We start from the raw sequence: 260414 nt of genomic DNA on the forward strand, positions 1-260414 counted from the left end.
TTGAACTAATCACACACTCACAAGAAGCTGTAAAAAAAAAAATAGTGCAGGGAGGTCCCAGATACCCTTCAGTCAGCTTGTCCCCAGAGTAACACAACTCGAGGCCCAGGAGATTGACACTGGGTCAACCTCCAGACTTGATTCCACTCACTGGTTTTTACACGCACTCGTGTGTGTGTGTGTGTTTCCATGTAATTTTATCACACGTACAGACTCACCTGACCACCATGGCAATCAAGATGCAGAATTGTCCCATCATCCCTAAGGATTCTCCCTTTTCTAGCCTCACCAGCCACCCTCTAACTCCTGGCAACCAGGGATCTGCTCTCTCTCTAATCATATGGAGTCATAGAGAATATAACCTTTGGAGGTTGCCTTTCTTCACTAAAATAGTGCCCTTGAGATTCTTCCAAGGGGTTGGGTGTATCCATAGTTTGTTCTTTTACCTTCTAGAGTTCCATTCAAATAATACCTTACCAAGGGAGTCTGGGAATGAATTCACAAGTTAAGGAAGAACAGCTCCCTTCATTTTTAAAAAAAGTATAACTGCATACAGATAAAGCTGTGTGCACACGTCTGCATAAATTTCACGTTGCCATGACAACAGAAAACGCCACATGCGACCTTGCTTGAGGACAGGCCTACCTGTTGCATTTCCTCTGTGAGACAGGTGCCACGTGACTACTCCTCTCTGACAACCAACCAAATCATTTCTCCCAGTGAATCACACTTCCTGGAGTCACTATTTTGGGATGCAACACAGGAATGGCAAGTAAAACCTGGACCTCTGACCTCTGGGTTCCAATACATTTCAGTCAAGGGCAGGGCCACTCGGAGGTGCCGGTCGCCAAGGAGCTATAGAAATGGATAATTGACTGCACGGATCGATGACAGGCCGAAGCTAGAGTTTCCTCACGGTGCACGCGGTTTCTGTGGCTGGCTACTAAATTATTCTGACAACCACGTGTGTAAATGCTTCTGCAACCTCTCGGTTATCTAGCGCAGGAGAGAGAATCCTTCAGCTAATTTTTCTACACGGACAACACATGAGGTGGTTATGCAAAAAATGTAGATCAATAACACAGAGCAAGTTCCTCAATCGCTATGCCTTTAAGTAACTCCTGGAAAAAGGCAAGAGCTCTGACACTCGGATTCTGTCTCCTGTGGCCCCAGAGAACTCTTGTCATTGTCAACATGCCCGTGAAAATACCTCCACGTCAGCTTCCTAAGGCGATCTTTACCAGGGCCAGCTTGGAGCTACCACATCGAAGAGTAAACACACTCTATCTGGGATTTAAAAAAAAAAAAAAAAGGACTATTTACAAATAGTCTTACATCTAAGGGCAAAAATTACCTACAGTTTTCCTCCCCGTTAGGTCACCATCTATTATTTAAGGTCCTGCCTGCACCGTATTCACTGGCCACATGGAGCTGTTTCAATTAAGGACAATTAAGTAAAATTCACAGTTCAGTTCTCCGGTCTCACTAGCCACATGTCCAGCACTTGACAGTCACACGAGTCCCGCAGCTACCGCGCTGGACGTTGAGAACACAGACCGGAGTCACAGAAGGCTCACTTGAAGTGAACTGCGCACACCCCGCAACTTGGTTCTGAAAGGTCACACTGTCCCGAGCCAATAAAAAGGGGGAGCATCTAAAGATCACCTTAAACAAAATTTCCATCAAATGAATTCAGAACCCTGTCCAGGAGCCCTGGTCTCTGTCTGTGCCTCCTGGTGGCTCAGTTATTAGGATCACTCAGAGGCTCCAGGGAGAAGAGAAGGTGTCCAAGGGAGGCCACCTCCGAGTCACTTTACCTTGGATGCCATCACACGTGGAGGGCGAGTGCGCTGCTAAGAATTATTCCCCTTGAGCCCTTTAAAACCTGCTTCTCACTGGCTTCTGATCCTGCGAAGCAGGGCACTCAGCAGCAAGGTGTGAGGCGATTCTAGCCCACTGGGCGGGACAGCATTAAAAATTCATCCTGGGAGGCAGTGACTGCATCCTATGGCCTCCCACCTGTGGGTGCCCCAGGCTGCTTGGGAGAGATAAGAACTGGAAACCGGACCTCCCTCGAGGTTACGTTACAGCCACTGTTGATCTTTGATTAGTCACTTACATTCACAACCGGTCGTCATCTATTTAAAGTCAGGACCGTCTGTCGGCCACGCACAAAAAGGAAAAGCTCTCTTCACCACGCAGCCTACATCCAGCTCCGAGGAATTCCTCTTGGGATCATCTTTCGGGTCCTTCTGGAAAACTTTACTTCCTCAAACTCCAGGAAAGCAAATCGACTGGCAACTCCAAGGTTCAAAATAAAAAGACTCTGGCTTTCCCAGGTTTCCTTCATTTCCACTTTATTATTGTTAATTTTCAGACGCAAACATAGCACATGTATTCTTAGTCATTAAAAAATTACAATGTGTCCTGGCCGGGTAGCTCAGTTGGTTAGAATGTTGTCCCCGAGGTTGCAGGTTCGATCCCTAGTCAGGGCACATATAAGAGTCAACCAATGAGTGCATAAATAAATGGACCCACACATTGATGTTTCTGTCTCTCTGTCTCTCTTTCTCTCCCTTCCTCCCTCTCTCCCTTCCTCTCTTCCTAAAATCAAAAAACTAAAAAACACAACGTTAAGTCTACTGGAGCTAGCCCCTTCCAGAACAGGAACTAATTCATACTTGTCAAATTGTATTCTTTCTCTCCCCATCACCTCCTCCTTAGCCACCCACCCCTCACTGTTTAAGCCACAGGCCCCCAACCTGAGCGTGCTTCTGCGATGACCTCATAGTTAAGGACCCCATATGGTTAGTACCCCAACTGTGCCCCTGTTGGCTGTAGGAGGATGGGCAAGTGGCTGGCTTCTTTCCCCTGAAAATTTACACAGAAAGCACAATGTACTGATGAACAAACCACTCTTTACAGAAAAATATACAAGATTTTGAAAGCCTCCTATAAATATACACGCTGCAACAAAAACACTATCCCCTCCCCAGTTCCCTCTCCCCCCAACACACAATGAACCAGGCTGGCAGGAGGGTTATGAGGTCAAAGACACAGGCCTTAACACCCTATAAGAGGGCAAACTGCCTTCTTCCAGAGGGGTCAGGAGGCACACTGAGCTTACTTTGGACCATAAACACGCCCTACACACGCTGAGGGGAATTGGTGCCTACGTTCTGCAGCTGAGGCCGCCACTCTGCCACTCCCCTGCTCCTCCTCGGTGAGCACTTGCTGAGCGGCCACGGGGCGAAAGGGGCCGCAGGCGCATCATTCTTCTCTATGAAACAGTGGGGGGGAGAGGGGATGAGGCCACAGCTGCTCAGGGATAACTTGGGAAGATCTGCGACAAATCCCTGCACTGTATGTGGCGAATCTGTCATCAAAAGACAGCACTGATTCCAACGGATTGACTAGAAACAACAACAACAACAAAATATCTTGGGAGAAATCTCAGCCCAAGTACAAACAATGATGGGGCGGGGGCAGGGGTGGGCAGAAAAATCCCTGTTGGAATAAGTTGTGTGTGTGCTGCAGAACTACACTACATAGGAAAGCATTGAGAGCAAATGAAACAGCCCTGGCTGGTGTGGCTCAGTGGATTGAGCACCTGCCTGCAAAACAAAGGGTTGATGGTTCAATTCCCAGTCAGGGCACATGCCTGGGTTGCAGGCCAGGTCCCCAGTAGGGGGGCATGTGTGTTTCTCTCCCTCCCTTCCCTTGTCTTAAAAATAAATAAATAAAGTCTTAAGAAAAAAAAAAAAAAGAGCAAATGAAACAAAAGCAACTCATCCCGGCTTTAATGCAGGAGCTACATGGTAAAAATGAGCACAACCTGAAATTCTGAAAACATTGATTCATAAAGATAATGTACTGTACCCCTATGTTCATTGCAGCTTTATTCACGGGAGCCAAGACATGGAAACAACCATATGTAATGGAATACTACTCAGCCATAAAAAAGGTGACATACTGTCATTTCCGACAGCATGGATGATCTTGAGAATAACACACTAAATGAAGTAATTCAGATGGAAGAGGACAAGAACCGTATGATTTCACTCATATGTGAGATTTAAAACAAAAAGCAACACATGAACGAACAAAACAAACAAAAGCACAAATACAGACGACGGAACGGTGGGTCCCAGAGAAACGAGGGTTAGCAGGGAGGGTGAAGAGGGTACAGGGTGTCGAGTATATGGTGACGGGAGGAGACTAGACTTCGGGGGTGTGCATATATAGGGCAGCATATAGACGATGTGCACAGACTTGTACCCTTGAAACTTACATACCCTCATCCACCAACGCCACCCCGATAATCCGAACTTTAAAACACTGAGTGCAGGAGGGAGTAATCATTGCCCGGGAGCTGGAGAAACAGACCTCTGACTTGTGGATCCTTTCACACTCCAGGGAACACCTGCCCTGGTCCTTTTTCTCTTTCCTGAAAAGTCTAAAAAGTATCTCTGAGGGGGCCTAGCAAGTGATAGCAGCTTCTAGAATTCTCCTTCCAGGAAGCTCTGCTTTGCTGACAAGCTCTTGGCTCTAAGGTGGGCCCAGGCTTTGCCTCTACATGCGTGTCCTCTGAGGAGACCCCCCACCCCCACCCCGGCACCGGCACACTCTCCCGACGGATGTGGTCCGTGCCGGATCTCAGAATTCCTGGCTCAAGTGGAAATGTCCTTGAAAAGCCTTACGAGGTATTCAGAGTCGTCAAAGAAGGAAGTATTTTCCCTTATGAAATCCTGGACAACCGAAAATTCTAAAAACCAATAGCAGAGACGGACGCTCTAGTGAATTTCCCAAAGTGGATTTTCTACTCGGGAAAGCAGGAACTAACTAACTGATGATTTGGAAACAGCAGGCTGACAATAAAGAAACACAAAAGCATATGATATGTGAAGGATTAGCTACTTTAGAGTAAATTAGAATAAATAGCAAATATGAGTCCTTTTAAATAAGGAAAATTTATCCATGGCCTAACGCCATGGCAAAAGCCACATTTAAATGACTCCTAAGTGAGCAATCTGTCGAATTATGTCCAGTGTTATAATATTCATTCATTTTGGGGAAAAAAAGCACACAAGTACTACTCACATGCTAAAAAACGCCCTCTGCCATAAATGTGGACAGTCCCAAATCAGTGATTATCTGTGGTTTCACAGCCCAAGACCATACCCACAAAGCTTGGTGAAGCAGAAGGAGACTGCAGTAGGATTTCCTGGAAATCCTACAACACAACTTCACTTTGAACTTGCAAGCAAATATCCAGGCATGATCTGCATGAAACTGGGTGGCGTTCTGTTCTAGAACGATGGGCCCCAATTAAAAATAATGAGGCCTGTCTCCAGCCGCCAGACCCAATTAGACATAATGAGGACTGATAGCTCCTGAAATAGATTCATTTTTCTCTGATGGACGAATTGGGACAGGGGTCCTGGAAGGGTCACTGGGAGAGGCCTGGCAACAGAGCCTGGGTCATTCAGGCTTAAGAAGCCCTTACGAGTCCAGTTATTAAATAAGGAAGTAAGGATAACCCCGCCAGAGGTTCATCCACCAGCTACTGACACCCCGCCCCATTCAGATGCGCGCTCTTGGCCAAAGAGGGTGTTTATTACTGTTAAAAACTTTAATAATGGCCATAGCATTTAAATGATTGTTTAAAAAGATGCTGAAAAGAGGTGTCGCTGACTTCGTGTGTGCGCGCGCGCATGCTTTTTATTTGCGATGACTTTAGACTTGCGGAAAAGTTGCCCAGACAGCACAGAGCGATCCCACATACCCTTCATTTGGTTTCCCCTCGTGTTAACATCTTACACAACCTGGCACGTTTGTCACAACTAAGAAATGAAATTAACGTTACTATCAACTAAACTCATTAGCCTGGAAACGGGAGGAGAGAGACCCAGACTGTGTGATGGAATTATGTGGGCGGAGAGGGATGCGGCAGGAAGTGACGCAGAAACATGCAATGTGCTGGGACCCTGGGCGCCCGGAACGAGGATGGAACCGCTCACCTGGACAGGTACAGGCAGCCAGGCAGGTTGTGCCCCAGCAGTCTGATTGGCCTCTTCAGGCAAGGGTCGGTGCAGAAAGCACAACAGTTATCCCCCGGAACTGGGAGGAAAGGGGGACAGGAGTTCATGTGTGATGGGTACAGAGTTTCAGGTGGGAAAGGTAAGAAGATTCTGGAGATGGGTGGGGGAAGGGTACCCCAACAAGGTGGGCTTAATTCTACAGACTGCATGTTTAAACATGGCTAGGAGGGCAAATTTTGTTATGCATATTTTACCACCATAAAAAAATGAACTCATCCACACAAAAAAATCTCTCTCCATTTATTTGTCTTCTTTTGAGACTTTATATTTTTAAGCTCTGGCTGGGTCGCTCAGTTGGTTGGAGCACCATCCTGCTATGCCAAGGTTGTGGGTTTGATCCCAGGTCAGGGCACATGCAAGAATCAACCAATGAGTGCATAAATAAGTGGAACAACATACTGATATCTCTCTCCCCCTGCCGAAAGCAAAACATTAAAAGTAATAAACTAATACATTAAAATTTTTAGCAACGATCTATCAGAAAAAGGAAAACTCAATCCCATTTACAATGGCATCAAAAGAATAAAATAATTAATAAATCAAAACGAGGAGGTGAAAGATCTGTACCCTGAAAAATATGACATTGATGAAAGAAATTGAAGAAGATACAAATAAGTGGAAAGATATTCCATACCCATGGACTGGAAGAAATAATATTGTTAAAATGTCCATACTACCTAAAGCAATCTAGAGAGTCAAAGCAATATTTAGCAAAATTCCAAAGGAATTTTCCACAGACATATAAAAAACAATCCTAAATGTGTACAGATCCACAGAAGACCTCGACTAGCCAAAGCAATACTGGGAAAGAACAACGAAGCCGGAAGGCTCACACATCCTGATTTCAAACTACATTACAAAGCCATGGTAATCAAATCAGAATGGTATTGGCATAAAAACAGACATACACATCACTGGAACAGAAGAGAGAGCCCAGAAACAAACTCATGCATATAGTAATTTACAACAAAGGAGCCAAATAATATAGGACAAAGGAGACGAGAATATATAACAGGGAAGGATAAAGGATAGTCCCTTCAATGAATGGAGCTGGGAAAACTAGACAGCCAAAGGAAGGAAAGAAGGAAGGGAGGGAGGGAGGGAGGGAGGGAGGGAGGGAAGGAGGGAGGAAGGAAGAAAAGAAACTGGACCATTATCTTAACCATAGACAAAAATCAACTCTGATGTGAAACCTTAAAACTCCTGGGCAGGGGGGCGGGGACGGAAGGAAGAGGATAAGCTCCTTGACATTCGTCTTAGCAATGATTTTTTTGGATTTGACACCACAAAAAAAAAAAAGGTCACAAGTGCAAAAATAAACAAGTGGGAATATATATATCCCAACACCCGAGGGACAAAGCAGAAATAAGGACCAGTCACAAACCACCTCTAGAACAATCCCGAGAGGCTCACAAACATCCCCTCAGGACAGGACTGTGACGCCCCTCTCGGGCGGTGATTAATCAATCCAACAGAGAGGACACGATCATTGTCACGCAGCTGGCCCATCACTGCCGCAAACCCCTGGGTTTAGGAAAAGCAAAGCCAGGTGGGGCCCGTGTGCCTAAAGCAAGACGGTTTCTGCAGACAGACACGCCGCTCGCCACTTGTGCTTGTGTGAGCTCTGGAACAACACAGCGTCTGGAAAAGGAGTATTTAGGCTCGACAGTTCATTTAAAGATTGTTTTGCTTTTGAGAAACATGCCCTAAAAAGCCAAAACAATTGTGTGAAACTCTATGAAACAGCCCAGCCTTGTGGTCCTCTTTTGAGACAACTTACTCTCACCTTTACATCTGAAATCAAGCCATTGATTCAGGGGAAGATCTTTGGATGGACATAGAAGTTGCACGTAAATAGAAATCACCATCGAAATGACTATCCTTAGATTCAAAATTGCAATGAACAATTATTTAAAAATATAAAGAGAAAAAAGCCTTATTTGCTTTGCTCAGAGCCCCAGGCACACACTTGCCATGACATGGTGTGAATTCGAGACAGTGTGTACGAGTGTGCCATTTTCATTCTCAAAGTCAAGCACGTCGTGGGGTTTTCCGTCTGTGGCTTCCAGGAAAGACAGTTTCAACATCAGGGGCATTGTACTTTTCACTTCAGGTGCACATTAATTTCTAATTCGCAGAGCCCTCTCCAGCCTCCAGTCCAGCGACTAACTTTATTCCTGGTGATTAGTGAAGAGCAGATATGGGTTTTCATAAGTAGCTCTCTCCGCTGGGCACATCGGCCCCATCCCCACTGCCCGCACCACTGGGAAGCTGCTCTTGGAAACAAATTCTTGTGGAATTGAGAAGGGTTAAGCTAAGTACACTGAGGGAGCACTACTGCATTTCCCCGCGGCAGGTTTCGAAGCATGCAGACAGCACTGCAGGATCTCACATAGGGTAGCTGATGAAACACAGGCATTCTTAGGGCCCAGGGCGTCCCAAACGAGTCAGGCGCTAGGACCTCCACTGTATTCTCCAGCTGAAGTTGGGGAGGTCTTTCTGTCCGTCCGTTACACCCAGGCATGTAATCAGGGATTGCTCCTATTGTGCGTCCCAGATCCACCATCTGTAGGCTCCTAAAGGCTGGCTGATTGTTAATACCCGGGCCCTATGGGATTAATCTGCAATTTCACACTGAATGATTTTTAAGTATAATTTGTTACAATGATACAACATTACCATTTCTAAAACAAACAGCCAGGATCGTTACCTTGCAAAGGGGAAGTGTCCAGGGAATGTTACACTGAAATAAATTTGTATTACTGTTTTACAGGAAAAAAGAAAAAAAAACCAACAGTCCAGAACCTTCGGAGGGGGTCTCAGCAAGCGAACAAGTTGCTTTTTGTTACTGGGGAATAGGATCTCCAAATGCAACAGTGATAAGACTGTTCTCTGAGCAATGTTTTGAAACCACTTCCCATTGGTTGGTTGGTTAGTGAGTTGGGGTTTGCAGGATAAAGCTGCTTGCAGTGAAAAATCTCAATTCAGACTCTTTGTTGACCAAAGAACTGTTCAAGGCCTTTTTTGTGGACAAACGAGGAGCCCCCAAACCAGTCTATGCTGGCTTGAAGCATGCAAAGAATTTATGCCTTATCATAAGGCACTCTTCATTTTCATGTGTTACACAAAAACTAACATCCACAGCGAAAAGTCTCTTTTTAAAAGAAAGAGTTTATTAGGCATGAAAAGTTCAGGTCCAAGGACACGAAGCCTGAATCACCAGCAACACGGCCAGGTTAAAAAAAAAAAATGAGTCTGTCTTCCTGGAATTGCTGAGAATTCGTATACATCAGGTAGGGGCGGGGCGGGGGGAGATGTGAGCCACTCTGAAAGAATTTACATTAGCTATAGACAAAGGGGCTGGGAGGGGGTGCGGTGGGGCCAGGTCTGGGACAGGCACAGAGTCAGCAAAGAAGTGTCCACCCCTGGGAATTCGCTGTGGGCAGCAGGTTGGAAAATTCATGTGCAAATAAGAAGCGGAGGCTCCTGGGGTGGGGATGGTGAAGGGTTCTGGGCTTCCAGCACGCCTGGCTGTTCTCTCTTTTGGAATCACGGAAATAGCCACCTGGAAGTTAATCCTAAATTCCAACAGATTTACAGGAATGTAAGTGGTCTTTTGTCAGAGCTGGTTTGCAGCTATTAACAGGCTAACTGTTCTGTCACTCTCCAGCCACTGGAATTTAAAAAAAATTTTTTTCATTGATTTGAGAGAGACAGAGAGTGACAGAGACATCAATGTGTTTGTTGTTCCACTTATTTATGCATTGATTGGTTGATTCTTGTATGTGCCCTGACAGGGATCGAACCTGCAAACTTGGTGCATAGGACAACTCTAAGCAACTAAGCTACCGGCCCAAGGCCAGCCACTGGGATTTAGAGCATCTCAGAAATTCTTTCTTGTCACATGTCTTAGTTTATGACACAGGAGATATCACTATTATCAAAAGTTTTAACTGTATGAATTTCAAAACATAGTATCCAAAAGAGTATTCTTATTTGAAATCAACTCCAACCATGACAAAGGATACCAAACCCTGAGACATATTCATCTACTTCACTAAGAATGAAGCCTCACTAGTTGATTAAAGCAAATACAGCAATTTTATTTCCCCAACCTTTTAGTGGGGGGTTCAAATGTACCTTCCGGTGGATCAGATGGTTGAGATGTTAGAGCCAGTTACTTAAGAGTTTTAAAGTGGTCTGTACAAGCCAGTTTGTTCAACTCCATTTTTACACTTACAATCTGCCCCAGGAACTAAACGTGTGACTTCTATAGGACTAGTGTGGGAGGCAGCAATTCCTTGGAATAAAGCTGCATTCTTACCAGTGGGACCTACCTTGTCCCAAGCCACGCATCACAAAACCAGATGCCTTGAGTATCCCGCCGTCTAGAGCAGAAAAGCAGGGGGAGGGCCCCCGCACTCCACTCTCCCCCACCCCCGACACCCCCAGGTGGAAAGGGCAGCAAGCCGCAGCTATCTCCTCCTCTGTCCGTGGGCACAGCATCACCAGCCTCACGGCATGGGAAGGAGAACCGGGTGGGATGTGCAACGCACTTAGCACCCTGTTCGGCAGAGTAAACTGTCCGAAAGGATGGTTATTATTTTTATCGGCTACTGACGATCTTTCTGAGGTTTTCGTAGCAACATAGGCATAAAAACTTTACTTTTGTCTTCACTCTATTATAGGAAAAACACAAAGACCAGTGAAACGCGTGTTCAAAGACAAACTGGTAGAGCCCAAGGCACTGGGATGGGGTGATAAGGACTGGGGGGCCCATGGCAAACAGAGGGGCACAGGCCAGCCCCCCAACGGGGCAGCTGCATTCAGTCCCAGCGGATGGCTGCCTCGTGGGATGGCCGGCCTGGGGTGGGCAATTTTTTACATTTTGTGAAAAAAGGTGGAAATCCAAGTCTGAAGGATTTTGAAATGCTGGTTTCTAATTCAAGGCGTTTGTTTGTGTAAGCCCTTGAGCCAAATAAAGCCAGTCTGTGGCTGTGTGTGGCTTGCAGACTCCTGGTTCAGGATTCCTGGCAGAAACCAATAGAAAAAAGGCCGTGGCCGGGTAGCTCAGTTGTTAGAGCATCATCTGGATACACCAAGGTTGCAGGTTCAATCCCCTGTCAGGGCACATACAAGAAGCAACCACTGAATGCATAAATAGGTGGAACAACAAATCACTCTCTCTCTCTCTCATCAATTAAAAAAGAAGAAAAATAAACCAGTAGAAACAGACATACAAAGAAAGCAGAATGTAGAACAGATTGATAGTCACTGTTCTGTGTAACAATGTAGACTCAGATGAGATGCAGAACTGTGAATTGTGCCCACCGCTGGGATCTAGGGGCCGGAACAGCCAGCCGTACTTTTTTTTGCGGGTGAAGGGTCTTGCCTTCAATTTGTAAAGTGAGCAACATCTGTGAAGCATGAACAAGCAAAGCGCAGGGATGCCCGTCCACACAGTAGCCAGATTAAAGCAATTACGGAATTCAGGGACAAGACAGCCTTCCCCAAATTGTGACTGCTGAATGGCGTTTCCCGGTGGATAAAGGAAAGTGAAGGTTTAGATTAAGAGATTGTGGGTTGTGGCAGAAGATAAGGACCTTGAATATTGATTATACCTAAAAACCCTGTCTTAGGGGGAGCATGAGCCAACTTCTCCCCGGATGCCAGAAAAAGGCTAGCTCGAACCTACCCGAGGACTAGAGAACTGTTTGGTAAACCCAGATCCTACTGGTTTAAAAGGCTGGGATGGCTTCCCAAAGCAACTAGATTGATTCCTTATTCTCTCCAGGAGAATCGACCTGCAAAACAGCAAGAAGAGCCTCTGGAAATACAAAACCACCTGAAACACAGCCCGTGGGGGTGCTACCTCCGTGCCTCACACAGCCCTGAACAATGCATGCTGTTAGTCCTTTTCTAGAGATGAGAAAGCAGAGGTATGGAGGGTAACTCACCCAAAGCTCCTCGGCCAAGGAGGGGAAAGGGAGGGATGACGTCAAGGCTTGAACCCTGGCTGGTTCCTCAAAAAACTAAAACTAGAGCTGTCTTATGACCCATTTCTGGGGATATATCCTAAGAAATCCATAGCTCAAAAAGATATACGCACCCCTATGTTCATTGCAGCATTATTTATAAGATAGAGCCAAGATATAGAATCTACCTAGGTGTCTGTCAGAAGATGAATGGATAAAGACGATGTGATATATATATTACTTGGCCATAAAAAAGAATGGAATCTCACCATTTCTGACTGCAAGGATGGACCTCGAGGGTATAATGCTAAGTCAGAGAAAGACAGATATTTGATTGCACTTAAATGTGGAACCTAAAGAACAACATTAATGAACCAGCAAACAGAAACAGACTCATAGATGCAGAGAACTGGCTGCTGGTTGTCAGAGGGGAGGGAGCGGGGGGATGGGTGAGAAAGGTGAAGGGGTTACCAACGAAGTACAGATTGGTGGTTACAAAACAGTCGAGGGAAGGAAAGTCCAGCACAGGGAATACAGTCAGTAATACCGTAATAACCGTGTACTGTGCCAGGTCACTAGAATTCTTGGGGGCGGGGGAGAATCACTTCATAAATTGTATGAATGTCTAAGCACTAGGTTTTACACCTGAAACTAATATAAAGTATTGAATTCGAAGTGTAATTAAAATGTAAAATTTTTAAAAAGAGAACTTGCTATTTATACACATGGGCTTGGCATGGAAGTTCAAGGAGGAGATGTAGAAGATCGTGGACTTCCCGCACCGGGTGGGCCTCAGGGGTGGAATCCATCTTGCCCCTGGTTTGTCAATCTCCCTGCACCTGTGCCCATTCCCTGCAGGGTCAAGGGCACCTTCTGCCATCCGAGGAGACAGGCCAGCCCGGGGCTGCTCTAACTGTTAGAAAGGCGTTCCTTATATTGACTAGAATAAGCCTTGGAAGCTACAACCTGAGGATCTTAATTCTCTTTTGTGGAGTCACAGACCAAAATAAGCCTCTGGTTTTTATTTTTCTTATACTTAAAAAAAAAATTCCTCAAAAGAAAAAAAAATCCTTTTCATAAAGAAATACCAAGACATGTTGCCAAAACCGACAACTAAACGAGGTTATTATAAATGGACAGAGAAAAACAATTTGGAAAAAACCCCCCAAAATCTCCTGCAAGCTGCTGGGCGCACATTCACGGGCCACACTCTAACAGGTTTCGTTATATTAGCCTGCTGACCACCTTTCTGAGGACAAGACAGCGTCCGAACTGTGTGTGGGCGGAGGCAGGAGGCATCATCAAGAATCACAAACACGATACTTTTCCCCTCTGGGTAATATCCAAGGGTGTAGCATCGTTTTATTAAATAAGATGTAGGGCAATTATAAGTAGCAGTTCCTCTACAAACGTGCTCCCAAAGAGAACCGTCACACACTCATCAGTCGTGCTAATGGGCAAAAGAGATGGACCACCAGTAAGTACATGCCCTTTCCTGTCCTCCCGCAGGAAAAACCGATTCCGCGTGCTCGCCTCCAGAAGCTGTGTCTGACACCACACGGTGGCTTTACAGCGTTTCCAACCCTTACGTCTCATGAAACCAGAATCAGAAATCACTCTTAGAGGTGGTGGGAACCTTGGGAGTGAATACTGGGTAAGTTTGCCTTCCAGAACTTTCTTAGAAGAAAATGACACTTGGCTGGTTTTTAGCACTTGACAAGAAAAAAAAATTTTTTTAAGCCTGTTAATCTCCAGAGGATCTACTATATGCCAGACACAGCCCGGGGGGGGGGCTGTGGTGTTCCAGTATAATCATTCAGGAAAAAGCACTCTGCTATTTCTGTTTCAGAGCCATGGCCTTTGGTTCACCGTGCCAGCCAGTGGTCAGAGTGGAAGAAAGAGAGCTGTTTGTTTATTGCTACAAATCACATATTCCTGACCACACTCCCCCTTCTAGGCAAAGCGTAAGTCAGGAATTTAGGGGAAAGAAGAACTGGTTCTGGCCTCTGATAAAATCGAGCTTCTTATCAAACAAGACCTGCTTGAAACTTGCTGAGTGAGTTAGTATAACGGTGTTTAATTTGACGATACACACGCTGGGCCTACACAATGCACACGAGGTCCTCCCACTTATAACCGAGTTGTTTTAAGTTCATCCTCAGCATCACAAATATTTCTTGCGAAACCACAGGCACCCTAGCTCCCAGCAGACCAGGCAGATAACCCTACCGCTCAGCCATCAAAACCTCAGAAACACAGGCCCAGATTAGAGCATTTTTCTACTGCGTGAAACCAGAGAGTAAACCAGAAAAAGCCATACACTTACCGCTTTTGCTTCCTTTGGCAGAGGTCTAAAGACCGGGGTTTCTACTCAGCCTTGTGGAAATCTCGATAGCAGGCAAGCAGCTGCTTCTACAAAAGCAGGACCAATCTGAACCTCCCCCTTGCTAGAAACAAATGCAAAGGTGCTATTTAGCTATGGAAACAGGTGGACTTCACCTTCTTTAACTTAAAAAAGAAATAGTGTTGGCCATCTTTAGCTCAGTAAGCAGATCACCTGGTACAGGTGCCCCCACGCTTGTTAGCTAACCACACGTGGACCTCTGTGGCGCATCTGAGATCCCGCTTCCCGGCAACTGTCTTCAGTTTGGCTCAGATAAACTCATAAAAATTCCCTCCAGGTTGGGATGTTTCTGACGTCGACAACCAGGAGACAGAGGTTGCAGGATTTCTGGAAGGGGATGTATCCTTGCATCGGGTGCCTTTCTATTGGTTCCTCTCCCAGCGATTGCTGTTTTTCTAATTGTGGATTAGTTCACTTTACTTGCCACTTCCTACCAGGAAACAGTGTTATTTGCCAAACAACGTTCAGGGGTTTGTGTTTTCTTACTGTGCCCTGTTTTTGCTGAAGTCTCCTACCGATGACTGATTGCTTTCATCAATCTACCTTTGAGAAGGGATTACTGTAGCTCCCTCTTGATACTGACAGTTCACATCTGAGCCAGCTACTCCTACACAACCAAATGCTCCAAGTGAATGAGAAATAAATAAGTAAATAAATCACAGGACTCGCAGCTCTTCCCTTTTAGGGTTCTGATTTCACCCCAGGTGACTTATAATTCAGCACGCTTGAGAACACCATACATTAATAAAAGGTGGGAAATACATTAATCTACAAAAGAAGGGTTTCTGCTGAGATAGCTGGGTTTTCTGAATAACACCAACAGAAAATGTTTGCGTAGCAATATTTTCACCACCCAACCCCAAAGCAAAGCACTCAAAAACCCTCAACGTTTTGTGAAATGATCACACTCGCCAGCCAAAAATCCACGCAGAGAAGAAAAGTTCGCAGGGAAAAGGGGGCTTTCGAGGGCTGCCCAGAACATCCTCTCTATTTTTTTAAATTGTCTTTTAACGAAGGGTCTTTACGCTTCTTTTCCATGACACATGAGTATACTGAACTCACAGACAGAATGCCTTCTGTTTTGAAAGCTTTATGGAATCCATCGGCTTTCAGAAGAAAGACTTTCTTTCCAAACCACTCTAAAGATACAAAATGATCCCGTAATGAAAAGGACTGTTACTTCAAAGGGAAGTTGTCAAGTCACCCCATTTACTTACAACTCCATTAAAGATTAAAATAAATAAACCCAAAAGCTTTGAATCTGTACGACTACACCGGTGAATTAATTATAGGTCCTTCAGGGACACTCGAAGCATTGTAAACTACCTTTATAATGGATCAAAATACAAATCTAAATACATGCAGGCCTGAGAGAGAGGAAAACTGAGCAAGTTTCGTGACCATGACCTTAACTAACATCTGTAAATTACTTCCCTCACCGCACCCCTCCTAGAGAATGCAAGCTGATCTATTTATTCCTGGCCAAGAAGAAAGGAGGAAGGGCGCCCAGGTGCTACAAGAAAACCATTCAGGACATGGACTAGCGCCAAAGGCGCAGCCCACCTGGATGAAAAATGCAATCAGGTATACCCAGCCCAGGGAGCCCCAGCTCCTGCCTGAACTTAAACACCAACTAAAAAAGACTTCCCAACCACAGATGCCCAGAGACACGTCCACCTGCCCGCTTGGGGATACAGACGTGAGGACCTCCTGCAAAAACCTCTACAAGGCCTTGGATGCTGGGGCCTGATGTCCACAGCAGGCGCAGGGGCCGTTAAGTTCGGTTCGAGACCCCCCACTCCCCCGCCTTCAGCCACTTCCTGGCCCTGCGCCCTTAGCCCACTCATTTATGGCTCGGCGCTTCAATTTTTCCAGCGGCAGAAAGGGGACCATCCCAGCTCCTGGTGTGAAGGATAAACGAGGAGGCAGAAATATGTAAATAAATAAAGCCTATGACATTTTTTGTTGTGACCGCGGCGAATTACTCCAACAGAGGCTCAAGAGTGCGGGGGCCGGAAACGCAAACTTTTCTCAGGGGATCAAACTAATCAAGCTTTCCAGGGGGACTGGGGAGACCTTTGTCCGCGTTCGGCCCCGCCCGCCGCCCGCGATCCGCGCCACCTTTCCCGCGGCGGCTGCTTGGCAGGGCGGGGCGCCCCGCGGCGGCGCGGGCCCAGCGGCCGGGAAGGCGGGAGCGAGAGCGCACCGGCAGGCCGCAGCCCGCAACGGCTCGGCTGGCTCGGATCGTGGCTCGGGACCCCGAGCACCGCTGCCTCTACCGCAGCTGCCGGCCCTGGCCGCAGGCGAGCCCAGCGGCGCTAGCTCAGGGCCGACTCACTCTCCACGCGGGCCAGGGGGGCGCAGCGCGCAGACCCGGGGCGCCCCCGGCGGCCGCGCTCAGCCCGGCCCCCCTTCGCGGCCGCAGCAGGTGGAGGCGCCCAGCGCGAGCGCTCCCGGCCGGCTGTTCCCTCCCGCGGCGCGCGCCAGTCCGCGCGGGCGCAACTTTCTTAAAGGGACAGGTGGCCGGAATCCGCGTCCACCTGGGGCCCCAACGTTGCCTCCTGGCCCGTCCCCCCTTTAGGGGATAGAGGGGGTTGCAGCAGATCTCTCCACCCACCCACCTCCTTTCCCGACGGGCAGTGACGGATTGCCAGTTTTAATGCACCCAGCATCCTTTTGCAATTTAATTCTTTTGGCCTAAATCGCCCTCCCACTGCGCCTCAGTGCAGGCTCCCGGACTCGTAGTTGCTGCCACCGTGGGCAAAGTTTGAAGAGGGGTGTCCCGATGCCTGCGCCCCACCCCACCTGGAGCCCCAGTGCATGCTAGACTCGCTGCTGCTGCTGCTGCTGCTGCTGCTGGGAAACGCCCGCAGCCATCCCCTTGACCCTGCCCTGTAACTGACCCTAGGGGAAAAGACCCCGCACAGCTACTGCGCATGCTCTGAGCTGGACAGCTCCAGAGAGGGAAATTTAAAAACGGTTCTTGCAGCGACGGCGGCCAAATTGCAGAACGCGAGGGGCGAGCGAGAGGGAGTCCCCCCTCCGAAACCCCCGCCCGCCCCGGGAGCTCGGGTAGCGGCGGCCCGGCGAGGATCGGCTCCAGGTACCGCCTTGCAAGGTCGGCTTTGCTCCCTCCTCCCTTCTCCCGGGAAGTGCCCTGCATCCCATTACTAGGCTGGAGACCCGGGCGCAGAGGCTGCGGGGGCTGCCTTATTCTGCTCCATTTTTTTTTCCTTCCCGGGAATCCCTGAATGACTTTTGGGGCGGATCTGAGAGTCTTTGGTGGGTTTCTGTGTACGTTTCAGGCTTGGAGTTTGAGAAACTTAGGGAAGTGTTGTTTTTTTTTTTAAGGCTCTGTTTGTGTGTGGCGGCCGTGGGGTGGGGGTTGGATGGGTTTTCCGACAAGGGCATGTGGCATTTCTGAAGGCATTTCCAGGGCGGGAGCCATGCGGGGATTATTCCTTTTGCAAGTGGGAATTCGGCTTCCCCAGAGAAACACCCACGACACACCAAGCTGTCCTCCTTCTTGCTTTCTATTTGTAAAGTGATCAAAACGGAGCTGCGGTTGAAAATATTAGGCTTGGAAGGGAATCACGTTTTTCTGATTTCTATTTTGCAAGTCTACATTGTCTGAGCCTTGACATTTTGATTCTAGATTCTTCCTCTGCCCTTCCCCCATTAATTCGCAAGAACCTGGAATTTCATTCTTTTCTCTTCATTCGCTTCTAAAACCTTGTAGAATTGCCCTGGGAAAGTGACCTGTGACACCCTGGAATCCTCTAGTACTTTTTTCTTCTCTCTCTTTCTTTCTTCTTCTTCTTTTTTTTTTTTTCAAGTATACTGTTGGTTGTTTGAGCTCCATCCTTCTGAACTGTGGGAAACGGTGGGTCTCGGCTCTGTCCACATCGTCGCTCACGGCAGCTTTGTTTTCTGCTTGTCTTTTCTCCAAGGAGATGATAGAAAGTGACATCTCATCCATAATGTCAGGAATTATTCGAAACTCGGGGCAAAACCACCACCCCGCTCCCCAGGAATACAGGTGAGGGCTTCAACGATGACGAACGATAGACCTTGTGATTGTTTCCAGGGGAGATGTGCTGTGTATGGTCTCTGAACACGATTGTTCCAGGAAACTCTGCGACTCTGTAGGAGAGCTAGGAAGTCCCGATCTCATAGCTGGTCTGTCTGAGGATGTCTGGCTTGTAGCCTGGGGCAGTGGGGCCACTAAATGCCTGCAGTCATTTGTCCTTTCCAAGAGAAGTCCTGTCCTGAGTTAGAGACGGGGCATCCTGGTGAATGCTAAGATGACAAAAGCAGCCATTGCTTCCCCTCCAGTGGCCCTAATAGTGCTCCAGGACACCCCCCCCCCAAACTTGAGAGGTTGGCTTCCATCCTCCTTGGGTGAACCCTTGGGTTCCAAGCACGGCTGTGTGACTTTGAGCAAGGCCCTTGCCCTCTCTGGGCCTCATTTCCTCATCACTTAAATGATGCTCTTGAATTAGACAGTCTCAAGGTCTCTTCTAGGTCTCATGTATTTGAAGAATAAATTAGATGGAGACTGAGGCCAAAATAAATTACTTCTTCAGACAGAATGGAGTGAAATACAAGTGGGTGGGTGGGGAGGGCTTCACCTTTTTGTCTTCAGACCTCAGGCCTAGAAAGGCCCTGAGGTGGGTCTTTTACTGGTGGGGAAACGGAGGCCAAGAGAGGAGGAGCTTGTCCCAGGTCATACAGCAAGTGGGAGGGATTAGAAGAAAAAAGGAAGGGCTTGGAGTCCCCTCCCAGGCTCTCTCCCTTGAGCCCTGGGCGGCCTGACATGGTCCCCAGCCCCACTCCCAGGCAAGCACCATGTCCAGGCATTGAGGGGACAGCCCCAACAGTGGAGTGGGAACAGGACAGGGGCTGGCCTGAGAAGAGCATGCCGTCCCTTACCCCCCACCCCCTCCCAGTGCCCTGTGGGGAAGACGGCAGACCTCAGTAAGAGGGAGGCTGCCTTCTGAGACCACGAGGAGGCACACACTCAAACAGATATTCGCTGGGAACCTGCTGTGTGCAGAGCTGGGACCCCAGATGTGGGCCGGGCACAAAGCAATTTGTGAGCACCTACTGTATGCCAGCCCCTCACCTTAGCCTGGGAGGCTGCTCTGACCAGTCCTATTGTACAGGTGGGGAAACTGAGGCTCAGAGAAACGAAATGGCCCTTCCTAAGATCACACAACCAAAGACCTCTAGGCTTCCCTCCAGTGCCAAAAGACAGTCAGGGTGTCCCACCCGCGGCCCAGGGGCTGCATGCCACCCCGGATGGGTACGAATGCAGCCCAACACAAAATTGCAAATTCACTTAAAAACTTTTTTTGCTCATCAGTTCTCATTAGTGTTGTATTTAATGTGTGGCCCAAGACAACTTCCCTTCTTCCAGTGTGGCCCAGAGACGCCAAAAGGTTGGACACCCCTGGTTGATGGCAGGCAGAGTGGGGGCGCTCCACTGTCAGGGGGAAGGGGGTGCCCGGCCTTTCTTATTCACAGGGATTCGGGCTGTTCTCTTGTGTTAAAGAGCCAGCATGTCCAGAAGGCAAAATAACATCAACATCATCGTTATCGTAACTGGTGGTTTCTTAACCCGTTATGACCTGCCTGAGGGCACCACAGCCACCCATCCAAGTGGCACTATTGTGCCCATTTGGCAGATGAGGAAACCAAGCCTCAACCAGATTAAATGGATTCACAAGACGGCGCAGCTTGGTGTGGGCACAGTGAGAACTTGAACCTGAGGCGACTGCACCCAGAGAGTATTTTGGCCGCCACCTCTCTGGCCCCACTGGTGAGGAGCACAGGTGCTACTGCCTCCCAGCTGTGTGACCCTGCACAAGTCGCTGTCCCTCTCTGTTCCTCGGTTTCTCCTCTGTGCAATGGAGCAATGAGAGAACCCAATCTGCAGGCTATTGGGAGGATTCTGAGCCTCCAGCTAGAAACAGTGCTGAGCCAGGCTTGGGACAGAACCCTTGGAGGGGAAGTTTTTATGATCACACAGCAACTCCCCCCACCCCCTTGCAACCAATCCCATTGTTTTCTCCCTGTATCATAGCCCCGGAGAAGTTTATGGGCTTCTCATCCCCCTGCCCCTGATGCCTCTGAGAATGGCTCCCAAGGACCACTCGGGCTGCAGGTCCAGCCCGCACACAGCCCTCCAGGCAGCCGCCTGTCCCTCCATCCCCAGGGGCTGGGTTTGGCCGTTAACTTTCAATGACTGTGTTCAGGGAGGTGGGGGGAGTGGACAGCAGCTGGAGGCGGTTGTCCTGTCTCCGGGGAGCTGTCAGGAGTCAGTGGTGGGGCCTAGACAGCAAACGGGCAGCAGTCTCCCCGCCTGGGACACTGTGGCCAGGGGCCAGGGGCCAGGGGGCGGGGCAGGCCCAACCTCCCAGGCAACGGCAAAGGCAAACAGCTCGTGCTCAACGTGGGTTAGCTGGTTTCCCGTTTCAAGGGCTGGGAGGGAAGTCCACTCTTAGCAGTGCTGAGAAATAGAGTTGTTAAGCACCTGCTGTGTGCCAGGCACCTGCTAAGCTCCCCAGCAGGGGCACCACCCCACTTCATCTTTGTGGGAACAACCGCAAGGAAGGTGCTGGCATTGCCCCAGTTGTAGACAAGGGCACCTCGGCCCAGAGCCGGACTTGCCCAGAGGCATGCATGCAGGGAGGAGCTGGGCTGCAGACTTTAGTCACCTGCCTCCTCTTCTGGAGTTTATTCTGGGGGTCAAGTCCAGTAACCTCCTGGTACAGATTGGGAAACTGAGGCCCAGAGAGTCGGGAGCAGGCTGGCTGCTGGCTCCCTGCACCCTCACCTTCCCCCAGGGTCATGCAGCTCAGCGGTTCTCCTCACCATCCTTGTGCCAGACCCTCTGTCCCTCCTCTAAGAAATTAGGTGACCTTGGGCAAAACCCCTTCTCCTCCCTGGACGGTGGTTTTCTCATCATGAGCCACAGCGTGGGACTCACGGTGGATAATGTGTTCATTGGGTGGACGGACGGCAGGGTGGACATCACGTGAGGCATAACGTGTCCGTGGAAACGCAGGGCTGGCTGTACATGCAAGTGATGACAAAATCCTGTCACGTGGGCCAGGACAGGCAGACCCCACCTGCCTTTCCTCCAAGCCTGCGCCTGAGCTGTGCGTGGGGACCGTTGAACCCCTGTGTCAGCATGACTCCACCCACCAGTAGTAACCTCCTTGCAGGGGGTGTGGGGGCTCCATCTGGCAGGGGTGGTGACCATCCCAACATCCTTACAATCCTTCACCCTCACGGTGCCAGAACACCTCCTCAGTCCGCCCCGTGGGCCAGGAGGAGAGGCAGCCTTCCTGCAGTCTAGCCTCAGGGGTCCCGTGGTTCCACCCGCCAAAACACGCATTCACACCCAGCCCTACTACGCCAACTTCCAGAAAGGGAAGATTGTCTTTTCCACATTCCAGTATAACCATGCAGAAAGTTGGGAATTTCTGAGCTTGCTAAATTGCTTTTGATTTTCTTTGTCCTGGAAATAGTTACAAAAGATAAATTAGCCAAGTAACCACCTCCGTGAAATGCTTAATCCCTTCCGTGTAAAGGTTGGATTAGAAACAAGAACAGTTTGCGGGGATGTAGCAGTTTCTTACTAACCACATCTGCAGAAGGCAGGCGAAACTTCCTCTTGGGACCAGAGTGGAGGTGACATGACATCCCAGGGAGGGCCAGACGTGCCCCTGCACTGCTGGGGTGGTTATCTGGCCCCAGCGACAATACTTTCTGGCCAGACCTCTCCCAGGGACCATATCAGGCAAGAGGAGAGGCTGCAGTGGGAAGCAAGAAAGGACCATGGTTTGAGTACCCGCTGTATGCTGCGATCTGCCCTCTGTAGTAGAAATCATTATAATTAACCCATTCTACAGGTGGGGAAACTGAGGTGCAGAGAAGTGAAGTGACTTCCCAGGGTCCCACAGCTACAAAGGGATTGAGATGGGAGTTGAACCCCAAACAGATGTTCCTCCCACTGTTCCAGTACCATGTCAACTGTAAGGAACCCCAGGAAATGAAGGGTTCAACGCGGTCTCCAGACCTCGGCTATGTAGGCGCAGATCCCCGTAGAAGCTGTTCTGTGTCCACAAATGTGCGTGGCCCTGTGCAGGCAGCAGCCACGCTCCTTCGCAAGCACACCATCGCATTTCACCTTGGCAAGCAGGGCAGTGGCTGTGGGGTCCAGCTCCTCATGGGTGGACAAGTGTTTGTCACATGAAAGAAGGACAGTCCAGACTGGTCACTCTGAGTCTGTACTTGCCTATAGGGCAAAGTTATCCCTGTCTTCCAGGAGTAAAAGTAATGGGTGACCTTGGGGGTTTGTGCTTTGTGTGGACACAGATAGCACAAATTATTCTGGGGGATGATAGACTGGGAGATGCCGGACTGGTCTGGGAGGGCTTCCTGGGGGCAGTGGCATCTAAGCTGGGCAGATAATGGAAAGAGATTGGGGAATGCAAGATATGTTGGAGTTGGGGTGGGGGACCCTTCTTTCCTTTTTTACTTCAGTCGGTATGTAATAAATGCCCACAGGCTTCCAGGCCTTGTTCTGGGTGCCAAATGAAACGGAGAGCTTCCCATCCTTGCCCTCCTAGAGTGAAAGAATGGAGAGAGGTATAAATGAATACCTCGTTGCAACAGGAAGGACCTCTAGGGTTTGGGGGTGGCCAGGAAGAGCCTCTCAGAGGAGGGGACATTTAGGCTGAGACCAGAAGCATGAGAGAAAGCCAGCCATGAATGAGTACCGGGAATAGCATTTCGGGCATAAGGAACAGACAGCATGTGCAAAGAGAACTCAGAATGTTTGAGGAACTAAAAGATGAACAGGTTTGCTAGAGCAGAGGGGAGAGGAAGGAAGGGAAGGAGATAGCCAAGGGCAAGATCATGGCAAGGAGCCAGGCCCTTACTCCCTTGATTGGTTTTAAGGACAGAGATGGGTTCTGATGTCCCTCTTGAAAGGCCACCCTGGCTGCTGGGTGTCTCACAAACACTCCTCTAGCACCTGAGCCAAACACTGCACGGCCCACCACTAGCGGTGGAGCCAGGCCTGGAATCCAGGTCTCCCTGGGCTCACCCCTCTGGTGCCCTGCTCCTCTGGCTCATCTGCCATCCTTCCAGCAACATGACTGAGTAAGGACATTGTCAATTAACATCAGGTTGGTGTCCTGGTCAGTATAGGATGGCAGCCGTGGATTCTAGTGGTGTCTCACTTTGCCCAGGGCCACCACAGGGTCACCTGACTATGACTCTGTCACCATGGAGGCGCCTGGCAGATTCTTCTAAAAATAGTATGACGATGGCTTGCCTTTCCTGCCCACAGCTTGACTTATTTCAGCCAAACTGGCAGAGTGACCGAGTGAAGAGGCCCCAGGGTGGGTGGTTAAAATCCCAGCTCCTTTGCCGACATGCTGGGTGGCCAAGGGACATCTCTTCCCCTGTCTGGGCCTCAGCAATCCCGTCTGTGAAATGGGTATGATAAGCAGCACCCCCGCTAGGCTGTCGGGAGATGAAGAAGGTGCAGAACTAGAAGGGCGGGCAGGAAGGTGGGCATGCCATGGGCTGGTTCTCTCTCCTCGGCATTCCCAGGTCAGTTAGAAAATGATCTTCTTGGATGGAAGGAGTTCTGTCTCCTTCCCAGAACAGGGCCTGGCAAGCAGAAGTTCCGGAAATATTTGTGGAATGAAGCAGATGCTTCCTGAGTATCAAACACCTTGCTGGTGGTCGTCCCCCTGGAGGCCACTTGATGCTGAGGCCCTCCTCTTCAGAGGGTGTTTGCAGGGACGTGAACCTCTAGCACGCAACGCACGTTGACGAGCAGGGCACCCGCCTGCACGGTCTTGCTCTGTCCTTAAAACATGTTAGTACCACCATTCTGCGGAGGGACAAACCGAGGCTTGGAGAGGCAGACAATGGCAGATGAGGCTCTCAGCTACTACACAGCTGGGTGGGATTCAAACCCAGGCTGAGCGCACCCCAGAGCCCACACTCCTAGCCACTATACACACACGAAATGCCAGAGAGAGAGAGCAATGAGCAGGGAGCCACCTGGGATCCCCTGCTGAGGTGGGCGCAGCATGTGGCATCGTGAAGGGTCTGGGTCTTCTCATGAGCCCAGAGCCTTCTGAGCAAAACTCACAGGGGCACCCAGGAAGCCCACGTGGTGGGAAGCGCTCGGAAAGGGGTGGCTGGGGTATGACCCTGATGATGGTGTTATTCTGGTGGCGATTTTCCCAGGACACCACCTCGCTCCTTCCCAGGCTCTGCACTGCCCGTACTCAGCCTCCATCCCCCGCCGTGGACACTCCTCGATCCCACCCTTTCGAGAGGGAGCTGTACCCTTCAGCTTCCCCCCATTTTCCGGCAGAGGTGGGCGGCCCACTCCTACAGTCCCCACCCGGGGTAGCCCTGCAGGGGGCGGGGCTCAGCGGCAGCCCCACAGAGATGGACAGGGCTCGACCCCTTGCGTTCTGGATGGGGAAACTGAGGCCTGGAGAGGATGGGCAGGTGGGAGGTGCTGCCAGGAGGCTGCAGAAGCATGGTCACCTGTCTCCACCTCACTGTTCCTGCGTGTGAAAGGGGGGATGATGCCCCCTACGGGTGACTATGTATGTGTGTGTTAAAAAGGGAAAGATGGATATGGATGAGCTTGGAAGAGAAGGAAGTGCCCCCTGCCCCAGGGTGCAGCGGGGAGCTCTGGGTGAACTGCTGAATTCAGGAGGAGGCTCGGACGTGCCAGATAGGTCTTTATTTTCTTTTTGCCCCTAAAGCTCTCTGCTCACTGATGAGGACCCCCCTGTTGGTGACAAATCCCCCACTTACTTAGAGAGAGATGCTTTGTCAGGGGTCACTCTTAAAACCCTGAACTAACAGTTTAACCTGCTTTTTTTCAGCCAAAGACTAGATGCTGAATTTAGTGTGGGTGCCATTATTGTTCCCATTTTACACACGGGGAAACTGAGGCCCAGGGAAGGTGAGTTACCTGCCCCAGGTCACACAGCCGGGAAGAGTTCAGGCCCACCTGCTGTGGGGTTGGAGCCTGCTTCTAACCACGGGCTACTCTGCCCTCCTACAGCCCAGTGCCCGTGGTGTCTGGACTTGGCCACCACCGCTTTATAGATGGGGAAACCGAGGCCCAGGGAGGAAAAGGGGCTGGCCCAGGATGATAAAACTTTGGGAGTGCAATTAGGGGGTTACCTGCACCCTACTGCCATCGATTCCAGGGTTTTTGTTTTGAAAGGGAGCTTGGAGGCTGGCTGGGCTCATTTTTTACCCAGCAGGGGCCCGACAGGTCCCTTGGCTGGTGCTTGAATGCTCCTGGGATGGAGAGCTCACTGTGTCATGCATCGCTCCCAGCTTTACAGGCCCCTCCCTGCACCTTCCTCCCTGCTGGGTGTGGCCAGGGGAGTCTTTTATAGGGAAACACCCTAAAACTCAGAAGGCCATCTGAATTTTCCAAACCTAAATCAGATTTCTACTCATGATAAAGCGGTACAGAAACACCACAGATTTTTCCATGAAGACTGAAAAGAATGTTCCAGAGCACCGCCACCTCGTAGAGCTTCCGGCACTGTCCATGTGGCTGTCCCTGGCCATGCGTGGCCACTGAGCTCTTGACGTGTGGCTGGTGGGACGCAGAAAGTGAGTCATTTTAATTCACTCAAATTTAAGTAGCCACCTGTGGCTAGTGGCTACCTATTGGCTGGCATGGCGCTAGGATTTTCTGGCATTAGAGAGCGCGTGTCGGCGACCATCCCTTGTGGGGTGGCGGAAAGGGCAAGCGGGGCTGTAACTGGCCTGGTCTCCAGTGGGGCCTCCCAGACAAGGGGCGGCCTCCCTGGCCTCAGTGGCGCCCTCTGGCAAGTGGGAAGGCAGTGCTGACGACAAGAGCTGCCTGACCAGGCTCTTGTGAGTGACACCAGACCAAACATGTAACGCACTCGAGCTCAGGGCTGGCCACATGCCAGGGGCTCGCCCACCCCAGGCTTTGCCCAAGGTTTTCACCCCGCCTGACCCTGGGGGTGGGGGTGGGGCACCTGGAAGGCTTGGGATTCTGCTCACTTGTCGGACCGAGAGGACTTGCTGAGCACCTACTTGATGCCCAGCCCTGTGTTGGGCTCTGAGGGTACGGCTCCTCCCTCAGGGGACACTTCAGCGTCAGGAGCTCCTGGGGCCACCTGCACCCAGCGGTGGGCTCTGCCCCTGTCCTGGCCTCCTCCCTGCCAGACTGGGGGGCCCCAAGACCTGGGGGTGCAGCTCCTGCCCACCTGGGGATGTTAGCTGGGATCAGGAGAAGATGAAACTTTGTGTCCAACTAGGGTGCTCCCTGGGGCCAGAGAAATGGGGGCTCAGGTCGGGGGCACTCAAGGTGCAGAGAGAGAATGAAAGGCATCCTCAGTGAGGGAACAGAAGATGAGGAGACATGGACAAAGGCACAGTGGGGGTTTGTTGGAGGGGATTTGGTCAAGGCTGGGCCCCACCTGGGGCCTGCGGTGCCCCTGGGGCTGCAGGGCCGGCCACATGCCCACATCAGAATGTAGGGTCACCTGAGCTGGGTCGGGGCCATGGTGCCCCAGTCCCATGGGAATCAGCTGGGGGTGGGGGGCGTGTTAAGTGCAGGTACAGGCCTCCTCCCCAGAAGGCCCGACTTGGTGGCTCTGGGCAGCCTGGCGGTGGGGATGCAGGACAGTGGTGTGTAGGGTGGGGATGAGCCTGGGAGACTGAGAAGCCCATGTGTCCATGGGGCGGGGGGGGGGGGCATTTATGAAGAGCGTGCTGTGGTGGCTGTGCCTCCATTGTTGTTACCCCCATTCTACAGATGAGGAAACCGAGGCCCAGGAAGGCTCGGAAGCACATCTAATGTCCCCAAACAGGAAGAGTAGGGTCAGGACTTTATCACAGGGACCCTTAGACACAATGATAGAAAGAGAGAAAGAGACACATTCACCATGACTTAAACCAAGGTCTGTTCGGCCAGCGCCTGAGCTGTGCCCGAGCCCCTGCCCCACCCCTCAGGGCAGCTGAGAGGCATTAAAATACAGCTTCCCAGGCCTCGCAGCCCACGCGTGGGCCTCAGGGTCTGGGCTAGCCCTTGGACTCTGCATTGCATCCAGCTCCTGGGAAGGGCTGGTTCCCACAGGCCTGGCTGAGAGCCCCAGGCTCAGGGTGGGGGCATCTCCCCCAGAGGACGTCTGTGTCTCTGCCCATGGTGCTGTGGGGACAACCTGAGACTGGAGCAGACAGACCCGGGTTCAAGTCCTGGTCACGATTTCGCTTTTACCGCTCTGGCCTCAGCTTTCCCACCTGTACAGTGGGGCCGTATGCGCCCTGTCCCTCTCCTGAAGCTTCCCCAAGAACCCGGGAGACAGAGGACAGCTCTGAGAGTCCTGGAAGTGTAAACATGACAGCCCGTGTCAGCTGTGCTCCACGTCGGTGGCCTGGGGTCACACAAGCAGACGTTTAAGTAGCATGACTATGTGCAGGTACACGGGGTGGTGGCAGGCACAGGGCCAGCAAAACTGAAGCAAGAGGCAGGGTGAGGGCAGGGAGATGGCCGTGCCAGCCTCAGTGGCCCCGGGGGGCAGTCAGGGTGCGGGGCCGCCCTGAGCTTGGAGTCCGGCAGGCAAAGACTGGCCAGAGGAGGGTCCTGGGCTGGGAGGTGCCTGCATGGGGAGCCAGGAGCCCAAGCTCTGGTCCTTTTCTGATCTATGACATTGGGAACAAATTGCTTCCCTTCTCCTGCCTCAGTTTCCCCACAGGTAAAAGGAGAGGTGAGGTTAGGTGATGTCTGAGGGGACTTCCGCATTAGGAGAACGGAAGACAGAAGTGAGCCTCGAGGCCAGGCACAGTTTGGGGGGGGGGTGGGGAGGAAAGGAGAAACAGGCGGGCCTAGCAGGGGAATGGCAGTGCCAAGCTGTGGCGCAGGGACAGTGCGCGGGTGGGTGGCTGGGGGCGGGACAGACAAAGGTGGCTACAGTCGGCTGCTGCCCCTCACATGCGTGGGGGGTGGGGCTGAAGAAATTGGGAGCCGGAGAAGCCCACAAATAGCAAGAAAAAAATCAGGAGAGCACCTGGTTCAGCCCCTGTTAGGTGCTGTGCAGTCACCTCGGTGGCCCTCGCTATGTGGGACATGGGCTCGGCGCATTTCCAAGACTGCTCAGGCCTCAGTTTCTCTGTCTGTGAAATGGAGGCAGCATGTGGCCCAGGGCCTGGCATACAAGAGGGACGCAATAAATGGAGGCCACCAGTGGCAGCAGCGGTAGGGACAGGTGTACGTGACCCCAAAGCCCAGACCTCCCGTGTTCTTCCAGTCCTGGGAGGACCTAAGATGATCACTAACGTTAGTGCTGATGTTAATATTAATGACAGCTGAGTCAGACACTGTTCCAGGTGCTTGACCTGCATCAACACATTTAACCCTCACAGCTCCCTGTGAGATAAGAACCATCTTTATGCCCATTTCACAGAGGAGCAACTGAGGCTCAGAGAGAGTAAGTCAGCGGTCCCAGGGCACACAGGGAGCGGAGACCAGGATTAGAGCCCAGAGTCCAAGTCCCTAACCACCACGGCACGGTCTGTGAGACTCCCTGCCACCAGAGGTTCTGTTCAAGGTGCCCAGGAGCCTGGTTTGTTTATAAGTTGCCCCACCCCCACTTGGGGCTCTGGAGGGGCCCCCACCTTGAGAAGCCTGCCAGCAGGGCTCAGCTCCTCTCCTCCGTGTGGTCCCAGCACCAGGCAGGCAGCGAGGGCCCTGGCAGCTCCAGCAGGTTACTGAGCAGGAGTCAGGCTTGAACCACCAGACGCTGGGAGTGAGGAGGGGTGGGTGGGGGCCAGGCAGGCGTTCCTGACAGCGGGTGGCACACTCCCTCAGCCTCACTCCATGGTCTCCATGGGCCCGAGGGGACAGATGGCGTCACCGGGGCCTGGGCAGTGGCTGTCACTCGACCAGATGAGTTACAAGCAGGCAGAAAGGACGGCAGCCTGGGCGGGGGGGCTGCAGAAACAATTGCATTGAGACCCCAGGACAATGGGGGCCACGTGCCTCAGGGGCAACAGTCGTTTGTCACACAATGGGCCGTGGGGGGACAGCAGCCTGGGCCAACTGCTGCTGCTGACACGGGCCAGCCGAGTTTTCAAATCGTTTCCAGGCCGTTTTCCTACAAGGCAGCCAATCGGCGGGGCGGCTGGGTGATCACCTGATGCCAGCCTGGTGGGCTGAGGGCCCAGGCCCCACGACAAGTGAGCAGCAGTGGCCATGGCAACGCTAATTGTGCCCCTAAAACACAAGGAAAAAGAGAGCAGGAGAGATGGGAAGCGTGGGGGGGGTGGTCAGGGAGAGAGGAGAGAGCCCACCAGGCTGAGGTGGCCTGGTGACGGCTAATGCCCCTCCGCAGGTCCACAGGCACACGCACCCAAGAAAACCAGGGGTTTTGTTTCTTTTTCTCTCTCCCTCCCAGCTCTGTGAGGCCCTGAGGCACCTGTCTGTGAAACCTGGAGCTTAGAATTTGGAGCACGGGGGTCCTCGGGGCAGCAAGCAGACAGCCCCTGGTCGGCAGGGTGGCAGGTGTGGTGGGGACTGGTGTGGGCGCCGGGCCAGCTGGCAGCCCCATTATAACATGGACAAAATGCTGATGGGGAGCCCAGTGCTCTCACAATCGGGGTACCTCTCTGGCATCCTCAGGGGGCAGCCTTTTTCCTTCCGTGGAAAACGATGTTTTTGCTCATGAATCTGTTAAGCGCTGGGGGGGCGTGGCTCCTAATGGAGCCTTCAGGGGCTGCCTGGGGTCTCCGGGAAGAGCCTGGGCTTCAGGACACGTGGCCTGGGTTCCAACCCCACCACTTCCTGTTCCATGTGGTGGTCTCGGCACGTGACTCGGCACTCTGAGCCTCAGTTTCTCCACCTGTAAAAGGGGAATATGGGCATATCCTTCTCTCGGGGTTGCTCGGGGCATTGAATGGCACTGAGCCCAGGGCCTCAGTTGTCCCACCTGTAAAATGGGAGTAATACTAATACCGACCTTGTGATTAACTGGGAATGTCAAATGAGTTAAGACCTCTGATACGGTGCTTGGTACATCGTACCTATGGGATAAGGGCTAAGGAGCATGTGTTTAAAGAGTGAATGAAGGAATGATTTGAGCATGTGTGACCTGGCTGCCAAAGAGACGTTCCTGGGGCCAGGAGGGGTGGATTGGGGAGGGGAGGGGCTAAGGGGGAGGCTCCAGAGGTGGGAGAGACCCCTGGAAGTAGCCTGAGCTCCCCACCCCTCCCGAGCTCCTGCCCCTCCCTGCAGGCTCCTGGCCACCGCCAGTGATGAGGACCTTCCTGGGGACCTGCAGTCACTGTCGTGGCTCACGGCTGTGGATGTGCCTCGGCTACAGCAGATGGCGAGTGGCCGTGCGGACCTGGGCGGCCCCAGTGGACCCCACCCACACCCAGGTAGGCTCAGGGGCAAGGTGGGACAGTGTGAGGGTGGTACAGGGGAGGGTTGATACCTAGAAATGCCACCCAGCCACTGTGTGGCCATGACCAGTCACTCTGTCTCTGGGCCTGTCTTTACAGCTGTATGTGACTAACTCTGTCCTCCTCAGAGGGATGTGATTCGTTCTTTTGCTCACCACTACCGACCAGGCCCCGTGCAAGCTGCGGCTTCAGTGAAATAGACAGACCCGCCCCTCCCAGCAGTCTGCACGCGTGGCCCACGGGCCAAACGCAGCCCGCAGCCTATTTTCCTACAGCCTTTATGTTAAGAATGCTGTTTACATTTTTTAAGGGTTGTAAAAAAACAAACAAACAAAAACATATGGCTGGCAAAATCTAATATATTTGCTACCTGACCCCTCATAGAAGTTCACTGACCCCTCGGTCTAGAGATGAAGAGAAGGCGTGGAAAGCGCCAAGCACGGGGCTGACCCCGGAGGCTCTCCCAGTGAACGGCAGCCAGCTGCAACCACAGCAAGTGGCTTAAATGCCCAGAAAGTGCTAAACAAAAGCAATCAACAAAAGCAACCATCCCACTACATTGGCAGTATTAATATTTGAAAAAAATGAGTGCCTAGAATACTTGTGTCATTGGACAAATTGTTCCTGGCCAAAACATCTGTGGCAGAGGTCAGCACACTTTTTCCAAAAAGGACCAGGTAGTAAATATTTTAGATTGTATAGGTCATTCGGCCATCACAGTGCAAAACCGGCCATTGACAATACGTAAATAAATGGGCGTGGTTGTGTGTCAATAAAACTTTATTTATAAGAACACACTGTGGGCCGGATGTGGCCTACCAGCCATAGTTTGTCAACCATGATCCAGAACCCCTGAGGGGACAGTTGTGTGACCCAGGGCCTGTTCCCTCAGACCTGGTCCCTCATCTGTGATGCAAGGACAACAGGACTGTCCTCACGGGGTGTTGCAAGCATTCAGTGCAGAAAGTGTCTTGCACACAGGAGGTGTTTGGTAAGAGGTAAGTGAGACATAAGGCAGCCCCTTCCTTCGCTGTGTTGCCATGTACTTCCTGTGTGCCTGTCACTGTGCGTTTGGAGCACTGAGTCATATAAGATGTGGTCCCAGTTCTCATGGAGCCGAGGGGGTCTGGTCAGAGAGAGAAGGACAAAGTAGACAGACCAAGACACAAAGAATGAGCCCTGGTGGCAGCCAGACCTCAGAGGAGAGCTGAAGGTCCCTGAAGGCTTCCTGGAGGAGATGGCCCAGGGCTGGATCATTTTGCAGGTCAGCTTCGCTTGACTGCAAGTGGCTGCCAAAAATCAGGCTGGCGCCAGGCAGATCTGTGATAGATTAGCAATGTCTGTCACAGGCCCAGCAGGGGATGCGGGGGGCTGTGTACCTGCTATTCCTGAGCTAACCCTTGGCAGAGAGCAGGGCTTGGCAAAGGGGCAAGGAGGTACAAAGGCATCTGGACCTGACCCTAGAGGCACTGGGGAACTGAGACACGCTTTGGAGGAGGAAAGATGAACAATGAATTGATGTTTTAGCTTCACGAAGGACAGAAGCCAAGGTATTCATTACATCGTCATTACCATGATTATTACTTGTGGCTCACATTTACTGAGACAGGATCACGTGCTCAGCAGCGTGCTAAGCACTTTACAGACCTTATCTTGTTTAACCCTCAGGACAACTCTACAGGTAGGCAATGTCGGTAGCTGGGGCAGTCAGGTTGTGACTTGATGAGCACCGACTATGTGCCTGGCCCCAACAGTGTGGCACAGCTCTGCTCTCTGGAGGTGCCTGCAGCTGCTGTTCCTCCAGCCCAGCGGCATCTCTCTGCTTCCCTCTTACAGGTTCCTTGGCTGGGGTGGCTGACCTCCATGTGGGAGCCGCCCCAGGCCCACTGCTTCATGGCCCGGCTGGCATGGCCCCCCCAGGCGTGCTGGGCCTGGGCCCCCTGGCCAGCCACAGAGCCAGCGTAAGTGCTGCTGCATGGGATGGGGAGAGGCGGGGCGTGTCCTGCACGCCTGGTGTCCCTTCTGTCCCACTGACCCTTTGCCTCCTCCTCTCCCTGCCCCAGCAGATGAACCAGTTCCCTGTGGGGGGCCAGCCCTCCTCCAGCCTGCGGGACCCACCGCAGATGTACTCTCCGGCTCCCCAGACACAGTTTCCACTCCACCCAGGCACCCAGCAGGTACCAGGGGCTCAGAGGGGCTCCGGACTCAGAGGCAGACCCCCCTGACTTTGACCAGCCAGGGACCTCTCTGAGCCTCAGTTTACTCAGCCGGGACATGGGGGGTAACGTTCTCCAGAAAGCACTGCCGCGGTGGAGACAAGGTTGTCTCCAGGGGTTGTAACCCTCCCATCTCATCTCGCTTCTCTAGACTGGGGTGGAAGCAGGGTTACTGTGAGTGACTTATGCTCTCTCTCACCCTCTCTCTCTCTGCTACCTGTGCCCTGCCCCTGCCTGCGGGAAGTGCCCTCCTGTGGGCCTGTATGGCTCCCCGTTTGGGGCACGACCTCCCTACCCCCAGCCCCGCATGGCTGTGCACTCATCTCAAGAACTGCACCCCAAACACTACCCCAAGCCCATCTACTCATACAGGTGAGGTCCAGGGTGGGCTGGGCCGAGGGGGCTCAAGGAGGATAGGGGTGAAGGATGCCTTCAGGGTGCTTCAGACAGCGAGGTGTGGTGGTCCAGACTTCCAAGGGGGAGGTTTGGGGGACTGGGGAACCCCAGGGGGAATATGCTCTCAGGAAGAACCATCACATGGGCAGTCAACCCCCAGAGAGGAGAGCCCACCCCAGAACTGAGCCCAGGACTACACTCTGTCCCTCACAAGCTGTGTGGCCTTGGGGAAGTGGCTTGGCCTCTCTGAGCTTCAGTTCCCTCTGATGTCTAAAGTCATCAAAATAATAGCATTTGTGTCTCACAAGATTTGGGGGCAGGGGATAAACAGCCTAATTAAAATCTAATGGCCTATAGACATTAACTAAGGGGGAAGTGGTAAAGAGAGGAAAAGATGAGGTTTCTCAAACTGATACCAATGGCTGAGCTCAAGGTCAAGGAAAGGGGCAGGGGCCAAGGAAGATGTAAAGCCATGAAGAGATGTCTATAGTTAACGCTGTATAAGTATAGGGGTAGGTGCCGGGGGTGTGTGGGGGGGGCAAGCAAGGCAGGCTTCCTGGAAGACACACCCTTAGGCTGTCAGCTTGAGATGCCTCCCTCATGCCTGGCCTGCCCACCCTTTGCCTCCAGCTGTCTGATTGCCATGGCCCTAAAGAACAGCAAGACTGGCAGCCTGCCTGTGAGTGAGATCTACAGCTTCATGAAGGAGCACTTCCCCTACTTCAAGGTGAGGAACCCAGCCCGGGGTAGGGGTGCCAGGGCTGCTCTGACCTCTGCCTAACCCTGCCAGACCCAGCAATGCCCCCAGGCTGAACTGAGCCACCCTTTCAGGCCCGGGTTCCATCCGTAGACCTGGCAGGAAGGACATTTGCACATGCGTACTCACACAGACATGGGCCAAACTATCCAGAGAGAGAAGGGGGAATTTGAGCTGGGCTCTGATGGATGAAGAGGAGCTCACTAGGCATCCCAGGGGCACAGGGTAGAGGGGTCCACCTAGTTATTCAGCACAGACTCGGTAAGATATAATGATGATGCATAACACAGATCTGGTGAGAGCCTTTGCCTCTCTGAGCCTCAGTTTCCTCATCTGGAATCTGGGGCGGAATAATGCCCAGCTGGCCAGGTTAGTGAGGATTCTGCATGTAAAGGGCCTGCAGCTCCTGGCATGTGACTGGCCATCAGTATTGTTATCCTTGTTGGCATCAAAGCAAGCAAAGGAGCGGGAGGTCAGAGGGTACCAAGCTTGGGGTCCCTAGCCTGGAGCGGCCTTAGCAGCAATATTGTAGCATAGTGGTGTGTGTGGGGGGGTGAGGAGGGAGGGTGGGGGGGAGAGGGGAGAGCAGAGAGAGAATAGGGTAGGGCATGAGGTCCATTACAGTATCTAGTTACCTAACAATAAATTAAAAGCATTTAAAAGTAATTGGCATCTAATACACTTGGCCAGTCATTCATGTATGAGCATCATCCTGCTTGCTCACTGCGTGGGAGAGAAAGAGTGGAAACCCCAGCAGCTCTGGGCCTTGTTCTCCTGTGGTAACAAAGGCTGGAGCTGAACTGCAGCTGTCCCTTTAATCAGAGTAGTGGCCCTCCACTTTGCCACAGTCCCCACCACTCTCTCTTGTCTTCCCAACTCAAGGTTGAGTGTTGGACAATGTCATTGAACCCTGCCACGCCCCTCCACCATGCACCACCCCTCTAGGCCTGAGTTGGTGATGCCCCCTGGAGGGGAAGGAGGGGTTTACAGGGAGGTTTCTGGAGGGCTCTCCGGCCTGCCCCTTTCTCCCCATAGACGGCACCCGACGGCTGGAAGAACTCGGTGCGGCACAACCTGTCCCTGAACAAGTGCTTTGAGAAGGTGGAGAACAAGATGAGCGGGTCCTCGCGCAAGGGCTGCCTGTGGGCCCTGAACCTGGCACGCATCGACAAGATGGAGGAGGAGATGCACAAGTGGAAGAGGAAGGACCTCGCGGCCATCCATCGGAGCATGGCCAACCCTGGTGAGGCCTGGGCCCCGGGCTGGCACCCCCACACCCGCTCCCCACCAGTAACAAGTCCCAGCTACCACGGCGGGGACACGGGTGCCTGGCAGACTTCCCTCCCTCCACCCGTGCACTACGTCCGCTGCCCCCACGGCTCCCCAGGGGCTGGTCAGCAGAGGTGCCTGGTCAGACACACGAAGGGCTGTTGAGTCTCACTAAGCAATCCCTGGCCTCTCACTCAGAAATGCTGAATTAAACAGCCATGGGAGAACGCTGCTTTCTCACCTTCTAACACGTTGGCACAGCTTTACAAAGTACGAACAGCCCGCATGGGCCAGGGTCGGGGGAAACAGGCGCCCGCACAGACAGTGGGCAGGAAGGAGCATTGTTCGCCCTTTCCAGGGCAAACTAGCAGTCAAAGCCCCACACTGGGCCCAGTCACGGCCCGGTTGTTCTACTTCTGGCAGTTGAGGCTGAAGAAATCCAAGATGGGTCTGTATGTGTGCATACAAACACACTCCTACGCATACATCCACGCTCATTTATAACAGTTGTACATATGTGTACACACATATCTATATGACTTTACCTACCTAAATATAAGAGAGCGAGAGGCTGGAAGAAATATACCAAAACCTTTGCTGTGAGTGAAGATTTTGATAAATAACATATATATTTACCGATCATTTTTAGATTCTTCACACGTTTCTGTATTTTCCAAATCATCTGCCCTGTGTGTGAACTACTTTTATATTAGACAAAATACTGCATCTGCATTTTTAAAAGTAACATGTCAAGGGGAGGACGTACAAGCGACAGACGAACGAGGGTGGGAAAGGGGAGGCTAAGCCTGCCCAGCCTTGGGAATACCCGTCCTGGCCCTGCACCATCGGCCCCCTGAGGTGTGGGCGTGCAGGGGGTAGGGGCGGCGCTCGAGGTGGACAATGCAGTGTGGCAGGGAGGGGGACCACAGCAGCATTCAGCGACCCACCACCACCATAGAGAGTTCTGGGGTCGGGCTTGAGGCCCAGGGCCACCTCTGACCGAAATGTAGTGTGATGTCCTTGAGCAGGCCACTTCAACTTCTAGATTCTAAGCATTCTCGTTTCTAAAATGGATGCAACCCAAATAGATCTTGGGACCCCTCATGGTCTGGTCTCAAAGTGTGTCACAGTCAATGAGATATAAGCCAACATCCAAAAGTAACTGGAGAGCAATTTCAGCCTCGTTTCTGCCCAGCAGCAGTAAGGAGGGTCCAGTCGAACCCGCAGCCACACTTCCTACTGTCTCCGCAGTAGCAGGGAGTGGCTAGGCCCCCTAGTCCCGTGGGACTTGTAACCCCTGCCTCACCTGCCTCTTGCAGGGCTGTTATGGGTGAGGTTCAAGGGCAGTCCTGGAGTTACAGGACCATTGTCTAAGGCACTGTCCCCGTGAGAGCAGCCGGTATTATCCTCTCATTCCTCAGTCCCTACACAGTTTGTGATTTTGCTGCGTTTCTACAACAACCCTGTACAGTCTGTGATGCCGTCTCTTAGATGAGGAGACTGAGGTTCTCAGAGGCTAAAAGGCTTGCTAAAGCCACACAGGTGATAAGGCTGGGACTTGAACCCCAGCCTGGGCTGGAGCCCTGAAACTGCCCCGTGGCCTCTCAGTGACCTCTCCCACTTGCCTGCAGAGGAGCTGGACAAGCTGATCTCAGACCGGCCCGAAAGCTGCCGACGCCCCGGCAAACGGGGGGAGCCTGGGGCCCCTGTGCCAACTCACGCCACCACGGTGGCCATGGCCCACAGCTGCCTGGCCGTCTCCCAGCTCCCACCCCAGCCGCTGACGACCCTGTCCCTGCAGTCGGTCCCCCTGCACCACCAGGTCCAGCCCCAGGCACAGCTGGCCCCAGACTCTCCTGCCCCAGCCCAGACCCCGCCCCTACACGCCCTGCGGGACCTGAGCCCCGGCCCCCTCCCCCACCCGGCCATGGGAAGGGCACCTGTGGACTTCATCAACATCAGCACCGACATGAACACCGAGGTGGATGCCCTGGACCCCAGCATCATGGACTTTGCGCTGCAGGGTGAGGCTGGAGGAATGGGTGGTGGGAACAGAAGGGAGAGGGGAAAAGCTGGGGTGGGGGGGCCAGAAAGACAGAAGAGGGCTGTCTGCATTTACCGCCCCCCACCCATTCCTTCAACAAACACTTCCCCACCACCTAGTAATAGCAACCTACATCGAGCATTTAACGAGCACTTACTGTATACCAGGCATCGTGCCAAACATTTCACAGGCAGCATCCCACCTCGTCCTGCGACAGTCCTGCGGGGCCGCTGCTGTGTCACACCCCTATTCTACCAAGGAGGAAACTGAGGCAAAGAGAAGGCCCAGGGTCACCTGGCTAGTAAGTGGCTGAGCCAGGATTTCAGCTGGGTCCAGCTGACCCCAAACGTAACTGCTTCAACTTGCATGTGCCAACCTTGCTCCAGGTCACACTGACCCTCTGTGCCGGACACGTGGCTGTCCTCAATACAGGGGGATGAATGAGTGAATGAATGAGGGAAGTTCAGGCTTCAGCCAAGGCTCGTGATTCATCTACGCACTAACACGGGTGCACCTACTCGGTGCCAGCCAATGGCCTCTGCCCTCCAGGCATGTCTAGTGAGGAAAGTGGACGACGAGTCAGCGGGTTGGTCAGTCAGTCAGAGGTGTGAAATGGGTATGTTTGAGCCTCCCCCCCCCCCCCCCCCGCCCCACCGGATAATCATGCTGTTCAACTGCGAGGAAGAGAGGAAAACCGCTGTTTGTCCCCTGGCTTTGACCATGGCGGCACCACTTAATGAGGGCTCCGTGCTTCCCACACATCCCCTAGTGCAGGGGTGTCAAACTCATTTTCACTGGGGTCCACGTCAGCTTTGCAGTTGCCTTCAAAGGGCCAGATGTAACTTTAGGACCGTATAAGTGTAACTACTCCTTAACTAGGGGCAAGGAACCCGGTGCTGCCACCAGGTAGAAACAAGGTCCCGGGCCGGATAAAACAAGGTGGAGGGCTGGATTCGGCCCGTGGGCCTTTTGTTTGCCGCCTGTGCCCTAGTGGAAGCGTTGGGGGTGGGTGCTCAGATCACCTCCACTTCGTTTGGGGAGCCCGAGGCTCTGGGATAGAAGTGATGTCCCCAAGGACACGCAGTGGGAGGTGAGGGCTGGGGCTGGACCTCTGCCTCCTCTAAGCTGTTCTCTTGCAATATGCAACTTATCTTTTCTAATTTTATTTTTTAACTTAATTTTTATTGCCGACATTATCACAGAGGTCCCCATTTGCCCCTCTTTGCCCACCTCCCTCCAGCCCCCACCCTTCCTGCAACATGTGACTTTAAATCCCACACGTGGCCTTGGCCTCCTCCCAGAGGGGGGATTTGAACTTGGGTCTGTGTGACATGGAGCCAGCTCACCTAAGTGCTTTTGTCTTTGAAAGGGAACCTCTGGGAAGAGATGAAGGACGAGGGCTTCAGCCTGGACTCGCTGGGGACCTTCGGAGACTCGCCCCTGGGCTGCGAGCTGGGGGCGTCGGGCCTGGCTGCTGTCTCCGGCAGCAGTGGTCAGTCCTTCGCAGACTTGCAGGTGACGGGTCTGTATACTGCGTACCCAACCCCAGACAGTGTGGCCACAGCAGCTGCCACCTCCTCCTCTCAGTACCTGGGGGCCCCAGGGAACAAGCCCATAGCCCTGCTTTGAGCCAACGGTCTCCACGGGGAGCCTCTGGGGCCTCCCAGGTCAGATGGACAGGGGACAGTGGACAAGCATCCTGACCTCCCCCCGAGACCTGAGATGTGAGGCCTCCAGCCCACTTCCCTGCTGGGCTCCCTGCCAATCTGCAGCCCACTGTGGGACGCCTTGGTGCAGCCAGGGAACACCCTGGTGTGAAGGGAAGCCCTTTAATTTATTCTTCTTGGATGAAACATCTGCCTCAGCCTCAAGTGGATGGGCCCTGAGGCCCAGAGTGGAGCTGGTGACCTAACTTCTCTTGGACTGGAACAGGCTGAACTCTGAAATGGGCACCCGCCCCGCTGGCCCCAGGCCCGCTTCTGCGGTAGTCTGTTAGAAGTGCATAGAGCAGACTCCTGGGCCGCGGTGACCCTGCGTACATGTATTTATATTTATTGGAGCCCAATCAAACCACCTCTTCGAATCCAGCCTGCAGTCCCTGGAACGAGACTCGCTGGTCCGTCTCTGCATCCCGGCAATCCTAACGCCTACATCATCCGCGGATCACGTCCCCAGCTGGCTCTTAATCGCTTTGCAGCCTTGGGCTGCTTTTTAGAACAAACGAGCACTTTTGATACTGTGAAGCATCCTGTTTTTTTAAAATTAGGGACCAGATAGTTTTCTAGCTGCTCAGTCGTGATTCAACTCTCTCCCCATGTGGACCTAAGAGGGGAGGTGCCATAGTGTCGGGTCTTTCTAAGGACCAATCGGACAGGAATGGGGAATGGTGGGGGGCTTTTCATGCTGGAATTTAAGACGCCCCTATGGAAAGAAAGCAGACTGTGAACCACATAAAGCTGACCCACGCCGTGAGTGGGGGCTGGCGAAGCTGCAATGCCGAGGGTTTATTGGCACTTCTTGCCTATCTCATTGTCCTGTGACCGTTTTAATGTGTTATTTTTCTCTTGTTGCCAATTACTGACTTTCCAAGTGGCAGGTTCTGCAGACAGGTGGGTTACAGGGGAGCCAGGTGAGTGGACTAGGAAGGAGAAAGTAATTCAGGATCTTCCAGCTCCGTGGAGACTGAGAAACTCAGCAGTGGCTCGTACCACTGTCCCCTCCTGACCCACGTGCTACGGCTAAGGGCTCCCGTGCCTGAGAGTCCCCAACCCCAGAGCCAGAGCTTCCAGACTGAGCAGCAGGCCGGCCAGCCACCTGGGAGACTTGGTGTCCAGCCCCATGTTGAAGAGTCATCTTTAAGTTCTTCCAAATTCTGGAACTTTCCACCGAGCATCACTATGTTTAGACACAGCCCAGGGCTGCCCGTCTGAGCAGCCCTGCTCAGCTGCTTTGTGTGACGTGACCCCCAGGAGGTTAGGGCGTTTGAGTGCTTCGTCAAGAGCCCGTGTTCGGTGACGCCGAGACCATGTATGAGACCATGTAAGCGTAGTGCTGCTTAATTGTCTCCTGTCAATAAAGGCTGAACGGCAGCTCTGTGGCTCCGAGGGAGGTAAGGGGGGGCGGGAAGGACAACGCACCCTTCACAGGTCAGATCCCACTCACAGATGGGGGAAACTGAGGTCCAGAGAGGCGACACCACAGCCACACTGAGTCTAGGCCTTTTGACACCAAGTTCCTATCGTGCCTGAAACTAGGAGGAGTTTGTCATTATTTAAAAAATTAGCACGGCTGCCATTCACTGTCCCTCAGTGCCAGGCTCCGGACAGGCAGGCTCTCAGGCAGGGATGTGACTCCCATTCGCGGCTCAGAGAGGCTGGGTGGGACTCCCGGTCAACGGAAGAGGCCGCATGGAGCTCACTGTGCCTGACTGCAGAGCCGCAGCTCAGCGGTGCGTGGGGTCGAAGGCAGCGGCAGGTGTGAGCAGCTGCGCCCTTTACAGCCAGCGCTGCCTGCCGTGAATTAGCGCATTCAGTCCTCATGACGACCCTAACCGGCGTGTCATCGGTTATTACTCCCATTCGCAGATGGAGAGACTGAGGCATTAAGCAGGTGACTTGCCACCCCAGATAACAGCAAAAGGGTGTAGTCATGAGGAGTCTAACTCTTAAGCATGGCCAGGAAGCAGCTTGTGGGCTTCCCCCATGTGACACTTAGCAAGTAAGAAAGGGGTGGGGGGTGGGGTGTTGGGGGAACTGGGGTGGTATTAGGAAGTGCTGCACGGGCCCTGCTGGCAGGACCCAGGAAGAAAAGCCTACCACCGACACCCTGGGCTGCCTTTCCCCGCACCCTCCTTGGCTTGGCTCTGGAGTGGCCCTGTGGTCCAAGCCTAGCCAAAGAGGGCGTCACAGCCTCCAGCTGCCCCCCAGTGACTGGTTGCGGTCAGAGGGCAAGTGACCCGGCCATGTGGGTCAAACCAGTGGGCATCACCCTGGGGACTTTGCAGAAGTGATGGGGTGGGGCGCTAAACTGGGGGGGATCGCATCTGAGTGATGGGTGACCAGGTGAAGAGGGCCGGCAACCCCGGCGGGGCCTGACACCCATTCCTCGCCCAGCCAGCAGGGCCAGGTATGCACGGTCAAGGCAACCACACCAAGGTCACAGAGTCACAAGCAGGGACCACGCTGACACGGGAAGGAAGCACGAAGGAGAGACGGGAGGAACAAGGCTTCAGGGAGGTTCTCCCTGGAGCTGGGCAGCGAACAGGCGAAAACACAAACCATCCCTGCTTGAGCACCCGCCGCAGGCCGCAGCACCTCCCTGAAACAGCACGGCAGCCCCCGGGGCGGTGGGGTGGCCCCTCTTCCCACATGACCACACTGAGGCTCAGAGAGGGGCTCTTGCGGCTTCTCTCCCCCCGCCCCATGAGAAACCATCCACATTCTAACGCCCACATAATCACAACACCGGCTAACACATGTGGGGGCCTACCTGGGCTACACGCACCGCCACACACACGTCATCTATCCCTCCTCCTCCTCCTCGTGGGGCAAAGCTGTTCGCAAGCCCTGCGGTGGGCAGAATGACGCCCCCAGCCCCAGTAGTGGCCACATCCTAATCCCCAGAACCTGTGACCGTGTTATAGGAAAGGGAATTAAGGCAGCAGCTGGAATTAAGTTTGCTAATTAGCTGCCCTTCAGACAGCGAGCGTATTCTGGATTTTCCAGGTGAGCCCAATGCAACCACAGGGGCCTTGTAAGTAAAAGAGGGAGGCAGGAGGGTCCGTGTCAGCTGTGAAGGTGGAACGGGGCCTCTAGAAGCTGGAAAGAGAAAACAAAAAACAAAGAATCCTCCCTCAGAGCCTCCACCGGACTTGGGCCCAGCGAGCCCCACCTTAGACTTCTGACCCCCAAAACTGTAGAAAAACAAACCTGTTGTTTTTAAGCCACTGAATTTGTGGTGATTTTGGCGGCAGCCACAGGAAACAAACACGTCGCCCTTTTTACACAAGAGGAAACTGAGGCTCAGAATGGCTGAGCAGCTTACCTGTGATTAGGGGAGGGGAGAGGCGGGATTCCAGCCACGCTGCTTCCCCAGAGTCTGCGGGCTGACCAGCTGCTGGCTGGGCTACAGCCTCTGAGGGTAGGCGGTGGCAGGGATCTGAGCCCTTGTCTGCAGGTCTGCCGTCTCCTGCGGCTGCCTGGGGTAATGGTGGCTCATTAACAGAGGTTTAGGGAGAGGGATAAAAGATATGGTCAGGAGGAGGACCTGAGGTATTGGGGCCAGGCATCGCCACCTCTGAGAGATGTTGGATGCCCAACCTCCCACCCAGGTGTCGCCGCCCGAGCCTGGAGGTGGCAGGACGAACACCAAAACTGGGGACTGGACCGTGGAGAACTTCCTGAACAAAAGGAAGGAAGGAAGGGAGGGACAGAGGAAGGAAGGCGCCGCAGCTGGGCAGGAGGAGCTGGGTGGGCGACAGAAGTGGAGACGGAGAATTGGGGAATGAAAGGCTTTCTCTTGGGGTCTGCATGTCTCATCCACGCTGTTTAAGAGATGCAAGTAAGAAGATTCAGTGGCTGTGGAGTTAAAATTACTTCTAGACTCCATCGATGGAGCGATGGAGGATGGGTACTACTGGGTTGGCCAAAAGGGTCTGTTACATTTTTTCCCTATGACGGTTCTCATAGCGCTTAGTTGTCTTTAACTTCATTCGAAACAATTTTGTTAGACTGTATTGTGACAGCTGTCCTATCAGCATGCATTTTTTAAAAACTTGTCAAAATTGGTGATTTTTTGTGCAGCCATTTAATAGTGAAGATGGAAGATGTGCAACATTTTCAGTGTATTCCGCTTTATTATCTCAGCAAAGGTGAAAACACAACTGAAACAAAAAAGATGTGAGCAGTGTGTGGAGAAGGTGCTGTGGCTGACTGAATGTGTCAAAAGTGGTTTGCGAAGTTTCCTGGTACTATTGACATTTTGAGCAAACAATTCTTTGCTGTGGGGCTGTCTCATGCACTGGAACATGTTAGCACCCCTGGCCTCTACCCACTAGAAGCCAATAGCAAGAGATAGCTGACATACTCAAACTATCCAAATCAATAAAGTTAATGATGAAAAGTGTGTCTTTTATATTATGGAAAAAAAACCATACGGACTTTTTGGCCAACCCAATACTAAAAAGGAAAAGCCCAATAAGCAAGTGCTGGTGAGGATGTGGAGGGATCAGAACCCGATGCGCTGCTGGTGGGAGCGCGAAGGGGTGCAGGCACGGGGAAAGCAGTGTGAAGGCTCCTCAGAACAATTAAACAGAAACACCACATGACCCAGCCATTCTACCTCCGGGTATAAAGCCAAACGGTGTGAAAACAGAATCTTGAACGAGTATTTGTACACCCACGTTCACAGCAGCATTATTCACAGTCGCAGCTCAAACGTCCATCAGTGAGGAAATGGACAAATAACATGTGGCCGAGCCACGCGATGGAACATTACTCAGCCTTGAAGAGGAAATGCGGACACGGGCTCTAACGTGGATGCACTGTGCGGTCCCTGCGCCACGTGAAGTAAGCCGGTTACAGCAGGACAAATCCTGTATGATTGCTTCCGTGAGGTATCTAGAGGAGCCAAACTCACAGACACAGAAAGTAGACAGTGGCTGTCAGGGCTGGGGGAAGCGGGAAATGAGCTAGTGTTTAAAGGGCCTGGAGTTTCAGTCTGAGGTCAACAGAATCTTCTGGAGACAGGTGGTGAGGACGGTGGTATAACAATGAATGGGCTTCATGTCACTGAACTTCAACATGGAGAATTTTGTTACGTGTATTCTACCACAAGAAAAGATAAAAACTTACTCCTAGGCTCTCGGCCTGTGCTTCCTGCTCACGAAATGGCTCAGAGACAAACCACATGGGTCAGGGTGTCACCAGATAGAGAATGTCACTGGAGGTGGCCTCGTAGCTCCCCATCCAGAAGGGAGTCCCCTCTCTGCCAATAGACTGCTGTCCCAACCTCACCCTCGACTCAGCAGCCCGAAGGATCTTGGGGTCCCCAGGTAAACATTTCATTTACAAATCCACGTTTCATACACCGCACAAAAGGGGGAGCATGGGGGGCTACAATGTAGTAGGAAGGTGGTCAGGGAAGGCTGCACAGAGGAAGCCCCATTTGAGTTGGGTTTTGAGGGATGAGTTGGAGTCAGCCAGGCGAAGACCAAGGGGGAAGGGTGTTCCCGGCAGGAGACGAAGTCGGTGCTCTGGGCTCACTGCAAACCTCCTGCAAACCTGCAGGAGGGTGGTGAACTCTTGGGAGTGGCTCAGGGAGGCGGCCAGCCTTTTCCCATCCAGATAGTAAGTCAAGGCCCAAGTGCTTCCTTTAAAAATAATTTATTCCACACATCTCCTGGTAGGTTCCTACGCCCACCATTCCTGGGTAGCAGCTATTACTCAACTGGTCTTCCCCTCCAGAACCCAGAGGGCATCCCCTACACAGAAAACATTCCGGTTCCCAAAGCAGCATGGATCCCCTCTCCCCTAGCCTCCAGATGGCGCAAGTAATTCATCTGTCTCAGAGCCTAGAGCTGGTGGGCGTGTCACAAAGGCCTCCCTGAGCAAGCGGGCGTGGTCTTGGCCTTGGAAACCAACAGCTCTGCCCCTGGGGCTGGATCTTGCTGTGGACGTCAAGGCAACAGGTGAGGGGATGGTGGCTTGAAGGGGCCCTCCAAGGGGGTAGTGGCAATCACAGTGGGGGTGCCTGTAAACAGGCTAGCTTGTGCGTTTGGGGAGGGCTTTCCTCCACCTCCGTAGTCCCGACAGGGCAGGAGGGTACATGGAAAGGGTGGCCCACCCTGCAGTGGGGGAGGGGCTTGTCCTTGTTGTCAGAGGGAGGTGAGCCACACAGAGGAGACCTCCAAAGGCCCTGGACCTCGGGGCCAGGCAGTTCTGCTCATTTTGCTCTCCTCACTCAAAAACAGAGTCCCCGCTGATAAGCGCTAAGCATGGCCTGCCAACGGGACATCCCTAGTGACTCACTAGGGGACATCTGGGGAACAAGGTTTCATTTTATTCTCTTAATAAAAAAATCACTTGTACCCTTTCCTGGGTGACTTGGCAGTCTCCAAATAGCATCATTACAAAAATAGGCTTCTCTCCTTCGTCTTGCTTCTCTATTTCTTTCCTGGCCTCCTTATTCTGCTGAAACACAGAAGATGCTTACATCAAGAGCTGGTCTCAGAGTAAAAAAAAAATAATAAAAGATTCTATGATGTGATAAAAAACGAGCCTAAAAGGACACCTGGATCCTGCATGCCAGGCCCAGGAAGGAAAAGGTAACTCGGGCGCTTGGGTTCCACTCCATTCAGCGATGCAGCCAAAATGTCTTAAGAGACAAAACGAACACTTCCCGATGATGGAGAAGAGGTTCTTTCTGCCGGGAAGGGGCCCTCCTGACTGGTTTATTGAGACAGGAGTGAGTTGGGGGCCAGTGACTCTGCAGAAATGCCCAGGACACTATTTTTTTTTAAAAGCAAACCCAAGGTCCTGGCAAGGGCCTGCAGTCGGCGGGTCGCGGGTTTTTTCCTGCCCGTGGGGTTCAGGTGGAGGCGGGGCTCAGGTGGAGGCGGGGTTGTCCATGGGGCTGTCCATGGGGCTGTCCATGGTGGACAGGAGGTGAGTGAGGCGGGCCCGCTCGGCTGGGCCAATGTACTGGCTCATGTACATTATGCTGTCCACTGCCACCTCGGGGTTTTCTTGGACCAGGCTGCAGGGGACAGGAGAGAAGGGTTGGAGGTCACGGCTGCCACTAGTTCAGTGGGCCTTAGGGTGGCCCTGAGAATCCCCGTGCAGGGCCATGTCACTCTCCTGGGTAGACAACCTGAGTTCTCGAACCTCTTCCTTTTGTGGTCACCATGGGAGGCAGGACAAAATATGGCCTGGGGGTCAGAATGCCTCGAGGAGTAACAGTGGACTCTTCTGGTCACTAGTTGTGTGACCCGAGGCATGGCACTTCCCCTGAACGTCAGCTTCATGCCCCAAATGGGGTCCCATGTGATCTGCCACCTTCCTCCCAGGGGACCCCGTGGGAATGGGGGGCGGGAAATCGCCCAGGAAGGTGATACCAATGGGGAGCGAGCAGCCTGAGGCCTACTGATTTAGAAGGTGGGTTCTCTAGCTGTGACCTTGGACAAGTCACCGCGTACGTTCCAACAACGTCCAGGAACTGAAACCACTGCAGCCCCACAGCTCTGGGGAGCTATGGCCTCTGCCGGGGCTGGGGCCCGGGGCTGTGCTGTGCCCAAAGCTGAGCCCGGGGACACTGCAGTGCCGTGGGTTCTGCTCTGGGGACAGGCAGCTGCAGGCCACTCCTGGCTCTACACTTGCTGGTAAGTCCAAGGGGCAGTGGGCCACTCACCCCCGGATGGTCTTGAGCGCCGAGTCTCGCTTCAGGTACTTGATGTTCTCATGGATGGCGGAGCGCAGGCCGTCCCCCGCCTGCCAGTGCTGTTCCAGCCACTGCACCACCATCTGGTTGTTGTCCCACAGGTAGGCCTGGGGAGGGGGCAGCAGCTGCCTCAGAGAGGGACCCCGCTGCTGCGCAGGCCCACCCTCGGCTCCCCACAATGACCACCCGCCCTCCCGCCCTGACTCCGGCCCCGGCCCACCTTGACAGCCCCCTCCGTCTCCACGAACCAGCGGCGCAGCATGGACTGGATGTGCACGTGGCTCAGCTCACTGCTGACCCGCAGGATCTCCTGCTTGACCTGGTCCTCCAGCAGGAGGCGGCGCAGGCGCCAGTACAGGAAGGTGCGCGAGGTCTTCCACTCCAGGACGTCCTGTGAACAAGCGCCAGGCCTGAGCACCGGGAGAGGGCGGAGGGATACACAGGACGCCGCCCGCAGCGGAGCCCTGCAGTGTGCACGGGCTCTGTGATGGTTCCCATTTCACACGACAGAAGCTGAGGCCTAGGGGGGCGAAGGAACCTGCCGGAGAAGTGGCAGAGCCAGGACTTCGCCAGGCCTCTAGACTGGCTCTCCAGGGGCATGGAGGGCTTAGCACGGGACACAGGGACAGCAGCCAACTGCAGGATGTCCTCTGGGGGGTGGGGCAATAGGGCAGAGGTCGTCGTGGTGAGTGGTGGGTGAACACAGGACAGAAACACCGCTTCCCAAATCTGGCCCAGCAGTTAAGATACACACAGGTATCAGACTGGTTGGTGGTTCCCAAACCTTGCTACCTATTGGAATCTCTTAAAAAAATCTGATGTCCGATTCCCACTCCAGAATTTCTGATTAATTGGTCTGGAGAGCCACCTGGGCACTGGGTTTGTGTTTTAAGCTCCCGAGGTGATTCTAATATGCAGTGTTGGAGCCCAAATCTCTACCCTGTGTTGGAAGCCACGTGACCTTAGGATGGGCTGCGGCAAGCTCTTACAGAGATGACGCCCTTCTCCAGCATCCTGCCGGGTGTGTCTTGGAGGTCGGCAAACTGCACCGCCACCTGGTGGTAGATGGGCAGCAGCAGGTCCTCCCGGGCCTTCAGCCGGCCCTCCAGGTCCTTGCGGTCCTTGTCCGAGAGCTCAGAATTGCCTGCGGGCCAGGGAGGAAACCGGAGTTTGCAGGACAGGCCTGCCGCACACAGGACAGCCCCAAGCTTTCACTCTGATGGTGCCCCCAAATGAAGCTGCTCACCAGTGTCAGAAACACACCCACAGTGCGAGATGGCATTCAACTTGCAACTTTAATAACTCTGCCCCCTTTCATCACCCCCACTCTGCTTGCGGGATACCAGCAGCTACTATTTCAATACACATTGCAAACTCTAAGAAGAGAATATTATAAACAACTCTAGGCCAACTCAACACCTTTGATGAAATAGACACATTCCTTGAAATACACAAACTACCAAAGCTCACCCAAGAGGAAACATAATGCCAATAGTCCTATACATAAGGAAGATAAATTTTTAGGTAGAGACCTCCTACCAGAGATTTAGAGAGACAATGCCAATTCCAACTCAGGAAATAAGAGGGAACATTTCCCACTCATTCCACCAGATCAGCATCACTGTGATAATAAACTGAAGAACCCCCCCAACCCCCACAAATCTTGGGAACGGCACAGTTATAAAGACACTGCCACCTAATGTGGACTTGTAAAGGAGTTACACCTAAAGCTACAAGTGACACAAAGCTACCACTCAAACAATATTGGTAAACTATAAATACTTTATGTCTGATTGGAAATTCTAAAGGAGCATTTTGGTACCAAAATTCTGATGTTCCTCATTGGTCCAAAATATTTCAATGGTTATATTTTGTGTTTGATAAATTCACGAAGGCACTGCCTATGTTTTCTAACGTTAAAGGGGCTCACTTGCTCTATGTGGACATTTAGAATCTCTCACAAGTCTGGAGCTGTGTTTCGCTATGTCTTCACTTTACTCTTAATGGGCTAGAAACCTCCAACAACAGAGGGGCCTGGGCCTCTCAACCTCTGAGAGCTGGTGCCTTTTGGACCCTCTCACCTAACTGCTCCACGAGCTTCTTGTAAGTGCTGTCGATCCTTCTCATGGCCTTTACCAGATCTTTCTTTCGGAACTTAATCTCCACTGTTCCCTCTGGCTCCAGGACACCCCCCCTGAAGAAAAAAAAGAAGCAGGTGTGAGGTGTGGGGGGGGGTCCCCCAGTAAGTGACAGACAGACAGGGACATGGGGCTGAAGCAAGAGGACCAGGAAATCTGAGTATCTGTTGTTAGTTCTTTCAAGGACTCACTGTGTGACCTTGGGCAACTCACGTTCCCTCTCTGGCCATCTGCTTCTGTGTCCATAACATGAGGAACTGAGTCCACTTTTTAAAAGAAACTCTTCCGAACTCTGGGAGGCCCTTTCAGTTCTAAGAGTGTATGACTTTCTCCAGCACGACCCTCCTGTTCCTCAGCCACAGTCCTTTCTAACCTCCCTAATGTCCCTCCCCTAGAGCTAGGGTGCTGTTTCTGGTCTCCTCAAAGCTCACAGGTGCACGATGAGGAGTCCAACATGGTACCATGTGAACTGCCCTCCCATTTCCAACCCTCTCACGTACCCCTTATTCTCCTCCTGCCCTCTTTTCTTTTGATAGCTTGGAAGCCCTGAGGGATACTTTATGTACCTCTGAGCTTCCTGGCAGCCAGAGTGAAAAGTTAAAGAGGCTGCTGTCCAGGAACACTGAAGGCAGGACAGGGTTAGCTCATTTGTACTGTATCAAAATGCCCAGCATTGCCTGGTATACAGTAGGTACTCAATAAACATTCACTGAATGAATGAATGAGTAGGGGAGTGAATACAAGAATACTATGCCTGTATTTTGGGCAGAACTACTCTGAAGGCCTTTATATCCCGCCTGGCGCGTAGCAGTGAGTTGTCACTTTGAAGGCACTCAAACACTGTGTTCCAAGTATTACTGTCATCATCCTTTCTGTAAGAGTTCCTGGGATGAGTTCCGGTGTAAAAAAGTACCAAAGAGATTTCTCTCCCCTGAAGAACTGGTATCCTCTCACACAAGTATTCATTAAATCATTTAATTGGCCGGTATTTCTTGACCACCCACTAGGAGTTACTGTGCTAGGCCCTAGGTTATAAAATTGGATAAAATACAGCCCCCAAGGAACTCATAGCTTTGGGAGAGACTTGGAGTTTAGTAAAAAGTAGATGACTAGTCATGTTTCCCTTTTCATCCTGGCTGCCAGGAAGCTCAGGTGCTTTTCGTCTTTCCTTATTTGATTGCCAACTTCCTTGGGAAGCAGAGGAGTATAAGTTATGAAAGGAAAGACAACTCCTCTACTGCCTCTGTGCTTCAGCCACTTGCTCTACTGAGAAAATCCAACTGGACACTGGATGTTAATTTTGGGTAAAACTGGAGGCTCTCCATCCTTCAGAAACTCAGAACGCCCCCGAGATCCCCAGCCAGTGGCTCCAAGGTGATGGGGCCTCAGGACTGGCATTGAGAACAAGAAAAGGCTAAGCCAGGCTGAGGGTGACACACCCACCTGCTCTCTTTGTCCGCATACATCTCTATGCACAGAGGGTTGATGGTGGAGTCCAGGACCACCCAGGAGCCTCCCCGGAGCTCCCCATAGGGCGGGATGTAGATGAGGATGGGCTGCTTGTATTGCCTGAGGCCGTCCACGATGTAGGCGCCGAACTTCAGCACCTGATCATACATGTCTGAAAAGCAAAGCGAAGCAGCCAGCCGGTGAGGTGGCCTCAGACCCCAGCACTCGGCCCCAAGCAAAGCCTCTGCTGTCCTGGGGGGCCTGGGGAGGCTTGTTCAGCTGGGAGGCCTCACGGCGCCATGAAAGGGCACTGGGCTGAGAGTCAGGAGCTGGACCAGGCACTGGTGGCTCTACCATCTGTTTCATGATAGAGAGCTGTGTGTCCGTGTGACCTTGGGAAAGTCACTCTCCCTGCCTGGGCCTCCATGTCCCCACTCGTAAAGGGAAGCGTAGAGAGTGACCGAACCCTAAGTTTCCTTTCAGCTCTGTACTCTCCCTCCGTTTCTAGCACACAGAATCATGCAGTCCCTTCCCTCCTGCCCCTAAGCAGCTCGGCCCCTATTTTCCAGGGGACACCAAGACGTGTCCTCCAAGTGCCGAGCACCCTACATGGAAACAATGATGCAATAATAAAATCAACCATAACCACACTGAGAAACACCGCCATGTGCCAGAGGTCGGCTCAGCGAATCCTTACCTTGGCCCTCTCTGAGGATGGCCCTATTGTCATCCCCCGGCACAGAGAAGGGAAACAGGCTCAGAGAGGGCACCCAGCTAGCAAGGATTCACACCAGGCCTACCAGGATGACAGCACCCCACTGAGCCACGGTGGCTCCAAACACGCTCGGGGTGTTTCAAGCATGCTAAGAAACGCTCGTACAGCTGCCAGGTCACGGGGGCTCACAGCGGCCTCTGAGGAAGACGGCAGTCGCACCCTCTCATCTTCCCAAGTGTGGACGTGAGCACCTGGTCCCTGGGCAGCTCTGGGGCTGCCCCTCCCCACCCTGCCACTCACGGCGTGACCTCCAGCAAGTCACACCAGGAGCCCTGGTGAGGTGAGTTTTCCATCTGTGAAAGGGGCTGCTGCCTAGACTGTTGCCACCCTCAGGGTTGTGGGGGGCTCAGCTAACACGGTGGTGGGACCACACACTGGGGAGGCTGCCTCACCTTTCATGCCGCCGGAGAAGCCCCTCCAGTTGGCAAAGATCATCAGGGGCAGCTTCTCCTGGTTGAAGTCCTTGATGACCTGGGCCGTCTTATAGGCCGAGTCCGGGAACCACACCTGGCCTGCCTGCTGGATGATCTGCAATGCAGAGCCAGCTGGATGAGAATCCGCTGTGCCAGAGTGACCTCGGGACATGGGACAGGCGGACAACCTAGCCAGCGCTGGCACCAACACCAGGGCCAGGGCTCACAGGGGGGCCCCAAGCTGGTCTCTAGAACCCTTACCCTAGACCCTCACCCTGTAGCCCAGAAAGGCTCCTGTTGCCCACTCAAGGCTCAGAGGCACCCCGAGCCAGTCAAGGCCACAGAGTAGGATCCTAAGACCGGCCCTGTGGCCTCTGAGCTCCTTGTAGAAGCCCAGCCTAGAAACATCAACAGGGAGGGGGTACGAAGGGGGAGGGATTCACAAGGACCTGTCATCTTCTGAGGAAGGAGGGAGGTGGTGTGGGACTTGATGGAACCCGCAGGGAGAGTGCTGGAGAAATGGCGCTGAGTCCCCTGGGGCCACGTCTCCTGCAAGTTTGGCGAGGCAGGTACGCAACCTGCCTGTCACCGAGCCGGCTGAAACAGCAGCCTCAGCTCCCCAGTCCCCTCACCTTTGCCTCGGAATCCAGGTTGGCAGGGTCTGCGGGCACCACCACCTCCACTGTCCGCGTCTCCACGGCGATCACTCCAACAGGGATGCCCCCCAGCCTGCAAGGTGGAGCACAGGTGAGCTGGGGCCTGGCGGCAGCCCCCAAGCAAATTAGGGGGCAATGGGGCCCCCCTAGGCCCATTGCATGGGTGTTTCGGAAGTGGACAGCAATGGCCAGATGGCGGCGCTCGGGGACGGTGCTGTTGTCACTGGCAGGCTATTTTTATTTTATTTATTTACTTTTAATCTTCACCCAAGGATATGTCTATTGATTTTAGAGAAAGGGGAAGGAAGGGGAGAGAGAGAAACATCGATGTGAGAGAAGAACATCAATCAGTTGCCTCCCATATGTATCCCAAACCAGGGATCGAACCCATAACCTTTTGCTATATGGGACAATGCTCCAACCAATTGAGCCACCCGGCCAGGGCACTGGCAGGTTATTTTATTGGAAGACAAAGCAGCTGCCCAAAGCAGTAAGCGCCTCATAAGCTGACAGGCTGGAAAGGTCCTGTTGGCACCCTTATTGGAGCCACAGCCATTAAGGGAAGGGAAGGGCGGGCCCGTGTCCAGTCTGAAGCAGTGCTGTCTGCTGGAACTTTACGTGATAATGGCCACGTTCTCTACCTGTGTGGTCTGTCCAGCACAGCAGCCTCAAGCCACGTGTAGCCACTGAGCACTTAAAATGTGGCGAGTACAACCGAGGAGCTCACACATCATCCTCTTTCCTTTTAATTCATTTAAATCTGAACTGTCGCCTGCGGCCAGCAGTGACCACGCTGGACAGTGCAGGTCTAGACACCAAGTTGCATTTGGCAAGGACTGAGTGACGTTGAGCCTGAAGGAGCTTCAGCTCATGGAATGCCACAATGTCAGCAACTGTCACCAATAGATCCCGGCTGCCCTGTGCTGCATGTGTCACCAGGTGACTCTATTTTGTCACCCAACAACTCACGAGACGGGAGTGGACAGCAGGCTTCAAATAACAGAAGGGCTTCCACGAGAACAGGGGAGAGTTCACCTCAGGTTTTAAAAGATGTTTCACAATGAAACACCTACAGAGAAGCAACTAGTTGCCTATATGAGGCTTAGCATTTGCCTATCTATCACTGGGAGGTAGGGATCAATGACAATAATCAGGAGAATAGCAGCTGCCACCACTTCGGGAGCATGTATGGTCAGCTCAAATGCTTAACGTATGTTATTACCTCTCATCATCACACCAATCTTCTGGGGGCAGAATTATCATCCCCATTTTACAGATGAGGAGGTGAAAGGCCAGAGAGGGTAAGGGCCAGAGCCGGGGCTCAACCTCGGGGCCCGCTCCAGAGCCCGGACTTACAGCAGCTTCATTGTGCAAGGAATCTGAGCCGTAAATCAGAAGGATGCTGCTTCGGGCTCCAGCAGAGGAGGAGCTTTTGGGCCACTGGAGTTACCTAAGAAGGTGGCTACACACATGGCTGAGGAGTGAGCTGCTCGGCTCTGAAGGCATTCAAGCAGTTAAGCCTTTCCCCAGCTGTGATATATGACAGGGACTCCCTGCCTGTGGCCCTCCTGAAGGGGAGTTCAGTTTTAAGTATCTGGGTAGTTTTCTAGCAAGAGCACCCAGGGCCACCTTCTGATCCCCAAAGAGGTCTGTGGCCCCCGTGGCTAGAGGACCCTGTCCCTGGGTGGACACTACTAAGGGCTGGGGTCCTTGCCCCCAGCAAGAAGGTGGCTGAGATGCCTCCTAAGGCCATAGACAAATTGAGACTTTATGAAGAAATTCATCACTCAGAAAACCATTCCCCCAATTAGTCTTTCTTTTGGAAAATCCTGGGCCCAAGAAGAAAGTGCCTGTCCCAGTGCCCGGGAGTCCAGCGCCTGGTGAGGCCGGGTGCGTGCAGCCCGCTCCGTCCTCAGGGTTACCTTGCGCGTCCCGTCACCACGGTCTGGGCCCAGGGAGCCAGGATTTCCTTGAAACTGCCCTGGTCGAAGAATCCACTCTGCCAGCATCCCTTCAGAGCTGTGGGCAGAAGGCAGAAGCTGGGGCTAAGGGGCCAGGCTAGTGAGGACCCCCAGGGTCTGCTTGGGAGGGCAGACTGCTCTGTGGTGTCTCTAGGGACAGCCTGACCTTGACCTGGCAGCCCAAATACCCCTCTTCCCCCTAAAACCACGCAGATCCCAACCCCTTGCAAAACCAAAAAACAAAAAAATAGGGCTGCAAAAACTACACTAAGTCAGGAATTCAGTTCATATAGATTAGAATATCCAACATCAACTCCCATCAATGCCAAACACACGGAGACCCCAATCTGAGCCTCTGCCTTTTCTTCCCAAGAGGCAAAAAGAGCTGACAGGTTTCAGAAAGGGACTGTCGGCCCCGAAAAACTCATCCCTGACCCCTGACCTGCTGGCTGTAGCTTAATAACCATTTACCTTCCCATTTAACAGAGAATAATGTGTTCAACTTCCCAGTGAGAGAGAGAGGTGATGATGTCAGCCACCCCTGGAAAGGAAGTGGTGACTTAAACCCACACCATGGTGAATGCGGCTGCAGGTTGGATGAGAACAACCAGACAGCAGGATGGGGTTCAGGTTGCAGCTGAGGGGGGCTGGGCACCTGGGAATGGAGCGGCCCAACTTCAGCCTCGGCCTGAGGACTGGCCTGGCTACACAGGGAAAACCGTCCTAAGAAGTCAGACGTTTCTAAATCATGATACAGCCAGCCCCCTCCGTGCTCATAGGTAAGAAAGGGCAAGAGGCACAGAAGAGGGGGAGCAAGCCACAGGTCTCCTGGTGGGGGCGGAGCACGGCGTGCTCCCGCCAGGCACCCGTCCGCACCCGCCACGGGGTGAGCGGCAGATGTCTGAAGGAGGCAGCCTGTGACATTCTAGACTGTGGATGGTGGTGACAGGGGAGCTCAGCTTTTCTGCTCTGCCTGGGTGCCCGGACCGTAATTGTATACCTCCAGGGTACAAGCGTGTGGCTTGCAGAGAGGGACAGACTGCGTGTGCCAGTGCATGTGTTAACACATGTGTGTGTGGGGGTACGTGAGCATCTGCACACGTGTGTGCATGTGTGTGTAGAAGAGGTTAAGTTGCCTGTCCTGGGTAAACTCATGGAGAGCTCCCTTATGAAGGTTTAACCAAATAGAGAGGGAGAGAGGGAGGAAGGGCAAAGAGAGGAGCAGTCTTTGAAATTCTGATGCGTCAGCCTTGGGTTTCCCACCTATAGAACCAGGGGGCAGTTTGGGGAAGGAGGTCATGACCTCTGTTGCCCTCCTCTCCACCCATCCCCTGCCGAAACAGAGGCCAGTTCCCTCCCCCCTCGGTCAATAGCTTGGGGAAAGCACAGAGCACAATTCCAACTTCTCCCCTCTCCCAGTCTGACCTCAGCATCGTCCCCCCAACACCAGTGCTCTAACTCAGGGCTCCTCCATCCCAGCCCAGAAAGGACACCCGAGGCCGTGTCTAACGCTGGAGGACTTACTTGGGTGAGGCCGTCCTGCAAGCATCCACCGGGGGTCGTACGGGGCTCTCGAGGGGAAAAACTCAATTTCTCTGTCAATGGGGTCCGTGGGCGTGATGATAGGGACCGGGCTGTGATTATCCTAGAAAAGAAAGCCAGGCCTGCGATTCTGTTTTCTGTGCTTGTCAACAATGCCTGTGACCTGCTCTCTGTGCTTCTCTCTCCTGACGATGATTACGCCTTGCTGGGCAGCCCGGGCCCAAGCCCCACGAGCTAATTACCACAGCTCTGCGTGGCATCTGGTGAGCACCTACCAAGTGCCGAGCTCCAAACGTCACATCACTGAGTCATCAGGGTAACTCTCTAGGGGCGGGTGAGGAGGGGAGGCTACTGTTACTCCCATTTCACAGATGAGCAAACTGAGACTCAGTTGTCCTCCGGCCTGGCTGCTACTGAGGAGGAAGCCAGGAATCCAGTCCCCCCTGACTGTCATCAGAGGATTCTCTACGGTCCGATGTTACCTCTTTTGCTGAGAGGCGATGACATCCCTTGGCTGTTTTTTTTTTTAAGCCAAGGACAACTACTACAGGGCTGGGTGCCAGAGAGGGAAGGAGGGAGGAACAAAGACACATTCACCCAGCCACGTCTGCAGGGCTTCCCACTCCCCGCGCTCCTACACCACTCGGCAGATGAACAGAAGAGCAGAGGGTCCCGGATCTAGGCTGCAGTGGGCGGGCAGGCTGTACCTTTGGCACATAGGACAGCCACTCCAGGATGGTGTAAACGCCCTCGAAGTCGTCCGGCACGGTGACGTGGGAGACGCCGTTGTTGTGCATGATCTGCACGCCGCCCAGCTGGTTGTTGGACGTGTAAACCTCTCTGCCCAGGACCTGCTTGGCCACAGCACGGTTAGCAGGGTCCCGCCCGGCCGGTACCCCTTCCTCCTCAACCCTGGCTGCACATTAAAATCCCCAGGGAGCTTTCAAAAACCCAGATGCCCAGGCTGCACCCAGGCCAGCTCTATTAGAATCTTTGGTTTTTTCTTTTTTAACTTCTAGATAATTCTAACATGCAGCCCAATTTGAGAAGCAGTGTCTACTTTGATCACCTTGATTAGGGTTACTTGGGGTTACTTTGGTCACCTCAAAAGTGAAACCCTTCCCCGGGTTTCTGCTTCGGCGGGTCTGGGGCGGGGCCTGAGGATCTGCGTTTCTAACCAGGTCCTGGTGGGTGCAGATGCAGCTGGTTCTGGGGCGGGACTTTGAGACCCTCGGTGGGATTTTGGCAGACATCATATTTTGGAAGCTTTATAGCGATGTGGGAACGTTTTCACAGAGTGGGAAAGATAGAACACCAGCCTGCACATTCACTGAGATTCTAACCACGTGAAGACAGGCGATGAGAGGGAAAGACACCCAAATTCCAGCAGCAGAGCAGTTACTTTTGGGGTCTTTTCCCAGTTCTCTGCAATGTGTCGTGCTGTGTTAGGAATTTTAATCATTTTTTTAATTAAATAATTTTTGGAAATTTGAATGCCAGTAATATAGAACCTAATCCTTTGGGGGGTGGGGTTCCTAAGAGGCCCAGATATCTGCAAACTGGAAAAACAGCTCTTATATCTATCCGTAGGAACGAAGACACGGATTTCGTACTGGGAAAGACCCATCAGGGGACAAGGGGGATATTAAAGGACCCCAGGCCCCTTCGCCGTTACCTTGTTGAGTGCGCTGGCTCCTGTTAGAATGATGTGGGAGTTTTCCACCTGGATCACGCGCTGGCCCAGCCTCACCAAGTAGGCGCCGATCCCGAGGGCTCGGCAGGTCACCTGTGGGGACAGGATCCCTTCTGAATTCCTGAGGGTGATGTGCCCGCCCCCACAGCAGGACCACGAGGGACACAAATGGAAGCCACAGCTTGGCCACCGGCAACCTGATCCAGGGCCAAAGAGCAGAGGCCAAGCCTGACCTTCAGGCTCGCCTGACCTTGGCTTCCTACCCAGAAAGAACACAGCTAACCAAGGAGAGTGTTCTAGACAGCCAGAAAGCAGACATGGAATGTTCTGGCTCTTCCTCAAGAGGCATGTGGGGAGCTCTCCTGCACTGGGTCATTCACGAGCTGTTGCAGCCGCTCACACAACCGAAAGGAAGGCTGAGGGCGTGTGTGAAACTGGGGAGACCCGAGTGAGGGGGGCACCCATTTCAGAGGACGGCGGCAGCGTCCATACCCGGGGGTGACCACGTGCTGTGTGTGGAAGGTCTGTCATGGGGGACGCTGGGTAAGAAGTTCACCAGACCTCTCTGTCCTATCTCGTAACTTCTGGTGAGTCCCACACTATTTCTCAATAAATAAACACACACAGCTGACCCTTGCACCACCAACGCAGGAGTTAGGGGAGCTGACACCCCCCCCATCCAGTCAAAAATCTGCAAATACCTTCAACTCCTCCAAAAACTACTAATAACCCACTACTGACTGGAAGCCTTACCAATAACATAAACGGTTGATTAGCATGTAGTTTTAAGTTATATATATATATATATATATATATATATATATATGTGCTGTATACTGTATTCTTATACTAACGCAAGCGAGAGAAAAGAAAATGCTATTAAGAAGACATAAGGCAAAGAAAACACAGTTACACTGTTTATGGAAAAAATCCAGGCACATAAGTGCGTCCACACAGTTCAAAGCCATGTTGTTCAAGAGTCAACAGTGTTTCTATAAAAGACACATGTTGTATATGTAATATGTAATATAGCGTAAGTTATATAATATATGAGATACATGATGTGTATCTTCTGGAGTATACAAGATAAATATCTTTTATAATATTTCACGATAAATACATTTTCGAAATATATAAATACATCTCTTTATATAAACCCTCTTTTTATTTTGCAGTACGTATGAAACGCATGCAGCATGTAGGTAACATCTAGAGCAGAAGCCCAAGGAAGACACGCAGGGCCAGCATCTCCCACCTTGGCAACTGAAGATCCCACACTGAGTGAGAGATGAGATTTGCCACTGAGGGTTACTATCGCCCCTCCTGCTCCTAAAAACAGAAAATCCTGCTGGAAAGGCCGAGGGAGGAGGCGGAAGATACTCATCCAGTTAAAATCGAACAAACGCTCTTCTAAATACGTAACACCTTTTAAATAAGAAGAGATTGGACCCTGAGTCAAACACACCAACTATTAAAAGATATTTTTGAGATAACTGGCAACTCAACTGGCTCCTGATGATATTGAAGAAGTGTCGTGGGTATCGTCGGGGGTCATAATAGTATATTGGGGGTAAATATTCATCTAGTAAAGATCCAATATCAAATTTACCGATGGAAAGACACGAGATGGAGTTTGCTCAGGGGGTGTCCAACCCGCAACCCACAGGCCACATGCAGCCCGGGATGGCTGTGAGTGCGGCCCAACACAAAATCGTCAATTTACTTAAAACATTATGAGATATTTTTGTGACTACGTGTCGCAGAGTATTTAATGTGTGGCCCAAGACAGCTCTTCTTCTCAGAGTGGTGCAGAGACACCAAAAGGTTGGACACCCGGCTCTAAAATATGCCGTATCAGGGGCAGGGGTGTGAGGAAGCAGGAAGGGCTCCATGTCAACAATTGTCGGAGCCAGTTCTCCTTCCTTTGGTGACTCTTTCCAAGTTTCCATAGTGGGAAGCTGAGACAGAAAAGAAAATGCAGTGAGCGGGGACTCACCAGGCTAATGGTGACGATCTCTTCGTAAGCCAGGGAGGACTCCCCGGCGATCGTGCCAGAGCCCCGCAGGTTCTCCACGCCCAGGCCGTCCTCCTTCCCGATGACATCCGTGATCACGTACCTGTAGGTACCAAACACGAGTCAGAGGCCAAGATCTAGTCCCGCCAAATCCAAGGCTGATGCGTTTCCCAAGGACATGAGAGGCAGGAGGGACAAGCAAGGGGAGGGCCTGGGAGGTGGTGATAAAGCAGCCAGAGCTGAAATGAGAGCGGAGGTCTAGAACCCTCATGACTGGCCCCAAAGTTTCCAGAAGATGGTTCACAGGCTGTGTTACTGAAATGTCATCTCCACTGTGCATTCTTCCTAAAGCAATGGAGGACACCATTTGGTCTCCAGAGAGACGCAGGTGTGCACGGGAAGCCACTTGGCCCACAATCGATCAGCCAGGACTCCACGGCCACCGAAGTGTGGGAGACACTGTGTATCCCAACCCCGCTGAGAGTCACACGGCACTTCAGCTCATTAAAGGCTCTGAGGAGGCCTTTAGATCTTCTTCAACCTGGTGTCTCCCAACCCCACCTGACGACAGAAATTTTTCTTCCTTCTCACGTGTCCCCAACTAACATTCCAGAAAACTCAGCCTGGGAAGTTCTGATTCAGTCACCCTCTCTGAAAAAGCCCCCACAGCTTTCCAGGGAAAAGACAGCCAGTAGCTTTGCTGTTCTCGTGGTGCCGAGCCCTGCCCTTGGCAGCTTGCCAGATGACACTGCGGCATCAGTTTGGCTAATTTGGTCATAAAATGTGAGCCTGCAGCACCGGGGACATCGTGGGAATGTGAGCTAACTCTCCCTGTGTTCTGTGCCATTTGGGTGAGAGGCACGGCTTACTCGGGGATGACAAGGACGGGTGGCCTTACACAACACTCCAGGTATTTAAGTCATTGGCGCGGAAGCTAAGGGCCTCACTGTACCCGCACACCAACCGCTTGAAGACACGGCCACGAGCCGGGGGGCAAAGAGGCAGACTCCCCAGCAGCAGCTGAAATGAGCCCCAGGCACAAGGAGGGAGCCGCCTGCTAAGTCATTTACCTGGATTCCCCTTCTTCCTCGATGTGTGTGCAGTGGACGGAGTTCAGGGAGCTGATTCTGGTGTACTCTTGGGGGGTCAGGTACAGGTATTTAAATCCCTTAAAACAAAACACAACACAACAAAACACCCCAGTGAAGCTATGAATCCAGTTTCCTGCCCTCGGCAGCCATTGTTTTAAAAACAATACCGACAATGTAGGGAGGATGTTAGTTACACATTAACGTGCCTGATATTAACACCATGTTAACAACAGCTATGAACTAAAATCTGCGAAGTGCCTCCCACGAACCCTTACAACACGACCTCACTTCTTTCCTCGTCGGGTTCCGTCTCTCAATCCCCTTCACTGTCGCCCCCTAGGGGGACTTTCCAGACTTTTCCCATATTCCCAGTCCCCCTCCCCAATTTCATTACAGTGCTGCAAGTGTGCGTGTATACGAGGTCTGTCCGGAAAGAGTCCAGCCATCGTTAACATAACGAGAAGGGTTTGTGCGACATCCGTGTAACGTGGCCGCCAAGGAGAGTGGACTGGAATGCACACGCGTGAACGACGACGACTTCACCGCACTAGTCAGTGGGGGTGGTAGACGCCGTTGAGTAAGCATGTGTACTGTGTGGCCGTCACATTCAAAATGACTGAGTACAGAAATGAATCTGCATCGAATTGTGTGTTAAGCTTGAACATTTCTCCGAGGAAGCTATTTGGATGATTCAGGAGGCCGCAGCTGTGGGCGACTGGTGAGTGGCAGCTTCATCACCACAATGTACCTGCCCCGCTAGAACCCAGATTGGTGCCCTGCGACTTTTGGCTTTTTCCCAAAACTAAAATCACCTTTGAAAGGGAAGAGATTCTAGACCATTGATAAAATTCGGGAAAATACAGCAGGGCAGCTGATAGAGATTGGGAGAACTGTGTGAGGTCCCAAGGCGCCTCCTCTGAAGGGGACTGAGGCATCATTGTCCTATGTACAATGTTTCTTGTATTTTCTTCAGTAAATGTATCCATTTTTCATAGGTCCTGGCTGAATACTTTCTGGGCAGACCTCTATCTTTCGTGTGCGTGGGGCAGGGTGGGCCGCACACACGTTTTGGTCCCCTTTTGTTGGGGGGGGCAATATTGCCCCCTTGGGAATGTACGCTGTGGTTGCAAAGAATGGCTGTCCCCTGCATTTTCACATCACAAAATGCGTACTTTTCTCCCACTCATTTTGCCTTTTATTGTAGGTGGTGTCTCCACCTCTCCCAGACAATTTTAAAGAAATCTAAGAGGCCAGGGAGCATGTATTTTTCACCTTTCCATTCAGGAGATATATATTATATATCTGTTTATATGTACGAACTAGCTCAGTGTCATAAACTTTCATTACTGTTTACACACGTTTTCCTACTCCCATGAAACTTTAATACCAAGATACCGTATGCCTGTTTACGTATGGATATCTGTGCTTTGCACAGAAAAAGGGTGATAAGACTTTTTCTACCCCCTTGTGGGTACTATTAGCACCCCCCCGAAAACACGCCGCCAGCCGGGTGAATGACACTGCCGCGCTGCTTCCTGACGTACTTTGTGGGGGTCTTCTGGGTCCACCCAGGCCACCTGGAACATGTGTTTAATCTCCTCGGCGAGGCCAATCCGGGCCCCGCTGTTGGCCGCGAGGTAGATTTTGGGGATGCCTTCGGCCCGGGCCATCTCGGACGCCCGCAGGTACAGCAGGTCTTCGCCCATGCCAAAGGACCCGATGCGGAAGGTGATGTCGTTGCTGATGACGATCGCGTCCCGCCCCTCCGGATACTCCCGGGTCTTGAACCTCATTTTGAAGGCCACCATGCCCACCTGGTGACGACACAGATGCACACGGAAAAACGGGTTTGTGTCCTTGGGGGGACATTTTTGGAAAGGACCATTCCAGCCAGGGCCTGGGCTCTCTGAGACCTCACCTCGTTTCCGCCGGGCAGTCGGTTCATCTCCACCAGCTGGCCCTGGGGGTCCAGCACCAGCTCCGTGTACGTCAGGATGTCTTTGGGGTACTTGTCCGGGGAGCCCCACATTTTAAAGAGAGCCTGGAGAGAGGGGAGGAAAAAACCTGAAGTCATCAGTAGAGAGGCATGTTTTCTAGTGCTTTCTCTGGTTTTATTTACGAGCTACTTAAAGCACACAGAAAAACATGCAGAATTAAAAATACCCCAGCGTCCCAATCTCGTGGTTTTGTCAAATCATGTTTCCTTAGTTGCTTAAGATTAAAAAAAAAAAGAGAGAGATGTGATTGGAGCGCCTGGTGCAACCCCCTTATCCCCTCCCTGACCCTCCTCCCCCCATCTACCTGGGGTAACCATGACCCTGAATCCAGTGTCTACCAGTCCCCTGCATGATTCTGTGTTTTCATTTTAGCATGTACGCATACACTTAAGACATGTAGCATTATTTTGCGTGACTTAATCTTTAAATAAATGGTATTGCCCCGGACACACCCTTCTGCAACTTGCTTTTTCAACGCCCTGATGTGTTTGGCAGATGTATCCGTATTGATAGGTTTACCTCTGGTTTATTCATTTTCCCTGCTATTCAGATTCCCATGGAGTGAATATATCACAATTTATGTATTCAGAACTCTTTTTAGGAACATTTCTGATGCTTCCAATTCTACAGTATTACCAATCATGTTGGGATGAACATTTTTATGGTCTCTTCTCATAAACACAGATGAATGTCACCAGGTATATACCAAGGTATATACAGGGTTTGTGAAATTTCAACTTTACTTGATATGATCAAGTTGCTCTCAGATTCTTTGAGACCCTTCATAGTCCCGGTAAGACTGTATCAGAAGTAGGAACTCCTTCGCCCCGCACCCTTGCCAATACCTAGTTTCGCCAAATGTTTAACACCCGTCTGCTGGGGGTGAAACTGTGTTTCAGTGCTGATCTGTACTTCACTGATTATTAGTGAGCTGAGCGCCTTTGAATATGCTTATTGACCAGGTGAATTTCTTTTTTGGCCAATTTCCTATGTACTTCTGCCTAGCTTTTTAAATAGTTTTTCTTTTTCTTTTTTCTTTTTTCTAATCGACTTACAAATGCTCTGTAGAAAATTTAGATCTACTCCTTTGCTGGTAATGAGCATTGAAACATGTTCGCCCAATCTGGGCCCTGTCTTTTCTCTTTTGCATAAAGAACTTATACAAAAAAAAAAAAAAAAAAAAAAAAGAACTTAAATTTTAAGGTAGTGGAATTTATAGGTCTTTTCCTGATGGCTGTGTGCTTTTAACTGACTCCAACTGGCTTTAATCCTATTGAAATTTATTTTTGTAAATTGCAATAAATGAGGCAGAAATCAAAATTTGTATTTTCAGTACTGAGCAGTTTTCTTGTACCTTTTAGTGAAGTTTGTTTCCTGGACTCACGATCCCCGCCCCCCCCCACCGCCGGCATTCTACAGGGTTCCGTCCGCACTGGGTCTGTTTCTAGGCTCTTTTCTGTTCCCCGTTCGGTTTGTCTGGCCCCGTTACAACCACACTGCGCTGTGATTGTACTGCGGCTTGGAATGAGGACTGGCACCTGCTAAGACGAGTCCTCTTGACTTTGTTCTTTTTCAAAATTGGTTTTTCTTTTCATGGCTTTTGCTTTCTTTATGAATTTTTGGGTTTCCCCCTGAAACTCTGGAATTACACTCAATGCATTAATTTGAACAGAACTAATACTATCATTACGATATTGAATTTTCTCATCATTTGCGAACCTAATATATCTCCCCGTTTATTTAGGCTTGAGGTATTTCAGTAAAGTTTTAACATTTCTTCCATAAATGTCTTATATGCCTTTTATTTGATTTATCCCTAGGTAACCTTATAGTTGATCTTAATATTGTAAGTGGCAATTTTTTCCTAATTTGGTTTTATAATTACTGCTGTTCCATGAGAATGCAATTAAGTTTTGTATATTGGTCTTGCATCTAGTTCTATAGATTTTCTTGGATTTCTTACATAGACATTTATATAATTTGCAAAAAACCCACGATTTTGCTTTTTTCTCTCCAGTTTTTATACCTTTTGTGTCTTTTTCTTGTCTTATCACATTGGCCAGGACCTCCAGTAAAACACTGAATACAACTGGTGATAATGGCTAATTCTGTCTTGTACCTGTCTTTAAAAAGAATACCTCTAATATTTTACCATTAGGTTTTATTAATTTTAGGTTGGATACCATTTATCAAGACAAATTCCCTTCTATTCCTAGTTTATTAACAGTTTTTATTATGAACAGATGTTGTCTTGTCAATTACTTTTTTATACCTATTGATAAATGTAAATTTTTTCTTAATCTATTAAAATGGTGAATTATATGAATAGACTTCCTAATATCAAATCATATAAGCAGTTATAAACCCTACTTGGCCCTGGCCGGGTAGCTTAGTTGGTTAGCACATCATACTAACATGCCAAGGTTGCAGGTTCAACCCCTGGTCAGGACACAAACAATGAATGCATAAATAAGTGGAACAACAAATCGATATTTCTCTCTCTCCCTTCTGTTCTCTCTAAAAATCAATAAATTAAAAAATATATATAAACCCTACTTGGTCTAAATTTTTTTTTAATCATTACTGGATTTTATTTGCTAGTATTTTATTTATGAATTTTGTGTCCATGTTCATAAATGAATAACAAATTTCCCTACTTCTAAAGTTCTTATCTGGGATTAATACTAAGGTAATAATAACCTGATAAAATGAATTAAGAAGCATTCTGTTTTCTTTTTCTTGCTCTGTAGATAATTTGTATACAAATAAAATTATCTATTTTTTGAAGGTTTGATAAAAATTGTTACAAAACCATCTGGGCACAATTTAAGTAAATAGATTCTTTGTAAACTATTAATTTAATTTCTTTTATGCTTATAATCTGTTTTGATTTTCTATTTCTTCTTGAGTCAGTTTTGATAAGATATATTTTTCTTGGAAATTTTTCATTTCATCTAAGTTTCCAAATTTATGGGTTTTCTGAGGTATTTGGTTTTCTTATCTAAAAGAAAGGGGATGGATTTGTCCCTGATTTGTCTGTTTCTTATCCTGTGTCCCTCGAGGTCAGAGGCAAAAGGATATAGACAATGACAATCTTACTCATAAAAGTTTCCATTTATTAGGCATCTGCTAAATAATTCATATAAATTTCTCACAAAAACCCTCTAAGCAGGAACCTGAAGCCCAGAGAGGTAAAGGAACTCGCCCAGAGACACACAGGGAGCAAAGGACAGAACCAGGATTCAAACCCAGACCCAAGTGACATTAAACAGCGGCTGTTCCCACTACCCTGCATCTCCTCTGCCGGAAGTGAACTGACGCTTTGCTGCCTACGGTGGAAGGGCTGTGCCTCGGTTCCGTGAACGCCATTCACAGGGCAGTGGGGGAGTAACAACCATCCACCCCAACAATGCCAGTGTGTTTGGGCGCCTCGAAAGGCCCTGCTACATGAAGGAAATAAAGGCCCAGAAAAAATACTCGAAGGAAACACACTAAAACGTCACTGCAGTCATCCACGGTGGAGAGGTCGCATATGGGGGACGTTTCATTTGCTTATTCCTATTTTTCTGTGTTTTCCAACGTATACTTTAATAATCAGAAAAACGTAACGGAACCTGGCAGAATGGTGCCTGGCAAGTAGCAGGTGCTTACCACAAAAGCAGCAAAAAGACCAGAAGGAAGCACACCGAAATGTTAAGCAGTCTGTCTTTGGGACACGGAACTACGTGAGCCACTTTCCCTTCCACATTATATTCTGAAGTTTCTATACTATATTCCTTTACCATTGGGATGAGACTGGGCTTCTCTTAGGGAAAAATGCTAGGAAGTCATCGCAAATATTACAGTTGATCCTTGAACATGGGCATCACCTGCACAGATCCACGTGTAGGTAGTTTTTTTTTTCAATAAATACGATAAATGCATTTTCTCTTCCTTATGATTGTCTTAATAACAATTTCTTTTCTCTAGCTTACTTTATTATAAGAAGACAGTATATAATATGTGTAACATACAAGATATGTGTTAATTGACTCTGTTACTGGTTTCTGTTCAACAGGAGGCTATTATCAGCTAAGTTTTGGGAGAATCAAAAGCCATATTAGAATTTTCGACTGCACAGGAGGTTGGCACCCCTAACGCCCACGTTGTTCAAGGGTCAAATGTAATTTCTTCTTTCCAAGCAGACCCAGGCCCGTGCTGCGCCTCAGCCGCAGGACTTGCCTGCCTGAACAGTTCCGGGAAGTCGTACACGTAGGTGGTCCCCAGGGACTGGGCCTGGAACCGCTTGGCCTGAAGCAGGTCCTTAGTGACGTAGGGGGTGTTGATCAGCATCCCGTGCTGGGGCCCTTGTTTGTTGCCAAAGCCGTGAAACATGATCTGGCAGAAGGAAAGAAAACCAGAGCGTAAGGGAGGCGCCTCTCAGAGACCCCCACTCCTGCCGAGTTTGTTTCCACCTGGTCCTCAGTGAAAACACAGTGCGGGGAGCAAAACATGTCCCACTTCATGACAAAGTGAGTGTCAAAGAGAGCGAATCTCTTTTCTGCAACCACAACAAGGAGGGACAGAGGGAGATGTGGAAACACAGCCCCCAGGATATAACTATTGTAGTACCACACACACCAAACAAGAGGGCGTCGAGACCCATGAAACCCGAATAAAGCCTGCACTGGAGTTACCGGTACTGAACCTGTGCCGATTTCCTATGTCCGCAAGTCCCACGGTTGGGTCCAGTGTCATCATTGGGAAGTTGGGTGAAGGGTACATGCAAACTTTCTGTCCTATTTTTGCTCTGTATTATTTTAACAACTTCTTGAGACTAAGTGTTTCAAAATAAAAAAATATGCACGCATGTAAATGGTAGTCAACATGATACTTGATTCCCTTCACAAAAGTCTGTTCTGAGACAAGGTCGGGGAAAACAGCTATCTCACCAAGGGAACCAAGTGGGAGGCTGCATCGCAGTTGACCATGGCCCCCCACACTTCATCCCAAACACGGCCCTAGAATGGATTACACTCTGCAACCCTTCTCCTTTCCAGGCAAGTGAACAACTGGGGTTCAGAGGCTAACACGGTGATCAGAGGGGCTGCCCCAACCAGCACAGCAGGCACAACAGCCACCAAATACTGTCTCATCTACGTCTCCCTGGCCCGAGCCGAGCAGCCTGCCTCTGCTTCGACAGGGACCTCTGTGACCCAGCCCAGCCTTACATTTCCCGATCTGGGGTCGGTGACTTCTTTGTAGAGGCTGATATCCAGGTAGTAGCCTGACTCGTTGGTGATGAACAGGCGGATGGGAATGGCGCTGCCGGAGGTGGTCTCGCGGATGTTGATCTTGACCTCAGCCTGCAGCACGCGGAGCTTCCACAACCTGCTGCCATAGCGCATGACCATGGGACGCACCGACTCCTCGATCTGCCGCATACCACAGCGATTCCGGTTGTAGAGCCCACACTCACACACTCACACACACACTCCGCACACACTCACAGTAGTTCCAGCACTGGCAATGATGCAATGCTGACATACTGAATGCAAAATGCCTGGGGCACCGTGAGCGACCAACAACTATTAGCTAACAATAACCAAAGGCACCTTGCTATGCATTTAAAGCCGGTTTCCTCATTTCGTCCTCATAATTACTCAGCGAGGTGGGCATTTTTATCCCCCATGTAGATGGGGAGAGTGAGGCTGGCAACAGACAGCCAGCGCTCCTAGGTGACACGCCCTTTGCCTCTGGCTCAAGCCTATGCCTCTTCTCCTCTGGGAAATGGGTGGGCTGGTGGAGGTGGGGCACCAACCTGGGTGCCTTGCTCCCCACAGATGCCAAGCTGAGGTACCAGGACTTCTTTCACCCCCAAATCACAACCACAAACCCAGCCTGCTCCTGAAGACACGGCCAAAGGAGTCCCCAGCAGAGTCCGGAACCAGGGAGAGGACAGACTTATCTGGCAAGGTATCTGGGGCCTCTGTGCTGCCTCGAAGGTGGAGCACTTCGTGGAGGGGAAGCCTCAGACAGGGCAATGCTAGGGGTGATGGCTACGACATGGCTCTAGAACTAAACGACGCAGGGTTTGCCTTCCACCTGCAGCACCCAAGGTTCAAACTCACACATGCGCATCCTGTAACTCGGGTCCCGAGTGCCAGGGGCCAACACCCAAAGCAGCATTGGCATGAGGGAGCAAGGGTCCCCGGGAAGCTGAGCCCAGGGCCTGGTGGGGGCCCCCCAAAGGCGAGACCTTGTAGGGGTCCATGATGACAGTGGGCACGAAGTTGAGGAAGATGTGGTTGCAGTCGGTGCGCACGCTGGTGTTGTTGAACGCCACCTCCAGCTCGTCCATGGCCTCCAGGAGCAGCCGCTCACCCTCATTCTGCAGGTACTCGAAGGAGGCTTCCTGCCGAGAGTCGGGGGACAGCCGCTAAGGCAGAGGGCGCAGGGCCTGCCCTCAGCTGGCTTCAGGGAGGCAGGGGGAGAGGAGAACACTCTTCTCTAAACAGGGTGCCAGGCGAGAAGAGCAGGCCCTGACTGCGAAGGTGAAGGGAGGACAGGCTGTCTGATACGTGCACCACCTGTTCGCTCTTGCGTTCTGATACTTGGACAACCGGGGCCTTGCAGACCTGGGAGGGACGGCCCCTTCCCGAGTGAGCCAAGTCCACCATGGGCGTGCCCTCCAAATGCAAACCAACCATTCCAGAGCCTCCCCAAACTCCTCCTTGATCAGGCTCTCATGCTCCAGGTGCTCTGATCACCTGGGCACCCTCATCACGCCAGGGTAGGATCCAGACACCAAGAGACAGCCCGGTGCCCAAAGCCCTCCGCAATTACTCAAACCAGCCAATCCCAGGCCTGCTTACCCTGTCTCACCCACTTCTCCCCACAAAAACCCTAACGCAGGCTCTGGCCCTCAGCTCCACCTCTCCTGGGCCTCCAGACCAGCCCAGCACTTTCCAGTGTGGCTCCCAGGGCGTGGCGGGCCCCCTCCCCTGGGGCACTGTGATTAACACACAATCTTTTTCCACAACAACTGACTCCTGATCCTCAATAATAATAAAATCTATTAAGATATCTAGCTGATTGAGGCAGCAAAACACTGAGATTAGTTTAACATCCGTCAGCAGAGGATTAGTAAATAAAGTTACACACATGGGCACCCCCATGCAAGGAACAAGCATGGAGAGGGTTATCTTCGTCCCCATGGAAAGAGGTCTGCCTGTGAGTGACTGACCAGTAAGAAAACACCACTCGTCAAAGGACTGGTCCACCTGTGCTCTGTGACCTCACACCACAGGCGGCAAACACAAGGCCCTCGGGCTGAATCCGGCCCTCCCCCTTGTTTTATCTGGCCCGGCACCTTGTTTCTGCCCGGCGGCAGCGCCCAGCTCCTTGCCCCTAGTTAAGGAGTAGTTACATTTACACACTCCTGCAGTTACATTCGGCCCTTTGAAGGCAACCTCGAGGCTGCCGTGGTCCCCGGTGAAAATGAGCTTGACGCCCCTGCCTTACACCTACAACGCAGTGCATGGAAGTATTGCCCTACAGGGCCACCAGCAAGGCTGACCCCTGAGTGGCAGGATTCTGGGTCCTTTTCCTTGGTTTTTAAAAGTAGTTTTTAGTACTGTTTGAAATTTTCACAGCATAACCACATATACTTTTCTAACTGCAAAAATATAACAATAATCATATATTCAACCAGCAAGTATCACTCAGTAAACCCATATCATTCTATCTTCTCAATTCTCTTCTCATGCAGACACCCATGGGACTGAAGAAAGAAGCCCAAATGCCACCAGCCAGCACGTGAGAATAGCCACTTCAATGTCCGCCCACCCTGCACCCTGGCAGCAGGGCTGGGCCGTGGGAGCCCAGGACACCCTACAATCCCAAGCGAGGGGCCCAGGGCCCAGCGCAGAGGAGGAACTCAACAAGGAGAAGGCCAGCACACGAGCGACAGGCTCGGAGGAAGAAACGCCCTGTGACACTTTACCTTTGTGATCAGGTCTGAGTGCCGGATGATGGCACGGATGAAGAACCGGTGGTCTGTCACTTCCACGCCCTCCTTTACCCTGGCAGCACCCAGGTAAAGGTGCATCTTGTGGTTGGCGCAGGGCACGGCGGTCAGGTCGAAATTGCGCATCCGGCTGAGCTCCAGCTGGAAGGCCAAGGCGGGCTCCAGGTGACGGTAAATGCGATCTTCTGCAAACTGCAGGCAGACAGACACAGGCACCCCCCGAGTCTGACACCAGGACCACGGGCCTGCTGGGTGCACACCGTGTCCTGCAGATTCTGGGGGTGCAGGTACGGCACTACAAAGCTAACGGCCAGTATGTTGTCCAATTGTGAGCGGCCGCCAGGTCTTAAGAGGCCTGGGACTCCGCAAAGACCTAGAGGACATGAGCATCTGGTGTGCAGGCTGCCCGAAGGCGCTGGGCTCCTGGGGAGCTCAGCCAGATCCCAGTACCTGCCAGGCTCTTCCCTGTCACAGTACAGTCTTTCCCAAGAAGTCACTGACCCTTGGTTTCCTTATGAAAATTGGTCCTCAAAAAAAAGCAGCTGATAGTGCTTGAAACTGAACTAAGAAAATAAAGAAGCCAGAGAACCAGTGGGTCTTACCTAGAGAAGTGAGGCTTTGGACAAAGTAAAATACAAAATTCTGAATTTCGCATAGCCTTGAATCTATGTTGGGAACATGGCCACCTGCTCTGGAGTAGGAATCAGCAAAGTTCTTCAAGGGCCAGCGGGCTGATGGACCACAGAGTGTAGCTTGACTACTCGATTCAGTGGCCGAAGCTAGAGAGTCACAGTATGTGACCAAATGGGTGTGGCCGTGTTCCAGACTGTGTGTGTAAGAACAGGAGGCCAGCCTGCTAGCCATAGGGTGCAACCACTATTCTAGATGATCATAAGAAAACCAGGTTGGGAGGACCATCTTATTGAGTCAGCAGCCAGCACAAAAATTATCTGTTGGAAGAGGCACTGGTAGGTAGTGAAGGATGAAGTGTGGGAGGCAAGAGGTCTGAGCTCCACATAGAAATTCAGGCCTCTCCTTGGAAATATAATCGCAGAGGAAGGCGGGAGTCTGCAGGGAAGCTGCATGTTCTAGAACACGGAGCTCTCTTAAGGACTGGGACAGTCTTCCTGAATATCGAAGAGGCCGGGGAAGACAGAACACCACCACTGCTTTTGGTCATACCTCATCTCTGGCTCTGAACGTGAAAAACTTGGGAAATTCTTTCTGCAAAAAGAAATCCATACAAAAGACAATTAAATCAAACAAGACTTGTTAGAACACGGGCACACTTGTTTTTAACGCCAACCCCATCTGCTTCGAGGGCGAGTCACGTGGAAAGCGGTCTCTCCTCCAGCGATCGACCTCTCCCACCCCAGTCTGCAGTGTGCGCGGCCGGGGAAGGGCACGGAGGCTTGGAGAGTGGGGAGCACGCACGGAGCGTCGGACTGACCTCCTGGGCGATCAGGAACGTGATTCTCCGGAGTCCGTAATCCACGAGGATGTTCTTCTGCATGGAAAGCAAACACACGAGAGAATCGCACTCGGCCACTAAAAGGGAACGAAGTCCTGACAGGTGTCGCCACGTGGATCAGCCTTGAGAAAACATCACACCGAGGAGGAAGCCAGGCCCAAAAGACCTCATACTGTATGACCCCATTTATATGAAATGTGCAGGGCAGGCCGATCCACAGAGTCAGAGGCTAGACCAGTGGCTGCCGAGGGCTGAGGAGGAGGGTGTCAGGCTGAAGAAACGTGGGGACTGACTGCTAATGGGTAGGGGGTCTTTGCGGGGTGGTGGTGAAAATGGTTGAAAATACAACAAGGGTTGCAAAATTCATATGCACCAAAAAGCACTGAATTGTGTACTCTTTCCATGGGGGAAGATGTGCTATGTGCATTATATTTAATGTTATATTAAAACATACATACTTTTAAAAAACGTCTCATGAACTCTTTAATGAAACTGGGCTACTTCAGGGGGCAATGTTCCATTAAACACAAAAAGAAAAGGATGAGTGAACGATTTCCTTTATATAAAATTCAAGACAAAACTCATCGGTATTGTCAGAAGTCAGGGCAATGGCCAGCTGTCTCTGCGGGGCAGGAGAGGAGACCCAGAAGGGGCTCGGGAAGGAGAAGAAACCTTCATTTCTCGATCTCAGTGCTGGTTACCTCTGGGAATTCACTTTGAAAACTCATCAGGCTACACATTTATAACTTGTGCACTTGGCTGCATGTTCGACTTCCAGAAAAAGTTACCCAAGGAAAATACAAAACTGCTTGTAGCTGCTCCCTAAATGAAATAAACACGACTATATCCAGTTTTATGGGGAGAGAAAAAGTAGCCAGAAGATAAGGTTATCGTTTAACTTGTCCACATGGTGAGGAAAATTATCAGGGGAAACGAACATCTTAGCCCCTTTCAGAAGCAGGTTAAGAACCCACGCAAAAGAACGCTGCGCGCCACGCAGGCTGGAAAGAACACAGGAGAAAGTGGACAGTGAAGAGGGCTCTTACGTGGGACAGCCAGCCTGGCCACCAGGAGCCTGAACGCTGGCGCTCCACGGACGGTGTACACGGTATGTGCATGCACATGTGTGGCGTGCGTATGTGTGTGAGTATCTGTGTGAATGAGTGCACATGCATGTACCTGCTTAACGTAAGAGATTTTTAATGATAGAAATGTATAAAAGTCTTTCCTTTCCCCAGCTCTCCTCTCCTTGGTATGATATGCATATAAATATACTTTGTTGGTGCAGAGTACATCCATTTAGTCTTTTCCAGCTCGCAGACATGGGCCAGTGTTTAGAGAGCTGTTTCCTTCCCACGGCCAGGTGGCACGCCCGGCTCAGCCATCCACACCGCAGGATTCCTCATTGCCCACGCTTTCCACACGGATCCTGACGCCCCTCCCGCTGCCCGCTCCAGGTCGGAACCACCAAGTATCCCGAGCATCATCAGGTTTGGTCTGATGGGCAGGTGTGCCCCCCCAGTCAGCCCAGGTGGTACCTTTTCTGTGTAGTGGGCTGCCCAGCTGAAACTCCAGTAAGGACATCAGCGGTGTCAACAAGCAGCAGAGGGGGTTGGGGGTGGGAAATATGCCAAAACTTTCACCGTGGCTGCCTCTGGATGGTGAGGCTGTGGGTTTTAAGACCCATTTTCATATCTGTCTGCACTTTAAACACAGTCTACAGGGAGTATCATTGGCTGTTGATTAACCAAGCAAAGGCTTAAGTAAATCACTAACAATGATGTCCAGAATCTTCGCGGTGTTACCCACGACTGAGACGAGGCCAGGTCCCCTGAGGGACGTCATGTCAGGGGGTAAGAGGTGTCCAGTCCCCCAGGACAATATGGGGAATACAACAGCTAAGTATACTGAAAGCAACAACTGAAATCTTCCAAGTAATCTTGAAGTTTAGACCAAGCCAGGAGGGTTGAGAACTAATAGCCAGACAGTGTGGCTGGTAGATTGGATTAATTATGCGCTAAGAATCTGAGCATTCCATTTTACACATGGGGAAACTAAGGATCAGAGAGGTACAGCAACCTGCCTGAGGTCACACAGCACTCTCCTGCTGTGTCTGTGACCTACCCCTGCCATGATGCTCCACATCTGTTTGCAGCTGAGGTCCTTGCGCATACATAACAGCTGTCCCTAATGCCAGGTGAGAATGTAGGCTGACAATGGCCACCACGTGTTTATAAAAGCAACCTGCAGTTATCTGCATACACCAATGTCGATTGTAAGTATCCACTTTAAAATTGTGACTTTTGTCTTGGCTGGTGTGGCTCAGTGGATTGAGTGCCAGCCTGAAAACCAAAGGGTCGCTGGTTCGATTCCCAATCTAGGGCACATGCCTGGGTTGTGGGCCAGGTCCCCATTAGGGGGTGAGAGAGAGGCAACTACACATTGATGTTTCTCTCCCTCTCTAACCCGATGTTATGGGGAAGAAGCTGAGGCTCTGCTACATTCAGCCACCTCTGCGCAAGGTCACTGGCAACGAGGAGTAGCAGAGCTAGGGTGGGAAGCCAGGTCTGTGGCTCTGAAACACTCCACAGGTCTCAGGTACGTGGGACACCTCCCCGAGACAGCCGCTCCCCCTCCCCAGGGGCCCAGAACCAGAGGCACGCCCAGGGCACCTTGGACTGCACGAAGGTCCGCAAAATCGGCACTAGCTCCTCGTCTTCCAGGTGGTCGGCGTACTGGATGGCCACGTTCAGGATGTGGATGGGCTCTTCCCTGAGGTTCTGGGAGAGGAAAACAAGGGCAGGCGGTCACGGACCTGGGGCCGCAGCCCGCTCCCCCTTCAGCTCCCTGCTCGCACACTTACCTTGCCGTCCTCCTCACAGTACATGGACGTCTGGGCCTTCCTGAAGAGCGGGGTGTCCTCGGCCACGTTGGCGAAGCAGGAGATGACCTCATCAAAGTTCCTGGGGACACGGGACAGAGAGGGAGGGCTGAGGGGCTGCTCCCCCATGGTCACAGGTCAGACCCAAGTGCCCCCTTTTTTCCAACCACCACTGTGCGAGCTCGTTCTGTCCCTGGCCAGGTCCAAGGGGTCATTGATGGGGTCTTTCCCCAAAGGGAAGGATGAGCCCACGTGATCGGAGAGCAAGAATAAAAAGGCTGTCCAGACTCCACAGCATCAGCCGGACCCCCTCGTACCAGCTGGGAGGCCCTCCTCACAACCTCGCCTCATGTCTCTGAGTCACCTCAGGAGAGCAGGGCACAACCAGTACGGCTCCTGGCGCTGGTGCGGGGACGCGAGGTGACCCAGGCACAATGCGCAGCACGCAGGAACGGGTCGAAAGGGCAGCCATTACAGTAGGACCGATCACTGACTTTCACTGAGCGTGTTAGTTACATACCAGTGATATTTTTCAAACAACATTAAAATGTACTACCTCATTAAATTTTCCTGGTGACCCTATGAAGGTCCTTCTTTGATTCCCATTATACAGATGAGAAAACTAAGGTAAAGAGAGGTCGAGTCATTTGCTCAGCATTTCACAGGACGCACAGAGGCAGAATCCACATGCAGGCAGGCTGACAGGAAAGCCCACACTCTTGGTTACAATATTATTAAACTCTTATTATTCATTCTCTGTGCCGTGTGCCTGGGCCACCCCCACCCCATGTGTCACATGAACAGAGGGGAGTCAGAAGCGGCTCCCTGGGACCCGCCCCTTGGGGTGTCGGGGAGACCAGGCCACGCTGGGTACCTGGTGAACTCCTCAAATCTCCTGAAGGCGACCATGGCACCCATCCGCTGGGACAGCGGGGAGAAGCCACTGTCCATGAAGAGCTCCGTGCTGTGTCTCAGCAGGTCAGGGTTGGTGTCGCTGATGGGCACAGCCATCCTGCAGGGGGATGGGCGTAGAGGGGGTGAGGCCGCTGCTCGCAGATCCTGCCCCAAGAGCTGTTCCTACCCTGGAGACTTTGTGAGCCAGCATAAGAGCTCTCTCCCCAAAGAGGGGCATAAAATTAGAGCAGGAGGGGACTGAGGTCAGGGCCAGGGGCTGAAGATGAAGAGCTCAACAAGCAAATGAATGAATGAATGAATGAGTGGATGAATGGTGTGTGCATGAAAGTCTAGTCCCAAGGACGCCCCCGGCAAGTACGAAGCAGTGAACTCAGCCAAAGAGGTTGGACACTCCCAGCGCCATTTCCCCCGGAAGGCTGGTGAGGAGCAGGCTTGGTTCTGGGAGACACTCCAGGCCTCTGCTCCCCTAATCCCTCCCCACCATCACACCTGCCACAGTGGGGGCATGGTGTCCCTGATGCCTCCCCAGACGTACTTGCCGGGCCCCTCCAGAGGCAGGGTGACAGCGGTCAGGGAGAAAAAACACACAAGCCACCCCCAGGTGTGGACGGCTCCATACCGGTTTGGGTGGGAGGAGGGCAGCATGAACTGGAATTCCACCACACAGGTGCCGTCTGGGAGCTGCCGGTGCTGCAGGCTGTTTAACTCGTAGGCGATGTAGCCCCTCCGCACATAGACCTAGCGGGACAGAAGCACAGGGGACATTCGCGCGGGGGTATGTGGTGTGCCCTCGAAACCTGAGAAAACTCAGCCTGGAGAAGGGATCTCTAGTTATCTCTAAGTGGTAGTTAAGGGCAAATTTGCTCCCATTTCAGAACGTTGCTTTCTCTGCAAAGGGCTAGAGAGTAAATATTTTAGGCTTTGCGAGATGTATCATCTCTGTCATAACTACTCAATTCTGCTGTGGTAGTGCAGAGGTAGGCACGGACAATATGTAAATGAACAGGCACGTCTGTTCCAATAAAACTTTATTTATACAAACAAGCAGAGGGCCGGATGTGGCCCACGGGCTATAGTTTCCCACCTCCTGCTCTAGAGTAGATCTGTCCAATAGCAAGGTAACAACAAGCCACACGTACCATTTTCAATTAATTAAAAAATTTCCAGTAGCCACTTTAAAAACAAAAAGGCATCAGGTTAAAACAACTTTAATATTAACTTCATTTTGGCCCCAACACCTAAAAGATTATCATGTCAACATGTAATCAATATAAAAAACTAATGAGGTGTTTTAAACCCCTTCTGCCTACGAGGACTTTGGAATCCAGCGTGTGCACACTTGGAGCACACTTCAGTCCAGGGCCAACACACTTCAAGTGCTCACCAGTCACACGTGGCCAGAGGCTGCCACAGTGGACAGCACCGTCCTACAGCTCACGTACTGGGTTGGGTTGGTTTTTTTTTTAAGATTTACTTATTTTTAGAGAAAGAGGAAGAGAGGGAGAGAAACATCCATGTGTGGTTGCCTCTCACATGCCCCCAACTGGGGGCCTGGCCTGAAACCCCAGCATGTGCCCTGACTGGGAATTGAACCAGTGATCCTTTAGGTTCACAGGCCAGGGCTCAAACCACTGAGCCACACCAGCCAAGGCAGGCACCGGGAGGTTTTTAATCCAATAGGGAAAATGATGCTAGAACGGGTTTAGGCGGCACTGTGCTGTTGTAGAGGCCTCGCCCACTCACCTCCAAGGACGCCATGCACACGACCTCGTTAGTGTGATAGAAGAAAGTAGGCAGCACGTCAAATATGGTCGTTTCCGAGAGTATCAATTTCTACAGGGAAAGGGAAGGGAAAAAAGAGAAAAGTAAATGTTAATATGTTTTAACCACCAGTCAGATGAGTGAGAGGGGAGGGAACAAGGGGGAGAAGCCGGTGGGGTCATCACCAAACACTGCCGGGCCCCAGGCCTGTAAGATCTGAACGGGGAAGCAGCTCTGAGCTGCCTGCACCCGTAGGTGCAGAGGGCGCCCCTGGAAGCTTGTCAGTGAGGCAGAGTAGGGGGGCAGGAGGGCCCTGGGAAGATGAAGCCGTGACTCAGTCACCTGAAACTTGCAGCTTCCAAAGGTCCATCACACCTGAGTTTTTTAAATCATCCTTCCCAGTGAGCTTCACTGCCTGAGACTCCCCCGGGGACCCCTTGGGCAGCCACGGCCACGTGGGACCGAGCCGCTGGTGTCTGTCACTGTGCCCTGTGCCCTGTGCCAGCACACTGAGGGTGGGAGTGGGGGACGTGGAAGGCGGAGGGATGGAAACAGCCTCACCTTGAGGTTTTCCGGGCAGAACTGGTGGCCATACCTGTCGATGGCAGACAGGAAAATGGACTCCACCTGGTTGTGCCTCAGCTCGTAGGAGGGGAGGTGGGAGGCGATCAGGACCTGCAGGGGAAGGGTTGGAGGGGCTGGGGTGAGCCAGCCTCATGGGGAGACGCCAAAGGCTGGGCTTGGACACAGACAGCAGCAGGGGGCCGTGCGCAGCGGGGGCTGAGCATGGCAGGGAGGACGGCCCCCCAGAGGCCCCCACGCACAGTGGGGACTGTCTCACAGCTCTACCTGTCTGGCTCGCAGGGCCACTTTGCAGTGCTCGCTCTTGTTCAGCTGGGTGAGCTCGTTGAGGATGGAGGTCAGCTCCTCCGACAGGGAAGGGTCTGGGCCACAGAGTTCATCCTTTGGGAGGCAAAACAGAATCGAAGTGGCTTTTGTCCTCCAGGAGCAAACGTGCCAGCCCTCATCCTCGGCCAGGGATGTGGCTGCCCCGGCAAACCAGACACTGGGTATGTAGCCTGATGCACACACCCTCACCCCTTTCCACTGTGCACACCCATTCATTCATTCCTCCACCACCCAAAATGGGCCCCAAACACCTGGTAAGAACAAAGCATATCTACGCCTGTGTCTGCATCGCTGCCAATGGCCAGAGATTGAGGGGTACTTACTAGGTGCCGGGCAAGCGGCAAGACCCTTGACATTCATCTCCCCAGATGGTCCCAACCCTCTGAGGAGTTGCTATCACGATCCCAATTTTACAGATGAGGAAACTGAGGCTCAGAGAGGCAACACGCCTTATCCCAGTCATGGCAGGAGGGCCTGGCACACAGCAGGTGCTTTGGAGGTCAGTTATGACTTCTCCCAGGGGCTGACAAACCCCGCCCACTGCCTGGTTTTGTAAACAAAGTTTATGGGGACACAGCCATGCACATTCGTTTACACTGTACAGTGGCAGCTTTCAGCGGTCCCAGACAGAGACCAGATGATCAGCAAAATCTAAAATATTTACTCTCTGGACCTTTCCAGAAAAGTCTGCAGACCTTTGAGCTGCCCCACCCCACCCCCGCTCTGGGTACAGGGCGCCCTTCCCTGCTTACAATCAACATGATCACCAGCTGGTTCTTCTTGGCCACCTGCGCGTGGGAAAAGATGCAGTCCAGCACCTGGGACATGTCTGGCTTCAGCTGCTCCCTGAGGTTTATCACACACTTGTCGTAATGGGCTACAGGGAGACAAAAGGCCGCACAGGAGTAAGGCTTGGGGCTCCTCCCGCCCTGTGGGCTTGTCACCAGCGCCGATGGCGACTCTTGCCTTGTTGGAAATGGTGCTCGACTTGTAGGTATCTTTTCAGCAGATCCAACACCACTGCCTTCATGTAGCCGCGGGTCCCGCTGCGGTATCTGGGGAGGAAGGGGAGGCCGTCTTAGTGATCGACTCCACTTCTTGGCGTGCCTGAATATCTACAGCCGGGGCTTGTAGGGTTTCAGAGAGGAAAAAAACCAATAACGTATATGGCGGACGCACCCCCCCAATCCTTGGGCTGGGAGGGATGTGCGAGTTGGTGCGCTTGCACTGACTTTGTAGGACAAAGGAGGCAGGGACCTGTCCAAGGTCAAACATCAAACCAGAGGCCGGGCCTGAGCCTCTGGATGGACAGCAGGAAACTCTCTTACAGATGTGGGATGCTGGAAGGGGCCAGCCTTGCATGCACAGTCGAAAAGGATGATTTTCAATGAACCATCCAATGGGTAAAGACAGTTTGGAAAAAAAAAAACAGACTTGAAAGACATTTCCCCAAAAATCTCTGTGCAAATCTTGCTTCCCTTTGAAAACCAAATTTTAACCTGGACGTTCCCTAAAACATCCCCTCTTCTCAATCACTTCTGAACATGGGGAAGAGGGTTTCTGAGGAGGCAGGACACTGGGTTTTAAAGTTGAAACTAGCTTAACTCCAGCATCGCCAAATAAGGACAAGAGAGAAGCACCCACAACAGCCACTATTCCAATGTGATTTTAAAAATATACAACATAGGACAGAGCTTTGATATTTACGTGCAACACAGCAAACTCTGCTAGGGAATTCGATTAATTTACCATTGGTCTGATTCTTCTAGGCATTTCTTGGAAGCTAAAGGATGGGTTTAAGGTTAGCGGGTGAAGTCTGCTGGAAAGGACTCCCCCCCGCTGGTCCTCGGCTGTGAGACTCTCTCTGTGGGGAATCCACACCAAGGCCTCCTTTATCAGCTGCAATGCTACCTCTACTGTCACTAAGAGTCCCTATGAGCCGGCAAGTCCCCTGAAAAGAAGGGCCGTTTCCTACATTCTCTGCACCTCTGGTAGTTTCTGGAACATGGAACACGTGAGCTGAATTAATTCGCTCCAGTCTGAGGATGCTTTGATTCTGTCTTTCTAAGCAAAGTTTTCTTGCTGGGTGGATTCTTCACGCAAAGTGGCAGTTCTTTTCTCATCAGACTAGCTCTCCCTGCTCAGCAGCTACTCAAGAAAGAATACAAATTCTCCATCAACACTCCTTTGCCAGGATGCCCTAAAACTACGATAACAACTTGTAAAGTCCTTTGTGGCATAGAAAGCCATTGTGTCCCATTGTCCCTTAGTCGAAGCTGCCATGAGGACACTCTATCAGGACTGTACAAAAATTAATCCACTTAGCCCTGGCCGGGTAGCTCAGTTGGGTAGAGCGTCATCCCGAAATGCCAAGGTTGCAGGTTCGATCCCCAGTCAGGCACATACTGGAAACAACCAATGAATGCATAAATAAATAGAACAGCAAATCGATGTTCTCTCTCTCTCTAAAATCAATAAATTTTTAAAAATTAATCTACTTAGAACTCAGAATGCCTTATTGTGCTGTGAGGTGTTTTTATTCCCGTTTTATACACTGGCAAACTGAGATGCATAGACGTAAGTGCCTCGCCCGGGATTCCGCCGTCAGGAATGGCTATGCCAGGACCACAGTCAAGGTCCCCTGACCCCATGCGCTGTCTCCCAGTTCGAGCCTGCCCTTCAGAGACCCGCAAAGCACCACCCTGGTGCGATACACAGGATGACTCAGTGGGACAACCGCACCCCACGGCGAGCCCGAGATTCACCTCTGGACCAGCTGCACGATGCTCTGGGTGTTCATGAAGAAGACTTCCCGGTCAGCCTTCCGCTGCAGCGTGGCCGCGTGGCAGTCCAGGATGGTGGCTATCTGGGTGGGGAAAGGACAGGTCTGGTCACTCATGACCACACAATCCAGTCGTCACACGGAAGTCACCCAAAGCACCCACCACAGGCTCCTGTGGGAGTCCCACCTGAGGCTCATTTGAAAAAAGAAAACTCCAGCCCCAAAGCCCTCTGGCCACCCAGAAACAGCTCCATTCATCCCACTCGATGCATCGCTTGAGGAATCCAAGAACCCAGAGTGACAGTAACGCCATGAAGACACGCACCCGTTTGTGTTACACCTGTCCACGAACATGAGAGCTCCCGGAGAAGAGGAGAGGGGAATTTCCAAACCCAGGGAGCATAAGGGTGCTGCAGGGGGGGGGGGGTCCTATTTTTACCATTGGTTTGAATGTTATTGACACATTGTTTTTGGCAACAAAGATATTTTAAATGTAAAAACCGTCATCAATGACAAACTGCTCAAAGGCCCACACGTGTACTTTTCTCGGGGGGTGGGTCCTTTGGAGGTTCGCTTTTATTTTGAGTGAGGATATAACTCATCTACAACAGCCCCCCTTAAAGTACACAATTAATTTAGTGGTTTTTAGCACGTTTGCCAAGGTGCGCAAATATCACCTCAATCTAATTGGACAGCATTTCGTCCCCCCGAAAGGTACCCGGTCACCCTCCCCACTGTCCTTCTCCCAGGCCCGGGCAGCCATCAGTCAACTTCCGTTCTCCATGGACTTGCCTGCCCTGGACACTTTCATGTAGATGGAACCACGTAACATGTGGTCTTTGGTGACTGGCTTCTTTCACCTACCATTTTTCAAGATTCTTCCATGTGGCATGAATCATATTTCATTCCTTTCAATGGCCGAACAACAGTCCAACCTCTAGAGAGGCTGACCTCTGGCAATGACCTTTGCTGACCTCTAGCTGCCCCAATCACTAAGGTGTGGGTGGGGGAAGGAGGGTGGTAGGCAGCCCTGCCAAGCAGACAGAGGGCACGAAGGGAAACTGGCAGAGGGGGTGCTGCTAAACAAGAATTATCTTTAAAAGACTTGATACAAGCAACCAAAAAAGAATAAGGCCAATGTAGAATTGTTAGATATTTCTAAGCCACCCCGAAATGGTTTCCATTTTAAAAAAATAACATATATACATATAGTTGCAAGATTATCACCTTACAAAACTACAGGGAGAGAATCTAAGCTACAAACTAGCAAGAAACACTCACAACTTCCTTATTTCAGCCAGCCTATTTTTGGAAAATGTTCAGTCTATTTATTCCAGTTCTGAACCCGAGTTTTATGGAGTGAGGCTGTTTATGTTCATCGAAACACCTGTGGCAGGGGGGGACCTGCCGGGATGCCACAGAGAAGGCTCGAAAGAAAACTCTCAGCCCCCAACATCTCGGGCTGTGAGTGAGTTTCATGAAGCCCAACTCAAAAAGAGGACAGACGTGCAGACTGACCGGGAGCCTAGGAGCCACCGGGCTCGGCGCGGGCACCCACCTGCTGGCTGGGGAACTGGCAGAGCACTGAGGTGATGTTGCTAGCGTACTGGGCCATCACCCTGCGGACCAACTTCTCCACAGGGGCAGGGATGCGGCCCGACACACTGGTCATGATCTCCTGCAGCTCCAGCAGTGGCAGCGACGGGTGGCGGAGGGTCATCATGAGCTTCTGCACCCACTCCTTCAGCTGCAGTGGGGACACAGCATTGGCCAGAGGCCCTGCGGGATGTGGGCACTGCCATCCACCACAGGGCACCCAACACACTCAACCCATCCAGGCCCCATGCACCCGAGTGGCCGAAGATCTGGACCCACAGACTTTGGAACAGTCCACAGTGGAAGGGCCCCTGACTACACAAGGGTACCCAGTTTCCCCACCTAGGAAGCCCCCACTCCGCTCTGTAGGCACCCAGACCACCAGCCTAGTGTGAGGCTGGAACATAAGGCCCCACGTAGAGCTAATGTCTTCAGGACACTTAGTGCCCGGCCTCTGTTTGCACCTTCGCATTTGATCCTCAGAAACAACCCTGCCAAGTAGGTACAAGCCTCATTCCCATTTTACAGATGAGGACACCGAAACGCAGAGAGGTTAAGTAAGTTACCCAGAGCCACCCAGCCAGCAAGAGCAAAGCTGGGGTGCTAAGTCAGGCCACCTGGCTCCAGAGACTCATAAAGTGCTTATGAGGTTTAGAAATAAAATGCTGCAGGCACGAACAAGTGCAAAGACTAAATAAAGGTTTCAATGAACACAACCACAATTAGGCAGCACAGCAGAGGGGTTAAGAGCATGGACTCCGAAGCCAGACAGCTAGAGTTCAAATCCCATCCTTGACTCTTTAAGGGTGAAACACGGCAAGTGTCTCAGCCTCTCTGTGCCTCAGGTTCCTCGCCTGTAAAACGGAAGCAGTAGGAATTCCTACCTCACAGGTTGTTGGGAAGATTGAGCGACAATAAATGTTAAGCGCTCAGAGGAGTAGTTGGCACGTAGTATGTACGAGACACGGGTTGGTCCCTGTTATTACCCCGGGATTTGCTATTTTCAGATCGAATAGGACGCACACAGTTTTATCACTCCTGCTGGTGGGCTTGGTGTCATGGGTCCTTCATGGGGGGTCTGCAAATTTGAGAACATATTTCTCTCCAGAGCGAGTAGACCGAAGGCCCGTGGGACGGTGACCCGGGAACGGTGTGTCCCATCACAGTGCTGCCCTCCTCTCTCTAAAAGCGTGGCCCACCCGGGGCCCTTTCCTAACCACCGCTTGAGTGCTCTCAGTGCCGAGCTGGACCAAACTCTCACTCTTACAACAGTTTATCCTCAAAGAGAAAAGCCCCTGATGGGCACAAATGGAGAAACGGGTCTTTCATAAAAACAGCAGAGGACTGACTAACCATTTTCTTGTCCTTACATCAGTGAAGACCTCTGACCTCACGGAGTGGACCCTTCCAGCTCATCACCTGGACCTACACACTCCCTGAGAATACACGCCCACCCTTCGCCCGTGACCTACCTTTATGGTAAACACGGGCTCGGGCAGGCAGTAGCCGTTCATGACGTTCATCAGGTTTTCCAGGGCGCTGTGGAAGACCTGGTTCAGTTTCTCCCCCATGATGGGCAGAGTTGGCTGGTGGGGGAGCTCTCCTGTGAATGGCCGGGCCTGATGAGACATGACAAGATCCAGAGGTCAAGGCCGCCGTGGCCTCCTGACTGAGACAAGCCGAGGGCCGAGGCAGATCTACAAGTGCGCAACAGCCTCAGGATGAAGCGGGAGAAAACAAACAGAAGAAGACATGTTGGAAAGGGAAAATTGTCAAATTCACACCCCTATGCGGTTTTCCAAGTCCTCCCCTTTGCAAATATCGTCATAAATCGTGCCCCCCGAGTAGTTTTGGAGGGGGGCTGGATTTCTTTGCTTTGCTCTGCTTTCTCACGTAGATGAGCTCCCTATTTTCTCCATGTATTTTCAGTCTCTGTGGTGTCCCAAAGATAAACACCTAGCAGGATAAAAATTTATAGAAACCCCATACAAAGGTACATGATTTTTGTAAATTGTAAACACTTAGCCTCAGAGCATCAAAACGTTAAAAACTTCCCAAAAGGGCAAGATGGGCTTAACATGCCCCTTCGTCTATGAAGTCCCTCTGTAAGTACCCACTGACCACCCACTACCTGTGAGACCCTGGGCCCAGGAGGCTTGGGACATCCGTTCTACTGGCCTGGACCCCTCAGCTTCCTGCCCCCGCCCCCCAACCCTCCTCTCGTACTTGAAGAGCTAACTAGAGGGTTTTCTTCTCTACAATTGGATGCTGGCTTCTCCACAAGGCCTCCCACAACCAGGGCCAAAGGCGGCCTGCTGATGGACTTCCTGAACTGAATCGCAAGGGGCTCACGGCCCACAGGCATGCACGAGCCCGCAGGGAGCCAGCCCTGCCCCTGCCCCTAGCCCAGGAACCGTCTGCTGAAGGGGTCACGCTGCCGGCACCCATGACCTACAAAGGCCCGGTCTCTGTCTAGCTTTGGGAACCTCCGAAAGAGAATAATAAAGAGAATGAGAAGAAAACAAACCAAACTCGAATAGAATTGTCTGTGGAAAAGAAACAATTTGATTTTTGAAAGTACTTTTCTGGCTTTTTTCCTGGGCATGTGTACTGATAATCGCAGAGAAAAGAACAATACACGGATGAGTGACAGGCCACCTCCTGTCTGCATGGGTCACTTAGAAGGGTATAAACAGTCACCAAGACCTGTTTTCTGAGTGCCCACTGTGTCCCGAGCACTACTGGGTAAAAGCTCATGGCAGGGGAGAGGGTGAGCCGTGAGAACATCTGGGGGAGGGTCCTCCCAGGCAGAGGAACCAGGTAGCAGGTGGAGGGGTCTGGCCTGTATAAGCGAAGGGGGAAAGAGAAAGAAAGTGGGGACAGCTTGTCTGGGGTCTTGCAGGTCATCAGAAGGACTTGGTTTTATTCTAAGCAGGACAGAGAGCCGCTGAGAGGGCTTTGAGCAAAGGAGGGCACGTCTGTACATCATGTTGGCTGCAGAGGTGATGCGGGGAAGCAGGGAAAGAGCCGGGGGCCTCGAGTCTGCTCTGCTCACCGGACAGGCAGCCGGAGGCCATGGGCGCGCCTGAGCCAGCCTGGGGGCTGTGCCGGGCGCTACGTACCGGGTGCACTTTAGAGGGGTCGTCGAGCTCCAGCCTGGCCACCACACAGCCCGCTTCCAGCACGGCGCCCGGGCGCTTGATGTACTTCACCCGGCCACTCTCCTGCACGTTCAGGGACATGATCATCTTCATCACCTGTTGTGCAGAAAGAAGAAATGAGACAGAGCCCACTAGGGCTGGCCTGTGCGTGACACTCATTCAGAGCTAGTCACTCTGGGGCAGGGCCGGAGTTCCTTACGTAGACCGACTCCCAGGGCGGAGCTAGCTGGAAGGATAGAGGGAACTAGCAGTTCCCCAAAGCCAGGCACGGTGCCATTCACAGCCCTCTCCACCTGCAGAGCCAGCTGGGGAGCTGGGTTTTACGGCCGTTTTACAGATGTAACAACTATCTTTATTGGGAAGTAAAGCCTCTCTGTGAGAACCCCAGTTCGATCATCTCACGGTGGGTGGAGAGCACACACGTTCCCACAACGTGGTGCGTTTGTGACCCACTGCTTTGCTCGACATAGTGGGAAGCCCTCTGGGGAACAGTCAATGGAGCAAAGAATGCGTGGCACAGTTCGGTCGGTCAGCAGTCCGTTTCCGTGGCCTGAGAGCCTGGCCATGCAGACTGGATGCACTGTGCTACCGTGGAGTGGGCGACAGGCACTCAGCCCGGTGATCCTTGGCTCAGCAGGTCACAGAGTGGGCACCTGAGTCAGGTAGGACTGGGCTGCAAGCCCAGAGCCCCATGCGTCACTCTGCGACCTCCAGAAGGTGCCTTCCCTCTCTGAGCCTCCATCTCCCCTCTGGTAAAATGAGGAGTAATGACCATCTGGCTTCACAGGGCTCGTAGAAGGGCTCAGCAAGAGGAAGAACTTGGCCCACAGTTCCTGTGTTTTCACTGCCATTATCATTATTGTTTCCCCTGGCAGCCAGGAATGGAGGCCGTGTGTGAATCCTGGCTGTACAGGACCTGGAGGGAGTTTCTAGCCTACACGGACCCCGTTTCTTCATGTGTGAGATGGGGGTCACACCCGTGCCTGTCTCCTAGGATGGCTGGGCAGACTGAAGAAGGTAATTAGAGATAGGTGAGGTGCTTCGAATAGCGCCTGCCATGTGGTGTTCGCAAGTGAGGGCCCAAGACTTTTCAATCGCCACCGTCATTCTTACTCATCGGTTCTTAATCATTTCCAGGGAGGTGTGCCTGTTTAAGGTTTTTCCCTCTAAATATTGCAGGGAATCTGGGTCGTGTGCCACCCACTGGCTCTCTGAGGAATTTGTAGCCAGTGGCCCAGGTAAGAGGTGAGGATCATTTGCAGAAGCAATGCCGAATGGACAGCCCTCCCTGGGGGAGCGGGGAGTGGGGAGTGGGGGAGGTGGGGTGGGGGGCAGCGGAGGGCTGATACAGGCAGCCCAGCCCCAGGACCTGGTCTGTGCTCACCTCTATCTCAGCGTAGCTGCCCCCCGCCTCCACGTAGCCCCCGTCCTCCACCGTGTACTGCGTCAGCTTCCCAGCCGAAGGGGCTCTCAGCACCGTGGGGTCATTCTCCTTCTCAAACACACATGTCTTGTTGCCGATGGTAATCCGGTAACTGGGAAAGAGGGGAAGCCATCTGCCCAGCAGGCCCGAGCCGGGCTGTCTACAGGCAGCCCTGAGAGCCGCCCTGGGTGCAGCTGAGGGGACTCCACTTTCCCAAACGGTGGTGTTTGACAGTCACCACAAATATATTAGGAGCGAGTTGGGGGAGCAAAGGGTGGGACCCTTTTCTGACTGAAAACTAGTTCCTTTTCCTGACATAATTCCAACAGGCCCAGAGAAGGCAATCAATAAACATTAGTCGATAAATAGTACTGACTAGGGAGAGCATCCCCACGGGTGGACCCTGTAGTAATCTTGAATATTTTCAGCAGATAGAATATGGGTTAAAAAGAGGAGATACAATCACTGCTCTGGGGTGAATCTGGTATGTCTTCTTTGATGAAGGATTGGGGAGGGAGACTACCTCTCTACCTTGAGCTGTCTCAGACATGGGGCCTCTAGCAGTCCCACCCCTCCCCAACTGAACTCTCCTTGGCCTGGGGGGCTGTGCTACCTGGTCAGCAGGGCGGCCCACATTCACCATGCAAGCCCACGGTGGTCAGATAAGCCAGAGCAAAGGGTGTCTGGGTCCACTTCACGAGGCCCCTGTGCTAAGTGCCCCTAGGACATCCTATATTTCTCCCACCTGGGCTCACGGCGACCCTTCCTGCCATGGTCTGCGTCCTCAATATGTCACCTTCCCTGACAGGCCCCTCAAGTCATGACCACAGTTCTATCCCAACATCCAGCCTGACGTCCGGTACTAGCAGACGCTCCCTAAACAGCTGCTGCCCTAACTGGGTGGTGGCATCTCCTCTGAGCCCAGGGTTGCGTTAGATGGGGTGGATGCTGCAGCTCAGATGTGGGCAGCTGGCCCTGCACCCCACACCTCAAACGCCGTGGAGCTGAGCCACAGTCCCCTCAGCTCTGAACCCTCCCAGGTCACTAGGAAAGGGCCCCCTGGGCACCTCCCACAAATGCCTGCCAGTTGCGTGGAATTCCAGCCACAAGATTAACCTCTTTCCACGGGCCCCAGCATCCACCGGGCAAGGCACTTTATCTGAGACCCTCGGGCTGCAGGAAGGGTGGCTTTGCATTGTCACCCCCACGGGAGAGCGCTGGCTCTGTGGCCCGGCCCCCAGTGGGATGCGTGCCCCACGCACCTGTCCACCTCCTCCTTCATGTAGGTCGTGTAGCTGTTACCACCGTAGGACAGCAGAAGCCCGCCGTCATTCAGCCGGTGGGCGTCGATCTCGATGTGACAGCCATTCATGATGAGGACGAACATGGTTAGAGACTGCCGGGCCACCTGTGGGGACAGGTTCAATGTCCCCACCTGAGCTCAGGATGTCTGCTTGTCCCTGTGCCCCCAAACACTGTCTCGCCTTCCCCAACCAGGAGCCAGGGCTAGTGGCCACTGTAGGGGTGCCAGGGTGGACACCTGGCCTGTCCCGTCCCAGCCCTCACTCACCTGGAGGGGAAGCTGACAGGGAGCGAGCCTGCAGAAAGTGCGCCATTCCTGCCCCGTGGGTGGGCTGATGGCCGCTGGCCGAGGGCCGAGTCCCGCCAGCCACCTCTCACCACCCGTGCACTCTCCTTCTGCGTCCCGCCCCCACGCGTCAGCCCCCAGCAGGGACGCCCGGGGCAGCAGGGCCACGAGGGGGGCTCGTGTGGGCGAGATAGCCCTGGGGACTCCACCAGTGACGTGGGCCAGGGCTCTGCTCCCCAGACATGGCTCTGCCCCGGGGTCTCCAAGACATGTGGGACACTTGAGAGAGGCACAGGTGGCCGGGTCTCAGCTTTGCCTCTCAACCTGACATACTGGCCCCATTTGGCTGTCAGCACATGGGCGTGTTCCCTCTCAGAAAACTAACGCCCTGAAGAGCCCTCACCCTATAAAATACATATTTGAGACCAAAGATAGCGAGAAACGTAGGAATACATTATTGCATTATTTATGGTGACAGTAAGAACCAAACTCGCTATCCAACAACCTTGCAATGAAATAAATACTCGAGACCTACTCTGTCGAATGTGGTAGCCCCTGGACACTTGTGGCTATTTAAACATAAATATGAAAATTAAATAAAACGTAGAATTAACAGTTTCAGTTGCCACATCGCAAGTGCTCAAGAGCCACAGGTGGCCCTTCCTGGACAGCTCAGGTCTGCAGCACCTCCATCCCTCCTGTAAGTTCTACCGGAGCACCGCAGACCCCCACTGACCTCTGCCTTGTGACCTCGCCTTTGCAAAATCAGCGCCGGGAGCAAACTAACAAATAACGGAAACGCGATGGTAAAATGTTAACAGGGATTGCCTCCGGGTGCCGATGCACACTGCATTTGGTTTTCTGATGCTTTATTCTTGTTTGAAATTGTGAAACTTTCTATGAGTATGCACCGTATGTCATACCAAGTTGGGGGCACCCAGGCCCCCAAAGGTAGCCAGGAAGCCTTGGGGGCAAAAGGGAAGTGGTTTTATAGCACACTCCCGTGGATAACATGCTTGTTGGGCTGAATTAAGCCTAAAAATCTCTAAAGTTGAAAGTTCAATGCATGTTCGGCAGTATTCAAAATAAAGTAAAAGAAAATAAAAACCCAGCCTCAGAAGCAGGCTTGAACTCCGTCCTCTTTTCCATCCTCAGAATGGGAGACTGGAAGTGCTGGGGAGGTCTTGGCTTCCTGGGGACACTTTGCCCCCGCAGGGCACCCCCTACTTGGACCCTCGGCCTCACCCTGCACCCGCACCTCTCAGATGCTCCTTGGCTTTCTCTGCTGATTTGGGTCCGGACGGCCCGGGAAGGGCCATCTCAGTGACCTCTGCTGGAAGAGAGCAACCCTGAGTAGCTCCAGGGATGCCAGAGGAAGCCCAGGAAGAGGTCAGAACCCCGCACACGGACTCTTGGGGCGGAGACAGGACAAAGCCAGGCTCACAGGCCTTGCCCAGCAACAGCCCTACTCACGCTCCATATGTTGGATGGTGTTCCCCAAATTCCTAACTGGTACCCCAGAAGGTGACCTGATTTGGAAACAGGGTCTTGCAGACAAGTTTGTTAAGAGGAGATCATACTGGACCAATCCAGTATGTACCAGAGGAGTGTTCTAGAGGAGAAGAGACCCAGAGACGCAGGCACGGAAGGAAGACGGTGTGAAGACAGATAGACACGCCCAGAGAAAAGAGGGCCACGTGAAGCCCGAGACAGGGACTGGAGTGAGCTCTGCCAGCCAGGAGCCCCGAGGACTGCCCACAACCATCAGAAGCTGGGAAAGCGGAGGACGGGCTCCCCTGGAGCCTCCAAAGAGACCAGGCCCAGCCCACGCCTTGGTTTTGGACTTCAGGCCTCCAGAACTGAGAACGAATTTCCCTTTTTTGAAGCCACCGGTTGGCGGTACTTGGTTACGGCAGCCACCATGCCTTGTGCGTATTGCCCAAGTCTATGCATTCTCAAACCCAGAGCATCCAGGTTTCAAGGTCATGGGCTGCCTGGGGCATCCTGAGGCCCAGGCATGAGAAAACCCACTCCAGGGATGGCACAGGAATAGAAACTCCCTCCCCCAGGACTCGGGGGTGTTGGAGGCATCCGAGAAACGCAGGTCTTTACCTTGAGGATGTACTTAAAGCCTCCGTAAATCAATTCCACGTCCACGGTGTTCCGCAGGGATGCTGCAGGGAGGACCTGGCCCCTAAAGGAGAAGACAGACTGCAGTCAGCCTGGAAGTGACTGGGAGCTCTGCGGCCATCCCCGCCCCCGGCCTGAAGCACCATCACACCTGACTATACTAAACACACCTGACTGTACTATAAAAGCTACATCTGGCCATGGCCAGTGTAGCTTGGTTGGTTGGAGCATCATCCCATAAACCAAAAGGTCACGGGTTCGATTCCCACTCAGGGCACCTGCCTGGGTTGTGGGTTTGGTCCCTGGTCAGGGCGTGTAAGAGAGGCAACTGATCGAAGTCTCTCTCCCTCTCACTCTACCTCCATTCCCATCTCTCCAAAATCAATGAGCATGTCCTCAGGTGAAGATTAAAAAAAAAAAATCTAAATCTGATTAAAAGGCAAGAAACAAGTGTCATCTCAAGGAGGCTGACATTCCTCAGAACTCAGGGAAACTGCACTTCCTGAAGGATGGGAAATTTCAAAAGCGTTTTCAGGAAGCTAAGTCCATGAGAGCTTCCTCTCAAAGGATCCTGGGTGTGGAGGGAACCCTGCCGCCTGCTTAGGAAGAAACCAGCGCCCGGACTGCAATTCTACTTCTGTTCCGAAGCACGATAACCAAGCGCTAAAAACATAGCCTTTTCCTTTTGGAAGCCTCCTCTGCCTCTCACAGAGATTCTCATCCTCGGGCAATTTTTACCTCTACCCTTGGGACACCTGGCCACATCTGGAGACATATTTGAATGCCGTGAGGTCAGCAGTTTGGATCTGATTATCCTGACTCTGGGGGAGAGGGGATGCTAGGATGGGGCCAGGGACACTGCTAACACCCCGCGCTGCACAGGACCGCCCCACAGCACAAAATGATCCAGCCCAAAATGTCAGTGGGGCTGAGGCTGAGAAACCCCGGCCTGGCCCAGCAGCAAGCGCCTGGCCGCTTCCACGCTGGTCCATTCCACTAGGCACCTTTTTCCCCCCGTGCAGTGATTTTAGAGGGAGAGAGAGAAAGGGAGAGAGAGGGAAAAACGTCGGTTTGTTGTTCCACTGATCTATGCATTCATTGGTTGACTCTTGCTTGTGCCCTGACCAGGGATCGAACCCACCACCCTGACATATGGAGGCGATGCTCTAACCAACTGAGCTCCCCAGCCAGGGCCACCAGGCACCTTCTGATTCAGGTGAGGGTCTGGGAGAGACCAAAACACAGCCTGTGACTCTGACAACATACCTGACACAAGTCAGCACACGACAAATAAACATATAACTATCTCTATTTTCACCACCACCTTGGCATTGAGAATCCCATCTCCCAGGCCTCTTCCAGGCCAGCCCAGGATTCTCCCAGGGATTTCAGAGGCAAGCACATAGGAGGGGTTCACTCACCTCCTGGAGGCTGATTCGCACCCAAATAACTTGCCACTCACACATTGCCCAAAGGGAAAAAAATTACCTGCACGCCTACCTTTCCAGCGAGTGTAAGAAATCCGTCATGCAGGTTCTGAACATCGCATCGGCCACGTTCAAGGCTCCGCACACCACCCCGAGCATGATGTCTGGCTTTTCCGCCTAGGAGAGACCCTGCACTTCAGTACCCACAGCAATCAAGCCCCCAGGGTGCTCGGGCGTGGGGCGGCTCTCCGCGATTGCAGGAGACGCGTGTGCAGCCCTCACCTGCACTTTCTCAGCGATGAGGTGATCCAACCACCCAGTGTCGATGTCGTTGTTCTGGAAACTCTCCGTCTCCAGGAGGTTAATGAGGTACTCCACGGTGGTCCTGAAGTCGCCCCGGATGGACAGTTCCTTCAAAGCCACCACCATGTTCCTTGAGGGGACAGGCACATAGGTTATTTCCTGCATTAGCACACGGGGCTCCCGCACGGATCCCAGAGAGCCAGAACCACACAGACATTAAGGGGGTCCTCAGTCGGACACCCTGGGCTCATCTCAGCTCCAGCATTTACTGGTCGGGTGACCCTGGGCAAGTGACTTACCTGCCGGGGCCTCAGTTTCCTCATCTGGAAAATGGGGAAATAACCCTGACTCCACACAGGGGCTTGAGGATTAAAATGAGCCAATCCATAAACAGCACCCCGTCACTGATCAATAACTGTCAACTGCTATGACCGTGATTAATTACCATGATTATAATTCTCATTAATCATTGCCAGTCCCCTTGCCTCTCTCTCCCGCTGGACCCATTCACATCCCCGTTTCCCCGAGCTGGTGCCGTCCTCCGGCCGCAGGCACAGCCGCCCTGCCCTGTGTGCACCTGTGGACCCTCCATCAGCCCACTCAGGGTTTGGCTGGTAACCAACTCTCATTTCCCAGGGGGGCTGCCTCCCCCCAGACAGGGCCTCTGGTCCAAGGGCTGACATGGCCACTCCCTGTGAGATCACGGGGACAGTGTTTTGGGGGAGATGAGCCAAAGACAGAGGAGGCATCAGAATGCCTCCCTTTCACACCTATTACAGCATTCCTGGGTGCTGTCGGCAGGCATGCCAAAGGGGCCACAGCCGCCCCACTTTGGGGGCAGAACAATGCAGATACACTGAGGTCAAGTAAGGGTGTCAACAGGCTGCAGGTGTGGGGCTCGAAGCTGCATCTAGGAGTTAAGCCACTGGACTCAGGATGACCGTCTGTGCCCGTTTGCTGAGGACCTGGCCAGTGTTAGCCTGAGAAATCCGCCAGTCCCAGGAACACAGGGGAAACTGACCCCCCTGCTGGACACTGAGAGCAGCACAAAGAGCTGGAATGTTTTCCTCTGAATCCTGCTTGAAGCTGCCACTGGTCATTCATTCACCGCCTGAGACAAGCCACATACCCCATTCCATTTGGAGTAGGCTGGACCAGCTGCCCTCCTCCCCTCCCGCTATTCATTCTTAGTTGCTGCAATTCTCTCTAAGCTTCAGGGTCTCAGTTTTTTACTGCACACGATTAAAACTAATTATTTGAAGTTAGTTAAAAAAAAAAAAAAAAAAGCCCACTCATCAAAACCACCAAGCTCAATTTAATTCATGGCTAAGTGCCCAGGCCAAATGGATTTTAATGTTTTTTAAATAAAATGTCCACAATGCCTTTTGGATTTTTCACTCTAAAGTGGGATTTTTTTCACCCACCAACATACGAACATTGAGCTACCATGGGAACTGGTTTTGACCTCTTTGCACCCAGGTCAAGGCAGGAAAAAGATGCGTTTTGGAATTCGGGGGCCCCTTTGTTAACATGGGTTTCTCCAGGAACTACTGATGAGATTTAAATTTAAAGGAGATCCCCGCTCCCATACACACACACCTTTTTTTAAAAAAATCTATAGCACCCAGGCTAGTGTGGCTCAGTGGATTGAGTGCTGGCCTGCAAACCAAAGGATCACCGGTTCGATTCCCAGTGAGGGCACATGCCTGGGTTGCGCGGGCCAGGACCTCAGTAGGGGGCACATGAGAAGCAACCACACATCAATGTTTCTCTCCCTCTCTCTCTCCCTCCCTTCCCCTCTCTCTAAAAATAAATAAACAAAATCTTTAAAAATAGATAAAATTAAATTAAAAATTATAAAAAGCTATAGTACTCAGCACCTTTTAAACTTTTAGAATCACCTTGAACATTCTTTGGACCTCCTTCAAGTTCAACCTGCAATAGCTCAAGAGCAATGACCTTGGACAGGTCATATTACTTCATGGATCTCAAACACAGGAAGAGGGCAGGCTTGGTCCTTGCACTTTAGCTCAGGGTGTTTGAACAGGGTTTGCAGTGCGAGTCACCCCCTGGATCTCCTAGCTTCCTCCTGCATCTGCAGCCTCAGGCTAACTTTGAGTTTCTTAAAGGATGAAAGGCACAGGAAGAGGGGAGGAAGGAAAAAGGGGAGAAGGGAGATACTGACGAAATGGCCTCTTCCCGGTTCTCTCCCCAGGAGAAGCAGTGCCCGAACTGGGAATCGGCAAACTCGTGTAAGCCACCGGCAGCAGCCACGCTGAAATAACCCCACACGTTCTTGCTGCTGCGGAAATTCAGTTCCTGGACTGTTCCAGAGCTCGGCTTAAACCCCTAGAGCCCAGACAAAAAAAAAAAAACAAATATAGCAAAACAGAAGGAGTCATTACTCCAAATATATTTCCATCCGACTTAAACCCTGGAAAAACCCAAGAACCTGTGCCACAACCAAAAAGTTAGCATAATCAAGAAAACACGGATGCTGCGCTGGCCAGGTAGCTCAGTTGCATAGAGCATCATCCCAATACAACCTAAGATTGTGGGTTCGATCCCCAGTCGGGGCACATACAAGAAGCAACCAATGAATGCATAAATAAGTGGAACAACAAGTCTATGTTTCTTTCTCAAATCAATCAATCAATCAATCAATTTTTTAAAAGAAAAAAACATTGATACCTCTTATCAGGGATGTGGGTGTATCTGTCTGTGTATCACATCAGCATATCAATGCATGTGATTCTTACTTTACAAAAACGATTTGAAAAAATAACAACCAAGTTAGAATGGGGGAAGAATGTAAAGGTGTGACATGGGAGAACGTGATTTGTTAGGGAACTGAGTGAAGGAACATTCTGATTTTATACTCTTGACATTGTCAATAATAAAAAATTTAAATGAAAGAGGTTGGATTTCAGATTCTGGACTATGAAAATTCCAGCAGATAAAGAAATCCAGCGTTAGCCTAGCTGATGCTGACACATCGAATTCCCTTGGGGGGGGGGTCCCGTCCACCCTCTGAGTGTAATTTTAGTAATGGGGGGTGGACCTGGACCTTCTCTCTGGGATTAGGGCTCCTAAAGTGAGTGGTGGAGGCAGTGGTCTTGGCAGGTGCCTGGAGGTGAGAGAGAGAGAGTTCCAGGTGCCCAGGAACTCCGCCACCTGGTCCTGCGTCCACCCAGGCACCTGCGAACAAGCCATCAGCGCTCTGAAAAATCCCCGTTTTGCTTGTCCACCACCAGTCAGCTGTGCGCTTGCAGCCAAAGGGCCCTAAACTAACGTTGCTCCCATCCTATACAAGTCTGTAATGAAAGGGAGAAGGGGAAAAACAAGCCTCTCCTACCCCAAGGTTCCCGAATGTGCTCATTACACAGGTTGCGGTAGGTTCTAGAGATGACGTGACAACCAACCCTTAGGAAAGCATGTAAAACTGTGACAGATGCCAGCTGGCTTAAGGCGCAAGGAAGAACAAGTCACAGAGAGTCTCCGTACACTGGGCCAGACTGCACTGAGAATGCAGCAAAAACTCCAAGGAGCCAGGCTCTAAGCCCACTGCTTGTCCTAAAGATGGACATGGCCTTTGGAGTCCCCGTCAGGGCCTGGCCAGGGCCTCAGCAGGTCCCAGGCTTGAGGCATTAGGCAAGTTACCCCAACCTCTTGATTTGTAATGGGGGGTAACAACGCCCAGCGCCAGTACATCAGCAGTGAGGCATATGAAGGGATATGCATGGCACACACTCCGTGTCAATAAACCGTGACCTGCTCCCCTCTCACACCTCCACTTCCTTATCTGTAAACTGAGAAGCCAGGGGAGAAGGGAACAAACCTCTCTCACCCCAAGTCCAAGGCTAAGGCCGGGGGTCTGCCCCACACCAGGAGACTGGAGATGGCAGAAGCAAGGGGACCCCCACAACTTGCCTCATCGGGATTTTCACTGGTGATTCTGGCTGCAATAACGTGGCCTCGGGGGATGGGCGGGTTGGAAGGGGCGTCGAAAGAAATGGGCGTCATCCCCCACGGTGACTCTCCGTACAGAAGGCGGATGTCTTTCAGCCGGTGTAGCGGCACACCCATGGCGATCTGAAATCAAGAAAGCCGTCCCAGGGCTGAGAGTCCCACGGGACCCCTGCCCCCAAACACCAAGCACAGTGCTGGGTGAGCTGGAGGGGGAGGTCCCATGAACGATGGCAGATACGCTGAGCACCTCGTGCTCACACAATGCTGCTAGACGGTGGCAGGAGCGGCAAAGAAAGAAAAAGACAGAGGCCTGACTTTGCTCCCATGGAGCAAACCGTGCCCCTGGGAAAAGAAGCAACATTCGTGAAACACCACCACATGGCAAGAAAATACACATGACAAATACACGAGACTTCAGGGCCCTGGAGGGCGAGAAGGAAAGGCACCCAGAAGCGGGATTACAGGTTTCGCGAAGGACGCAGGGAAGCTGGGTGAGAAGAATGAGTAACAACCAGACCGTTAAGGACGCCAGCTCAGCCAAAGGGTCACACCTAACGTGCTGAGTCTCGTGACGGGACACGTGAAAAAGGACATCATATGGAAGAGACTGATCAGGAAGAGAAAACCAAGTGGAGGGACGTTCTGCCCGAACCCTTCACAAGGCCAAGGTCAGCCTAAGATTGAGGGACGTGGCAGCAAAATGCGACACGTGGCCCTGGCTTTAAAAAACAAACAAGAAACAGCCGCCCATTCGAGGAAATGTTAATGCGGGCGGTAATATCAGACAGGTATGTGGCATCGTAACGGAACGCCCTTGTTCTCGGGAGGCCCCGGGAAGTGCAGTGTTTAGAGGCAAAGCAGCAACGAAGGTTCAAGTCAAAACATCTCTCAAAAGGCTGAGCCAGGGGAATAATTACACAAGCACACCGTAGAGAGAAAGCAAATGGGGCGAGATGCTAACAATGGGTGGACGTGGGCAGAGTATGGGGTTCACATGTATTATCCTTGCAACTTTTTGGAAGGTTTCAAACTAGAAAAACTAAAAGCAGAATAAAAGTTCTGGTGGGACAAGGAAGGGGGGAAGGAAGAAGACATTAATAAAAATCATTGAGTTCCAATGCAAGCAGGCATTCCTACCTCTGGGTCACAAGTTCTCAATGTGGGGTGATACTGCCCCCCAGGGGACAAATACTTGCTCTTAGCGGGGTGAAAAAATCTTACTCTTTGTATGTATAAAGCACAAATGTATCTATAGTACCCAGACAATATGCAGTATACCTATGATATTAAGATTTCATGAGGGGAGAAATTAGGAGGAAAAAATGTCTAAAAGTCTCCTGCAGGGGGCGACAATGAAACGAAGGTTGAGAAACACATCTCTGGGTCTCTGAGTGGGTATCGGGGTCCACAAATGCCCTGAAATTGCATGCAATGTATTTTTCCAGGCAGAAGGTCGGTGACTCTTGCCAGTTTCTCAAAGGACTAGATGGCAGACAAAGGTGACAAACCACATCACGTTCTCCGCGTTCAGGGCCCGTAGTGCTAGGTACACATCCAGTCACTCCCCAGGGACAGTCAGCCAAGAGGGGCGGGAAGGCCCGGTCTGCGTAGGACAGGGGCCCCGCCCTGGGCAGAAGAAGCCCCCGGGCCTGGAGCGGTTTCCTCACCTGCAGCTGGGCAGCCGGCAGGTTGACATCGGCGATCATTTCCGTGCAGGGGTGCTCCACCTGCAGGCGGGGGTTCAGCTCCAAGAAGTAGAAGCTGCCATCCTGGCTGTACAGGTATTCCACCGTTCCCGCGCTCACGTAGCCCACTGTCTTGGCCAGGCGGACGGCACACTGCAAAGAAACAGAGACCAAACGAGGGGTGTCCAGCAGTTTTCTGGGGTCGCTTTCATAGTGGCTTATGAGCTCCCCCATCACATGCAGATTGAGGACCTGCTATGTGTCAGTCACTTCGGGGCCACATGGCTCACACTCCAATAAAGCCAGGCGGAAGCCATGTCTGTGATGGGCCCCGGTCTCATCCACTTTGGAGATACAGGCCGTGGGGAACTCTGGCTAGCTCTGAGCTGAGACAGCCACACCCCTGAGGCTGTCCCACAGCCGGCTCTGCAGAGCCCACCTGCTCCATGAACTCGAACACGGCCGGGGTGGCGATGGTGGCAGGTGCCTCCTCGATGATCTTCTGATGCCGCCGCTGGATGGAGCAGTCTCGCCCAAACAGGGACACGGCGTTGCCGTACTGGTCGGCAAGGATCTGGACCTCCAGGTGACGGGCGTGCTGGGCCAGCTTCATGAGAAAGACGGGGGAGCCCGGGATCTCGCTCTGTACCTGCAGGGAAGGCAGAGCAGCTGGAACAGGGAGTTCTCCAAAGAGAGGGAGAGATGATGGCAGGGACGTCCACGATCTCCTAGTTTTATGTGACTTCTCTGAGATGCTACATTCTCCATTTAAATCCAACGGTGTACAAATACATAACGTAGAAAGCGAAATTTCCCCATAATCCCATGTGCTGTTAAGAGCTGGGTCCAGCCCTGAATGGTGTGGCTCAGTTGAGTGGGTGCTGTCTGGCAAAGAGAAAGGTCACCAGTTCGATTCCCAGTCAGGGCGCATGTGCGGTTGGTCCCCTGTCGAGGCGCATAGGAGAGGCAACCGATCAATGTGTCTCTCTCACATCTTTCTCTCCCTCTCTTTCTCCCTCCCTTCCCCTCTCTCTAAAATGAATAAATAAAGTCTTTCTAAAAAAGAGTTTTGTACAAACTAGATAAGAGTTTAAAGTGCTGTGAAGAATTAATGTGGCTGAGAATAAATGCTGCTACGGTGTCAGTTACTAACTTATCAGGGTGATCACTTCATAAATTACATAAATGCCTAATCACTATGTTATAACCTGAAATGGTTATAATATTGAATGCAATTGAAAACATTTTTAATTTTTTTTTAGAGATTTTATTTTATTTATTTATAGAGAGAGAGGAAGAAAGAGAGAGAGAGCTATATCTCACACACTCCCAAGCTGGGACCTGGCTCGCAATCTAGGCATGTGCCCTGACATGAATCGAACCAGTGAACTTTTGGTCTGCAGGCCAGCACTCAATCCACTGAGCCACACCAGCCAGGGCATTTTAAAATTATTTTTAAAAAGAGTTAATGTGCTATTAAGAGTTGGGTGCACGAACTGGTTTTCTGCTCCACATTCAGTAACATACACACAGAAAATATTTCTTTAAACAAAAGCAGGACGGAAGCCCTGAGCTTTCCTCCTTTCCTGCTCCCTGCGCTCGCTCAGCTGGCTGTCCACGGTGGAACCTGCAGACAGACTGACTGCATCCTTCAAACAGCGGAAAGTCACTGTCTTATAGGCGTGTCCTTGAGAGACTCTTAAAGAAAATGATGTGGCCCTGCTGGCGCGACAACTGAGTAAGATGATTCCCAAAGATGTGAAAAAAAACCACGCAGCAGGAAGACTCACTTGTCTGAAAAGGATCGGGAAGTCCTCGGCGCTCTCCACCTTCCGGATTCCTTTCCCTCCACCGCCTTCCGAAGCTTTGATCATCAAGGGAAAACCAATCCTTTCTGCTGCCTGGGGGGCAAAGGGCAAAGGGAGCTCTTTAGAGGTGAGACATTTTCCACCGCCACTGGCACAGTGGGAAGGTTCTGGGTCCCCCAGGCTCTGCGGTTACCTCCAAGCCTTCCTCTACGTCTTTCACACAACCCTGGTGGTAAATGTCCTCCGGGACACAGACTCTTGTCCCCTGCTGCAGGTCGTCTTCTGCCAATTCCACCGTCAGACCTGGAGTCACAAAGGACGCTGAGTTCCCCAAGGATGGCAGACACACACAACACAGAAAACCATGGGGTCCCCTCACCGAAGCGGCTCCAGGCCCGGCCTCTGGCTCAGCAGGGTGCAGACACAGCCCTTCAGCTTCATTAACTACTGACTTCTAATTTTCTTACCGACTAACTCACCCCTGAATGGGAAATCAAGCTCAAGAAATTCAGACCTCGTCTACCAAGAACACCATATTAACCTGAATCCAAAATAATCCCATTCTACCCTATAGGGTTATTTATATGTGAATCATTATTTTCCAATACCCTGTGAAGATTGAAAAACAAAACCAAACAGGACTTTCTATTCCAAATTTAAAATTCAATCTTTGGAAGAAAAAAAAATCAATTAAATAGGAAACTCCTGAGACTTTTTCCTGTTTATTTTTTAATATACCTTAGAAATTCTACTTGGAGAAATTTATCCTAAGGAAATGATCAAAATGTACATAAGATATTTAGCCATAAGATGATCAAGCCTCCATGACTTCTAATATTTTTTAAATTAGAACAAAATGAACCGGAAACTGGAAAATGTATAACTAGAGAGAACTGCTAAATAAATCGTGGTGTATCTGGATGATATAATCCTATGCAGGCATTTTAAGTGTGGCAAAGTATATTTATTGTCATAGAAAGATTAGTGAGAAAAATAAGTCCTAAACTACTAAATACAAGGCTTTGTTTCAAAGGATATGGTTAGAAAAAAAGACTAGAAAGGTAGACAGGTCCCTAAAATGCAACAAATATTCAACAGAGTCAGGATTATAAATTATTGGTTGTTTTTTTTTCTCCTATTTTCCAAGTTGTCTACAATGAAACTGGACCACTTGTTTAATAATTTGAAACTTGTAAGTGAAAGAATAAAAAAAAAAAGCATATTCTGGTCCCCCCCATTGCTCACATTAGCAAGACTGGGTGGAGGAGCCCCCCAAAGTGAAGGCCAGGGTCCCTTACCGCTTCCACTCCAGGACAGTGTTGGAATCTGCAGCGTCTGGGCCACGATGGTGGAGGCGATCTTATCTCCCAGGGCCCACATGGCCTCACTGGGGGGGCCTGAGGAGTCAGGGACAGGGGGAAGGCGGAATCGAGTCAGCCACAAGGCCCCCCACAGCCGAGTGTCGACCAAGTGCCAGTTGTCAGGTGTCAGGTCCCAGGTCCCAGGGAGTTTACCATCAAGTCAGGGAAGAAAAACGTCTTGGTATGCCACTTCGTCAGTCAACTTTCAACACGTGTGGACTGTAAACCTGGTCTCAGTGACAACCTAAGCTCTGTGGCACCCATAAAATTCACTTTCGGGGGGAGGCAAAAAGCTAGACCGAGAGGGCAAGCCAGAACCTCAAAAAGTTAGGCCATGGCTGAGCAAACCTTTCCTGTAACGAACCACATAGGATATACATTCAGCTTCGTATTTCAGCCGGCCTCTCACAAATACTCAACTGTGCCAGCGTGGGTGAAAGCAGCCACAGGCAACACCCAAATGAATGAGCAGGGCTGTGTTTCAGTAAAACTTTATTTACAAAAGCTGGCAGTGGGCTGGATAGAGCTGGTGGAATGTAGTTTGCCAGCTTGCGGGCTGGACCATCAACCGCCAGAGGCGCTAAAACTGCAGGATAGGAAGAATCCTGAGTGACAGTCGATCAAAGACCATGGGCAGATAAAACACCAGTGGGCACCGGTCACCAGGCCGAGCCTTGGAAGATCAGGCGTTGATCTGCACCGAGCTGCTTCACACACGTCTGTGCTGAGGGCCCAAAGGTAAGGGGGTGGTAAACGATTCCCCAAACCGTGCAAGGATGTCAGAGAGCATAATTACACAAAGGTTACAGATGTAAGTTTGAATCCTGAAACAAACAGATGCCGCAGATAATAAGTATCATTGGACTTAATAAATAGAGAGATGAGGGGCTCTGGTCCCGAAGCGTTAGGACAGTCCAGAGGCCTGAGAACAGCCCGAGCAGAGGTGTGGTCTCATCCGAAATGTGACCTCCCAACCTAGTGATAAATCTGAACATGGCTGGCATCTCATCACCCACAGGAAACCTAGCAGAGGTCTGCTTGCCCCAGCATTGTGCCACTATGGTATCCATGGTAACGGTTCCATTTTTCCCTGGCTGACCACGGACCCAGGTGCCCTCCCACCCCTGGACTCACTTGCTCCTGACAATGAATATGTGAGGGGGGAGTACCAAACTGACCTCCACTCTCTAGGGCTGCGCTAGGAAGAGAGGGTAACCCAGAGGAGTGTCCCATCAACGCCCCGATTCTCACACTCTACCTAAGAAAGCAATCTCGTGCTTGCACAGGAGCTCCGGAAGTTTGGGGTTTTCGGAGGCGTGGCCCCAGCCAGCCCACACCGCCTGCAAACACAGAGAGACATGAATGAAGATCTTCCTTCACAACCCGCCTCCCGTCCCACACCGAAAGCTCTTGGCTGGGTCGTAGCAGCCCTGGATTTCAGATTCACACAGGACCCAGCCAGCTCCTTTACCCCGTCTGAAGTGCAGAATCGAGCTGCCCCTTTTGAAGTGTGGAATCAAGCTGCCCCAGAGCTCAAGCATCGTCCCAGGGCAGACAGGAGCGCCCCGCCCAACTTACCTGCACAGGGATTCTCTTGGCAATGTCCACGATGAGCTCCACGTTGGCATAGTTGTTGTTGTTGGGGCCCCCTGGCACGGGGACATACTGATCGGCCATCTTGATGTACTCTGGAAAGAACAAGAGAGACGGAAGCCGACTGTAGGAAATCTGCAAGACACCAGTAGGGACAGCCATGGAGAGAAGAACCGAGTAAGTGTGACGGTTCTCGGGCGACAACGGACCAGTGTGTGTGATAAGTAGAAGAAAACCGACGATGATGTTACTATGTCTGTCTGGACCAGGCCTCAAGGGAACAAAAATAGAAGCAAGCAAGCTATCAGGATAGTGGGATCAGAGGTAGGCTTAGTTTTTCGTTGTTTTTTTTTTTAAATTCCTAAACTCTATCTTAACATGGTTTGGCTGTTAAAAAATACAATGTTTGTTTTTAGTCATGGTTAAAAAAAATAACATAACATTTACCATCTGACTCATTTTTTGAGTGCACAGTTCAGTAGTGATAAGTATATTTACATGGGTGGGAAGCAGATCGCCAGAACTCCGTCACCTCACAGATCTGACACTCTGCGCCCCTGAAGCAGCTCCCCTTCCCCTCCCCACTCCCCCACCCTGGCGACCACCACTCTGCTTTCTCTCTCTAAGATGTTGACCACACTCTGGACCTCATCGGACTGGAATCAGACAGTATTTGTCTTTCTGTGACTGATCCATTTCACTTCCCATAATGTCCTAAAGTTTCCTCCGTGTCACGTGACAGCCATTCCTGCCTTTTTAAAGCTGAATGTGATACTATGTTTTGGTTTTAACATACCCGTACTCTTTGAGGCAGAAATTCCACTTCAAGAAATATGTCCTTGCAGGCAAGGATGGGGCATGGCGGGGTGGGAGGGGGAGGGAGTGAAGTCCCAAATACCTGCGTTGGCTTTGAGATCCTCCGGAGTCACCATGACTACAAACCGGATGGCCCGCTCATTTCGGAACATCTCGTAGGCCCACCTGCGGATGGAGCGCATGCACTTCACGGCGGCGATGCCATTGTTGGCAATGAGCACCTGGACAGGGAAAAGGAGGAAGGGGCCAGAGCTGCACACCTCCCTGCAACAGAGGCTGCGTGCCACCCTGGGGTGCATCTCAGGGCTGCTGAGGCTCCTGCAGTGCCCGGAACACGCATTTCCTCTGTGTATTTCTACAGCACACAGTGTGGCGCAGAGCAGGTGCTTGGTGTCTGCGGACTGTGCGAATAGATGATCGGATGGAGGGACACATAGATAGATGGACAGATGGATACCGGACAGGTAGGTGGATGAATAAAAGGATAACTAAATAGGTGGGTTGATGGATGGATGGATGACTGGATGGATGACCAGATGGATGGATGGATGGATGACTGGATGGATGGATGACCAGAAGGATGGATGGATGGATGGATGGATGGATGGATGACTGGATGGATGACCAGATGGATGGATGGATGGATGACCGGATGGATGGATGACCAGAAGGATGGATGGATGGATGGATGACTGGATGGATGGATGACCAGATGGGTGGATGGATGGATGACCAGAAGGATGGATGGATGACTGGATGGATGGATGGATGGATGGATGACTGGATGGATGACTGGATGGATGGATGACCAGATGGGTGGGTGGGTGGATGGATGGATGGATGGATGGATGGATGGATGGATGGATGACTGGATGGATGGATGGGTGGGTGGGTGGGTGGATGGATGGATGGATGGATGGATGGATGGATGGATGGATGGTGGGATGGGTGGATGGATGGATGACTGGATGGATGGATGACCAGAAGGATGGATGGACGGATGACTGGATGGATGGATGGATGGATGGATGGATGGATGGATGGATGGATAGATGGATGGATGACTGGATGGATGGATGGATGGATGGATGGATGGGTGGGTGGATGGATGGATGGATGGATGGATGGATGGATGACCAGGTGGATGGATGGATGGATGGATGGATGGATGGGTGGATGGATAACCAGATGGATGGATGGATGGATGGATGGATGGATGACTAATGGATAGATGGATAAATAAATGACTTTGGATGCCTTCCTTTGGTGCCACTGTGATCACTCAACCTTTCTGCAGGTTTAGAAGGCACTAAGTCACATTATTACAATGTATTTCATTTCATCTTCACAACAGACCTTTGAAAGAGGTTGTATTACTATCTCTATTTGGGATCGAAGACATTAAAACTCAGAGGAGTTAAGGCACTTGCCCAAGGTCGCACAGCCAGTAAGTGGCAGAGCTGGGACTTGAGCCCTCCACAGTCAGACCTGTGCTCAGAACTGCACCCGTTCAGCATGACCGCCTCCACATCCCGAAGGTTAAAGAGCCCAGACTGGGTGAGGAGGAAAGGCAGTAATGCTGGCTGTCCCCACGACAGAAGGGGTCTTGGTTTCAATTCTTGTTTGTACCATGAACTTGCTGTGTGGCATTAGACAGTTCCTAAAAAAAAACCAGGCACATGGCCTCGAAGTTCTGACTTACCTAGCAAGTCCATACAGGGGTGGGCAAAAGTAGGTTTCCAGCTGTGAGTCCATGATGCACAGTTTATTCTTGCATTATCATTTATTTATTATTGCATTATTTATTATCAACTACTTTAGCCCACCACTGTATTTTAAGGCCCTTACATTGCTAACCAATCTTTACAACAGCCCTGGAAGACAAATCTCAGTAGAACTTTGGGGTGTGATTGGCTCTGTTTTAATAGAAGGGGAAACTGAGCCCAGATGCTGTGTCCCATGAGCGGCCATGGCAGACAGGCCCCAGAGCTCCCAGCTCAGGTTCAATGTCCTCTCTCCCCTTTTTAAAAGGGCAAATTTTAGCTCTTTCCCTTTGTTACTGTCATTCCAGTATGCGGGCCTCCTCTTCTCTAAGGGGCTGCAAACCTGGGGAGGCCAGGGCTGGGCTTGATGCTTCCCCCCCCCCCATGACCTAGGAAGCAGCCCCGTGCACGAAGGCACTGCAGGGTGCTTTGCAAAGTCTGATGAGGCCTCAGTCTCCTCCTCTGTGAAGTGGGGTCACACGTCTGCTGCTCAGGCTGTCGTAACTGTGGAAAGCTCACGAAGCCCAGCACCCAGCACTCATTAAGTGCTCGCCAAGGGGTGGCCCCCTCCCTTCCTCTGCAGTGTGAGCACCCAGTTGGACGCTGGTTCTCCCACTCCACCCTACCAGGCCTCACACAGAACACCGGGACCCCATCCATACCTTCTCGATGACTCGATCGCCCCCAAAGCGTGTTACAAACTCGGCTGGTGAAGCTACGGTGAAGTCTCTGTGCAGGCTCACCTTCTTCTGTTCTCGGCCCCTCCTCACCAGGTGGAGCCCAGACATGCTGGGCCTGCAGAGGCAATAGGACAGACACGCATGAGCCAGGAAGCCTGGGATGCTGGGGGGGAGCATCGGGGCCTAGCACCCATAAAATTAACTTCCACACAGAGCAGCTGAGGCCCATCAGACCCCTGCTGCACTGTCCTTCTCCATGACCTTGAAGCATTCATGTCACAAGGAGGCTCAAGAAGAGGCCATCACACGAATAAAGCAGGTGGAGCCCCTGACCTGCCCCAAGCTATACGTTCAGATTTGTCATCTTAAATTAACTTTTACCTTCTGTGCCCATAACTTAAAAACTCAATACTAAGAAGCCTATAACAGGGGTGGAAATTTGGGATCAGGGGGAAGTCACATATTCTAATACTTTAAACATGTTAAATAGTAGTGATAATGTTCGTGCACTTTTTCTGGAAGTGTGTATCAACATTTTAAAAATGAAAACAAACAAAAAATCATATAATAAAGAAAACAGAGGTTCCCTGCCCCACCCTCTCCAGAACCCGGCACACCTCCAGCGTTCCGAACAATGTGTGTGCGCTACCTCGTGGGTCGTCCATTTGGGACACCCTCTGTGGCCTTCCTACCTTGACAGATGAGGAAACCACGCCCTTGCTTGGCCGCCCTACCCCCTTCCCTTCTCCCAGCCTCTCTGTAGGGCCATAGACAGTGCCCTTCTGTCAGGTCACTATTCAGTGTTTTATGAGCCTGGGGTCATTACTCACAGGGGAGGGTTGGAAAATCACCAGATTTTCCTTTCTGGTTTTTTTTTCCCCCCTGGAGTTCATGATTTTTTTTTTTCATTGACTTGGTTTTCCTTACACACTTGTTAATTCATCCCATAGCCTCCGCTACATGTGAGATCGCTGGCCCTTTCCACTGGTGACATCTTTCCTGAAGGCCTCTGCTCCCCCTTTCACCTGGGCTGGCTATTCTTGAGACCCCCTACGGAAGCGTCATTCTGGGACCCTCCTTTGCTGACATCATTAAGTTCGCTTTACCTTTCCTTGGGTTTTTTTTTCCCCCCATCACCGTTTATCCCCCCATACCCTCTTCCCCCGCTGGTTGCTCATTTGAGGATCACATGGCTCCCTCTTTCTTGGTGGACTCCCTGGTTTTGCTGGGGCACCTCCTCTAGTAGTTTCATCCGGCTAAAAGGAGGGTAGGTGGCACCGCACATAGTGATGGTGTCCTCGACATGCCTGTCCTGTTCCTGGTTGCCCGGGGCTCCCTCGTCACTGTCACCCTAGAGATTCTGTTTGACTCTATGCTGGATCTCTGGTTCCTGTCTCCCATTATGAAGCTCGTCTCTGATTTTATCTCGTTTCAGTAGAAGGCATCCTTTAGCAGCTTTCTAAGAAAAGGTGTTCAGGGGGCTAAATGTTTTACAGCCACGCATGTTCTAGAACTGTCTTCGGCCTTCACATTCGACCCTATTGTTTGGTCATATGCGGAATTCTAGGAGGGAAAACCTTCTCCTTCGGAGTTTTGGAAGCCTTGTGCCATTGAGCTGCCCAAGGGTGCTAGAACCAGAGCCGTTCTGACCCTTGATACTTTGGGGGCTTCTTTTCATATCCAGAAGCTGATAGGACCTCCTCTGTCCTCTGTATTCACATTTTCACAGGGGTACACTCAGCTGTGTGTCTGCTCCCATCCGTGAGGCTGGGGATCTGTTAGGCTCCTTCAGTGGAGAAACTCACAGCCAGGAATTTGTCTCCAAATACTTCCCTGGTGATGTCCAGCCTCCTTTTTCTCTATTCTTTCCAGAAGTCCTATTACTTGAATGTTGAAATTCCTGGACCGGCCCACCAGTATATGTATTTTTCCCTCTCCTATCTTCCATTTACTTTCTGGGCAATTCCTTCAGCCTTCTCTTCTAACCATACAGGGGAGCTTTTCCCTTCTGCTATATCATGCTTTTTTAACATGTAATAGCCTGTTCTTGGTGGGCAAATGTCCCTTTCCGTGCATCCTCTCCAACCTCGACGGAGTGTTAATGACGGCACTTTCAAGCTCTCTTCTCCTAGCAGGATTTCTGTCTCTTCCAAGTTTCCTGTGTCCCTTTGTTTGCTTGGGGCCCGCCTTGCCCATTAGAAACTGGACACAATGTTTGGTGAGCCCTGGTCACTTCTTCACGACCAGGAGCAGGGATGAAAGGGCTGCTCAGAAGTGGACCCTGAGCTCTATGCAGGGTGACCTGGGAGGGCTGCATTTTGGGAAACCCCAGACATCTTTAGAGTCATCCTCCTGCGCAGGCCCAGTTCCCCTGGGAGAAGTCTCTGGGTCTTCTGCACGGAGGAAAAGCTGGCCTGGAGCCTGAGCGGGAAGAAGGGGGAACTACAGGGACAGGTGTAGGGGACAGGGCAGGTTTCAGGATTCAGCATCTGCCAAGACCCTTATCCTCCTGCTGGGGGTAGGGGCCCCACTCTCTCCAGTGTGCCCATCAGTACCCAGTCCCAAGACCTCCTGCCTTCCATTAGCACGGATGTGGGCAGCCCCCAGCCACAGGGAGCAGGGCGAGGGATCTGGGACTCTTACACCCAATCCTTCTCTTCCTCCCTTCACCCCCAGTTGCAGAGGCACCGATGCTGTCAGTCCCTGCGCTTTTCGGGGTGCAGAGCTGGTGGGTTCTCGGCTTGCCTCCCTGCTGCCCTATGACTCAGACCCCTTGGTTCTGCTAAGCCAATCGCTGCTTATTCACCTGCTTTCCAGCTTCCCAAATGTTGCTCATCTCCCCTCCTGTTCTCCCAGGCTTGATGGCTTTCTATCTCTGTTTTGTTGTTTGTTTTTTAACCTCTTTGCTGTCATTTGGTGAGATTTTGACAGGAGTAGAATCAGACGGGAGCATTCAGTCAACTTTCTTAATCCAGCCATGGGGCATAAACTGGGAGCTGCCATCTGGCAAGAATTAGGTTAGAGGTCAACCACGCAGAGGCATGTCCAGAGACGGTGATCGCCAGGCATCTTGGGAGGCTGGGGTGAGTGGGTTCAGTGGGCCAAAAGTTTGGGTGGAAAACTGATCGTAAGGAACACTGCCAGCACGCCACCATCTATCGTCTGAGCCGGGAACAGCAAGGCTGGAGGCAAATGAGCAGTCGGGGGAAAGAAATTCCACTTCACAGAGGAGGAAACTGAGGTCCAGCCAGGCAAAGGGGGTCACCCAGCAAGTCTCCAGGCCTGGGGCTCTTTCCATCACACCAGGAAATGTTGGGTTTGGGCATTCTCTGCTATATAAAGTCTCTGCATCCAGTACAGTTTCCCATGAGAAAACCCTCCTACACCCCCAGTCTGCCTCCACCACCAACACCATCCCCTCCCTCGGCCTGATCCCCAGCGTGAATCACCAAAGGCTCTGCCCTGCCTGTCAGAGATACAGAAATGGACTTCTCGGCCAGGGGAACAAAAAGAGAAATGAGCCCTGGCCAGGTAGCTCAGTTGATTAGATCATCATTCCCATATTCCCAGGTTGCAGGTTCGATTCCCCATCAGGGTGCATACAAAAATCAACTGATGAATGCATACATAAGTGGAACAACAAATCAATGTTTCTCCCTCTGTCTCTCAAATCAGTCAGTAATTATTTTTTAAAAAGAGAAATGAATGACAGAAACCCTTCGTGTTTACATGCTGCTATAGGATATGTCCTTTCAATGAAGACCCTCTCTGTTCTGCTGGGCTTATGCGAGGTGCCTGAGTGAATGAACAAGTGATTTCTGGCCCCTGAGACAGAGCGCCTCCCTGCTTCCCATTAACTGCAAGGAACTTTTCTTCCAAAACGTCCTACGACTGACCTGCTGTCATGCAACAGGACTCAGAACAGTCCTTCGGAAAGCCAACGTCATCTTGCAAATGTGAACTGTGCTTTTACCACAATTACAGCATTAACCAGGAAGTAGTTCAGTGTGTTTTTGAAAAACTTTCTTTCTTTCTTTACAGAAAAGGCAGATTTGGCCCATGCGCCATAATTTTCAGACCCCTGATCTAGGGAAGTAGACACCGAAATGTTAACAGCAGTTATCTCAGGTGGCTAAATTAGGGGTAGTTTCTGTTTTCTTCTCTTTGCCTGTATTTGTTTTCGGCAATGAAGTATTATTTTCAATAAGAAAGAAGCTCTTAATTTTGTAAAGGGGATGCTAAAAGTCATAGTAAAGCACTCAGTTTCCTTATCTTTAAAATGAGGATAGTAGTGCTGGCTGGGTAGCCCAGTTGCTTAGAGCATCATCCCGATACACCAAGGTTGTGGGTTCAATCCCCGGTCAGTGCACATACAAGAGGCAAGCGATGAATGCATGAGTGAGTGGAACAACAAATTGATGTTTCTCTCCTTCCCTTCTTCTCTCTCTTGAAATAAAAATAATTTAAAAAAAATGAGGATAACAACAGGGACCTCACTGGCTTGTGAGGATTAAATAATAGGTGGAAAGTAAACGACGGCGTCTGGTACACAGTACACCCTGTATTATTACATCAGTGCAGTGATTCAATAACCAAGTGATATAACAGTCAAGAGGACCAGAAGCTGCCGATCCCCCAACCTCAGCAGGAAAGGCACCAGGCTACCCCTCAGCCCAGGCCACTCTCCATCCATCCACAGCCCTCCCCCGCTGGCTGGCTTGACCCTTTGGCCTCAGAAAGTCTGAGATATCCCACACACATACACACAAACACTGAAACTCTAGCAATTTGACCTAAGGGGAACAAAGAAAGCTTCAGCCATTAGAAAAACCATGGTGTGGCTTGATTTCGTAACTGGCGACAGAGCCCTTCCATCAGGTGGCTCCCAAACCCATCGCTCAGCAAGGGCGGCAGGTGAACCCACACTTGCTGCCGAGGTAGCTTTTTTAAGGCCCCGTCTCTAGGCTGGTGGCTATTTTTATTTGTTTTTGACAAAGTTGGAGGCCAACCAACACCAGCTCTGGAGGACCGACCTTCGGCTGGCATCTGGCAAGGGTGGAAGGTGAAACAGTCCGTGGTGACTTTTGGAAATGGCTTCAGGTGTGATCAACTACGCCACAGAGCTGTTAGCCAGACACCAGACACAGTCAGCTGCCGAGGCAAAAGACCAGGGAGAACTATACTGGGAGAGAGGGGACAACATTCTCCAGTGTCACTACGGATCGAGCACAGGGGGCTTCTCACTGCATCCCCACCACCCTGAACAGAGGAGGCCATCATCTCCTGCTCACGATGAGGAAACCGAGGCTCAGAGAGGCCCACTGACCTCAAGAGGCACAGCTGGCAAGGAGAGCTGGGCTTCCAATGTGACTCTATCTGGCCCTGGCCAGGTGGCTCAGTTGGTTAGAACGCTGTCCTGTACACCAAAAGGTTGCGGGTTTGATTCCCAGTCAGGGCACATACCTGGGTTGTGGATTCAAACCCCAGTTGGGGGGTATTTGGAGGCCATTAATCAATGGTTCTCTCATACTGATGTTTCTCTCCCTCTCTCTCTCCCTTCCTCTCTCTCTAAAATCAATAACCATATCCTCGAATGAGGATTTTTTTTAAAGCACTTGTATTTGAGAGGTACTACACGTAATGCAGAGTTCTCAACGGAGGGGGACAATTTTGCTCTCCAGGGACATACAGCCATGTCTACAAACACGTTCGGTTGTCACAACCTGGGGGCTGCTCCTGGCATCTAGAGGGCAGAGCCCAGGGATGTTGTCCAGCATCTTGCAAAGAACAGGACAGTCCCCGCCACGAAGAATTACGGGGCCCCAACATTCAATAGTCTGCCCCCGAGAAACCCCGGTGGACCACAGCCGTCCTCCCAGGCCTGGAGTCTGGAATCTGCTGTCTCTGACCTGTATAATCTTGGGAAAGTTGCTTCCGTACTCTGTGTCTCGGTTCCCTCCTAGGATGGAACTGCTTAACAATATGAACAGTACCTGCCTCACGGAGCATGCATCCAGGGTTCAGCCCTGGGCATGGCCTGCAGTGGCGAGCTGAAGCAGAGACGTCTCTCTGCAGGGGCGCCGTTACAAGAGCCATAGTACAGAGCCATCCAGCCAGGGCCCTGGTATCGACCAGCTCTGAAGTCCCTTACCCCCTCTTCTTCTGCACAATAGACGGGTGATGAGCTAAGAGAAGTGAACGCCTTACCACCACACTAGGAAAGACGCTGCATGGCCCAGCACAGGCTGACAACTCCGAATTCATCTTCGGGCTCCCAGATAAACGCACCCATGGAAACGTCTTAGTCCACCTGTTCCATCAGTGCCTCCTGGGATCGCCACTTTTCCTAGGCCAGGGGTCAGCCTACCAAGCCCCAAGGGCTAACTCCAGCCTGCCATCTGCTTTTGTTGCTCCCACAAATGAATAATGGTTTTTATATATTTTCCTTTTTTAAAAATATTTGTAATGTTTGAGAAAGAATTGTATTTTGTGACACATAAAAATTACGTGAAGTTCAAATCTCACCGTCCGTAAATAAAGTGTGACTGGAATGCCGTCCGCCCATTGAACTGCGCGTTACCTACGGCTGCTGGTGCAGTGACCAGCGGCACCGGGCCACAGGGCCACAGAGCTGAAAATACTCACTACCTGGTCCTTCGTGAGAACAGCGCCAACTTCAAGTTACGCAGCGGTTTTCAGCCTTGACTGTATACCCCATCATATGAGAAGCTTTAAAAAAAAATGCTGATGACCGGCCCCACCTGGACTAATTAATCAGCATGCCTGGGAGTGACGGTTGGGGAGCACCCAGGCACCTACATTTTTCAAAACTCCCCGCAGGGAATTCTAATGCCCAGGCAGGGTGAGAACCACAGAGAGAGCCAGAACCGAAATTTCAACACAGACCGCTGGCCTCGGCTCTGAGCAGAATTCCCGCAGCAGTAATGTCATTCACCGTGGATGGTGGGATTTGTGGGACTCACCGAAGACCAGATTCTTCTGCCACCCCTTCCCCAACTTCATTCACCCCATTCAACTCAAGCCGCTTCCAAGAAGCTCTTCTCCAAAACTCTGACCCACAGGCATCTCCCCCAGTCTCTGAATTCTGGCCCTGTCTGCACACCAAGGGAGGGAGGCTGGTCAGCGCTGGGGATCTCGCTTTCCTACGCGCTCTGGCTCCTTAGTAGAAGGTCCAGCCTTCAGGACAGGATCCCAAAGGCCTCTTGACTCCCCAGGCCTCTTTCACAAGGGAAGTGCCGTTACTGCTATCAGTTGTGCAAATGTTTGCGTCGATCGGGGATGGTACTCAAGGCCAGCACTTCCCACAGTGCTTGGCTCCACGCTGGACGCTCTCAGGAACCCAGGAAAGGCCTACTAGAATTAGCACCATTGACAGACAAGGAAACTGAGGTTCCCAGGGTTGATGGCAGTCGCTCCACATCGCACGGCTCGGTGGCAGAGCGGGGCTGTCTAACTCCATCTTTTTAGCAACTGTTAAGCTAAGACCATGCAGTTGCTAAGACCAATAAAGCACCTTCACATTATTATAAATACAGTGACTACGTGGCCTGAATTTGCAGGGACAGGTCCAATTTCTTTCAAGTTTACTGCTTTGGATTAAAGTGGTTTATGAAAGGTAGATTTTTAGATTAAAGTCTATAATTTAATGTGATTCAACACTCATATGTTAAACCTTTGAAGTAAACAGCTGTAGAGAGAAGGAAAAAATGTACCCTCTGCAGGCCCCGTGGCCTGCTTTGGGTGTTTTTGCCAGAGGTGTTAATTCAGGGCCCCAAAATGTGCACGAAATGTGACCTCTGTGCTCAGGAAGACTCAGTGCCTGAGCAAGCTCTGAACCCCTCCCTGCCCCTCTGCAGCCGCTTTGCTCACACACACCCTGAGGGGCCCCTAAAGACTCCCACAGTCTCCTCTTCAGGATGACCGAACAACTACAAGGTCAGCCTCCCTCCTGGCGGGCGGACCACATGTCTGGGACAAGTCTCCTGCCTTTTCTTCATGCGCCATCAGAGGAACCAAGAGTCCTCGCTGCCTGACATGCTCGCTGCTGCAGAAAACAGTTTTCAACAAATTCTTTAATCTTCTGACTAGTCCAACATTAGGGAGGACTCTTATTTCTGAAGTTGTGCTCTTAAAGCAGTAGCAACTGGCTGCCTTTAGAGAGCCCTCTGGGAAAGGGAACAAGCATGAATCTGGGTTATGTTCTCCCGGGCAATGAGAACCTCGGTTTCCTCATCTATGAAATGGGGATGGCAGCACCCGCTTTAGTGCCCCCTGATGGTGGTGAAAAGACGGCATGGCAGCACACCTACAGAGCCTTCAGCCTGGTAGCAGTTGTTACTGTTGCACCCAGTAGGCCTTGACTTTGAATTGCTGAGAAAACAGCTCCCCGGCTGGATGAAGCTCCTAGAAGGTAGAGGTCATGTTTCCCAAGCATTCTAAAGGAATACTATGAACCCAGTACAAAGCATGATGTAGAACAAAGGTTGACAAATGTTTTCTATAAAGGACCAGGTAGTAAATGCTCTCGGTTTTATGGCCCAGTCTCTGCACTTAACTCTGCCCTTGCCGTTGGAAAGCAGCCACAGACAATACATAAACGAGGAGCATGGCTGTGTTCCAATAAAACTTTATTTGTGGACACTGAAAGCTAAATTTCATGTAATTTTTACATATCCCCAAATAGTATTCTTCTTTTGATTTTTTTTTAAAACCATCTAAAAGTTAAAAAACCGTGCTTTACTGGCAAACCAAACAAAATTAGGCTGCAGGCCACAGTCAGCTGAGCCAGTGGTAGAATACTTCTGTCACATGAAAAAGCAAGTTAGAGTACAATAGGTTCCGTATGCTTCGAGTTCATACATCAAAACACACCTTCACGGGGAAAAAAGTTCTACGGATGGATGCACAGCAACTGGTAATAAACATCGGGGCGGCGGGGGTATGGGCGATTTTTGTTCCTCCTTTCTGTTTATCTGTAATTGTCTGAATTTTCAACAAACGTAGCATCACTTTGGTAACTTTTTACAATGCTTTAAAATGAACAGGGGGGGAGAAAGAAAGAAACCTAGCAGGTAGGGTTGAGAAGCACTCAGTGCACAGAAATGCCTAGAGTAACCTGCTCAGGAAATAACCTGAAACGTGATGCCTACTCAGGTGCGCGTGGATTCGCCCCGGGCTTCACAATCACTAGGTTTCAAAGAGATTTGCCACGACCAACATCTTTATCAAGGGTAAGGGGAGGGAGAGGAGGGAGCCGGGGCCCCGCCAACTGGTCAACCTTGGGACACCTGTGTGCTCCTAAGCGCCCTCCTCCAATCAACATCACTGCCAAATCCGTCCTCCTCTCCAAAGCCGAGTCCAGCTAGTGTTTTTGCAGGGCGGGCTCCATCTTCCCAGCCGCCAGAAAGAGGCCTGCATTTCTTCGGGTGCGGGCGGGGTGGAGGGGGTGGTGCTAAGGGCAGGACTTCACGGTGGGGAGCGGGAAGTGCGGACGGCGCCGCCTAAGTTTGTAAAAGTTAACGGTCGTTGAAATTGCAGGCTCACTTACTTCACTTCGCGATCAGGGAAACCGACCTTGCACTTGGCAGGACTCATGTTGACCGCCCCACCGGCCAGTCCCGCCGGGCTCCTGCTGGGATGCAGAGCATGCGTCTTCTGCAGCGGACTGGGGTCCCGGAGCCCAGAGGGGCAACCAGGTCGCGACCAGCAGGCGGAGGCCCAGTCGTGCAGCAGCCTGAGGGCGCCGGACTCCGCGCTGCTCTTCCTCCATCCCGAAATGCCTCCCGCGCGCAACTGTCCGGGGAGGACGCGCCCGCCCAGGCCCCGCCTTGCCCCACCCTCAAACGGACCCCGCCTCCTGCCCCGGGACGGATCGGGTCCCGCCCCCCGGGCCCTCCAATCTTGGAGCCGCAGCTGACCTTGGGCGCTGGGCGACAGCTGCTCTCGAAAAAAGACGCCTTGGCTGCTTGCCCCTCAAGCTCCCCGGACTACAATAGAAGAGTTCTAGGACGGCCTCCCCCTAAGACTGGCAGCTGCAAAACACTCGCAATTAATGGGCTTGAATACACACACAACGGGGAAGTGGCGGAAAATGTGGGCTATCTGAAGCGAGTCAGCTGGCACGACGGTGCCTCGTAAAAGCCCCAGTAGTCTCGGCTTCCAAGTTCCTGGGTTTTTTTTTTTTGCTTATTCTTTCACCTCTACTTCCATGGACGCGTTTGCTCCATGCTCTCGCCTCCCCACAGCGGGCTTTCCAGCACATACTTTGAACCACTTGGGTCCCCTTCCAGAGTGAGGGCCTCTTAGACTGGGAAGACCCCAGACAACCTGTGACCTTAAATAAGCTGCTTTCTGGTAAGATGACCATTTCCTGAGTGCTTCTGGGGGACTTTGTCTCATTGGACCCTTGCAGGAAACCTGTTGTTTTTATTCCCATAATGCAGCGATGTGTGTTGCCCAAGGTGACAGCTAGCTGGTGACTTGAACCCCGGCAGAACGAATGAATGAATGCTTCTCCAAGTAGTCAAAAGAGATAAAAGGGATTCAAAACACCGACTAGCAACTACTGCAATAATAATAAATGCAGCCTATGTTCATAGCAAACAAAAAGCAAAAAAACAAATGATGTAAATGTTTGCAAATGATCGCCTTCAAAAAGCATGGCCAGGGCCACACCTCCAGGGGGCGCTATGTGGGTGTGCCCAGAAAAGAAATAGGGACCTCCCCCTAGCGTTGTATTAACAGCCCTACCTGTGGGCGCTGGTAAGTTGCGTTTTAACCATTTTCTAAAATATTTCAACAACAGGTTAAAAAATAAAGCAGGTGAACAAAATTCTCAGTTCTTTAGAGTTTCTAGACTGTTCTTTATGGCCTCACCTTCAGTCCTTCCAAACAAGAAACCAACTTTAGGCTGATTTTTTTTTTTAAGTTTCAAACCAAAACCAAAAAGCATTTGTCCCCCAATGACCCAAACGTCCATGTAACCACCTCAAAACAGGGAGAGCAATTAAAATCAGGAAATGAAAGCATTTCAAAACACCCTCCCCTACCCAAAGTCTGTTAGGGTCACGCAGCAGAGAACTCTCACCGGTTTCCTTGCATCGCTCTAGATTTTTACTCTCTGTTGACAAAACGCTAACACCTGGTGAACACTGAGTGGCTGTTTTAACTTGTCTGCGCATATATCCCAACACGCCTGGCTTTACCCAGGGGTCTCAAGAAAGGGATTTCATTTAGGTGGCTGGGCTTTGCGTGTCATCAGAGGGATAATGACTCGGGGTTTTCACTGCCCTGTTAGGTAATAGAAGACGAGAAGGAAAGAATAACACACACGCCTATGCCCAACACCACCGTCATACAAACGTCATTAGTACTTGTGATTTTCAGTGAAACGGCTCAAACCTGGCTGTACTTGGCAATCTCGCGCTGCAAGCCCTTCTCCTGACAGTGACCAGAGGCTGCATTTAACTTGTTGGCGTTGCGGAGGGAAAACCCAGGTCAGCGGCAGCACCCACACACACACACGCAGTGAACACGGAAACGCACGTGCAAGTGACTAGCAGCAGGGCGGAAAGCCGAGAGGGATGACTGACCTCAGGCCCGTCCCTCTGCGCTGTGTGACCTTGAGCAAACCCCTTCTCTCCACTTCCTCTCCTGTCAAATCACTGACACACGACGTGCTTTTGTTAAGAAAATAAAACAATCCCTTTCAATATATGATGGGGGAAGTATTATGGTTAAGTATAGAGCAGAAGTAAAAGATTTTTCTAAAACAGGATGCTGATGTTCAAGGGGAAGGAGAAAAATAGGACCGTTTAGTCACTCTGTGCCCTATATATTTTTTTAAGATTTTATTTATTTATTTTCAGACAGAGGGGAAGGGAGGGAGAAAAAGAGGGAGAGAAACATCAGTGTGTGGTTGCCTCTCGCATGCCCCCTACTGGGGATCTGGCCTGCAACCCAGGCATGTGCCCTGAGTGGGAATTGAACTGGTAACCCTTTGGTTCGCAGGCTGGCTCTCAATCCACTGAGCTACACAAGCCAGGGCTCCTGTATTTCCCTGTATTAATTTAATAGCCAACCTCTCCCAGACCTCTATAGTCATTCTACTAACAGAACAACAAAAAGGCAGGGATTCTCTTTATGCCTGGCTTCCACAGAACATCTTAGGAGCTATAGAGATTTGAAAATGGGGATTCTGTCAGCCCCCCACTAAATTAATAAATGAATACACAAAGACATTATAGAAAGATCCACCGCATTGTATTCAGAGACAAATACAGATACGTAGAGAGAGTTTAAAGTGTTGTGAGCTGCTCACCACGTGGAGCTGCTGAGAAAGGTGTGGGTGCTGATGATGAGCGGGAAGGGCCTGGGGAGGTGCCCACTGCAAAGCCACCCAGGATGCTCTTTGGGACAGGGAGAGCACGGCAAGGTCCCAAGGGTCCGTGTGCTCTCCAGTATGCCTTCAGTCCCTCACAGGGCTCCCTGCTTCCTGTCCAGACCCCCACAGGCCCTCACTCGCCTTCTCAGAATCCCAGGCGTGCGTTGATACACCTCTCAAACTCAACAGTGCCACGTGGAAGTGAGCATTTTGGAAAATGGCAGAGGAAAGGCCCAGCCCCCATGTGCTGTTTTGTATTTTATCCTGCATCAGGGACACTCCACCTGCCTTTTCAATCCCTCTTCCTCCTCCGTGGACACAGGTTGCCATACCTTAAGAGTGTATGCCTATTGGGGCTTGGGAACAGCCATGATACTGGTGAGAACTTTGGGAGATGCCCATTCAACGGATGGCAACCGAGGCAGCCTGGGACCATCCACTCCCGGCACTTCCTCCCATGTGATCTCAACAGACTTCCAGAGGAGACCCAGTAGTAGCCTGCTTCAGCAGGGAAGGGCACTGCAGCTCGGAGGGCTCAGGGGACTCTGAGACCTGAACCCAGGACTGTCTGGCGACGGGTCCTGGGGCCTCACTATGACACCATGCTTTGCATTCAGTGACAATGACTGCACGGTGGGCACTGCTTTAAGTGCTGTGCTCATAGCAACCCAACTAAGCCGGACACTGGCCCTGTGAGGCAGTGCCACTGTGGTCTGACTTCAGAGGACGCTGAAGCACAGAAGGTGACGGCTCAGCCCCAGGTCCCACGGTGGATGGCAGAGGGGAGGAGTCGGCAGGCCGGTCCTCAGTCAGCTGGCCCCCAACCCTCTACCACCCTCTCCAGCTATGAAGGGAGACGTTCTGGGCTCACGGCCTCTCAGCCCTCACCCTGTCCTCTATGAGGGCAGGGGCCGGGTCTCAACATCCGTGAGTCCACAGAGCCAGCCACAGTGCCTGGCACCCACCCAGCAGGATTGCAATAAATGCTCCCAAGCCAATGAGTGGAGGGGACAAACCTTAGCTTCTCTGCTTGACCATTTCATGCCTTAGTTTGTCCTTCAACTTGCCTAGAACCCAGACCCTCTGCAGTAATCGGCGAAGGAGAAAATCATTATAAATTTTTTCCAATTTTCCAGCTGCTCTCTTTTCCGCATCCCCCAACCCCCACCTACCCTTCCCCACACACAAAAAAACAAAAGCAGCCCTGGCCAAGTGGCTCAGTTGTTTGGAGCATTGTCCTGTGCACCAGAGAGCTGAGGGTTCAATCCCCGGTTAGGACATGAACCTAGGTTGCAGGTTGGATCCCTCATCAGGGCACATACAGGAGGCAACCGATGGATGTTTCTCTCTCACATCAATGTTTCTCTCCCCCCCGCCCCCAATGAAATCAATAAACATATCCTTGGGTAAGGATTTAAAAAAAGAAAAGCAAGGACTGTTAGAGCCACAAAGGACCCTGGAGTATCCAGGCTGGCCCAGAGAGGGTGGGTGACGTCCCCAAGATCACTCAGCTCAATGGTGGTTGCTTGATAAACTGCCCCATCCCCTGACTCTCCCACTCGTGGAAAGAACAAGCTGGACGGAGGGTGGAGGTGCCTCTGCTGGAGTGCAGGGAGGTGGCAGCATAGACACTGGGGGTTTTCAGCCCACTTTCTAAGCTGCACCTGCTGAGGGTCTGGGTTCAAATGGCGCTCCGGGCCCGTGGCGGTCTTGCTGGGAGACCTCGGACAGACCCCTGAACCTCTCCGGCCTCAGCTTCATCGCTAGGAAGTGAGACGACTGGTTCCCTCCCCCCACCCACAATACACTTCATAATGTTTTATTATCAAACGTTGTTAAAACTCGTTAGAACAATATTTACAGCAGAAAGTTAGAGAACACAGGAGAAAAGTTAAATTACTGATAATCATACCACATAAAGACAATGATTATCAACTATTTGGAGACACTCCTTCCTGTGTCTCTAGCCGCATGCACACATTTACTAAACACAAGCATTTTTTGTTCACTATGTGCCAGGAATGGTCTAAGCAGGTTACAAACACGAGTCCACCATCCTTTTTCCAAAACTGCCAGGGCCCCACGGGCTTCGGAATTGGGGAACTGCATTTTTTAGGAAAGTAAAACTTCATGTCACACATTTTCATGTTAATATTTCAGTAGCAGAAGACAGGAGTATTCTCACAAAAGGAGATAAAGACTATAAATAACCTCACAACTATTCCAGGCGGGTTTGCTGTTAAGTGAGTTCACCGCCAACTCATGAACTTGCATTTCATAACTTTAAATTTCAGGACTGAGTGGTGCAATCCCGAATCCATCCCATCCCATCGTGTCCACTCATGCACCCCACAGGGCAGCACTGTTAGGGTAAAAGCTAGTAAGAGGAGGCTTTGAACCTGGCATCTCACCCCAGGCCCACCGTGCACTAACCACGCTGCTGCTTGATAAGTGAAAAGGGGAAGCCTGTCACCTTCGTTTCAGAGTATGTGAGCGTCTGTCTTGCCACACGATGTCACGTTCTCATCACCTCTATTTCTAAGGGTTGCATGGGATTTCCAACCTTTGGGGACTGCTTCCAAGTGCAAGGAAAGGCCAAGTCCCAACCCCTGGCCTGAGATGAACCCAAAAGGGAAGAGACTGGAGGGGAGGGGAGCCCTGAAACAGCACGAAGTCATTGGATCTATAGTATTTTTAGCCAGCCCTTGTCAGCTGGGAAAATGGAAGGGAAGGGGGGGATTACATAGCCGTATAAAAAGCAGAAGAAAAATTCAAAAGTGGAGTTTAGTCTCAGAACTAGTCTATAAAGTCACAAGATTTATGCAAAGGGAATTTTATGAGAACAAAAATTCTACTTCCCCCCCCTTTTTTTGTTGCTAAAGAGCAACAAAATGTCTCTTCATTCGTTCATTCATTCATAATCTATTCCCAGACTCATTCATCAAGTGTTCCGCATGCCCCAGAAATAACATATTCTGTCTTTGACAAGTACGCCTTGCTCATTTCATTCATGCATTTGGCAAATATTTACCCAGAATCTACCCTGAGCCCGCACTAGGCTAGGGAGTGGGGGAAAGCAGAGACCCCATAAATATGGCCCTGTTTTCATGGAGTTTGCAAGAGACCGGTAAAAACTAAGTAAACTAATGGGGAAATTAAAGACATAATTTCAAGAGGTGATTCAGTGCTGTAAAAACAATACATCAGAGTGATGGATCAAGAAAGTAGGGGCACAAGGGGAATACTCTGAAGGTGGGAGGGGGGCAGGGAGGGCCCTCAGAGGCGGTGACTTTGATAGGCAAAAGATAGAGATGGAGGCAGGACTGGCTACAGAATTTATGGGGCCCAGGACAAAATGTAGAGCCTGTTGTTCAAAAGTTGTTGAGAATCCCAAGATGGTGACAGCAGAGCACTCAGCCACGTGCCCAAGGTGCTGTGTGACTGCCCGGGTCACTGCTGTGGAGCTGGCCCTGGTGGGAGGTCTAGGGTATGAAGAGGAAGAGGCGGTTCAGAGGGCACAGCAAGTGCAAAGGCCCAGAGCTGCGAGGGTGCGTATTCTGGGATGGGGAGGGCAGAAAAGGGCCCCTTTGCAGGCTGCTTCAAAAGGCGCTTCCTCCCAAACTCAAAACACATGCATTTTCCATCCCTGGCCTTGCCAGTCTCACAGTGGGAGGCCCAGCAGGAAGAGACCCGGTGGGGGGGCCACAAGGTGGCCTTTGGGTGGCACCGAGGCCAAGTGGCTCCTGAGGACACTGCGGGAGGCAGGGAAGACCCACAGACACACGTCCCTTCTTTGCTGTGGTTTCCACGCAAGCACAGAGGAGTCCTAGAATGAACCCTCCTGGCCTTTGTTTTCTGTCTAAGAAATAGGGAAGGAGGTGGAGCCGGGCTGGAAGGACTAGCCCACACCCTGCTCTCTGCTTCCACTTTGGAGAAACAAGGCCCAAAGGGTAGGAGATGTGCCTGAGGGCGCAGACTGCTGAGCAGCTTATCAGGAAAAGAACCCTAATAATAATAAAGAGAACTTCCTGGAATTAACAGGGACTCTGCAGGCTTCATTTCCTTGATGCTCCAGCTGGTGGCAAGCGGCATGCCAGCCTGTCCCACCCCGGAACTCCATGACCCACATCTGAACTGGCCGGAGCATTTCCCCTGCGGGTCCCCGGCGGAAAATGTGTCACCACCCTACCTAAGAGAATAGCCCAGCAGCGGCCCTCCACAAAGCAACATTCTGGAGGGGTTTTTTGGAGAGGTAAGGGCATCCCCCTGACCATGCCTTCAGAGAGTTGGCCCAAGGCCCTGCCAGGGGTGTGAAAGAAGGGTCAACGGGGGACCGCCAAATACCAGGCTAGTGAGGTCCCCAAATACACCAAAATACGGAAGCCGAAACTCTACAGCCAGATAACAGAACACTCAGCCTCATTCTGAAGCACTGTTTCCAACCAGCTGGCACACAGGCTTTGAAATCATTTTTTCATGCAGCCAACCTCTGGGGTCAGTGGCACCAGGGCTTGACTCCCTGAGATACCTCCACGTGGGATTCTCACTCGTTAGAAACAAGAAATGAGCCCTGGCTGGTGTGGCTCAGTGGGTTGGGCATTGGTCTACAAACCGAATGGTCACTGGTTCGATTCCCGATTCGAGCACATGGCTGCATTGTAGCCAGGTCCCAAGTAGGGGGCACATGAGAGGCAGCCGATGGATATTTCTCTCACACATCAATGTTTCTTTCCCTCTCTTTCTCCCTCCCTCCCCCCTCTCTAAAAATACATAAATAAAAATCTTTAAAAAATGAAAGAAAGAAACAAGGAGTGAATGTTTCTTCAGGAGGCAGGGAAACTGTCCTGCCCTTCAGGCTCCCATCCTCCCTTGTGGCTCCTGCCAGCCTTAGCTCACTCGGCTTCAATTATAACTAGTTACACGCAAGGTCATCTTCTCCAGCTCGGCTGAGATTGGCTAGAAAGCCAGGTTCTTGTACACGCAGTAGATGTTTAATAAACGGTTCTGAAAGGCGGGAGGGAAGGAAGAAGAGAAGGGCACTGTCTCCTGCTTTTCACATAGCTACCCTGGCAGCGCTGGCATCAGTGGATGGCGTGACCGAGCAGGAAAGGGTACAGATGCTTTGCTAACTCAAGGACAAAGGGCACATTACCTCATCGTGGGGACGGAGGACTCGGAATCGCCTGCGGTCCGAGCAGCCTCCAGGGGCAGGCCCCCCAGGCTGGCCCGGCTGCCCCTGCGGGAAGACTCCCGGGAGCCCACGCTGGCGTCCTCGTCAGAGGAGTTGTCATCGAAGGAGCCCAGGATGAATTTAGTCATCAGCTGCGATTTGATGTGCGCCTGTTTCTGGTCTTCTCTGGAGAGGGCTCTGCCTCGGGCCTGGGGCCTGGTTGGTGAGGACAGGACATTGGTGTCTGGGGCCTCCGGGCTCCGAGTCCCTGTCCCATTGGCTGGGGAGGCATCCCGGGAGGGAAGGGGGCTCTTCTGAGGATTCCGATATGGGGGCGGCCGGGAGGTTCTTTTCAGAGAGGCATCTTTGCGACCTTTCAGGGAGGCCGGCTCAGCCTGGTCAGGAGTCTTTGGCCCCGAGCTGCTGTCTCCGTTTTTCTGCAGTGGCTCCTCTGAGCTGTCAGATGCTGGAAGGGACTCCTGGTTCAGGAGGATGTCTCCCTCTGAGTGGTTCTTGGTGGCTGGTGTGGAGTCGGTCATTTTCCCCCAGATTTTTAACCAGGACAAGGTCAGGCAGGAGACAATCAGACAAGATAGGAAAAAGAGCAGGATCATTCAGAAAACCTGTGAGGAGAAAAGGAGAGATGCTTGAGGGCCTGTGTAATCGAGTTACTTCTCTCTGAAAGGAGCTAGTGCAGTGGGAGGCAGCTGGGGCCTCGAATCCAGCCGACAGACCCGGAGGAGAAAAGGGTCCTCCTCCCGGCAGCGGCTCATCACGTGCGGTGGTCTTGGGCACCTTCCTGAACCCCTCTGAATCCGGGTTTCTCACCTCGAATTTAGGTGCACTGACACATGCTCACAGTTAATTAGAAACATGCATGCGAGAGAGAACCAGATGAATGAGATCATGTATGCTTGAGGACTCCTACAGCATCGTAATATCCAAAAAGTAGAAGCAGTCCAAATGTCCGTTAACTGATGAATGGATAAACAAAAAGTGGTCCATCCATACAATGGAATCTTATTTAGTCACAAAAAAGAACGGGATGCCGATACATACTATAACACACATGAGTCTTGAACACACGCTAAGGAAAAGAGGCCAGCCACAGAAGACCTCATATGGTCTGATTCCATGTAAACCGCATGCCCAGAAGGGGCAAATTCATAGAGACAGAAGATGGCTAGTTGCTTGAGGCTCGTGGGATAGGGGTGGTAACTAGAGGGTACCAGGTGTCCGTCTGGAGCAATGAAAATGCTCTAAAATGGATGGTAGTGAGAATATACTAAACAGCGTTGAATTATTCACTTTACGTGAGTGAATCGCACGGTATGTGAATTACAGCTCAATACAGCTGTTATCGAAACCAGACTTCACTATATTCCAACCTGAAGACATAAGGGGACTGCCACTCCTGTCCCCACCTTCATCACCATCGTTTCGGCATAATCGGCGTAACGGAGGGGGGAAAGACACCCGCCCTATCTTCCTCACGGCGCTGGCACGCCTGACGTGGGGTGTGCTGACGGACAGAGGCCAGGCAGAGCACGTTCTGTTCCAGGGCCCAGAAGGGCACCAGCCCAAGAGTGAAAGCTCACCCATGGACAGAAATTCACTTGGTTGAACGAATGAATTTAGATTTTCTGAGTTCTAACCCATGCCTCTTCCCACCACACAAACTCTGCCCTGTTGATGAGTAGATAATTGTTATTTTTATTGGAAGGAAATACTGGTTTTTCAATTTTTAAAAAAGGTTATTTACTGATTGATTTTTAGACAGAGGGGAAGGGAGGGAGAAAGAGGAGAGAAACATCAATGTGTGGTTGCCTCTCAAGCGCCCCCTACTGGAGACCTGGCCTGCAACCCAGGCACGTGCCCTAATGGAACTGAACTGGGGACCCCACCACTTGCAGGACAGCGCTCAATCCACTGAGCCACACCAGCCAGGGCTGAAAGAAATATTGTTAAAAAACTATAAAACAAAAACATAAACTGAACAAGTTGAAATTTCTGAGTCACAGTTTTACTAGTTACAGGATAAAAGCGTTAAAAAAGGACACAAAGCTTAAGCTTATCAATTTAGTATCTAAAAGATGTTTTCTCTTTAGTTTCGACACAATGTTCTTAAGGGAAGCCGGGAAGTTCTCCAGATTTCCCAGAACTACCTGGCCCACATGCTGCTCTCACACTTTGGGCAACAGAATTTGCCAAAACATGTTGTCAAAGGTACAGGGTTAGCCACAAAGTTCATTTGTTTTTTTGTAAGATGGCTCTAGTAGCGCTTAGTAGTCTTTAACTTCAATCGAAACAATTTTGTTAGATTGTATTGTGACAGCTGTCATATCTGCTTGCAATTAAAAAATATCATAAGCCCTGGCTGGCATGGCTTAGCGGGTTGAGCACCAGCCTATGAATCAAAACGTCACTGGTTTGATTCCCAGTGAGGGCACATGCCTGGATTATGGGCTAGGTCCCCAGTAGGGGGCATGTGAGAGGCAACGACACATTGATGTTTCTCTCCCTCTCTTTCTCCCTCCATTCCCCCTCTCCAAAAATAAATAAAATCTTCAAAAAAACCTTATAAAAATTGGTGAATTTTTGTATAGCCATTTTAATATTGAAGATGGTAAAAAAAATACACATTTTTGGCATATTATGCTTTCTTATTTCAAGAAAGGTAAAAACGGAACTGAAATGCAAAAAAAGAATTGTGCAGTGTATGGAGAAGGTGCTGTGCTGGATCGAACGTGTCAGAAGTGGTGTGAGGTTTCGTGCTGGAGATTTCTCATTGGATGTTGCTCTGCAGTGGGTTAGACCAGTTGAAGTTGATAGCCATCAAATCGAAACATTAATTGAGAACAATCAACATTCTACCACATGGAAGAGAACCGGCATACTAAAAAATATCCAAATCAATAAAGTTCTTGGTGAAAAGGAAAAATGTGTCTTTCATTTTAAGGAAAAAACTAAACGAACTTTTTGGCCAACCCAATACTTTCTAGGTGATACACGCAACCTCGGTCAGAAGGTTTTTTGTTTGTTTGTTTTTTTGAGGTCATCAAGTTTTGTTTAAAAGAAAGGTCAGACAAGGGTGGTCCAACGTCAACCAACGTAACAAACCACAGTAACAGAACAAAGGGAAAAACAGCATGTGATCTTCTCAGTTGGCCCAGAAAAGGAGTTGACAAAACCCAGCACCCTTTCATGATTGAACCACCCAGAAAACTGGGAATAGAAGGGAACTTCGACGTACTAATGCACGGTTATGAAAAGCTAATGCATACTCACAGGTGAAAGACTGAACGCCTTCCCCCTAAGCCCAGGAATAAGACAAAGATGCCCGGGGTCACCACGGCTAGTCAATGTTGTACTGAAAGCTCTAGCCCGAGAAATTGGACAAGAAAAAGAAATAAAGCCATCTACGTGGGCCAAGAATATGTAAAACCATCTTTATTCTCAGCTGGCATGATCCTATATGTAGGAAACCCTGAAGAACCGACAACGACAAAAAAAAAAAAAAAAAGGAATAAACAAGTTGAGAAAGTTGTAGGATACCAGAGCCTGCTGGGAGCCGGCTGCGGATTGGTGGAAGTGTGTGGGCAGAGGGCGTGAGAGGGGCGTGGCCTTTTACCCTGGTCTGCCCTCCTGCCTGGGGAGGTTGTAGGAGAACCTTGGCAACATTTTTGGTGATGCCATTTGCCAATCACCAATTTCGAAATTTGTCCTGAGGGCACGAGTAAGCCAGCAATTTCAGGACTGTCACCTTTCTTCCTGACTCTTTTTAAGCTTTTCTGGAGGACTTAGTATGTGCACGAAATGGGTAAGAAATAGACCCTGTCCCAGAAGCTCCCATGTCGCCATCTAGAAGCAGGAGGGAGGGAAAGGAATAGTGATACTAGTTAAGACCAGTGGTTCTCGCCCCGGCTGGGTGGCTAAGCTGATTGGAGCGTCGTCCTGTACACCAGAAGGCTCCGGGCTCAGTCCGCGGTCAGAGCACATAGCCTAGGTTGCGGATTAGATCCCTGGTCGGGGCACACGTGGGACACAACCAATCGATGTTTCCCTCTCTCTCTCCCCCCGCTTCCTCTCTCTAAAATCAATACACATCTTTTTTAAAAAAGACAAATGGTTCTCACCCAAAGGCAGTTTTGTTCCCCAGGGACATGTGGCAATGTCCGGAGACATTTTCGATTGTCACCATGGGGGAAGGGTGTTACTGGTATCCAGCAGGTAGATCCCAGGGATGCCGCTCAACATCCCGAACTGCACGGCACAGTCCCCACCACAAAGAACTCTCTAGTCCCAAACGTTTTGCTTTTAAGATTTTATTTATTTATTTTTAGAGAGAGAGGAAGGGAAGGAGAAAGAGAGGGAGAGAAACACCAATGTGTGGTTGCCTCTCGAGCGCCTCCTACTGGGGACCTGGCCCACAACCCAGGCATGTGCCCTGACTGTGAATTGAACCAGCAACCCTTTGGTTCGCAGGCCTGTGCTCAATCCACTGAGATACACCAGCAGGGGCCTCTAGTCCCAAATGTTAATAGTGCCGGGGTAAGGTCAAGGCTTGGGCGTCAGAAAGTTGGAGTCTGCTGTGAATGTGTGTGTACACATAGCTGTTTGTCCCTATTCCCAACTCATCTGGAACATACCCGGGAGTGAGATCACTGGGTCATAGAGTAATTCAATGTGCGCCTTCGTGAGGAGCCACCAACGTCTCCCACAGCAGCTGTACCATTTTGTTTCCACCAGGCCTGGGCCAGACGCCCGTTTCTCCACCTCCTCACCAACACTTGCTATTGGCTATTGTCATTATTTTAGTCCCATTTCACAGTTGCTGAGCTGTGGCACAGAGAAGCTCAGGACCCTGAGTTCACTCAAATCCAGGCCCAGCACCCACCCCTTTCTCCCTGCCCCACCCCCAAACTGGATGTAAAATAATCCCATAAAATGGAGGCTAAGACTACAAGCACATAGGGACGATCCCCAAACCAGACACCTGCCTGCGTACAGGGACAAAGGAACAGTGCAGCGATGGGAGAACAATGCCGCCCTGGCCGGGTGGCTCCCTTGGTTGGAGCAGTATCCTCTACACCAAAAGGTTGTGGGTTCGATTCCTGGCACATGCCTGGGTTGCGGGTTTGATCCCTGGTGGGGCACACACAATCAATGTTTCTCTTTCTCTCTCAAATCCATAAAATACCTTCAGATGAGGATTTAAAAAACAAGTACAATGTCAGGTGCGCACAGCCATCTAGGAGTGCTGTGCGTAGGGTCTGACTCGACGGGCAGGAGAGGCCAGAGGGGCCCTTCCCATGAGCCTCTGTGGGCCATGCCACGCCAAACTGTGGCCCTTCACTGAAATAACCCAGCTGACCCCAAAACCAAGCACCAGCCAGTGCTATTTCTATTTTATGCAAACTGAACCCAAGCAACAGCTGCAGGGTGCCAGGGCAATCATGGTTCTGGCCACCACGAAGGCAGGACACGGCTCAGCTCCGAGTGCTGACCAGCAGCCAAACGAGGGCTTGGGAGCCAGGGGGTCATGAGTTTGGTTTCCAGCCCCCCCTCCACATCCACAGCTGGCAAGATCTCCGAGGGAACGAGGGGCAAGAAGATCAGTATTCAACCAGCAATCCCAGTTCACACTTGGACATGCCCTCCCACCAAGATGAGCTCCTGAGAGCTTGCTGCCTGCCACTTACCATGACTGTGGACACAGCCGCCAGCTGCATTCTCGTCAGTCCGGGTCTGACAGTGGCTCTCACCAAGTGACTAAGGGAACCCAGCCCGGACAGTGTCACCTTTCAGCAGGAGGGCGGTGGCGGGCCTCAGGCCACAGGGGAGGAGTCTGGACGGCCAGCGTTCCAGTACAGGGAAGGTTCTTCCAAGTCAGCTGTGCTGCACATGTCCTTATTTGTCACCCGCAAATAGAAGCCATTTGTGAAAGTCCCCGCTCAGCCCTCACCTGGCCTCAAGCTCAGGTACTTAAGAGGCTGCCTGCACTCTCCCGCCGGCTGGCCCACAGGGCTGCCCCGCTCTGGCTTGCCACATTCCTGTACTTAGGTCTCCTTCTCCACTCTTGCAATCGCCCCCTTGCCCAACTTTGTGTCTCTACAGCAAAACATTCCCATGAACACGAGAGCCTGGTGCACATGGGGAAACCAGGCTGAGGTGGCCTTCTGTTCCTATGGGGTCACTGGTCAGACACCTGCTGGGAGGGGAGGGGAGGGGAGGGGGTCTCAGCAGACCTGGGTCGGGCCAAGGTGGGCACGATGGAAACAAAAGCAGAAGCATCGGGACCCTCCGGCTGGCAGGCAGTGGCACAAGGCCCTTTTTCAAATTCGCAGAGAATTGAGGTAATGGGTGCAACCACGTGAGGCTGCCAGGGCAGGCCAAGCTGACTACTCTAGCCCAAGGGGCCAGGGGTGTCGCAGGCTAGTATTTCCCAGAAAGCCACCTGCTCCGACCTACAGCCTAAGACGGGGAGCACTTGGCAAATCCAGGGTCCCTGTTCTAGATGAACAGAGGCCAGAGGTCACACATGAAATGAGGGACACAGCCACACCCAGCCCCCAGGTCCCAGCTGCAGGCTAGGGCCCCTTCTATACCCAGGCAAAAGCCACCGTCCTTGGGCACCTCGCTTAGGGCCCTGGAAGCCCACCTGCGTCCCCATCTCCCCTCTGCCACCTTCATACAGAGTGAGCCTCAAGCAAGTTCACCACCCTCTCCAATTCAGGACATTCCCAGGAGGCGGAGCCACGAGGGTTTGAAGCCTACCCTACACGGAGCGCAGCGCACAGCTCATCTTAATGACCGACCGCCATGAGCCATCTGCCTCGCCCACCTCATCACATTCCTGGCAGGTCCAACCAAGATGGCTTCAGTCCCTGGACACAACCTTCCCCTTCCTGGGCGCCAAAAGGGGAAGAATGAGGCAGGCGGTGGGGAGCGTGGTTCCTGCCGGGAGGTGCGTCCTCTGCAAATGGACTCCCGATTGGTAATGGCCACCACCAAGCCACTGGTTGGGCATGAGGGCCACTCCCTAAGGATCAGCCGGCCCAGATGGGACAGGCAGCTCCCCACATCAGGGACACCCTCAGAGCTCACTTCAGCTTCTCAGGGCTCCAGCCACGAGCGGCACGGGGGGAGGCACTATAGGGGGCGTTTCCCAAAGGGGACAGAGACACTTCTGGGGCTTCAGAGGGAGGCTGGTCCTACCTCTCCCCTGCCCACTGATCCAATGGGGATGCTCCCAAGGACTGTGTGTGTTTGGGGTAGCAGGTGGTATGGAAGGGGGTCACTTTTATGCTATTCAGAGAGAAAATTTTTTTAAATTTATTTTCAATTACAGTTGACACTCAATATTTTCTTGCATTAGTTTCAGGTGCACAGCACAGTGGTTAGACGACCGTGTCCTTTACAGAGGGTCCCCCTGATGTTCCCAGTACCCACCGGGCACCACACGGTGTTATCACAATATCATCGACTGAATTTCCTATGCTGTACTTTACACCCCCGTGACTGTTTCGTAACCGCCCATCTGTATTTCTCAACCCCTTCACCTTTGCCACCCAGTCCCCCGAGCCCCGTCCCTTGTGGCCACCATCGGTCTGTTCTCTGTGTCTCTGAGCTTGATTCTGTCCTTTAGATTCCACATACAAGTGAAAACATACGGTATCTGTCTTTCTCTGTCTGACTTATTTCACTGAGCGTAACACCCTTCAGGTCCATCCGTGCTGTTGCAAATGGTAAGATTTCATGCTTTTTTTATGGGCGAGTGTTTATTGATGGGCCCTTGGTTGCTTCCCTAGCCTCACCATTATAAATAACGCTGCAGTGCACATAGGGGTGCATATATTCTTTCGAATCAGTGTTTTGGGTTTCTTCAGATATATACCTAGAGAGGGAGTCGCGGGGTCATAAGGCCGTTCGTTCCATGTTTAATTTTCTGAGGACCCTCCCTACTGTTTTCCCCAGTGGCTGCACCAGTCTGCATTCCCACCAACAGTGCACTGGGGTTCCGTTTTCAGAGAGGGGATTTTTTGATGCTAACATGGGGGGTAAAGGAGGGATGAGAGGAAAGAGTAGGAGCATTGCAGGGCACAGGAAGTGACCCTGGCAAACCATAGGTGCCATCCTGTGTCATTGGTGTTTACTGAGCCCGCCGCCCATCAGAGCCAGTCACAAGCTTCACACGTGTGGCCTCCTCTTCTCCCGGCAACCCTCTGTAGTACGTACCCCTTCTCACTCCCCCTCCCGGTTTTTAAGATTTTATTTACTTATTTTTAGACAGAGGAGGGGGAGGAGAAAGAGAGGGAAAGAAACATTAATGTGTGGTTTGTGCTCCCCCTACTGGGAACCTGGCCCACAACCCAGGCATGTGCCTTGACCGGGAATTGAACAGGCCACCCTTTGGTTAGCAGGCTGGCACTCAATCCACTGAGCCACACCAGGCAGGGCCTCACCCTGCTTTTACAGGAGAGGAAACAGGCCCAGTCACTCCCCAAGTCCATGTTTAGGACCCAATGGCCTCACTTGGAAGCCCACCCTCATGCTTTCTTGCTCTGGGCACAGAATTCCCTCCGTAAGCCCTGAGGAAGATCCCACGTCAGCAGAGCTGAGATGTGGTTATCACAGGGTACTGCTTGGCTTCTTAGAGCTGAGGGCTTGCTTTTAAATGTGTCCACTCCTGAGGAATGAAAATACAACCAAGAAATAAACAAGAAAAACACTTCTCTAGATTTGGGGTCCTCCTGGGAAAGACTTTGGGGGAGGCAGGAGAGTTCTGCCCAAATGAAGAAAAAGACTTTCAAATCAACATCTAGAACACCAAAATCAGAAAAAGCCACATCTGGAAGGCAGTTCAGAGAGACCCTCTTTCTGGGGTGGAGAGGGAGAGCTAAGAGAAGGGGACATCTGCCGCAGGGCTTAAGCAGAATGCTCTTGGCTCCATGCCAGACGGTGAGTTAATGAACTACTGGCTGTAGATGGGGACTCTGCCAAAAAGGTACTAAACCAGGAGCAGCAGTCAGCAAATTGGTTCTGCTGTGAATAGTCGTTTGTTTCCGTTCTTTTGCATCTGAAAAAGGTATGTGACAACCTTCAGATGCACCCCCCCCACCGCCAGGGAGGTGTACTTCTGTGGGAACCGTTAAGACTTGAGAAGGCACACACCTGTGTACTCCAAGAGCCTCGCCATCTGCTGTGATTGTGAGCAAGGGTGCCGGTGCAACGTCACACTTCCTTACCCACAGAATTGCAACCCTCACCTCCAAGAAGAGCCTCTGCTCTCTGTTGCTCCCTACTACAAACGCTAACTGTACTAGTAAATAATCACTACCCCTTCCATTGGAACGAGCATCTTGCATCCAGAATCTCACCTACTCCTCGCAGCAGCTGTACAAGGGAAGTATTATGCTTATCCATTTCACAGTATTAATTATTATTATTATCCTATTTCACAGATCAAGCACAAAAACCCAATACCCAGAGAGGGGGAGTGATTTGTTCCAAGCCACAGAGCGTGGAGATACATGAAATTCAAACCCGTTCTGCTTGACTCCAAGGCCTAGGTGTGTCACTGGCAGAGGTGTTGGTTGAATTGATTAAGGGGCTGCCCTCCAAAATGGGTGGAATCAGAAACCAGAAACAAGACCCAGGGAGAGTCAGCAGTTCTCAGACTGGCGTCGGAGCACCTCGGTCTCCAGACAGCCCCAGCGAAGGCCGTGAGCACAAGCATCTGATATCTACATCCCTGCACTTTTGGGCCAAATCCGAAACCGCTTGATTTTAGAGTCCAGCAGGTGTGCAGCTGCAGGGGCCACCAACTTGGGAACGACTTTGGAGAGGGAAACACATTTGAGAAAAGTCTGTGAATTTCAGGAAAAGCCTCAGATTACCCAAGTCCCCGGGGTCCCCAGGAGCGTGGACCTGGAAAGGCATGCTTTGGCAGTGCCTGGCACACTGTAGGTGCTCAATTAATGCCTGGTGAGCCAAACTCAACTTTTGATGGGAGTTGATCTGCCTGCCAAGCCAAAACTGGTCCATGTGGTCCTGGACCAGCCCTTGCCTTGGAGAAATGTAAGAGGAGCAGGTCTCCTACCTCCAGTGGAAAATTTGTTCGACCGTCTCAAAGGCTAATCGGGCCCATCTGTTCCGCTAGCCTCTCACGTGAGCCATCCCTGCAGAAACCGCTGACGCAGACTGTCCCACACGCCCCAGGTCCTGGGCCCCTGCCACCTTTGCAGATGGAATTCCATCCTCCTTCCCCTCTCTGTTCCTTCTGTGCCGGGAACCTGCCTTCTTCAACCATTCACTCATTCAGCAGTGGGTATTTCCCAAGCACCTGCCACGCCTGGTGCCGGCTGCTGGAGACACGGGGCAGACCGCACGGAATGGCCCTGCCCGTGTGGGTTTGCCACGTCACTGTGTTAAGATCACATATGATCCTAAGGGCACAGCCAGGAGAACTGTCACAGAGAAGCCTGCGCTGTGTGTGGGACAGACACCCAGCCTTGGTCTGCGAGGGGAGGGAAGGTGTTCTCCAAGCAGGGTGCTTCTGCTGAGACCTGCAGTGTGGTTTAGCTAGGAGGGGGTGCTGGGCAGGAAGGTGGAGGGAATGCTGGAAGTAGACGGAGCAGGAATCCCACCAAGCAGCCTGATGTTTCCCAAACTGCTTGGAACCACAGCCTCTTCCCACCTTGCATGGGTTATCATCCCAAACAGGAAGGCCCCCACAGCCCCGCTTTGCTGAGAGTGTGGCAACAGACCACAGCCTTCCTTAGGACACAGTGGGGAGAGGCTGTGAATGGGGGCATCTCCAACGACAAATTATTCCAGTTACTCCTGGAGCCTGTGACCCATTTATTTCCAAACAGAAATGGGAGTGTGTTTGGGGCTGTCCTTCACCGTCACTCTCACCTGTGCTTTAACCTGATCTGAAAAGCTGGGGAGGTCTCAGGAGTCCAGGGGGAGGGGCATGAACCCCGGGCTGCTGCAGGAGGAGCGTGACTGTGCCCTGGGGCCCTGCGAACACATGCGAGGGCGCTCAGGTGTGCTGGGGCCCAGAGGTCGCCAGCAGCACTTCTGGCGCGAGGCTGACCTGGGTGGAGGCTGTGCCCTGTGTCATCTGATCGACCTGAGCCTTTCACGGAGATTCTCTGAACTTTGATTTCCTGGTCCGTGGCATGGAGTCAATTACACCTCCTACCCCCTCCCGGCCCCAGGACTGTACTAGCGTGTGACCACCCGGCTTGTGCCAACTTCCTGATAACCCAGACCTCAGGTGTCCTTCTGTGCCCGCCTGGCCTGTCCAGGACAGAGAGTCCTGGACCTGGAGAACACAGGAACACGGCCTCTTACTCCACGGTGCTGAGCTCACTGCCGTAACGCAGAGCGCGCTCTGGGAGGCTACAATCTGGTATGTGCATCAGGTTCACAGGTGAAAGGCAACATTTCCACCCTTGCTTCCAGGCCCCCCTGTCTCTTCTGAAGTAAAGGATCCCGGGGTTAAAATTAAGAAGTGTTAGAATAAGGGGTCCTAAGGTTTCTACATGGATAAGATTTTCGTAAAACCTCCACTGCAGAAGATTACAATGTTTACCTCACCATGAAGAATGACTATGTTGTGTAATGTAACCCTTGCATTTCTACCTCGGACCTAAGGGAGATCAGAGTAGGAGGGAACTGACCAGCCTTGCCTCGGCTTTTCAAACATAGGGCCTGCCTGCACCTCCCGTCACCTGGCTTAGCACTGGCTGGGTCTTTCCATTCAAAACTTGGAGAGGTCAATAAAGAAATCACATCTTGTAAAGATCTCCCAAGGCACTGTTAGAAGGCAGACATTTATAACTTGCAGTTGTTGAATGGAACAGACCCGCTTTCTGGGAAGTCCCCGGCAAATCTGGGTGGTGGGTCTCATCATCCATGGGGAAGACCATTCACGTTAAAATAATAATGATCAGTGAGAAAGAGACAGGTATGTACCAGATGAATGCAAAGAGTAAGACTTATTCAGGAAACAAGGCCTGGGAACTTCTACACCGAACGGTTCATAGCAGCTTCCTGAGGAGGAGAGGCAGACGGAGAGATGGAGCGAGGAGACGCCCCACTTTCCTCTGCACTTCTTCCGTCCTTTAGTTTGTAATCGGATTTTTAAAAATTAAGGAAAATGATGTCTTTCTACCAACACAGAAACACTATAAATGCTTTACTCTTAGAGTCCCCTTTGAAAAAAATTTTTTTACTCCTCACCCAAGAATCTGTTCGTTGATTTTAGAGGAGCGGGGGAGGGGAGGAAGAGAAGGAGGGAGAGAAACATCAATGTGAGAGAGGAACCTTGATTGGTAGCCTCCCATATGCACCCCAACTGGGGAATGAACCCACAGCCTAGGCATATCCCTGACCTGGGGGTTGAACCTGTAACCTTGGTGTACAGAGACAATGCTCCAACCAACTGAGCCACCTAGCCAGGCTTTTTAAAAACACAATCCAGTTTGAGAAACAGAATACTTTTCCTTAAGCCAGAAGTTTGGGCCCTAGCAAGTGTGGCTCAGTGGATTACATGCTGGCCTGTGAACCAAAGGGTGGCGGGTTCGATTCCCAATCAGGGCACATGCCTGGGTTGCGGACCAGGTTCCCAGTTGGGGGTGGGTGAGGCAACCAGAAAAATGGCTTCTGGAACAAGACCCCAGTATGAATGGGCCCAGGTGATCCCTATCAAAAAACCTGGCTTCTCTCCCCCGGGGAAGATTTTGGTTAAACCTTCTCAATGCAAACACCAGTCAAGGAAATGTTTCCCATTTCTGAGGTCTTGGGGAAAAACAAGAGCTCCATTCTGCAGAGACCCAGAGTCACAGAATGTTCTACCATGTGGGGACAGCTGGCGGCAGGTGGGGCAAAGGTCACCTCCAGGTCCAAACCAGAGCAGGCGGCAGGAAGCAGAGGACCCACAAAACCAGGATGCAAGTGGCAAAAACAGCAAGAGGGCTGAGCTTATGCAAAACGGTTTACAGGGCGGCCGTGCCAGGTGCAGTCCTCACCCTGCTGGGGGAGCTATTTCACCTGCGGGCTTGTTCTCCAAGGAAAAGTTATCCAGTAGTGGACTTCTTGGGATTTACTCCACTGGACTGCACTTCTTGCCTGACTCCTGTGTCCTCAGCTGCCCCCTGGGATAGTGCCACATCCATTTTATAGTTGAGGATGAAATGATACAGGTCAAGGGCTTAGCACAATGCTTTGAGGTTCTGATAATGGGCAGGCAGCCCCCACGAGTGTGGTTGGATCACATATCAAGACTATGTCACGCCAGAGTGGCTCATGGGAGCCTCTCAAACTACAGACAGGTCCTCCCATGTGTCCCAGAAGAACCATCTGTGAGTCAAGGAAAAATTTAAACTCCAGATGACAGCAAATTAGGGTCTGTGCAGAGTGTCAATAGTGACAAGACTACCGGGCTTTTTTAAAAAAAGATTTTATTTATTTATTTAGAGAAGGGGAGGGAAGACAGAGGAGAGAAATATCAGTGTGTGGTTGCCTCTCATGTGCCCCTTGTTGGGGACCTGGCCTGCAACCCAGGCACGTGCCCTGGCTGGGAATCCAATTGGTGACCCTTTGGTTTGCAGGCCGGCGCTCAATCCGCTGAGCCACACCAGCCAGGGCAAACTGCTAGGCTTTGAAACCAGCTTGGTGTGGGTTTGAATCCTAGCCCTGTTACCTGTGGCTTTGGGCAAATGGCCAAGTCAGTTTCCTCATCCAGCGACCTCACCACATGGGTGAGAAAATGAAACGAAACAACACGGGGTGAGCTTCTAGCAGAGCGGGTTGCTCGCGACAGGTACTTAATAAAATCTAATGAAACACCTCACTTTCAAAGGGACTAGAAACATCGCCCCCTAACACATGCTCAGATGAAAGACTCGGATGGCCCCGCTCTTCGAGGCTCTGTAAGGCAGAGGCTTTATTTTTTTAATATTAGGGAAGGGGGAGAGAAACATCGATTTGTTTGTTGTTCCACTTATTGATGCATTCATTGCTTGATTTTTGTCTGTGCCCTGAGCGGGGATCGAACCGCAAACTTGGTGTATCGGGATGACGCTCTTAACCAACTGACCTATACGGCCAGGCCAAGGCATAGGTTTCTGAAAGCCAAATGGAAGGCTTGAAACCAAAGTCATTCACAAACTTCTCCCACCAAACATAAGAACATTCATAGAAAAATATATTTCTTCAAACACATATTCAGAAAGTCATACTTAAGTGTGTAACCCCCCAGAACTGACTGACCACATGGTCTAGGGAAACGGGAACTGGGAGGAAGCCGCCAGTGCTGCTGCAAACTGGACACTTTATAAACACGGCAGCTCCTCCTCCTGGGGGCCAGTTAAGTCAGAATTTCTGAGTGGGCCCAGCATTAATATTTTTAAAGTTTCCTGGAGTGACTCTGCGGTGAGGCTCGAGGAGCACTACTTGCTTGTTTCAAGCCTCTGGACCCCCGTCTGTCGCCCCAAATAGGAGGACACAGGAAATGCACAGCTGAGGAGCAAAGAACAAAAAGTATTGACCTCCTGGCCGTCCCTACTCACCAATGTCTGCGTTTCCAAACATGCCTCAAAAATTTAAAAACTGGTTCCAACCGAGACAATGAACAGGCAACTTTACCCCGAACAGGACGAGGCCGTCTCCAGCAGGCGTCTGTTCCAGTCTGTTCTCAGCCTGAGTCACCGCCAGGCAACCCCCCGGGACCCTCCACCGTGGCCCAGCGCCCACACCTCGCACATCTCCCAGGTCCGACAAAGACAGAAAGCCACCGCCACGCACAGGCACACCAAGTTTGCTTCCCCAGTCCGAAGCCCCTTCTCAGACTTCTCATGCCGGGAGCCAACTGAAGCAGGAAAGCGGGTTTTAAAAGGGGGAGAACGTGTTATCTTACCTAATGATGGGAGCATATTGACGGCAGGCTGAAGTCTATAAAAGCACTTCCCATCCCCCCCACCTTGCCCTGCTGGACTCCGGTCACTGATAGTGGCTTCCACATGATTATTTTATAACTCGGGGTTCCCAGCGCATTTTGCGTAACTGACTTCCTTGTGTTTCCAAAAGCCCTCGGCAGCTCCCCTTCTCCTTGCCTGAGATGGGGCGGTTGGGGTTGGGGGACAGGTGTCATTCTTGGCCAGGTTCTCAGCTGCTCCCGAAGCAGCGAGCCACGCACAGCTACACACACAGTGAAGACAGAGCAGCTGGGCTCTGTCATTGCTGGCGTCTGAGCAGGAGCCCCTGGAACAGGGGTCTGTCTGTCTGTCTGCAAACTGCGCCCGCGCTGCCTGTCTTCCTATGGCTCCCGAACTAAAAGTGGTTTTGACGTCTGTTAAATGCTTGAAAAAAATGAAAGATTTCACTACATGTGCAAATCACATTACCTCCCAATTTCGGTGTTAGTGAACTTTAATGGGAATGCAGCCACACCTGTTCACTTACACTTTGCACATGGCTGCTTTCTCTCTGGCAGAGTTGAGTACCCCCCAGAGACAGGATGACTGCAAAGCTTGAATACATACCACTTGACCCTTTATGGAAAAAGTGTGCTGCCCCTTGGCCCAAGCGGCAAAGATGGCCTTTCACTGGGGTAAACCCCGCGCTCTAACAGTAACAAATCCAAAAACCTGAAACAATTGACAACTACACAGCTAAAAGTTCATCACCAGTCTTGTTCCCAAAACATCAGTCATTAAATCTGCATTATTTGGGGGAGGGCAAGGGAGTCATAGACCATGCAAAACGCTGGTCTTTGTTCTGTTTAAAGTGTCACTACAAAGATTCAATCTACTTCTGAAAACGTTTGCTTTTCCAATTCTTTATGGGGACTCAGCGCTTCCTGCGTCCTGCTCCTCACAGCAGTGTGGGGGAGGGAAGTGCCAAAAACTAACTTGTAACAGAAATACCAACCCACTGGAATGCTGAGGGAGGACCCCAAGGTACCAGGGGGCAAATGAAGACTGCACCTTTGTTCTGTCTTCCTTCGGGGAAAGCCTGCTTCCGGATCACAAGCCCTTCTTTTCAAACCTAAGAAATGTAAGGCAAAGCAATATTCTCAAGCAAAAGGTCTCCACCACCCTGTTAAGAGACGTCTGGGCTTCTCCAGGTGTACCCATGGTTGGCCTTCTTGCTAACGCGCTTAAATACAGGCACACGTGTTACGGAGCCCTCCCACCCTTCCTTCCTCCGACCCCTGGGGCGTCCACCCAGCTTTTCATCCTGGTGGGCTGCGGCGGTGCCCTTCCAGCATCCCGTCCTCCCACTTTGCCCCTATTTCCCTGGACAGTCTGTGCAAACGCTAGCACAGGGAGGGCGGGAAGCTCCTCTCTCATGGTCCTAGGACCTGGCAGGACACAGCACTGCCAGGAATGCCAAGATCCCTGCAGAAATGTGTTCCGGCTTTAGTGGCCCCTTTAGGGTCTCAGCGGACCTTGACTCCGTCTAGACTCCCCACAGTGGCCCAGGGTGGGATGCGCCCCCTCCCTGGAATCGTGGTGGAGGGGTGGGGGAAGGAGCAAGGGCAGTGTGGAGTCGGCCCTTCCCGCCCATAATGGTCACCATGGCAACCAGAGCCCAAGAGCTTCGGCCGCAGATGCCCAGGCTCAGGAGCAGGCTGGTGAAGGGCACTCGGCATTAAAGCGCAGTCTGCACAAGGTGAAACTTCAAAACCTTTTATTTCCAAACCCTAGCAGGTTTAACTTGGAACCCAGCTAACAGCAAAACAGCATCTCTACCAGGATCAGGGATGGAGGTGCAGACCTAAAGATCGTCTCTTAACCAAAGGATTTAAAAAAATACGTATATACATCTGCATAAGAATTTTTTTAAAAAGTGAAATTCTCCAGTGTTGCAGGAGATATCCCAGTGATTTCGGTCCCTATAAAACAGCACCTGGCACTATGCTGCCTTAAGAATCAAATTCAGGATATGCCTGGGAGAAAAGTAAAACTTTTCCTCTTAAAAAAAAAAAAAAAAAATCCCCCTTTCTCCTCCTTCCTGTTCAACTTCCACTGCTTATTCCTAGAAACTCTCAGAGAGCCGTGTGAACAAGACCCAGCCCACTTCTCTTGGCCTCTGCCTGTCTGAAGACTCACCACGGACTGCTACAATCAGGAAATCAAGCCCTAATTTCTGGGAACTGGGGGGGGGGGGGGGAATCCTATTTCCTTCAAGGAGGAAGCTGGCCCAGACTGGAACACCAGCATGTGCAAAGGGAGCCTTTCTACATAAAAACACCTAACATCTTACAACCTAAAGTGTAACCTACAGGTAAAAACGAGTAGCAGCGAACGATATACCAAAAAGGTGCCCATCTCCCCATCTCTAACCACAAAGCAAACAGAGGGGAGGAGAGTCGAGTATTTGATCTCCTCTCCCTTCCAAGAACTTTGACGCATTTTCTAGGCCAAAGCCACAATGCAGAGACGGACGCAGTCACAGCGTACAGTCTTTGCTGGACAGAGCTGCCACTCCAGGGTAGCCTGGCTCGTGCCTGCTCCACCCAAGCCGCCTCTCCCATTCGCAGAATGCTTAAGAATCACTAGGGAAATTATTTTTTCAATTTGACTTCGTCACTGACAAACTTCTAGAAACTGCCCGGAGACCACCACAGCCCCCCAGTTCAGGGTCACAGATCCTTCCAGTTGATGGGCTCCTTGCCAGACTTCTGCAGCAGCTCATTGGTTTTAGAGAAATGTCTGCACCCAAAGAACCCTCGGTACACCGACAGCGGGGAGGGGTGGGCGGTCTGCAGCACGTGGTGGCGCTTCTGAAAGACAACGAGAGAATGGCTGAAAGGCGGCACGCCTGGGACTCGATGGCCGCTGCACTCGAGGACAGGTATGCCGCTCCCTTTGCCCTCTCTAAACCGTCCCACTTCGCTAACTTGTGCATTTGCCTTCGGCGCTCACCCCAGAGCACCAGTGCGCACGCTCATTCCTTTGTGGGTCAACAACCTTTGCCAGGCGTGGGGGCTGCAGAGGCCCGGTGTCAGCCTTGAACTTGGCACTGCCCACGCCACTTTTAGGTGCCCTATCTTAGGATCCAGCAACTCCACTGCTAAGAAACATGTGCTAAAGGACCCCACGAGGCCTCTACCGACACAAAGACGCAGGGTTAAGGAAGTCCACGGCAGCCCTGCTTATCTGGGTAACTAATATAAATCCAGTGTTATGCAACTGGCCAGAAATATTTTTTGGAAGTTCTTACCGTGGAACATCACATGGCCACTAGAACAAGGCTGAGCTACATGTGCTGATAAAGGAAGACCTTCAAAATATATCGAGTTTAAAAGAAAAAGTGGTAATTGCATCAAAAAATTTTTTCTGGATAAATACCCAAAACACTATTTGTACTAGCTCTTTCAGGGAAAAGGAACAGTGGAAAGCGTTGGCTTCTGCTTGGACCTCTCATTACTGTCTGCATTGTCTTACCACAAAAATGGAGCACTTTGATCTTCACAACTTCACCTGTAGTTAACTGAGCAGGACGATGACAGACTTTTGTTTCCTTCTTTATTCTTTTCTGTTTGAATAAAAACTACCTAACAAATCATGGTTTTCAAACATCCCTGCCTTCAAGCTGCTCAGTCCGGGAGGGGCCTTAACTGAAGCCAGCCAGCCCAGTGTGGTCCAGAGCACAGAGCCTGGAGCTGAACAGCCTGGGTTCGAGTCCTCGCTCTGCCACTTAGTTGTGCAGCCATGGGGAAGTTGCTGAGCCCCACTAGGCAGCTATTTATTTTTTTACCTGTAAATTGAGAACACCATCAGTGCCTGGCTTCTAGTTACTGCAAGAGTAGTATGAGAAGTAATGGAGCTCAAGTGCTTATTAGCACCTTGTCTGGCATGCCATACAGGCTCCTTCATGAAAATGGGGGCTGTGCTGAGCTTTCTCTGAAGGACACATTGGCCAGCCTCTGGGGAAGGGAGAGACCCCTGCACTCAGGACAAAGGCAGCAGGGTGCTCAGAGGCAGGCAGGGAAGTGGGGCCCAGGGAACCAAGCTGGGAGGTACAGTCAGCCTGGAGCTGAGAGAGAAAAGCAGGGAGCCATGGCTAAGAGGCAGAGCAGGGCCATGCCCACGACTGACCCCAGCCTGCCAGCCTGAGTCAGGGCCTTCAGGGACAGGGCAACTGAATGCTCTGGGCAAGATCAGAGGCGGCCTAAACCAAGGCGAAGGGCTTTGGGTGGGGCCGGGTTTGAGCGACAGTGAGGAGAGAACACAGGCTGAATGACTGACTGGACGTGGGGTGGGGGGAGAAGGGGAAAAAGACAGAGGTAGGTTGGCATTATGAATGGTATCTGACTTCTGGCTGGAAAACTAGGTAGATGATACTTTTTATCCTTGGGTAGTTCAGAGGAGTAAGTTTAGTGAGGGATGGATGAGGAAAGGAAACTTTCGCTTGGCAAATGTTGAACCCGATGTTGAGTTTTCCAGGACCACACTGCAAGAATTCCTAGAATTCTCTCTCTCAACTGGTTTAAACAGCTCAAAACCACATACCCTGTCGATGGCGCTGCCCTTCTTCTGAGCATAAGAGCCCCAGAGCAAGAAGACGAGACCACTTGAGTTCTGGTTTAGCCAGGACACAACTGCGTCGGTAAACTGCTCCCAGCCTTTCTCCTTGTGAGAATTGGCCTGATGCGCCCGGACCGTGAGGACAGCGTTGAGTAGGAGAACACCTACGAACACACACCGAAGAACAGGTTAAAGGCAGGCTGCAACGAGCCAGCCCGGCACCCAAGGACAGGGGCTCAACACACGAGGAGCCCTCTCTCCGGAAGGAATCCAGAGCGGCCGCCTGCAATTCGGTCATAGAGAAAGTGTTACAAAACAGGCTGCCGGGCACCTCTTGGTGAGACCAGAAGGCAATAAGCTCTCACCGGTGCACTTTCAACATTTTCCAAGTTTGCAACAGTGAATGGAAATGACTTATCACCGGTCATCAGAAAGAATTGTTTTCAAACAGTATCCTAAGTGATAATCCCAGAAAATAACAAAAGGAGGCCAAAGTGTTTCATTGGGAAAAAGGGAGAAAAAAAAAAATCAAATCAAATCTAACTGTAAGAAACCAAAGAGTAAACATTCTTTATCTTGGTTACAGTTTATTTGTTAAAAAAAGAAAGAAAAACCCGTAGATACATATTGAACAGATACAACACAACGCACGATGAAGTGACAAAAAGTGAGGCCACCTTCTAAAGGGACAAAGTTAGGCTAAGTAGATAAATGAAAAATAATAGCGAGGAAGACGCCTTTGAAATTACGATGAAAACGTGAAAGACAACGCCGGCCGCAGGACACAGCGGAGATACATTTCCGGACTCGGGGCACTCTCACTCCTCACAACCACCTTTCACAAACAGAAGTAGGTGGACAGAAAGGAGAGAGGACGTCGGCCCCGCCCGAAATGTAGGCGGCAGCGGTGGTTTTACCTTGTTTGGCCCAGCCAGATAAGTCTCCATGACCAGGATGGACAAAACCCTCTACGTCTGTGGACAGCTCCTTATAAATGTTTTCCAAGCTGAAAGCAAGTCAGAAGGGAAGAGACAATCTCAGGCACAATTCTGAAAATTCAGTAACCTCTCGACATGTAACTTACAGCCTGAAAAGGCAGCCCGAGTGGACGAAAGAAGACGCACTGATCCAGAGGAAACACAGCCATCCCTTCTGCCTAAGTCCTTCATTTTCGCCTGTGTTTAAGGAACTGCACTTGAGAAGACCTAAATACATTAGCCCAAGAGTTACAACCCCCTCCCCCATGGATGCTTAGTCAGTCCTGCATCTCTAAATATTTATAAAAACACCCTTAAGCGGTGGTTCTTAACCAGGGGTGACTTCTGTCCCACCAGGGACACCTGGCAATGTGTGAAGACACCTTCCATTGCCATTTTGTTAGGACTCGCTGGTTCCAGTGGGCCAGTGCTGTCGGCGTCGGCTGGGTGCAGGTCACGAGTGCTGCGGAACACCCTCCGGCGCACATGACCACCACCTTCCCCGACAAAGACCCAGCCCCCCAATGTCACCAGTGCTGAAGACTGAGAAATTCTGCTCTAGCCCTCCACTGGTTCGATGCCCAGTCAGGGCACCTGCCAGGGTTTTGGGCCAGATCCCCAGTTGGGGGCACGCAAGAGGCAATCAACAGATTGATGTTTCTCTTGCTTTCTCCCTCCCTTCCTGTCTCACTACAAATAAATAAAATCTTTTACAAAAAAAAGAGAGAAATCCTGCTCCAAAAGCTAGCGAAAGTCCCCCCAAATAACAGGCTTATCTGTAATTTGCAAAGTACACATCTGAAAGTAACTGCACTTGGACCTGAGCCATCTACAGAGCAATCATACCTGGGTGGAGGTGGAACAGGTCTTTGAACACTGAAGCAGAGCCCATGAGCTTGATTGGGTCCGTGATATGGATCCTGTCCCAGGATGACAACTTTCACCTGCAAACAGCAGGAGGCAAATCAAACAATACTCCAGTGTAGGCAGTGTAAACAAACACCTGGCTGACCGATGACCTATACAAGGGGACAAGATAATGAGACAGGCAGTGCGCCTGCTGACCTAAGAACCCCCAGAAGAAAGTAGCAGGTGAGGGGACATCATTACTTTCCATCACCAAATCCTCCTTCACTCAATCACCTACCGCACTGCCCCCTCCCTTCTGACACAGTTTCGTCTGTTCCATTTTCCAAATTACAAAGGGAAATACATCCTTGAAAACAAGTACTACCACCCAGAAACATACAAAGTAGCTGGTGATCTCCCAGCTACCCTATCCCATTCTGATTCAATCAGTGCTAATTACCTACAGAACTCAGGTTATTCTACTCACTACCCTACGTGTTCGTTTCACACATCACTCGTTTCGGGCACCCTTCAGGTCAATGGAGCTCAGTCACTGATGGGCAGTCACCTCCTTTTCCATCGCCAGAAGTTACATAGTAAACAGGTATCTTTCCACAAGGTTGCCTTTATTTCTAGGGAATATTTGTAACATTCGAGTTGACGGCCAAAGGGTAAGTGTATTTTAACTTTTCATAGACACATCCGAAATTGCTTTTCAACAAATTGAAGCAACTCAAATATCCGACCAGAGGCACAGGAAGGTGCCTGTTCCCCTACATGCACTAAGGAAGGAAACCGGAAGATCAGGCGGCCAGGCCAAAGAGCCCTGGGAGTGGGCGGCAGATGGGGTGAAAAGTAATTAGGCCACTGTCACAGGGGTGTGAAAACACAGCTAGTCCTTTTGATCTGGAGGCTGCCCACGTCTTCTTCACGCCCATGCTGCTGCTCAAGGTGTACCGTCTTAGAACCTCCTCCCATAGCTGGCATACACCATATCCTCCGGCTTTAGACACTCCGCTCAGCAGGGAGCTTTCATGGGCTTCTCCCTTCTTACCACCGGGGCTCACACGGCCCCCAGCATGAAGCAACCTGTCCCAGCAGGGAAGCTTTTCAGGTCTGGTACTGGGAAAGGGACAGCTGGGAAGAGCCAAGTAACCCTCCCATACCCTCCACGTGCTCATTTGCAAAGAAGCCACACTGGGCCACCTGATCCTCAGTTTCATGCTCTTTTCTTATTCTTCCCTATTTATGTTGATCACTGGTATTCAAAACACAACACACTATTCAAACAAGGTGCAAAACAGTACCGAACTTAGAAGGACTTAGTTTTGTTTTTTAACTTCAGAAACAAGGAGCTATATCCAAAGTCCTTTCTCTAAATGGAAAACTGTGAAGTTCGCTAAGTATTAGGCGCAGCAGCCTTATCAACATGGCTTGTTCACCTCTTTCATTCCTATTTAATAGGTATTTTTATTAAATCACAGGATCCCTGCTCTCAACTTACAAATGCAGGAGGGAAAGGGGTAACAGCAAAATGTAAAAACCTCCAGTGTAAGTAGACACTACATATATCTGGGGAGTTGAGAGGAAAGCCAGATCACAAAGGTGGTGGAAGACAGGTTCCAGTGAGGTGCCATAGATCTAGCTGGTTTTCAAAAGGCGGAAGTGAGGAGGGGGCTGCCACACTGCTCAGCTCTGAAGTCAAAAACGGGAGGTGGTGGTGAGGCTGATAAGTAGGACGTGGCCACGTTCATGTTCAGCTTTCGTAGTTCAGACAGTGGGAAACCACAGACCAGCTTCTGAACCGGGGACTGGCAGGGCCAGAGCCCCAAGGCAGCAGCTGTTGCGCACAAGGAACCAAAGCAGAGGGATTAGTTACCAGGGCAGCAAAACTGTTTGGGACAGAAGTTAGGAGACTGAAAGTCTCAACTCTATAAAAGATAGTGGTCGGACAGAGAGATCACAGAGCTACAAGTCAAGGCGGGGCAGGACGGACCATAAGCAGGTGAGAAAGACGTCACTGCACCATGCCTCAGTTTCCTCCTCACCACCGCAGTACTACTCACCATAGGCCTGGGCTTTGTTTCAGAATTAAATAACATACAAGAAATGAGAGCACACGGACGCGGGGTCTTTGTGCACATTCTTTTGTGCTGTGCCAATAGCACATGGTAGAAGTTGAAAAAACAGTAAATACAGGTTGAAATACAGCCTGACAAATCTCACAGTTTTAGCATATTACTTATTACTGAATTATGGACACTGACGTGACTAATTAAGAAATACTATTTACTCCCCACCCCCTCTTACTAAAATTCATCCACAGCTTGCACTTACGTCTCTTATGTCACACATTTGTGTCCACGTGAAGACTTGGTGTGGGGGTGGATAAACGGTGTAATGTCTTCTTTCTTCTGCAACAAATCCCATTAGCTGATGGAAAGAGAAACTAAATTTAAAATCAGATTGAGTGGAAAGCACATGAATTCAACAGAAAAGTTCACTGAAGCATTACCTAGCTCTTCACTGTTTTATATCCAAATTCATTTACAAAACAGAAAACAACAAATTTACTCAATTTGTTCAATTCCCTCCCTCTTTCTTTGGGCTGGGTCAAAGCTGATTGGCCTAGACACCCTGATTTCCTGTTAATGCCAACCCCTCCCCCCTTAAAAGGCGGAGCCAGGTTTCTTGCAGTCGGGTTTGTAGTTTTACCATGCCACTCTTTCCTGGAAAGCAGACTAACTAAATGCATTGAAAGAAACCACGATATCACCTTAGTCTTTTAACCACTTTAACTAACATAAATGTGCGCACTCAAAACATCATGGTTTTATTTTACGCCCCTTAGCGTGAAAAAGACGTTAAAGGAGGTAAAATAGGAGACTGTGAAAGTAATATCCTATTAGCGTGGCCTTAGCCTGCTCTACTAACAAGGCAAAGGGTCCACAGGCTTCTTGTTTACCTTTATAAAATACGGCTTCCCAAATTCTCCGCTGAGGTGCTTCTTCCAACTTTCACCGAAACCCACCGGTACATTGCGAGCCGCGAGTCTGAGCAGGGCCGCGGCCTTGTTCTTCTGGATGCGGACCAACTGTTCGGGGCTCAGCGGCGAAGAGGGTGGTGTACCGGGATCCTCCTGCTCCGCCCGGGCCTTCTTGGCCGGGACGGCCTGCAAGTGGTCCCCGCAGAGACGGGTCACAAGTTTCAAAGGACCTCCCCGAGGCGCCAGGAGGCTCCGCCCCCAACCCCAAGGCCCAAAAAAGAGGACACCCATTTGTGGGTTTCAGCTCCACTCGAAACGTTGGGGCAAAACCGGACTCTAGAAAACCAGGCCGTCGTACCCGTTATGCGTTTGGTACCAAAATCGCGCGAAGGGGATCGTTTCGCGGGAGCCGAAGCCCTGCAACCTGGCGCTCCGCCCCCGCCGCTCACATCCCCACGTGGTCTTTTCGCGGCAAAAACCCTCCTCCTGAGGGCCCGCCCTTTCCTTCCTCCGATTGGTGCCGTTGGCTCCGAAGCTTGCCCCCATTGGCTGGTCCCTCAGCACGGCCGCTGCAGGAGCACTGTGGCGGCTGTTTTAAACCAGGATTTCCAGTCTGGTTCAAAAGACCTAGACTTTCCAAGTCTGGGGCACGTTTCTGCAGCAACTCGATCGTGTGGGGCCCGCCGCCTCCCTTCCTCTCCTTTACCCTTTCCCCGGCCCCGCAAACAGTCCCCGCCGTGCCTCACCGCTGCATCCCGGCTCTCTTCGGGTACCGCCGCCACGCCGGTCCCCGGGTCGCCCGGCTCTGGGCTGCAGACACGTCGCTTCCTAGCAGGGCTCGGAGAAAAAAAGGAGTAGAGCGTCTTCTGGCCGATCATCCCGAAGCCGAGAGGGAAGCGAACACGCGCCGCCCGGGGACCCACTAGGCTGGCGCGGACTGTGGCGGTATAGAATTGGCGCCAAGCTGCTCGCGCATGCTCCAACCGAGGGGGTGGGCTGGGCAGGGGGCGGTGGAAGGCCTAGTGCGCATGTCCGGGAGGGTCTGCTGGGGGCAGAGTCGGTTCTCTCGTTTATTTACTCTTTCAGTTATTCACTGGACACACCCCTCTGCCTTGGGGCAAGTTCCTGCTTCTTTCAGCAGTAAAAAAAAGAGAAAAGTACATGTTGTGGGAGTGAAATTAGCATTAAAATAGCATTTGTTGAGCTCCCATTTTACTGACGGCAAACTAAGGCTAAGAACGGTCCAACATTGTGCCTTAACCTGCAAGGTTTGGGGGAGACTTTGAAGTCGTAAAGGTTAAACTTCAAACCTGTCATCCTCTGAAAAGCACCCCCGCACCCCCAATACACTTGGGACTCTGTCCCCCCCGCTCACATCCAAACCAGCAGGTCCTCTTGGCTCCGTCTCCAAAATAAACTCTGAATTCAGCTGCTGCTCTCTCCATCTCCTGGCTACAATCCCAGCTGGTCACCTCTTTCCTACCAAGTGGTCTGTTTGAAATGTAAATTGTATCATGATAATCCCCAGGTGAAAACCCTACAGTTTCCAAGCATGCTTGGAATGAAGTGCCAGCTTCTTACTCCGCTGGCAAGGCTGCTTCCCCCTCTCAGAGAAGCCCCCACTGCCGTGGCATGACTGAAGCTGGGTCTCAGCCTTCCCTGGACGTACCCGGCTGGTCCCTTGTGTGGTGGCCTTCACACCTTTGCCCGCATTGCCCCCCTATCTGGAAGCGTTGAAAAGGCAGTTCTGCAGTTTTGTATTAATTAAAACAAGCACTTACAGGTGCCCCTGCAATCCCACTCCTAGGTATTTACACACGTGAAATTAAAATCTATGTTCACACAAAAGCTGCTACAGAAGTTGAGTTTATCTGGAATTGACCTAAACTGGAAACAACCCAAATGTCCCTCAATGGGTAGAGAGGGGGGCACCAGGACAATGGAATATTACTCAGCAATCAAAGGAAAAACTGATACAAACAACAAGAATACGTCTTAAAGCATTGTGCTAAATGAAAGGGGCCAGACCCGAAAGGCTGTATGTTGTATGATTTCCTTTATTAATAAATTCCGGGAAAGACAAAACTATAGGGACAGAAACCACACCAGTGATCGGGGGCTTGGGGGAACTCTGCGGTGTGGTGGAACCGTTCTGGATCTAGATTGCGGCGGTGGACACACGACGGTGTGCGTTTGTCTAAAGCTGCAGAACTGTGCACTAAGAAGATCCCTAACAAAGCCGGGCTTCACACAGCTTTCATTCCATTGCAGGAGACAGACAGTATCCAAAATCAGGAGCGGCGCTAGAACCTGACCTTTGGAACGTGAAAGCACTTCGCACATGTCCTCACTGAGTCCTCACGGTGCTCTCACGGCACAGGTTTTGTAGTCCCCACTATACCGATGAGGCCATTCAAGCCCAGAGATGGTAAATAACCTGTAGGAGCCAGGCAGCTAGAGTGGAGGGGACAGAAATGGAAGCCAGAGCGTAGGACTGCAGGACTCGTGCTTCTACCTGCGACAGGATGCCAGTGGCCCAACTCCCAGGGAGAGGTGCACCGAACAGCAGCTCCCAACCATTGATGACCCTCAACGGTTGCAAATACATTCTAAACTCAAAACACAGTAGTGCTTGCAACACACCCAGAAGGCCAATAGGTAGCGCCCGAGGGCCGCCCACCACCCTGTTTCGCGGATTCGCCCGCTTTTCCCAGCTTGCTGCGGGGATCTACCCGGAAGCACTGCAGCGGTCCGAGTGAGTTGTTTTCTCTTCCCCGGCCCCTCTTTCCACTGTGCGGGATTCGAACTACGCAGGTGCCGTCTGAGATTTTAAAGAGAACCTTCGCCACCCCCACCTCACGCACGTATCACAGTTATTTTCTATCAGAATTCCTCGTGCTTGCCGATGGATCACGTTTAACTGTTTTACACGTAGATTCAGTCATATCCATTTGAGGATCACTATAGTCCTTACCTGTTTTAATAACGGCTGGGAGTCAGCTACGGGTGAAAGGGAGATATACACACTGCTTCCCTGGATGACTTTCGGCAAGCCCCCTACCCTCTCCTGGTGTCAGCTTCCTCTGTAAAGTGAGGATTTGGGTTGTAGTTTCCAAATTTGCCTGCGGTGTGTGAATTCGAAGGGAAACGGGGGAGGGAGGGTGGGAGGGGTGTCTTTACAAATTCAGGTGCTTGGGGGTGGAGTGCAGGCCTTGGGGCTTTTGCAAGCTAACCAGCTGATTCGAGCATCTCCAGGTGTGTGGGAGGCGCTGGGCTGGACCAGGTCAACCCAAAGGACCTTAGTCCAGCAAGAATCCTCTACATCCTTTGCAGGGCATGGTGTTAAACTTTAAAGTGGAAACCTGAAAACAAGGAGGAATGCTGCTGTGAATCACTTTGCCACAGAGCAAGTTTTTGCGCCTGGGACAGAGCCTGGGCAATGTCTCTCTTTTTGCCCCACCACTGACTCCCAGGCCTTTGCTTTGTGGAGGCAGGATGGACAGATTCCTGGTGAAGAGGGTTCAAGGAGACCTTTTGGGAAAGGGGGAGCAAGAGCAGGCAGGGGAAGGCCCAGCAGGGTTGGGAGAAGACGAGGAAAGCACCAGGAAAAGGCCCAAGAGAGAACCGCCGGGGAAGGGTGCAGACTTGGCAAGCCCCAGCTGGCGACACATTCGGTCCGAGGGCCTGGACTGTGATTACATGGTCCTGTTTGGCAAAGCTGAAGCAGACGAGATTTTCCGGGAGTTGGAGCAAGAAGTGGAATATTTCACAGGTAAGCAGAGGACTGCAGGGTGCACACTAAAGGCTTGTTTGATAAAACTAGTTTATGTTTCGAGAAACTGGAACTCAGGAGCCATTAATTACTGATGAGTTCGTCAATTGATTCAACACATTCTCTGGGTGCCTGGGCGCCAACACCCTGGCTAGGTGCTTGGGATACAGGCCTTAAAAAAAAAAAAAAACAGGATGATCTGCCCACTGGGGCAGATGACGGGAGTGAGTCTTTGGTGAGAGAATCATCTGGGAAAGTTGAAAAAAAGAAAAGAAAAAAAGATGCTGAGTTCTGACCGAGATCCATTGAATGGGAAGAGCTGGGAGGTGCAGCCTGGGTATCGGTGTTTTTAGAAAGCTTCCTGGTGATTCGAACGTGCAGCCAGGGCGAAGAGCCACTGGTCCAGTAGGAGAGACAGCGAATGACCAGGTAACTCAGCACTGTGTTTTCAGCATCACCTGGAGGACTTTGTTGCTTATGTCACTCCCATTGCTGGGCCCCACTCCCGCAGGCCAATGTCTGCATTTTCAGGTCATACTGGCACTGCTGGGGACCACACACTGAGAACCACTGCAAGGCGGCAGAGCACTGGGAAGCACAGAGAAGCGCCAGGAGGCCCCAACCTGTAGACTAGCTGTTAGTCCCATTTTCATGGGGCCTTGTGCCCACAGTCTAGTGTGTCACCTAACTTTATCTTGCTCACATTTCAGCCTCTGTATTTTGGTCCTACTGTTGTTAAAGCAATTAAGTTATAGTGTTTTTTAAAAAAATTGAAATAGGACCATGTTTTTCTAAGCAAAGGACAAGAATCACTGTTCTTACATGAAAATTTTGGGCAAGGCACACAGACTTTTGAGGCAGGGTCCTTGGTCAGGTTATCAAGTTATTTCTGCCCTGGCTGATGTGGCTCAGTTGGTTGGAGCATCATCCCCTGGCCAAAGGGTCGTGGGTTCGATTCCCAGTCAGGGCACATACCTGGGTTTTGAGTTCGATCCCTGATCTGGGCACGTACGGGAAGGCAACCCATCGGTGCTTCTCTCTCATATTGATGCACCTCTCTCTCCCTAAAAGCAAAGAAAAAAGATGTTCTTGGGTGAAGATAAAAAATTTGTTAAAAGTTATTCCTGTTTTACTACTCTTTCGATCATGATTACTTGGGGAGCAAGTGTGCCTGGTTTCCTGAGCTGCTGTGTTTCATCTGCCCAGGTGCACTGGCCCAGGTGCAGGTGTTTGGGAAGTGGCACAGTGTGCCAAGGAAGCAGGCGACCTACGGTGACGCCGGGCTGACCTACACGTTTTCAGGCCTCACTCTGTCCCCAAAGCCCTGGATCCCAGTGCTAGAGCGTGTCCGGGATCGTGTTTCTCTGGTGACTGGACAGACCTTCAACTTCGTGCTCATTAACAGGTGACACCCTACTTGTTTTTCACTTTTTCTGTTTTTAGCCCACTGCACTGAATTGCATCAGTCTTCTGCCTCTCCCATATTTTATTCACTTTCCCAACAAATAATTCTCCAGGGCAGCAGAACTGTCGTAGTGGAGTAGCACAAACAGACAGTCTTTATGGAGCCCTTGCCACAGTGGGAAGTGAAAGGTGACTCACTGCTGAGCCGCCAAACAACAGGATTGCCGACTTGACCAAGAATGGCCGGGAGGAAGGGTCTGGGTATAGGGCAGGCTTTCTCAACAGACGTTTGGGGCCAGATAATTCTGTGGTCGGGACTGCCCTGTGCATTGTAGGATGTTGAGCAGCATCCCTGGCCTCTCCCCAAAGCAACCAGAACGTCTCCAGACATCACCTGGTCCCAGGGCGGGCAGAATCGCGCCAGTTGATAATTCTGAGTGTGGGGGTGGCGGTTATGGGAGGGCTCAAGGGCATGCTGCCATTTGAACTGATAACTAAATGGAGAGAGCGAGCTGGAGCTGCACAACCTTTGGGAGGAAGAGCAGAGGGAGCTTGGAGTGTCTATAGAGCGAAAGCCCCATTGACATTGGCGGAAAGCAGTGAGGGAAAGGCGGGTATGATCGATGAGCTGAGGTGGGCGAGGGCCAGACTGCAAGGAATGTGGGTTTGATTCTAGGTGTAAGGAGAGACTCGCCTGTGGAACCAGAGCAGACGGGGCAGCGCTTCACACTGTGCGAAACGAGGCTGCTGCGATGTTGGCGCGCTTCAGGAGAGGGCTGTTCCTTGACCTGGGCTTGCTTCCTCACCGTAGGTACAAAGATGGCCGTGACCACATTGGGGAACATCGAGATGATGAAAGAGAACTGGCTCCTGGCAGCCCCATCGCCTCCGTCTCCTTTGGGGCCTGCAGAGACTTCTTCTTCCGGCACAAAGACTCTCGAGGCAAAAGCCCCGCCCGGAGGGTGGAGGTGGTCAGGCTCCAGCTGGCCCACGGGAGTTTGCTGATGATGAAGCCCCCGACCAACTCTTGCTGGTATCACAGTCTCCCTGTCCGCAAGAAGGTTCTGGCTCCACGCATCAACCTGACCTTTCGTAAAATTCTGCCTGCTAGGAAGTAAAAAGGTTTTTCCGTAAGTGCTTGTTCTTCCTCCTCCTCTCCCTACTCAAAGTCAGATGTGGTGTTTCCTTTACAAACGGGGATAGAAAAGGTGTTACGTTACATAACAATGCAGAATTCCGAAGAGGAAGTTCATCTCATATCAGGAAAGGATGAAAGCATACCAGTTGACTTTTTTCCTAGCAAAATGATACTTTTATTGCTATAATACACAGCAGATACAAAAGGTGCCTTTTGCAAGTACATAAATCAGCAGTTTTTATGTCATAAACTACTTTAACTTATGACTTTGCAAAAAGAAGCTATTTTGTAAATAACTTAAAACTAGAAATAAGATTATCTGGCTGCTACTCAGTGCCTAATAATTTACAAAACGAGGGGTCAGCTTTAAATCAGGTTAAGAGACTGCACACGTATCATTCACATTCACAGCCCAGGCCTCTGCCCCACAATCTGCTCCCAGCACATTCCAAGGATCAGCCCCTTCCACGCCCGACATCTCCCTTCAATGGCAAATTTCAAAGAGTGAGCAGTGGCAGAGCAGTGGGTACTCAAAGCTACTACTTTGAGGTGCGGTGTAAGGTCACACAATTGGGTATGTGTCCGCCAGACTCAGGTAAAGCAGGTATGCTCATTTCGACACCAAAGCCAGGGTCTGCAGAGAATCAGGAAGGGAGCGGCAATGAAGGAGTCGGACACTGCTAGCTGCTCCTTGCACCCTGAAGGTCACGGCCTGGAGAGCCACACGGCGCTTCTCCAGTGTGTGCATGCTCGGGGTGCACGCTGGGCCTGGCAGGATGGCAGTCGCCCGGGCCTCTTGTGCTTTTAGCTGACACCGAGGCATCGTCCTCAAGTGTCCGCCAGCTCACCCCCACCGGAGGAGGCAAGGTTCTCCTCTTTCCCCCAGGTGGCCTTTGGATAGGTCTGATTCCAAATCTTATCTCGGAAGAGTCCATAGGAATTTGGTATCTTTTTTTTAAAAAAAAAAAAATACAAAAATCTAGCTAAAACAGAGATAACTCCTGTGTCATCAAAATGCCTTCCGCGCTGGGCTGCATTCATGAGACTTACCTGAAGAGGGAAGGGAGTGCTCACATTAGCCTTTTTGCGTGAGGCTCCTGGAGAGGGACGTGGGCCTATAACAAAGCGACAGTCCTAGGTGTCAGCTACAGGTGTATGTTTAAAAAATAAACTTTTTGTGGAAAAGCCTGGCCTTCGACAGTCATCGAATCTCACCCTTCCCATTACAAACGAGGAAGTGGAGGTCCAGAGGGGCTGCCGCGCTGTGGTCAGTGCCCTTCCTTCTGACTCAAGTTCTCAAACCAAGGCCGGGCTGCCTTCTTACACAGCCCCCGGCCCCACCTGTAAATCTTAAGAGCTCTGCATGAGCAATAAATAAATAATGAGAATAACTGTCCAAAGTGGGTGTTTGTGTACGAAAGGGTTTTCTACGGAGCAGAGGAACCGCAGGTGTACAATTCTGGCTGTTTACAAGGATTTACACTATAATCGCAACTCTGAGTCCCGCATATAAAAAGTAAGAGCAACATGTGAGCAGCAGTTCACTTAGAACTGGTGAAGTAGTGAAAGACCTTCCCCGGGAGGCGGATTTGGCAGATAAGCTTTTACTACATATATATATATTTATATATATATACACACACACAAAGAATCAAAAGATTAGAAAAAGACATACAAAAAGGGAAGGTAGGTGTTCTTTAGGCATCTTTTAACCGTTCTTTTGCTATCCCTTGAGAAACTTAGAAGAGGGCTTTTCAAAAATTGTTTCTATGACTCTTAGAGAATGTATATTTTCCAGAATGGATGTGCTACGAAAGCAATCAAAAGTGAAAGGCACTTTTTCTTCTAAATTGTTGCCATTGATAATTTCACTAATTCTTGTCAACAATTTTTATACAGGCCTGCTCATTAAAAATAAAAGGTCTACGCTGAAACATCAAGGGATTTGACAAAGGTAGCTCCCCTCCGAGAACACCTAGCATATTAGAATATAAAAGAGGTGCTTCTGGAGTCTGATTTCTTTTAACGACCCGCATCAGGGAGCGAAAAGATGCTCTAGACATCGTGAATGCTCTCCTGACCCGACAGCGACACGGTCCAGTGCACACTAGCAGAGCTGTTCCGGCCGATTGTGTTTGCGTCGGGGCCGCCAGCTCCCTGCTGGAGCCTGCTCTCAGAACACACCAGAAGGCTGAAGGGCCCTAGCGGGCTGCCTGCACACACACGCGCGCGGTCGGATTTTGTCTTTTTCCTGGACAGTTTGGACAGTGCCATGAGGTCTAGCTTTGGGGATGGGGCGCGATCACTCTTCAGACGTGTACTCGCGACTCTGGTGCTGCACCTTGGAAAGAACCCGCTCGTAGAACAGCAGGTAGGCGCTGGAGGACAGGACCTCCTGCAGGCTGGCCCGGCGGACCGTGTCGTCGGAAACCCACAGCCACTGGTTGCTGGCTGAGAGGGGGTTCTTGGCCGAAGGTGGGGACCGTCGGTAAGTCACGAAGTGTCCAGAGTGCATGTCTCCATGGTGGACGACAACTGCCATCAGCCGGAAGAGGTACGTGGAGGAGCTGAACGGGAGGAACAAATGCCGGTGGTTTGCAAATACAACAGCGGTTTACAGGCAAAAGCAAAAAGTAAAACAACCCCACTCGACAACAGGGGGTTGAGACAATGGCACATCCTACAAGTGAACACTACAGACCACTAAAACACAGACCTGCATTTAAAGCGCGACACCCACTCTCTGAGCGTGTTGCGTGTGCACGCGCACGCCCAGGGCTTCACAGAGTGGAAGACCTAAAGGGTTTAACTGGCGATCTCTGGGTGGAAGCCCAAGAAAGTAAAAATGTGTTGTTTTATACTTTTTTCTACATATTCACATATATATTCACACATACATATAATACACACATATTTGAATTTTACGTACTTTATAATGCTCATATTTAAAGTAACTGCCAGCCCTGGCTGATGTGGCTCAGTGGACTGTGTGCCGGCTTACAAACAAAAGGGTCACCAGTTCGATTCCCTGGCCTGGGTTGCAGGCCAGGCCCAGGCATTAAAGTCCCCAGTAGGGGGTGTGTGAGGGGCAACCACACGTTGATGTTTCTCTCCCACTCTTTATCCCTCCCCCTCTGTCTATAAATAAATAAAATTTAAAAAATAAAAATTAATTAAAAAAATAAAGTGACTTCCATTTTGAACAAAAATAAACAAGAATGCATAATAGAGAGTTCTACCTTAAAAATGAAAGAAAGCTATCTCTTCATTGTCATTCAGTTCTGTGAAAAGCTGATTTTGGAAACCAAGAGACAGAACAGCCTCCAAGGAGGAGTGAGGACGCCTTCCGAGGAGTGGCTCACCTGTAGTCCGGAACTACTGGGAGGGGGAAGGGCACCGGGGCTGGCAGGGCAGGCAACACAGACGGGGAGCAGGCACCATTCATAAAAATTTGGGGTTTGGGGCCCCCTGGGTGATTCAGAACTGCAAGAGAAAAAGGCCCAAGGCAATGAAAATTAGCAGTGGTTTTGGGTAAACAAAGCGTGGCTTCGATTACCCTGAAATTTAACTGCCCAATAATGCTACAAGGATAAAACAAATATTTCCTTCTGTTACGTTGTAAAATTTCCTACCTTTCTGTCCCTGTTTTAAACCCCAATAGGAAAAGCCCACAGAGCCTGGTCCACTGTTCACTTTGACAGCTGTGTAAACCTGAGACAGAAACAGGGACGAGATTCCCATCCCTGTTTGCTAACGACCCCTGTCAGAGTTAAGCAGTGGCTAATTTACTGGCATTCTGACCTGAACCGGGTGGCAACCTTGACGTGACTGGCACTTGGGATGGGCAATTCTTTGTTGTGGGGGCTGTCCTAGGCAGTGCAGGACATTTAACATCATTTCTGGTCTCTGCCTACTACTACATACCAGTGACACCCCTCTCTCAGTTGTGACAGGCAGCAATGCCACTGCCCAGTGCCCTCTGGGAGGCAAAACTCCCTGTTGGAGCCACTGAGCTAAACATTCTCTTCTTTAATTGTCAGCTTCTAAGGAATCCCAGCCTGTACCCATGTGAACAAATGTTTATGAGCATGGCTAAAATAATTGCAGAGATATTTCCATCTCTTTCCAGGCGTCGCCCGTGGGGGGTGTAAGTGCCGATCTGCTCGCCGCTGGCCTCCGTCAGCACAGCCGCCACACTCTGAGCACGAGCAGACCTGCACCCAGGGCCAGGGGAAACGGGTGCCGGTGGGAAGAGGTTCTTGACCTAAACGGGCCAAGGACTGAGCCCTCACCCCTCAAAATACAGTGTCCCTGAATGACGTCCTACCAGGCCACGCAAATGGGGATGTAAAAGAGAATAAAGTGGCAAGAAACGCGAAGTGGGGGGAATCTGGGGTGCCAGGGAGACAGTCGTGTCTGGAGAGGAAGCAGCGTGCAGGTGGTGAGCTCAGGCTGGGAGCCCTTAAAGTCGGTGGGTTCCCCTCACCTGTAATCTAAAGGACGCACCACAACATATCAGGTACTTTTTAACACTGCCCGACACTGCCTTCTAGTGCCAGTTCTCCCATCTGCTGTTTGCTCGTGGACCAATCTTTTAACCTCTTGAAGCCTTGATCTTCTCCTCAGTTAGGCTGAGGGTAATAAGCCGGCTTCCCTGGGACCCAATTCAACCAGGGACCTCAAGTGAGGGCAGTAATGGAATTAGATAATGAACCAATAAAGGAGAAGCATCCACCCCAGTAAGATGTTCTGTGCTCCCCAGCCGGGACATTTCCTGCCCACACTTCCTGTGTCAAGGAGACGACTGTACTAGGAAGAAAAAGAGAAGAAATTCACTGGAATGATATGATGTGAGCCGATTACTGCTTAGCCAAAAGGCTGAACAGAAATCTGAAGCTCTTCTTGTATTTTTCCAACTGTGACAGTTTTTACAACCCTACAACTCATGACTACATAATTTTAGCCTCTTTTAAGGAATCCCACCCCTCCTGCGCCATCCTGCTAGTCTCAAGAACCTCAGCAGCCACTGGAGAAGACCTCCTGGCATAACGGCCCCAGAAGCCGGGGATGCCGAATTCCCTCCCTTTGTGCCACAGACTCCCGCGGCCTTAGCGCCCCGGGCACACACCTGATTTGGGGGCTGCTGGCCCATCCTGCAGTTCCAACGAAGGCCCTGCCTTCGCGTTCAGTTTAGGGCTGTGTGGGCCAGGTTTATGTCCAAGGAGGTGGTACTTGTAGATGTCCATCATCAGGAATTCATTGAACTGCACGTGCTCATGCCGCTTCAGGGGCGTGCCGTGGCTGGACCAGCTCAGCCGCTGGAGGTGGATGCACAAGCACTGGGGGAGCTGCGGGCGGGGAGGGGGAGAAACCGGAAGTGCTGAGTGTTGGGAGCAGCCCCCGAGAGTCCTCTAAAACAGCCGGTAAGTTGTGTGTGGTGTGGGCTCACCTTCCCTAGTTTTAACTGTTTAACAAAAGTGGTCCTCTGGTGTTCCACCTTTTCCCCATTCAACGTCCCTCTGGCTTCATTCTGAAATACAAGAAACATCTCTGCGGAAATTCTCGGGAGGGCATCCAGGGAGAGCTACCCATCAGATTGTTACCTATATCTGTATTCAACTGGCCCTTGACTTCTACCTGCTGAAATGAACTCAGCTGCCTAATTTCTTGTGGGTCGTTTTTACTATTTTATTTTTACGTAAAATAAAATAATAGCGTAAAATAGCGACAGTGGAGGAAAGAGAAATGTAGAAGCTCTGACACTGGCATGTAATCCATCTGGTGGGTCTTCAAAAATTCTGTCCTGCACAGTCCCTCTGAATTCAGAGGGTGAAATGCAACTGCTTAGGAAGGTAGGCTGGCAGCATAGGTAAGGCGGGGTGTGGAGGAGTGGGAATGGAAGGGGCTGTAGCAAACTGGGGAGGGCACGCCCAATCTCAAAGCATGGTATTCAAATATCTAAACATTTGGAGAATAAAACAAAACTCCTCAGGGAAGGAGAGCCAGTCCATGGGCTGCCAATTTCCCAGTTTGGTAGAAATGGCTGCAGCTGAAAAGACCGTCTGGGAATAGCCGGAAGAGCTCAGGGCCAGTGGTGGGAGAGGCGCTGTATCAGGCACAGACTGTGGGCGAGGTGGCATTCGGGGTTAGGGCGTACCTTTGTACAGTTGTCACATACAACATCCCGCACCGATTCCGATGAGACGAAGTGGTGAAGGCAGTGGTCCAGGGTCAGTGGGTGGCCCTACAGCATGAGCAGAAGAGGACTCATTACTACAACTCAAAGGGAGCCACACTGCAATGGTGAATGATGGCCACGTGAATCCTGGGGCTTCCCTCCTGCTCATGTAGGCAAAGAGGCGTCCCGGACACAACGGGATGCCTCCTGAGCAAACGTGGAGCTCAGGGCGCCCGCAATGCACTACTGTGATGGATTCGAGGGTGTGAGGACGGAATATTGCAGACGATTAGGGACTTCTGCACTGTTTTAGGTATTTTTGCATTTGAGATTAATGTGTGTGTGTGTATGTGTATGTGTGTATTCAAAAAAGCCAAAATTTCTGCAGCAAGAGAAAAGCAGCCCACCTCTTCTCCCCTCAAACTGGGCCATGGTACCACACGTTAGAACTGAGATGGGTGCAACCAATCACGTGTCTGAGTAACACATGGCCCCTGAGCTACACAAAATGCCACACAGCCCTTTCAGACTCAAATGCCCCGAAACAGACCCCAAATAAACCACAGATCAGTACGTACCCATGTGGCCGCTGGAATACTTAGTGAAAGGCTATCAAAGGTATCAAATCGAACAGGACTCTGAAACAAATATCACAGAAAATCCAGAAAGGACTTAAGTTTGATTCAAAATTTTATAGATGGGAAGACATATGCTATTAAAGTTTAACATTTAGATGCCCAACATTAACATAATGAAACATAAGGTACTTACCTAGAAGTGAATTCTATTAAAAATAACCTTGTAAACATACAAGGCACAATAACACTGAAGAACAGCTGGGAAACCTAATGGGACGCAGCTGACCCACGGTTCTGGGATTGTGTCCCATGGGAGTAACCGTGGGCGTAACTACAAGGATGTTCACCACAGCGTAATTTATAACGGCAACGCATGACTAGCTAGAATTTCTGCAGAATGATTACATAAATTATATTATGCTCACAGAACAGAACACTATATGAAAAACAGTGTTGCAGAAGAATGAATGATGATGCAGAAAGCTGTGCATGTTAAGTTATTAATTGCAGGAAACATGATACAGTAGGGTAAGGGTCCCTGCTTTGGGTGACGGCAGAGCAGCTTGGCTAGACTAACTCTCCTTGAGACAACAATTGTAAAACCTGGACCAAAACTAAGCAAAGCTATGTGAATGACTGGAGAGCTACCAAGCAGGTAGAAATTGAAAAGAAGTCAACTCTTGGAAACCCAGGAGCTCTGTGGGTGAGGTGTGCATCGGGTAGCTTTTTGTCTGAAGGTTCTCCCCAAAACCACATACGAATTTGGTGAAAAAAATACAGGTAGAGATTTAAGAAATTCAGCAAACTCCAAGAAAATACAAAAAACTTACGCATGGCATGGACAAACTGCTGAAGTCCCCAAACAAAGAGACACTCCTGTAAGTAGCCAGAGGGGAAAAAGGACGCTATTCATAGGAAGGGCCGAAATGCAGGACGCTGACTAAGCATCAGAAAGGACGCGGGGCGTCAGGCCGAGAGGACACAACAACACCTAGGAGGTGGTGAACTGAAAACAAACCGAACGCAACCACAACAGCAACACCGTCCCCCCGAAACTCTACACTCGGCAAAACTAGTCTTGGAAAAAAGGCAACACAAAACCACGTTCATACAAGTTCAATCCAGGTGAATCTGCTGGCGAGAGACCTGCACAAAGCGTTAAAGGAATCTGTGTCGGCTGAAGGGAAAAACCATTCACCGGACTTGGGCCTACAGAAAGGACTGAAGACAGCAAATAGAGAATTTTCTTTTTATGTATTTTAAACACATTTAACTGTTTAAAGCAAAAATTATGACCGTGTTATGGGGTCTGCAATGTATGTAGAGGTATACACGTGACAAAAATAACACGAAGGACCGGGCAATAAACTACACTTTCGTAAGTTACCCGTCTTTCACATGGAATGTAACACTAACTCTAAATGGACCATGGTAAGTTAAAGTTGCATGATCTTATCACATCCCCCTAAAATTTAAAAAAGTATAGCTAAAAGCCAAGAAAGAAATTATAACAAAATACAAAAAAGTATTGTAATGTTCTACAACGAAACTTCTGGAGCCAATACATGAATTTTTTTAAGATCTCAAGATACAAAGTCAATATAAAACAATTCTATTTCTATATGCTAGAAAAAGATTTTTAAATTCCACTTATAATAGCACCAAAATACAAATAAAATGCAAGGAAAAATAAAAGAGGTAAACAGACAAGACAGAGATGAAAAGATACTGAAGACGCAGGAGTTGTAAGCCATGGACCTTCCTCATTAAAAAGGAGCTGCGAAGAGACACCACTTAGCACACACCAGGATGGCGAGGACTGAACGCCAGACGACACTGTAAGTAGGTGCTAGTGAGGATGCAGAAAAACTGGAAACCTCACTCACTGCCGGTGGGACTGCGAAATGGTGCAGCCACTTTGGAAAACAGGCTGGCAGTTCCTCAAAAGGTTAAACACAGAGTTCCCCAAACTTCTACTCCTAGGGATTTACCCTGGAGAAATGAAAACATGCCCACACAAAAACCTGTACACGAGCATCCACAGCAGCATTATGCATAACGGCCAGAAGTCGAAATAACCGGGATGGCCATCAGCGGATGAGCGGACAGATAAAACTCGGTCTCCCCGCACAACGGAAGGCTATCGGGCAGCACACAGAAGCACGGCACCTACTACGACATGGTGGGCCTTGGACGCACTGTGCCGAGTGGAAGCAGCCGGTCCCAGGGGACCGTGCGCTGTCTGATTCCATTTACACCGAACGTCCAGAGTGGACACGTGTATTCAGACAGAAAGCAGAGCAGCGGCTGCCTACGGGCTGCAAGTGAGTGTGAGTGTGTGGGGGGGGTCGGGGATGGGGAGTAACTGCTGATGGGTACAGGTTTTTTGGAGAGGTGATAAAAATATCCTAAAATTATTTGAGGTGATGGTTATACAATTCTCTACTTTTGTCTTATGTTGGAAATTTTCCAAATAAAAAACTATTTTAAACCCTCAAAAGGAAAACAAACTAACAAAAAAACCAGCCCTAGAATCTATTGTGTCCTACTTCGGTATAGACCCAAACGTAGGCCACAAATTCTTGCCAGCGCACAGTGGGTCTGCTGTGCTTGGCGCAGAAGAGGCCACTGAGGATCGGATGACATGTCAGCACTGCCCACAGGGAGGGACAGTATGCCAACCACGTGTGCAGGGCTCAGGCAATCCCAAACGCCACATGCCAACGCCAGTCCCCGTTCTCTTGGTCCTTCACGAACTCTAGCTTAACAGAAAACCTCAGGAGCAGACGGACAGCCCCGGCACCGAATTTACCTGGTGCTCACAGTGTTTGCAGACCATGTTACTGGTGAGTCTTCCGTGGAAAGGGTGCTGAGGTTTCCAATGCCCGGACGTGGGGTGAGGCGCCCCTGGAACATAAAACAGCTTTTGATCTGCTGCCCCCAGCCCTCTGGCACCAACCTCCAAACTCACCCTCCTTTTTAGCATGTGGTAGCAACTCTCTCTTTAGAAAAAAAAAAAAATGCCCCTGAGAATTAAATTGAAATAGCTTTTCTTATTGACATAGAGCAAAAAGACAAGCCATTCCCTTCACAGGGAAACTTACACGGGTCCTCAATGTGGTTTCCGTATAATGGGCACAGCCACGTTTAAAAAAGGAATTTGTGTTTGGCAACGTCTTTTTATAAACATACCCTTAACACGCTTGAGATGTCAAAAGAGGGATACCCTGAGTGAACGGTTCATAAAGTACGATAAACTTCTGAAATATCAGAATAAGCGAGTTCTGGAAAGTGTTCTTTTTGATGTGGATAGAATGGGGGTAATGGAGCAAGCACAGCGCGGCATGCCGGTTGGAAACACAGGCCCTGGAGTCAGGCGGCCTGGGCTGGGTCCTGGTTTGGCTCCTTATCAGCTACGGCACCCGAGAAGCCTCCGTGTGCTGGAAACAGGGCTAACCGCTGTCCATGACCCCGGTGCATCGATGTTCCGGAGCTGATGTGAGACTTAAATGGGACATTACAGCGCCTGGCGCGCAGTACGGGCTCCAAAGATAATTGTTCTTATTCCTACTAATGAGCAAAGGAATGGATGTCTCTTTTTAGAAGTGTAAGCCTTAAGAAAACAAGGATTTCCTTCTAAAGAGGACTGTGATCATTCGCAGTACAAGTTGGCCGAAGTGGAAATGCCGAGAACACAAGTTCCAGCTTATTAAGCTCCTAACAGGATCTTTTCAGGAACATAAAAAGTAAGCCCTTGTCTATAGCAGAAGTCAGTCCGTTTGGAGGGGGCTGAAAAGGGCCGAAAAAGGCTACGGCGTGAGGAACAACTCAAGCTGTTCACCCAGGGGACGATTTAAAGCTGTTTCCAAAACACACACACACACACTCCCCTTTGCGAGCACACACAGTTCCAGCCGGGTTAGATGTCACCAGAAAAAAAATTAAACAAGCAAACCATTGCCATATCTAAAAAGTACCCATCTTCTACGTCACAGGTCGACGGAGAGTGACTACCTCTTGTGCGGCAGGTTATCCGCTGGGGCGTTATCTCCGACTGCTGCTATGGGGAGAGAAACAGACTGAAGACCCCACAGCGGCCCTCCGACCACCCCCACCCCGCCCCCAAATCTTACAAGTTTCTGCACTGACAGCCCCCCAAACCAACTTTTAACAAAGGTTTCTAAAAGCAGTTTCATCGCCCTCTCTGGTTACCGAGCCTATTCCCTCATCAAGAACAATCAAAACACATTCCCTCTCTCCGGAATATTACCGCCCACCTCCCTTTATTAGCTAACTTTTGTAATGTTCCAGGGAGACGTGGATTCACTTGGCATTCCCAGAGCTCCGTGTTCCCCTGTATTAAACAGGGGGAAAATGTACTCTTTCTTTTTCAAGCCAACACAAACTGCGGCAATGAATCGTTCTGAGGGGTCATTCATCGCAGTCACCACCTGTGAAGATGGCAGTCTAAGGCCCTCCCCCAGCCCCGACTCACTGCTAACTGGTACTGACTCTGATCTGTGAGTTTAAATTGTCCAGAGATTACACCTGTGGTCCCTACACCTATTCGATCGGCACGAACCACGTGAAATGTCATGGCTTACCTCCAGGGACCGCACATCAAACAAATGTGTGACCCGGGGCTGGCGGTCCCGCTCATCCTCCAATGACGAGGTGATGACATGGAATAACTCGTGAGCATCCTGCCAAGGGCAAAGCAGTCTTCAGGGAAGCCCGAGGGGCCCAGGGCAACATGGGAACCACGCCCCCTCCGTGTAGACCCCGGAGCAGCCACCCTCGGGCTGATGTGGGCAGGGTGTGCGATCTGCCTTCCCAGGGCCCAGCTCGTGGAAGGGAGACAGCTCCACCCAGCCATTTTCACAGGGGAGACCCTGGCCTGAGAGCCCCAAGGGAGAGAGAAGGAAAGGAAGTGGGCAGGGTGCCTTCTGCCAGCTTCTCTGAGCCCGTTTTAGCTTTATAGAGGTGGCCCTGACTGCCACTCAACCTGACTACCTTTTCTCGTTGTGGTAAAGTACACGAAACCTAAATTTCACCATTCTAACCATCTTTAAGCGTACGGTTGTGTAGTGTTAAGAACATCACATTGTTGTGCGACCATAGCGCCATCCATCTTTGGAACTTTTTAATCTTCCCAAACTAACTCCGTATCCATTAAACATTAGCTCCTCCTTTCCCTCTCCCCACTCCAGCCCCTGGCAACCCTACTCCACCTTCTGTCTCTGTGAACTTGGCTATTCTAGGAACTGCCTGTCCATGGAGTCAGACAGTCCTCGTCCTTCTGTGACTGGCTTACAGCCCTTGGCATAATGTCAAGGTTCATCGACGTTGCAGAACTTCCTTTCTAAGGCTGAATGACATTCCATTATGTGTGAGTATGTATACTCCATCGTGTGTATACAGATACACATGCATTTATATACGTGTGTATACACACACTACACACACACCACATTTTGTTCATCCGTGCACCTGCTGATGGACAGACACTTAAATTACTTCCGCCTTTTGGGTATTACAAATAACATTGCTATGAACACGGGTGTACAAATATCTGTTCAAGTCTCTGCTTCCATTCTTTTGGGCTTATACCCAGAAGTGGAATTGCTGTATCATAAGGCAGGGGAACTACTTTTTAAGGATCAATTCGATGCCCCTCTCCCAAAAAAGCCAAAGCTGCCCCTCACTCCTCCAGGAGGGGTGGATCCGCCCTGCACTCTGACTCCGCTGATCCTCACTGGGCTCTCAGCTTAAGCGATCTTTTAAAAGGCAAATAAATGACTTTATTCTTCTGTTTTCAAACTCCCAATGGCTTTCGCAGCTAGAGTAAACCCCGCCCCCCTTCTTAGCCTGCCTACAGATCCCAAGGGATCCAGCCCCTAGAACTCGGTCTTTCATTCATTTCGCACTTAGCCCTTTTTTACTTCCCTTTAAGTTGAGGTAACATTGGTTTATAACACTATATAAGTTTTAGGGATGCAACACTGTAATTCAACATCTGTACACTACAGCAAACCCACCACCAAAGGTCCTCGGGAGACCCGCCCTCACCAACCCTCCCTGACTTAACCCCGCCCCTAGCCAATTCATCAGCAGTCCTACAGGTTCTCCCTCCAAAGCGTGCCCTAAATATCTCCATCTCCCCTGCCCTAGATCCATCCCATCCCTGGCCTGGACACCTGCAATGACGGTCTCCCACTTTCCTCTCGGCCCCTACAGTCCCCCTTGTACACAGCGACCAGCGTGGTCCCTTTCAAACGTAAGTTGGATCCCTACCCAAAGCCTCTCGTGGCCACCCACTGCACACAGATCAGAAGTCCAAGGCCTGCCCACGACCTCCCAGGCCCTGCGCACTCTGCTCCCTGACGACGCCTGCAGCCCCTCTCCTCCACTGCTCTCCCAGCCCTGGCCCCAGCCACACGGGTCTTCTCACTACCCTGCAAATACGGCACCCTTGTCCCTGTCCCAAGGCTTCAGCCCTGGCTCCTGCCACTGGAGCACTCTGCACCCAAGACCTTCATGGCCATACTTCTTTCAGACTCCAGGCCTCAGCAGAGACCTCACACCTCCAGAAGAGCCTTCCCCACCTGCAGTGGTCTCTGACCCCAGCTCCCAGGCCTCCCACACGCACACTTTGTCACATGTTTTTTTTCTTGTTAGCACACCTTGAAGTCACCTGTTTACTGCCTACAGCCCCGACCCCCACTAGAATGGGAGCTCCATCAGAACCCGCAAGTCAGGTCTGCTGCACAACCGCAGGCCCCCCACAGGCCGTGGGAAATGTTTGCTGCGTGGACAACCGGGTCCCCTCCTAGACTGTGAACGGCAGTTAGCAGAGCGTGGTGGACAGCCAAGGATAAGTAAGGCAAGGCTCTCGTCCTCGAGGGACTCACAATCCAGGCACACAGGTGACGGCCTACCCACCACCTGGCAGCACAATGGTACTATCAAGACCAACAAGCCACAGGAGACAGGGAGACAATAAGCTCTTCCTGGGGGCTCAGAGGGCCTTTAAAACAGGATATGGGCCAGCCCTCGAAGTCCTGAGCAGGGGTTCACCAGGGAGAAAAGTTCCAAGACGGACGGAGTTGGATCCAAATGCCCCTGTCACTGTGGGCCAGGTAGCCACTTCAGCACTGCAGGGGAGGGTGGGGCCGAAGCGCGCACAGTACCACCAGAACGGCCCTGCCACTTAAAGTGCCGTGCGGCTTTGGGCGAGTTGCTTCGTTCTTCTGGACCTCAGTGTCTCACGGGTACGTGGGGATAATCGCAGTAACTCTTGCAGGGGTGTCCAACCTATAGCCCAGGATGGCTATGAATACAGCCCAACACAGTATCGTAAATTTACTGAAAACATTTTTTTGCTCATCAGTTTTCGTTAGTGTTTGTATATTTACTGTGTGGCCCAAAACAGCCCTTTTTCTTCCAGTGTGGCCCGGAGATGCCAGAAGGTTGGACACCCTGCTTTACAGGCTTGTTGTGAGAATGAAACATAACTCACACGAGCAAGCACTGAGCCCGGCACATCTCCCCCACACAGCTCTACTGCAGACCCTGGAAGGTGGCCGATGGCGGAAGTGTGCTGTCGGGTGACTAGATTAATGACAACGAAGATGCAGACAAGGCCCTGTGCTACATGCCCTGGATGTCTGCCAAGAGGAAGGCAGACATACTCGGCTCTTTTCCATGCACACTGCACACTCCCTGGCTCAGCACCTGCTGCGCACTGAAGGCGGAGATGCTTCCGAGGGCTGCCTGGGACTTAAGCGGACCCTTGACAGACGAGCAGGGCTTAGAAAAGGTACCTGATGTCTCGGGGACTAACTCTCTGTCACTCTCAGTTTAGAGAAATGGAAAATGTAGCTAAATAATTCCAGTCAGAGGAGGTTTTAACAAGTATTTTCTAAATGGAAAAGTATTTCACCACATACAGTGGGTTGCTCTAGATGCGCTGTAAGAGAAGTACAGATATCAACATCATGTTTAAAAAGTCACACACACACGGCTTCAGATTCAAGTGCAGACAGATAACCTTTGAAAATAAGGGGAGCTAGAAGGCCTTCCCACCTCTCTCTTTAGAGCTTTTCAATGCTTTTCTTTCAGCCCCACAGTACTGGGAGCCCAAAGGCCATCTCCCCTTCCTCTGGCCTGGTGCCTGGATGGTGAAACAGAGCAGCCAACCCCACACTGGACAAGGCCATCTGGAAATGTGGCTCACGAGGATGCACCAGAACATCACTGGATGCCACATTTGTGTCCGTAGCCTTGGCCTCAGACTTTCCACTGGTCTGGGGAGGGTGCTGCCAGATGAGGGTGGTCAGTACCAAAGAAGGCAGTGAAGCTGCAGGTGTGGACAAGGAGGTAGAAGTTGCTGGAATAAATAAGGTCCTGGGGCTGCATAGGACAGCTGCTCTCAGTCTAGGGCTACTTTAAGTCAGGCTCTGATGACTGTTCTTGTTTTTGCTTTTTTTTTTTTAAATGAGGATGGGGTCTACAAAAGGGTCTTCCCTGAACCTCTGAGCCCCTTAGGTGAAGCCACCTGCCTCTCTAAAGGACCCAGTTGCCCTGTCATCCACTGACATGCAAAGTCACTCAAGAACTAAGAAGATTTTTGCTCTTTGGCAACTTGTGCTTACCCCTATCCTGCTAACAATCCTTCCACCCGTCAGTGAGAAAGCTCTATGCCCCCTCTGATCGTGAGAGCAGGAACAATGCACGTAATCTAGCCTGGAACACAAAGGCTGTCTAAAAAAATGTCACAGAAATGCGCACTCAGGCCAGGCACCTGCAAGGTCAATGCCGACATTTACTCTGCCTGCTGCATCAATGCAGCCGGTTTTCAGCTGTCACCTTGAGCTCAGACCCCAGCTCATTAGTGGGAAGGGTTCTCTAGCAAACCTGTTTTGAATGTGGTGTTCACCTGCTCTTCAAATGAAGAGATCTGCCATCTGTACATTCTTAAGACATCCAACAAGCAGCTTGCATCCAAGACCTCATCATCGGTAACTTCTTGGCAGGATAAAGCTGGAACCAAAAAAAGGTAACACAATTATTAAACTCACCAGCATACCAACCAACCAGAAGACCTGCACAGCACAACATACTGAAGCTAATTAAGAATTTAAGAACTGTAAAATTCACCTCGGAATTATATCTCCTCCATCATTCTTCCTTGTTACCTTCGTATACTATTAAGTGCTTTGTGTGTGTTGAATGAATGTGATTTTTCATAAGGCTGCAGCATTTAAATAAAGCAATTGATTTTCACTTACTTGCATTACTGTCAGCATAAATTTAGTGTTGCACGATTCTTATTGCACGACATGATTTGAACTCACAACTCACAGGGGTGGGAGGACACTTCAACACTCATCCAGTCCGACGCCGCACTCGGCACTTCACTGCTCTGCACAGGAGGGGGCTCTGCTCGTCTTTGCCTGCATGTGAGTTTCTGATTATCACAGCAAAGCAGGGAGCCACGCGGGGCGGCCTAATGGGTCTGCTGAGTTGTTACTTTTCAATCATAAGTAGAATCAAGACCAATAAACAAAAATGAAAGCTTGATGGGCTGGCAGGCCGGAAGGGATTGGCATGAAATAGACACAGTGATGAAAAGCAAGGACCTACAACCAAGATGACTGTAGCCAGCAAGGCTCTCACTCAGAATGAAGGAGACCAAGAGCTTCCCAGACGAGGAAAAGCTAAAGGAGCTCATCACCCCCAAACCAGTAGTACAAGAAGAGTTAAAGGGACTGAGGAGGAGGAGGAGGAGGAGATAAGAAGGAGAAGAAGTTAAACCTATGAATAATAAAATGGCAATTACTACATACCTATCAATAATTACTTTAAATGTAAATGGATTAAATGTGCCAATCAAAAGACGCAGGGCAGCTGAATGGATAAGAAAACAAGACCCACACAGGTGCTGCCTGCAAGAGACCCACCTCAGGTAGAAAGAACCTACAGACTGAAAGTGAAGGGGTGGAAAAGACACTTCACGCAAATGGAAACAAACAAAAAAGCAGGGTAAGGAATACTTAGGTCAGACAAAATGGACTTTAAAACAAAGGCAATTAACAGGAGACAAAGAAGGACCTAGCAATTCCACTTCTGGGTATTTACCCAAAGAAATCCATAGCACTTAGTCAAAAGAAATATGCATCCCTATGTTCCCTGCAGCATTACTCACAACAGCAAAGACATGGAAGCAACCCAAATGTCCATCAGTGGGTGATGGATAAAAAGGAAGTGGTACATATGTACAACGGAATACGACTTGTCCATAAGAGTGATATCCGGCCATTTGTGACAACATGGACGGACCGAGCGGGTATTATGCTAAGTAAAGTAAGCCAGACAGAGGAAGACAATACCACATGACTTCACTTACATGTGGAATCGAGAACACAAACGAACAAATGAAGCAGAGATGCAGAGAACTGACGGTTGCCAAGCGGGAGGGGCGCTGAGTGGGTGGGTGAAGAAAGGTGAAGGGAGTGAGAAGCACAAGTGGCAGCTGCGATGTAGTCACGGGGGTGTGAAGTCCAGCGCAGGGCGTACAGTCAGTAACACTGTGATAACTGTGTGGCACTGGGTGGCCCTAGAAGTAGCAGGCGGGCCACTTTGTAAGTTACACAAATGTCTAACCATGATGCTGTACACCTGAAACTACTATATTAAAAATGTCAACGGTTACTGAAAAATTTTCTTAAAGTTTTAAAACTCCAGTGCAACTCCAAAGAAAAGTTTGATGAGCTTATGAATTAATATTATAATTAAAGCTAGGTTAGCAGTCGGTAAACATTTTAGGTCTCAGGGGACTCTGCAGCAGCTACTCAACTCTTGCCGATGCAGCACAAAAGCAGCCACAGATAACACTGAACAAATGGGCCTGGCTGCGTTTCAATAAAACTTTATTTACAAAAACAGGCAGTGGGTCAGATCTGGCCCAGTGGCCAGAGTCCGCTGGGGCCTGACATTGAGCATTCCGCACCCACAGGGTATCGCACTGGGCCAGAGCAGGAGGATAAAACCACAGGGCCTGTCAGCTCAGTGCTGTTTCTGGGAGTTCAACCACTCCCCAGATGAATGAAGCCAGCCTGTAGATTTGCAGCCAGTGAAATGGAAAAATTCCTTTGAATAATACCTCAGGCTCTGGACCCTGGAGGTTCTGAACACTGCCACCCACACTCCTGCCTGAACATGGCCCTGACTTTGTGAGCGGGGCCCCACAGAGAAGCAGCAGCCCTGGCAGCCAGTGCTAAGAAGTCCTGAGGCTTGGCTTACCCATGCAAATGTTACCCTGAGGCCTGACCTCTACCTCCAGAACAAAGGGAGCCCATTAGGGAAGGAACTGTACCTTCCTCCTTCCTCCTACGAGCATCAGGCAGCCCTTCTGTTTGCATCTTCCCTCCCAAGGTTAATTTTAAGTCCCTGTTAGCTCAATCTTGCCTAAAATGCTGTGGAGCAATTTGGCATGGTCTACTGATTTTCACAGCCTACAATCCAGCAATTTCACTCTCTCAGGATCCACCCTTGGGAAAGATGTGTTTACGTACATGCCTGACATGTACACGGGTGTCCACTACAGCCTGTTTATCAGCATAAGGCACTTGAAGCAAGTGGCTAGATAAACGGGTGTCTCAGTATTATAGATACTGTGTAACTGTAAGAGTGAGTGAGGTTTGCCAGTAACACGTCTGATAAGGGACTGATATCCAGAATACACAAAGAACTCTTGAAACTCAACAACAACAACAAAATACAGACAATTCAAAAATGGACAAAGGACTTGAATAGAGAATTCTCAAAAAAAAAAAAAAAAGACGTACAAATAGCCAATAAACACATGAAAAGATGCTTAACATCATTCATCATTATCATAAATCAAACCCACCATTAGATGCTACTTCGTACCCACTGGGATGGCGATTATCAAAGAGACAGACGACAAGTGTTGCTGAGGACGAGGAGAACCGGAGCCCTCGTGGGTGGGAGTGTAACATGGTACAGCCTCTACGGAAAACAGTGCAGTGGTTCCTCATAAATTAAACAGAACTACCATCTGATTCATATGCTTCTGGGTATATGCCCCAAACAGTTCCAAGCAGGGACCCGAACAGAAATTCGTACCGGTATGTTCATAACAGCATTGCTCACGATAGTCAGAAGGTGGAAACGACATGAACATCCACTGACTTATGAGTGGATAAACAAAATGAAGTATTATTCAGATTAGGCCTTAAGAAGGAATGAAATGATAACACATGCTACAAGTGGATGACCTTACAGACATTACGCTAGGTGAAATAAGCCAGATGCAAGGACAAGTAGTGCATGGTGCCACTCAAATCCACAGAGACGGAAAGAGCAGAGGTTACGGGGCCTGGGCGTAGCGGGGGGTGGAGTGGTTCAGTGAGCAGAGTTGCAATATGGGATGACGAGCAGCTCAGGGGATGGAAGCAGCGGCAATGGCTGCACAACACTGTGAATGCATTTAATGCCACACAACTGAACTGTAAATTTAAAAACAATTAAGATGGTAAATTTTATGTTCTCAATGTTTCATCACAATTTTTAAAAATGAGCAAAGGCTGGCTGGCGTAGCTCAGTGGATTGAGCACGGGCCTGTGAACCAAAAGGCCGCCAGTTTGATTCCCAGTCAGGGCACATGCCTGGGTTGCAGGCCAGGTCCTCAGTAGGGGGTGCATGAGAGGCAGCCACACATCGATGTTTCTCTGCCTCTCTTTCTCCTTCCCTTCCCCTCTCTCTAAAAATAAATAAATAAAAATTTTTAAAAATGGGCAAAGGACATGCACAAACTCACAGAAGACAACAAATATAAGGCCAATACACTTGCACACACACAAACCACGGTGAATGTGGTAGAGCTGACATGTACTGCAACGGACGTTTCTCTAATGCATATTATGTTATTTGGCTAAAAAAATAAACACACAATATATAATTCCTATGGGTACTTAGAAGTGTGTTTAAATGCACAGGAAACAGTCTGGAAGCAGGCACTGACTCCTCACTTTGGGGAAGGAAGGCAGCAAACAGGACTGGGCAGTGATACAGAGGACTCCAGCCTTATCTGTAACGCTTTCATTTTTTACAGGGGGAAGTTATTCAGGCAGTACTTGTAAACTGAACCTTTTTTCCTAAAAGTAAAAATAAAAGACACTGAAAAGCAAAAGCAGAGAAAGGACCATATACTCTAGGTACAGCTGACCTGGCATGACTGGTTTCGGGCCCTGGGTCACACCCTGTGTTTGTGGTTAGGACAACTCTTAGACCTGCATCCTAACACCTATGTGGACACTTCGGCTTTTCACACAGTCTTTGCAATAGGTGTTTTTTTTTTTTTAAGAACTTGCTTCATAAAGATTTCTGTGTCAAGAGGAGATCACATGGGAAAATACCTCCATGAAACAGTGGAGGAAACAATATTTAACTGAGTGCTTTCTCAATCCAATTTTTCGCTGACTGTGGGGATAACACATGCTCACTGTGGAAAGTTTTTAAAACAAAATGTTTTCAAACTCTCAACCACACAATACCAAAGTGGCCGTGGCTAACACTGTGATCTTTTTCTGCCCAGTCTTTATGTGGAGAGGTTTTTGCTTCCCTGAAATCAAATGATATCCTTTTTGTATCCTTTGTTCTTTCAAACTTAATGTTATAGCTTGTGCCGCCTCCAAAATTAGAAAAAAGACTTGATAAAGATGGTTCTGAGTGGCTGTGTTCTGGGCTGGCCAAAACGTTTGTTTAGTTTTTTCCGTATGATGGCTCTAGTCGTACTGAGTTGTCTTTAACTTCATTAGAAACAATTTTGTTAGATTGTGTTGTGACAGCTGTCATATCAGCATGCATTTAAAAAAACCTTATCAAAACTGGCGAATTTTTGTGTAGCCATTTTAATATTAAAGATGAAAAAAATATGTAACATATTTGGCATAGTATGCTTTATTACTTCAAAAAAGGTAAAAACGCTACTGAAACACAAAAAAAGATGTGAGCAGTGTATGGAGAAGGTGCTGTGACTGATCGAACGTGTCAAAAGTGGTTTGCAAAGTTTCCTGGTACTATTGACATTTGCCCAAATAATCCTTTGCTGAGGGGCTGTCCACGCACTGGAAGATGTCTGGCAGCACCTACTAGACTAGAAGCCAATAGCAGGACATAGTCAACGTACTCAAAATACCCAAATCAATAAAGCTATTGGTGAAAATGTAAACTGTGTCTTTTATTTTTCAGAAAAAACCAAACGGACTTTTTGGCCAGCCCCATACTATTCCATCGATTGCTTCACAGGTCTACTGTTGGACAAACACGTTCTCTCCTCTCTTTCCCCGCACGGTGACTAGGTGCTGGAGAACTTTGTGCAGGCACCGGCATTTCCCAAATCACGTTCTGCTGAGCGTCCTCGGTGTGTTATCAGATGTTAAGGTGGTAGGAGGGGGTCAGGGGGCAGTGCTGGAGTCAAAAACGGTGGCTTAAAAATGAAGTCAGGTCAGTAACTTCTTAAACTCCCACAAAAATTGTGACTCCATGCTCAGGGCCAGGATCCAGCCATTCCCAAACTCTTAGAACTCCACTTCGGGCTAGCGCGAACCATGGCCCACGCTTCTGTTTCCGCAAGACAGACTTCCAGACACGGCATTACTGAGTCAAATGGCACTGAACATTTGGCAAGCTATTACTGTGTGGTTCCAAACGGCCTTCCTCAAAGTCACGCCCCCACCAGTGCGTTTGAACACAACACCCAGCAGCCGGTCAGGATTGTGCGTTTGTTTTTTCAATCCTTGCTGATAGGCAAAAAACCCAAAACAAAACAAAACAAAACAAAAAACCATAGTGCCTCACTGTCATTTTATTCGTATTTCTTTGATGATAGGTAAATTCAATATTTGAGTATCTGTTATATATACACTTTGTAGAAAATACAATTTGTATTATCCCTCTTGCAAATTACCTTCCTTCCTAGCCTAAGATACTTTAAAAATAAAAAAACTAATGTTTTGGAAACCCGAGTATTCTGTGACCAAAATGGTTATGTCTGTGGTGTATTTTCTTCTTCCACAGAAATCTGTTACTAAACTGATAATTTTTAAAATAGACAGTCATACATTTGACTTGTTTTTAAAGTAGCTGTTTGTATCTGTCAGGCTCTTAAGTCTTTTTTCCATAATGATCTGTACGATCTTTCTCTACACAGAGGCTATTAACCCTCTGCCGGTCATCTGGGCTGCTGCTGCGAACACGCGCACAGCCCCCCTTCAACTCCCACCAGATACCTCTCAGGAGGTGCAACAGCGTTAAGGACAAATACTGGTGCGTGGGGGGCTCCTTCTGGTCCCTGGCGTACTGGGTGGTGAACTCCTCCAGCCACCTGATGAAGGCGGGGCAGGCGGACAAGCCTTGCAGCAGCGAGTTCATGAAGCAGGTGTTCCCCAGGTTGACAAGGCCAGGCACAAGCCCTAGAAAAGTGGGGTGGGAAAGAGAACAGCACACCACGTCGGACCCACTCTTCTCTCCCGTTTGCGGCCCGGCCTTGAATTTGAAATCGAACGTGAGGAAGTCTTTAACCAGAGATCCAGAGCCAGGCATCATGTCCACGCTGAGGCCCTGTCCTAGTTCTGCTCCTGTGGGACACTAGCTACAGAAGGACAGGGCCCCCTCGTGGGTTACTTTTGAAACCCACCCTGGTGTCTGGCACAGTTTGGTTTACACTGGATGTACAAAAAGGCATAGTAACATCTCTCTCTCTCTTCCTCACTCTTTCCCTCCCTCATTCTCCCTCTCCCCTTTGATATGAAAACAATGTTCCTCAGAACAGGAGAAAACAATCGTTCTGCTGTTGCTCCCCTGGACAATGGTTTTGTTCTTACAATCAGTGGGAAAGACGCTATAGCAATTCTGATCAGTCTTTCTGCAAAGAGGTCACCAAAATCTGACATACTTCCCACTTCTGCTAACATTTTTAAAAACTTTTTATTATGGACATTCTCCAGCATGCATAAAAGAGAGAATATATAATAAACTCTCTTCACATTTAAAAGTGATCAACATTTTGCTACATCTACCCCTTCCCTCCCCAAGGCTGACTTTTAATCAATAGAAGTACAGCAACATTTGCAAAGGGCACATTTTTTTTAAAAAAAGGAAATAGATTCTTTGCGGTACTGAAGAAACAACTTGAAACATTTCCTAGTGACTAGAAGCTAGTCACTGAAACCACCAATGCAGCACACAGCTAAGTCAGCTGTGCTGCTAAAAACCATAGTTATCATATTAATAAGAACACTAGACAATTAAGCCACCTAATATTTTTCATTACAATGCATGTCTCCAACTCAGGACTTGACAGGGGGTGAAATATAAATCTTTTTACTACAGGATATAAAATAATGAGTCATTCAAATTAACTTCTATGCAAGCACACCAAAAATGCCCTCCCCTTTGGTACAGTTTTGGGTAAGAAGGGTTTGGGTCAAGTCTACAGACCGTGATGCCAGGGCCTCTCGCTTACCTTTTCTACGCTTCTTTCGTTCTGTGATGGGACCCCAAATAACATATATTCCTGCTGCAAGAGCGGCAGCGAGCCCACCTATGACACCCCAGTTCTTCATGACTTTGTATCTGAAAGAGAAAATCACCTCATCACAAGCACATCATGTGTATATACAGATAGAGGAAGAAGTAACACTTCATCGAAATAACCCACTGGCCTGCCAAATACCTAACTTTCAAGTGAAAGTAATATACAGTACAGGATTATGTCTCAAAACTCAGCACATTTCGACATGAGGATTTAAAACCTACATCAGAGCACAACCTTCCAAAAGTCCCACCTCACTCGGAGGAAAAGCCAGGGGTGTCCCCGCTATTCCGCCTCGCACTCCACCGCCACCCTGGCCGTCCCTCCCGTGTCCGGCCTTTGCCATGCTGTTCCCTCTGCCTGGCGTGCTCTTCCCACCCCAGGTCACAGCTTGGCTCACTCCTTCTCCTCCTCTTCCTGTGCAACAAACTACCAGAACCTGCACTCCCAGTCCCTTTTACTCAGTTTTACTTTTTCCTTTCGCTTTCTAACATAAAATTCACCTATTCACTCTGTTTATTGTCTGGCTCCTGCAAATGGAACGCAAAGTGTCCAGGGCAGGAATCTTTTTCAATTTACTCACCGACGCACCCCAAGTGTCTGGAACAGCGATTCTCAACTTTTCCCATCTCATGGGACACATAAACTAATTACTAAAATTCTGCGGCACACCAAAAAAATAGGTATCATTTTGACTCATTCGCACTGGACAGTTATTGCCGTGTTGGCTGTTGTCATTTGTTTCTTATTTTACAGTCTAAGGGGAAATAGTCGGGCATTGCATGTTTTAACAATTCTCGCGACACACCAGTGTGGCCACAGCACGCCGGGTGAAGTTCACTGGTCTAGACCATACTTGGCACATAGCAGGTTCTCAACAATGTTTACTGAATGGCTGGGTATTGATGAAAACATAGAAATGGACATATCTTTAGGGTGCTAATGAAGAGGGGGTATAATGGTATATAAGATCTCCTAAGTAAGTATTAAAGATTCTTAACTTTAGGCTTGTCTGGAACACTTAAGTTATTCTTTTACAACGCATTTAGAAATTTCACCAGCAATTTAAACCACTGTTTTTATATAAAGTTATGCCTTTCCGCTGACTAAAGCAAACCATATATGTGCACATGAATATTTATGTGCAACGTATACCTGTATATATGTGTTAGGTATGTTTGTATATAGGGGCATGTCTGTGATATATTCTTCTCCCAATACGTGGATCATGCAAATGCTGTTTTGATCTCAGCTACTGGTGACACTAGGGACCCTTATCTTATAACTACTAACATTTTCCTAGTGTCATAACTGATCTTTGTTTTCCCAAGCAGAGTCAACACTGCACAGAACTTGGTGAAGAAAGGGGAGTCACATCACTTTGGTGCGCTCCGGTAGGCACACTGGGGTGCTGTATTTTTAAAACATGCAACACCTGACTATTTAGTGAGGGGCGCTGACCTCTTTTCCCTTAGATTCTCAAATACAAAAAATGACAACGGCCAACACAATAGCCGTCTGGTGTGAATGAATCAAAATTATACCTATTTTTTGTGAGATCTGCATAAAATTTTTTTTTGGTGTGTCGTATTTTAATAATTCGTTTATGTGTGCCATGAGATGAAAAAGGTTGAAAATCGCTGTCTTAGGGCATCATTTCACCTTCTAAGCCTCAGCTTCCTAATCTGTAAAGTGGGGATGCTCCTGACACCCACCTCAAAGGACCACGTTGAAAAGGTAAAGCACTTGCCCACTGCTGTCAAATCCCCTACTGAAACCCTAACATTTCAGAGTGCATACTCTATATCAGGCCCTGTGATAATCTTAGCTTATCCACAAAACACTCCCACGGAATAGGCTGCGTTATCCTCTCCATCTTCATAGATGAGGAAACCAACAGGTGGAGCCAACTGGTGGAAGTGGGAGAGGCAGTGTGGATCTGAACTTTTGCCTGTCAGGCGGCCAAATCTGTGCTTAAAACCACCAAGCTCATGACGGACACGGAAGGACAACAGAGTGTTGAAGGGGTGGGAAAGAACTTGCCCGTGCCCTCCACTGGGCCCGACAAAAAACCCAGGGGTCAGCCGTGACTCTGGAAATGCCATCCCTCTGCAGAACGATAACACGCGGCGCACGCGTGCAAAGATCTGGCTTCTGCTCCCACCTCTCTGCTATCAGGTCAGCTGTAGGACCATAGGCAAGGCCGTCTCAAGACACATTTCCCATCTACAGAATGGGGGCACTGGACAGGACAGCCGCTGACGGCTTCCAGCCGGGATAGTAAGTTCTTTAGTCCTGCTCCAGTTCCCGAGGAAGGACGTGGACCTTATGAACAACAGGTGTCCGTCATTTAGGGACAGTGATGAAGGTGCACCACTCAGCGCTGAAGCCTGGAGCCCATGGAGGGTGAATGAGAGGAGGGAAATAGGGGCCCTGACAACTGGGGACAATACTGCTGGGGAGGGACCCCTAGCAGGAATGGAGGACTTCAGCAGGACAGGGAACTTGAACAGGTAAAGGAGTCCTGAATGGTTTAGGAGCCCTTGCAAGATAATGAGTTACTAATAAGATAGGGGACTCAGATAGAGTAGGGGATCCCCTGCGTAACTGGGAAGGGGACTGAGAGGAATGCGGGTCGGGGGGACCCGGGGGAGGGGACGGCACTAGCAGGCCTGGGCACTTTACAGGATTGAGAACCACGGCAGGACTGGCGAGGCTGACAGTCCTGGGGAACACCGGCAGTCCAGGAACTGGCATGGCTGGGATAAGACCTGGGGGTATCCTGAAAGGATTAGGGGGGTCCCGGAAGGCCTGCGAGGCGCTGGGTGGCCCGAGAAACACTGACAGAATTCGAGGCCTTGACAAGCCTGAAGGTCCCCAGAAGTTCTGGGGACAATGACAGGCCTGGAGGAGGCACTGGCAAGCCGGGGTAGGGTCACTGATAAAATCTGGGGCACGGGTGACACTGGGGAGTGCAGACAGAATTGGCGTTGCAGAGGACCTGGAAGCCCCAGAGGCCCGTCGCCCCTCCCGCCTCAGGGCTGGTCGTCTAACCCTGCAGGACGCAGAAGCCTCCAGAACGCTCGCTCCGGCCTTGGGGATCCTGACTAGGACGAGAAAAGGCCGCCAGGGGCCCAAGCGAGGGACGCAGTTCCCGGCTTCTCCGGCCGCCCCGCCCCCCCAGCTCACCTCACGGCCGCCCCGGTCCGCAGGAAGCGCTGGATGGCCCTGTCGGCCGCGCTCATCGCTGCCTGCGCCCGGGAGCTCAGCATCGCGGCCTCGCGGAAGGCCTGCCGCCGCCGCCGCCCCGCCGCCCCCGTCACTGCCGCCGCTGATGGACAGAAGTCTCCGAGGGCTCCGGAGGCGGCGGAACCCGCGGCTAAGTCCCTGATCTTCAGGGGAAGGGAGGCCGCAGGACGGACTTCCCGGAGGACCGGAAACAGCCGCCGCCGGAGAGGAAAAGCCGACGGACCACATCCTGTTTTTCCCTTTCCGCCTAGCAATGGGCCCTGGCGTTTGTTGCTAAGCGCTGACGTGCGGCCTAGGGCTGTTGTGTTTGCAGGTTTTGCCCGAGCTCCGTTCATGAATACAGATATCCCACTTCCAAGAGGGACCCTGTGTTCTTTTAATTTTTTGGCGTGAAGAGGATGGCCCGCCCGAAGACGTGATCAGGGCTCGGATGCCATTAGTGTAGGTCGCAGAGGAAGGGCCATAAATGAGCACGTGGTCCATCTCTGATGGCATCAACAGGGAAACCGAGGCTTTAATGATAGCCATGAAACTTATTTTTTACTTAGGTGCATTGCGAATCACCTCACATGCGTTATTCATTCACATTCAATCTTCGCACCAACCTTAACATAATCTACATTTTACATCCATGAAACCCAAGAACATTCAAGAAGTGATGCTTTCTGACACAGCTTGTATTGATTGGGTAGAAACAAGATTGGCAGTCAAGACTAGCACTGTTCAACAGAAACATAATGAAGGCCACATTTTAAATTTTCTAGTAGCCACATTAAAGTGAAAATAAACAGGAAATTAACAATATCTTCTACTTGACCCCACATGTCAGTGGTGTCAAACTCATTTTCACCTTGGGCAGGGGACCCGGGGGGTGGGGCACATCAGCCTTGCTGTTGCCTTCAAAGGGCCAAATGTAATTTCAACTCCTTAACAGTTAAGGAGTAGTTATATTTAGACAGTCCTAAAATTACAGTCGGCCCTTTGAAGGCAACCACCAGGCTGATGTGGCCCCCGGTGAAAACGAGTTTGACACCCCTGCCATATGCCCAAATTATTGTCATTTCTCCGTAAAAATTATGAATGAGATATATTACTCTATTTTAATCTAGTACATTTCAATTTGGACCAGCTGCTTTTCATGTTCTCAATAGCACACGTGGCCAGTAGCTACCATGTTGGACAGCACAACTTACAAAGCATTAGAGCTAGAGAGAATTTGCTCTCTCTATTAATCACTTTCCCCAACTGGAGAGCAAACAACTACAACTGCTTTATTAAAGAAATCAATGCTTTCCCTCAGTGATCCTCAAAAGCAAATTTTCATTCTAACAACCCCTTGGTATGCTTAAGCTTGTAGAGCTTTTGTTTATGTGGGTTATATCTAACTATATTTATACTATTATAAATTAAAGTTAAGAAATAACTTTTGGGTTTTTAAAAATTGAAGTATAATTTATGCAGTAAAATTCACCTAGATTTAGTGTATAGTTCTATGAATTTTGGCAAATGCATAATCATGTTGTAACAGGGTGCAGCCAAGAGGAGGGCCCCAAATAGAAATTTGTAATGGGATCCAGAAAAACTTGGAGATAATAGGCTCCACACCACAGGGCCACACCTGCCCGGAATGCTGGCAGCTGTGGCCAGTTGTGGGAGGAGCCAGAAATGGGGCTGCAGAGGGAGATTGGCGGTGGAATTTAAACCGAGGTGCCACAGCCATTTGGGTCTCTTTTTGGGACCACACGTCTTTTCGGGGGCCACGTGGCTTTGGAAGTGCTCCCTTTTTGCCACATGGGTGGTGCCAAGAGCCCGAATCACTGACTTCTACTTCTTTCCTGAGATATGATATCCCGGACTGGACAGAGGGAGAGGGAAGGACTGTGTGCATTTGTGGGTATTCTAAAGAACTTTAGTCTGTATAACTTTTAAATAAATAATAATTCCTTTCCTTTTTCACCAATCTCTGGCATTGAGAGATGTCTTTCCTCTGGCGGCGGGCAAAGTGAACCTTGTATGGGGGAGGAACCCCCGGGAAAAAAAGGGGGGGGGTCTTTTATATTGTTCTGCCCCCTCCCTGTCTGTTCTGTAACAATGTAACCATTACCATAATTAAGATATAGAATCATCATCCCCGCCCCGCCCAAGTTACTCCATTTCCCACTGCGGTGAAATCCTCCACCCACCTTCAGCTCCTGGAAACCACTTAAGACCGAGGAAAAATTTAAAACCTAAGAATACCAAAGTATACCCTCCATTAGACATCAGAGCTGTTGTGTAGCCTCTGGAGAATTCCAGGGTACAACCATGAGTGAACAAGAGTGGGAAAGGCAAATAATGTCTAAGTGGTATTATGAAAATAGTTTTGACTTCAATAACCCCCTGCAGGAGTCTCCAAGCAGGGGTCCTGCAATGCACTTAGAGAATCCCCACTTTAGCCTCTCCCTGCCATCCCACCGACAAATCTGCTTAGAAGTCTACACTCCGGACTATAGTTTAGATAATTGGCATTTATAGAGTCTATCCATACCTAAACAATTCACAAGCATTTTTGAGCACTTTGTATACCTTATTTTGATTTAATTCTTGCAACAGCCACGTGCGTAATAGCAGTACTTCACATTTCAGGAAGTTAACAATGTCTCCTCCAGCCTGGTTCTCACTGCTCCTCTAACAAACAGGGGCAAGGCTGTCCTGGACTGAGAGATGTTCTCATCAGTAAAGATATATTACTCGTTATGATAATAACGCCCCAGCCAGGAGCCAGCAAGGCCTGCTCTCACATCCGTCCAGCAGATCAAGGGTTTGTGGCACCTTCAACACTCACTCAGTCACTATTCGGAGTCTTGGAGATCTTTCAGCTGCTGGGATTGTTCTGCAGGTAAATTGTTTATTCAGGACCCTCAACTCCTGAGGATTAAAAACAGAAATTGACTTAATTTCCAACTGCCCCCATGTGTACTAAGTGGGACCTCTCCCTTTCACACCATGGAGTAGGTAGGTCCCTTAATAATGCAACTTTGTGTCTACTTTCAGAGATTCATCTGCTTATAATATATAAATTGGTGTCTTGTCTATTTTTTAATTTAAAACTCAAATGCGATTCAAAAGTTTTCTCCCTGATTCCAGAGGAATGAGTGGCCTGGACAGAGAGAAGTATAGCTCTGGATACCTTCTTCACTGCCTCTTCTGGCTCTCCTGAGTCTCAGAAGGAAGGTCTCAGAAGCTGCGATCACATTGTCACACAAAGCCACAGGAAATATCTAGAATCCAATTGGGTATCTTTTTAAGATTTTAAAAAAGAAACTGTTTATATTTTTAGAAACATGTCCATTCTGTTACGCGTTTATAGAAGACCAGCTTAAGACCACTCAATGGTTGTTCCTACCCACTCAGTGGCCTACACAGTGGGGGCTGCAGACCAGTCTTTAGTGGCAGGCTGAGCACTGCAGTCTTCAGTAGGAAGCTGCTGAATACACACGGAGGGCACCCGTGCCTTCAGACCAGTCAACGTCTTCAGGCTGAGCTGCAGGGAGCTCAGGAGCTGGGGCAGTCCACCCACCCTGAAATTCCTCCTTGGTCACAGCCTTTTCAGCAGTGGCCCGCTCTTCCTTCTCCATCTCTTCAGGATCTCTGTAGAAGTAGAGATCAGGCATGGCCTCCCGTGGGTGTTCATGGGAGATGGTGCCGTGCATGTGCAAAACCTCCCAGGAGAGCATCCATGACATCAGACCCACTGAGTGAGCCCCCTTGCTGTTGCAAGGGATGGCGATGTCCATGTAGCACAGAGGAGAGTCTGTGTTACACAGAGCAGTGGTAGGCAGGTTAACATAAGACAGCTTGGTGAGAGGCTTGTGGCCAACCCTGAGGTCAGTAACCACCAGAAGTCTTGGCTCCCAGAAGGCTGCCTGATTCTGGCTAGTGAAGACTCCAGGAGTGAAGTGGCCAGCAATAGGAGTGGCTCCAGTGGCAGCAGGAAACTTCAGCACAGCTCGATGGCCAGTGTTCCTGGACAATATAACACTGACATCAGCAGAGTTTTCAATGGCAGCAATGGCACAGCTGCCAGCAGAAGCTTCTCCCAGGTTCTCCTCAGATTTATGATACAGATGCCATCGTTTTTCCTTTTGTAGATGTGCTGTTCCACTGGTAAGTCAAGGTTGGTGCCACCCAAGTGGGCGCCTGCTGCAAGGAATTCAAGGACATCATCCTCCCTCATTTGCAGGCCATCAAGGGCTCCTGACCTTGTGAAAGTTTCCCTTTGAGTTACAGGGGAACCAAGAACAACGCCATATGGGCCCCTCTCTGGGTAGCATGGAAAGTCCTTTTAGATTTTAAAAAGTTATCATTGCTTTATATTTTCCTCCAGATAGGCAGGAATCCCAATATTAGGGCATATGGAGAGCTTCCAGGTTAGCAAAAGCACCCACACCAGGAGAGTGACACATCCCAACTCCATGGGGACAGAAGCTCTTGCACGCTGAGGGCACCCCTAGCCCTGACCTTACGTATCTCTTCAACTGGCTGTGCATCTGTATGATACGCAGTTTCCCTGAATAACTGTAGCAAATTAATCACACTTAAGGAGAAGGTCATGGGAACCTCTAAGTTGTAGCCAAATCAGGCAGAACTCGTGGCTAACCTGGAAAACGACTACTTGCAGTTGGCATCTGAAGTGCGGTGGGAGCAGTCTTGTGAAACTGGACCCTTGACCTCTTGGCTATGACAGTGTCTTGCAGGAGATAGTGTCAGAATTGACTTATATGGGTAGGACACCTAGCTAGTGTCATGGAGAGTTGCTTGGTGTGAGGGAAAAAAACCACACATCTGGTGTCAGAAGTGTTGTGAGTGTGATATTAGTCTGAAAGTAAGAGAGAAACACATTTGGAGCAGTGGGTTCCTCCCTGCTCAGGAAAACTGGTAAAAGAACTGAAGGGAAAAATGAGAACAATGTCTCACCAAATAGAGGATACTAATAAAAAGATAGAAATAATAAAAAACAAATAGAAACTCTGGGGTTGAAAAGAATAATAAATAAAAAAATTACTAGAGGGTCCTGGCAGCAGACTTGAATAGGGGGAAGAAAGAATCATGAACTTAAACACAGATCAATTGAGATTATTCATTTTAGGAACAGAACAAAAAGGAATGAAGAAAAATGAACAGAGCCTCAGTGGGACACCATATGCATATTGGGAGTCCCAGAAGAGAAAAGAAAGACAGAGGCAGGAAAAAATATTTGAAAAAATAATGGCTAAAAACTTTCAAAATTTGATGGGAAACAATAATCTACACATCCAAGAAACTCAGTGAACTCCAAGCAAGATACATTCAAAGAAAGTCACGCCTAGACACATCATAATAAACAGCCTAGAAACAAAGAGAATTTTGAAATCAAAGAGAGGTGACTCTCACACAAAAGTAACCTCAGTAAGATTAACAGCTGATGTATCATCTGAAGCCATAGGGGTCAGAAGGAAGTAGTATAACATATCCAAAATTCTTCTGTTCTTTAAAAACACCTGTCAACCAAGAATTCTATATCTGGCAAAACTCTCCTTTAAAAATGGAGGTGAAATTAAGACATTCTCAGATAAGCAAATACCATATTTGTCACTAGCAGACTTTCCCTACAAAACCACTGAAGGGGATCCTTCAGATTGCAAGGAAAGTGCACTAGTCAGTAACCCACATGAAGAAATAAAGAGCATCAGTAAAGGCACCTATATAGGCAAGTGTAAAATACAGAACAAATATTCTTTAAACTGCATGAAGCAATAATTATAAATCTATGTTCATGGGCATACAGTGCATAGAAGTGTAATTGTGACAATAAAAGCTTAAAAGAGGGAGAAATGAGATATAGATTTTTTAAATAAACTTTTTAATTTTATTTTTATTTAAACTTTTTAAAGCAAAGTTTTTTTTGTAGACTACTGAAACTAGATTGGTATTAATCCAAACTAGGTTGTTATAAACTGAGATATTAACGGTAATCTTCAGGGAACCACTAAGAAAATAACTAAAAATATATAGTAAAAGAAATGACAAGGGAATTTAAATAGTACACTAGAAAATGTGTATTTAACACAAGAGAAGGCAATAATGAAAGACTGAAAAACAAAACAGACATTGAAAATAAACAGTACCATAGCAGTGTGAATTCTACATGAGCTATGACTACATGAAATTTAAATTAATTAAGCTCTCCAATTAAAAGCCAGAGATTTGCAGAATGGCTAAAACAACGTGGTCAAACCATGTCTAAAAATTCCCCTGTTTGGATTCAAAGTCACAAACCGGTTGAAAGTAAAAGGGTGGGAGAAGAGAGCAGGCGCACCTGTACTACTATCAGACAAAATAGACTTTAAGCCAAAAATTGTTACTAGAGACAAATAAAGACATTTTATAATGACAAGAAGGGTCAATCCACCAAGAAGATATAAAATTGTGAGCATACATGCACTTACAACAGAGCCCCAAAATACATAAAGAAAAATAGGACAGGAATGAAGGGAGAAACAGACAATTCGGGAATAACAGTTGCGCCCTGGCAGGTGTGGCTGAGCGGATTGAGTGTCAGCCTGAGAACGGACCCAGTCAGGGCACATGCCTGGGTTGCCAGCCAGGTCCCCAGTAGGGGGCGTACGAGAGACAACCGCTCTATGTATCTTTCACACATCAATATTTCTCTTTTTCTCTCCCGTCCCCTCTCTCTAAAAATAAATAAGTAAAATCTTCTTAAAAAAAAAGAATAATAGTTTGAGACTTCAATATCCCACTTTCAATACGGGACAGAACAACCAGACGGAAGGTCAGCACGGAACGAGAAGACTTGCGTAACACCATAAACCAACGAGAACTAATTTTCTTCTCAAGTGGACCTGGAATATTCTCCAAGATAGAACATATGTTAGGCTGTAAAAACAAGTCTCAACAAACTTAAAAATATAGCACTACCAAGTATGTTCTCTGACCACATGGAATAAAATTAGAAATCAATAACAGAAGGAAACTTGAAAAATTCATAAATACGTGGAAATTACACAACACAGTCCTAAATAATCAGTGGGTCGATGAAGAATTAACAAGAGAAGTTTCCGATACTTTGAATGAATGAAAATGGAGACACAAGACAATATTGTGGAGAGAAGATCACCATTTCTTTAATGACTACCCAGACATCTTGAGCTGCTTCTGTTTGACAGCCGCTTTGCTACATCTCCACAGGTTTGCTGGCCACCGATTCAGCTCGACCTCTCCTTTGATGGGAAACCTCGACACCACGTGCATTATGGGAGTCCCAGAAGGGGGATGTTTTACACCCCTCGCAAACACGGCGTTTGAGCAATCGTAGTTTTTTACTGGGAGGATTTCAGAGTTTGTCTTTCAAGCCAGCTGCTCTTTCTAGCCTCTCTGGGCCTCTCTGGTCATAGATTCGACATCTTGTATTTTGTGGCCAAATGGGACATGTGACCAAAGGACTCTTTGAAGTTGCATGCCTTGACACTTTTAAACAAAGGCTTAACTTCCTAGCCAAGCCTCCTCTTTCTGCTGGCTCCTGGGGCAGAGTCAGGAGCCACCTAACCCTCCCAGCACAATCCCAGGGACCTGGAGTAACCAGTTTTAGTTTTCCCTTTCAGTTTTTTATCCAATGTCAGTTCCAGTCCCCAAAATGGACAAATTTCTATCAATTTATATCCATAGGCTTACTTTGTAAAATGAAGTGCCATTTTTATAACTAGTAGAATATTGTCTTTATAAAAATAGGGGTTAAAACTCAGCTGATTGGAGAACTGCTTTTACATAGCAGCACATGCTTTTTATATTCAGTATTTCAGGCTAAGGGGTAGCTTGTCAGTCTCTAGTGCAGCCTCTACTTTAAAATACTCACTTTCTAAAAAAGAATATGAGGGGAGCCCTGGCTGGGTAGCTCAGTTGGCTAGTGCATTGTCCTGATAAGCCAAGGCTATATAAATAAGTGGAACAACAAATCAACATTTCTCATCTCTCTCTCCCCACCCACTTCCTCTCTCTCTCTAAAATCAATAAATAAAAATTTAAAAAAGGACATGAGGGGGGACATCACGGTGAGTTACTCTAATGTGAAATAAAACCCATCTGGCTTTTGACATGCCCCCATTTCCCAGGCAGATGGATAATGTGGTTAGCTGGAGGCAACTGCCTTTGTAATATTTTTACCTGCCCAAGGATGTCTCAAAGGTCAGAGGTATGAAAATATGAGCTATATTTTTCTTGGCTCATAATATCATCCAGATATAACTTCAGAACAGGGATTCGCAATCCTCAGCAGCATCAGTATCACCTGGGACCCTGTCAGAACTGCAAACTCAGGCTTCACCCCAGACCTGCTGAATTAGAGACAGTGGGAGTGGGGCCCAGCTAGCTGCGTGTTCACAAGCCCTCTGGGGGATGCTGACCCACATTTGAAGGTGAAAAACCACTACTTTAGAAAAACATAACCATTTTCTGTGAAAGAAGAGAAAACATTACATACTATAAATTAATGAAAGCATTACATATTAATTTAGTTCTCTAAGATTTTTTTCAATGACTATCATGTACTAAGTACTGTTCTCCAAGTTCTCAGGGGGTGCACCTCTAAAGCCTCCAGAGAGCGGGCAGGAAATATACATGTGCAAGGCTTGCTCCGGCCTGGCTGCAGCCTGGATGGTGTGGGGCAGGCTGTTTTGAGACCCCGGTTGCCAAGGGCCAGAGAGAAAGGAAGACCCAGTGGAGAAATGCTGTCTCCCCTTTTCCCAAGAAGCTACTAATCTTATTATATAAAATCTCTCTATTTATACGTTGGAAAAATTGGAAACCAATTTTAAAAGTATTTTTTTATAAAAGGAACAGCTTTTTTGATGCAATTTGCATGTCCTATAATTCACCCTTTTTAAGTGTACATTTCAAAGTTGCTTTTAGTATAATTAATATACGTGACTGTTACCACATCTAATTTTGGAACACTTTTGTCCCCTGTAAAAGAAATCTCACATGCATTAGCAGTCACTCCCCATTGAATTGGATGGGGAAGAATAATTTGGTTTAATTAATCTTTGATTTCCCAGCGTCACAGCCATAAAAATCACTTAATAATGCTTGTTGGATGAATGAATGAGAGCTCTTTACCCTTTTTATATTTACCTTACATTTTTTCTTGATTCATTTCACTAGACCTTCAGCTCCATAATGACAATGACATGTCCGACTTGTTCTCTGTCACATGCCTAGTGCCTGGCACACCGTAGGTACTCAATAAACAGTATTTGAATGCATGACTACATTTTAAATTTTTTTTCATTCTCTGCATTTGTGTTATAACAGCCTGAATTCCAAGGATATTATACCCATCACAACATTAATGAATCCCTACAGATAAACATTTAGAGAGGCGTCGCCAACCAGAGAGTGCTCATTGGTACCTCGACAGCCATTTCACGGGCTGGGGCGCCCTATATGGGCACCCCAATAAAACACCACCAGCCCCAGAGAGCTAGTAAATTCTCCTAACCAGAAGGGCTCTCCCCGCCCCCTCTCCCCGCACAGCCGGCTCTGCCCTCCGCCGCCTCCTCTCCGCCCACTCTCGCCGCGGTCTCCTGGCGGCGGCGGCTTTGTCTCGTGGGCTAGTCCCTGGCGGCTTCCTCCCCCGAGCAGCTGCCGCCAGAGGGTGGAAGCGGCGCGGGAGCTGTCCGGCACCCCGGTGCTGAAACCCCGAGCGCTGGTCATCCACCACCACCATGTAAGGGCCATGAAAAGGGCTCGTCCTGGCGCAGCGCGGACATGGAGGAAGACTTATTCCAGCTAAGGCAGCTGCCGTGAGTACCGTGGGGGCGAGTGCGAGGCAGGCAGGCTTTCCGTTAAAAAAGGAAAACCTGCAGCGGGGGAACGCTGCATGGCTTCTTGAATTCAAAGGGGACTGTTTCAGAGGAAAGAATTAGGCCTGGAGGAGCAAAGCCATTTTCCTACCCCAGGAGCCCAGTCGCTGTATCTTTGAGTCAATTCGATTTATCAGATCCGTCAGAATCTTATGGGGACCTACAGGGTGTTATGTTTCCCCTTTTAATTGCTCTCAATCCTAAAGGGATTTTGAGGTCTGTGTTTTAAGAAAGCATTAGCTGCTGTTTGCAAATGTGGACTGAATTTATGAGTCCAGGCAATGACATCGGTTATTTCCAGCCCTTCTCCTGTGCTGTGAAATTCCTCATTTTTCTGCAAGGTCTTTTGGAAGGGGATGATAATTGATGTTGCAAACTGGTTTCTAAAAAGCTAAGATGCCTTCTAAGAGGGGAGGCTTGGGCAAAGTCCGGTTGTTTATGAAGTGTGTGAATGAGAGGGCTGAGCACCCTCGCTGAAACCTCTTGCCTTCTTCTGAATGGAAGGCTTTTGTAACAGCTAGAGTGAGACTCACTGTCAACAGCTATCCTTGGGAACATCAGGAATACACTGTTTTGAGGATGGGCATTTTAAAGCGATACCAAATTTGTTCTGAGAATCTTGAGGGAATACAACCAAGCAATGGAAAGGACGGGGCCTTGCAAGGGGGCTTACGGATTTCTTCTACCACAAGCTGATGGTGATTTATGAAGCAAATTCCAAGAGTGTGGGATGGGATATTAAAAAGAACATCAAGAGGCACTGTTGTTTTATTTTTTAGAAGGACTAGCCAAATGGATAACAGGAGACACCATTTGGATTTGTTGGGAAGGATATAATATTGTTAGTATGTGTGTATTTTCTGGACTTCGATTTTTTTTCTCTCTCTCTAAGCCACTGAGGAATTCTCCCAAGTGACTTTTAGTGTGACTGATACAGCTCTCTGAGGCTCTGAATGCCAAAGGATATTGTAATATTTACTTCTTAATCAGTGTAAAATTAATTTTCATTTCATAGTTTAATTAATTCAGATTTTAATGGTAAGCTCTTATTAATGGATCCACAAATAACACACCTTATGTAATACAACATTATTTCACAAATGCTCAAGGATGCTCAGTTATAATATGCAGGGGTTGATGTATGAATACATAAAAATGGACATCTCCGAGTGCAAATCTCTTAAGGAAAACACACTACTTTCATTGAAAATAAATGATTATGTTCAAAAACCAACATATTATCTCAAAATAAAAAATAATTCAGAAACTAAAATATGAAATTTGGTGCTCAGAATAACAATGCAATTCATATTGGAGCTGCAGTTTTACTAGCATAAGTGTTCAAATAATGTCCGAGCATGCGAACCTTGCAAATTACTCAAAGACTCTTGTATATTTAATTTACTAATATACAGGCATGACATTATTGTGACAATTCCTTTCTTAATTAAAAAAGGTAAAATAATAAGAGGGTTTTACTTAAATTTAAAAATTAATTAATTTATTTTTAAAGATTTTATTTATTTATTTTTAGAGAGAGGGAAAGAGAAGGAGAAAGAGAGGGAATGAAACATCAATGCGTGGTTGCCTCTCACATGCCCCCTGCTGGGGACCTGGCCTGCAAACTCAGGCATGTGCCCTGACTGGGAATCGAACCAGTGACCCTTTGGTTTCCAGGTCCTCACTCAATCCACTGAGCCACACCAGCCAGGGCTAAAAATTAATTTATTTTTTATTAATATATAAGATAATGCACTATATCATCTATATAGGGTAAAGTTCAAAAAGGAGCACAAGAAAAAAAAAAGTAAGTCTCTCCTCAAACCCCAGCTTTATGTTTCTTATTTATTCCTTCTGACATTTTATGCACATAAATACATATAATATTGGTTAGAGAGGCCAAATTGTGTACTGGTTAAGAGCATTGGCCCTTGAGTAAGACAGACTGGGGTTCAGACCCTGATTCTGCCACTTCCTGGTTATATGACTTAACCTTTCTAAGACTCAGTTTCCCTATCCATGTAATGGGGGTCACAGTGGTACTTGGTTCATGGGGTTATCGTGAAGCTCAGGTGAGCTAATATGTACTACATACCTGACAGATACAAACCATTCAACATATATTAACTATTATTATTATTACATCTGAAACATCATTTATAAAAACAAAATACATTGGCTCCTTATGTTGGACTTCCAAAAACTATAATCCGCAAACCTCAGACTACATTCGAATGAGGTCAAAATTAGCCCTGAGATGTACTGACCTTGATTTATTGTTTTTAAAGAGTAAAGTAAAAGGAATAGCTGCGTGAATTTGAGTGGGTTACAAATCATGACTTAGATGGTTTTAAACCACACCCTGTATACGTTATGCACAGATTTCAGGCAGAAGATTTCCTGAGAACAATATGGTTTAAAAAATCAGAATGCCTTGTAGAGGGTTGGCAAGCGTGGGCTTTGGAATAGGTTCAGACCCTTGGAAGGCCAACTGTTAATAGATTATAAGCCACTAAGTAGTTAATAGATTATAAACCACTAAGTAGTAATAGATTATAAGCCACTAAGTAGTTCAGGGCTTGGGGAAAAGGGAATGAGGATGTCTAAGGAAACAACTCTTCTTTGTACTTGGGGGGGGGGCTCCTTCACATAGCTCTAGGATGGCTCATTTGAGACCACGGACAACCTCAGCTTTTCACCTGCTGTCCACTCAGGCACAGCACCATGTACAGGAGATCCAGGAAGCTGAGATTTTGTATCTAGTGATGCCTTCTGTGTGACCTTCAGCAAGCTCGACTGTTCTGGGTCTCTCCTTTCGAGGATGATGTCTTGAAAGCAAGTTTGCAGACTACATTCATCCATTCATTCAATTTACTTGGGTGCCATCCTTGACACAAGAGATTCTACAACTGAATAAGGCTGACATTATCCCTGCCCTTGAGACGCTTATAATCTAGTGCTGCAATATTTGATATGGTAGTCACTAGCTACATGTGACTACTTAAATTTAAGCCTAAATCATGTAACTTGTATGTGAAATAACCTTTACAGTAAAATTCATAGTATGATTTATAAATAAAATATGTGAAGTTTGAAAAATCAGTCCCTCGGTAGCACTAACCACATTTCAAGTGTTCAACAGCTACACGTGGCTAGTGGCTGCTGTACACACAGCTTAGGTCAGAAACATTTCCATACCTGCAGAAAGGTTCATTGAACAGCACTGATCGGGTGGGAGAGGTGGGCACTGAACACATAACTGCCCAATGATTAGGAGATTGGTCTTGCAGGTGACAAAAGGCCAAGTTCAGGGTGCAATGAGACCAGTTTTAGAAGGAGGAAGGAGAGGATCAGAAAAGACTTCCTTGAGGAAGTGACACTGGGGTGGAGTCCCCAGAGATGTGTGGAAGTCATCCAGGAAGAGAGGTGGGATGCGGAGCAGTCCAGACAAAGGGACCTGGGGGAGGTGGGGGAACGCCAAGTCAGGCCAGTGGGGCATATTGAACAAGTGACTTGGCAGAAGGCTGCAGAGGATGGCAGGGACCAAGCCATACAGGACCCTATAGTTTGTGACAAGGGGTTAGAACTTGACCCTGTGTTTACTCAATGCACTTCCTCTCCTATTTTACGAACCCTGCCTTTCCAGATTGAGCTTAAGTCCATCACTTCAATGAATCTTCTCCTGACTTCTCCTGGTCTTAAATGGGGTAAAAGATAAGGTTCAAATCCTGACTCTGTCACTTATTATCTGGGTGGCCTTGGGGCCGATGACTTCATCTCCCCAAGGCTGGGTGTTCATCTTTAAATCAGGGTAGGGACAGTCTGCATGGCGGGAAGAACACCAGCGGGGAGCTCTTGGCCCAGTTCCTGGCTCCAAGTAAGGGCTCAGTCAATGGCACTGATGTGATTTGTCTTCCTCCGCTTTGGATTTGTTTCTCTTATCCTCCAACTTGTTCAGGTCCTAAAGCACCGGGAGGCTGTGGTCTCTTTTTTAGAACACTAAGAAAATATCCTACTGAAAGCTAATGAAAGTACATGTCCAAACTTGAACTCCTGGTCTTTGCTCTACCATGCTCTTTTTCCAGCTTCAACCATCTCAGTTGAAGGTAACTCTATTATCCCATTTGGGTCCAAAACTTTGGAGTCAAGTTTGACTCCTCTTTCTCTTATATTTCACTTCAATCCATCAAGAAATCCCCCTGGTCTTGCCTTTAAGCTCTATCCAACTCCAACCACTTTTCCTCTACTGCTGTTTCCTGGTTCAACACCCCATCATCTCTTACCTGGATGTATCGCAGTGGTCACTTTACTGGTTTCCTGCTCCTGCCCTTGTCTCCCTACAGCCCCTTCTCAACACAGCATACAGAGGGATTCTTTAAAAGTCAGAACATGTCCCTCCTCAGCTCAAAACCCTCCCATGGCTCCCCATCGCACCTGTCTCTTCCCTTCTCCCCCCAACTCATTCTGCTGCAACCACTCTGGTCTCCTTGGTGTTTCTCAAACACTCCAGGTAGACTCCTGCCTCAGGACCCACTGTTCTCTGTCTAGAAAGCTCTTCCTCAAAGTATCTGCTTCACCTTTGTCAAATCTCACATGCTGCTATCTCACCAAAGCCCACCCTGACCACCCTCTTTAACACTGGAACCCTCTCTCACAACTAGTATCATGGCTCCTATCAAAAAATAAACGTACAAATAACAAGTGTTGACCAGGATGTGGAGAAATTGGAATTCTTGTGTACTTAGTGGGAATGAAAAACGGTGCAGCCTCTGTGGAAAACAGGGTGGCGGTTCCTTTAAAAATTAAAAATAAAGCATACAATCCAGCAGTCTCGCTTCTGGGTATATATATACCCACAAAAGAATTGAAAGCAGAATCTTGAAGAGATATTTGTATGCCCCTGTTTAGAGCAGCATTGTTTTCAATAGCCAGAAGGTGGAAGCAGCCCAGGCGTCTCTTGATGTGTGAGTAAACAAATGTGGTCTCTCCACGCGATGGAATGTTATGTAGCTTTGAAAAGGGAGGAAATTCTGACACCTGCCACAACATGGATAAGCCTTGAGGACATTATTGTGCTCAGTGAACCAAGCCAGTCACAAATAGACAACTACTATACGATACCACTTATATGAGGTGCTCGGCGTAGTCACATGCATAGAGACAGGAAGTAGCATAGCAGTTGCCAGGGGCTGCAGAGGAAGGGGGCGGGGAGTCGTTTAATGTGTACAGTTTCAGTTTTGCAAGAGAAAAAGAGTTCTGTGGATGGGTGATGGCGACGGTTGCACGCCATCGTGCAGGTACTTAATGCCACTCAACTGCACCCTCAAAGATGGTTGAAGGACACGTTTAATCCTATGTGTATTTTACCACAGCTGAAAACAATGCAGCCCTCTTTCCCCATCTTCCAGCACCGTGTTCTACTTTTTCCTTTTTCATAGTGCTTATCACCTTCTAACATATAATTTACCTATTTATCGTTTAGTGGAGGTCTTCCCACACTAGAGTGACAGCTGCACATGGCAGGGGTCTGAGGTCCCCGAGCACCTGGGACATCACCTAGGTTCCATCTGCTACTGGATTCCAGTGTAGACCAGCATATGTAGGCCGAGAGATTAAAACTTTATGAATAAAAACCCAGAAAAATCTGTTCATCACCTTGATCGTCCTGCTTAACAGTGGTGGCTACACTGCTGGGTCCACCTGGAAAGATCAGACGTAGCCTTGTTTCATCATATTTGTCTGTCTGCATCCCCATCCCCTTCTTAAATCAGGGGGGTTGGGAGGATGCATTTTGACTTAGTGACTACATGATTGTCTTCTTGATAACTCTTTGGGCCCATGGTCACCTTGATAAGGACACATTTTGGGATTCTAGAGAAGGACCTAGAAGCAGGTTTTGTTTCCTCTAATTGAGGAGACCTGCATGATGCTTTCTCTCTGTTGCCTCCTTTCATCTCCATGGCAACGCTGAGAGATAAGAATTTTCATCCTCATTCTACCAGGCAGGAAACAGACTCAGAGAGGTAACGTAGCCTACCCAGGACCCCATAGGTACTGAATGGCATAGGCGTGGGATTGAAACCCAGGTCACTTTGTGGGGCAGAGCTGGGCTCTCTTCTTCCCTATGGCAGAGCACCGCTCTTCACACAAGACTTTCAGTGACAGCCTGAGATGATCACAATTAGGTTTAAGCTTCCTCTTCTGTCTGACAGATTCATGAGCTCGGGAGATAAAGGTCCAGAAAAGTCAGGTGAAAAGAGAAAAAAAATCTTCTTTATCTAAAATACCCAAATCGAGTCTCAGACCCCAACTTAAGGGATGAGGTGAATGAATTTCAGGGTGGTGCAATTAAAATCTTTACATTGACAGCTATTTCCTCAAGCTCCTCTCTTCTTTAAATAGTGAAATTATGTAAAATAAATGTTCCCAGCTATTTTGGTGAATTACATGCTATCTATACCCCACAAATGCCAAGGAGTTGCGAGCCAGCCTGTTTTGAAGCCCTCATTTTTTTAACATATACCACTGCTATTTTCTTTCATGTTTCTTTTTTTTTTTTCCCCTTGGGAAATCTTGGCTCGTGTAGTTGAGGCATACTTTTAGAAACACAGCTGATTTAAGATGTAGCTTGGCTTTCTGAGTCTAATTTAATGTCAAAGGTCTCCTTTTATGTCTGTCTTAAAACAAGCGTTCATAAATAAGGATGCCCTGGCTTCTTGTGGTTTGCCAGGAATGTGAACAGATCCCGGTTTAACACTGCAGGGAGCTAAGCCACTTTCTCAAAGGCACATCTCACAAAGGTCAATGTACTCCGTGCTCAAGGCAGAAAGGTGGCCTGGGTGAAGCCGGGCAGGAGGGAAGCTAATATTTACTCAATGCCCACAATTCCCCATTCATCAAGCTCAGTTAATCTTCCTGATGGTCCTGAGAGCCGTGTCACCTCATCGCCCCTAATTCACAGATGTGACATGCTTAGCAGATGCTACCTGATCAACAAGAGCTCTGTAAATAGTCGCTATTGTCATGGGTATTGATTATTAATGTGTAGACGCCCAGGTTAAAAATGGCAAACATTACAGAAAGGTCCAAAATAAAAAAGTCAACAAATGTCCTTCTCCTCAACACACCTTGTTTCCAGGCAGTGCTCCTCCCCAGAAGCAACCAGCCTTCAGCTCCTACGTATCCTCCCGGAGCGTCTAGGCTCTGGAAGCATAAATAATCTATGGCCGCGCTTCTCAGACTTACTTGAGCTGCACACACTGTCTGGGGACCTGGATGAAATGCAGATGCTGATTTAGTAGGTCTGGGTCAGGGGCAGAGACTGCATGTCTAATAAGCCCCCAGGGGAAGCTGGGCCTCTGGTTTGAGACCACACGTCAGTGTCAGTGCTAGGACGTAGGTCACGGGATCACATTCTAGCTTGTTTAATAATGAGCCCCAACAACTTTTCCTGTTGGCTCTTACAGTGAGCTTGTGTGAATGTTTATGTATGTGTGTTTACTGTGGTCAGATACACATCACGTACAATTTGCCAGTGTGATCATGTCAAGTGCCCCGTTAGTGGCATGACAGTAAGTCCATTCACATTGTTGTGCAGCCATCACCGCCGTCCACGTGCAGAACTCTTCCACCTTCCCCACTGGCACTCGATGCCCACGAAACACTGACTCCTCACTCTCCCCATCCTCCAGCACCTGCCTTCTGTCTCTGTGAATCTGACTCCTTTGGGCCCCTCGTGCAGGGGGACAATATTTGTCCTTTTGTGCTAGGCTCATTTCATGTAGCGTACTGTCTTTAAAGTCCATCCATGTTGTAGCACAGGTCCGAATTTCCTTCCTGTTTAAGGCAGGATAATAATCCATTGTATGGATAGACCGCACTTTGTTTATTGGTTCACCCATTCATCCCCTGATGGACACTTGGATTCTTTCCATCTCTGGCTGTTGTGACACAGATCAACTTAAAAACATTAAAAAAAAACCCATTTTCTTAAGTGGATGTGCCATAATCTATTTCATCACTCCTTTCCTGAGGATTGTTTCTAGTTTTGTGAATACTTATCACATTTAGCCCTGGCTGGTGTAGCTCAGTGGATTGAGCGTGGGCTACGAACCAAAGGGTCACTGGTTTGATTCCCAAGCAGGGCACATGCCTGGGTTGCAGGCCAGGTCCCCAGTGGGGGCCACATGAGAGACAACCACACATTGATATTTCTCTCCCTCTCTCTTATTCCCTTCTCCTTTCTCTAAAAATAAATGAAATCTCTTTTTTTCCAAGATTTTTATTATTTTTAGAGAAAGAGAAACATCAGTATGTGACAGATACATCAGTCAGTTGCCTCTCACATGTCCCCACCTGGGGACCTGGCCCACAACCCAGGCATGTGCCCCAACTGGGGATTGAACCCGCAGCCCTTAGGTTCACAGGCCAGCACTCAATCCACTGATCCACTCCTGCCGGGGCAAGAAATGAAATCTTAAAAAAAAAAAAAAAAAAAAAGCCTTTTCCTTTCTTTAAAAAAAAAATACTTATCACATTTAGTTCACAATTATCACATGCAAAGCTGCAAACAGCCTGCTAACACCGGGGGAGAACAGCACCCACAACACTGGGGGAGAACAGCACCCACAGAGTGGCTGGGAGTGGGGACTCTGGGAAGTCAGGTGGCTTTGCCAAAGTCTGGCTTAGACACCCACTCTGTGACCTTGGACAAGCTCCCAGCCCCTCTGTTATTGAGTGTTCTCATCTGGAATATGGGGATAGTGGAAGTGAAGGTTAAATAAGACAATCAGTGAAAGCACAAACCCTGGACTGACTCACTGAAAGCTCATGGTCCATATCAGCACTTATCGTGTGGTAAAGCCCTACCTACTTATGTCTGTCCCTGTGATGGATCACCAGCATGGCCAATCTGGGTGGGCGCACAGAGCATTTTAAATTTTGAAAGATATCACAGATTACCTTCCAAACAGGTTGTCGTGGTTGCTATTAGTCACAGAAAGAAGCACAGAGTCCTGGAGAGTCCTTCAGGAGAGGATGTGACAAAAGCAGTAGTCAAGGGAAGATTATCAGGCCACATGGTCATTTCCTCCTCTGACGTCACCCTCAGAGTTGAGGGTGATCCAGGGACCTTCCCTTAATCCCTGAAACTGAAGTGATAATGGAGTAAATGTTCATGTCCTTCCTTTGCCTAATAATTACCTATGTTTTTATCTTGTTTGAATACCTTGGGGGACTGTTTATGTTTGTTTTTATTTTGGGGCTGCTTCTTGGGGACAGAGAGTCCCTTCCCAGAACCCATTTCACACCACCCCTTTCTCAATGGGTTGCAGAGTTGAAATTTCCCATCTACAGGGACCTCGCTGCCCAGGTCTAGCCATACTATTTCTTTAGAGGAATGTGGGCCCAGATGGCTGGCTATTCTACTTTAAGGGACATCAGAAGTCTTGCTTTTTATGTGAATTCTTTCAATTAAAAAATTGGGCATCCACTTAAAAAGTATTCCATATGGGCAACTTTTTGTGGACATAATGTAACCTTTAGTCACCAAATCATTATCTCCGCTACAGAGAGATGAGTCTAAATTCTGAAACACACGCTTCCAAACAGTATTGGAGTCTAGAATGAAGATACCCTCATTCCTACTGATTCATTCCAGTTCAGCCCACCGTGTGAACTGGGTCTCTTTGGACTTGTGCAGTGCCCAACTTGTTCACCTGTATGTGCCAGCCCTGACTGATACACAACCTTTGAAGTTGTCACCTCCTACAGCCCAGCTTAACAGAAATGCCAACCCCCTACCCATTCAACCCCCCTGACTGCGAAAACAAAGCCTTTCACCTGTCGTGGGCACAAGAGCTGTGCAGCAAGGCTGGGGAGGGGGAGCTCTGGCCCTCATGACGATTTGCTCTGTCCTCTAGAGTGGTGAAATTTCGTCGCACGGGAGAGAGCGCAAGGTCAGAGGACGACACGGCTTCGGGAGAGCATGAGGTCCAGATTGAAGGGGTCCGCACGGGCCTAGAGGCGGTGGAGCTGGACGATGGAGCGGCTGTGCCCAAGGAGTTTGCCAATCCCACTGACGGTGAGAGGGCCCTGCGGCTGAGACATCAGCCCAGGCCACGGTCAGGGGCTCTGAGATGCCATGGTTGCCTCCCCAGGTGGCACTTTCAGAGGGACTTCTTGAAGGGGCAAGTAGGAGGGCCCAGAGGGCCCAGGGGTGCTACTGGAAGTATGAGCTGAACCTACGGCTTACGTCACCAAGCAACGTTACATCACAATCCCTGCCATCAGCATCATTGTGTAACACTTGGCTGAGGACAGCCTGACGTCAATGGTGATGATCGTGATGAGATATGATGATGATGGTGGTGATATGATGGTGGTGACGATGGTGTGATTATGACGGTGATGACAATTGTGGTGATGACAATGATAGTGTATTGATGATGTGTTGTTGATGAGGTGATCATGATGGTGAGAATTGTAACAGTGACGATAACGATGGTGGTGAAGATGATGTTTTTGGTGAGTGTGATGGCAATGATGGTGATGATGATGATAAGTGATGAGGACGATGGTAGTGATGGTGATATTATGACAGTGATAATAACGGTGGTGATGATGACGTTGGTGATGAATGTAATGGTGATAACAATTATTGTGATGGGAACGGTTGACATCAGCCTCAGGTTTACTCTGTGCCAGGCACTGTTTTAAGCACTTTACACATATTACCCATTTAATCTTCACAACATTTCTAATTGGAACTATTATGATCACCTTCCCCATTTTGCAGAAGAGGAAAAAGAAACTCAAGTCCAGAAAGGTTAAGCATCTTGCCCAGAGTCACACAGCTAGAAATCAGCCACACTGTATTTAAACCGAGGTGATCTGACCTCAGAATCCACATTCTTACCCAGGACCTTGTGCTACCTGAGTAGAGCTGTTCAAACAAAGAGCCTCAGGTGGTGCTGTGGGACCTGGTCTCCCTCATCGCTGGATGCTGATGGGTGAAAATGTTCCATACATTCCTGAAAGGCCCCCAGTTCCCAACAGGACAGGGGACTACTGACCTGAACCCAGAGCTAAGGAGGCAGTGACTGGGGAGAGGGGACGCAGTGGTTAGGGGCAGTGGCTTTACTGTCAGGCTAGTCTGTGCTCCACCCCCAGACCTACGGCGTGTCAACTGTGTGGCACTGGGAAGGCCCACTTCCTCCTCGGCAGGTGGGACTAACACTGGGCCTTAACGAAGTTGTGACAGGGACCAAATGAGGTAAAGACCATCAAGCTCCCAGGGCGGTGCCTGGCACGTGGTGAACCCTCAGCTAGTGCACCATTACGTCATCCTCACTCTTCCCATTATCGATGGTGTTAGAGGGCTCACTCTGCTTTCTTCTCCAAACTTCTGGCCGCGTAAAAGCCAGAACCAGCTCACGCTTTTGGAGAACGTTGATTGAAGTTAGAGGTTCCTGGTTGAAATTCCAAAAAAGCGACAGTTGCCAGAAGTTATGTCGAAACCATTCTCGATGTATAGAAAAGTTGCAGAGATACTACCGGGAATGCCCCTGTGTGCCTCATTCAAACATCGACCAGCGGACATTTGTCACAACTAGGAGATGAACTCTGGTGCAATACGTTTTCCCACACCCCCAAGTTTTATTTTTCACTCCGCCAGCTTTTCCAGCAGTGCCGTTGCAGGACACAAGCCAGCACACCACATCGGACTTAGTCTTTTAGTATTTTTCAAAACACTTATTCTCTCACCAATTATGTCTTTATGTTTTGAGCATACCCACGCCGTGTGGTTATGCGGAAATCATTCAGATACTTCAGAAATGTGCAAAATGTGCAAAGGAGGTAAGCGGCGGCTGCCCTCAAAGAGGAGCCTGGGGACACTCACTCTGACTTCCCCTGCGTGGCGCGCACACACCTGCCTTCGTCTCAGAGACGGTTCGTGTACAGCACGAGCCTCCCCTCCCGTTGCCTTTCACGTAGCAATAGAGTGTGGACACCTTGCCATTTGAGTATAGGTGAAATTCTGCTTTTACAAAGTATTTTTTTCTGACTATGCAAGGAATACATTGTAATAGGAAGGAAGCTAAAGTTGCAAACGATTTCTCCCTTCCTCCCTCCAAAGACAAGGAAAATAAAACCATGATGTAAGTTTTGTATGTGTTCTATGCAGTCACATATGCTATACACCCATACATGCGTCCGTTTCAAAGAAGAGAACCATACTACATATTTTGTTGTCTATCTTGCTTTGTTTTAAAAAATTAATCAGCAATAATATGTTGCATGCATCTTTCTACATCTGCGCATTTTTTTTAACAGTTGGGGCATATTTTATAATGTGGATATATAAACACACAAAATTATAATATATGTCATCATTTATTCGACCAATACCTGTTGATAGACATTCTGCGCTTTCCCGTTTTCCCTTTTGTAAACAACGTTGCAATGGATTCGATAGCACGGTATCTTTTCACACTTGCTGGAATGTTTTTCTAGGACACGTTCTAGAAGCAGCATGTGCTGCCTTTAACGAGTTTGCCTGAGGACCCCCCCAGGCCTCCTCCACACAAGGACAACTGCGGGATGCCCTGACTCGCTCCTCCCCTCCCCCTGTCTCCTTCCCAGATACTTTCATGGTGGAAGATGCGGTGGAAGCCATTGGGTTCGGGAAATTTCAATGGAAGCTGTCAGTTCTCACCGGCCTGGCTTGGGCAAGTATTTCTGGGGGAGAGACCTCACAGTCACTCTCCAAGAGACCCTTATGCATGCTGCTCCGCTGGGTTTCCATCATCTACAGGGAAGGACAGAGTGCTTTCCACAGAGAGCCTTGGCTTGAACCACTGAGGTTTATGCCGAGTGACGCAGGTGGTAATGCAGGTCCGTGCTCAGGGGGAGTCGGGGAACATTGGCAATTGCCCACAAGGAGGAGTTGGAGCTCCTGGCTAATTGAATGGTTCTCAATCCTTTGGAGCTCAGAGCCTCTCTGAGATGATGAAGGCATCTGTGGAGCTCACCCTAGAAAATCACGCACAGATAAAACCGAGCCCTTTGCTTCATGAGGCGCAGGATCCCTGGTTAAAATCCCCACACTGACCTACTGCAAATGGAGCATCTAGACCATTAGTACAACCGAAATTTATTTTTGAAATTATTTTTCCAAATGATCTTTAATTTCCCCATGTCGTTTTCCCACTAATCTGAAAGGCTACCTGGATCGTCCACGCATTCCCACAGCTTCATGGGGCTGCGTCTGGACTCTCATTTCTGTCCCATCACTCTATCGAGTCCTGTAAAGGATGCTTAATTACTGGGGCTTCCGAGTACGTTTTAATATATTAAAAGGTCACACTCATTAAATAGACTGAGAATGCTACACAAACAACAACCTCTAACCCAAAGACAAACTAATCTTTAATTGAACTAAAGAGAAAAGATCCTTGTCTCTCTATCTCTATAAAAAAATGTTTTTCTTAGATTTTTGAAATGGGATGTTTCCCAATTTATTCAGGAAGTGCCCCTATTTTTTTTTTAATATGGAAAAATCACACACAGAAAAAAAATGTTTCATGTCCAGTTGTCAATTTCCGCCCGGTACCTCACTGTTTTAACTACCAGAGAGTCTAACATGTTTCGATGTGTGGTAGGGGCTCAGCAGGCAGTAGGAGAGGGGTTTCTGTATGCTGTCTTGGGGGTCACTGAGTGAGGGGCAGCCGTCCCTGCACAGGGCAGCATCCTGGCCTCATGACCTTTGCTCCCCCCTCTGCAGATGGCGGACGCCATGGAAATGATGATCCTGAGCATCCTCGCGCCCCAGCTGCACTGCGAGTGGCGGCTCCCCAGCTGGCAGGTTGCGCTGCTGACCTCGGTAGGCAGCTGGCGGCTCTCTCCTGTTGCACACAGTTCTGGTCCCCCGGGTGGTCTGTGGGGTGTCCCCTTGCTCCTGCTGCTGCCAAAGGCTCAGCAGAAAAGAATCAAACTCTGCATGGAAACACCGCGACCTCAGCAGCTTCCTTCCCTCCCCAGCAGGTTGGCAACCAGTGGGACCGCTGCACCCACTGGGCGTGTCACTTAGACTGTGTACAGCTCACTCATCCAAAAAGGAGATGCCAGTGCTTTCGAACCTCCTGTCTCCTGTTTTCATACTCTCCAAGCTCTATCTTGCAACCTTTGATATTTTCTTAGCAACAGGACAAGATAATTCTTTGGTATGGCTAGAAATTAGTAAAATGGTAGTTCCACAGCCATACTGCCTGATCCCAGCCCAGGCGACCCCACTTACAGATGTGTGACCCCGGTCAAGTGTCCTCTCCTCTCTGAGTCTCAGTTTTCTCATCTGTAAAATGGGGATGGTCATGACACCCATGCCCTAGGACTGTTGTGAGGTTTCAGCAGTAATACCAAGCACACAGAATAGTGTTTGCACCTTAGTAGGACCACTGTGAATGTTGGCTTCTTACTATTACTAGGGTGTGACATCATAGGTTCAATCGGTTGTTTCCTTTCTATGCCATGCTCCGTGTCACAGTCTAACAGAAACCTTCTTCCCACCCACAGGTGGTCTTTGTCGGCATGATGTCCAGCTCCACCCTCTGGGGAAACATCTCAGACCAGTACGGCAGGAAAACAGTAAGGCCACCTCTCCAAAGCGCACTTCCCTTGAGTTATCTCCATGGTGATAGTGACGAGTAGCAAAACGTATGCAGCTTGAGCACTTGGGAGGCCTAATTAGGAGCTATGTTGACATGCTGTGAGAAGACATTGCTCTGAGGTCACTATGGATTCTTGAAGTCACACATTCCCGGGGCGGGGGTGCCAAGCACATGCATTTCACAGCGTAGAAGATGCTGCTGGCACCCATGTGATCGCCTGGGCACTCAGCATTCACATGAGGCCAGGGGCAGTCAAGGGTTGGTAGAGAAAGACATCAGCTTCCTTGCCCTTCAGGATCATCTCTCAATCCCAGCAGGATGGAGCTCTGGGGCTGGCAGGGGAACCTGCTCATTGAGGCACCCTGAATTGTCTGTCTTCCCCACCCCTCCTGGGACTACCCCCTAAATAAACTATTTGCACTAGAATTCTTGTCTAAGAGATGACAGGAAATGGATTTGCAAACACAAAGGGGATTTCCAGGCCTGGAATTGCAAGGAGCTTTTATTACTTTCCAAAAAGGTTTTTTACCTATTTACTTATTACTTGGGAGAGAGAAACACCAGTTTATTGTTCCACTTATTCACACATTCATTGGTTGACTTTTGTCTGTGCCCTGATCTGGGATTGAACCTGCAACTTTAACATATTGGGATGGTGCTCTAGCCAGCTGAGCTATCTGGCCAGACCTGAACTCTTACTGTTTTGTTACTTCATGGCTTTGATGGTCTCCTTTGTATTTTAGTTGTTTTTGTTTTGCTGGACTGTACGTGGGCTCTTTGATTCTTTTCGTGTGTGAAGCTGCAACCCTTCAAACTATAAGCCTGGGCCCTAGGGGTGAAACGATCTCAATAGGTCGAGATGAGCTTCACTCGGCAAAGCCGCCACTCCACTCGAGCGCTTTGTGAGATAGTCTGTTCCCTGACCACTTCATTCTTCTCTTTCCCGGACTCTCCTCATCAGCCTGCAGTTTCTCCAGAGGCAGGATAGTGCAGTGGTTATGTGCTGGAGCTCTGAAGTCAAGCAGACCTGGGCTCAGTCCTGACTCTGCTGCTCCTGGCTGTGTGACCTTGGGCAAGTCTAAGTCCGGACCGTTAACCATGATGCTAGTGGATGGAAGCCATAGGTGTTGAGTAAATATATGTTGGCTCAGTGAATAAAGGAACGTTTGAACTGTCCTGTACAGGAAGCAGACTCCAGCCACAGCCCCTCCTTCTACGACTGGACAGGAAACACATGGGTCAGCAGATACGTGGGAGGTGCTGACTAATGAAACCACCGGGAAGTGGCTGTGGCCGGGCCAGAGGCTGCAAGGTTGGGAAACCGGCCGTAGCCATCGCAGCCCAGAGGATCTTGGATGGTTTTAGGGGATGGAGAGATGAGTTGGAAAGGCCTCTCCAGACATCCTAGAGAGAGTAGAGGCTGGATTGCTGTGGTCTTCAGGGGGCAGCTTTCTAGACTTTGCCCCCCGCCCCCGCCCACTTCCTGTTTCTGGAGGGTGTGAGTCTCTGCTTTAGAGATATTCTGGTTGGATGATAGAGCAGAATGAGATCTGGAGAGAGGGAGGGAGGGAGAGAGGGAGGGAGGGAGGGAGGGAGGGAAAGAGAAGAAGGGAAGAGGAAAGGAAGGGAGGAAGAAGGAAAAAGAAGAACCTTTTAAAATCAAACAAAACCATTTCTGTGGTGGAGCTGGGCTTAAAATGGGCCGTAAGCCTGGGGCTGTCTGCTGCTGGACCTAATGCTAATCTTCAGGCCTATGAAATAATGAAAGGAAAAAGCTCTTCTGAGATCTTAAGACGGCTTCTTCCTAAGCAGGCTGCGTGTTGGGACAAACGACTCATTCCTCCATCTCTGGCTAAAAACATTTTTTTCATTTACTTGTTCTCGAGGCAAACATGTACATGCATAGAAAAATACAGGAACTTGTAATGAGGAATTTTACTGGGGCCCCAATTCTGTCATCCAAATGCTGAATACTGAAGCCATGAAGACTGTAGGGGGAAAGGAGTAAAAATACCTTAACTTGGGGCCTGAATTTGCCACTGGGTGACTGAACCAAGTCACTCCCTCACCTCAGGCCTCAGTTTCCTTATTTATATTAAAGCAGGTTGGATTAGATAATAGCTGATATTAACAGCTACCATTTATTAAATTCCCCAAACTAAAGGGCTAATGGTTTTTGTTCCTTGGGTCTGTTCTAATCATTCAGTAGGGGATGTCAGGAACATGGATTTGAAGAGTCAGAAGCCTCAGTGGATAGTGCTGTGATTGATTAGTGATGTCTGCCATGGGCACAGATCAGGAGGATGGGTAGGTGAGTTTAGTCAACTGCCCAAGGAAAGGGGCAGTGCCTGCGTTGTTCACAGAGGTGGCCCCAGCGCCTGACACAGCACCTGGCTTCTAGCAGGCACTCAATAAATATTTCTTGAGTCACTGAGCTGGATGGATGAGAATAAGATCTTGTTTCTATTTTCAGCCATCTCCCCTTCTGTCGAGACCAACAACTGACTTCACTGATGAATCGTCTTTGTTTACCAGAAAAACCCACAAAGGTCGCTGTAGCCTAGGATCCTGGCTTCCCTTGGAAGAGTGTGTTTATCCTGCCACCAAGGGCAGTAACTCATACGGTGTTCCCAGGAGGGAGTCCTCTAGAATATAGATGCCTTTGTGTTTATGATGAGCCTCAGAGGAGAACACGCTAAACTTGGATTTGAAGAAGTTTCGTAGATGGGTTTTCAGTAATGCCATGTACTAAACTTTGTTACTTTGAAACACATTTTGGCACCTTCTACAACAGTGGTTCTCCAAGAGGGGGGTGAATTTTGCCTCCCCCCAACTTAGCAATGTCTTCAGGTGTTTTTGGTTGGCACAACCGAGGGAAGGGGTGCTACCGGCACCTAGTGAGTGGATGTCGGAGATTCTGTGTGAAATCCCGCAGTACCCTGCACAGTCCCCACCACAGAGAATTACCCGATCCCACATGTGAATGGTGCCAAGGTTGAGAAACCAGGCCCCGGGAGGGAATGTGCAGACAGGCCAGTGGCCTTCTCAGGAAGAGTTAGTTCTTCGTTGTCTTCCTGTATCACCTGGGGACCATTCAACCCGCGTCTCAGTATTTGCTCATTTGCTCAATAAGGGGCTCACTTGGACAGATGAAATATTGATATAACTTCATCATGACAAGCATGGGCTCTGAGACCAAGCTGCTTAGGTTCCAATCTCAGGACCTCCCATGGAGGCTGCATGACCTCCAGCAAGTCCCTGCCCCTTGCTGTTCCTCAGCTGCCTTATCTGTAAATGAGATCATGACATCTCTCCCTTTGGGCTGTTGTGAAGAGTAAATGGGCCTTTGACCCAAAGGAGGCATTTCAAGTGTCCACTATTATTCCCATCGCTTGCCAAGCTCATGGTGCAGTGTTAAAAGGCAGGTGTGTCTGGCTCCAGAGTTGACATCCTTCCCCTTGACCATGGCTGCTGGGCGACATGACTGAATTAGCCCCAGAATTCAGTTGATTGGTAGGACATTCATCTATCTCAAATAAATAAAGCTTGGGGGGCCACCTGGAGTGTTTCTCCAGCTTTCCTGACCAGCTTGCTAAATTCCACAGCCCACGCAAAGCTGGCTTGACCAGGGACAGAGGAGAGAAAGCACCCCAAGACTGCAGGGCCCCCTTGTCTCCTGCATGGAGTTCCAGCCCAGCCTCAGGGAGGATGGATCAGGCTCTAATTATAAACCATCCCCAGAACTCCTCCAGGAGCAGCGGGCGAGCTGGGCAGCTGGCGAGCTTTGGCGAGCACTAAAAATCTCTTAGCTCCTTGGTCTGCCTCCGCCCAGCTGGGAGGTTTCTGTGAGGGTGTCCGCTGCGTGACTTTGCAGGGGACTCACATATGGGGTTGGGACTCAGTGGGCTGCTTCAGTTCCTGCAGAAGTTTCTGTAGCCTGGGGGCTCGTGGCAGCCACCGAAAGGCAGGGCAACATTGGGTGTGCAGACTTGAAGGGATGGAAATAAATACATCCAGGTTCGTATCCTAGTGAACCTGGAGCAGGTTACTTCACCTCTCTGAGCCTCAGTTTCCCCTTCTGCAAAATCAGGGTGACAAAAGTAAGAGCTCCTAGTGCTGTTTAAAGAAGGCAATGTAGATCAGAGACTTAGGAGCCGTGCTTGCTGATGCTTGGTGAGCCCATGATCATTGGTAACTGTTATTGGTTGGAACTCCAAGAACAACTGCAGAATATGACCAGGCCGCTTTCTAGTTCAAGGCCCATGGGTCCACGTTATCCCTAAGGAGGGATAGGAGGTGACCAGCAGGCTAGGCCTCTCATTTCAGTATTCTGAAGATTCCCCGGGTTTCCTTGCCCTGTGACTATTTTTCCTTGTACGTGAGCATGATTGGAGAATACCCGGCTTTGGGGGCAGTTAAGAGAGCCCTGTAGGTGACTGAGCAAGCTCCTCTTGGGGATGACAGACATGCCAATCAATTGGTAACAAGACTTTTAGCTCCTTGGAGCAGGAGCTGGGAGCCTTTCCAAGCTCCAGGCTGCAAACTGATGAGCCATGGGCCAACCATGGCTCACAGATGTGTATTCTTTACCCCATACAACGCTTCATAGAGCTAGTTGCCTCTATTTCAAAAATGACGTTTTTGCATAAAAATAAGAGTTATGGGTTGTTGTTTTTAATTGGCCTATCTGGCAGCCTGGGACCCACATTCTGTGGTGGTAACTTTTGATTTTAGGACAGAGAGGAAGGAGGAGAGAGAGAGAAAGAGTCATCATTTTGTTGTAACGATAAATATCGATTTGTTGTTTCATTCATGTATGCACTCATTGGTTGATTCTTGCATGTGTCCTGAGCGGGAATTGAACTTGCAACCTTGGTGTATTGGAGCGATACTCTAACCAACGGAGCTACCTGGCTAGGGCCCACAATGGTAACTTTTGGCTGTAGCTGAGTAGAGGATGATAAGGCAGGTCAAGTTCTCTTTCATTCACCCAGACTCACCTGTCCTTGCTGCATCACACCTGTATCGTGCATGCATCTTCTCTGCCAGAGGTAATAGGGAGCCAGCTAGGGTCCTGGAGAAGGGGAGTGGCTCATTCACAGTATAGCATTTGGGGTTGGAAATCCTGGCTCCAGTTTTGACTCTGCTGATCCTGAACGAATCACTCAACCATCAATACTTCGACCATCGCTGTGCTACTTTGGAAATGAAAATAATCTCTTTCCAAAGGTGACTGTGAGGGTCCGTGTGAATGAAAGTCCCATGAAGGCAGAGGCTCTGGCTGTTGTGCTCCCTGCTGCAGCCCAGGCCAAAGTCCAATGCCTGGCATCCAATACGTGCAGAGTTAATGGATGAATGAACAAATAATAGTACTTTGACTGCCAGGCACACACCAGGTGCTCAATACATGCATAGTGAACAAATGAGTGAGTGAATGAATAAATGATACATATCAGTACCTCCAGTGCAGGGCACACAGATGTTCAATACATGTTTGTTGAATGAATAATATGTATCAGTACTCTAGTGTCTGGCATACAGCAGGCACTCAATACATGCTATTGAATAAATAACTGAATGAGCAAATTAATGAATCTATAATGTCTATGCATCTATTTCCAGAGGCTAGCATGCAGGGGATGCTCAATAAATAAACATAGAACAAAGGAAGGAAGGAAGAAAAGAAGGGAGGAAGGGAGGGAGGAAGAAGGGAGAAAAGGTGGGGCTAACAGTCTACAGGGCAGAACAGATGTTAGATAGAGTGACGAGTATAGCTGATGAGAAGCCCGGAGGACATTTCTACAGAATCCCCAAGCAGCGCTTGGTGGTACTCATGGCTTCGCAATAGCCACGGCCCTACTCACGAAAGGTTGCTGAGTCCTCATTTTCTGGGCAGCTGGAAAGCCCCGGCATCAGCAGGCAAACGCAGAGCCAGCTGCGATCTGCCCACGACCCGACAGGACGGGTCAGCACGCCTGTCTGTGGTGCCTGGCGTGCTGGTCACTGGTGACCTCACTGGGGTAACATAGGCAGCCCCGGGAGTGGGGCTGAGCCTCTGTGCCCCAGTCTGAGTGTCTTCTTCTCTTCCTTTTCCTCGTGCCCTGCTCTGTTTCCCTTCTTTTATTCTCTCTGCTGCTGACGAGGCCCTGTTTCTGATTCAAGACTCTTTGGGTTCCAGGGAAGAAAATCTCTATTGAGTTAGCTTAAGCCAAAGGAAAAGAATTAAGTATGTATGTAGCAGGTACCAATTTCATAGTTAGGGGCTTAGGGGTACGCAAAGGTGGCTTTATTATTATTGCAATAGATCCAGGGCTTCCTACTTTAATAATTCTTGTCCTTCCTGTTCTGTTGTGCACATGTATCTTTATCTGTATCAACTGTTTTTTTTTTAATAAAATGAATTTGGGGGGAAAAGAAACTTTACAGAGCATCTTAAGTGGGAAATCAGTAACAATTGCCCTAAGGAAATATTTGCAAAAAATAAATGCAATAGAAATAAAACAATGTTACTAGTTCTAGCTGGTGATCATCGCCCCCCTGCTCTCTGGGTTCAAAGGAGAAATTAGTAGGGGGTCAAAAGGCATTAAAGACGGACTAGCACCACCCAGATGCTTCCTTTCGGAGATAATCAGAAGGGTGGACATTGGAATGAAAAAGAAACCACCTTCTTGCTAGGTGATGCAGTTATTTAAAATAGTCTCTCTACTACCTAAAATCATTTTCCCAAAGACCCCAAATCATTCGGTAGACCTCCAAATTTTCCTGAGTCACTTTAATTCAGTTTAAGTGTTCAAAGCTAAAATCATAGGCTTTGCGCGTTTCTCCCAACCTGTCCCCAGGGGGAGAGGGAGCTCATGGGATCTCAGAGGAGCGCTTCAGAGAGAGGCCTGCCCAGACCTCCTGGTGCCTGCTCCCCAGCCGCTGATGTAAAGTCTGCATTCTGCTCCATAATGGGGTTGATGTTGGCTGTTATGCAAACACTGTCCTTTCAATTACGTTTACTCTCAATTCTTTCTCAATCTCCAAGAGTAATTAACACTCCGGAAGATGCAGCATGTTTTTCTTGCAGCGTTGTGATCCCAGGTAGGCCAAGGCAAACACAATGTCCCCTTAATTAAAAAAAAAAGTTATTAAAAATGTTAATAGCGTTCCCCAATTTCCAGAAATAATTTCAAAGATAAAATGAAATAGCCACTCACATAATTTTAAAAAAAGAAATCAGTGATAACGCCCTAACTACGACATGAGGGAGAAATTTTTAAAAGGAGATAATTAATGTCAGATTTGTTTTCAATATGCAGATGTTCCTGTACAACTTTGCCTAGACAACAAAGGGAAGCAATGAGTATTTGCCCCTGATGATCGATAAGCGTGTGTTTAACTGAATCTTGTAGATGTTTTCTTTATAGTTGACATTTGGAAATAAGATTCAGATCAGCCTATTTGTAGGTCCGCGTCAAAGCCTGTGAGTCGAGACCACCACTGAAGCGTTCCCTCAGTGACTCCAACTCCACACACGGCGTTGCCACTGGCAGCACAGTTTTCCGAAATGATGAGCAGTTTTGTAAACTTCCAGAAAAAACAAAGCACCATCTTCCTTTGATTTACCTGGAAGCTGCCTTCCTGAAAAATTAAGTGTAGTGTATTCACACTATACCCCACCCCAAGTCCTGCTTATGTGTGAACTGGATTGAAGATCCAGGTGTAGGTCACCATAAACAGAGTTTTCAGCTGCGCGATGGTTGGGTGGGGAGTCTGATTTGAGCTGGTGGAGGACGCAGGGCAAGTCTTCACTGGGTCTCGTGCACGGTGGGACATCTTCCACGTCTGGGCCCTGGCTAGTAAATGCCAGTCATTGGGACCAGCAAGAATGCCCCACAGTTTTGCCACACACCCCCTGGAGGTTGGCAGCACCCACACAGAGAACCCTCGGTTGTGGGGTTACCCTTTCACACGACTGTTGCTGACTTGAAATATGTAGGGCCATGCGACCCGGAGGTGCTGAGAAGCCCTGTGACGCGGTGTCTCCCTTCTCCGCAGGGGCTGAAGATCAGCGTGCTCTGGACTCTGTACTACGGGATCCTCAGTGCTTTCGCGCCCGTGTACAGCTGGATCCTGGTGCTCCGCGGCCTGGTGGGCTTCGGGATCGGAGGGGTCCCCCAGTCGTAAGTAAATACTCAGCTCTGGCCTTCCAGCCAGGCTGTCAGTCAACGGTGGGTGTCCATGGCCTTGAGGAGTATGAAGGTGGCTACAGCAGGGCGTGTGGTAGCAGGGAACCTGCTGTGACCAGCGGATGGCATCATTATCAGCATTATAACGATTCCTAAGGACAAACGCAGCGCAATAGCAGGGAGGTCGTAAATGTGAACTAATAGTGAAAACAATAGACCTAGCATGGATATGGAGTGCATGTTACTCAGACACAGCCCAGCAGCCCCAGGAAGTATGTTTTCGGATTATTGCGATCTGCATTTTACAGGTGAGGATACTGAGACTCAGTGGGTGAAGTCATTTGCCCAAGTCATACCGTGTGTAGGTGGAACTAAGAATCCAAGTTTGTCTGCCTTCAACATTCAAGCTTTTAACCGCCATGCATGCTGCCTCTCACCCCCTTGTAACGTAAGCAAGAGGCAGGGGATGGGGCTCACCATTGGCAAGGTGAGTGTTGTCTGGTTGTTGCTGCTGTTGATGGGCTGAGAGCAGCCATAGTTGTAGGGAGAAGTTACTCTCGGCCGTGACATTGGGGTGTCCTAAAGCAAAGCTTGGCAGACAACCGCCTGTGGGCTGAATCGATGTGCGGACTGGTTCTCTAAATAAAGTTTTATTGGGAACACAGCCACGCCCATGCATTTACAAATTATGTCTGTCCATTTTCATGCGACAGCAGCAGAGTTGAGTAGTGTCAGCTGAGAATCTATGGCCCACAAAGCCTGAAATAGTTGCTCTCTGGGCCTTTATAGAAAAAGTGTGTTTGACCTCACCCTAAAGGATGCTGGTAATAACCAATATTTAGTGTTTCCTAAGAGGTGGGGGCCGTTCTAAATAGTTTACCCACATTATTTCATTTAACCCCCCATCAGGTAAACTGTTATTAATTTCGTTTTACATATAAAGAAACTGAGGCACAGAGCGGTGAGTAACTTGCCCCAGGAGACTCAGTGAGGAAGACGCAGGGCCAGAAACAAAACCCAGGCCCCCAACTCCAGAGCCTGGGCTATCACCATTGCATTTTACTGCCTTGCTATTAAGGATGCAGAGGATTTGGAAAGGCTCAGGAGGGGCACTTTTACTCTGGGAAAATGTAGGATTTTCACTGGAAGGGATCTGCATGAAAAGAGGAAACTATAGCGGCGTCAGGGGCAGGCTAATGGTCCAGTTCAGTTTGCTTGTCAGGCTCAGATCTGTGAGCACTGGAAGCTGAGGTTGGACAGGTAGACCAGGGCAAGCCTGCTAAAGCCTTGACTGCCGAGCCAAAAGGATGTCTGTGGGCTGCGGGCAGACTCCGAGAGCTCTGGAGCAGAGGAGGTACTTTAGAAGCATTCATCTGGCAGGGGTGGGCAGGATGGGTTTGGAGGAAGGAATCCTATCAAAATAATTTAGGGGCATTTTGAACAAGGACCAGGTAGCTCCCTTCTAGTTTACTCATTTAGTCAACCAATAGTTCTTGAGTGCCCGCTATGGCACAGGCCTGTGCTAGGTGCCGGTGTGCGGCAGTAAGCAAAACAGACACAGTCCCGGCTGCAGGTCAGGATGCGGGAAACAGACTGAGACAGAGGTTCATGCACAGGTGGTTGTTGGGGTCAGCCTCTGTAGAGTGGGTAGAGGGAGAATTTGAGTTGCAATGTGATTGCGACAGAGGCCAGCCGATCCTGTAGGGGTTCAGAAGTTGGGGTGACACTTGAGAGTTGTTCCAAATTGAGGCACAAAAGCTGGAAATTTGTACCCTCATCAGCCACTTGGATGTGGGCTGCTCTCAAGGAGGGAGCGTGGCGCTTGGCCAAGGCCGTTCCTGCGAGGGACTCCGTGCTGAGCTCTTAGCAGGCACCACTGCTGATGGTTCCAGAGGGCCTGCGTGCCTCCGTCCTGAGGGTGAATCCAAGTGGTGCATCACAGCATCCACTACAGCCCACCCTGGCACTGCCTGGATGCACTTGCTTCACGGAACAAGTTCACCCCATTTGGGGAGGGCTCCTCCAGGATTCTGGTTGGTCTTTTTCCTGAAAAGCCTTTTAAGAGGATGGCTTGTGGAATGAACCCTGGCCAGTGCTGGTGCTGCTGGCCAATGCCCACAACCAGTGCCTAGTACTGCTTTCCTCTGCTACCCGTTCCAGATTCCCTTCACCTTGAGGTTGCACGTCGCTGATGCTGACGGTTTACCTGGTGGGGTGACCACACCTTTCCCAGCCATTGCTGCTGCTTGTCCACCCTCCACAAAAATTAGGCAGGGGATTACCAAGAGATGCCCAGTGTGTCACCTGGGGGACAAACTAGGTGGCCCTACTGCCTCCTGATGCTCAGGATTCCTCAGACAGAGGGCTCCCTTTTTCTTGCGTGCTCATTTCATGACACAAGGAAGCCAAAGCAACTAGGTGGCAGCTGTTGTACAAAGTCTAATGGCACTCTTGCTGTGTCCCCTGGGTGAAAACATGCCCTGTCTGGGAATCAAGACCAACTCCTCAAATTGGGTCACTGGGAATGACAGCAACGACCGTCCTTCTTCAAATCTTTGATTTCCAGAACCACGTAGTCTTTCTACATTTCACCACGTAATAGTCATTGATCACAGGGTGTCCTGGGTCCGGGAAATAGTGCCCCTTCCTCACAGGGCATCACCTCCAAGCTGATGCCTCTGGGCACCTTGACAAGGCTGTCCCTTCACGTTCTCAGTCCAGCAGCGTCAGGGTGACCTCACATGTGACAGACCAGTGGATTCCGTGGTCTACACCTCCGTGGCTGTGTCTCCTTTGTTACATATGCCTCGGTCCCATGTCCTGTTGCACATGGTCCTGTGTCAAAGGGTCAAATACTCTGAAAACCCTCTGGTAATGGTGCTGGCTGAGACCCTATGGGCAGGGGAGGCAAACCAATGCACAGGATATGTGCCGATTCTAGTCAAGATGAATCCCTGCTCCCTCTGAAATGGAAGGAGTCCCAGGCAGATAACGTGTCACCAAGTAACAGGCTGGCTCTGTCCTGGGGGCTCTGCTTTGGTCTCGGCTGCTGGTGGGTTGGCTCTTTGGTGGCAGTACTAGCAAGATCGGCCATGGCGGGTGAGGATCTGGCCCTGCACCACTGCTGACCATTCAGCGACTGACTCCTCGAGCCTGTTGAGCGTGCTGATTGGGGAAGACTGGGACGGAGAGATGACCTAGAAGAGCAATGCTAGTGCTGAAGTAGTGTGGCTAGGCCTTGGGCTCTGAAACCACGTTCACCAGTTCGAATCCTGGCTCTGTCCCATAATAGCTGTGTGACCTTAGGCAAGCCGCTAAATCTTTCTGCACCCCAGTTTATTCATCTCTAAATGGGGGTGATAGTATACCTACATCATGGGGACACTTAGGATGTTAAATGACAACACAGGTAAAGTGCTGAGGGCAGTACTGGCAGAACACTCAACAAAGGTGAGCACGCATGTGGTCTGCTGAAGGCTTTGTTAAGAAGCTCAGTATCAGTGTGATGGACGGTGGATTCACTGTGTAATTGTGAACAGAATGAAACGGAGGGAGATGTGACCATGCGGACTGAACACAGAAACAAATACCCACACTCTTACTGCCACTTAGAGGCTGGAGGGACAGTGAGTGGCTCTCAGTTCTCAGTCCTTCCCCTCCTTATTCATTATTGATCCTGCAGGGCTCTGCAGAGTAGGCCTTGGACATATCCTCCTGGATCAGGGATAAGCTGAAAATCACTAGAGCTGGAAGCAGCGGCCAGTAAGCCAAGCCCATAAGTCTGGGCTGGCGGGGGCTCGCGGCCCATGAGCTCCATTCAGGCCCAACTCCGGGAATTCCTGCAGACACAGCTGCTACCCCATTCACGAGCCACTCACTGTCCAGGGGACAGTTGTCCCCTAGTGGCTGGAAGGAATGCACTCGCAGAAGTGCACATTACGTTCCTCTCCCTGGGATGCTCAGGTAGGTGACAGCAGAACCTGCCCCCGAAGAGCCACCTGGACTTTCTTCCTGCAGGAGGGAAAGGAGAGGAACTTAGTATTCTCAACGTCCGCAGCAATTCTTGTTCAAGACGGTGCAGTGAGCAGCACTAATTTCTACTTCTTCTCCCTCCCCATTTGCTGGAAACGGCATAAAAGGTGTAAGAGATAGGAAAGTCTGTCCCAGTGCAGGAAAGCAGGAAGAGGGTGCCGGCAGCAGACTAGACATCTTGAGGAACTTCTAGAAGATTCTAACAGAGGGGATTACCATGGCAGAGGAACCAGAGGTGAGAGAAACCACCTCCTAAAACTGCAAATAGGAGACGTCTTTGAGGAGAGAGGACGGGACACCAGGGAAATAAAATAAAGACACAGAGCGGCTGGGAGGGCCTTTACCCCTTACCCTTGTGTTGTGAGGGTCCCCAACCTCCCTGCCCCCACGCCCCAAATATCACGCCTCCCCATTTAGCTGTTCGCTTCTTGAACGCTACTCTAGCTTTTCTGTTTGTTTATTGAGCTATTACTACAGGCCGGGCACTGGACCATGTGCTTTATACACATGACCATTTCTAAACTCAAAACACCTCAGGACACAGATATTATTATCGCCATGTTATAGGTAAGAAAACTGGGGCTTTAAAGAAATTTAGTAACTTGCCCGAGGTTACACAGCGAGTAAACGGCAGACCGAGATTGAAACTTCACTTGACCCTCCCAACATATTCTCTTAACAACTCCACTCGACAGCAGCTCCTTTGTCTATGAGGAAAGCAAACAAAAACCACGAGCAAAATCACAGCAGAAATATTTTACCACCCGAGAAAGCCGCTGGCTTTGCAGTTCTTGCTTCAGCCATTTACATAAAAATAATCATCTTAATTATGCAATGTTCTCATCTAGTTATAAAAATGGCTCCCCTAAGTTCATTATTGGAAAACATTTAGTTGGAGACATTTTTATGTAATTAAATGTTAACTAAGAGTTTCCATTCGTTTAGCAGAGCTTTACCCAACTGCACCCCCCTCACAAAACCAAACAAGTGGGAGTTTGCTGCGTAATTTTTAAAAGCCCAACCATCAGAAGTCCTTATAATGTACTCTAAATTTTCAGTACAAGTACAAATTATATCATTTACAAACTTTAATTAAAATGCCTTTCAGTTTTATTGGTATGTAATGGACACAGAGCCCTCTGTAAGGCTAAGGTTTACAGACCTGCCTTACCTACCTTGCAAAACAATTACTTCAGTAGGTTTAGGTAACATCCATCATCTCATATAAAAATTACATTATTTATAAGGAGCCCATTCCTCTGCCCTGACCTGTGCCTTTCTGTGTCCCTCCTTCTCTCTTTCTCTTCTTTCCTTTGTCCCCCAAAGCAGGCGTTCACGATGGTTCTTGGAGATAGCAACAACAATAACGTTCATAGTGAGGATGATGATGATGTCGATTGAGTGCCTTCCGAGTGCTGGGCCTATGCTAAGTGCTCTCTTCACACTACCTCATCTTGTCCATTGAACAACCCTATTATTTCCATTTTACAGATGAGAAAACTGAGGCTCAGAGGTCATAAGTGACTTGCTTAAGGTCTGATGGTTATAAAGTGGAGTGTGGAAGTTACTTTTGCTTCGTAACAAACCATCCCACCACTTCTGGCTTCAAACAGTGATTTATTTAACTCGTGATCCTACAGTGGGGCTTACTCATGTGTCTCCACTCAGCTGGTGAATTGAATGGGTGCTGGCTGGGCTAGTGTGGCCACAGCTGACCCCTCTGTGTGCCACAAGCCTGTCATCCTCCAGCTGGCTAGCCTGGATACCTGGTCACATGGCACCTGGGCAGGGGTCCAAGACAGCAAGCAGAAGCCACAAAGCCTCTTGAGGTTCAAGCTTGGAACTGGCATACTATCACTTCTGCAACCTTCTATTGATCAAAAGCAAGTCACTTAGCCCAGATTCAAGGGACAGGGACATAGACTGGATGGAGTGAGCTGCACAGTCTCATTGCGAGGGAGCATAGATCCAGGGAGGGAAGATTGTGGGGCAACTTTCCCAGACCATCTGCTGGGTTCCAATGCAGGTTGTCTAATGTCAAAGCTCTTCCATTGGAAAAAATATTGGGAAAGAGTTCTGACCTTATGCGGTGAAAGTTCCTGGTAAAGCATTATTGTCCATGGGTCCCAGGTACTCGCTTGGAGATGATTCCGGGAAGGCAGAATGGGTGGTTCTGAGCCGCTACTATTCTCTTTCATTGAGGCAGGAAAGAGGAATCACATTTAGGAGGCCAGACAATTCTGTTTTCTGTCTGTGAAGGAACATTAAGAAGGTAGAGACTTCAGTCCGAGCAGGGGAGTTACATGTAACTTTATTTTGATCATTACAAAACAAGACATTTTTGTTTTAGAACAAATTTTAAATGCAAGTCAGCATCCTACCGCCCAAATGATGATCGCCTCTAATTGTACCTACCACCTCACGCATAAACAAGGATAAATACGAGATACAGGTGGGCAGGCGGGCAGATCACTTCTACTTCCAGTAGAGGGTGCTGTGTCCTTCAGAAAAAATGCCGCTTCCCTTAAGAGGCTGGCATCTGACCTGTGTTTTAGCTGCTCTTAAAAATGCTGCATACCCCAGGTAGCTACCCACCTATTCTACCTTGAAACCTGCCTCAGAGGGTTCTTCAGACAGGTGTCTACAATGAGCTTGCTCACAAACACGCCCTTTGCATGGCTTTTTCTTCCAGAGACTAAGCAGAAATGCCAGATGGAAGTCACAGGTCATTTCTATCTAAGCACGTGATCCAAAGGGCAAATCTCTAACCGCCGAAGTGCTATAAACGCGATTACTTGCAGTGGGGGTTTATTTACGCCAACATCAGCTGCTGCTTGGCATTGCTAATTTTGTCGCCCGTTCTTTTATTCTTCAGTGTAATTGTAATAATCACCGCACTTTGGATGGCGATCAAACAGCTCGTTTTCATTATAAACTGCTATGAATAATGGCCAAGTGCAGGGCACAACAATTCCAGGAAAAGTTGTTTTTTGTGGCCTAGGTTGCAAAAACCAAGAAACTGCAAACAGCCAACATATTGATCAATAGGGCTTCAGCTGTTAAAAAATAATGCTGTAGATCTACATATATTAATATGGACAGGTTCCCAAATTGTTTCATTGGAAGCAGATCCTGACACAGATTCAAGAGCAAGTGCAATTGACTCTAGAACAACGTCGGGGTTGGGGACCCTCCACTGTGCGGTCGAAAATCCGAGTGTAACTTTTTACTCCCCAAAAGCTTAACTACAGTCAGTTCTTCATATCCGCAGGTTTCACGCCTGCAGATTCAACCAGGCAGAATAGAAAACTGTATTTTCCATCCATGGGTGAGAAACTGCTGCTGGGAATGCGAAAATAGTTTTTGACCCAAGATTGGTGTTGGTTGAATCTGCGGATGTGAACCTGAAGGATATTAAAGAGCCAGAATCCGCGTGTAAGTGGACCCACCTGATTCAAATTCACGGTGTTCAAGGGCCAACTGCAGTGGTTTACTCTGCGAGACTGCAGCATATAGGAGTCCAGACGGCCCCATGCCAGAGACGAGTTGAGGGCTGCTCCTGCGAAGCTTAAATCCTTTTGCACTTCCGGGCTGCCACACAGGTTAGCGAAGAAACTTTTAATGGCCAGAGAGGGCACTCAGGAAAGATTCGTAGGTTCTGGCCACTGGGAGTGGAGTGGCATGCGCAGTAGTGACAAGAGGTGGGGCCTTTGGATGGGCGGGACACTTGACAGTCCATCGCACGTGTTAAGTAATGGAAGGAAGAGAAGGAGGGAGGAGGATGGAAAAGAAGGAAGGAAGGGAGAGCTGGAGGGGAAGGGAAGTGAAAAAAACGAAACAAAACATACCATGTTGCTTAAATGTATTTATTTATGTAGAGAAGGGGCCGAAAGGTTGCAAAGCAAACTGCTGTAATAATGGCTTTGGGGGAAGAGAATGGAAGAAGGTTATGAGGAAAAAGAAGGGGCATCATATGTGCCCTAATGTATCCATGTACTACTTCAACTTAACAATAAAAGACTGTATGCTGCCCAGACCGGTGTAGCTCAGTGGGTTGGGTGCCATCCCCACAAACCGAATGGTCACCGGTTCAATTCCCCGTCAGGGCTATGCCTGGGTTGTGGGTTCCTAGCTCGGGGGTGCGATAGGCAACCGATCAATGTTTCTCTCCCTCCCTTCCCCTCTCTGTCTAAAAACGAATAAGTGAAATCTTTAAAAAAAAAAAACGCATGCTATAGGTTCACTCTGAACAGAAATTCTCTCCAGCTAAGGCAGGAATAACTTTGCTCTTAGAATATGCTTTTGCACATTTGTACGTGGTTAGTGGTTTGGCCTTAATTTGGTGAGTGAAAGGTAAGTATGCTTCTCATTTTATTATTATTATTATTTATTTGTAAGAATAACATAAGTACAGCTTTTGAGAATAGAATAAAATTCCAAAGAAATCATTCAGAGTGATCGCCATAATCTTTTGCAGATTACGAGACCACTGCGACCTTGGTCCCTGTTTTTAGAGTTGAGTTAATGAAATTCCTAACAGCGTTTGTTGAAAGAGGTACTTGTAGGAATATAAACTGAAACAACTTTTTTGGAACCACTTTGAGATCACACACACACACACACACACACGTTCCCAAAAGTCTTACGTACAGGAATCCATCCTATGGAAACCATATAAAAACAAAGATCTCAGCCTAAAGATGTTCATTAAAGTATTGTTTGTTACTGTGAAACCACCCAAATAGGGAAATGGTCGATGGGATGCACAATATAGACAGACCTGGATTAAAATTTTGGCTCTTCCGCCTACTAACTAGCTAGCTAGCTGTGTGGCCCTGGCCAGCTAACAGCTTATCTGACATAGGTGGATATAGATATGCAAATGGGAGTTAAAGATATGCACACACATCCTGGAAACTATAGTTAACTACCCTCATTGACTCGCAGTGTTTGTTGAGGAGATAAACCATGTAAATTAAAACATCTAGAACAGTGTAAAACCGCGCTCGGCACATAGTAGTTCCTCAACAAATGGTAGCTATTATTCATGCACATGATAGAATACATGTAAGAGGATTGTTAACGGCATGGAAATATTTATAAATAGAATAAAAGACTGGTTCAAAAATCCTGAGTATGACCTCAGCCAGGAGTGGAGAGAGAGAGAGAGAGAGGGCGACCCAGAACAGAGAGAGGAAATATACTAAAATACACCATGAGGTGAGACTAGATGACATGGACTTTTTTTTCAAAATTTCCTCTAAAAAGAGTCTATTCGAATTCCTAAAGCCCCTGCCTTTCCTCTGAGGCTCTTGAGAATTCTTCAGTTTCTGGACAGAGGTGCCTTTTGTCCTAATCCTAAGAAGGACTTTTACAGATGACAAAACTATTTCTAAATCTCCATGGTATTGCTGAAGCCAACTTTTAAATAGTTAGCTGCTCTGCAGGGCAAGGTGTTGTGGGTTGGATGCCCCAGAAGCAGACAGACCAAGGCAGAGAGGTTCTTGTACAAGTGACTTCTTCAGGGAGTGCTCTCAGGAGTGACAGGGACCACCTGAGGGACGGTTGTACAATGAAGCTGTCCATCATCCCACTGCCCAATTTCCCCCTACATTCTCCCCTGGGTTGTGGAGAGGCTCAATGGAAGCAATTATTACAGTTGAGAATCATTGGGGAACTTAGTAAAAAAGGCAGATGCTGGGGCCCCACTCCTGGGAGCCCGCTTCTGAAGGTCTGGGTGGGACCTAAGGAGTCTACATATAAAGTCCTCATCCCAGGAAATTCTGATGCAAGTGGTCCATGGTCCACACTCAGGAACCTTGGCCTAGGAATTCTGTAAATGGTAGCAACCTTGCCACTCACTCTTGACCTTGACCCCCTTTCTGTCTCTGCTTTCCCAGGGTGACGCTGTATGCTGAGTTCCTTCCCATGAAAGCCAGAGCTAAGTGTATTTTGCTGATTGAGGTAAGGAGGGTGACTGGGTTTCTGGAGAATTCTGTCTCTGGCATGAAGTTCTTGGGTATCTGGAGCCACAGGACAAGGAGCGGGGGGTTTAAGAAAAATGTAGCAGACTCGGTATGCACAGACTTAAATGGATCAGTTATGTTGGTTTTGACATGGTTGTTTGGAAATATGGATAAGTGCTTCAACTGGCAAGAAAATTCAGTCTACCATCCCTTAGAAAAAAAATGGTGGCTGGCAGGTGGCATGTCATTCTTGAACTGGAAATGGCTTTTATCTGACAGCACTGAATGGTACTGCTTGAGAGGGCCGAACTCCTGCCCTCCGCCCATATCATCCCACCCCACCCCCTGTGTCTTGTCTGAGATCACCATTCGTGCTCACCTCTGTGGTCTACAGGCTACCCTAAAACTCTGTTGGTCCAGTGAGTCACTCCCAAGCCCTCCTTCTGCCAGGGTCCTGGGACCCCCTTTCCAACCCTGACCTGGAGACTCTCTTGGCAAACGCACAGCTGCCCAATGGCCCCTCCTCCATGCAGTGTCAGAATGGTGTATTCGTCTCTGCTGGACACTGATGTCCACAGTGATGACTGTGATGCCACGTTGACCTCCCTTGTTACCATGACAACACTGACACTATTGATCACATTGACCCCAGGGCCCAACTTAACTGTCCTCATTGCACCCAACCCTGACCAATCAGGATGGTCGTCAGCTGGTCCGGATGAGCCAGTTGTTTAAATATTGAAATGCTGATTCTGAACCCTGACTACCCCTCACCAGCTGACACCTTGTCCTCCCTTTGGAAACCCCCAAGCACTCTTCATGATCCAGCAACTGAAGGGTTAACTCCTGGCACTGTTGTGGTGGGGGGTGGACAAGGGGTGTGGCCACAGCTACACCAGTAGTTAGACACTTTGACAGTCACCCTGGTTATCAGCAACAGGAAGGGACTGTGGCTAATGTAAGCAAAAGGAAATTTAGGAGGGCTCTTGGGGGCCCCCGGAACTGCCCCGGTAGAAGGAGCAGTGTGGGAGTGGACAATTGTGGGGTCAGGGTCGCAGCAGAAGGTAGCATACTGAGATTAGGAATATTGGGAGAGGATTTCACAAAAGGACTATTTATAATGGCCTTGCAGGGGTGTTAGCATCCCAGGCCTGAGAGGGCGAAGGAGGGAGTAAATGGTAGCTGAGAGAGAGAGACAGAGAGAGAGAGGGGAGAGAGACACAGAGAGAGAGAGAGTTATGTGGCCGGGAGTGCTGGATGGGAGCCGCAACATTCAGCTGAGGGACACAGCCAGCCCATGGCAACCCTGCAGAGAGGGAGCCAGAGGAAGGAGCGCCCAGTCCCTCCTCCCTTCTTCCCTCCCTCCAGTCCCTGTGGGGGTTCCCACTGACTACACCCAGTGGGGAGCCAGAGGACAGGGAGCCTGAGGATGCCGGGTGAAAGGGTGGAGAGTGACTTGGAGAGGGGAACAGAGAACATGCAGCCCCACAGGGAGGAGGCAGCTCTGATGGAAGGGACTGGAGCACTGCTGGGCAGGGAAGACGATGTCAGTGCCCGCTACCATACTGACCTCACACAGTATCGAGCATATTGACTCCTTAACCGGAGCTGCCACAGCCCACACTCCAGTGGGTGCCCCGCAGGTGTCATAGATTGTGGACAGCACCCTCAGGAGATGGGCGACATGGTGGCTCTGGCCCAGCCATATAAACCACGGGGAAAGCAATGGCCATTCCGACCTTGCTGACCCCAAGGACCCCTACCCATATGGATGACCTTGTCTACAATGGCTCCCTGTGCTGCCCAACGCTGCCCCCATCACTGACACCCCCGTTCTTCTGTGCCAGGTGTTCTGGGCCATCGGGACGGTGTTCGAGGTCATCCTGGCCGTGTTTGTGATGCCCAGCCTGGGCTGGCGCTGGCTGCTCATCCTCTCAGCTGTCCCGCTCCTCATCTTCGCTGTCCTATGTTTTGTAGGTACCCTGTAAGAGGTCTTAACCTTCACCACGTGACCTCCTGCTGTTCTCCATAATTTGATGGAAAGACAGTAGAGAAGGGCACCAAACCCACTTTTTAAGATTATTTTTTTTAATCAGGAAATGAGATGAAGGAACTGGGCCTGGGGCAGGCTCAGTATGAGGTATTGGCTTTCCCCTAGACAAACACTGCGGGAAGGTTCTTCAGGGAGATGACAGGGGAAGGGGGCAGGTACCCAGGCCCTACCGCTCACTGCAAGGTCTGCACTTATGGTAAATATTAGAATAGTTGGGACTTGAGTTGTGAGCGACAGAAACCCAGCTCAAACTGGCTTGAGTAAAAGAGAGAGGTAGACACCTGACAAAGGATTAAATATTTGCACGGCTGGGTCCAGAAGCTCAGACAATCTCTCTGCCTCTGCTTTGCATAAACTACCCCCGTCATGAGATCGTGTGACACACTTTATCATTTCATGTGTAGACCATGTTCATGAAGCACTTTAAAGCCAGTGAGCCTCCAAATAAGCCTTGAGGTGGGTAGGTCTCATCTACGGTAAACAATATAATAACTCCTCGTAATGACAAGAGGTATTAGTAATCACTGAGCATAACTAAGTAGCAGGTTCTTTACGTGCATTATTGCATTTATTCCTCCCAGTAGCCATGGGGGTGGAACTGTGATGGAAACCTGCATTAGTTAGGATAGTTCCGGCTGCTGTAACACATAAAGCCCACACTTCAGTAATTGAACACAACAGTTTCTCACTTACCTAATAGTCCAGAATGGGTGCTCCTGATTGGCAAGTACGATTCCCAGTCCAGGTTCCTTATAGGTTGTAGCTCCATCACCCCTTGTGCTTTGGAGTCATCTATCTGCATGCAGACCTGGGAAGGGCAGGTGGAGACACCCACTCACTTCTTAAATACCTTTGCCAGGAATATTCTGCTCATACAACATTGGTGAAAAGTATGGCTTCACCTAGAAGCAAGGAGGAGGGGTCCTGGGAAATGCAGTTCCTGGCTGGGCAGCCATGTCCAAGGACAACTCTGTACTATTGGAAAAGGAAGCATGGATTTTAACAGACATTAGCAATCTCTGCTACATCATCATTTTACTGATGAGGAAGCTGAGGCCCAGAGAGGCTGACCGACTTGTCAAAAGGCACACAGCAAATAAACAACAGAACTAAGTTGAACCAGAGCTCCTGACTGCAAGTCTCACACTGTCTCATTTCACAAATTGCTGGTGCTTCAGTTTACAGGAGCATATTTATCTGGTCCTTTGGGGACTGGACTCTATTAGGCCTAAATGGCTCTTAGACGGAGCGTACAAGACAATGCTGAACACAGGGGAGGCACAGTTTCTTGAGAGCTGGGGATGAGGATAGCGGCGGTGAGAGTGGCAGTCTTTTTTGTTTTCGTTCTTCCATTTTGGGGGGCGGTCTTGTCTTAATTCAGCCTGCACCTGGAACTCTCACAGAAGCACCAAGTAACAGGAACAGGGGCAGCAAAGACAATAGCTCTGCTAACCCATCCCAGGCCCTAGGCTAAACATTCTGTCCTGGTCCTCCTGTTCCATCCTCTTAGCGACCCGCAGAGCTCGGATCTCTCCTTAGCCCCAGGTTAAGGATGAGGACATGGAGGCACAGAGAGGTCAAATAATTGTTTAAGGTCACACAACCAATACACACAATGACAGAGCCAGCATTTGCAGCCAGTCCTCTGGGTCCAGAGTCCCCACCCGTAAGGTCCCCACACGCAGACAGGTGTGAGGCTGGAACCACGCTAACCTGCCACGCCTGGCTCTCCTGTCCCTACAGTGGCTGCCGGAGAGTGCGAGGTATGACGTGCTGTCCGGGAACCAGGAAAAGGCCATCGCCACCCTAAAGAGGATAGCGACAGAAAACGGAGCCCCCATGCCGCTGGGGAAACTCATCATTTCCCGACAGGTCAGCTCCTGCTCCGCTGACCCTGTGGCGGCCGTGTCCCCGTGCGTGCAGGAGTGTGGGCATGTGTACATGGGTGGGGCGCGTGTGCGTGTGAGCGTGGGTGTACACAGAGTGGGGGTGGGGGGTGTGGTGCGTAAATCCTGCAAGGGCAATCTGACAACTCCAGTCTCTCTATTTTCACTGCCAAGTCCTGAAAGTGCCACCTGCAGAATTTAGCCAATGATTAGAGAAATGTAACGCCGTGTGCACTAATGGGTCCCGTAACTACTCCCGCTTCTGCTTCACCTTGCAGCGCCGATGAAGGCTGATTAGCAAATGTGATTGATCGGCAAAGGCTGGACAATAAAACCACATTAGAGAGTGTTGTGATAGGCTTACAGCCAGGGCGCCAAACTATGCTTGGAAGACACCCTTAAGGGATGGTGCAGAGCTCCGGTGGCAACCCCGTTGGGGAAAACACCGCAGTCAGAATTTACGAGCACTTTTCAAGGGCGTATGCGCAGGCGCAGCAAGCACGTGGGGAGAAGGCTGTCAGATTGAAGGCTGCGGCCCCTGCCGTCCTCAGTGCCAAATACCCTTAAGCAAATGACAGACCCTACAAGGAAATTATCTTTTAAAATAAAATCATATTTCTGATTATTTTTGTATTATGCAAAAAGAACTGAATGAAATTTCAGCAGATTGAGAGGAGGTATTTTTGCACAGTCTGAGGATACTGGCCAGAAGACGCCCCCAAACCCACTTCCGGCAGCCAAGGAAGGCGCCAAGGAGGTGGTGAATTAGGGACAAGAAAAAAGAGGAGAGAAGGGCTTTTCGGAAGCAGACCAATTTTCCAAAAGCAAGTTTTCCTGAATTAACTTGCCAGTGTATCGATCTACCAAAAACGTGTTTTGAGGATGTTCTTTTTGAATATGTTTAGTAAATAGGAATATGCTTTCTCTATGTACATATTAACACATTAATTCATCAATATATTCTCTCTAAATATGCCTAAATATAGTCAATAAACACACTCTCAGATATATTCAAAAGCATGTTTAATGAATGCCGTCTTTTTATTGAAGAATATATGACAAAAATATTTTTATTCAAGAAGGCAATACTCAAAGACTAAAGCTCCTATGGCCTGTAATTTTTCACTTATGTTTAAATAAGTAAACGTTTCTGAAACTGCGGCTAAGAAAATAGGTTCATTAAATATATCTAAGAGGAATATAATTGGTCCTAGAGTAAATATATTTTTAAAAGAATGTTGTAAGGCAAGTATTTGACAAATTAGCAAATTATATGAAATTGGTAAATGGGTCATTTAGCTAATCTATCTTTTGGCAAATGGCTTTTAAGTGACTTGTCACCTCAATTTTTATCACCTTGGGGGCGAGACATGATATGGTTGGACACCCCTTGGACTGGTTTTCTGCTCTCTGGGTCCATGAAATTACCTGAAAGGTGTCAGGGGGCCCAAGCCCAAGGGGTCTGCTTACCAGCTTCAGGATTCCAGGTTGGGGTAGGAGGTTCGGAATGTCTCTGTCCTTCGGAGTCAAACCTCTGGAAGTTTCTGGGTCCTGGCTCCAGGGGCCAATTTGGCTGCACTGGGCTGGGGGTTTAAGTTCTCTGTTCTTGGGGCCTGAGTGTCCAGCCCACAGTAAACCCTCCTCTCAGCCGTGGGTGGGTGTCCACCAGCCGGCACCCACACGTCTGCACGTTTTTGTCTCGAAACAGGAAGACCGAGGCAAAATGAGGGACCTTTTCACGCCCCACTTTAGATGGACGACCTTGTTGCTGTGGTTTATATGGTAAGAGCCATTTCTTGACACTTCGATCCCCTTCACCTGTGCCCTGTTTGGGGTTTTGTTTTAACACCGAGCCCGGAGAACTTTTTGATCTCAGGCAGCATTTCGCACAACTCAGGAGTTGGAGCATCCCGACCTCTGTCTTATCCAGATGTCACCTGTGCTATTATTTTCCTAGTCGTTTCCCCCCCTTAACTTGACTCACTTTTTACTCAGATAAATGCTTTTGAAAAGGAAACTTTATATGTCTTCTTTAGAGAACAAAACCTTAATTTCAGGCCATAGATAGAAGGTGCTTTTAAAGATAAATACAGTAAAAAGTGTCCAGGTTGATGGTTTGCCAAGGCACTGAGTGGCTGTATGTAAGAGATAAAGAACCAGACAGAGAGGGGAGTTGCTAAGGACTCATTCACCTGAGTAACTCATCATTTAAGACTGGGATACAATCGAAAGAATTGAAACTTAAAAAGGACACTTTTTTCACAAGATTCCATACTTATGCCATATCGGTCCCCGCTCCACCCATGTTGCCTTGGATACCAGCAGTGGCACAGGGCCCACATTTTGGAGCCAATGATTTAGTCAACATGGGCATTCTTAGAACTTTCAGTTTTAATCATGTTCTACTTTTCTTAAATAACAGCCATTGGCAGGGGCTGGAGGGGAGGCCCTTATCTCCGCAACTAGTCAAGTTTCAGCTGTTCTTTCAACTCTGCTAAATTGTGTGCATAGCATTAGCAGTGCTGGCTTGGCTAAGGCTTTGTGTTCAGTTTTATTGAACCAGTTCTCACTTTTCCTGTTCACCTTTGAGCAGGAGTGCTAATTAGTGCGGGGGTGTCAGGGACAGTGGTTAATTTCAGAAAACAGAAGGGAAAAGCTTTAATAATGTACAGACCTGGGCTCCATTCACAGAACTCCATACGCGAACTCTGTCTCCACATTCCTGAGAGCTGAACCAACTCACCATGCATTTATTAAGCACCTACTGCGTGCCCAATATAAAGGTGGAGTCTGTAGGATATTTAGAGAGTGTGTGGGGTACAGAATTGAGGGTATCTGTCTCAGTGCATGTGATTCTGCTGGGCTGACACTATTCGAATACAGAAGCAATTACTAAGTAAAGGTTCGTTTTAGAACTCTATAGAAATCAGCAAATTTGCTAGAACATATTGTAACCCAAGGAAATTAATCATTGGCGTCTGATTGTGACTGAGTGCCCACATACTGTACTATACTGGGTGAGAATGTTCTAGTCCTACAGACTTGAGTATTCTGGTTCCTGGGACAGTCGGGAATTAATTAACTGTGTTATTCTGACCTGAAATTCTAGTGACGTCTGCAGACTCCACACTTTTACTGGACACACCACAGGTATTTAATAAATGCTTGGTGCATTGATTTGGCTCTCAGGAATTCAAGGAAAGAGCCGGAGCCCAGTTCTGTTTATTATTAAAGCTTTGCACCCCCGCCCCCGCTTTCCTATCCAAGTTGACCAGGCCACCTAAACCCAGAATCCCTGACAGGTGTCAATACTGTGCTTTCTTCCAAATTTTGGCCCCCCCAATTTTTTTCCCTATTGCCAGTTGAGTAAACAGCCTTGGGGGTGGCATGTATGTGATATAAAACAGTTCTTGTTCTTGCAAAGGACACAGGATTAGTTCTCTTTATCATATCACTGCGGTTTGTACGTGCCACCTCCCTGCTCAAGGGCCCCAGGAGACCCCCCAAAGACCCATTGCTTTACCTCTCTTCTTCCTTCCTGGCAGGTTTTCCAATGCGTTTTCTTACTATGGATTAGTTCTGCTCACCACAGAGCTCTTCCAGGCAGGAGATGTCTGCAGCAGTGAGTATCGCAGCCCTGCTTACCAGTTAACCCCTGCCACTCCCAACACACGCTGTCACACCCATGCTGTCACCCACGCTGTCACCCACACTGTCACACACACCCTGTCACACCCACACACTCCCACCCCGGGCCTGCCCTCATGGGGCCTGCCCTTGCCCAAATCCCAGTGACTTTACCTCACAAACTCCGGGGAGAGAGTTCCTGCAAAGTCCGAGCATAGGAGATCTGGGCTGTGGGTTCCCAGGTGCTCCACAGAAACCCGGACCGTCTTGTTGTTGTAGAATTGACATGACAGAAGAGGCCCAGTTTTTCCCCCAATAGTTATTGATTTTTAGAGGGGGGTGAGAAAGAGAGAGAAAGAAACATTGCTTTGTTGTTCCACTTACTGATGCATTCATTGGTTAATTCTTGTATGGGCCCTGACCGGGATCCAACAGCAACCTTGGCGTATCGGGATGGCGCTCTAACCTACGGAGCTACCCGGCCAGGGCTGGAGTCACCACTTCTGGAGCTCCAGGAAGTGCAGCACTGAGTTTGACGGCTGTGACCCTGGGCAGCAATTCTCAGGTGCACAGTAAGCCTGAGAATCAGGTTAGACCTGAACGGCGGCCACACAACAGAATCACTTGGGAGAGCTTCCAAACACTGCCAGTGCTGGTTAGACCATGCCCAGACCAGTTTAATCAGCATCCCTGGGGTGGAGCCCAGGCATTGGTGGGTTATGAAAGCTCCCCAGGTGATCCTATTGTGCCGCTGGAGGTAGGAACCACTAGACAAAAGGAATGAATAAGAAGCAAAGTCTCTGTGCCGCTGCCTGGGCTTTCAAACCATTCTGTGCTTAAGAGAATACTAACTTCCTAGCACTGACCCCAGGATGGGAGAATAAAGGGATCAAGTTCTTGCTTGTCTGCAGGATTTGCCCAATTATCTTTTTTGTATTAAGCCTCTTTCATCTTAGCTAATAGATTTGTTTTGTGGTATAAGGGTTTAGTGGGCTGGGGGAGCCACATCTCGCCGGGCGGTGTGGGAGTCTAAGTGAACTGCTCGGGGGAAGCAGCTCAGCTGTAGATTTGGGGTTTGGTATTGATGGAGCATAAATTGCATGCCCCTCACAGTGGGCCTGCTGAAGCAAAGCAGAGGATCCGGTGGAATGTTATAAAGCGGGGTTGGCAACTTTTTCTGTAAAGGGCCAGAGAGTAAACATGTTAGGCTTTGTGAGACATACGCCCTGACATTGTAGCAAAGAAGCAGTTGGAACGAAAAGCATTGCTTGTCTGCTGATAAAACCTTATTTGTGAACACAGATTTGAACTTCCTATCATTTTTATGCCAAGAAGTGGTATTCTTCTTTTGGTTTTAAAAAGTCATTTTAAAATATAAAAACCACTCTTAACCTGCGGACCAGGCGGAAACAGGTAGGAGATCGCATTTGGCTTCTCGGTGGTAGTTTGGCAACCCCACTAAGAAACTCTCTTATCTCTGAGTGGGAGAGTAATTCTGTGGAACAAGCCCACAGCCAGAAAAATCAGGGAACCTGAGTCCTGGTGCCAAGTAGCTGTGGGACCTTGGGCAAGTCATTCATTCCTTCTTAGGAATTTTTTTAGTATTTTCTTAGTTCCTGCCAGATACTGGATATAGGACATATCAGTGAATACAAAAGACAAATAAGCCTGCTCTGTGGGCTTCCATTTTGGTGTAGAGAGAGGAAAAAGAGAGAGAGAGAGACTAGCTTAAAGCAAATTAAGTAGCGTATTGGAAGGTGATAGGTATGTTAAAGGAAAATCTTTAAAGAAAAGGTAAAATTGAAATTGAAAAAGTTGGTGTTTGTGCTGCCTGTCACTACCAGAACCAAGAAGTAGAGACAAGAAGTGCCTGGATCTTTACAGCCAAATCACACGCGTAGAAGAGGGTGTGGGGAGCAGGAGGGTGTGATTCGAGGCTCTGTACATGGCTTGTCCTCTCTCCCTGTCTCTCCCACCTCCCAGTTTCCAGCCGGAAGAAGGCAGTAGAGGCCAAGTGCAGCCTGGCCTGTGAGTACCTGAGTGAGGAGGACTACATGGACCTGCTGTGGACCACCCTGTCTGAGTTCCCAGGTGAGGGACATGTGGCGAGTGGGAATGGGGCAAGTCACGTGCCTGGTGCCACCTGGAAGCAAATCCCATTCCCAGGGGAGCTGGGGATTATTTTCTCAACTCTGAGCTGCAAATTGCCAAGCACTGTGAAGGGGCCGAGATTGTACTCTGCTCGAAGGCTAACAGGTTACGCTGCCCAGTTTCATGCGTGCTGGCCGAAGATATGAAAACTGTGCGCAGCAAATAGCGGGAGGAGAGCATTAGCATCAGCTCCCCTTGCCCCAAGTCCCACAGGGATGGTGAGGCAGGAGCCAGGGAGATACTGCGGTACCAGGGATTTGCAACACAGCTGCGGAACCTCAAGCTTCAGGAACTGAAACCTTTTATAATAGGCTGCCAGGAACCTGCCCAGCCTTCGGCCTGGAAAGAGACGTCATCTTTATTATATTGGACAGAAGACAGACATGCCCTTTGCTCTGGAAGGAGACTGTATCTCTATCTCCCAAGGTGATTTCTATAAAAAACAACCTTGAAATGATAGTCTGGAACAAAAGGGCAGCTAGTAGCTCTGCTCACAAGATGTGAGAAATACGAGAGACCAACGGAGCGTAGTCCCCCAGCCCCCGTCACACTGGCAAGGACCAGTGACAAGTCAAAAATCCAAACCTGCACATAAAGCAACAGTGGTCGCCGGTTTGGGGGGCTTCAGACAAGCCACACCTATGACAGCTTCTGCGGGTCAGGAGCCTGGGAGTGGCTTGCCTGAGTCCCCAGCGTATTACATTTCACAAGGCTGCAGTGGAGGTATTGGTCCAGGGTTTGCATCTCATCTGAAAGCTCATCCGTGGCAGGACCTGCTCCCATGCTCGCTCATGTCGCTGTTGGCCAGATTCGATTCCTCCAGGGTTGTTGGGCTCAGGGCTTCAAGTTCATTCCGTTCCTTGCCAGGTGGCCCACAAGGCAAGCACACACGAAGCAACCTCACACCACTTTGGCTGTGTTCTATCATTCGAAGTGAATCTCTAGGTCCGGCTCGCTCTCAAGGGGATTGTAGAGGGTGCGAATGTCAGGAGGTGGGGGACATTGGGGGCCACCGCAGAAGCTGCCTGCCATGGTGCCTGCTCCCTTCCAGGTGTCCTTGTGACTCTTTGGATCATTGACCGCCTGGGCCGCAAGAAGACCATGGCTCTGTGCTTCGCCGTCTTCTCCTTCTGCAGCCTCCTGCTGTTCATCTGTGTTGGCAGGTGGGTGGTGAAATGTCTCTCTTATTTCTCAGGTCCTAGTCAGGGGCTCTTTGGGCCTGTGGGTTGTGGATTATACCCCCTGGGGGTCACCTGAGGGATTCCCTTCAGCCCCTCACTGGAACTGAGGCTGTTGGCTGCCTTAACACTGACCAAAAGCTGAGTTTCAAAGTTGGGGAGCCTCACAAGGGAGTGGGGACAGGAAGGCATTTTGGTCCAGGGTTTATTCCAATACCGTCCCATTTACACTTTCGACAGCATCTTCCAACGACCTCATGCTGATAGCTGTTAATGTATGGGTTAAAAGTGTTCATTTGTTCCATGGAAATCTTTTTAATAGGCCCTGTTTTCTAACCCCTTTCTGGTTCAAAATATGCAAGGGGCCGTGCCTCTCTTGACCTGTGAGAGGCCCCAGACAAAACCTGATGAGGAACCTGTGGAAGGTCTGAAGATGCAGCGTAGACCGTGAAATGTTGCTACGCGGAGACATTTACAGAAACAATAGAACGGAAGTTTGGGAATCAGGATCACCCTAAAAATACCGAATGGAAGTTTACTTTCCTTGGCTCAGCTGCTTCCTGGCTCAATACCTGCCCCACGGGTCCTGCCGGGACTTCCGATTATTTTCATCACTTCTCCCCAACATGGCCCCCAATATGTCCCCCAACCTGGGCTCCACAGCCTGGTGCTTTGGAGAATGACAAATTTTTTTAAAGCAGGCCGTTAGAGAGGGCACCGAGATTCGAGTACCCACATGCCTGCTGCATCAGTGTGTGTCGAGTGGGGGTGGGTGTTGCCGATTTCTGGGGTATAAGTTCTGCCTGGGCAGATAGGACTTTACCAAAACAAGCTGACAGAAAGAAAAAGAAAAGCCTGCTCGTTTTATTTTTCTTTCCCTAGAACTATGCTCACTCTGTTACTCTTCATTGCAAGAGCGTTTATTTCTGGAGGCTTCCAAGCGGCCTATGTTTACACGCCTGAGGTAGGAGGGGTGCCGGGGAGCAGTGGGGCGGTGAGGGAGGGAGATTTGGCTCCAGAAACACCCAGCTTGGGCTCCTTGGTGTGAGACTTGTCCTTGGGTCTGAGTGACGACTATGAAGCCCTTCACTATTTCAGGCTGTCTTTCTGTAATATTCTTTCTGCTTATAAAAGCTCATGTTCAGTGTAAAAGTTCCCAATGATGCAGAGCTGTGTAAACCAAAAGTTTGAGGACCCCTCCCCCCCCTTTGCTAGAGACATCCTTCTTGGATAGTTCAGTGCATGTTCTTCCAGGGTTTTTCTAAGCATCTATTAATACATGTTAGTGCATGCGTGATGCTGAGCAACTGAGCAACTGAGGAGAGTTTCATAAAGGACCTAATTACAATGGCGTGGGCAGGGCTTAGGGAAACTACACAATGACGGAGCAGTACCCGGCGCTTGCCCTGGGGTGGAGGTGGCTGGGGACACTGTTACCCTCCAAGACCAGAGAAGGGATGTTACAGGGTCCCAGGAGAAAGTCATGTAGAGACAAGCTGTGACCTTTAGTGACAGGACACAGGTGGCCTGAGACAACCTGGAAAGGAAGCGGCAGGAAAATACATAGCTCAGCATCTCTCTCCCACCTCCTGCCCGTCCCCGGCTGGGGCTTCCCATTGACTGAAGCCAAGCAGAAGCCAGGGGGCCAAGGAGACCCTTGTGGCCCACACAGGCCAGCCGCCAAGGAGGAGAATGAGGTGGGGAAGGGTGGAGAGACGTGCTGGAGAGAAAGGTGGAAGACAATGAGCATAGAACATACGGCTCTACTTGGTTCTTTTTAACAGCTGCGGTACTCTACCCTACTGCACTGTCGTGTATTACACTGTATACAGTGTGTAGTGTGCACACTGTATACTATACGCCATGCTTCACTGCACACTGGGTATACACTTACAGTAGTATATCTACACTCTACGTTATATTCTGTACTTGCCATACCGTATAGTATACACACACTAAATGTTATACTATCTCATGTGTTATATGTCCTCTATATGATAGATGCTGTACTGTTCTAGGTATAGTTATATAATGTGTTAGTAACTGATATATTCACACATAACTATAGAAATCACATTATATTATTTGTAGTAGGATATATAGTTCTAATATGTGTGTACACATATATATGAAGTTTAACATAATATAATGTCCGTCCATCTCTACTGCACTGTAAACTGGAATAGTGGATTGTGGAAGGCAGTTACAGCCGTTAACAAACATGAGGTGGCAGGTAGCTGACTACCCGCTGACGTGGATAGGATTTTAAGGCATATCGCTGAATGGAAAAAGCAAGTTTCAGACTGATATGTATAGAATGATACCATCTATATTTTTAAAACGATGCTATATATTTTTTCTTTTTTTAAAGATTTTATCTATTTTTAGAGAGAGGGGAAGGGAGAGAGAAAGAGGGAGAGAAACACTGATTGGTTGCCTCTTACACACGCCCCAACTGGGGACCGGGCCTGCAACCCAGGTATATGCCCTGACCGGGAATCGAACCAGCGACCTTTTGCTTTGTGGAACAGCGCTCAATCAACTGAGCCACACCGGTCAGGGCCAATGCTGCACATTTTCTACACCTATATTTTTTAACAGATCTGGGAGGACATATTCCAACTTTATAATAGTGGAGTCCTATGGGGGGAATTTTCCCGAGAGGAGTAAGTTAATAGGGAATTGAGGTTTTTTACAAGAATATATTTACATGTTGCTTATGTAATTAAGTGAATTAAATGTCATATATAAATGCATATGGTATGCATTCAAAAAGTATTTGTTGAGTGAATAAATGAAAGAAGGAACGTAGTGTACAATCACAGAAAAACTAGAATATACATGGAAATGTGATAATGGCCTCTGAGTGGTGGAATTGTGCACAATTTTTCTTTCCTCCTCAGGCTTTTCATTCGTTTAAAGCGTGGTGTTTGTTAGGGGCACGCCACCTCCTGTAACAAACTGCTCCCCCAACCAGAATGTGTTGGCACACAGGCGTTTCTCACTTAAGAAACAGCCCAACACGGGCGTTCCAGGCTGACAGACAGCTGTCCCCCTCACAGAGGATCCTTGCATCATGTGACTCCCTCATCCAGATTGTGAACCAAGGGCGACTTTGCCTCCCAGGGGACATTCGGCAATCTCGATACATTTAGGTTGTCACAACTGCAATGGCAGGTGCAGGAACGTGACCGCGGCCAGTGGGGAGAGGCCGGAGATGCCGCTAAACATCCGACAGTGCCCTGGACAGCCGCCCCCACCTCCGTAGTGCCCAAGTTGGAAAACACTGCCCTAGAGCCTCAGAGCCCTCCTTCCACCAGCAGGCAGGGGAAGGGAGCGGGGAAGACATGCCCACTTTTTAATCACCGTGTCCTGGACGATTCACAGTCCCTTGTCACTGTGCCCAGAGGGGAACCGGGCACATGGCCACTCCTGGGCATGAGCTGAGAAACCATGTAAACATTTCTGCCTCTCTCTTGGTGAAATGCCTTGAAAGTCCATGAGCAGCGCTTCAAGGTGAACCGGGGGGAAGTGGCAGGTGGGACGGTGCCTGGATCCCGAACGGAGTTCCTAGAGGAGCCTTTGGTGACCACCAGGGCAAAAGGACCCCCTTACTGAGCTCCCACCCATGGCTCAGCCTCTCGCCCTCTTTCTCAGTTGAACTTCCTCTCTCCTTTGGGGCAAGAATCTTCACCCCAGCATCTCACCCCTTGGCAGGGTCACCAACACCTGAGGGTTCTCCCTAACTTCAGGCCCGCCCCTGCGAGCCAGTCCCATCATTCCTGAGCTGGAGCAGAAAGAAGGATGTGCATTTTCTCAAGGCCACGCCCGGGGGCTGTGTTTCAGGTCTACCCCACTGCGACGCGCGCGCTGGGCCTGGGCACCTGCAGTGGCATGGCGAGAGTGGGCGCTCTCATCACTCCGTTCATCGCTCAGGTGGGTGTCGCCCAAATACAGAGTGGGGGGTGGGGGTGACAAAGGCCAGCACGTGGCACGCAGTTACTACGTGCTGAGCCTTCGGTAGAGCCCTCTGTGTGATTATGCTTGCAGAGGAGAAAAGCCCGGAAGGGTCCAGGGACTTGCCCAAGGTCACACAGCTGGGAAGCAGAGAAGCTGGGGATCAAACCCAGGTCTTTCCCATGCAGAAGAGCCCAGCGGTGCCATATAATCTGGCTGAAAGTAGCTTGGCTGAAGACAAGTAGGCCAGCACAATTCTGTGGGACACGAATGTCCCCGGCTCTGGTTTCTGAGTTGGAGAATTGGGTGTAGTTGTAGAATCTTGCAACTCTATGTGTGTCTTGAAGCATTTCTACCCAGATTGAGGGAACTTATTTTGAAATCTTTTTGTTTTTTAAGCATCTAATTTATTTTTTCCTCATTTTATCACCTTTAAAATTTGAGATTAAAGGCACATCACACAAAAATGAGCCATTTTAAACTGAACAGTTCAGTGGCGTTTGGCACGTTCACGGTGTCGTGCGACCACCACCTCTAGCTGCTTCCAAAACGTGTTCATCACCACCAATGAAACTCTGTACCCACTAGGCAATCACTCCCCACCTCCCTCCCCCTGCAGCCCTAGAAGCCCCCAATCTGTGTTCTGTCTGTGTGGATTTACCTCTCTGGCTATTTCATATACATGGAATTCCTATCCGTGTTTTAGCCAAGTAGTTCTGTTCTGTGCTGTTGGGTTCAGCTATTGTATGTCACTGCCAACTAATACTGGTTGAGAGCTTGCCATGTGCCTGCGGGGTGCCAAGTGCTGCTAGGGTACCCTCTCATTAGGGAGTGGACACTGCCCTGATGCCCATTTGCCAAACGAGGAGATGAGGTTCAGCCCTGCTGCATGTGTCGCCCGGTGCCATCAAGCTAGGGAGTCCGCAGAGGCACCGCTCCGGGAGAGGCACGGCTCCGGGAGAGAGTGTCGGAATAAGGAATATAGATTCTCAGGCCTCATGGGGTCTGGGTTTAGATTCCAACCCCATCCTTAGTATCTGTACGAACTTGGTTATGGTTACTTACCATATGGTTACTTGGTTACTTACCTTTTTTGAGCCTCAGTTTTTCCCTCTGTAAAATAGGGACAAAGAACCTACCTCATGGGGCTGTCATGAGGACTAAATGGGACAGCCAGACAGTGCTAATAGGAGGGCCTGGCATTACCAATATCATCTGGATGGTTGGTGGTCCACTCACGACGGATGCTCTCTCTGACATGCGTCTTCCTCCCCCAGGTGATGTTGGAGTCCTCCGTGTACCTGTCACTGGCGGTGTACAGTGGCTGCTGCCTCCTGGCTGCCGTGGCTTCCTGCTTTTTGCCCATCGAGACCAAAGGCCGCGGACTGCAGGAATCCAGCCACCGGGAGTGGGGGCAGGAGATGGTCGGCCGAGGGACGCACGGCGCAGGTGTCACCAGGTCGAACTCTGGCTCTCAGGAGTAGTGACCTCTGGGGGGCTGAGCTGGTCTTTCAGGCTGTGGAGTGCGGGGAGCTGGTGGAGCCCGTCTGGGGCGTCGACCATCACTGCCGACACCAAGAACTCACCCAAGAGTACAACCTGGACCCCGGTTGCTCATACCCATTGAGAAACCCCTACCCCCCGTGGATGGGGAAGCATTTGCTCTGGGGGTTTTCTGTATGTGTGGGGGGAGGTTTGTTAATACCCTGTGGATCTGCATGGGGAACTGCCACACTGGGAGTGCCTGGTGACACCGGTAGCCAACCAGACATCATCCAGAGCTAGCCGGTCCACACCCTTGGTGAACGATCTCCGTACATACCGTCCAGGCCCAGACCCCTGTGAGACCTGCCGCCCACCAACCAAGCCTGTTCAGTAGGTTTCTCTTACACCCCAGGCCCCGAATTTCCTTGTTTGAAATTGCAGGTGACTTGGGTGTGGCCTGAGCAGCGTTGTCTTGGGTCTGAGAAATGCTCCCTCTGAAGGGGCCTCTCAGTTTGCCTCCCCAGGCAGGGCCTGACTTGTGGTGACTCTGGCAGATAGACATGCATTTGAACTTCAGCCACGTGGCTCTAGGGGGTCCAAATGTGTCCAAGGGGACAGCTGATGACAACCCCAGAGAGCTGTTGTGCCGTGCATTGGGGGCTGAGGTGAAAGAAAGGCATGAATCAAGCCCAAAGTCAAAACAGGGGCCTCCCATTTGTAAGCAGTGAAGGCCACCTCGGGGCTTCTTCTCTTGCCCCCTCCTCGGTCGGGCAGATTGGGGACTCTGGGGGAAAGAAAACAGTTAACTCAGGTCTCAGCACTTTGGATTTTGAGCTTGGGTGGATGGCTAAATGAACAGATAAAACAAAAAGATGCTATGCCCACCACCCATGCTTGCGAGGGTTGGCCTGGTCTTTACACAGAGGCAGCTCCTGGGATTCTGGCAACAGAACCCACGGCAGGGATGCCACAGGGTGGGGAGGAGTGGGATGTGTGAAATGTGTACATTTTCAGAGGGAGAGTCATTTGGGTTTCGGGTTGGCCTTGGAAGGAAGGGCTGACACTGTGTCTCAGCTGACAACATCCACCTCCTAGATTTGGTTTATAGGAGCTTTTCCTTTTCATGAAGGCAGGGGACCTAGAGAAGGAGGGAGGAAGCTGCCGGATCCCATCAAAGGCCAGAAAAGACTGACTCTCTACTTGGAGATGTCTGCTTGAAGTCAGTATTGCGAGGAAGCCAAATGTGTACGTTCATCTCTTATTAAAACATGTTGGTGATGGACATCACAAGGAGCCAAGTTTGTTCGTTTGTCATAATGCCCTAGTGACAGTTCAGGCCAGTGGTCTCGCCAGCTTTGTCCATCCAGGGTCATCTCAATGCTTTAATAATATGATCATCTTTCCCATAAGGGGAAAACGTCGTACGGTTGGCTGCCAACATTGTGACTTTGAATTCTGTTGGAGGCAACACTTCCTTCTAACAGTGTCAAGGTCACAGTGGGCAACTTCTTCAGGTTCATGTCCTAGGTCAACTGCAAACGATCCTGTGTCCCTGGAATATGGGCTGCAGCCCCCTTGGCCCAATCGGTCATTCAGAGAGGAAACAGCTTGGCAGATCTTCCTCTCCCTGGCAATGAGGGTGTACCCTTGAACCCTGAATGGCTACAGCGCTAATTATTTCTGGTCTGCTGAGCTCTCCCGGGTAACGTAGAACCTTCGCTTGTCCTTTTTGCCTTCCAACTGGCCAGACACTGCCTGATGAGCATGCCCATTCCCTTTACCCTCAAATAACCTGGAGGAATTGGGGGCTGGGGTGAGGAAGGGATGCTTGGTGGGCAGAAATGTTTTCCAGGGGCTGGGGGTGAAGAGGCCTACAATTGAGAGCTTTCTCTTCTTGAGAAAATGCAAGTTAAAAATTCTTGCCTTCTAAATAGCCTGCCCTTTAAAAAAAATCAATATTATTGAATGACACAAGAGCTGTCACAAAAGTTGCCAAAGCCTTCAGCTGAGGACACTTGTATCTAATTTTGAACTATCCAAAAGCTCCCGTTTCCATTAATGGAAATGTCATCTATTTGTCTGCGCCTTAGGAAAGATTTCAGAAAATGGCAGATGTTCAGTGTAGCCAGGGTTATATAGTTTCTTTCCCTTCAAGTAGTCTCGGGGACACACAAATGACCCTGGTGGTGTTGGCAATGAGAGGAGAGGCTATCTTAGAGATGGACTTTGAAATGAGTATGGACATTCATTATTGTTAAATAATATTAAGCAACAGAGAGCCTTGTAGGGTGAGATTCAGAGTCTCCCTTGGTTACTACTGATAAACATCCAAGGACTGGATACCTTGAGCTGCAAGCAGAAGTAAAACTAGTCAACAGAATCTTAAACCATTAAAATATTTTGTTCATTTAACAACAAGCCCAGAGTCAGGAAATTCTAGGAAAGATTCAGCAGCTCAACGATGTCATCAAAGACCTAACTTCTTTTTGCCTCTCTTCTCTGCCGTCTTCTGCATGTTAGTTGCTAGAAACCTCATGGTCACAATATGGCCGCTGAAGTGCCAGGCATCATCCTTATTTTCAAAAGAGATAGATTGGTAAGGAACCATCACAAAAGGTCTTCCTTCAAATGGGTCTGTTGCTTTTGGTTAAAAGGGAAGCCCTTTAGCAGATTTATCATCACTTTGCATTGGTCAGACCTGGGTCCCCTGCCCATCCCAGCATGAATCCTTCCCTAGGGCTGGGGAAGGAAGGACCTACTTCCCACAGGGTCAAGGGATATGCACTGCCTCTTGAAACATGCGGATTCTGTTAGCACGGAGGAAGGAAGACAATGGTGGTGGGATGGGGGATGGCGGAGAGAAGCCTGTCACAGAGTTCTCATCAAAGCTATTTTAATTTCAAGGAATAGTGATTGGACTCAGGTTAATTCAAATTAAGAAGCACAGTTTTATTATAAGGCTGGGATCATTGGTAGTTAGTTTCCTACAGGGGACACCCAGGGAACATAAAAGAGTGAAGCAGGAAGAGGGGAGGACAGTGGCAGAATAAGGAGCGCAGGCCCTGTTCAGAAAGGGGGTGGCATTTAATCAGTTGTAGCTGATTCTTTTTTGTATGATGGGATCTCCCAATTTTCAAGACAGGCATCTGGATTTTTTTTACTAATCTCCAACAAATTTTAGTATGTTGGATCAAAAAAAATGTAAATGATGTGTGAGCCCAATAAAATTCATCTGCAGGCCAGGTCTGGTGAATGGGCTGCCAGTCTGCAGCCTCTGAAAGGCTAGAACAATCTCAGAAATAAAGTACAGCCTGGCCTCCCACCTGCAACAGGGAACTGGGGAGCCTCCACGGTCTGAGACAGCGCCTCTCTGGACCTGTGGCCCCCATTTCCACTCTTCTCTGTAGACCTGCTTTCTTCTGCTTCTTCGTGGTGGCTGCATATGCCTAATGGTACATATGGCTTCCACTCCCCATGGCTCAGCTCTGCAAACAAAGCTGACTCAGGTGCTCTATGTCCCTCTTCCAAATCCTCAGGGGAGGCAGCCGATTGGTCCACATTAGTGTTAGTTTTAGTCCTGTTCCAATTAAGATGGGTTGGGGGGATGGGGTCAAGAGCTACAAACAGGGTGCCTTTGGCCCGCTCTCTCAGCACAGGGTCACAATGACAGGTACACCTGGAACCCACAGCAACACATGTAAACTCTCAAGTCTGTTCATCGTAACTACTGTGCATCGTGTCGAGCGTGTGGTCAGCATGCGTGGAGTCCCCACCATGAGCCGAGCACGGTATTCAATACCGAGGATGCAAACAAGGGAGATGTGGTCCTCATCTTCGTGCACTTGCTGTGCAGCGGCGGATACGGGCATGAACACATCATGGTGATACGGTGTGATGTGGATGCTAATGGAGGGTTGCGGAGCATTGTGGGAGACACACAAGATGCCAACCCCAAAGCTCCAGAACATTCTGAGGCCTCTTCTGATTCCTCAAAGACTCAGTGGTTTTGGTCAGACTTGCGTCACCGGTGGTGCTTTGCTGTATTCGGATTCGTTGACATTTGAACATCCAGGTACATCATTTAGAACCATTTTTGGTTAATCAAGAATATTTGATGATGAACCACTTCAGTTGCTCCTACCCCCGCCCACCATGCCAGAGAACAGAATCCTTTGTAAATCCATCGAGAAAATAACAATTCCACTCACAACAGCATCAAAAAGAATAAAACGCTTAGGAATAAATTTAACAGAAGGGGAGTAAGGTTTTTACAAAGTACAAAACATTGCTGAAAGTAACTGGAGGTCTAAATAAATGGAGAGACATCCCAGGACCACGGGTCAGCAGACTTACAATTGTTAAGCCATCATTAAGACGGGACTATCACTATTTTGTATGATTATGATTATGATTATGACTATTAGAATGCTAACTTCGATCTTGGCTCTCACCCTACTTTGTTCAGGGCCGGTCATGATCATGGCAGATACCTCTGGAAGAACCCATCAGGTGAAACAATAAAGGAGGGAACAGTAATGGCATGGACCAATCGAGACCTCTTCACAGCACGCAGGGTATCACCAGTCCCAGGTGCACGAAGACCTCCAGGAATTGGCCTGGTGGTTCCCCCTCACCTCGGGCTTCTTGTGGACAGGAGCCAGGGAGGGGCAGGGTGGGGAGTAGGCAGTGGCTTAGAGAAGAGCACATTGATTAGTTGGCTGAGGATGTCCTTGTGTGGGGGACAGTGGTCACTGGCATATTCAGAGGTGGGATGGTGGCATCGTGAGCAACTTCCTCTCTTCTAGGACCTTCCCAAAGAGCTTGGCTGCCTCTAGGGCACAGCCCCAGTGGATGGTGAGCCCGTAGCCTCCGTGGCCATAGTTGTGAATAACCTGGGAGAAGCAAGAGACAAGGTGGCCTGTTCTGCCCTGGGAGACTCAGGAGCTTTCTGAAGAGTCCTGGGCAAAGCCAGGCGACCTCTTCTCAGCACCCTGGTGGGAAGTTGGGCCCCCCGGGAGCAGCAGTATGGAATTGCTTGAGAAGCTGGAGATTGACACCCTAGACTTCTCTTCTACTTAGGAGATGAGCCTGCTTTCCACACTCAGCACAGGAAATGTAGAATCATCCAGAACTTGAGGTCAGATCCTGCTGCAGACTGCCAAACTTCCTGTGTTAATAGATGACTCTTCTACCCACCTCTGGACACCATGGGGTCCCCATATGAGTGGACTCTGGGCAACAAGCTAATTCATCCTGGAGACAGAGGCAAGACCCTGGGGCAGTTTTCAAAGCTAAAACCATTAGCTGGAGGTTGAAAACTCCCTACGTGACTCTCCCCTCTGCACACACACACCCGGGACAAGAAAGGAAGGGTGGCCTAGACAGGGTGATTGCTTTCCAGACGGAAGCCCAACCACCAACCATTCACGTCAGTGCCTTCAACCCAGGACAATATCTCCCATGATTACAGTAAGCCCAGGTCCTACCCCATGGGAGAGAACACGAGAGAGGACCCCAGGGAGACAATGGAGCAGCCACAAAGGGATGTGAGCTGGAGTCAAATTCAGACCACCTCCCAGGCCTGTCCCTCACCAGTGGTCTGATTTGGGTGAGTGACTGCACCTCTCAGAGCCCCAGTGTGCTCATCTGAAGCGTGGGGAGAACAGTCCTGACCCCAAAGAGCTGTAGGGCAGATTCCATAAAATCCTTCACGTCTTGGGCACAAAGCAGATATGCCCATTTCCTTCTACTTGACCACAGGCTTTAGCAAACCCAGGCACTGCCCTCTATGCAACCTTAAGCAGGTCCTTTACCATCGCTGGGCCTCAGTTTCCCCGTGTATAAAGGAGGCACTATTAGCCACCACTGCCAGAACCCTCTTTAGGAGGAGGGAGGGCCTTGCCTTCCTTGCCAGCAGACCGTACCTCTGTGTTGGAAGATCCGAAGCAAAGCCGTTCTCTCTCTAGCCGAATCTGGGGGCGTGCTGGCCGGAAGCCAGTGCATTCAGCAACAATTTTGGCATCCTGGAGAGAAAAGTGTTCGTAATTCATCTCTGGATTCATTTTTTCTGCTGCCATTTTTACGTGAGAGAGTTTGCTTTTGGAACCTCACTACCATTACCACTGCCATTACCACCATCACTGTCTGTTTTATTCCTCACCACTGCCACCGTCACCACCTTTGCCAGCCACCACCATCATTACTGTCACTCGTCACCACCAGTTTTATCAGCTACCCCATCTTCCTCGACCACCACTACCAGTCACCACCGCATCACCTCCGAATCACCATCCTCAGCATTTTCAGCCCCATCAATCCCAACAAATAGCTCCACCCCTCATCACACCCTCTTCACCAACGGTGTTGTCATCACCACTAGCAGGCAAATGGGAAAACTGAGATTTATGCAACAGGCACCTCTGTTCCTGGTGAACACAGAGGAAGGTGTTTTGAGGATGGCGCCTCAGGAGAGAGCAACTCTTAGTCATGGCCATAAAGGTTCATCAGCCCACAGCAGGACTTCCCTGCACATTATCAGGTTCTGGAGTATTCCACAGACCCTTGCTGGAATTGATTCACCCAGGTATCCCATGGTGGAATCTTCCATCCTCAAGGGTCCTCACGGTCAGGCTGCCGGGATCCGGGTCTGGGGAACGGATACCTCTCCCCACCTTACCTTCAGCGTGGGCTCCAGTCTGCAGCAGCCTTCCCAAATGGTGTTGTGGTCTTGAATATTGTTTACCTCGCTCCAGTTCCCCAGCTGGAAGATGCCTCCGAGAGTCACTGCCTGGACCCTGCATGGAAGTAAGGAGGGTCAAGGATGGATGAAAACAAAGCCTCTGTGACAGACGGGGGTCATCGCCATGCTGCCCCACACCACCACCTCTGCCTGAATCACTGCTACCATCAGCCTTGTCATCCCTGTTCACGATGCCATCAACACCACAGCAATCGCCGCTGTCACCACCATCAGCCACCACCTCCGCCATCACCACTGACGTCACCATGAACATTGTCGTCTCTTCCACAGTACGGCATGGTGACTACCATTAACACTATCGTATCACACACTTGAAACGTGCTGAGAGAGAAGATCTCAAGTGTTCTCACCGCACACTAAACATGTAGTTATGTGAGGTGATGGGATCATCACGCACACCCATGAGATCACTTCACACACCTTAAAGGAACACAATGCTGTGTGTCACTTACATCTCCATGATGCTGGAAAAACATCATCATCTCCCTCAACAACATCACCTTCACCACTTCCTTCCTTGGCACCATTAAGATGGCATCACCATCAACTCCAGTCACCACTTCCCACCATCATTAGCCACTGGTGTTGGCTTCTCCTCCACACCATTCACATTGCCACTGAGACAGTCAGCTTGGCCACAACATTGACCTTGAGGCTGTCGTCTCTGCCACTCTATTAACATCATCACTGACACTGTCATCCGTCAGCACTGCCTCCCTCCCCCACTCCCAGTCACCACTATCATCAGCACTGACCTTCTCACCAAGAACAATACCGTCTTTGCTACCACTATCTCACCATCAACAGCAATGTCACCCCATCGACACCACCCCCCTAATCAGTAACATCATCACCTCTATCACTAAGGTCACTGTCAACTCCAATCACCATTCCTACTATTGCCTCACACCACCTCCTGTCACATCTGTCACGTCTTTGTCTCCAGCATCACCTCTGTCTCTAGCATCACTGTCATCCAAAAGCATTTTCAAGAGAGAGTCCAAATAAGTCCGAGTCCTGCCTTCCCAGGCATTTAATGGCTCAACCACACTTTAAAAAAAAAGACATTGGGTCCTGGCTGGTGTGGCTCAGGGGATCAAGCGCCAGTCTGTGAACCAAAGGATCGCTGGTTCAATTCCCAGTCAGGGCAACATGCCTGGGTTGCGGGCCAGGCTCCAAGTGGGGGCATGGGAGAGTCAACCACACGTTGATGTTTCTCTCCCTTTCTTTCTCCCTCCCTTCCCGTTGCTCTAAAAATAAATAATTTTTTTTTTTAATTGGAAGAAAAAAAGCTGAAGGGACTAAGCAAGGGGACTGGAGTGGGCAGCAGGAGCATAATGAGGGGGTAAAGATGCGCCCCCTCCTGCCTAGGATGTCAGGTTTTTACCCTGGGATGATGTACGGGGACTTGTAGATGCCGCTGTCTGGGTCATGGGTGAGGATGAAGTGCTTCACCCAAGGAGCGTCCACCTGTTGGCAGAGGATGGGGAAGCCTCATCAGGGGCACTGGATCAGCATCCCCCCGCCCTGCTCTGCTCCGAGACCAGATGTTCTGATAAGGCGGTCAGTTCCGTAGCCCTCACAGGACGCTGCCGGCCGCAAGTCTGCCCCGGAAAGCCTGCTCTTGCAGGAAGAGCACCCTGACTGAGAGCCAGCCTGCTCCCTGAGGTATTGCTCGGTGTCGCCCACAGGTCCACAGAAAAGCCCAGCACCCATGTGCAAATGCACACACACACCCATCCCCACACACGTCCACACCTAGGAATGCACACGTGTACACTCGCAAGTGGGCGTGCCTCACACACATGCACATGTACACAGTGAGAGGCGGCGTGGACTGATGCTTACACCCAGGCTCCTAAACCAGGCTGCCTGGGTTCTAATCCCAGTTCCACCACTGACTACTGTGTGAACTTGTGCATGGTACTTAAGTCCTCAGCTTCCCCTCTGTGAGGCGGCAATGGTGATACGATGGACCCCACCTCAAAGGGTTGTGGTTAGGGTTAAATGACTCACTGTAAAGTGCTCAGGCCTGTGCCTAGCACTTAGTAAACACTTCATAGATTTTTACTCTTTTTGTTTTTATTATTGTTATTTTTATCCTCATCCGAGGACATTTTTTCATTGCTTTTAGAGCCAGAGGAAGGGACTGAGGGAGAGAGAGAGAGAGAGGAACATCAGTCTGAAAGAGAAACATCGATCGGTTGCCTCCTGTACACACCCTAACCTGGAATCGAACCCGCTACCTGGGAATCAAATCCTCAACCCTTCAGTCCACAGGATGATGCTCCAACCAACCGAGCCACACCAGCCAGGGCTCTTTTTATTATAATATGGGCGTATTTGTACATATGTGCAGTTCCCACAAATGTACAAACATATACACACATGCTTTGCTATTAAGAAGAAACCTAAAAAGAGAACGTTTGGGAGGGTTGTGTCGTGTTGGTCTTTCTTGCTTTTCTGACATGCAGTTCCTCTAACAGATGTCCCCAGCGCATCCTCTAGCTTGGAGATGAAATAAATCGGCAGCTATAATCTTCCTAGCAACAAAAGTCAGGGGTCTCATCCCTCATCCCCACACTCACCTTAATGATTTGCCCCCGGCCTGGCTGCAGCAGGGGGTCTGGCTGCAGCGCCCCGGCCCACACGCCCGTGCAGTTGATAATCACGTCAGCACCTCCTCTTGCCACCTGGCAGCAACCAACAGGGCAGGTGGGGTGGAAGGGGGTGAGGCAAAATGCCTGAGTCCTTCTGGGGCTGACAAAAGCTTAGAGTCTGGGATGGGCCTCAAGGGGACCCTCAAAAGCTGAGAAATGGGACCTCAGCTCTGCAACAGGAAGCAAAGGCTCTCCTCTCCTCCTCCCTCCCACACCCAGACCCCTTCCATCCCTGCAGCTCACCTCCTCAAAAGACTCCACCTTCCGCTGGAAGAACTTCACTCCCCTTTCAGTTAACCTGGGCCGATCGGACACATGAAAAATCTCACTACTCAGTTCTCTATCCCATCTCTCTAAGACGATGGCATGGGGGACATTTCCCAAAGAACCTTCTGTCCCCATGGGATGCTCCTTGAGAAAACGGCTGTACAGCCAGATCAGCTCATGAGCACCTTGGTGCACTAGTGGGCCATGAAGTACCCTTTGGGAGACCTGAGATGGTCCAAGCTTCACAGGCAGATCGCGATGGGAGAAGGGCCTTGCTGGAGGTGGTACAGTGAGTCAGTGACAGGCTAGGACTCAAACTCAGGCCTTTTAGTTGGAGACGCTTCCCCCTACAATCACACTGCTTTTCACTATCACAGCAGCGAGATGCAGGGTGCAGGAGGGGCGGGGTCAGACCAATGCCTTATGCCCCTTTGTCAGAAGCAGAGCATGAGGAGGGAGGTGGACTAGGACACTCACCCCTCCCTCTAAATGTCCCAGCAGAAAAATATTTGTCACTGTTAGAAATATAGTAGCAACATCCAAAGAACAAGAAATAAACCATGTAAAAGCTGAAGCATAAACTCAGGATTTTTTTACACAGTTTCCTCAAGGTAGAAAAACTGGGGGCATTTGTTCTGGGAAGAGGCTAGTGGAGTCACTCAGTGTCCCCTTCAACCCAGAAGAAATAGCCAGGTTTTAGTACAACAGTTTGCAAACCTGGCCGATAATTAGAATCACTCGGAGAGCTTCCTCAGATGCAACTTTCTGAGCCCCATTCCCGAGATTTGATTCAGTAAATATGAAGCAGGGTCCTCAAATCTATGTTTTTCAAAGTTCCCCAGATCTTTTGACAAAAGCCACCATCTATTCCATATTTTTTTTAATTTTAATAAAATAGTAATATATAGGAAACATACAAAATCTTTCTTAATATGAATACAAACATAAATGTATCTCTCAAGCTAATGTTTGCTAATGTAGAGCACAACAAGATTCTTATCAACATCAGGAACAAGACAGGGACATCCACTATCCCCCATATTAATTAATATTGTTCCAGAGGTACAGGCCACAGCAGTTAGACAAGAAAAAAAAAAGGAAGCATAAGAGTAAAAGGCAACTTATGTTTTGTAGATGATACAAATAGATCTCAAAAACATAATAGAATCCATCTAAAGCTATTACATGCGTGTCACAGATTTGAGTGAGGTCGATAATAAATATCACATATAAAAAGCTTCCCCAGTGGTTCTGTTGCCCAATTAGGCATGGGAACCGTTGTCTTAGTGCACAGGACCAAGGACAGCTGCTGCACACCTAAGGATTAACATTTGGAGTTGGTCAATACAAAGACGAGTACCACGAACAACCAACCGCTACAACCCTGGTCCCTGGGAGGTGCTTTCCTGAAACTAACGTTAAAAATCTCACCTTTCTGTCAGCCACTGCAGGTACGTCCTCCCCTCCAGAATTAGGTTTGTGCTGAACCAGCCATAGCTAGAGTCACAGCAGACAAAGGCAGGAACAAAGGATCAGAGTCAAAGTTATATTTGAAGACTATCAAATGGAAGTGGGAGCAGCCTTTGGTTTTTTGGGGGGATGGGGCTTTCAGAGGTAGAGATAGGACCACTGGATGAAGTTCAAGGGGGAAGTGGTTTTGAGCTCAATGCAAAGAAAACTTTTCCACCACACAAAGCCATCCCTGACATAGGGATGTGCAAGTGGAGACCAGATGTGCATTTGTAGAGGGGATTCGAGCATTAGGTGGGGTGAGAAGAGGACCAGACATTGGGCTGTAGGGAAGAGAATAGAGGGGTTTGGAGTCAGCCTGACTGGATTGGAATTCCATTTGGGTCACTTGGTCGTGTGGCCTTGGGAAGTCACTGGCCTCTCGAAAGCTCAGTTTCCTGATCTACAAAAGAGGATAGCAACATGGGGCTTCTGGACTTGAGATCTGTGATTCCGCACCCGCACGTCCTTAGCCCAGGCCCAGTCTGGGTGGGTGTCTCCTCCGAAGGAGCTGGACGGAGCACCAGGAGACCAAGGGATGAGGGGCTCTAGGCCTAGGGTGGGACAGGACATTTGGTGACCCCATCTTCCTCTGCCTTCTGGACAGGTCCGTCTGAACTGTGGGGCCTCAGCGCCTTTGCCCATGACAGTGACCTTACCTGTAATTAGGGAACATGTCCAGCTCTCTGGGGGTCAGCTTCCGAAATCCCAGAACTATGTCCTTCCAGAAAGGGTCCTGCAGAAGAAGGAGAGAAGGAGGCACAGGATGGGCGAAAGTCAGTAATAACAATACCAACAAAAACTTACATAATGTTGACTGTGGGCCAGGCTCTGTTGCAAGCAGTGAACTTACACCACTGCATGTAATCTTCACGACAGCCCGCCGAGCTAGATACTATCCTTATCCCCATTGAATAGGTGGGCCCACTGAGGCTTAGACAGATTAAGTAACTTGTCTGAGATCACACAGGTAATAAATAGTGGAGCTGAGGTCTGGACCCACACAGTCTGGCCTCAGAGTCCAAATTCTCGACCCTTATGGGTAATAATACGACTTGAGGTGAGTGATAGGGTGAGGGTCAGAGGTATGGGAGAAAAGGGGGGTGAGGGAGAGTTGTCAAGGGGTGAGAGTGGGAGGCAGCAGAGCACAGGGCCAGACGACTTAAACAGAGATGTCGACCTCACCACCGATCGCCTTGACTTCTCTGAGACTCGGTTTTCTGGTCTGTGTCGTGGAATTAAGAGTCCCACGTGGTCCCATGGAAGGTAATACATAACGTGGGTGATGCTGTTAGCACAGTGTTAAGTGTTGACTAAACTGTGAAGAGCTGGCTTGCGGTTGTGGGCACCCAGCCAAATCACTCTCGCCAAACGACCTGAGAACATCCTCCAGGTGGTCACAGACTGCCTGGGTTCAAATCCCAGCTCTGTCACTTTAAAGCTTTATGAGTTTAGGTAAGGTACTTTATTTAATTTGAAAAAAGGAGATACTAACACCTACTTCCTGGTTATTGTGAGAGTTAACGGAGTCACTATTTGTAAAATAGTTAGGACAGAGAAAAAGTGGGATTTCAAGTGAACTGGTTTTGGACACAGAAGTCTGTTGTCCTCGAGACTCACAATACACCCCAGAGCTGAGGCCCCAGCCCTGGTGATCAAGGCTCTGCCCCATAGCCCAGGACTCCACTCACCGGAACAGCCTCACGGAAGAGGTTGTAGCCTGACACGGGAGCCAGACCCATGTGCGCAGCCTGGGGAGAGTGGACGTGACTCAGGAGATAGTCGAAGGTCTGCCGGTTCCAGTGCCTGGAAGGGTCCCCCAGAGTCGCATCACATAATACGCTGAGCTGAGCAAGATAACTCTGAGGGCACCTTGTGTAGGGCTGTGATCAGGCTGGTGGGCAGGTGTCCAAAGCCAGCATTCCACCACTTTCCACTCCTGCAGCACCCCCAAATGCCTACGGGTCATCCCCCTTCCCAAACTTTCCAATATTTCCCCACTAACAGAACGAGAAAAGGGAAACAAAGGATGCTCCATCACAACCATGTGGAGCCTACCTCCAGCTCGGGATCACGTAGCTGCCAAGTTTAAATGAAGGCTTTGAACTATTTTGGGGGACTGTGAGCCACATACATGGTTCAGGCTCTCTCTGAGCACCCCCCCCCCACTGTGAAAAACAGCTTGCACTCCAATATGCTTTCCTCTTCTCCCTGGGCACGCAGCTCACCTACATTTCCCAGACTCCCTTGCAGTCACGTATGGCTATGTGACCGCCTTCCAGCCAATGGCACCTAAAGACTACACCTGTGATCCTCATGCTATGCTCCTTGCACAGGTGTCAGCCCATGAGAATGGCAACATAGGAAGCCAAAGAGCAGGAAGGCAGAGCCATGAGAGGGAAGGGAGCCTGGTCCCTGAATTGTCACCCAGTGATCGGGAATGCTGGTTTTGGAATTTGCGGGAATAAGAGCAGCTGGGGGCTTCAACACTAACACAATGACCTTTACAACTTCTTTGCTAAACCTGAGCATCGATCCGCCCACTTAGAACTGTTCCTAATTCACCAGCTCCTGGGGCTTCGACAGCCACCTGGTTTAGGGGAGGAATGGAGACAGAGGCCTCCACCTGTCTGGCACACATCACTTCTATCCCTGCTAAGATCAAGTGTAGCATCTGTCTAGCCCACAGACGGGGCTTAACATTTATTATTTTCTTCACATCATGCCAGGCCATCGCCTCCACAAAGGACTTGGAACTGGTGACAGGGACTTGGAGAGGACTCGGCTCCCCTTGCTGCCCGGCCACCCCCTGGGAACCTCACTCACACCTCCTGTGGGCTGCTGGGGTCGGAGAGGTAGGGCTGCCAGAGGCCGGCAGCCACGTCAGTGGTGGTGAGCGGCGTGAAGCGGTCTGCGTAGACCTTCACGTCCAGCGACGGCAGGACTGTGTGGTAGCGCTCGTGGATGCAGAGCGCGGTGGACAGCCCAACGACGCCTGCTCCGATCACGACCACGCGCATTGTGCCAGCCTGCAGGAAGGAAGGGTGGAGCTGTGCCATCATCACCACCGGCCCCGCCACCAGCACCGCCACCTCCGCCATCCACCGCAGGCTGAGAAAGCGCCAGATACTGCCAAACACTTTTAATACTTGATCCTCTGAGTGACCCTCACGAATAGAAACACTGACACGTGGAGAGGCAAAGCCACTTGCCTAAGGTCACACAGCTTGTAAGGGATACCACTTTCTCTGGGAAGCCTCCCCAAATATGCCTTATCTACTTGGAAATATAAGAAGGGCCTACCAGAGTACCTGGCCAGCTCCAGGCTGGGGAACATAATGGTTAGGGCAATGGGCTCTGCCTGCCAATCTTAGATCTCAGCTCTCCCTCCTACTGGCCACTGACCTTGGGCTGGATGCTTCATAAGCCTCAATTTCTTCTTCTGGAAAATGGGGACATCAACTCATGTCTCGGAGAGTAGATGAAAGATTCATCAAGAAGGCAAATAGAAAAAGCTTAATCCAGGGTCTAGTACAGGGGTGTCAAACTCAATTTCACCAGGGGCCACATCAGCCTCACGGTTGCCTTCAGAGGGCCGAATGTGACTTTAGGACTGTATACATGGAACTACTCCTTAACTAGGGGCAAGGAGCTCGGCGCTATCGCTGGGTAGAAACAAGGTGCGAGGCTGGATAAAACAAGGTAGAGGGCCGGATTCGGCCCACAGGCCTTGTGTTTGCCACCTGTGGTCTAGTACAAAAGAAGTGACTTACGACATTTGCGGAGCACCCGCTGTGAGCCAGCCTCAGCGCCAAGTGCTTCCCATGCCTCAATCCATTTAAGTCTCCCAACGTTCTTATGAGGTAGGGCAATGTTATTGGCTCCACTTTACAGATAAGAAAACCGAGGCTCAGAGACGTGAAGTCACTTACCCGAGGTCACACAGCCAGGAAGTGGTGCCGCTGGGATTTGATTCCAATTCAAGTAATCTCACATGCACTTATTGCACACCTACTGTGTGCCGGGCTGCCAGCTACTGGATACAGCTGTGAGCGCATCAGATGCGCAGGATGCAATGACCGGCCTCAGAACTCGGGTGTATCAGCGCACCTCCTCAGGGGCAGGGCTGCCTGGGTTCTCAGGAGTTTGGGAAGCCTAGCAGCTTTTGACCTTGAAGCTGCTTGGGCCCCCACAGCAGGGAAATATTCTGCCACCTCCCGCTGAGGCAGAACAAGGGGGCATTTGTGCCTGAAAGGGCCAAATTCAACTTTCCCTCCTCTTCACTCACAACTCTCCCCCTCCAGACCTCGCTCCTGGCCCGGGGCCCTGAACAGCAGGGTATTCTCAGTGCGGCCTCGTTTTGTGAAGTGGGAAATGACTCCAGCCCACAAGAACTGGACTGTTCCGGGGTTTGAGCAGCCAAGTGGAAGATAAAACCCCAAAACAAAAAGGCGTCGTTGCTCTGGACGATTCTTCTTCCAGCTGCCAACCTGGCCTTGGTTGGGGGGTGGGCAGACCCTCTCAGGGACCCCCAGCCTCCTCCCTCAGCCTCCTCCTCTAGAGAACAGGAGTAACCTGAGCTCCCAGGGTCATCGCAAAGATTAAATGACTAGCATGGCGACAATCCCTAGTCCAGCGCCTGCACAGAGTAGGCCCTCAGTACACGGCAACCTCCTTCTGTCCCCCAGCACCTCGGAAACAACAAAGAAAAGAATGCTGGTGCAGAGGAGAAGAGAAGAAGGAGGGAGAGTCAGGTCTGCCTTCACTGCTGGCTCACCATGTAACCTTGGCTGAGTGACCTGCCCTGTCGGGGCCTTCTGGCTGTCTTCGCGAAACCTGCACAGAGTTCACCACTTCTGTACATCAGCAGTAAGAAGGCAGGAATAGAGGGCTTTTCTGTGTTTTCCAAATTCCCCGTAATGAGTACAGGAGGAGGCAGGGCACGGGGAGGCGGCAATAACAGCCCAGGCTGTGGGTCAGACACACCCAGGTTCACCACTGGCTCTGGCACACACCTACTGTATGACCTTGGACTAGACACTTAATTTAATTGAGCAAGGGTGACCAACCCCCCTGATTTCCTGGGACTGGGGGCGTCCCCAGGGTGTAGACTCTGAGTGCTGAAGCCGAGAGAGCCCACGGCAAACCGGAATGAGTTGCTTATTGTACCTGAGCCTCAGTTTCCTCTTCTATAAACTTTTGAGGGTCAACAAAACTCCCTGCCTTTATCTCCCCACCAGAACATCAGCTCCAGGAAAGCAGGGACTTTTGTCTACTGCTCTGGGACCTAGAATAATACCTGGCCCATAGCAACAACTCATGGGTGAATGAATGAATGAATGGGGTTCTTAGGAGGATCAAAAGAGAAAATACTCAAAGGTGCTTGGGAGCTCATAAATTAAACCAGTGATTATCATCATCCCCAGTTTAACAGATGAGGCAGCTGAGGCTGGGAGAGGGCAAGGTTAATTAGAGGTCACAGCAAGAGCTGGAGGAAGGGAGGAGGAGTGAACCCAGCTCTGCTTTTCTGGGATGAAGTTTTTTCCACTCTCACAGCACCTAGAAAACCAGTAAAGGATCGAGGGGAAAGAAAGCTGTTCATATAACGAAAGTATGTGGGGTGAGAGAAGAGAGTGTTTGAAAACCCTGACGAGGTCTCTGGGCAGGGAGAAAGGCTTTGGACAGAAGCAGAGTGGGCACGAGGCAGGGCTCTGGTAACAAGCCAGGCTAGGCGTGGCAAAGCCCTGGGTAGGCGTGGCGTCACATGCCCAAGAGAACAGCCTGAGGGATGACCCAGAGCCACTTCTGGAAACAGCTGGCAAGACAGAGGGACAAGTTATAGCGTGGGGCTCGTTTCTGCAGGTGTGAAAATTCTAAAGGTGAGCGAGGCGTTGCCTGCAGTTGGGGAAACTGAGGCCCAAAGAAGAGAAAGGACTTGGCTGAAAGTCCCACATTTGTGAAAAAAAGATGTGTTGGGGTCTTGGGGTTAAAAAGTCTCCGTGAAAGCTACGAAGAGGTCACGTCCAGACAAGAACCAGATAAGGGGATAAACAATGACAGCAGCTGCTACTTTCAGCCGCTGGGGTTCTCCTGTAACCTTCTACCAACCATCGGGCTGTTATGATGCCCATTTTCCAGAGGAGGTGACCGAGGCTCAGCCAGCCAGCTGGTGAGAAGCAGAGCCCAGGCTGGCCTGACTCACAAGTGAAAAATCTGAAGGTCAAGCAGGTGAAGAGAAACCCCAATGTTTCAGGGTCCTGCGTTGAATAAAATAAAATAAAATAAAATACAACAACTTTAGAAATGTTTAGTGTGTTGGTGATTGGTGTAGAGTTGAAGAGGGAAAAACGTGTGTCCTCAATTAATTATCTTAATAAGCGATGCAAATCCAATTCGATACTGATTGTAGCAACTTTGTGCGTGTGGTGTGTGTGCGTGTAATTATAGTGTCTCTGTGAGGGTGGAGTAGGAAGGGAATGATCTTGGCCATCTGTCACGTGTCAGACTTGTGCAGACGCGGTATAGACTTCCTCTTACTTAATCCTCTCAACTGCTCTGGAAGGTTCTACAGAGGTGGGACTGAGGTTCAGGGAGAGGAAGCCGCTCTCCCACAGTCAGCCTGCCAGTGTGGGCCAGAGTTCAAGATCTAAGTTTCCTGCGCTGTGCCGTAAAAGTACTTTGCAGCCGGCAACAAGTTAGCACCGACACTTTCTGCTTGCCTTTCAGTCTTGCATTTCTCTGCTTATAACCTCCCTTGTCCCGAGAACGGAATGTGAGGCAATCCTGCCTTTGATGGCTATACGTGCATAGCAAAGAACAGGAAAGATCCTTCTGAAAAAATCAGCAAGTCACAGGGGGAGGTATTCGAATGAACATATTAGCTCTTCCAAGTGGCACCCTATGGCCACTTCTCATGAAGGTGAGGTTTTCAGAGTTTATCTTCAAACTGGAACAGATTCTATAAACGCTTGATAACCAGGCTACCTGCTACGTGCCCCCAACTAACAATGACCATGTGCTGAGTACTTACTACGTGCCCAGTTCTGTGCTAAGAGCTTTACATTAATCATCTATTTTAATATTCAAATTAACCCTGTAAGAGGTAAGTGACAATCCCATCTTCCATATAAGGAAACTGAGGCTTGGAAATGCAAGGGTGCTTACCTGAAGTCCCTGCCCGACTCCAAAGGCTGTCTGTCCCCTGCCTCAGGTTCTAATGTGGAGAACATCCGGGAGCACATGAGTTCTTCTGTACCCCCGCCCCACCAAAAAAAACCAACCCACTCACCTGGTATGCCAAACTTCTGGAGAAAAGAGGCAGCTGCTGTGGGCGCAGCGTCCTATCTCCCGAGGGCAGGCTCCTGGTTCTGGGGCGTCCTGTCCTCAGCCCTCTGCCTGCCAGTGGGGACTGGAGCTCAGGGTCAAAGTCTGGAGTTCTAGAGAGGGCACAGCTTGGCACTGTGCTGCTTACAGGGGCTGAACCCGGGCCAGGCTGGGAGACCTCACCTCCCCTCGCTCCCAGTCCCTGAAAAGCTGCCTGACTTTTCTGGCTGATCCCAAGCCCCTGTGTACAAGCCTTGATGGAAGGGAGGGGCAGGCGGGGGTTCTTGGAGGGCTGATGGGCACAAGGAGGCCTGTCTCCCAGGCCAGCTGGAGACGATCCTCTTTCTTCTCTCTTTCTACTGCCACCCTCAGGGAGGGGAGGGTCGTTTCCTGGCCTGCGGGGTGGGGGTGGTCAGTCTGGCAGCCTCTGTGGGGAGGCCAAAGGTACTGACAGGACCAGGGCTCCCAGGGCCAGCCCAACCAGCCCGGTGCCATTCTGGGACGAAAGGTGGGTAAGGCCAAGAAGAGACTCAAGGCGGCGCCTCCTTGGGCCATGAAGACGAGTGGCTCTTTGCTTGGTACCCTAGAGACACTGGCAGCAGGACCCCGGGCCCGTCCTCCACCAGGGCTAGACCTGGAGCTGTGATTATTAAAGCTCGAAGATCATCAGGCGCATCCCTGTATGGATGGGGAAACTGAGGCCCAGAGAGAAGAATCAACCAGCCCTGGGTGAGACATCCCTTGAGTCCGCTTTGAAGGTCCAGCCTCTACCCATCCCCACCCCCCACCTTCAACATCATCAAAAAAAAAAGAGGTGAGGATGAAATAAGAGAATGCATGCACAGTACTGAGTGCATAGTATTTTTTTTAATAATTAAAAAAGGGTATGGTGAACTCTACCTTTTACTCTGCAGGCTTTCGTTTGTTTGAATTTTTAAGAGTAGCCATGTCTCACTTTTGTATCACGCAACCTCAAGAAAATTCCTTGTGCCTCTGGTTCATGGTGGAAAAACTTCAGCATGAACAAAAGTTAATCAGATACCTTCACACTCCCCCCAACCCCCATCCTAGCAAAGCTTTAAGGTTTGCACATTTC

At 49.9% G+C, this 260414-nt stretch overlaps 7 protein-coding genes and 1 pseudogene across 22 annotated transcripts; 3 read left to right on the forward strand and 5 right to left on the reverse strand.

Moving 5' to 3' along the window:
- The first annotated feature begins 17416 nt into the window (after positions 1 to 17416).
- Positions 17417 to 40623, forward strand: FOXN4 (forkhead box N4). Its single transcript, XM_024566537.3, has 10 exons — positions 17417 to 17583; positions 18431 to 18519; positions 30814 to 30959; positions 32820 to 32944; positions 33050 to 33160; positions 33444 to 33571; positions 34226 to 34322; positions 35388 to 35595; positions 37253 to 37645; positions 39035 to 40623. The coding sequence occupies exons 2-10, from the start codon at positions 18434 to 18436 to the stop codon at positions 39292 to 39294; spliced, it is 1554 nt and encodes a 517-aa protein (XP_024422305.2). The 5' UTR covers positions 17417 to 17583; positions 18431 to 18433; the 3' UTR covers positions 39295 to 40623.
- A 4405-nt stretch (positions 40624 to 45028) lies between these two features.
- Positions 45029 to 139302, reverse strand: ACACB (acetyl-CoA carboxylase beta). Of its 5 annotated transcripts, none has more exons than XM_045201029.3 (53): positions 139091 to 139302; positions 124415 to 125055; positions 106842 to 106974; positions 104499 to 104637; positions 103586 to 103695; positions 103266 to 103347; positions 101945 to 102043; positions 100840 to 100949; positions 100629 to 100739; positions 99278 to 99487; positions 98821 to 98991; positions 97115 to 97276; positions 95370 to 95533; positions 93164 to 93314; positions 92955 to 93058; positions 91437 to 91518; positions 88999 to 89144; positions 87698 to 87848; positions 86275 to 86409; positions 84625 to 84771; positions 83115 to 83303; positions 81540 to 81640; positions 79741 to 79829; positions 79527 to 79651; positions 78715 to 78828; positions 78427 to 78540; positions 77848 to 77937; positions 76724 to 76842; positions 76064 to 76201; positions 75172 to 75271; positions 74981 to 75088; positions 72288 to 72344; positions 72020 to 72061; positions 70814 to 71029; positions 69068 to 69223; positions 68040 to 68243; positions 67051 to 67206; positions 62751 to 62873; positions 62377 to 62646; positions 60812 to 60909; positions 59724 to 59844; positions 57710 to 57820; positions 56742 to 56885; positions 56017 to 56137; positions 54454 to 54550; positions 52508 to 52604; positions 51855 to 51990; positions 50682 to 50859; positions 49182 to 49294; positions 48090 to 48244; positions 47321 to 47491; positions 47071 to 47207; positions 45029 to 46419 (listed from the first exon to the last, which is right to left on the reverse strand). In XM_045201029.3, exons 2-53 carry the CDS (start codon positions 125044 to 125046, stop codon positions 46269 to 46271), a joined length of 7380 nt encoding a protein of 2459 aa, XP_045056964.2. In that variant the 5' UTR covers positions 125047 to 125055; positions 139091 to 139302; the 3' UTR covers positions 45029 to 46268. The 5 variants fall into 5 exon arrangements, with proteins under 5 accessions (XP_045056964.2, XP_045056963.2, XP_024422984.2 ...); XM_045201028.2 differs by having other exon boundaries at positions 139015 to 139302; XM_024567216.4 differs by lacking the exon at positions 139091 to 139302 and adding an exon at positions 130135 to 130268.
- Positions 139303 to 141119: 1817 nt separating this feature from the next.
- UNG (uracil DNA glycosylase) lies at positions 141120 to 149738 on the reverse strand. The gene is made up of 7 exons (XM_024566895.3): positions 149538 to 149738; positions 148771 to 148977; positions 148143 to 148238; positions 145803 to 145900; positions 144897 to 144985; positions 143965 to 144143; positions 141120 to 142232 (listed from the first exon to the last, which is right to left on the reverse strand). The coding sequence occupies exons 1-7, from the start codon at positions 149667 to 149669 to the stop codon at positions 142092 to 142094; spliced, it is 942 nt and encodes a 313-aa protein (XP_024422663.3). The 5' UTR covers positions 149670 to 149738; the 3' UTR covers positions 141120 to 142091.
- Positions 149739 to 151274: 1536 nt separating this feature from the next.
- ALKBH2 (alkB homolog 2, alpha-ketoglutarate dependent dioxygenase) lies at positions 151275 to 157139 on the forward strand. Of its 5 annotated transcripts, none has more exons than XM_045200821.3 (5): positions 151275 to 151881; positions 152125 to 152563; positions 153770 to 153968; positions 154779 to 155097; positions 157005 to 157139. In XM_045200821.3, exons 2-4 carry the CDS (start codon positions 152287 to 152289, stop codon positions 155083 to 155085), a joined length of 783 nt encoding a protein of 260 aa, XP_045056756.1. In that variant the 5' UTR covers positions 151275 to 151881; positions 152125 to 152286; the 3' UTR covers positions 155086 to 155097; positions 157005 to 157139. The 5 variants fall into 5 exon arrangements, with proteins under 5 accessions (XP_045056756.1, XP_045056757.1, XP_071077984.1 ...); XM_045200822.3 differs by having other exon boundaries at positions 151275 to 151655; XM_071221883.1 differs by having other exon boundaries at positions 151275 to 151651.
- On the reverse strand, positions 156836 to 181899 carry USP30 (ubiquitin specific peptidase 30). 2 transcript variants are annotated; one of them, XM_024566834.4, is made up of 13 exons: positions 181672 to 181899; positions 178414 to 178523; positions 177179 to 177361; positions 170800 to 170903; positions 166466 to 166564; positions 165876 to 165918; positions 164674 to 164768; positions 161862 to 161921; positions 161263 to 161349; positions 160555 to 160635; positions 160234 to 160453; positions 158468 to 158588; positions 156836 to 157672 (listed from the first exon to the last, which is right to left on the reverse strand). In XM_024566834.4, exons 1-13 carry the CDS (start codon positions 181752 to 181754, stop codon positions 157408 to 157410), a joined length of 1551 nt encoding a protein of 516 aa, XP_024422602.3. In that variant the 5' UTR covers positions 181755 to 181899; the 3' UTR covers positions 156836 to 157407. The 2 variants fall into 2 exon arrangements, with proteins under 2 accessions (XP_024422602.3, XP_024422601.2); XM_024566833.4 differs by having other exon boundaries at positions 165876 to 165921.
- A 3190-nt stretch (positions 181900 to 185089) lies between these two features.
- On the reverse strand, positions 185090 to 191491 carry LOC112310494 (small ribosomal subunit protein uS2 pseudogene; annotated as a pseudogene).
- SVOP (SV2 related protein) lies at positions 191341 to 245394 on the forward strand. Of its 2 annotated transcripts, XM_024567008.3 has the most exons (16): positions 191341 to 191567; positions 201548 to 201708; positions 204270 to 204355; positions 205411 to 205509; positions 206199 to 206270; positions 214334 to 214458; positions 224397 to 224460; positions 226310 to 226435; positions 228259 to 228387; positions 230110 to 230183; positions 231947 to 232023; positions 234012 to 234119; positions 235231 to 235342; positions 236240 to 236321; positions 239204 to 239293; positions 240592 to 245394. In XM_024567008.3, exons 1-16 carry the CDS (start codon positions 191533 to 191535, stop codon positions 240796 to 240798), a joined length of 1647 nt encoding a protein of 548 aa, XP_024422776.1. In that variant the 5' UTR covers positions 191341 to 191532; the 3' UTR covers positions 240799 to 245394. The 2 variants fall into 2 exon arrangements, with proteins under 2 accessions (XP_024422776.1, XP_045056816.1); XM_045200881.2 differs by lacking the exon at positions 226310 to 226435.
- A 19-nt stretch (positions 245395 to 245413) lies between these two features.
- Positions 245414 to 259389, reverse strand: DAO (D-amino acid oxidase). Of its 6 annotated transcripts, none has more exons than XM_045200883.3 (12): positions 259284 to 259370; positions 255401 to 255437; positions 254822 to 255024; positions 253687 to 253801; positions 252655 to 252731; positions 251918 to 251983; positions 250463 to 250517; positions 250148 to 250252; positions 248947 to 249029; positions 247476 to 247593; positions 246724 to 246822; positions 245415 to 245691 (listed from the first exon to the last, which is right to left on the reverse strand). In XM_045200883.3, the coding sequence occupies exons 3-12, from the start codon at positions 255013 to 255015 to the stop codon at positions 245560 to 245562; spliced, it is 1044 nt and encodes a 347-aa protein (XP_045056818.2). In that variant the 5' UTR covers positions 255016 to 255024; positions 255401 to 255437; positions 259284 to 259370; the 3' UTR covers positions 245415 to 245559. The 6 variants fall into 6 exon arrangements, with proteins under 6 accessions (XP_071077985.1, XP_045056818.2, XP_053784569.1 ...); XM_053928594.2 differs by lacking the exon at positions 259284 to 259370 and adding an exon at positions 255928 to 256235; XM_071221884.1 differs by lacking the exon at positions 255401 to 255437 and having other exon boundaries at positions 245414 to 245691; positions 253687 to 253746; positions 254824 to 255024; positions 259284 to 259389.
- Between the last annotated feature and the right edge of the window lie 1025 nt (positions 259390 to 260414).

This window comes from Desmodus rotundus, chromosome 7, assembly GCF_022682495.2.
Source record: "Desmodus rotundus isolate HL8 chromosome 7, HLdesRot8A.1, whole genome shotgun sequence".
In the NCBI taxonomy this organism is placed as follows: Eukaryota; Metazoa; Chordata; class Mammalia; order Chiroptera; family Phyllostomidae; genus Desmodus; species Desmodus rotundus.

Bases quoted from the DNA above. Each gene is read 5' to 3' on its own strand.
- FOXN4 (XM_024566537.3), top strand. From the start codon at position 18,434: ATGATAGAAAGTGACATCTCATCCATAATGTCAGGAATTATTCGAAAC. The intron at 33,572-34,225 runs GTGAGGTCCAGG...CTTTGCCTCCAG, and splicing joins AAGCCCATCTACTCATACAG to CTGTCTGATTGCCATGGCCC. The intron at 34,323-35,387 runs GTGAGGAACCCA...TTCTCCCCATAG, and splicing joins AGCACTTCCCCTACTTCAAG to ACGGCACCCGACGGCTGGAA.
- ACACB (XM_045201029.3), bottom strand. From the start codon at position 125,046: ATGATCCTGCTCTTTTTCCTATCTTGTCTGATTGTCTCCTGCCTGACC. The intron at 78,541-78,714 runs GTAGAGCTGTGA...CTTCCCCTGCAG, and splicing joins TGGCCCTGCGAGCCAGACAG to GTCCTGATCGCCTCCCACCT. The intron at 50,860-51,854 runs GTGAGGCAGCCT...TTTGCTTTTCAG, and splicing joins CTTCTCCGGCGGCATGAAAG to ACATGTATGATCAGGTGCTG.
- UNG (XM_024566895.3), bottom strand. From the start codon at position 149,669: ATGATCGGCCAGAAGACGCTCTACTCCTTTTTTTCTCCGAGCCCTGCT. The intron at 148,978-149,537 runs GTGAGGCACGGC...GACCACTTGCAG, and splicing joins AAGAGAGCCGGGATGCAGCG to GCCGTCCCGGCCAAGAAGGC. The intron at 144,986-145,802 runs GTATGATTGCTC...ACTTGCTTTCAG, and splicing joins CCTGTTCCACCTCCACCCAG to CTTGGAAAACATTTATAAGG.
- ALKBH2 (XM_045200821.3), top strand. From the start codon at position 152,287: ATGGACAGATTCCTGGTGAAGAGGGTTCAAGGAGACCTTTTGGGAAAG. The intron at 152,564-153,769 runs GTAAGCAGAGGA...TCATCTGCCCAG, and splicing joins AGAAGTGGAATATTTCACAG to GTGCACTGGCCCAGGTGCAG. The intron at 153,969-154,778 runs GTGACACCCTAC...TCCTCACCGTAG, and splicing joins AACTTCGTGCTCATTAACAG to GTACAAAGATGGCCGTGACC.
- USP30 (XM_024566833.4), bottom strand. From the start codon at position 181,754: ATGCTGAGCTCCCGGGCGCAGGCAGCGATGAGCGCGGCCGACAGGGCC. The intron at 178,524-181,671 runs GTGAGCTGGGGG...TTTCTCTTTCAG, and splicing joins CGGACCGGGGCGGCCGTGAG to ATACAAAGTCATGAAGAACT. The intron at 170,904-177,178 runs GTATCTGGTGGG...TTTTGGTTCCAG, and splicing joins GCTGTTGCACCTCCTGAGAG to CTTTATCCTGCCAAGAAGTT.
- SVOP (XM_024567008.3), top strand. From the start codon at position 191,533: ATGGAGGAAGACTTATTCCAGCTAAGGCAGCTGCC. The intron at 204,356-205,410 runs GCAAGTATTTCT...CCCCCTCTGCAG, and splicing joins TTCTCACCGGCCTGGCTTGG to ATGGCGGACGCCATGGAAAT. The intron at 205,510-206,198 runs GTAGGCAGCTGG...TCCCACCCACAG, and splicing joins AGGTTGCGCTGCTGACCTCG to GTGGTCTTTGTCGGCATGAT.
- DAO (XM_045200883.3), bottom strand. From the start codon at position 255,015: ATGCGCGTGGTCGTGATCGGAGCAGGCGTCGTTGGGCTGTCCACCGCG. The intron at 252,732-253,686 runs GTGAGTGGAGTC...CTTCTTCTGCAG, and splicing joins TCTTCCGTGAGGCTGTTCCG to GACCCTTTCTGGAAGGACAT. The intron at 246,823-247,475 runs GTAAGGTGGGGA...TTTTCTCTCCAG, and splicing joins GACTGGAGCCCACGCTGAAG to GATGCCAAAATTGTTGCTGA.